This window comes from Astyanax mexicanus, chromosome 14 (genome assembly GCF_023375975.1).
Source record: "Astyanax mexicanus isolate ESR-SI-001 chromosome 14, AstMex3_surface, whole genome shotgun sequence".
Lineage (NCBI taxonomy): Eukaryota > Metazoa > Chordata > Actinopteri > Characiformes > Acestrorhamphidae > Astyanax > Astyanax mexicanus.
This window is the reverse complement of record NC_064421.1, coordinates 15730227-16018584: the sequence shown is the minus strand read 5'-3', so window position 1 is coordinate 16018584 and position 288358 is coordinate 15730227. Positions and strand designations below refer to the sequence as shown.

The following is a 288358-nucleotide window of genomic DNA, read 5'->3' as shown; positions in this document are numbered from 1 at the left end:
TTGCTAGGCAGTTGCTAAGTGGTTGCTAGGCAGTTGCTAACATTTTCCAGGTGGTTGCTAAGTGGTTGCTAGGTAGTTGCTAACATATTCCAGGTGGTTGCTAGGCAGCTGCTAAGTGGTTGCTAGGCAGTTGCTAACGTTTTCCAGGTGGTTGCTAAGTGGTTGCTAGGCAGTTGCTAACGGTTTCCAGGTGGTTGCTAGGCAGTTGCTTAGTGGTTGCTAGGCAGTTGCTAACGTTTTCCAAGTGGTTGCTAGGCAGTTGCTAAGTGGTTGCTAGGCAGTTGCTAACGTTTTCCAGGTGGTTGCTAAGTGGTTGCTAACTGGTTGCTAGGCAGTTGCTATCATTTCTAAAGTGGTTGCTAAGTGGTTGCTAGGCAGTTGCTAATGTTTTCCTAGTGGTTGCTAAGTGGTTGCTAGGTAGTTGCTAACATATTCCAGGTGGTTGCTAGGCAGCTGCTAAGTGGTTGCTAGGCAGTTGCTAACGTTTTCCAGGTGGTTGCTAAGTGGTTGCTAGGCAGTTGCTAACGTTTTCCAGGTGGTTGCTAGGCAGTTGCTAAGTGGTTGCTAGGCAGTTGCTAACGTTTTCCAAGTGGTTGCTAGGCAGTTGCTAAGTGGTTGCTAGGCAGTTGCTAACGTTTTCCAGGTGGTTGCTAAGTGGTTGCTAGGCAGTTGCTAACGTTTTCCAGGTGGTTGCTAGGCAGTTGCTAAGTGGTTGCTAGGCAGTTGCTAACGTTTTCCAGGTGGTTGCTCAGTGGTTGCTAGGCAGTTGCTAACGTTTTCCAGGTGGTTGCAAAGTGGTTGCTAGGCAGTTGCTAACCTATTCCAGGTGGTTGCTAGGCAGTTGCTAAGTGGTTGCTAGGCAGTTGCTAACGTTTTCCAAGTGGTTGCTAGGCAGTTGCTAAGTGGTTGCTAGGCAGTTGCTAACGTTTTCCAGGTGGTTGCTAAGTGGTTGCTAGGCAGTTGCTAACGTTTTCCAGGTGGTTGCTAGGCAGTTGCTAAGTGGTTGCTAGGCAGTTGCTAACGTTTTCCAAGTGGTTGCTAGGCAGTTGCTAAGTGGTTGCTAGGCAGTTGCTAACGTTTTCCAGGTGGTTGCTAAGTGGTTGCTAGGCAGTTGCTAACATTTTCCAGGTGGTTGCTAGGCAGTTGCTAAGTTGTTGCTAGGCAGTTGCTAACGTTTTCCAGGTGGTTGCTAAGTGGTTGCTAGGCAGTTGCTAACGTATTCCAGGTGGTTGCTAGGCAGTTGCTAAGTGGTTGCTAGGCAGTTGCTAACGTTTTCCAGGTGGTTGCTCAGTGGTTGCTAGGCAGTTGCTAATGTTTTCCAGGTGGTTGCTAAGTGGTTGCTAGGCAGTTGCTAACGTATTCCAGGTGGTTGCTAGGCAGTTGCTAAGTGGTTGCTAGGCAGTTGCTAACGTTTTCCAAGTGGTTGCTAGGCAGTTGCTAAGTGGTTGCTAGGCAGTTGCTAACGTTTTCCAGGTGGTTGCTAAGGTGTTGCTAAGTGGTTGCTAGGCAGTTGCTAACGTTTTCCAGGTGGTTGCTAAGGTGGTTGCTAAGCAGTTATTAGGTGGTTGCTAAGCCCTGGCTGGGGTGCCGGGGTGTCCAAACTTTTGACTGATAGCTGCTCCATACAGCAGCTCCTCCATACACTCACAGTACTGGAGGAGCAGGGGAGAGAAGGGGTTCCGTGCGCAGAGCTGCTCGTGTGTGAGATGGAACTCTGGGCCCCCCATTCATTTCTATGGGAAAACTTCGTACGACATTTGTACGAAAACCGTACGACGTATCGTCGAAACGTTAAAATTTTCGGAAAGAACGCGGTAAGTTCTATAGACCGTCCGATTTTTGTCTTTGTATGTCAAAAATTGTTACCTACACAAACGTTCAAAGTTGTCCCCCATTCATTTCCTATGGGAAAAAAAAGCGTACGTTTACGAAGTTTTTACGAAAACCGTACGATGTATCGCTTAAAAAAGCACAAGCAACCTAATCGGGTATAGGTCCTACGATACTGCAAAATTTCGTGATTCTACGTCAAAAGCCCTAGGAGGAGATGCGTATAGAAATTTGAGCGCGGAATAATAATAATAACTAGAAAAGGCAAAGTTCGTGAACGAACTTTAAGTTGGCTTGGAAAAGTACGCTAATAACGTTGAAAAGTTAAAATGGTTGCTAAGTGGTTGCTAGATAGTTGTGATCATTACTAAAGTGGTTGCTAAGCGTTTCCTAGGCAGTTGCTAACGTTTTCCAGGTGGTTGCTTAGGTGTTGCTAAGCAGTTGCTAGGCAGTTGCTAACGTATTCCACACGGTTGCTAAGCAGTTGCTAACGTTTTCCAAGTGGTGGCTAAAGTATAGCTAACTGGTTGCTAGGCAGTTGCTATCATTTCTAAAGTGGTTGCTAAGCAGTTGCTAGGCAGTTGCTAACATATTCCACATGGTTGCCAAGTGGTTGCTAGGCAGTTGCTATAATTTCTAAAGTGGTTGCTAGGCAGTTGCTATAATTTCTAAAGTGGTTGCTAGGCAGTTGCTAACGTTTTCCTAGTGGTTGCTAAGGTGTTGCTAAGTGGTTGCTAGGCAGTTGCTATCATTACTAAAGTGGTTGCTAAGTGGTTGCTATGCAGTTGCTAACGTTTTCCTAGTGGTTGCTAAGGTGTTGCTAAGTGGTTGCTAGGCAGTTGCTATCGGTTCTAAAGTGGTTGCTAAGCAGTTGCTAGGCAGTTGCTAACATATTCCACATGGTTGCTAAGTGGTTGCTAGGCAGTTGCTAACATTTTCCAGGTGGTTGCTAAGATGTTGTTAAGTGGTTGCTAGGCAGTTGCTATAATTTCTAAAGTGGTTGCTAGGCAGTTTCTAACGTTTGCCTAGTGGTTGCTAAGGTGTTGCTAAGTGGTTGCTAGGCAGTTGCTATCATTACTAAAGTGGTTGCTAAGTGGTTGCAAGGCAGTTACTAACGTTTTCCTAGTGGTTGCTAAGGTGTTGCTAAGTGGTTGCTAGGCAGTTGCTAACGTTTTCCTAGTGGTTGCTAAGGTGTTGCTAAGTGGTTGCTAGGCAGTTGCTATCATTTCTAAAGTGGTTGCTAAGTGGTTGATAGGCAGTTGCTAACGTTTTCCAAGTGGTTGCTAAGGTGTAGCTAACTGGTTGCTAGGCAGTTGCTATAATTTCTAAAGTGGTTGCTAGGCAGTTGCTAACGTTTTCCTAGTGGTTGCTAAGGTGTTGCTAAGTGGTTGCTAGGCAGTTGCTATCATTACTAAAGTGGTTGCTAAGTGGTTGCTAGGCAGTTGCTATCGGTTCTAAAGTGGTTGCTAAGCAGTTGCTAGGCAGTTGCTAACATATTCCACATGGTTGCTAAGTGGTTGCTAGGCAGTTGCTATAATTTCTAAAGTGTTTGCTAGGCAGTTTCTAACGTTTCCCTAGTGGTTGCTAAGGTGTTGCTAAGTGGTTGCTAGGCAGTTGCTATCATTACTTATGTGGTTGCTAAGCAGTTGCTAACGTTTTCCTAGTGGTTGCTAAGGTGTTGCTAAGTGGTTGCTAGGCAGTTGCTATCATTACTAAAGTGGTTGCTAAGTGGTTGCAAGGCAGTTACTAACGTTTTCCTAGTGGTTGCTAAAGTGTTGCTAAGTGGTTGCTAGGCAGTTGCTAACGTTTTCCTAGTGGTTGCTAAGGTGTTGCTAAGTGGTTGCTAGGCAGTTGCTATCATTTCTAAAGTGGTTGCTAAGTGGTTGCTAGGCAGTTGCTAACGTTTTCCAAGTGGTTGCTAAGGTGTAGCTAACTGGTTGCTAGGCAGTTGCTATCATTTCTAAAGTGGTTGCTAAGTGGTTGCTAGGCAGTTGCTAACGTTTTCCAAGTGGTTGCTAAGGTGTAGCTAACTGGTTGCTAGGCAGTTGCTATCATTTTTAAAGTAGTTGCTAGGCAGTTGCCAACACATTCCACATAGTTGCTAAGTGGTTGCTAGACAGTTTGCTATCATTTCTAAAGTGGTTGCTAAGCGGTTGCTAGGCAGTTGCTAACCTTTTCCAGGTGGTTGCTAAGGTGTAGCTAACTGGTTGCTAGGCAGTTGCTAACGTATTCCACATGGTTGCTAAGTAGTTGCCAAGTGGTTGCTAGGCAGTTGCTAACGTTTTCCAGGTGGTTGCTAAGGTGTTGCTAACTGGTTGCTAGGCAGTTGCCATCATTTCTAAAGTGGTTGCTAAATGGTTGCTAGGCAGTTGCTAACATTTTCCAGGTGGTTGCTAAGGTGTAGCTAACTGGTTGCTAGGCAGCTGCTATTATTTTTAAAGTAGTTGCTAGGCAGTTGCTAACGTATTCCACATGGTTGCTAAGTGGTTGCTAGACAGTTGCTATCATTTCTAAAGTGGTTGCTAAGTGGTTGCTAGGCAGTTGCTAACGTTTTCCGGGTGGTTGCTAAGGCAGTTGCTAAGGCAGCAGCTAACTGGTTGCTAGGCAGTTGCTATCAATTTAAAGTAGTTGCTAGGCAGTTGCCAACATATTCCACATGGTTGCTAAGTGGTTGCTAGACAGTTGCTGTCATTTCTAAAGTGGTTGCTAAGCAGTTGCTAGGCAGTTGCTAACGTTTTCCAGGTGGTTGCTAACTGGTTGCTAGGCAGTTGCTAATTTATTCCACATGGTTGCTACGTGGTTGCTAGGCAGTTTCTAATATTTTCCAGGTGGTTGCTAAGGTGTTGCAAGGCAGTTGCCATCATTTCTAAAGTGGTTGCTAAGTGGTTGCTAGGCAGTTGCTAAAGTTTTCCAGGTGGTTGCTAAGGTGGTTGCTAAGCAGTTAATAGGTGGTTGCAAAGCCCTGACTGGGGTGCCGGGGTGTCCAAACTTTTGACTGATAGCTGCTCCATACAGCAGCTCCTCCATACACTCACAGTACTGGAGGAGCAGGGGAGAGAAGGGGTTCCGTGCGCAGAGCTGCTTGTGTGCGAGATGGAACTCTGGGCCCCCCATTCATTTCTATGGGGCAACTTCGTACGACATTTGTACGAAATCCGTACGACATATCGTTTCGTAAAGCATATTTTCGGAAAGAACTCACTAAGTTCTATAGACCATCCGAATTAGACCAACGAATCGTCTTCGTATCTCAAAAATTGTGACGCTCACAGCCATTCAAAATTCTTCTAGTTCATTGTCTATGGAAAAAAGGGCGTACGTTTACGAAGTTTTTACGAAAATCGTACGATGTATCGCTCCAAAAAGCACAAGCACACCCCGCGGCTATAAGTTCTACCATCGTGTGAAGTTTCGTGGTTCTAGCTCGAAAGCTCTAGGAGGAGTAGTTGTTTATAAAACGTGGCGAGAATAATAATAATAACTAGAAAAGGAAAGTTCGATAACGAACTTTAAGTTGGCTTGGAAAAGTACGTTAATAACGTTGAAAAAGTTAAAATGGTTGCTAAGATATTTCTGTCTAAAGCGTGTGAAGAGTGGTTGCTTTGCTGTTGACTTTCAGCTAAATGTTAAAGTCTAAAAAGTTTTGGCTAACATGGTGAAAAGCTAATAATTGTCTTATAAAGTAATATAAACACTTTACTTTATATATACCTATATAAAGTAAAGTGTTGCTAAGTGGTTGCTAGGTAGTTACTAGGCAGTTGCTAATGTATTCCACATCGTTGCTTAGTGTTTGCTAATTGGTTGCTAAGCAGATTCTTACATATTCCAGGTGGTTGCTAAGCTGTTGCTAACTGGTTGCTAGGCAATTGCTAATGTATTCCACATGGTTGTTAAGTGGTTGCTAGGCAGTTTCTAATATTTTCCAGGTGGTTGCTAAGTGGTTGCTAACTGGTTGCTATGCAGTTGCTAACATATTCCACATGGTTTCCAAGTGGTTGCTAAGGTGTTGATACGGTATCCGGGTTGGTTGCTAAGGTGTTGCTAGGTGGTTGCTAAGGTGTTGCTATGGTATCCAGGGTGGTTGGTAAGGTGTTGCTAGGTGGTTGCTAGGTGGTTGCTAAGGTGTTGCTATGGTATCCGGGGTGTTGCCAAGGTGTTGCTAGGTGGTTGCTAGGGTGTTGCTAGGCGGTTGCTAGGCGGTTGCTATGGTATCCGGGGTGGTTGCTAAGGTGTTGCTAGGTGGTTGCTAGGTGGTTGCTAAGGTGTTGCTATGCGGTTGCTAAGGTGTTGCTATGGTATCTGGGGTGGTTGCTAAGGTGTTGCTAGGTGGTTGCTAGGGTGTTGCTATGGTATCTGGGGTGGTTGCTAAGGTGTTGCTAGATGGTTGCTAAGGTGTTGCTATGGTATCCGGGGTGGTTGCTAAGGTGTTGCTATGGTATCCTGGGTGGTTGCTAAGGTGTTGCTAGGTGGTTGCTAGGCGGTTGCTAAGGTGTTGTTATGGCATCCGGGGTGGTTGCTAAGATGTTGCTAGGTGGTTGCTAAGGTGTTGCTATGGTATCCGGGGTGGTTGCTAAGGTGTTGCTAGGTGGTTGCTAAGGTGTTGCTAGGTGGTTGCTAAGGTGTTGCTATGGTATCTGGGGTGGTTGCTAAGGTGTTGCTAGGCGGTTGCTAAGGTGTTGCTAGGCGGTTGCTAAGGTGTTGCCAGGTGGTTGCTAAGGTGTTGCTGTGGTATCCGGGTGGTTGCTAGGTGGTTGCTTACGTGTTGCTAGGCGGTTGCTAAGGTGTTGCTATGGTATCCAGGGTGGTTGCTAAGGTGTTGCTAGGCGGTTGCTATGGTATCTGGGTTGGTTGCTAAGGTGTTGCTAGGTGGTTGCTAAGGTGTTGCTAGGTGGTTGCTAGGTGGTTGCTAAGGTGTTGCTAGATGGTTGCTAAGGTGTTGCTATGGTATCCGGGGTGGTTGCTAAGGTGTTGCTAGGTGGTTGCTAGGTGGTTGCTAAGGTGTTGCTATGTTATCCTGGGTGGTTGCTAAGGTGTTGCTAGGTGGTTGCTAGGCGGTTGCTAAGGTGTTGCTATGGTATCCGAGGTGGTTGCTAAATGGTTACTAGGCAGTTCCTAACGTATTCCACATGGTTGCTAAGTGGTTGCTAGGCACTTGCTAATGTTTTCCAGGTGGTTGCTAAGGTGTATCTAACTGGTTGCTAGGCAGTTGCTAATATTTCTGAAGTGGTTGCTAAGCAGTTGCTAGGCAGTTGTTAACGTTTTCCAGGTGGTTGCTAAGGTGTTGCTAACTGGTTGCTAGGCAGTTGCTAACGTATTCCACATGGTTGCTAAGTGGTTGCTAGGCAGTTGCTAACATATTCCAGACATAAAAAGAAAGAGAAAGCAAGACATAGAAAAGTAGAGTGAAAGAGAAGTAGAGAGAAGAGCGAGAAATAAAGAAAGAGTAAGAGAGAATAGAGAAATAGAAAAGTAGCGAGAAAGAGAAATTGAGACGTAGAGAGAGAGAGTGAGAAAGAGAGAAAGAAAGAGTGAGAAATAGAGAAGTAGAGAGTAAAAGAGAGAGTGAGAAATAGAGACGTAGAGAGAGAGTGAGAAAGAGAGTGAGAAATTCAGAAGTAGAGTGAGAAAGAGAGTGAGAAATAGAGAAGTAGAGAGCAAAAGAGAGTGAGAAATAGAGAAGTAGAGAGAGAGTGAGAAAGAGAGAAAGAGTGAGAAATAAAGAAATGTAAAGAGCAAAAGAGAGAGTGAGAAATAGAGAAGTAGAGAGAAAAAGAGAGAGTGAGAAATAGAGACGTAGAGAGAGTGAGAAATAGAGAAGTAGAGAGCAAAAGAGAGTGAGAAATAGAGAAGTAGAGAGCAAAAGAGAGAGTGAGAAATAGAGACGTAGAGAGAGTGAGAAATAGAGAAGTAGAGAGCAAAAGAGAGTGAGAAATAGAGAAGTAGAGAGAGTGAGAAAGAGAGTGTGAGAAATAGAGACGTAGAGAGAGAGTGAGAAAGAAAGAGTGAGAAATAGAGAAGTAGAGAGCAAAAGAGAGTGAGAAATAGAGAAGTAGAGAGCAAAAGAGAGTGAGAAATAGAGACGTAGAGAGAGTGAGAAAGAGAGAGTGAGAAATAGAGAAGTAGAGAGCAAAAGAGAGAGTGAGAAGTAGAGAGCAAAAGAGAGAGCGAGAAGTAGATAAGTAGAGAGCAAAAGAGAGAGTGAGAAACAGAGAAGTAGAGAGCAAAAGATAGAGTGAAAAGTAGAGAGAGAGTGAGAAAGAGAGAGTGAGAGAAGTAGAGAGAGAGTGAGAAAGAGAGAGTGAGAGAAGTAGAGAGAGAGTGAGAAAGAGAGAGTGGTTGCTAAGCAGTTAATAGGTGGTTGCAAAGCGCTGGCTGGGGTGCCCGGGGTGTCCAAACTTTTGACTGATAGCTGCTCCATACAGCAGCTCCTCCATACACTCACAGTACTGGAGGAGCAGGGGAGAGAAGGGGTTCCGTGCGCAGAGCTGCTCGTGTGTGAGATGGAACTCTGGGCCCCCCATTCATTTCTATGGGAAAACTTCGTACGACAATTGTACGAAAACCGTACGTCGTATCGCTTCACAACCTACTATTAATTTAAAGATCTTGATAAGATCTATTAGCTCGCCGAATTTGGTCTCCGTATCTCAAAAATTGTGACCGTCACGGACGTTCAAAATTCTCCCCCATTCATTCCTATGGGGAAAAAATGCGTACGTTTACGAAGTTTTTACGAAAACCGTACGATAAATCGCTCCAAAAAGCACAAGCAACGTAATTCACTATAGGTCCTACGATCCGTGAAAGTTTCGTGATTCTACGATAAAAGCTCTAGGAGGAGTAGCGTACAGAAAAAAAGGCGTAAGAATAATAATAATAATAATAAGAAGAAAACGAAGAACAATAAGTTGGCTTTTCCAAAGCCAACTTAATAATAATAATAATAACTAGAAAAGGTAAAGTTCGTGAACGAACTTTAAGTTGGCTTGGAAAAGAACGCTAATAACGTTAAAAAGTTAAAATGGTTGCTAAGCTTTTTCCGTCTGAAGAGTGTAAAGAGTCATTGACATGTTGTTAACTTTTGGCTAAACGCTAAATGCTAAAAACGCTGAAATCTAAAAACATTTGGTTAAACGCTGAAATCTAAAAACATTTGGTTAAACGCTGAAATCTAAAAACGTTTGATTAAACGCTGAAATCTAAAAACGTTTGGTTAAACGCTGAAATCTAAAAACGTTTGGTTAAACGCTGAAATCTAAAAACGCTTGTTCAAATGCTGAAACCGTAAAACTTTTGGTTAAACTTTTGATTGCTAATGTGTTGCTAGGAAGTTGCTATCATTTCTGAAAAGGTTGCTAAGCTGTTGCTAGGCAGTTGCTAATGTTTTCCAGGTGGTTGCTAAGCTGTTGCTAACTGGTTGCTAGGCAGTTGCTAATGTTTTCCAGGTGGTTGCTAAGTGGTTGCTAGGCAGTTGCTAACGTATTCCAGGTGGTTGCTAGGCAGTTGCTAAGTAGTTGCTAGGCAGTTGCTAACGTTTTCCAAGTGGTTGCTAGGCAGTTGCTAAGTGGTTGCTAGGCAGTTGCTAACGTTTTCCAGGTGGTTGCTAAGTGGTTCCTAGGCAGTTGCTAATGTTTTCCAGGTGGTTGCTAAGTGGTTGCTAGGCAGTTGCTAACATATTCCAGGTGGTTGCTAGGCAGTTGCTAAGTGGTTGCTAGGCAGTTGCTAACGTTTTCCAAATGGTTGCTAGGCAGTTGCTTAGTGGTTGCTAGGCAGTTGCTAACGTTTTCCAGGTGGTTGCTAAGTGGTTGCTAGGCAGTTACTAACATATTCCAGGTGGTTGCTAGGCAGTTGGTAGGCAGTTGCTAACGTTTTCCAGGTGGTTGCTAAGTGGTTGCTAGGCAGTTGCTAACGTTTTCCAGGTGGTTGCTAGGCAGTTGCTAAGTGGTTGCTAGGCAGTTGCTAACGTTTTCCAAGTGGTTGCTAGGCAGTTGCTAAGTGGTTGCTAGGCAGTTGCTAACATTTTCCAGGTGGTTGCTAGGTAGTTGCTAACATATTCCAGGTGGTTGCTAGGCAGCTGCTAAGTGGTTGCTAGGCAGTTGCTAACGTTTTCCAGGTGGTTGCTAAGTGGTTGCTAGGCAGTTGCTAACGTTTTCCAGGTGGTTGCTAGGCAGTTGCTAAGTGGTTGCTAGGCAGTTGCTAACGTTTTCCAAGTGGTTGCTAGGCAGTTGCTAAGTGGTTGCTAGGCAGTTGCTAACGTTTTCCAGGTGGTTGCTAAGTGGTTGCTAGGCAGTTGCTAACGTTTTCCAGGTGGTTGCTAGGCAGTTGCTAAGTTGTTGCTAGGCAGTTGCTAACGTTTTCCAGGTGGTTGCTAAGTGGTTGCTAGGCAGTTGCTAACGTATTCCAGGTGGTTGCTAGGCAGTTGCTAAGTGGTTGCTAGGCAGTTGCTAACGTTTTCCAGGTGGTTGCTAAGTGGTTGCTAGGCAGTTGCTAACGTTTTCCAGGTGGTTGCTAAGTGGTTGCTAGGCAGTTGCTAACCTATTCCAGGTGGTTGCTAGGCAGTTGCTAAGTGGTTGCTAGGCAGTTGCTAACGTTTTCCAGGTGGTTGCTAGGCAGTTGCTAAGTGGTTGCTAGGCAGTTGCTAACGTTTTCCAGGTGGTTGCTAAGTGGTTGCTAGGCAGTTGCTAACGTTTTCCAGGTGGTTGCTAGGCAGTTGCTAAGTGGTTGCTAGGCAGTTGCTAACGTTTTCCAAGTGGTTGCTAGGCAGTTGCTAAGTGGTTGCTAGGCAGTTGCTAACGTTTTCCAGGTGGTTGCTAAGTGGTTGCTAGGCAGTTGCTAACATTTTCCAGGTGGTTGCTAGGCAGTTGCTAAGTTGTTGCTAGGCAGTTGCTAACGTTTTCCAGGTGGTTGCTAAGTGGTTGCTAGGCAGTTGCTAACGTATTCCAGGTGGTTGCTAGGCAGTTGCTAAGTGGTTGCTAGGCAGTTGCTAACGTTTTCCAGGTGGTTGCTCAGTGGTTGCTAGGCAGTTGCTAACGTTTTCCAGGTGGTTGCTAAGTGGTTGCTAGGCAGTTGCTAACGTATTCCAGGTGGTTGCTAGGCAGTTGCTAAGTGGTTGCTAGGCAGTTGCTAACGTTTTCCAAGTGGTTGCTAGGCAGTTGCTAAGTGGTTGCTAGGCAGTTGCTAACGTTTTCCAGGTGGTTGCTAAGGTGTTGCTAAGTGGTTGCTAGGCAGTTGCTAACGTTTTCCAGGTGGTTGCTAAGGTGGTTGCTAAGCAGTTATTAGGTGGTTGCTAAGCCCTGGCTGGGGTGCCGGGGTGTCCAAACTTTTGACTGATAGCTGCTCCATACAGCAGCTCCTCCATACACTCACAGTACTGGAGGAGCAGGGGAGAGAAGGGGTTCCGTGCGCAGAGCTGCTCGTGTGTGAGATGGAACTCTGGGCCCCCCATTCATTTCTATGGGAAAACTTCGTACGACATTTGTACGAAAACCGTACGACGTATCGTTGAAACGTTAAAATTTTCGGAAAGAACGTGGTATGTTCTATAGACCGTCCGATTTTTGTCTTTGTATGTCAAAAATTGTTACCTACACAAACGTTCAAAGTTGTCCCCCATTCATTTCCTATGGGAAAAAAAAGCGTACGTTTACGAAGTTTTTACGAAAACCGTACGATGTATCGCTTAAAAAAGCACAAGCAACCTATTCGGGTATAGGTCCTACGATACTGCAAAATTTCGTGATTCTACGTCAAAAGCCCTAGGAGGAGATGCGTATAGAAATTTGAGCGCGGAATAATAATAATAATAATAATAAGAAGATTACGAAGAACAGTAAGTTGGCTTTTCCAAGCCAACTTAATAATAAGAAGATTACGAAGAACAGTAAGTTGGCTTTTCCAAGCCAACTTAATAAGAAGATTACGAAGAACAGTAAGTTGGCTTTTCCAAGCCAACTTAATTACATATCCTCCAGTGAGCATGGAGGCAAGGAAAAACTCCCTCAGAGCTTGAGGAGGAAGAAAACTTGGGGGGAATAAGAACTTACACAGGGGTCAAAAACACTGGTCAAACAGTTTTTAAACGAACTTTTAAAAAGACATTATACATCCACACAAGTCTAATATATTCAGGTGTATTGCAGCGTCAGTAATGAAAACAGTTAGAGTTTATGTACATTTAAATGTAATCTTTAGTGGACAATATGTACTAAACTATACGAACAGAAGTTGTGTGACTAATGGTGTCCTTTGATAGTCCATTACATACAGCTATTATATATATATATATATATATATATATATATATATATATATATATATATATATATATATATATATATATATATATATATATATATATGCTGTCCTTGATTTTCAATCAAGGATAGATCTGGCGATGCAGCTGTCCATTAAGACAGCAATAGTATGTGGATGAGCATTGTTCTGTTGAAATGACACACCAGAATATGAGTTTAGAAAAGTTAAAGACCCTGGTTGCAGGACCTTGTTAATGTAACTTTGGGCTGTCAACGTGTCTCTATTAAAAATCTGATCTGGCTTTGTACAAAATTGCGCTATACACCAAGACACTATACGCCATCTTGGTGCATCCACACACAGATTCATTGGTTGAGCTTGAGGATGCATTTGACTACCAATTAAGACAGGTCTTCACTCCTCTTAATTGGTAGCCAAATAAATCCTCAAGTTAAATATTCAATGAATATAATAAGTGAATTTTATTACAGAACAAAATAGACACAAAAGTGATTTATGTGCCTGACATTTATGTCTATAAAGACAAAACATTAATTTAATTAAAATTAAAATTTAAGTTAATAATTGCAGCTGTCTGGTCTTTACCTCATTCTGTTAGCTACAGGATGTCTTCTGACTGAAGTGTTGTTCTTTATCCTGCCTCCTCATTTTGGCCAGCATCCTTGTTTATAAAATGAAGAGAGCTGATGTGAAAGCATCTGATTTTCCACACTTTAGAGAAACTAATTTGTACAAAATGAAAAGATTCTACCATTTAAGGTCTTCCTTATCTTCCCTTTTTTCATCACACAACAATTTATGTGAACAAGAGCTGAAGCGTCGGTGGATATCTAAACAAACTTTTATGGGGTCATGACCTGAATATACTGATCTAAAACATTATGCACTTAATCTGTCAGAGAACACTAGCAAAAACGCAGAAAGAAACACAGATACTTGCACAGATGTTCTGTGCAGGTTTGACTTTACAGGAAAAAAGCTACAAAAAAACCTAAACAAAACTACTGTTGTTAAAAAAGTCCTTTTTTTTCTTGTTTGATGTGATTTATGGAAAAAAGGGAAGAACTCGAGAAGAGGAGGGAATAGATTGACTCACTTTGGTGTGACATCACATTACGGTTCTTCTTGCCATCTTTTAAAGCAGCCAGGCCATGCGGTGAGCACATTAGAGAGAGCGCAAAGGAAAGTGGCAGGACATCCGTAGGGGAAAACAGCACATCTGGATTTATTTTCATAGAGGTCCTGGCTAGAGCAAGGTACAGTATTCGCATGTCTCATAGCTTTGACAGAAAAACATGTAAATGAAAACTTTAACTTTGAGTCTGATGTTTCAGCTTTTTAGCTGTTTTAGCTTAAAAAAAGAAAAAGACTGTGAATTTAGGTTCTTAGAACAACTCTATACAAGATCTATATTTGTAAAAAGATCCATGAGTGTGCAGAACACTATGAAGATTTAACAAATCTTCACTTGATGTAAGGATTCTTTATCAATTTAAATTACAAAGAATGTATTTTTATGGAACCAAAAATCTTTAAAAATAATTAAAAGAAAGAACTAGAGAAGAACCATTTGAAGGTTTAAAAAGACTTCATTTTATATAAAGGTTCTTTACTAGTTTAAAGGTTCTTTACACCCACATTCTCTATTACAAACATTTTTCAATATGGAACTAAAAGTGGTTATTTTATAGCATTGCTTTAATAACTAATTAAAGCACATTTTGTAATTTGTAATGTTTTTTATACAAATATAAAAGTTAAATACATTAAACAGCATATATATATTAAAATCGAATGTAACCTGAGTAGATTGTTTAAACTTTATTCTCATTCTAGTGCCAATAGAACCTGAATATCAGCTGTAGCAGATTAGATGAATCCTGCTTTCCAGGAGTCAGAGTATCCTATAGCAACATAACAGAAAGAGGAAGGAATCAGAACCATCTGAACAAACAAACACGCAGTACTTTTCATACACATCAATCTGTTCAGAAAGACAGCCAACTATAATCAGTTCAAGTCATGTACAGGCAGTATAAACTGTTCTAATTAATTCCATGTGTACTGAGTTCACTGTTCTGTCTTAACTAAAACATTGTGGAACAAAATTGTAATGTTTGTGGACACCTGCTCTCAATTAATGCACTCAGCTACTTCACGACACACCCATTGCTGTCACACATGGTTCCACTGGAGAGAAGTATTTCCAATAGAATAGGACTTTCTGAAACACAGAACATACACTACGTTGCCAAAGATATTTATTCGTCTGCATTGAGTTTGTTGATGGAGCTGCTCGGCCATGAAAACCCATTCCAAAAAGATCTCTGCACTCTAAAACTGTTCTTGAGCTAATATGAAGGACGGATGAAGCTTGGAGGTCGGTAATGATTGACTCTGCAGATAGTTGGCGACCTCTGTGCACTATGCTCCTAAGTATATGATGACCCTACTCTGGTATTTTAGGTGACCTTTTAAGGACATTTTAAGGATATCACTGACAGTCAATTTTTATAATTATGCCACATTCTCGTCCCGTCCTGTCTGTCTCTGTGTTTTCCTGCCCTCCTGTTTGTTTATTTACCTTTCTCTGTCCATGTCTTCAGTGCTTCCACCTGTGTACATTTGTAGCTCCGCCCCCTCATTACCGGTTCCCAAGTGTTACCTGTTTGCTGTTCCCTCCATGTGTATTTAAGACCCATGTTTTTAGTGTTAGTTTGTTGGTTCTTGTATGTTTTACATCTGTTAGGTTGTAGAGTATTTTTTTGTTTTCAGTATTTGTGAATTCTGTAGTTTTTACAGTTACCCGGTCTGTTTATTCACCTTTTTATATGTTTATGTTGGTTTATTTCTGTTTAATACATTTACGAACTCACATTTGCATCCACTATACACGTCTCCTTGCTCATTCACAACCTAAAAGACCAGGACAAACACAGAGAATGACAGTAGAGACACAGAACAGGACGATAATGTGACAAATTAGTAGTGAAGAAATATCACGACTGACATGTTGCACAGGTGCTGCATCCTATCACAGTAATTCGCTGGAATTCACTGAGCTGCTGAGAGCAACTCATTCATTCATTACTGTCTGTAGAAACACAAAGTAGCAACACAAAAACTATTGGCACCATACTTAATTCCAGGCATAGACTAGAGGGTTATAATCCCACACTCCCCACCGCCAACTGCATTTCAGGAATGATGGCGCTCCATCCAATACAGCTAGTATAAGCGGTCTGGGGGAAGGGGGTGGGCTTACAGATAAGTATCTGAGTCTAACACTACATCAGCTCTTTTTGGTTGCAAATTAGGCAACATGGCAGATTTATATTCGCATATTTATTTTTGTGATCCAATTTTTTATTTCAACAGAGTTTACAAAAATAACAAAAGATATGTCCATTCGCTTCTTCACAACTCTATTACAGAATTAATGATTACTACTAAATAACATCAATAAAATTGATATTAACACTTAACAGTTTGGTAGTCAGTTGAGTAGCACATGCAAAAATGAGATTAAATAGGAAGGAAAGAAAAACACTACTCGAAATTACCATTAAGTTGTGTATTAAAGCCATATAACATATGTCACGTAAAATTCCTAGGTTGTCATCAATTTTAACAATTCCTTTTCAGTTTGAGACCAGGATGTAATTGTTTTCGCTTTAGCCCCATTAATCTAAGCCGTGGTACATTCCAGACAAGCAATATCAATATTGCCATATTTCTATATAACGGAAAGTATTTTAACTCTGCCATCAGTGATTAGCAGAAAGGGGTCTTTTTTGTGCTAAAAATAATTAAGCTCAAAAAAGGGGAATAATTAACTGCTCTGTTGTAAATACATGTAACTTGGCACTCATCCATTTCCTTCCTCCTGCATCCTCCTCCATAACAATTGCCTCTCCATAGACTCAATAACAGTTTCCTCTCCAGAGACAGGGTAATCAGGTTTCTCTAAAGAGCCTAGAAATTACCCGAGAACTGTTGATTAGATAAGAACTGTAAAACATGATATGATAAGGATTTCTAAAGACGCTCAAGAGAAAAGAACACTTATCACTCTTTTCATCTCTTGACAGGAAGTCCAAATGGAGCCAGAAATCACAGGAACCATACCTACATCGATTTTCCCCACCAATCACACCAATGTTAGCGAGTGCCCTGACTCTGAGGCCTGGGCCTGGCTACACACCATGCAGCCGATCTACATGTATGTGATCTGTGTGCTTGGAATCATAGGAAACGTCTTCGTCCTGCTGGTCTTTTGCCTGCATAAGAAGGCCTGCACTGTGGCTGAGATATACCTGGGGAACCTGGCTGCCGCTGACCTCCTCCTGATGTGCTGTCTGCCTTTCTGGGCGATCAACGTGGCCAACGGCTTCGACTGGCAGTTTGGCTCCGTGATGTGCCGCCTGGTCAACACAGGCATCAAAATGAACATGTACTGTAGTGTCTACTTCCTGGTGCTGGTGAGCGCGGACCGGTACATTGCGCTGGTTCACGCCATGTCTCATGGTAGAATGCGGCGACCCTGGTATGCTAAGCTCAGCTGCGTTGCTGTGTGGAGCCTAGGGGTGCTCCTCAGTATCCCAACGCTCAAGTTCAGGACTGTAGAGTACATTTCAGTTTATGACGTAACAGCATGCATACTGGCCTACCCCAGCCCTGAAGCAGAAGTAGCCTTTGACATTCTGCTCATTCTGCTGGGCTTCGTCATTCCTGTGTCCGTCATATCCTACTGCACCTGGAAAATCATAGATGCCCTACGTAAGCAGGTCATAGACAGGTTCAATGCAGTCAATACAGAAAAGAAGGCCACAGTTCTGGTGCTGGTGGTTCTACTGGCTTTCCTGATCTGCTGGGTTCCTTTTCATCTGGTGACAGTTCTGGATCTGATGGTGCGATTCAAAGCATTAGGTGGATGCACACTGCAAAGTCTCCTAGATATCTGTAACCAGATTTTCACATACTTAGCCCTAAGCAACAGTGTCCTCAATCCCATCCTGTATGTTATAGTTGGAAAGAACTTCCGAAAGAAAGTGAAGGTGCTCCTGGAGCAAATCACCCACCAAGGAACTAAACTGGGAGGTTCAACAAGATCACAGCTATCATCAACTCTAAAGACTTTCGCATGACAACCAAAAAATGTGCTATTGAGGCTAACTGAGTTTTTACAAAAGTAAAAAAAAAATGTGGGTTATAATATTCAACCTCCAATCACTCTAAAATTGGACCAGATTATTAAGGGTAATAGTAACTAGTACAGTATGTGAGACAGTAGGAACTATATGTTTGTTCCTTAGTGAACACATCTGTAGCAAGAACTGGCAATAAGCCAGTAGATGCTGGACACAACTCCATGCAAAATAGCACTGACTGTGGCAGCGATCAACCTCAGTACTAATGCCCTCTGAAACCCTTCTCCAACAAGTGACCTTCCACCTCACTCAGTACACTCCAACAACTGCAGCTGCAGGGTTTACCATGATGTTCAATACAAAATCATCAATGATAACAGGTGTTAATGAACAACAAACAATCGAAAAGACAAAAAAAAAAAGTCTTCAGCAAGATCTTCTCTCGAAAGATCTTTGTTACGCTAGTGAAAAGGAAGTATACTTAAGTGCATTAAAAGTATATTCAAATTAGGTAAAGAATATGTGCATTATAAGTGCATTTTCAATTTAATATACATTATGAAAATACGCATTATACATTTATCTCTGTATTTCCATAAAATGTGTTTTTAAGCCATGCTTTAAATTATACATTGTGTTGATAGAAAATATATATAGCGGCATTAAACACTGCTTAAAGTGCACAATTTCATGCTTTTATGTTGTCTTTAAATATAGCCTAATTACAACTCAACTATACTTAAGCTGCCATAAGTTGTTCCAAAATAGTACATTTAGTATGTATTTAAATATATATTTTAATTTAAAAAGTATGTTATTTTCCATGCTAAGTATACTTTTAAAAATATATACTTTATACACTTTTCTTTTACAAGGGTAACTTGAATCTTTATTAACTTATCCCCTGAAAAATGTAGCAGGTCAACCACTCATTTTTTATTTTACAGACACATATATGTATTTATTATTACCCTTGAAAAAAATAATATTTTTATTTCCATTCTCAAATCTGATTGGAGACTTTCAGCAGTTCACAGAAAATGACTAAGCCAGCACTGAGCAATCTAAGCAATTTGACAATCTAAAGGTTTTGTCTGTAATCACAAATTCTAAGTACTTACGTTTTGGGTCTTAAGTACTAGTGAACACAATACTTAGCATTAGAAATATTATGAGAAACTCTAGACCCTAGAATGTGCCTTTTAAATATATTGCTCAGTTCCTCAGCTGAGTGGATGTGTCTGTATAAGTTGTTGGATACTTGTATGTGGGGTTATACATGCTTGTAAATATCATTTCATTTTCATGAGGCAATTTTGTTATGAACTGCCTTCAGTTTATGTAAATGAGGATAAGAATCAGTCATGCCACATATCACAAAAATATTTAAATATGTCAATAATGCCTGTTTATCAAGGTGTTAGTCTGTTACTAGGCCTAAATTTGGTGTTTTATGAATCTGGTCCAGCATGTTCTAAAATACGGGAATTAAAATGTATATATTTATAATATGATCAAAGAGATTAAGACAATAGTTAAAAATAGTTTATTAATGGATTATTATTTCTCTGTAAATAATGTACAACTTTGTGTGTATGTAATATATGCAGCATGATATTTAATAAGTCAATTATATAATAGGGTTCAATTTGTTCTATGCTGAATGTGCTGTAATGATGCACAGGAAATACGCAGATGTCCCAAAGCATCAGTGTATTTTTCCTGTTACTATTCCTGGTTACCTGGGGCTACAAGGATAAGATTAAAGTGTAAATACTGTCAGATTATTTTACAGATACTGTCTTATGTAAGTGGTAAAATCAGACTGGTGTCTAAGGCCCTGTGTAAACAGGATCTAAAATGAAGTTTCCAGACAGCATTATTCACTCAGGGGCACTGAAACGATTTTCCAGAACTTTTAGGAAAGTACTGGGTGGGTCATGCTGCACAATCTGTCGCCGTCTTTCCAGTGGTGACACAAAGCCGGGTTCTTTTTACTGTGGCTTTAGAAAAACAGTCTCCTAAATCATGTGTTTTCCCTAAGCCTGCTGTCTGGCGAGACATGCTGTCAAAGCAGATGGTGGTAAGTTGCACACCCCCATGTGACCGCAAGTTCCGCACTTGGCAATAAACAGGACTTTACCGTTGTCTGTGGGTGGGTACTCAGAACCTGAAAACAACTTGTAATGTATTTCTTTTTCTCTTAGTAAAAGTCTTTTTCTCATAAATCACTGATCTCAGTCTTTTATTAGTAACTGGTAAAACAATAACTGTGCCTGGAAATGCCTGCAGAAATTGAGCCCCCAGGTTATGAAGTTCATATCCCAGCACTGCAGAGAGAGCTGCAGGCCAGTGCAGTTGATGCTGGTTCTAAGGTTTTAAGGAGTCAGTTTTCATGGTTTCAAAGTCCAGACATCCCACCCTGTAAAAACTCATTAAGGGAGGCACCCCTGAAATGAAACAACCCCACCCCACCAACCTAACCACTGCAATATGCAATGGCATAGAAAAGTATGTGAGACCTTTAAAATGTTATGGTTTTCTGCATAAACTTCATTTTTTCCCCCATTTTCTCCCCAATTTACTCAGCCGATTTCCCAACACACTCATTAGGACTCCCCCTATAACTAGTGATGCCCTAACACCGGGAGGGTGAAGACTACCAAATGCCTCCTCTGATACATGAAGTCAGCCACCGCCTCTTTTCAAACTGCTGCCGTTGTAGCATTACCGAATGGCATCACAGTGTGCTCAGAGGAAAGCACAGCGACTCGGTTCTGATACATCAGCTCACAGAAACCTTGTGCTGTGGACATTACTCTTTGGAATGATGTGGCAAGAGAGCGCCATCTACCCACCCAGAGAGAGCAAGGCCAATTGTGCTCTCCTTTGGGGGCTCTGGTAGCTGGAGCCATAAATATAGTGTAGTTTTTCTTTCCAGGATACATTCCTTTATGTGCATACTTAAGATGTATTAATTGTCTTTGCTCAGCATCAGTGTTGAGGGTTATAAGAACCACTAGAAGAAGTTACCACTAATTCTGCTGCTCGGTGTGGCTTTATGTTGGTTAATGTTACAAAGATTAGAATAGATGCACTAATTTTGAATTATTCTGTCAACATTTGTGAGGGTAATAATTGTTAGAATGCAAACTATGTAAAGACTACGATATTACCTGAATAAATATATTTAAGACTAAGCTTTAACTTAAGATAATCAAAAAAAATCATGTTGGTTTAACAAATAAAAATGTATGTGCATACATAATACATCATTTTTATTAAACCTAACCCTATTGTGTGCAACCAATGTACATATTTCTCATATACTGTCAATTTCAACTGTGTAGAATCAGTAAGCCAAGCACTGAATCTATTACTCCCACTGAAACTTTCCCTGAAACAATACAATATACAGCCTTCACAACTGCACGTCCTTCACTACAACACCTGAGTTCTGCAGCAAAGAACAGGCGGTACGCTAATGTAAGATGAGAAAAAAGAAAGGTCATGTGATCCGTGACTTAGCACTGAAACCCTCGTTCATCATGCCACAGGTAAACGTGGAGCATGGCACTTAGAGGTGAGCGGTTATTCCAGTGTGAAGCCAGGCAGATAAAATTGACCATCTGTTGCCACCATTTGATGTTGGTCATAGTTTATTTAAAGAGTTCCTGCAGTACATTAGCAACCACATGCTCTCTTTCGCCTCCCTCTGATAAAGAGAATGTGCTTTGCTCCTTTTCATCCTGCACTTTTGTTTTGGGCTTCATCTGGTGCACATCGCCAAGCTTAAACCATTTCTTTCCGTTCACAGCTGAATAACTTCTATAACTCGATTTTGCAGCTTCACGGAGCCTTGAGATATTCTGTCAGTTCGGTTTGACACATATATCTGTTCCCTGGAACAGCATCTGTGATGATTTTGAACACGACTGCCGGGCCATCCCTGGAGCTGTCTGACAGGGAGCTGCTGGAGTGTAACCATACAGAGGCCTGGGACTGGGTGTACTCCATTCAGCCGGCCTACATGTCTGTCATCTGCTTTCTGGGTGTGTTCAGCAATGCCTTTGTCCTGTCTGTGTTCTGCATCCAGAGAGGGCACTGTTCTGTCGCGGACATCTATCTGGGGAACCTGGCTGCTGCAGATTTGCTCATGGTCTCCTGCCTTCCCTTCTGGGTCATCACGGTCATCCACAAGTTCAACTGGTCATTCGGTGAGCCAATGTGCCAACTGGTCAGCCTTGTAATTGGTATGAATTACTACTGTAGTGTCCTGTTCCTTACGCTGGTTAGCCTGGACCGTTACCTAGTGCTGGTGAGGCCCATGTCGATGGGCAGGCGAAGAGGCGCCAAACAAGCCAAAGCCATCTGTGTAGTAATCTGGCTTGCTGGATTTTTCCTCAGCCTTCCTGCGTTGCTCTTTCGCTCAGTGCGATTTTTCCCTGAATTAGAGGCTGAGGCATGCTACCTGGAATACCCTCATGACGGTTGGAGGGTGCGCTACAACATGACGGTCAATGTGGTGGGCTTTCTGGTCCCAGTGCCCCTGGTATGCTATTGTAGTTATCACATCATCACAGCCCTCGGGGACAAACAAGTCAGGAGGTGCTCATCTGTATCAACAGAAAGAAAGGCTGCAGTCTTGGTGCTCGCTGTCCTGTTCGTTTTTGTTCTCTGCTGGCTGCCTTTTCAGATTTGTATGTTTCTGGACACCCTGTATTACTTTAACATTATCTCTGGTTGCCTCTGGATCAACGGTCTGGACATAGCAACCCAGCTGTCCACCTACCTCGGGTACAGCAACAGCTCTCTCAACCCCTTCCTGTACGTGATAGTAGGTAAACACTTCAGGCAAAGAGCTAAAGGACTTTTCGTGCAGTTTCTGAACTTTGGAAGTCAAGGAGTCTCTCCTGCTTACAAAATCTCAAAAAACTCAAGTCTCAGAAACACAGAGTCCACCAGGCTGTGAGCTGATGTTGACGGAGTTGCAGCGATTCCACAGTGCCCTCTTCTGTAAGGTGATTGTAATGACTAGTAAACTGATCCAGGCCTCTTACTGACTGTCTTTTTTTTTGCACTAAATTTTTGAATTAATTAGGAATGCAACAAATATTTGACAACTAAAATATATTACACAGAAAATGGCAAAAAAAAAAGACTTCTGGTGTCATATTGTGCTTTGTTATTGTGCCTGCTGGGATGTTAAAACAATTCAGAGTGGAATAAATAGTTTGGAAAAAGCATAACAACAGTTATTTGCTGTGTAACCGAGAGAAGAAGAGCAAAATAAAGTGTGGCTGCTATTTTCCCTCATTGGGTCTGAGTGCTTTTTATTTTATTAATAATAAAGTATTAGGCGAACCCTAATAAGCTTGGTTACACTGGTGGCAGCGGTGGGATAATAATTTGTTATGGGTTTCTGTAGTTACTACTATTTGGTGTTCTAATAATGTTGTTGGCTATATTTGTTGTGTTTATTTTGAGGTCATAGCTGTCACAGTTGCAGTTAATAAACGGGGACGTTGAAAAATGAAAGGGCGGGACATATGTAACCGAATATATAAGGAATATTGAGTTATGGAATGTGTATGTACACTGAATGTCCTGCTGGGGTAGCCGTAGGGCAGAGAGAAAAAAAAGAGAGAAGAAGAGCAAAATAAAGTGTGGCTGCTATTTTCCCTCATTGGGTCTGAGTGCGTTTTATTTTATTAATTATAAAGTATTAGGCGAACCCTAATAAGCTCGGTTACAGCTGTATGTCAAGCAACAAGAATGAAAAGTGCTATTATGTTTTGTTGGAGGGGCTTACAGCTTGATATGTCATTGTATATTTAAAAAAATAATAAACTTTTCCATTACTCTTTACACCTAGTCTTAGCTTCAAAATCTTTTTGCAATATTATTTTTTTATGGATGGAAAACACATTAATCTATAGAGCAGAAAACTCTGATCTGGTTTAAATTGTAAAACTTAAAACATGCCTTTTTCATCATCATGGAAATGAATGAGATTCCAATTTCTTCAAAAAAACAATCCCCTTTAAAAAAACTCTTTTTGACTTTTTTGCAATACTGTTGCCTGTTTTTATTTATTTAACTGTAAGAACAACTGTTTAGCCTTTTAATGGTCAAAAAAGTAATACATTATTAAAATAATATGTTCTGATTCTGTTTAAAGCAATGGTTACTATTATCATGTGCATTTATTATTGTAAAATTGCTGTTATTGTTGTTATTGCTACTGATTTACAGTATGAAAGCCTATACTGTGTAGTTTTTACACTACACCAACATGTAGACACAATTTATTGCAGCTATTTATACAGACATTACACATATGCTGCTCTGTTACGATTTTTTTTTCCAAGTGAGTTGTTGCTCTGTAAGCTTACCAATAAAAACTGAGCCTAGTCAATTTTCCTCCCTCTTCTTTTACCACCTCATTTTTAACTTCTTTTTTTACTTCTTTTCACATAAAGTAGTCCCTCCTATGATAAGATCTTCACAATGCTGTTACACTGCTAGTAATTTACTATCTTCTTTGGCTGTTTATGGAATAAAACATTCCAAAAATGCTTTGCTTTCATTAGTCTTACTGTGTGAGCTGTGATCTCACTGTGTGATGTATTTATAGCACTGTTTCAGAGACTGATCTCTATAAAGTTATCAAATGTAATCAAATCCTTGTGTAGATCCACCAAAAGCTTTTCCTGCACTTCTCATGTGTATCCTACTACGCAAGTCTCCTGCGTAATTTGATGGAGATGGTGCAAAGCCTTGACTATAAACAAGATAGCACTTGAGACTTGTAGGAGTGGAGGAATGTAGCTTTGTACACATTGCTGCTGGTCCTCCACTTCTTCTCGGCTCACTCAGATAGAGGGGGCTTTATAGGGAGTGAAATCTGGAGGACACAATACGATACGCTCTATCTTGGAGGTGTAGATTTTTGTGGATAACATTAGAAGAATTTAAAAGCTGTCCAGAGGTTCCAGAATAAAACATATTTAAGGTAAGGTAGGCACTTTTTACTTTTTGTTACTTAAGAAGAAAGATATGGCAAATACTACTGATGATTAGACTGTTGAGGATTATATTGCTGATAATAGAGCAAAGTGCATGCATACAGTATAGCGTTTTATTTTACAATGTAATATATTTAACACTATAACACTAACCAGTAAGCATTCAATTACACTTATAGTCAAAAGAATAGTTGCACCCATTAGGAATGAACTGACAGGAAAGAAACTTGATAGGTAGTCATGCCAGACTGTTGTAAACTTATTCAAAATAGCTGCAGATCATCTTCAAAGATAAGTGGAAACAACAGAATATTCTATGTGTGATGGCACCATTCACAGAATCAGTATCTGTTTGAACAGTTTGCTATCACACGTCACACATCTAGAAAACCTGGCGTAATGGAGCGGAATGCAATTTCTTACAATGCCAGATTATATTTGACCTTTATTACAGACACAAGAGCTTGCTAAAAATACACACATACTATGCTACAGTCAGACAGACTTATTTCCAATTGAAAGTGTCTGGGATGAGACTGAATGCCCTGTCTACTCTCCCCTAATACTGCAAAATCTGCAGAACTGCCTAAATATTTAAGCCATATGTGATGGATTATCGCAGGACACCATTAGGAACCTCTAGAACTCCATGCTGTGACAATCGGCATACTTCTGTATGTGTATCTTAATATACAGTATACAGTATTGTGCAAATGTTTTAGGCACCTGTGGGAATTTTAAGTAAAGAGAAAGCTTCTTATCTGGGCAGTAAGTGTTTATTAGCTCAGTAAAACACTAACATTACAATAAAGACAAACAACAAATTAACAAAAAGCAGTGCTTTAACATCTCTGTTTTCCTTAACACATCTCCTAATCTCCCCTCATCCAGGTTTAGTAGTGTTACTTCTAGTTCTCAACATATCAACACCTGATTTGGTAAATTAAATCTTACTGATGTTAAATCAGGTGAGTTGCTGATGGAACTGAACATGCACATGCTGGCTGAGGGCATTCAGGAGAAATGTGGAACTAAACTTTGTTCTCTAGCTTGGCTCAGGATACAGCTACTTACCTAAAAATGAGAAATGCTTGTTACTAGAAATGCTTGTTACAAATGCTTGTTACTATATTTTATCCTTTTATACTTTTGTAACTTTGTGTATTATACATATCTACTTTTTACTGTATTTATGTTTATTTGCATCTGTTTAAATCATATGTGGTGCTTTTTTTCAGGCAAAAACACTCTTGCTGAGGTAAATTAATTCATGTAATTTGCTTAGGTGCCTAAAACTTTTGCACAGTACTCTATAACCAAACAATTGCCCATATCAGTCTCAATTTATTATCATTTATTTATTATTATTTTCCTTCCGTATAGTTCTGACTCTTCCTTCTGGGTGGAACTATTTTTACAATAATTTATTTGTAGTTTAGTGAAAGACTCATCATCAGTGTTATGTAACAGCTTAAGAATGTGATATCAATTTTAAAAATTGATTTTATCTCTTCAAAGGATGGATCAAACAGAGCTTGTGACTGTGGCCAGTCTGACAACCCATTTGGATAATATTACAAATTCTGCATCCTCTTCATTGATGATGTTCAACTCATCTGACTGGAAATTAGTTCATGCCATCGTGCCTCCGTACATCTTTGTGCTGTGTTTGACTGGAATTCTCGGGAATGCGTTTGTTCTGTTAGTGTTCTTCCTACAGAGGACCCACTGGACTGTACCTGAGATCTACTTGGGCAACCTGGCTTTAGCTGATCTAATTCTGCTATCTAGTCTGCCATTCTGGGCCATGAACATCCTCAACTACTTCAACTGGCCTTATGGGGAGTTTCTATGTAAGGTGGTGAATGTGGCCATCGTGGTTAACATGTATGCTAGCATTTACATGCTGGTGATGGTGAACATCGACCGCTACCTTGCGCTGGTGCTGACGATGAAAGCAAGGTGGCTGAGAAGGAGACGCAATGCAAAAATCATTACCTTTTGGCTCTGGATTCTCGGAGTGGCCATGGGCATACCTACTCTAACTTACCGGACAGTGAAGACTACCCCCGAATTGCCATACCCGGCCTGCCTTATCGAATACCCTGAAGACTCCCACAGATTAGCTCACAGCCTTCAGCTGAACATACTGGGCTTTGCTCTGCCTCTTCTGGCTATAGTCTTCTGTAGCTACAATATCCTCCATGCCCTGTGGAAAAGAATGGAAAATCTGAACATGCACAACGGAAATGACCGGAAGGCCACACTGCTGGTGTGCGCCGTGACCCTGCTCTTCTTCGTTTGTTGGGGTCCGTTCCAGATCGTTACCTTCCTGGATATGCTCTGTGATCTCCACTTCTTGGACAAGAAGTGGTACCACACCTTGGACATTGCACACCAGTTTTCCACCTACTTTGCCTTTCTGAACAGCTGCTTTAACCCCCTGCTGTATGTATGCACAGGCCACTACTTCAGGAGGAAAGTCAGTGATATATACAAGAGGAGGAGAAGCTCGGTTGCATCTGTGATCACCACCCTGCAGCGTTCGGCTGTGTCAACCTACACCCAAAGGACTGATCAAATCAAACCAGTCGTACTGTAGGATCAGTTCTAGAGCATATTTTAGTGTACTATTGCTATATATGGATGTGGAAGGTTCATATTTTTGGATCTTAATGTGTATAATATTAACAGTATCCAAAACAGAAATAGTGGCCAACGAATAGCAACTTGTGTGGTTTGGACATATGCATGTGAAGGGATATTTGGGAACAATATAAACAGTTACGCGACTCTGCAGTTCACGCACTGTCTGCAGCTCATTCTTCACACTCGTCCTGTTCAGTGTCAAGCCCTTGTACATACTGTGTATTACTCAGCCCGTGTAAGCTGAGAAGGCTGAATAAATATTTTAATATGATTAAGATATTATATTAAAAAACTACTCACACAGAAGAGAAGTGTATACAAAAAAGTGTGACAGGACAGAAGTATTGGAACACACGCTTATTCCTTGTTTATTCAATGGTAAAAAAAAAATTACCTGCTTCTTTGTTAGAATAGTAACTGTTCCTACTGTCCATTAAAGGCTTTCTACTTGATTTTTGAGCATTGCTGTGAGGATGCTCATCCCAAAAGAGTTTTATGTGACACCATCGTTCCAGAGAACACAGTTTCACTGCAGAGCTCAATTCTTGGGCCTTTATACTCCTTTAGCCAGTGGCGCCAATAGGTTCATTTTTTTAGTAGATTTTTTTTTTTGAGTAATAAAGATGTGATTCTATTGGATATGCTTCTCTAAAGGCACTATATAACCTCTGTGTGTGTGCATTAACATATCTGAATTTGCTATCCATGCACCTTAAAAGTATCTGAAAGTTGATTTTTTTTAAAGGGGTGTCCACAAACATATATAAAGTAAATGTGTTTCATATTTTGGTTGTTTTTTTAATACACTTAAAAGTGTAATGACTAACAGCAAAGTAGTACAGGAGAGCTATAACCACCTGAATGGAAAATAAATCCAATAAATAAACTAGGACCTAATATGACAGTTGTAAAATATTCATTTGAGTACCCACCTGAGTAGAAGTGAAAGTGTTATCAGGAAAGTACAGATCTATTAAAAAGTACCTTACATAAACGGACCTGAGAAAATTTAATGATCGAATGATTAGACTGAAAAAGTACTTTCTATGCTCCCTATAAAAAGGTCCTCAGAGGCTAGTTTTTGGTAGAGCAGCTCTTGGTGAGAGATTGTTCACTGCTAGACATGTTTCTATGACGGGCTTGAAGATATTTTCCCTATTTGACTTCTTTAGCCAGTTGCACCAATAGGGGAATATTCCCTTGGCTACGTAAAACAAGATGGACTTTTCAACAAACTGCTCGCCACATAGGCTGACCATCAGTTAGCCACCAAATCCTTTGTTTGCGTGAATTCCAAAAGGGGTAACACTTTATAATACTGTTCCATAGTTAATAGGTAACTAAGCAGGAACTAAGCAGTAAACAAATGAATAGTGCTGCATTAACACCTAAATCTCTTCTATTAACTACCAGGGAGTACTGAATAATTACTCAGTTGATAGTACTGAACTAATGATTATAGTAGTTCACTATTAACTCCACAATAATTACTGAGACTTACATATCTCCCAGAGAACTACTTACTAATTATGTCTCCTTTATAATAACTATTCATTAATTACTGCTCAAATCAACATTAATTACTGAAAACCGTTACATCCCACCTGGGGAACTATAGATCTAAATCAGGCATATTTGAGTTAAATGCATATTAATTGAAGGCATATTTGAATTAAGCAAGTGACACCATTTGTAGTAGTGGTAACCTTAATTACCTTATTATCCTCAGTTCCTTCCAAATATTAGCAACATATAGTAAAATACTACAGTGTGTATTACTCTGCTTAACCATCAATTTTTGGAAGAAAAAAACAACATTATAACGTAATATTATTGCATAGAAGACATTGATGAAAGTTCTCCAGAAGGCATCTAAGACTCTAAGAATGACTGTAAGACTGTAATAATGTAACAATCATTGCTTTAATACTAGGTATCAGCCTTATAAAAGTGCATCTTCAGCGTTTGCAGTCTCACAGAGATTTATTAACTGCGCATTATTAGGGTAATTACGGTAATTTCACAGCGGACCCAGTTCTCCTGGTCCTTTGTGTAAATTCTCTGCTGTGCTGCTGCTGCTGCTGCTGCTGCTGGAGGAGGATTAAGAGAGACTCTGCTGCTTTCATATTTCTGTATTTGATTGAAAATAAACTAGTAATCAAGATATTGAGATCTTTTCCAGCTTATTTTACCCCCGGATCAGAAGAGGACTCTTTGTGGGTTGTTAACCAGCTTTAGGATGTGTGTTAGCTAGCTAAGTTAGCTAAGTTGTGTGTGTAGTTAGCGTTAGCCAGCTAAGTTACCTAGGTTATGTGTGTGTTAGTTAACTGGCTAAGTTAACTAGGTTATGTGTGTGTTAGTTAACTGGCTAAGTTAACTAGGTTATGTGTGTGTTAGTTAACTGGCTAAGTTAGCTAGGTTATGTGTGTGTTAGTTAACTGGCTAAGTTAACTAGGTTATGTGTGTGTTAGTTAGCTAGTTTAAATGTGTGTTAGTTAGCTAGGTTATGTGTGTTCGTTTGCTAGCTAAGTTAACTTTTATGTGTGGGTTAGTTAGCTAGGTTATGTGTGTGTTAGTTAACTGGCTAAGTTAGCTAGGTTATGTGTGTTAGTTTGCTAGCTAAGTTAACTTTTATGTGTGGGTTAGTTAGCTAGGTTATGTGGGTTAGTTAACTGGCTAAGTTAACTAGGTTATGTGTGTGTTAGTCAGCTAGTTTAAATGTGTGTTAGTTAGCTAGGTTATGTGTGTTCGTTTGCTAGCTAAGTTAACTTTTATGTGTGGGTTAGTTAGCTTGGTTATATGTGTGTTAGCAAGTTAAATGCGTGTGTGTTAGTTAGCTAGGTTAAATGTGTGTTAGTTAGCAAGCTAAGTTAGCTAGGGGAAATGTGTGTGTTTTAGCTAGGTTAATCGTGTTAGCTAGTTTAAATGTGTGTGTTAGTTAACTAGGTTAAATGTGTGTGTGTGTTAGTTAGCTAGGTTAAATGTGTGTTATTAGTATTATTATTATTATTATTATTATTATTATTATTAATGTATATTTCCCTTTACAATACTGTGACATGTTCTGCAGTAACTCCTAAAGAAGAACACAGTAACTCCTCAGTAATTAGTAATTAGTTAACATGTTTCTCACTTTATAATACTGTGGTATGATTAGTAATGGGTTACCATGTGGTGCTGTTAACTCCCGAAAAAAGAAGACAGGGACCCCTTATTAATTATCTATGAAGAACACAGGGAAGCCTAGTCCGTTATCTAACACAAATATTTATTCATTTAAACATGATTCCCCCAGAATAAGGATGTAGGACACAGCCTACAGTAAAGCTGTATGTGAGCCATCACTTCTACTGAGCACATGTCCAGGAGGACTGAAGAAGAGCACAGGTTTAGAATAAACACCTGTAACCCACTGACAGAACATTACAAAAATGGGGGTTAAGCAGACTACTGCACATTTCAGTGTGTCTAACATTTGGAAGATATTGAGCATACTAAGGTAAGTAAGGTTAATATATGATAAGTGGTGTCACTGACTTTAATATCACCACTGATAGAATAACCTGCAGCAGCAGATAAACACACTGATAGAGGCTAGCGGTCCGGCGCTGTGGAATTACCGTAATTACCCTAATAATGGGCACTAAAAGTCTGTGAGACTGCAAGGCTGAAGATGAACGTTTATAAGGTTGGTGCTGAAAATTAAAGCAGTGACCGTTAAAACAAAATTGAGTATAGTCAGTCTTAGAGTCTTCTGGAGAACATAAATAATGTCTACTATGTAATAATATTACGTTATTTTTGTATTATTTTTTTCTTTTAAAAATGTGGTTTAAGCAGATTACGACACACTGTAGTATTTTACTATATGTTGCTAATATTTGGAAGATAATGATGATAATAAGGTAATTAAGGTTACTGCTACTACAAATGGTGTCACTCAAATATGCCTTTAATATCACCACTGATAGAATAATTGTTTGTGTAGACTGATTTAGATCCATAGTTCCCCAGGTGGCATGTAAGGGTTTTCAGTAGTTGATTTGAGCAGTAATTTATAAGTAGTTATTATAAAGAAGACATCATTAGTAAGTAGTTCTCTGGGAGATATGTAAGTCTCAGTAATTATTGTGAAGTTAATAGTGAACTACTATAATCATTAGTTCAGTACTATCTACTGAGTAATTATTCAGTACTCCCTGGTAGTTAATAGAAGAGATTTAGGTGTTAATGCAGCAATATTAATTAGTTACTGCTTAGTTACTGCTTAGTTACCTATTAACTATGAAACAGTATTATAAAGTGTTACCCCAAAAGGGCATTTTTTAGCATTGAACATTTAGGTGACCAGCTAGGATGCCAGCTTTGATAACCTACGAGTGTACACAATCTATTTGTGGCCAAATGTGTGGCTGTACCTAGGCTAGAGAAGGCCCAACAGGGTACTAGAGCTTGATATTGTAATCACTTACATTCATAATCACTATATTCACACAGATAAAGTTTCATTCCATTCATTTTCATTCCAAAAACTCTCTCTTGGTGCCTTCTTTTTTTTTTGTCAATTATTTTTTTTTGTATATTGTTACTGACCACATTTAATGTGTTTTAAGGGAGTGTTGAAAAATGTTAACATTAACACTTAACACTTGTGTATTTGTTGTTTTGAAATGTTAAGAAGCAATATAGTTTATTTTATCTGCTATTTCTGTAATAAGAAATCAAGTGTCATAACTCAATAAATGCATTCATATAACCAGCATGTAAACTCTGTTTGTTTTAAGAATTGTTAAGAATTTATAATATTCATGGACTAGTTGTCTAGTGTTGCCATGCCGTATGATGTTTTTTCTATAAACAGCATTTGTGAATATCTTTTCTTTAAGGGCCCCATACGAAATACATAGCCAGAATGTGTCTGCATTTAGTCTTTACTTTCTCAGTAATAGATTACATTAATGATCCCTCTGATGGAGCAGCATGCTCTGGTTGTCCCACATACTTTATCAGAGATACAGTAAGTCTCATCAGTGACAAAAAACAGTCACATGTGGATAGATGTTTTTTCTAGGCTGAGCGGTGAGGCAGCTACACATAAATAAACTCACAGGGGCTATAAGGCTGAGATTAAACAGGCCTTAACACGGGATTAGTCACCTGATTTTGTGAAGAAGTCATGGAACTACTGAGAAGATGCTAGGGAGCACTAAGGCACCAATATTTAAGCTTCAAACTAATACTTTTTTAGTATTTTTTAATATTACGCAATATTAGGATTAACATGCATCTCCATTATCAGGACAAGTCCTGTTTATGGAATGTGAAAAATGCTTCTGGACCGGATTTCTAAATTGTTTAAAAAGTCCAGGATTTCACATTGACTTCACGTCAGCATTGATTTCAGCATTCATTTTGGCACACATTCACTGCCTCACACAGTCCTGGGCTGCAGCCAAAGTAGTCTGCATTTCTTGGCCACTACCTCACAGATGGATTTTCCAAAGTAAAGGACCATTCTTTTACAGCCAAAACAAGCTTAATAGGTTTACCATACATATTCATTTTTTTGTCATGGCACACATGTTTAAATTCAACAAAGCTTCCTAATACATCTATACAACAACATTTCTGCATGATCCTTAATGTGATGTTATAGAATAAAAAAATATTTTTGCTTGTCCATGATTAATCGCGCTTTCTTATTAAGACTTTTATAGCTTTTAATAGTAGATATTAAAATCCAAATAAAATAATGAATGTAACATTAGCTAAATGGAATTATACATCATTTAGTGTTGTCAATCGTTTTAAAAAAAATGCAAATTAAATGCTAGTATTTTTCCTCAATTTTTAGGAAGTAGATAGAAATAATAGTGAAGTGTGGTATATTAAGAAAACATAATATTTTTATTATTTTATTATAATATCTCAGAGTAGTTTTAATGCTTTTAAATGAGAATACTTTAAAATGATAAAAAGGAGCTTTAGCATCAAACATATGCAGCTGTGTTTGTGTGTGTGTGTGTGTGTGTGTGTGTGTAAGAGAGAGAGAGAAAGAGAGAAAAGCAGGATGTGGGTAGTGTTTGCAGAAATAGATTTAGAGATTAAATTCATATTTCAGTATAAATAAATAGCTTTTTACAATCTGAACTTAACTGTAGCAACACTGTGTTTACATTGCTAAATAAACCTGCTAATATGTCACCATGCACTAAAAAGTGCAAATTTTGATACACTGTTTGCCAAACTTGATAAAAATAATTATATTAAATCCATTTCTTTCAAGAGTGAACGAGACTATCTATAATAAATTCAACCTTGGTAATTCTATAAACTCAGCTGACTGCAGATACAGGATAAACATTCTTTAGCATCTGTGCTAAGCTAAGCTAATGATTACTGCTATTTATCTCTCTTACCTTTTTTTTCTTTTTTTAGAACTATGCTTATATAAAACAAACCCCAACAGACATTTTAGCAAACTACTTAAAACTATATCACTTCATTTAACTAGGTATCTGTATATTTACCTTAGCAAGGCTTTGCTACCCGAGTCCAGACAGACATTTTCTGTGACCAAAACAGTCACCGCTGGTTTTATCAACTGTCTCTCAAATAAAATACAAATGATTCTAATACTAAAATATAAATAAATTATACAGCCCACCTTTATATTTGTATGTGTTTCAAGCTTGTCACACAAAGTATAATCAATAAGATGAGCACATATTTCTCTATACACATACACATCCTCAGCTCTAATGACCAAAAAGGGGCTATGAAAATTTTTCAACAAAGAAAATGGTCTTGCTTATCTTGCTCCCATATTTTCTAGTCAATGCCAGTTTAGATGGTAAATTAAGATATACATTTTTTCAAGGCTGTAATATATGTATAATTTCAATCCTTTAGTTTTATTAACATTTTATGCGATTGAATCAGTTTTCTTTAATGTAAACAATAAAGGTTACAAGAAATAAGAAAACATACAGCTTTTCAGTGTTTTAATACCTTTTATCAATAACATAGAAGACATGTTTCAGTCTTTTGTGTGAAAAGTAAACATTTGTTCATTCTTTGGGTTTCTGGGATGTGTCCTGTGGACAGAGAGGTGATTTCTTAAGTCTTTCATTAACCCAGCTTAGCTGGATTGTGTATTCTGGTATTAAATCCTTTTTAAACATTTGAAGTACAGCAGACATTCAATTGACAATGACAATGAAAATGACAATTGAAAAGATTTTTTGTTCCTTGACTTTCCAAACTGTTCCCACTCTTTCAAATTTCTCCCAGACTTAGAGTAGGCTACTATGTTATGGCAGATTGTCAGTAAAATATTAAGTATCAAAAATAGTCAATTGTTAAGCTTTTTTTTCAGTAAAATACTTATTTAAAGAAGAGATGTCCTAGTCTTGTTTTTTAGCCACCAATATGATCCAAATATATTATCCTAGCTTTTAATGGCACAGAATGGACAAAAGAGGGCGCTCTGCTACAACAAAGAAAAGATAAGATAAGATAAGATAAGATAAGATAAGATAAGATAAGATAAGATAAGATAAGATAAGATAAGACTTTGTTGTCCATTAAATTTACATTAAATAGAAACTTGTCTTTAACAGTCTGATAGATAAATACACACAATAACATAACAATACATAAAAAAGCGTATACACTATGTATGAAGGTTAGTTTTAAGGTCATATTTCAAATCAGTATAAACCACATTTGAAAGAATTCTGCATGGCTGAGGCTGAGTCTCAGGCAATGCTGCCACACATCAGCAGCCAAGCATAAGCTGATTGTTCATGTTATCTGGGTACACATTATGTGGCTATAAAGAAAGTGTCTGCATGCTTTTTATATCCATGCTGGACAGAACCTGTCTAAAAGTGATATCAAAAATAGACCCGCTACAAAGCAAGAGGAAGTACTATATTTCTATGACAGTTTGTCACAAATAAAACAGTATTTTGCATAAAATTATACACCTCGGATCAACTTTTACCCAGGAAAAGAAATGTGCACACTACCCATAATAATTTATTTGTTTGCATGTGCTGAATTTACATAGCACAGCAACACCTACACACTGCACGAAACCTCACCAACAACACCAACGCTGGAACAGTTCATTCACCACTTGCACGAAGGCAGCATGACCTTAAACAGCTCAATGAACGAGACTTTGTGTACATTTAATGACACTGTGGATGCCAGTATGTATCCTACTGCCTACTCTCTGTTTTTCATCCTTGGACTTCCAGGTAACTGCCTATCCTTGTACGTTGCTTGGATTCTAATGCGTAGAGGGAACAGCCTGGCTGTGTATTTGGTGAACCTGTCCGTGTCTGACCTGCTCTACACCATCAGCCTGCCTGTATGGATCATACTCGCACAGAAGCAGCCAGTGGATGACACCCTCTGCAGCCTCATCGACGTGATCATGTTCAACAGCTTCTATGTGGGTTCGGGCCTGCTGTGCTGTATCTCTATGGACCGGTACCTTGCTGTGGTCTTCCCTCTGTACTTTAATTCAGTGCATAAGGTGCGCACCGCTGCACTGGTGAGCCTGTTAGTATGGATGATGGAGATTTCTTTGCAAGTTGGGCTCCTGGTGTACACAGGGGACCTGCAGAATTTCTCAGCTGCACGCCTGTGTGCCATCAGCGAATCCATGAGCAGAAAGCAGGCCCACGTGGCTATAATCCGAGTGGTGCTGGGATTTCTCATACCTGTGCTCTTGATGGCTTTCTGCTTCCAGCAGATCATCATGTCTCTCCGAGCAAGCACTTCCACATTGGCCAGCGAGCGCAGGAAGATCCGCAACCTGCTGCTGCTTCTCCTACTCGTCTACCTGGTGTCCTTCGCCCCCTTTCAGATCGTCATGTTCCTACGAGGCCTGTTGGAGCCTGACAGCTGCAGCGCTGCCAGACGTCTGAGAGACTACTATATGGTGTTTGTTGCGACTACGACAATTAACAGTGTGGCAGATCCAGTTGTTTACTGCTTGTTGAGTGAGAGTGCAAAGACAGAGCTTAAAAGGGTGTTCAATAAGTGTGAGAATAAATTCAGCAGATTCAGTTTTCTAAAGAAGTCTGCACCAACTTCAACTACAGTTTAACAGCACGTTCAGCTGTGTATGTGTGTGTGCGTGTGTTTCAACAACAGTACTTGTGTCTTATTTTAAGATTACATATTGACTGCCATCTTCTTTATCCTGTTTTGAAACCTCTTGCTCATTATCTGACCTGGGTTATGACAAACTCATTCATTGTGTACAGTAAAATTGTACAACTTACTTGCAAACCGCACACAGTCTTTTCAACTCATGCTTTTCTTTATTAATATGTATTTTAAACATAATTTAAGAAAACATGTGAGAACATGTATGTACAAATTGTGTATTAGAAACTATTAAACTATTAAATATAAGTATGTGTAAACTTCAAGTCACAATTTTAAATACTATGCGTTCTATACTTTATTTGATTTGAATATAACTTTTTAACAAAGTAAGGGGAGATTGCTGACTGGAGCACCAGAATGTGGAGAGAAACTGAGGAATGCTCAGATTTGGAGTGTGCTAGCATGCATTAAGGATCAAATTGTTTTCTTCGCATTGTTTTCTTCACTTCTGATTATTCTGGAGGAGACTTCTATATAGATGGCAAGGAAGCCAGTACCCTCTCTCTGATAATAGTCAGATAGGGGAGATTTCATAGAGTTAAAAGAGCAAGACTAGAGGTGAGGGGTTTAAAGACTACAGGCTGTATTTATAGGATGACAGATTCAGAGAAAGCTTTCTCCTTCCAAAATGTTGTTATTTTCACACCATCACTAAACAGCAATTACATGTAATATTATGTTTTCATATTAAATAAAAGTGTATAAAATAGGTGCATTGGTGATTACACTGTAAATCCAATATGTGTCAGAACTTAAACAAATTAAGCCTGTATTACAAAAAATATATATATTTTCTATCTATTTTGTGTTAAGTGAACATTTTGGCCATATACATATTCAAATAGAGATATTTGAGATGAATCAACTTATAAATACTGAGTTTAGTCTGTTGCCATTGGCTTCTGGCCCCATCTAATTGCATACTGGCTGTGTCCCCCATTTTCGTGATTCCCCTTGGGCTACCTTAGCTACACTTGTAGCTCATATATTATGATCAACTGCTTGGCCTCTGTTTTGTTTGCTGTGAAAAAAGAAAATGAACAAAGATCTGAGCTGCTGCAGTAACTATGTGTTGGCTGTGCTATCAATACTGTTAATGCTATATTTTCTTTCTTCATCTATTTTTCTATAGGTATTTTGAAAATCTGTTAAGTGAAATCAAAGAGAAGAATAAATATAAATCTACAAATTTTATACACCTGACCATCACATTCAAAATTGAATTATTATAGAAAGCAATTGATATAACAAAAAAATTCTGGTTAAGCTGGTGGGAATTGTATAAATTGTGTAATACTTAAAACCAAAGAAGTAGTATATAGTACTTGAGAATTTCATAAATAAAACAGTTCAGTATTATAAAGTATGTAAAGTTTTAGATTAAAAACTGTAAGATATATATTTATTCATGTAAGCCATGTGTCTCAAACGTAGAAGGAAACACTCGTATGAAATATTAATAGTGGGGCAGATGGAGATCCAAATTTAGATATAAGGAAATAGCCTTACGGTTTCCTCCTTCAGCCGCAGCTTGTGTATAAAATTTGATCCATGTCTGCCAAACCCTTTTCATTTTGTATTGATGTTTCCTTATTCTCAAGATAATTATATACTTATATACAGTCATATATCTAATCCATTTTCTTCTTCTTTATTTTATTATTATTTAATGAAAAACTTAAGGTCTTGGTCCTCTCTGTCTTGACCTTGACTTGACTTCAAATAGCTGCTGTACTAATGTCTCGCCTTAATCACACACAATTTGTTACTGAAGGTAAACTGTTGGATGCTGAATTGATTTACAGCCCTAGGCTACACTAAATATCCTGACACAGCCAAAAAAAGCAAACACTCAACTCAGTTTATAATCTGTTACCATAGAAATGCTATATTATTATTACATTATAATGCCATTTATTTACTACATTGTATATTCATATTAAAGATGTGAAATCTAATAAGGCACTCATATGAAATTGGTTTTGACTGGTACTGTATAAATGAGAACAGATGCAGGACTGGATTTTCATTATAAGTCATGTTAGGAATTCTGTAAACTGCTGTTTTATGTTAGTGTTATCCTCTGACGTCCCAAAAAAACAAAACACTGTCATGGCTACAAAGTCATTTTCAATGAACATCATCATACACCCCAACACATTACTTCAGAATGGCAGCCAGACAAGTGTTGCACTGCTGACCACAACCAGTGGTAATAACCAAATATGTTTCATCCACTGACGTGTTAAACACACAACAGTTCTTCTTCCTCTAACTTTCTTGGGTTTAAGGCACTGAAGGTGAACTGATGGATCCCAAATTGATTTACAGCCAAAAGTAACACAAAATGTCCTGACGCACCCACGAAAAAGCAAACACTCAACTCAGTTCATAACTCAGTGTTTCCATAGACAAGCTGGCTGACTTCACCGTTGTTTAAAGAGTGTCATCTGTCATCGTCAGACTTCTAAATATAAATATGAACAGACAGGAAATTACACTTTAGAGAAAGAAACAAACACTACAAATGTCAGGTCCATTGTTACAGTACATGTGACAGGCACTATTGATGTTTTGTTTCTCCACAGATTACAAACGACTTTCAGAGCTTAGATTCTCTGCCCGAACCCGACCCGAGGTAAGTGGCCTGACTTGGCAGGGTCGTGTCAGGCTTTGTTTTTTAATGCTATTTTTATTTTATTTAAGCTATGGCGTGATACTCACAATAAAGTAAAGTAACAAATTAAACTGTGTTTAAAATAAATGTTACACAAGTTAAAATGTTATAATCACGCAACTTATGGCTGAAAATATTGTTTGGTCAGAAAGTGTTTTATGTTTTTAGACATTATTAATTATATTAGAGTAGATGGGGAGATCCGTTCTTAATAAACATTTTTCTTAAATTATAGGTCTATGCTTCTTCAGTGTTGCAATGTTAATTAACATAATTCTGAACAGACTTTGCTCATTTAAACAGCCTGAAATGATTTTTAAAAGCTCAGTTTTAACTCTCTGCTTACAAAAAAATGTCTCATTTAAATCGGGCTCGTGCTCACAAAGACAGTTAATTGGACGGGTCAGGTTGGGCTCTTGCACCGGTTCGGGCCGGGTCGGGCCGGATATTTTGGCCCGATCTAAGTTCTAATGAAATTCCATTGTTTTAGTTTGAGCTGAATATTTTAGAGTTACTTTTACATACATTTAATATATGGACAAAATAAATCAAGAATTTTAGAACTTACTCTACTCTCCAAGAAATTCAATGTATTCAGTGACAAGTGCATTAGTGAGGTCAGGATATTGGATAAGAACCACCTCACCTCATCATTCCCAACTCAAGTCAACTCAAGTCAAGAGGCTTTTCAACTCATCTTAAAAGTACTTTATGGAGCAACTCATAATTACAGTGAACACAATTACACTGCTCCACAGTTCTACGCTAAAGGGGTTTATGCCCCTCTAGTCTATGCCTATCATTAGATATTGTGCCAATCAGTTTATGTTTATCTGCTAAAGAGATTTCTATTCTATTGGCAATGCTTTTTATTATACTACAATACTAAAGGAACAAGACAGGCTGTGTGTTTATTTGCTGTGAAAAGGTCATTTTGTACAACACTTGCATTGTTATCCATTTTGCAGCAAATTTGCATACACTGTTTAGGTGTGTGCATCACTGAAAGTAAGTTTGCATGAGTCTGGCGCCTGTTTCGTTGTTCTGTTTAATGTCAGACCTGTAGTCAGAGTTTGTGGTTGTGTTTAGTATTGAGAAATTCATACTCAGGTGATATCTGTTTTATAATCAGCGGAGCCCCTGCCAGTTTATTTGATTATTTGTTTGTAGCAAACATTATAACGTCTTTTTGTTTGACCTCATATTTACATTATTTTCCATGACACAGAGGTGAGAAGTCATCCTTAGTTACTTTGTGTAAAAAAGTCCAGCACAATGGTGGAACTAAAGAAATAAATTTTACGATCACAGATATAATTAACATACAAAATACCTAGGATCCAATTGTAGACCATAGTCAAGGTAGGGAAAGTCCTTAGTGTGTCTGTCCTATGAAGACAAGGCTACTTACTGGTCACACATATGGAACAGTCAAACAAGGCCATGTAGTGCCATTACCAGAAAGTTCCTGCTCTCTCAGTGGGTACGTGGTGCTCATCATTCCTACCATAATGTTGGTCAACACAGGCATCTGCTAGTTTTCGTGTATAAGAGCTGGGGTGCAGAGCTTTCCTCAGTGTCAGTTCGAAAACAGTGGTATCAGAGGAGGCATGTGCTAGTCTTCCCCAGAGCTCCCCAGAGCTCAAGAGCTGAAAAACACAGCCCACTTTAGCTGCAGCACATAGGCTTTGGGCAGCAGCTAATAAGTATAGTGTAATATGCTCACTTCCTCTGAAAAACACTTCCGGTTGATCACATTCAGGACAAACAGACTAAAAACCAAAGAGACACATAACCCCCAAAGACAAAAAAGACACATAACCCCCCCCCCCCCCCCCCACTCACAACTGGACTTTTAAAAGCACCCTGCATACTTTCTACATGTTTATTATTGTGTAAATTTGTGTATCCTAGTTTTTTCTTTCATTCTTTAATTCTTGTTATTTATTGTATGTCTTAAGCACATTGGGATTGCTGCTCAATTCCGTTGTATCTTATCTTATCTTATCTTATCTTATCAAATCTCATCCTATTAGTACATAATTAAGTATGATAGTACATTATGTAATATCGGATTAATGATAGCTTCATGATCAACGAACAGTTGATTTTTACTTAAAAAACTGTGTTATAAATGCAGTAAAAACATGTGTATAACACTGTATAACTTACAACACTCCCTTCCGAGGAAAACAAGCTCTGTCAATTGCTAAAGACACTAAATTTAAAACCTTCACTCAAATATTCATACATCTGCTCTAATCAGAACATCCTTAACCAGAAAATAGTCTCGGTTATGAAGCTCTGGTGAAGTGGACATTTGTGATTGCAGCCATTTTTGACTCAGTGATCTGCTAAAAGTTTGTATTTAAAACTGTTATTAACATTTTGCTTTATTTTTAGTTTTTATCAATCACTTTTATGGTTGTGCAGTTTTTGAGATACTAACACTTTTAGAATGAGTGTTGTTGTCTGATTGTGTAAGGTGTGTTTTAAACAGCTATTGCACAAGTACACATCTACTGTATTTTGACTCCACCAATATACAGTGTTTTGGATATGCTATCTTAAAGCAATCCTCACCGAGACCCTCGCTCATTTATTTGTTGTTGTATTAATCCACAGCTATACTGACACGCCTTTTCACAGACAGTTTGTCATTTTTGAAACTATTGTTTCTCCCATTTACTCTCAGCAATCACTTGAAATACAACATAGCAACCCCATTTGTAGCCAACCTCCTTCCAAACTTATCACCTAGAAACATTGTAGCAACCAACACATCACCTTAGAAACCACCTAGTAACAACCAAATGCTATTTTTTAGCAACACCTTAGCTTCCACCAGGATACCATAACAACCACCCTGGTAGCTACAGTATCATAACTACAATATAATCTAATTTATTTTCTACATTGTAGATTAATATTAAAGGCATGAAAACTATTAAGGCAACCATATGGAATTAGTTTTAACTGGTTATTTATAAGTGAGAACAGATGCAGGGCTGGATATTATAAGAATATTAAAAACTGCCATTTTATGTTAGTGTTATCCTCTGATGACCCAAAACCAAAAAAATGTCATGGCTACAAAGTCATTCTCAATGAACATCATCGTATTCCCCAACCAATTACTACCATTTCTCATTCTGAATGGCAGCCAGAAATGTGTTGCACTGCTGAACAAAAATATTTCACCCACTGGCGTGTTAAACACACAGTAGTTCTTCTTCCTCAAACCCTTTTTGGGTTAAGGGCATGCTGAAACCAGCAAAAGACAGGAAGTAAAACTCACTCTGAGACTTTACTCTGAGAAGACGACCTCAAGAACAGACGACAGTCACCATGCTGACATACTTTAGGATATTCTTTAACTTCTTTTTTACTTTTGTTCTTTTTTCTGATTAACATTCGGAGTCAGTGTAAGGCCTGGCTGTACTGAGGGTGAGTTTACTGTTTGTTTATCTGTCCTCTGCTACTGTTGAGACTTTTACGATCTATAATCTATAAATAGCATGTGGTAAGAATGAGCAAAATCCCGTGTTCCGTTTTGTTATTTAGTGTCTGGTTGAGACTGTCTGATAGATTGAGTCCAGATTCCAACAAACAATTTTCAAAACTAGATTGTTATCATGTTTAATATGTGTGAAAACATTTTCTTCATTTTCTTGGAATTAAAAATTGTATAAAATGTTCTCTGATCTTTTTCCTTATATGAAACTGAAACCTAAAGGACATACACTTTTACAATAAGTATTTTTTAATAATTATTTTACACATTGTGATTTTATCCATCTGGTAAATTTTTCTCTGCAATTAATTATACACTGGCAAGCTGGCAAGCCAAATGTCATGAGACATGGGACTAGTATTCTGTCGCATGATGTTTTTATATCTCTTGGAAGCTAAAGATCCCTTCACTGACCTGCGGGATATGCATGTGGGGTCTCCTGCATTGTGTGTTTCTGTCAGAGTTGCTTGTTTGTTCATGTGGACAATTCTAGCCAGAATCCGCCAGTCACAATTTTTACCACCTTTGCACTGCTGTCCACTGTGGGTGAAAATGCCTTACATCCACACATTTCCCCAAATTCATGTGTAATAAATGAGCATTTTTGCTTAAAATTAGTTTTTTTTTTTCAGACAGGATTTAGACTCATCATTTCAGAATGTCTAAAGCAATTTGTAAAAAAAAAAGCTGTGTTTTAATGATCAAACAATCTGTAGACCCAGCCATTTCTAGTCATTAGCCACCCATGCAAACTGCTGAGAACTTTTTATTGCTTTACACATACTGGACATAATACAATGTAGCAGAATACAGTGTATAGTCTAAGCTGTATACCAAGCGATAAGAATGAAACTAATCAACAGGATGGAAAAAGATTAAATCACAGGGTCTTTCTGCGTGACAGATTGCCATTTATGAGAAAAAAATATCTACTTTTCCATCACTCTTTTTCAAAATTTGGATTTAGAGTAATTATTTTTATTTCACATTGTCTAAGAGTTAATACCATTTTGCTATGTTTGGCTGTTTGTCTATTCAGATTTATTATGTGCATTTTCAAAACTTACAAAAAGTGTTAAATAAAATATTTCAGGTACACATGTACCACATACACTTGACACTGTGAATTGAGGAATGTTAAATAATGCCAGGCCCAACTTTGGAAATGGAATGTCTCTTCCATCTTTATCTCATTCACTACAGGCCTTGCTTATATTTATTTAACATATAATTCATGTTGCCTTGCCATAAACTCACTGGTCATGGTTTACAACTTATGAGCACATTCCCAAGTCTTAACACAGGGTAATGCTTCATGGTCATACTGCTATCCCATGACTTTTGGCAGATAATCATGTATAACAGTGCTCTAATAATGTCATGGTCTATTATTATTCTGTGTCACTTATGATATGAATTCCATGTGCTTTTTTATTGTTTAGCTGGAAGAACATGAATTCTACACCTGGCAACTCCTCTGAATCGGAATGCTATCCCGAGATTCCAATGAAGTACTTCTTCTTCACTCTACATTTGGTCGTCATTGTGATTGGGATTCCTTCAAATGCGTTCTCTCTGTATGTTTCCTGTCAGCACATCAAGCAGAAAAACGAGCTGGGAATCTATCTGTTTAACCTCGCTCTGTCCGATGTCTTCTTCATCGCTGGTCTGCCTGTGTGGATGGACTTTGTCTACCATGATTTCTGGCGCCATGGCAGTACGCTGTGCACCATCTGTGTCTTCTTCCTCTACACCAACTACTACACTAGTGCTGTGCTACTGAGTTGCATTGCTGTGGACCGCTACCTTGCAGTGGTCCACCCGCTCAGCCTTCCCCACCTACGAACAATCAGCACTGCAAGTATAGTCTGTGCTGTAGTGTGGATTTTAGCTATCATCTTTAATGCCATCACCATTTCTTCAAACGACATCTATGAAGAAGAATATCAAATCTGCCTGGAGATTTTACCACTGAGCTACCATCAAAGGAGGATAAATGTAATCCGTTTCATTGTGGGTTTCCTCCTACCAGCTGTGGTGGTAGTGTTTTGTTACTGGAGGATCTGCGCGGAGGTTTATAAGAACCAGGCCATGAGGCTTCCTGATCGCATGCATGTCTTCAAGCTCCTTAGCAGCTTGCTACTGACCATCTGCATCTGCTTCGGCCCTATTCACATCACCTTGTTGCTGAGGTCCATTTATGAGGATTGTCCTCTTCTCACCTGGCTCTATGTCCTCTATAAAATAAGTGTGGCTCTCTCCACTCTGAACTGCCTGGCTGATCCCCTTTTGTACTGCTTCATCACCAGGACAGCACGCTCAAGTGTCACCAAGGCCATTCTGACCTTTCACAAATAAGAGGAGTGTAATGTTCCACACCTGACAACTCCTCTGACAAATGCTTTCCTGAGATCCCAATGAAGTGCTCCTTCTTCACTCTGCATTGTATGCTGCAGACAAAAAGAGTTTCTTAAAGGGGAAATGACTCTAGATGTAATCACATCTAATCAAAGAACAATTTGAATGTTCTTCAGATGTTCAGGTTCTTCAGATGACAGCCTCTTGTAGATGTGCTACAGCAGTGGTTCTCAAACATTTTACACCATGAACCACAGTGGCGGATTAAACCAGCAAACACCACATGGCATGGGGCCTGTACATTCAAGAGGACTAAATCTGAAAACATAAATGGGTGGAATAGATTTTAGATTTTTATTTATTTTTATCTTTGTGCCATCACTGACAACAATTTACTTTGTCTTGTACCTTCAAATATGGTGAGGAACATAATCATTTGAGAAGCACCTTACTGAGTAAGAACCCTATTTATGACTGCATGCCATTTGGTCTAACGGAAATGACACCATTTGAGAAACAAGACAAGCAAACCAATCAATAGTGTATGGCCCTGAGCTGGCCTTGGACCCATAGATTATGGTTGGTTATGAATTGAATAAAACAACAAACTGTGTAAGCCTCCCTTTAAATGGTGTGATGGTTAATGCTGGAAATTGCAAAGACACTGTTTTTGGAATCTCCTACAAGGTGGACCCTCCCACTAGTGATTCATGCAGTGATAAAATAGGAATCTTGAGCAATCATGATGCAGACTTGTCCATCAGGAAGCCAGAAAAGAAAGAAGAAAAAGGAAGAGGAAGAAATATTGCCCATTTGGGGGACCCAAATATTTGGGTCCCCCAAATGCCTTGAAATGGCCCTGATTTTGGGGCACTATCTAGTAAGAATGGTACATAGTTACGGTTTTTTTAACCCTCTCCTCATCCCTCAGTTAACCCACCAGTGACATATCACCTATCATGAAACTAAGACTTTCAAGCACCACCTACAAATAGTTTTACAGGAAGACATATGCCACACACACATAGTGTGTTTGCACAGTAGACTTGATACATCACCTCTGTTGGCAATGGTGCTTTTGCAATGTGCATGCAAGCATGGTACATTTGGTTGTTTTTGTTTTTGGTCAATGTAGTATGCCTGTTAAGACATGACGGAAAACTTGTGACAGAGAAAAACAACAGAAGCTTAGTGAACTATGATGTTAACATGATATCCTATGAAACCCTATGCTAATTATTCAGCTATTAATCGTAATGCAGAAACTATTGTTAAATACTGGGTAGGAGTGCCACATGGCTCTAATATAGGGCTTATGAAACTAATCCTAACAATTAAAGTACTGTAGTGGTGTGGGTGAAGGACTAAAGTGTGGGTTTTAATCAACAGTTATTTAAACTTGGGAGTACACTGATGGTAACCCTTATTTACAATGTACCAGAGCACAGAGCAAACAGAGATTGACATTTAACAAACAGGAATATACTATATGGAACATATAAATGTTTTTTTTACTGTATTGTATACTCTTCTGTATTAAAAAAGACAAAAGTACTGCACTGTATTGTATTAAAATTCAGGCTACAATATGGTTGCTTAATACTACAGTTCCTATCTACATAAAGCATTTGCACAATATAAGCATGCACAATGCTAACAATTATCTACCTTCTACAAGCAAGCAAACCTGCACTGGACCAGTAAATGCTCCACTTAAGTGCTGGATTAAAGCCATGAGCCCATGAGAATTTGTTCATCGAAAAACGATTCTCAGTAATGGTTGGGCAGACAGACCTAACTCAGGCCTAAAGTGTTGGTTATCCAAATAGCGCCAATGAGGATCTGCCCAAGTCAGTCTTTCCAACACTGAGCCCAACACAGGCCATTGGGGATATTTTATAAGCTATTAAAGTGACCTCAGAGCGTCATTGCAAAGCTAAAGATGTGAACCGCAAACTAGTCTTGGTTTAGGCACTAAATTAGAGTAAAGTGGGCTTTATGTAAAACTATTGCTATACACCACAATACATAGTATGTAGAGTTGTATGCAAAATAGTAAGCACCTAATACCAATTACTTATGTAATTGGTATTAGGTAGGTAATTCTCTGAGCTGAGTGCTTTTTGGATTTTTTTTTATAGTTTCATCTGATTTTTCATTATTTAAGCCTTCACAGGTAAAAGCACAATTTGACAGTTAATGGTAACATTTTTCATGTTTTGCCTTCATATTATATTCAAAAGACTTTTATAATTCTCTCACTGTCCTGTAAATTGTAAATACAGTACAGTAAATATTTACCTAGTATTAATTTTTATCATAAAATATTAACTAAACAATTAAATAGAAGGGTTGAAATCAGTGTGAAGGTCTGAAATCAGGGTTGAAAATATAACAGGATTGAGGGGACAATAGATTTTTTAAAACAGTGTGATTTAATTTACCTTTAAAATTTATTAAGACTTTTTTTTCAGACTGTTCTGTATTATACATATAATTCAACAAACATTTACCAGGATTATTCCTGGATACAAGCCTCTGTACTTTACAAATGTGTCATTTCCTCAATGATGATGTCACAGAAATTAATTATTTAGTCGGAATTCAACTCAGTGAACTCAGTGTTATGAAATTACAATTTCATAAAAAAATCAGTTTATGTTTTGAGAAGATTTATATATTTAGTTAAAATAGACAGGCACATGATTACATTAGAAGCAAAGACTAATTGTTTTTTTATGTCTGATATATTGAAAATGTAATTCTGTACTTTGGAAACATTGTCTACTATTAGACAACACTGCAATAAAGTATTTAAAATAGGTATACTCACTGATGTTGTGAAGTATGTTTTCACAGTCATGTTGTAGACATTTGCTATTGATATTTCCAGATTTTTTTTTTTCCATTAAAAAGTCCAAGGCTTTAAATGTGTTTTGTACGATACTGAAAAATCCTTTCTAATTACCTACGCATTGGCACGGTAATTAAATAAAGTAATGTGGACCAATAGAAATATGTAGGATCCAGAGTGTCATCTTACTTTTTAATCTATAAAAAATATATTTTAATATGCCTAATTTGCATATAATTGTAACACATTTATTTTTACATTATTTTCTAACAATTAATTGGGTATCTAATCCTAGTATGATTTTTAAAATCCTTATTTACTCTGTACTGTAATGTTGAATATTTTTAGGCATTTTTTACAAAAAGCAGAAACCACATTTGGATTCCTGTTTCAAAATTAACCACTGAGGGATGTTGGGCTTTACTGGAGGAACAACAGCCCCATATTACTACCGTATTTTATATTCTTTTTTTTAGATGGATATAGTGGCCCAGAATCATTTTTTTTCTGTTTTATATTTTAAATTCTTTTCTAAAAATTCATAGGTATCTAATCCTAATATGATTTTAAAAAGTTGGATCGTAATGCTGGATAGCAGAAGATACATTTAAGATCGTTTCCTGTTTCAAAATTAACCACAAAGAGCTCATGGGCTTTACTGTGAAACCACATACGTGTCCAACATCCTATGTTACTATAGCTCTTTATCTGCTGGTATTACTTTTATTTTAAAGTGAAAATAGCAGCCCAGACACATTAAAATATGTGGTTTTATTGGAAGTACCTTTAAAACTGTGTGTTGTAAATGTTGTCACGGATAATAGTGCTATTTCTCAGGCTTGGACACTAGATGGAGACAGATAGTGTCTTCTGTCTTAAGTTATCCAGAAATAAAGGGTTCCCATACACTTTTGTAACTCAGAAAATGCTTTATTTGCTTTATGTGGGGTTATATAACTTAATTTTTGGAGATTGATCCACGCCTACTCTCTGACCTATATAAACCGTCACTTCCTCTCTACCTGCGTGTGAAACAACCTCGCACATACCTCCTCCCCATCTTTCTCCTTCATTTATTTTTTCTCTTTCTCTTCCCTTATCTCTTTGTGTGTGGGGGGGCTTCAGCTTCAGAATATGTATGCATTTGGGGCCAGAATGGGGGATTCATGGGCTATATAGGTTCCACATGGGCATAGGCTGTAAGTGGATTTGTATATGGACCCAGTTGGGCATCCCAAATGGGCCTCATGATTGTAGCACAGCTTAATCCCCCATGGCTCCCATTTAGGCCCCATGTGCAGTGTAGAACCTAATGATTAACCCCTTCCATTCTTATAACTGACCATGAACATGGACAAATCCATGGACAAAACTTTCTGGATCCCAGTTAGGCTACTTATCATCAAGGGAAGAAGCAATTGTAGCAATTTGTGTATGTTTGTTTAGAGTAACAATAAAAATTATGATAACAGTGTTTTTTTTAAGTTGTTGAAATGTACACATATGGCATAATTTATAACATTAACAACAAATATAAGAAAAAGAAATTAGCAACGAGTATGTTGATATAAATTCACACACATCAATTCATTAAAACTTCTAAAACTTTTAATATATTAATAAATATATGCTTAGCTTACTACTAAAACATTAAACATGTGATTTATGGGTTAGAACTTAAAAAGCATACTGTTGAAATGCACTGTAACCTCTTGTGGATTTTCTGGCCTAACAGTACCTCTGCTCTGACAATTTTAAGAGATGGCACAATCAGGTTGAGTTAAGATTAACATCTTCGTCAATAAGATTAAGAATAAGACAATAAGCTCCACCAATGGTTAAACAGAAGCTCAATGGTTAAAGCAGGGAATATACAAACATGAACATCTCCCTATGATAGTTTATACGTTTTATTTAAGGCAGGTCATATTTTATCAAAGACAAGACATAAAGTCACTTAACCATTCAGCTCCACCAATGAAAACGGAGGCAGAACTGTTCATTCTCCCCTTGCAACATACCTTCACATCAGCCTCATCAATCAAAGATACAGAGAGCAGATAGTATGTTGGACAGCATCACTGCATGTAACCCCTGCTGATGGAGTGCTGTAATATGTCTTACAAAAACCTGCCACTGCCTTTAATGCACGGTAGAAAATGATGAGCAGTAATTTGGCAAGACCAAGCATCACACTGCATATCACCCTATTTACAACCTGCAGTGTCAGCAGATTTCTGGATATTGAACAAACTCCTGTACCTTCAGATGCCCTTGGTGATCCATTAACTAGTCTCTTCTAGGTCACAACTGATTCCTGCGACAGATAAGACTTGGCAAAGAGAATCAATAACAGCGTTAATTCATCATTCCACCTACACAGCTGTTTCCCCAAGTGTACTGGACACAGGAGACACAGAATGATGCTATTGCTTGACAAGCAAATTGTAAACTCTAGTGAAGTAGTAAGACTACCTGTATGTTTTCTTACTTTAATGTTGTTTCAACATGATATTTGAATTTGTTTCATTTTCTGACCTCACAATTATTCAGCCCACATAGTTAAGATTAAAAGATGATCTCTCAGACAGCACTGCATCATGAACCGTCATTCAACAGTAGATGATAAAAGAGATTTCTCTGATAAACCTTTGTCAGACACTATATTCACAAATGCCACTTTTCTGTGCAAAATGAAAGCCTTATGTTAATGATGTCCAGAAGTGGCATCAATAGTTCTGGCCTGGGTTGTGTTTGGGTTGGGCCGTAACAGATCATGTGTGTGTACTGTGGTCAGATAAATCAGTATTCCAATTCTATTTGGAACAAAGGTGAAAATTACCATACAAAAAAGTACATTAACATAATCTGCCTTTAAAATGACATCTGTTGCAGGGACACCCATGTGTTTTTCAACATGATAATGCAAAACCACATGCTGCACATGCTACGAAGGCAATGCTTCAGAAGAAGAAGGCAGAGGTACTGGACTTGCCTGCCTGTAGTACTATAATAGAATACTGAGTAGAGAATGTGTGAAGAATATTTAAATGAAAATTTTAAGACATGATTGCAGGAAGAATGGAACAAAATACTCCCTTGGTATTTATGGTGCAGAAGGGTCTTTTAAGTGTTGTGAGAAGAAATGGCCATTTTACATAGTGGTTAATGCTTTGTAATCCCAACAATTTTATTTTGGAGTTTTGGAACATTAAGAAATCATGAAAATAATAAGAAATCTTTAATTATGTCAAACCAACAAGCACATTGATTTGCATCCAACATTTACTGAATGTTCTCTTGTATTATATTAGGTAATTCTATCCCTGAAACCTCCCCAAACAACAATTTTATTACCCTTGTTTTGACATTTAGCACAGATGATTATATGGTCCGTTATTAGTTCAGAGGCTCGTGCTGCTGTTAGTGTGCTATAGCCTGACTGCTCTGGCCTAATCCCAGAGCTACTAATGTGTGAAAAATGTGAATCACTAGGATCTAATGCAACGTTTAATCTTTGAAAGTGAAACATGGGCCAAACACAGATAAATGCGTTCACTCTGAGTAACAGTGCAGGAGAGGAAGTGTGTTTACTTTAAGTGTCTTATTGCTTATAGTCAGCAGCACAGCAAATAAGAAAAGAAGCCCTAAACCTATATGCTTTTATAATGTACTAATTTTGCTGCTACATAAGTAGATCAAGCAGGTTAGTGTGAAGCAGATTAAGGGGAAAATGTTGTTCTCTAATATTGATAGTGTACTTAAAAAATAATAAAAAAAAAAAAAAAAGAAATAAAAATTTGGACTCATCTCATTTACACAAGGAGTGAAATTAGACTGTTGGGTGTAAAATAGCAATTGAGCTTTGTGACATGCCTTGTGCAATCGTGTAAAATAGGGCCACATAGGATGTGGTTATTTACAGTCCTTTGTGGTCTATTTGGAAGCCAAAAAGCATTTGACTCTGAAACTGATATTTTCAGAGTCAGAACCCCTGCTTAAGCTAAAGCTTCACTATTTTTTAAAGCAACTACTATTATCAGATATTACTACAAACCTCACCTCAAATATTGGGTAACAAATAAAACCCAAAAGCTCTGTGTCTGGTTTTGTAACATGAGATTTTTTCTATGAACTGTATAACATCTCAGATTGTATCATTATATGTAGCCATTCTGTTTTCTCAATATACCTGACAATACCCTTGAAGTTATCATGTCTATCTCAGTAGGCGAGTTATATTGCCTCTGTCTCTAATGCGGTGGCTGAAGGAGCTCTGTAGGTCTGTTTCCTGCCAGAGATGCTTTTAGAAATGATATGAGTCAGCGTTTCTGAAAGCTTTCTCGGTCAAAGAGGGGCCAAGTGATAATGCCCTTCATTTTTATTTCTGTGAGTCGCTAATAAGTTCTTTTCAATCACTTAAGCCTGGATAAGTTGAATTTACCTAAATAATTTGAATGTTTACTGAACAAAAATCAAAAACTTAAAACTTTTAGAAAATGCAAGGACTGAGTATTACTTTTATATTGCCCATACCTGATGCTTTTTTGTTCCAATACAAACGAAGAAAATGAACATGTTCATACCTTACCATACATTTTCTGGGAGAAATACTTGATTTCCTGAATCTTTTTAGGGGTGCCAACATTTTTATTTTTAAAAATAGTTCAGTAATGTTTGGAAGTATCAGACAAAATTATTTCAAACTAATTGTGGGTTTACAGTGCAGTGTTCTTCTCATGGTGATCTACCTCATATTCTGATTTATTTGTTTCTTGTTGGAATTCTCTGGAAGAAAGGTTTGGCAGGTGTTTTGTTTGACTATATTTGGCCCAATATAGACCTTCATCAGCTCCACCACCTGTCTGCCCCCTGAAGCCCCTTTAACCATGTTTAGCACCATCTGTCCTGTACCCTGTCCCTTCCTTCCACCTGATGAAATAGTTCTGAAGAGTCAGTGCTGTTTTCACTGCCGCTCCCTGGTGCTGACATCTGTCTCTTAAGCTCTTCCTCTTCTCTCTTCGGTCCCACTGGGCGGTCAAGGCGTGGTCAGTGGGAAGCGTGGGAGTTTGGTGCAGTGAGGATTATAATATTGACAGTTTCCATGGCAATTGTGCTGCACAGGACTGCAGGTTCTGTTCCTAACTTGTCGAAGGATTCCCTGGGCTCTGTCTGGTGTTTTTAAGGCAGACCGTTGCTGAAATGTACATTCTGTGATGTAGGAATGGGTGAAGGTCACTCTCTCTAGAGACGAGGTTATGTATATCATGATGCCAGAATGTAACTGCTGCACCATTAAAGGTTTTAAGGAATAAAATGAATTTTATTTTGCTAGCAACAGTAATAGTGAAAAATGTGTGGTGGAGGAGCTGGAAGAGGAAAAATCTGGATAGGCACGCCACTCCACTATTATCCTACTGTCTGGAAAACTCAGGATAAGCACATCAGTAAATAGGCTATGATACAGCTTATCTCTCCATCCCACACAGATAACTACTGAACTTTAAATCACATTCTTTTCTCTGAGAAGAACTGTATTACAAAGCATTGTAAGATTATTTTGCTTATCTTAGGAATAATTACTTAAAAAAATAATTCTGTTTTCTGTGTCCAAATTTAGCCAAAAAAAAGTCTATGATTTTTCCATAAGGCTTACTTTACTCATTTTTAGATATTACGATTGCTTATTTTAAGATGTCTGACCCAGAAAAAACAGTTTACCCTATTGGCCAATTTCTTTTGCTTAATATAAGCATATATGTCTCAATTTACACATATTTTGTCTAGTTTTTGCCAGTGGATTTTTGCAGAGTAGTACAATACACATAAGCAATTGTTATACTACAGATGAAGAAAATCACGTTAAAATAAGATAATGTAATGGCTACATATATGGCTATTTGGCCACTTTTACTGCTATCTTACCAAGGGTTTCTCATAACCTTCAGTTAAAAGTGGCCCTATTACCATTTATTATCCCTCTATCCCAACAAGAATCAAAACCCTGCCATCAGTGTGCACTTTAAAGTGGTAGTAGTAGAGTGAACGTTTGTGTTGCTCCTCTATATCCCTCTGTTCTCTATAGTAAATGACCACAGTTAATGTCCAGACTGCCAGGCGAGGCATAAAAAGTGATTTAAGGCAAGGTTAACCATGAAAAGCCCTTCCACTATCCATCTTCACTCCTGTTTTCTAGCAGGACAGAGACAAAGTTCCTCTGAATTATGGAAACATGTTTTTTCCTCATAACTGTACAATAAAATTCATTGCTCAGCTGAAACACTGTTTCCTGGGTTGTGGTGACAGTTAGCAGTGTGAGTTCTGTACAGGCAGATAACTACACTTACTGAGGGATAAACAAGACCTCTCAGTAGCTTAATTTCCCATTGTTTGCAGAAAACATTAAAAAGAGTTTAAAAATCTGAATGGGATCCTAAAACTCTTTAAGCTAATGGCAACATTCTTGACTGTCATTGAGATAACATCGTACTGTAAATCTACAGTTAGTAACACATTTCACTAATAAAATATAGCAAGTTAGTTTGCACCTTATCAGCCCTGTCTGTACCCATTTGAACATGTTAAATTATTAAGTATTTTTGTGTTTATTTTATTTATTGTCTTTTAATTGTCTTTGCTCACGGTCTTGTATCTGTCCCGGCATTACTGTACTGTACAGGAGACCTAGCCAAACAGTGTTTTGCTGTACTGTACAGACCTGAATTGACATAATGACAATAAAGCTGAATTGAACTGAATACATTCTCTACATATAACATGGAATTATATAGTCTGGATATGTTGAATGCACGTTTTTACATTAGCCGCAGAATTATTTCAAACAAAATCATAATGATGCAGGGTGCAAAACAAACAACCAAAAAAAAGAATTCAACAAAAAAATAATAATGCCACCAGTCATCACAAGGTCACACTGGATTATCATTCAACTGTTTAATTTTTTCAAAAGGCACTCACCACATTTAATGTAGTGTTTGCACAATGACTCTTGAAATCGACTGACAATTATTTGTAGTACTTTTTGCACATTTGGAGTAGCATTTAAACAGCAGCGAGATCATCAACTAAATGAGAAAGGCTCACCACTCCAAATCCCTTAATGGCATCAGCCACAAGTCCCACTTTCCAACCAAAAGACATAAACCAGCATGCCAGTTTTCTATTCAATATTATGGCTGAGAGTCATTTTAAACTTTGACTAGAAAAAAAAGAATGCTACCAATGAATGCATTTTGGACACCAGCATATTCATTATCAAGCTAAAGCTTTAATCAGGTCTTGGTTTTACTATATGTATAAATTATAACGTAATGAAAATGGTGATACAGGAAAACAATATTTTGTAGGCATGATTTTCTTGCGCTCATGTTTCATGCTTTGTTTTTAAAGTTAACGGCCAGTAAAAGCTCTAATTAGCCCTGCAGTAGTCAGCCCTTAAACTATGATTCCGATTTCAGTCTCAGATGTTTTGTGACCAAGGGTGTGTCTCTACATTCATCAGCAGAAGGCCACTCCATTTGGAAATTAATTTGGGCTTAAAATTCATCAAGAGATTTTTAAGAAAATTAGATATCCCAACAATACTGTGTGGATAGCATCTAAGACAATGGCTTGAAACTGTATGAAAGAGGCACATTCTAGTTTCAACCACTTAAGAGGAATGTCCAGTAAATGAAAGAACAACATCTAAGTTGACATGCCAAATATCATGGGATGGCAGTATAAAAATGTATCAACTTATGTTACCTCAGTGGGTGGTTGGGAATGCCCGCACCTGTATAAGTGAGGCTCAGGAATTGCCAATGTATTCATGGTAAGGCAATGAATTATTGAACTTCATGTAAGGCTCGATATTGGGAGCCAGATGGATGGGACAGTTATTTTTAAAAGTTGTGTAGGACATTTAACATTCACATGTGTACCAGTAAACATAATAAAAGGCCAAACACAATCATAGGCTCCCAACAGTGGATGGTAATAATCGTGACCAGCAATCAGTGCAGGTCCTGCAGGTCAGTGTATGTGTTCTTTAGCTTCCATGAGAAACAATACTAGTTCCAGACCCATGACATGTGGCATGTGATTGTACAGTATATTGTGCAGTAATTACCTAGAAAATGGCAGTAACTTAACTAGAAAATAATTTAGGAAAGATACGTTTGAAAAAAAAGCCACAAAAAGTAATGTTGAATGACATCAGAAACTGTGCGTCAGTCCAGGATGTGACATATGTATTTGTTCAGGATGAACCAATTTTAGATTTGATCAAAATGAAGTGTGTGATGCATAAAGTGGACACAAGACAAACCGTTCTTGACTCAGACAGGCAGGTGGACAGACAGTCTATGGCATTTCCACATTCGCATGTAAACACACCATCTGGTGCAATGATGCATTCAAATAACATTTTTCACAGTTGCTCAGCTTTATGCATCGTTTAGATAATAATTGTTTATCAGTATTGGTTTAATCTTGCTGATTAATATTTAAATACAGTATATTGATTAATAAACCAAATCATGCATATCACACTTTCATCCGTGATAATTCAGATCAAAACTGATTACATACAGTCAAAGACCTCCTATTGTCTTCTCATTTGTTCTCATTTAGTTCATGAGTTGAACTAAATTGTGAACAGGTACTAATTGAACAGGTACTAATTGAGTCTGTGATTTGTACTCTGTAAACGTACATCCAGGTCCACTGGGACACAAAGTGACTAGGAGTTGGCAGCAGGAACAGTTGGTTGATTATGGCTGCTTTAAAGTCTTTGTCTCACTCCTTCTTTGAAGCACTTACACACAAAGCAGTGTAAGCCACATCAGGCTTTAGAGTCTCTGGCCCCAGAACAATGTAAAAAATACACAGCATGCTTAACACACTCATCGTCACAAAAATAGTTGCACCCAAAAGGAATCCACTGACAGAAAGGAAACTTGGTGGATAGTCATGCCAGACTTTCGTGGAGTGACTCAGATTGGCAGAGGGTCATCTGTGATGTTTCACACTTGATGGAGCTGACCAGCGAATCCAAGTGGGGAGGTACTGTGGTCAGCACAAAGATGTCACGGTGTGGCATCACTATTGGTCCTTATTACAGGCAGTTTGACCTCCCATTGAGGTTCTGCAACCAGTGATCCTACCTTTTCTTATTAAAACACACTCCAGTCCAACAAGACAACTTGTCCTCAAAAGCTTCCCTTGCACATACACATGGCCAGCCATTTCATCAGACCTAACTCTGATTGAAAATGTGTTAGATGCATTATATCAATAGAAATCTCGACATTTGGCATGTTGTATTACACACACGGTATGTTATCTTTTATATGAATAGCTCAATAAAGAAGAGCTGCTCATATCAGTCCAATTATTTAATAATTTATTGGTCCTGCTAATCTTTATCTTCCTTCTGAATTGAATTGCAATCCAACACTTTCTTCTGGGTGCAGCTATTTTCATAAATATGTTTTTGATCAGTGTATTCGAGTGGAATTCTGTAAAAATTCCACCAACTCACATTTTTGGCAACCAACATGTAATTTCTCACTTGGGAGTAGTGGATATCGGGTAATTTTCACCTGACGAAGTCGAGCCATAGCATACTAAACAGAAAGGCACATTCTGTGGCGTTACTAATTCACTCGCCTCCCGTAAAAAAAATAGCATGTTTGTCTTTTTTTATGGCTGATGTTCTACCTCTGAAAGCATTCTGTCACTCTCTCTTTCTTTGGCCTGAGCTGGCACAAACCCGTTCTGCTGCTGCTGCTTGAGCTGCTTGGCGTATGGGGGCAGACTGGTGAAGGCAGTGTTTTCTTCTTTCTCCACCATCTCCTCCTCTTCACCCTCTTCACCCTCTGCCTCGTGTCTCTCCTCCGCCAGCGTGGTGTTGCTGCTGTTGCTGCTGAGCGCCTCGCAGGCTCTGGGCCGGAGTGTGTCTTCTGAGATGTTCCTGCTCTGTTCTCTGGTTCTGTTGCGCTTGGCCAGCTTGGTGAGAGAGCCAAAGCGGTTGAAGATGTTCTCGTCTGAAGAAGCCTGCTGGCCGCCTGGTTTGTCGTATTGCTCAGTCTTCAGACGTAGGTTGTTGAGCTTGGTATCGATGCTCTCCTGCGAGGATGTCTTAAAGCGGCCTCTGTCGAAGCTGGCGAAGACCGCCCTCTTTTCGGGGGACAGCATGTCCAGGGAATGAGCTCGCTGCTCCAGGCCCAGCCGCCTGCGCTCCATGCTGCGGATGGTGGCCGCCCGCTGCAGCTTGTCGTGGATCTCCACGCTAAGACGCCGGCGTGTCTCTCGGAGCTCTGCTCGCATGTTAGCCTTCCATTCAGCAGCGTGAGCCTTAAACTCACCGACCTGAGCCAGACATAGACAGACAGTCAGTGGCACTGTTTTGTTTAACTCTGAACATTAAAGGCTTTCAATTTTCAATAGAGATGGCTCGTTGTTTTTAGACCCTGTTTACAATTCTTACACTCCTGATTATCAGGATTATATCTGGATAAAGTCAAACCACATGAAAATGCAAGTTTAAACACAACCACAATGCAATTTAGACAGGTACAAATCTAATCACTCAACCTAATTCAGAAGGTGATCTGATACACATTTGAGTCACATGTTACAGTAGTGTAAGTCTATCCATCTCTCCAAGACGCATTTAACAACTAAAACCCCTCCCAGTACAAATAAAACTCTGCCAAGTACAACAGAAACCCTGCTAATAATTGCAGAGCAAACTTACAAACAATCAAATTTTAGTCTAATTAACCAGAGAGAGACTCATTTGACCACCAAGTGTAAATGCATGCGGCTAAAATCTTACCAGGACTATACAATACATATATTACTCTTACTCACATGAAGTGACCAGGTGTAAACACTGTTTTGATCTAGTTTTAGCATATTGTTTCTTTTATAAAATAAATTTTCTGAAATGTGCATGAAGAAATGCTCCTAATTCTGTATTAAGATCTCCAGCATTTCTGTTGCTCCTTGATTTGTTAAATTTTCACACAAATTAAAAACTTGTTTTCCCTAATGCTCTGAAAAAAAAAAAGGTTTTGGAAATCAGTGAAGGTTTCTTATGCCAGCAACAAAAATGCAAGAACTTCAAGTTTTACTGCTCTAAAATTCTTAAGAATCTGTCAACTGCTGTTATGTGTAGTAAGCAGAAAATGAGAATTCATATCACACCTCCTCTTTAGTCTTCTTGGAAAGCACTCTTAGCCAGTCCCCAATCATACTCAGAACTGCAGCAAAATACGCCAGACCCACCAAGATCCAAAACCAAACTAACGGCTTATACCACTTCTTGTATTCGATCCTTCTGTCCCCACCTAAAAAATAAAAAGCCATATTTGAGTATTATTTAAACACAAGAAATCAACAAAACAAAACCGAATTGTAAAAATTGAATTGCTAAAATGGCTTTAATTGTCAAGTCTTGTTATTTGCGTAACAGGGCATGTCAAGTTATTTATGTATTGAAAAGCTTGCAGTGAAGGATGTGATAATTTCTCTACAGAAGGATAAATTTTTCCTTAACCGTTTTTTAATTATGAAGTGCTGCGTCCAACACAGTTTGGTGTTTTCCCTTCTCAAACACAACTTTTTAAGCTGTTATTAAACTGATGAATTAAATTTGGTGTGTTTGAGCAAGAAAATCATTTAACTGCGCTGAACACTGATCTTCCAGAACTGTATGGTAGGTTGTGTGTCTGATGTATGTGTGGCTCATTCCCATGTTCAGGATTGTCTTCCAGACAGTAAGAGAACTGACAGTACATTGGCAGCATTATCTAAACAAAAGCAAGACTTTTGTTTAGACATTGCTTGCATGACACACATCATGCTTAAGACTACATAGAATTCATGTTGATTGATGTGTTTTTTAAATTTGTCATTGTTGTACTTTGTCTCAGCAAGGTCTCTATTGTTGCAATTTTCTGCACATTGTCTATGGAGTCAAAAAAGGGTCATAAAGATTTTGAGTTTGTAAAACAGAAGTCACAAATGTACTGAAACTTGTAACTGCGTTTAAACAACTGCATGCACGAAAATCCAAATCCACAAATTAACTGGAATGTGCAAGCTTGAAACAGAAAGTAATATTAATAATAATTCAAATGTACGAATGTGAAAAAATGTTTTAATTATATATAAATATATATTTTTAAATTTGTAAATCCAATCTCTTGAATGTGTGAATCAGTACTGCTCAAATGGCTTAAGCTGGGTCAGACCAAAAATCACATGGAATTTGTGAGGTTGTAAATGTGACAGTGGGTGTTTTTCACTGTGGAGCTAAAAATCCTCTCATTCATCTTCTCTGCTGCGTGTGCGAAGCTCTAGCTGCAGTTGCAAATTTTGACCCTGTTTTGACGCCTGATTGATGGACCAATAGGAAAGCTTTATCCGGACCAATCAGATTACGGGGTTTGTTTAACCAATCAGAACAATGGGTGGGTCTCTGCAGGTCGGAGTACTGGGCGTGTCGAAAGGTGTGGGCGTGTCGAAAGTGTGGCTGCCATTTTGGAGTCGGCCACCATGCGCCCCCCAGTGGATCAATTTACACTGAGGAAGGAGTTTCATAAAACAATAATATTCATAACTCTACCAATTTTTTACCCGATTTACACATTACAAATACGTGCTTTCATGCTGAAATACTTTATATTATGTTCTAATAATATGAATTAATTTTATATTTATGTACATAGATGCACACACTCACGCACACACACACACACACACACACACACACACACACACACACACACAAACACACATATATTTATATATATTAATAAATTAATTAATTTATGTACTAATTAATATGCTATACAATATGTCTGTCTTTGATAAAGAGCATAATGTAAAGTATTTCAGCATGAAAGCACATATTTGTAATCTGTGACAGCGTCCTGTATCATTACTACATCTCTGCTGTTTGTAACAAAACAAACCGTGTGTAAATCGGGTAAAAATTGGTAGAGTTATGAATATTATCGGTTTATTAAACTCCTTCCTCAGTGTAAATTCATCCACTGGGGGGCGCATGGTGGCCGACTCCAAAATGGCGGCCACGCGGAACGTCAGCTCCAATAGACCAATAGAGGACCACCTTTCGACACGCCCAGTACTCTGAGCTGCAGAGACCCACCCATTGTTCTGATTGGTTAAACAAACCACGTAATCTGATTGGTCCGGATAAAGCTTTCCTATTGGTTCATCAATCAGGCGTCAAAACAGGGTCAAAATTCGCAACTGCAGCTAGAGCTTCGCACACCCAGCAGAGAAGATGAATGAGAGGATTTTTAGCTCCACAGTGAAAAACACCCACTGTCACATTTACAACCTCACAAATTCCATGTGATTTTTGGTCAGACCCAGCTTAAGCCATTTGAGCAGTACTGATTCACACATTCAAGAGATTGGATTTACAAATAAAAAAATATATATTTATATATAATTAAAACATTTTTTCACATTCGTACATTTGAATTATTATTAATATTACTTTCTGTTTCAAGTTTGCACATTCCAGTTAATTTGTGGATTTGGATTTTCGTGCATGCAGTTGTTTAAACGCAGTTACAAGTTTCAGTACATTTGTGACTTCTGTTTTACAAACTCAAAATCTTTATGACCCTTTTTTGACTCCATAATTGTCTTTTATTGTGTTTTATTACTATTTTTTAAATGTCACATCTTCAGAACCTTTTCTTTGTACAAATTTGCACCTTAAACATACCCTTACCTGCCACATAATCTCCAATGCCAACAGTTGTGAGGGTTATAACAACAAAGTAGATGGCCTCCAGCGCAGTCCAGCCTTCAATGTGTTTGAAGATGAAGGCTGGAATGGTAACAAAGACAATGCACCCCGCCAAGATGAAGAGAATGGTGGAGGTGACGCGAATTTTGGTCTGACTAATCTGTCTGTGTTTCTGCTGCAGATAGAAAAGGACAAAACAAGCATTTTAAATCAAGCTATAAAAATTCTTTAAATATCTATGTATCAAATATCTACAGCATTTTGTTAATTCGATTTAGACTAGGTAAATATTATGAGATAATCTCAAGAAATCAACTCACATCTTACACTAAAGATATTCACATAACATATTCAACCTTTAAGACACCAAGACAGCATCCTTAGGGAAAGTCTTACCCTGAAAATTTGCTCCACCTTTAAAATGCTCTTAACAAAAATAGTGCCTAGCTGATCGCCAATGCCAGCCAGCAGGAACCCAAACAAAGGGATGCCGAATATGGCGTAGAGAATGCAGAAGATCTTGCCGCCCTCAGTGCTTGGTGCGATGTTCCCATAGCCTGCATATGTGGGTGCAGAAGAGGCAAGAGGTTATTTTAATATTCCCATCAACCAAGCAATACAGCAGCTACTGATTCACTCTAAAGAAACAATGCCATTAACAAAGAAAATTGTTAGGCTGCATTGAGAGACAGTGGCAGTAATTACAGACTGCTGAGATAAAAATAATGTAACAGCTGTACAATTGCAGCACAGTTGCTCTCTAACCCATGTGAAAAGAAACTGTGTATTTTGCTTGATTTATATGGAAGAAAAAAATCAATTTAATAGTCAATCAATTTAACTGCAGTCATGGATGAGTAATGTTTGTGTCTATCGGAAACCATGCTTTCTATCAGATTTCTAATATTTTTTGCACTGTATCTGTAATCATAAATAGAGGGACAGATAGATGCAACCTAGAAACATTTTACTTTAACAATTAAAATGTATCTTTGGAATAGATTGAAGTTACCATGAACAATTCAAAATGTCTACAGCTCTAACTCAACCATGATTTTATCAAATGAATGTTTTTGCTAAAATTGTCCACCCAATCACTGTCCTCCCTGCCGTGAAGCTTGCCAAGTCAGGATATAAAAAATGAAATTATAAAGTGATTAAGCTGCAAAATCTGATATCTGTATAGTCTAAAATCTTCTAAATATGATAAATAATCAAAGTAATTGTTTTATAGGCATGAGATCAGTATTCTAATAATTAGAGGGCATAATCTGGAGGCAGGCTGTACCACCATAATAAACGCTGCCTCTTTAACTAGTCAAACAAAGGAGAAAATATGTTTAGCAAATCGTAATATACATGTACTCTGTCTATCTGTAACATAAATAATAGAAAATGGAAGTCCTTAGATGGTGTCTAGTTTTGAGATATTCTTGTTTCACCTTGTTTAAAGTATGTAATGAGGCAAAGAAAGGAATAAATAAGGTGAAAGGTCATGTTATTACACGTTATCTGCCATCTTCATTTCATTCAAGAAAAGGAGGCCTTGCAGCATGTTTGTACTGTTCATTATCTGCACAGTGAGATACCCAGGACACTAAAACCAAATACACTTACTCCCCAGGAGATATTACTGTAGGAGATCATTCAGCACAACTGCTGCTCAGAAAAGAGAAAATAGAGAGAGAAAAAGTTGCAGCTATTTATAATGACTCAGATTAGACAATGCTTATATTAAAACTTACTCTCAATCACAGTGTAGAAGAGTAAAAGAAGCCACACATACTCTGGCAACATTTCCAGAGCCTATTTTAACAGTTCACCAAATACTCCACTCAGTTGTGTATTATTACTGTGATGGGCAGTCCTCACTGACATCTCTTGTTTTATTTTTATTGCTTTTTATACTATATGTGAGCAAGGGCACCTGATCACCAGATCTGATACCAGTCAGCAAATTAGATCTGATACAAATATTGAAGTTGAACAGGCCACTCACAACAACTTTTTTGGACAATATATTGTTTCAGAAATAGCTGCAATTATTATTATTTTTGAACATTTATTAATAAAAATGTTAAGCCTCTTTTAAAATTGTAATATAATAACATATGAATGCAACTGCACTCTTTCAATACAATCATTTCATATCATGATGATTATTATAATATACTATCGTAAATCCATAAATTAACAAAAATAAAAGTTGACAGACTATATGACTATATGTAAACAGTGCAATGACATGTTTATACGTTTAATAAGTTTAATGCATATTTTCTTATTTGATTTTTGATATATTGTGTTTTTAATTGTTTTCTCTTACATTTACACCTACTAATGTGATGTAACAATAAACATCATTTGATTTGATTTGATTTTTTGCTGGGTGTATGGGTTTGGAGGGAAAAAAGATATAGAATAGAAAGGGTAAAAATATTAAGTATGGATTGTGTGAGAACTGAAGGCCTTCAGTTAGAATAAAAGGACTTTACCTATTGTGGTAATGACGGTTCCAGCAAAGAAAAAGGCACTACCAAGGTCCCAGTGGCTGGAGTTGTAGGACGTGTCTCCAATAGGACTCACACCAGCACTGACCGCATCTACTGCATGCTGAAGAAAACAAAACACATAGAATTAACCTCATGTTTAACATAAACTAATGAGGCTGAATTGTAAACATAAAACACTAATGCATACTTTTATATATTCTAAATATTGGAGCGGTTTAGCTGTGTTGCATGCTAACTGATTTTCTGAGCTGAATTACTCGCTGAGTTGATGATAGGCTCCCTGTGTGAGCTCAGTATTCACACTGCCCTTTGGATATAGGAAACCCTTCTGTCTGTTTTTATCCAAATCTGAAACCTTTTTGGCTCCGTTTTGTGTCCTGGATTCCAGTGAAGTGCAGTCGCTGCTAAAATCCAAACTAACATAATATGATAGGAAATAAATTAGTAATTGTTTAGAATGAATTATTTAAACTTTACCCTTTTTTTATCCAAACACAGAAATATATATGCACCTTGAATATTTGGCAACCAAAAATATTAGGCAGAAAAAAAGAAAAGAAAAAAAAAATATGTATATATATATATATTGTTTTTTTTTATTTCTGCCTAATATTTTCGGTTGTCAAATATTCAAGGTGCATCCCTAAAATAAACCTAAAGGCACTTAGGACTGTCATCTTTTTACCATCATACAATACAGCAGGCACATACCAGCAGGCACATCTGCTCCACAAAACTACGATTATATAATACAAAGGGAGGTGAATTGCTGGTCACATCAACAATGCAGATTCACCATTGGGCATAAGAGGAAAAGGGGGTACACAACATTTGTATGGCAACACCCAGTGTTTTTCCTGTCCATATGGTGTTGTGGTAACTGAGGAATCCTCTCTGCTCTGCAGCAGAGACCAGATACTGGTTCATCACATGATTACATTTATTGGCTTCATTGTGGTCACTCAATAATGTAAATCTTTCCAGAATGACTATTCCCAGGCCTAATATCAAATAGATTATTCCTGAATGTTGCTGCAGTTGTTAAGACTAACAGATGGCAGACAAGACTGTTTATTGATCCAGTGGTTTGCATCATTTGCTACACTTCTGTAGATGATGTATTCCCTAAGACTTTAATCAATATGATTCATGGATTACGGGTATGATGCACATTGCTTGATAATTATTATCCTACTTCATTTCATAAATAACAGACTGTGATTAAATTAGACAGTGCTCTGGCTAAATGTGGATCTACCTAAATAAGCAACACAAAAATCTGCGCATCTGTCTGGATTAAAACATGACAGACAGACATACACAGATTTTCATTTAAGATATCAGATTAACTGATATGGACAAATTACAAAACAAATTACAAACTAAAGCAGATTTGGATTGTAATGTCAACTGCAGGGTCAAAATAATTTCTGAAGTGGTGTTTACCATATAATTTATGTTTTTTTTTATTATTAATAACTGTTTAGCAGGCTGCAAAGTTTTTATTACAGAATGGTATTTGTGCTTAAAAATATGACTAACTCAATAAAAGGAAATAAAATATCCACAGGTCAAAACATCAGTTCTAGCAGGGACAGACCCAGCTTTGCAGGACAACTACAGTTTGTACATCACTTTCTGTAGCCCCAAAAAACATTCAAAATCTTCAGAAAATGTAGAGATTTCTTTTTTAAATATTTGCAATGGGACCATTTTGAGAAAAATGAAATGTTTTAAGTGACCAAAATGTTAGTTATAACAGTACTATAACAGTAATTCAGTCTATCAGCCTTCAATGCACACAATTCTATCCATAAACTCTGAAAATCAAGCACTCGCACTAGACATCATCTTTATTATACGGTTACATTTAAAGGAATTTTCATATAGATTCCTGGCGTTTAAACTGTACTGTCACAAAATCAGGCCAGTAAATTCTCTCTGTGCTTCCAACACACCTCCACTCTCCCTGCTTACTTTCCCAGAGGAGCATGCTTATGAAATATTTACAGATTCACGTGTTTACAGAGTCAGGAGAGCCTACTTTTCAGTACTGTACTGTACTGTTGACCCAGTATTTAATGCTGAAATGCAAGCTGTAACCTTCATAAATGTCCTGAACCCAGGTCTTCTTATTCAAACATATAGCTCAGTTTGTATGGTTTTCTATGTACACAATGGGTACAAATGTTTGTGGAGACCCCATAGAGTAAATCCGTTCAGCGACTGTAAGCACCCAATGCTAACTGCTGAAGGATCTTTACTGATTACAATCAAATCCTCAAGAATCTGGTAGAAAGCTCACTCTTTACAGCAGAAACAGCTACAATATGAAGTATCTAGCATAGATTAAATAAAGTTAAGTATACTAAAATATTCATGATACATTCTCAGAACCAGTTGGTTTGCAATGCAATGTGAACTAGAAAAGGTTCTAAAAAATTTTTTTTGAAAAAAAATCATTAGTTGATGTATTGAAAGCTGAGGAGCCACGCCCTCCTCTGAGCGTTCTGGCTACCCAGTGATGCTGCATCGGTGGCAGGTTATGCAGCACCAACTGTGGCTGATTTAAAAGAAAAATGTATGCATGTTGTCATAGCAATTCTTCTTCACTTCCTGTCAGGGCACCAGCAAATGATTATTTTGGTCATCGACTAATCTGATGATTAATTTTCAACGATTATTTCTGCCATGCTGCCATTCCACAGCTGAACGTGGAATTTAAATGTACTTTAAATGCCTAAAACATGTTTAAATCTGGAAAGTACTAATATTTAGTGATATAGTAAATTAGTATTGTTGTTATGGTGCACTTTTGGAGACACAGACCAAGTTGATTGTGAAAAAACACATTATCCCTTTCCCATTCGCATTTCTGTCCCGAACAATTAAGTTAGTGTGGTATAGTTTTAACTTAACGGTTGGTTAACACTGAAATTGTTGAAAGTCAAAATGTTTTTATAATTGACATTATATTGATAATATTAACAAATTGCTGCAGTCCTATTTCTTGTTAGTACAAATCAGGTTAGTATTAGGGCTGTGTATTGGCAAGAACATGGCAATATGATACATATATCACAATACAACATTTTGCAATATATTGTGAAACTGTAAGCAAGGTGATATATATGTTGCAATTCTTTAAATTAAATAAAAAAAACCTTCATAGTATATAAATGATAAATTACAACACTGCTCTGTTGTTCAGGGTTTAAACACAACATAAAAGGAACCACTGTACAACAGCAATCTATACATGTAAATCGATAATAAAAAAAAATTATACTGTGTTTTTGAAGATGGATACAGTGTTGCAAAACAAAAATTGTGATATTGTGATATATTACTACTATATAGTAATATTTATACTATAGCAATATTTTTTTTATACACATAGACCTAGTACATACGCTTCTGGGTATTAGCCTGCCAAACCAGCACTATTAAGATGTAGTGCAGCAACAATGTGCAGCGTGGGATCGCCACAACTGTGATATAACAGTAGCTTAAAAAGGCTTAAAACTGCAGTCAACAAAGAGTGGAAACTACTACTTGCCTGCCGTTTCTAGAGTAGGACAGCAGTATGAGTATGAGAGTATGAGCGGGTTAACATGTAGCTGAACCAACCCTATGATTAAGAACACTTTGTTCCTTTTGAATCATCCTCCCACTCTGCGACTCAGGTAAAAAAAAAGGGGGGGGGGGGGGGGGGTATTTTTGAGCCAGCATCCTTGTGGGAAGACAGAAGCCAGGCGGGGCGTTTTGAGTCACCGCTGCTCAAACCTCCTCAAACACACCATCTTTCATCCCACGCCCCCATCAAGCAGAACAACACGGCACCACTCCAGCTGGTCCCACACACCAGGACTCGGAGAAGGCAACACGACAAGCATGACGAGGCATCAAATGCAGAAGATACTGAGCCTGCTGGAGACAATTTAATCTCATTGGGGGTTTTCCATGACCACTTTCACTGTGGGCCTCTTCTATAACAGCCTCTCCCGCTGGTGTTTATAAAAAATATGAAGTTTGCAACATGAGCAGTAGCAGGGTGCGGAAACACTCATGGTGCAGCAGCAGGTGATCCTTTTATGATCTGATGCAACAAAAACATCCTGTGATGCACATGACTGTGCCCTCGCCACATCCTCACTTTCTGTGCCTTGTTGAAAAGGCTGATGTGTAGGTCCAGCTCTCGGACAGCTCTGGCCCCAGCGGACCGTGCAATAAATTATTCATTCCTCATAATCCAGTCCCCAGCCCGCCACGATAAGGTGTTTACACCCTTCTCTACAAATATATGGCCACTTGCTTGATTACATGCCATGGCTTCAGGGTTGGGGGTACACATTTAGTTATGTCTTGACAGTATTTTAATATCAATAAAATATTTCAATATTTCAATAAAATAATCTGTCACTGACAATATTACATGGCATTAGGGGTGGTTAACAGGGCCCTTAAATAGTATCACAATATTTCAGGGTATTTAATTATGATATTCTTGGCAATATGACAAAACTTTTTCTAATAAATGATAAGAGTACACTACTGCAACAAACTAAATATTAAAGTTTTATTTAGTATAAATATAAGAGTTTCATACAGTCACAAATGTGTTTGTGCACATAATACAGAATTAGATTAGATTAAATGCAGTATCCAGCACACTGCATATTATATAACTAGCCCATTAACATCAAAATCACTAACAATCATCTATATATTAAAGATTTGTTGGTTTATTTTGCCATCAAAGCAAGACATGTAGGATAGACTTTCCCCATATTAAGAACTCTGGGTAAAGCGCCAATATTGTATTGGCCTTATTAAGGCTTATTTATGCTATATAACATTAACATTAAAAGCATTTGGTGCGTCCACTGAGATGTTACAAATGTTCAGTGTTTAAGAAACATTATTAAATTGTAGTTTTGTAATTGCAACATAATTAAATGTATGCAACTGTAAAACAAGTTGCAATATGTAATTAAAAACTTTTTTTGCATTTTTTGGCACCTTCCCAAAGCAAATATAATTATTTATTTATTTGTTTATTTGTTGTCAGTTAACCTACATGTGTCTTTAAAGCTTTGTATATAATACTGATAATGGTAAGTAGTGGTAAATGAATTTTATTTGGCTACTATACTTCCTTACAATGCACTGCACTGTTCATAACACAGTATCTCTCTCATCAGACATTCATAACAATTTCCTGTAATGATTTTCTGCGAGGTAGCTTTTAGAGCGAGTAATAGCTTCAGGCATCTGATTTCTATCAGGGCCACTGTGAAAATATTCGGACTCATTGTGTTTCTCTAAAACCGCATTACACATCAAACCGCTCTGAATGATTTTTATGACTTAAACATTTAATTTTGCAGAAATGTAGAAAAAACTTTGTTAAATGACAAATTTCACAAATGTGAAAAAATTCCATTTAGCTCACTGAACTCAAAATGGCCATTTATTTCAGCAGCAATCTGTGTTTATCTGCTTTTCTAACTACCCCTGAAGGGATCTTTTACAAAAATAAAATGCTTTCTGAAAGAAGTATATTTTTATTTGCTTTAACTTGGTTTTAGTAAAGTAAGAATACAGAGTGGGTTGGCACAGAATTTGAACGCAAATACATACCTGCTGCTACACACATTTATCATTTGCACATTTACAGTGTGTACGTAAAGGCAGGTAGCTATATGTGAGGCATCTTCATAAATGGGGGCTAGCAATGTTATTCTAATCCTCAGGGGCCGCATGTCACTCCACACATGACACTGAATACCTTTTTAATCCCAGTGTGGGTAAGGTATTTATCGCTATGTTTTGGTGGAGTGCCCACAGACATGGTGGATCTATGATTCTCAGCTGGAGGATTCTTAATTGGAACCTCAGAGATTTCTTTTTTTTTATTAACTAATAACATAAACCAAATGCTACAATAACCAAATCAAATCTTCAGAGGACAGAACAACAATTGTTTGTAGATCAAAAATGTGATCAGATTATCTATAATCTATTAAACAACACTGCATTTGTATCCTTTACAAGCAGTGGCATCTTTAGAAGAAATGTTTTTAAAGGATGCTTAAGAACAAAATGCAAAAAGGCAAGAAGCTTAAACTTAAAAGGTCCAAGTTTAACATATTTTTAGTTATATGTATTAGATCTGAGACTAATGAGACTTCATAAAATAGCCATATTTATTACCTGATTGTATGTCTGTTGCCTCTATAAACAATCAAAATGTTGCACATGGCTTTAAACTTTTGGGCTGGCTCTTAGAATCATGCAAAATGTAAAATGATGAAAAGTGACTGCTGTGCACACATGCTTTTGTCTTTATTTGACATTTTGTATATGTAGTGTATATGCCACATACATTTTGCAGCACTTGCCTGGTGTGCAAATGATTGCCACTTTTGCTTCAGAACATTATGAAATATTACACAATTGCAGTTACAAAACTCTACAAAGATCTTCTCATTCGAATAATTAAAACAGGAAGTGGAGACATGATGATGCCAACTTAGCATTCTTACCTCTATGCACTCAAGAAGAGGGGGAGATAAATATGTTTTACAGAAACAACGTACATCTGCACCAGCACCGTGCTTCGATGCACATAATGATTTCATGACTTTGAGCCCTGATTAATTCCTCAGTGTGCCACAATGTGCAACAGATAATCACATGTGCCTTGAAATGCAGTCACATGTACAATGTACAGAGAAAGACATCCAGTCTTTCTTTCAATAAACAAACAAATGCTATAGTGCTGTACAGCTTGTATCTTTCAGCTGCAAAACTGACCATTTGTACAGAGGCAGTAAACTGATACAAAGTTAAGCTGAATGCTTTATTTTATTTAAACTAAACTGAGCTCTGTTGGCATTATAACTAGCAGGGACTGGGCATGAACAGAACTATGCAAAATGTAAACAAAAATATGAATTTTAAATGTTTTCAATGCGTCACTGTCTAATTAAATATAATATTGTGTAACCACATGTTCTTATGTAATGTACTAAAGGTCAATCACACTAATTATAAAACAGAATCTTGACTTAAAATACTTAAGGTACACGTTTCAGTTCTTAAACATACAGATTTGTATGGAATACATGAGCACACTACAGTAGATCTTACCTTAATTAGAGCTTCAAGCTCATCAGAGGACACACAAGGGTTCCTCTGGAGAAACGAGGCCTTCTCCAGGGTGATGGTGTTCTTTTGATCACTCTCAAAGGGCTGCTCCAGAGCCTGGAACGCCAGTCCGCCACCCACCAAGTACGCCACCACAACCACAAACACCGCCAGCACTGTCTTCCACTTCATGACTGAGTGAATGGTTGAGCCGTCTGCCCCAGCATCCATGTTTGGCACAATGCTGGCCGAACGAGAGGAGATGGACAGCCGGGGAAGAAGACAGTGGTCATTTCCCTTCAGCTCATATCCTACTGGGTTCTGGATGGCAGCCACGCTGGCCTGGACCAGGGTGGCCTGTGCAGCACCAGGCTGAACTTTCTTTGGGGCAGCCATGTTCGTCTGTATCGCCACTAAAGAGATGAAAAAGAGGAAGACCAGATTATTAATGGAATGACATGTAATAACCACCTGCTAAAAACATCTATTTTTTCTGTATGACAATATATTTTATGGATTTCTTTGTGTTATTGATTTTATCTAAATTGTTCTTCTTTTTCTTCTGATTTAATTTCATTTTAATTAATTTCATGTAAAAACAAAAGAAATTGAGCTTTTTCTTAACTTATAAGTGAGAATGATGGCAGATATTGACCACGTAACGTGAAGCACAACTCATTACTGCTACAAATGCAATACAGCACAAATCTGACTTGTGACAGTTTTTATGGGGTTATAAAATTTGATCTACAGCCTGCAACACATGTCTAACATAAAAAGGTAGGCTGCACAATTTAATGTTTTTTTCATTTGTAGTGTATAATTATGGTACCTAGCAGAGCTGTACCCTCTTGTATTTATAAAATACATAAAATGTAACCATTCGTTTAATTAAAGCAGAGCAATCTTTCATAGGCATTTAGGTTATGCCAGCCATCAGTGTTTGAAAGGTTTCTTCAATTTAGGTCTACATGGTGAGTCATACTATGTTTAAGATACCTTAAATCATTTAGCAATTATTCTAGCAAATGGTTCTTAGTAGTATGATGACACTTAGATGGTTGTTCAAGCTTCACACTTAGCACTCTCTCTCTCTCTCTCTCTCTCTCTCTCTCTCTCGCTCTCTCTCTGTTAAGATGTTTTAATGTTAAGATGCTTTTGGGAAACTGGGCCCTGGAAGGTGATTCTCTTTGTAAGAGAAAGACAAATCCCTGAATTCTATCTGGCATACTGATACTGCAATAAATGCATTAATTTAATAGATTTAATATTGTAACAGTGTGTCTAGTAACACAAGGTACATGGCAGTTTTCCAAAATGGGATTATGACTAGTCTTGGACTACACAAAATTTTAAATAGAGATTTTCCACTGACATAAAAAAAATATATAAAGAGTCTACGAATAGGCTTTCCCCTGTCTGGTAACTGCCCCATTGTTTAATCAGTGTAAGAACAATTTTAGACAGCCATCAGTTATCAGAAGGTTACTGCAATTTAGGCCAATAAAAAATGATCCACAGTTTACTTATCCATCTTGTGCTGTCTAGAACATTGTACCACAATGGATCCCTCCTTGAAATTGAAGCTGACAAATTGTGAAGTTTACAGCAGGTATTCTTAGACATGTTAAATCACTTAGCAATCCTTCTGATAGGTTAAGTGACCTTCACAAGACAGAGACTAATAACTATTCTGCATGGACCACTGATTTCCAAGTGACATATACAGTGGGCTATAGGCCTAATAGAATTTAGAGAGAAGGATGGGGTGGGGTCACCCCAGGTTGAGGACAAAGACAAGAAGGCGCCCTTTTTTTTGGTTCTAATAAGATGCACACTAGCGACCCCCCTACTCCCCCTCACCCCCACCAAACCCGACGGGAATTGTTTCCTTTTGTGGCTCATGTTGGGGAGGAGTTCAGGCAGTCAATGATGTAATGCTGAACCACACAACTCCCTCTACGTTCTGACACAGTAAACCAAATGTACCAAAAGTGTTAATGTCTCATAAAACTCTTAAAAGAAAGGCGAGCAGACTCTTGCATAGCTTTAACTGAGGATGCAACTTGGCAAACCATGTTTTACCAACACAAACTGTAGTGCTGATCTTTTATAGACAAAATTTTCAAAATATTGTTTGCATTGGTAAGAAAACTGCACTTCTTATTGGTTCATTCATTTATGTTTCTGTCTATATTAATTGTATTAATTATGTATTAGCTGTATAAAAATAATATGCTATTTTATGCTTTCTTTGTAACATCAGCAAATTATCTATATGAACTTGGACAGATCCACAACGTGACTCAAAGATGTCCGGGAAGCATAGCTGACAAAACGTCTCCTTCCCAGAAGATGTAAATCCTGTTATCTGGCTACTTTCCAAATACCAGAATCAAATAAAGTCTAAAGGATAATGGAAACATTTAGTAATCAATGGTCAGAGATTTCCGTCCCTTAGTAAAAGTATCATAGCCCAAAGTTTTAAAAAGGACACAGGGAGTATATTCTACACAATTTAATAAAAAACACATTCTATATTTGCCTTGCATTACATTATAAAGTATAATGGCAAACATATTGGGTCACTTACTCCTAACCAAATACTAGACTCTATTATACAGTACATGGACCAAATCTATAGATGTAATGATTTTTTTTTTAATTTCTAATACTGTTGATTCTTTTTCAACTCATAACTACGAAAAAAGTCTATGATCTTTAACATGATGATTAACATGATCCGCCAGCATCTATCACCTGTCCTCTATCTCTGTTATCTACACCTTGGATGCATCCATAGGACTTCCAGGCAAACAGCTTCTTACTACTAACTACTAACATGTTTACGATGTTAGCAATGTACTGCAAAATGTAATGAAGTTAGCATGTAAATATGATAGTCAGTAAGTCAGTATAAAGAAATATATATATATTAACGGATGTAGTACTGTAACAATAACATAAATTATGATGATTTTGTTAGATTATTTTAACTTAATATTAGCTTTATATCCAGATGAATACACACTTTCTAAACAAAAACAAATATAACAGTGCATGAAATTGTTGGAGAAGAACTAACCTGGCTCAGACTCCCAGTTCACTTGTTTCCTTGGATTCTCAACTGGAAATTTCATTGTGTTTCTTCCCAAAAAGGGATTTAAGCTTTTGCATTAATTCGGATCAAGCTGGTACATTGGTAAATCTCTTTTTCCTATTTTTCCTCCTCTTTTTAATTTTTTAACAAAAGAAAAATCTATCCAGACACCGCTCTCATCTGTATTCACTGCTCGTTTCGACAGCTAATAACCCTTATATTATTACCTAAAGGGGTGAGCACAGCCACGAGCCCGGCGTTACTTCTTTTCCCACCCGTATTTCAACATACACTACCGATTGGTTGAGCCTCTCGCGTGTGCGAACTCCTCGCCAATCAGAGCGTACAACCACTTGTACGACTGCCCAATCAGCGTGTTCGATAGGCGGGAACTGTCGGAATTCAGGTGGGGTAGAAATACTAGCGCATGCGCACAAGCTGTTTCAGCGGCGGCGGCTGATGGGGAGCGTGGTGGTGCACGCCTTGATACAGCAGTCGCTCATCCCTGCACAGTCACTTTATAACATCATACAGTCTGTATAACATATAACACACCAACCAAACCGGATTAAATAAACGATATAACACTGTTTTACACAGATTAGTGATGTGGTGGTGATAATGAGGCTAATAACAGAGAAATCCTCAGGGATGGACCTAATCCTATCATTAAATTATACACCCTCTTCCCTTTGTTTCGGAAATCCACGATGGAAAATAACTAAAACACACAAAACCTATAAGAGGAAAACGACATGCATGGTTTAAACGTGGCCTATTTTGCTTTATAATAGAAAATAAATACAAATGGTTAATATTAAAACGTGTTTTACTCACTGGTTGTTTATCAGGTGAATCCCAGCGATTTTCCCCCAGAAGGCGCGTCTTCGCCGGTACACACGTGGGGGGTCGAGGAAAGAATTTACTGGAAGAAGATGTGTGTAAAATTGCTGACGTAAGCATACTAATGAATTATTCACAGTACCAAATATACTTAAAAAAAAACCTGTAGTTTGAATTTTATTACACACCTTAAATTTAGTGTTTTTTAATCTTATAAAACATTTTTAAAATATTTATTATATAAAAATATATATAAATATTTTATGCAAAATTGCATATTTTATATTCTTCAAAGTAGGCAGCTCTTGCCAGATGACAGCTTTAAAAGGTGGAGTCACCTAGAATGGCTTTCAGTTAACATCTGTGCTGAACTTGTTAACCCCTAACAGACCATGATTTTCATCAATTGTTTGCCTGACATTACACCACGAAAACTTGAGGATTTCTATTAAAGCAATACATAAAAGCCTTTCATGATTGATAAGGAACATTACTGAAAATCATAAATGTATTAGTAATAGAAAATGTTAAAAAATATATGTAAAAATGCTAATGTCAAAATATAAAGAATAAAATCATAAAATTGGCTCCTACCTGAACTTTCTTTTAAAATCAATATTTCCCTGAATACAAATTAAACAGTTCAGTTGCCCCAGTGTATACTATATGATCCACAGCTTTCCTGTAAACAATCCTGTAGTATTACTAAAGATCTTGTTTCACAAGGGATTGGATTTTGTTATGTGTTTTTCTGGCAGATTAAGTGTTTGCCAGATAGTCTATGTCTATTTTTCACTGAAAATCCTTGGAGAATTGTGTAGAATTTCCTTAGCCTTTGTCTGAGAGACCTGTTATCATAACATACTTTGAATAGACACCTAAATTGTTGGCTTTCAGGTGTAATGCAAAAACAAATGGAATCGGGGTGTGGCTCAATCAAAATGTGTTTAAGTGATTTCAAATTATATAAGTATTGGTTACTAATGACACATTTCAACTGCATAGTATCTATGGTGCTGTATAACATCGCTATTGTGTTTTTCACTTTTTGACATAAAGTGAATCTATCAGTTGAAATGTTCCAAAATTACTTGAAAAATTACTTGAAAAAAAAACTATTTTTACACTGACTATGTCCTTTGAAAGTTTTTTTTTTCTTCACCTGTAAAAATACTATTTTGGAAACACAAGGTCTTTTGTCTGACAGTGACTCAATGTCTCATGTCTTAAAATATTTACATACTGCTACTGATCTGTAAGATGTGTGTACTCTGTAGTAAACTTTGGTCATTTCAAATTAGCTTTATAATAATAGGAATCTCTCAGTGTATACAGTATATAAAAATCATGTGGTATTAAATTATATACATTGCATATATTTTTGTAATATACATATGCACATGTGTAATCTTTAAAAAATTCATAATGAGCTCTTCCTAAATTTCAGTTTGCGTTCTTAAAGTAGACTTAAAGTGTGTATTTTTAGATCAGCAGGGAAACGGAGTGCATAAATGGGTTAGTATGTGAGGATTTTTTGCCTTAGTTTCGCGGGCCTGGATAGGAAACATCCTGCGACCCCCACCATCGCAATTAATAATGAATGAAATTGTGACATGCCCTTCTTAAGACTTTGCATCTATTAATAATGATAAAGCTGTTCAGAAAGACTTAATGACCACGTGTCACTCTGCATATTAAATATTTAGACTGTTGAGTTAACACATCCTGGGCATCCCTGCATGCCTCTCTGTCTTCATTACAAATTAAAAAGAGAAAGTGTGGGCATAATACATGATTTGGCAGCAGTAACCCCTTTCTCCAACTTCATCACCGTTACTGCATTACAAGCTTTCAGCTGCAAACCATATTACATAACTTTTTTCACCTCACTGAAATATATAATCCAGCACCTCCACTGTACTGCAATAATAAACATAGAGCTTGTAAGAAATAAAATAGGACACTGGAGTAGCTGTACATGAGCCTAAGGTCATCAAGTGCCAGCCAAAGGGGTATAAAGGCCACTGAATTAAGCTATGGAACAGTTTCTCATATGAACTTATGAATTCAGACTTTCACTACAAACCGTTTAGTACTTGCTCTTTTTGAAATACAACAGGTTACTCTTAGTTGCATAAGCGTTTTTTTTTTCTTTGTCCATTATCTGCATAACCACAAAAAAAAATACACAGAAAAACAGTGAATCAAGAAAAACCCTCAGACTGACCTAAACCTATAAATTAGGGGGAGTGTCACAGTGCTGTTTACACAGCATGAATATTTATGATTCATAGGGGCGAAAATCCTGTTGTTCCCCTCCTGAATAAAACTAAAACAGCCGGAAACAGGAGCACTAGAACACTTTTTAACAAAAAACGGCTAACAGGGCATTCATTTATACAAGAGACTACCAAAAAATGTATTTAAACATTTGAAATAAGACCTTTAATAAAGTGAGTCAAATGTCAAAATAGAGACCAAAAAAATTAAATCTACATTTTTTTCAGTTTTTTACTTTTCAACACAATAAGTTGAATCTGGTAGTTGTTTTTTAAATTTTAGTCATGATGACAATCTTTTTATATATATTTTTTATTTTAATTGAAAGTATGTAAGCAGCGTGTAGTTTTTCATTTCATTAGAAACATGTGAGCAAGTCTCTACTACGTTTTGGACTTCTTGGATATTATTACTGTAATACACACACTCAAAAAATCTAAATCTCTAAATTTTTTGGCTGTTGATCTTTACATTGTTGTAAAATTCCATGATGAATGGACCAAGTGAAGTGCTAAGTATTTAAAATAAAATATTTTTAGTGATTATATTTACGTTTACGTTTTTGTTTACAGCATTTAGCTGACAATCCAGAGTAATTTACAAGGGTGTTTCTTTTACAGAGGTGGGCCAAGTAGTGTTAGGAGTCTTGCCCCAGGACTCTTATTGGTGTAGCACAGCATAGTCACCCAGACCTGGAACTGACCCTTCATGGTAGCTCACTGGCAGGCGGTGGTGTTATTCATTGCATCACACCAACCACTGTTATATGTTCTTTTTTACTATGACCTGTTTTTTTTTTTTTTTTTTTTCATAAACATGTTGTATTACTCTCCACTGAAGTAAAGAAAACTCCTGAGTTAAAATAAAGGTTGAGTAATTGATGGATGGATGGATTGATTAATTAATTCATTCATTCATTGAGTGCCTAAAATTAAAATAATTAAAATAAAATATGTTTTAGTGATGATATCGTTTTATGATTTTCTGTTCATTTTTATTTGTTCATTACCTTATTTAATTTTATTATGACTTGTTTATTACCTTAATTCATAAACATGTTGTATTATTATCTACTGAAATTAAGAAATCACTGAGTAACTAAGGAACTAAGAAAGTAAGAAACTCCCAAGTTAAAAAAAAGGTTGACTGATTGATTAAGCAGTGCTCTAAAAGTTAAATAATTTAAATATATGTTTAATATATAATATAATAATATAAATGTATGTTTAAATATGTTTTAGTGATCATATGTTTTATTTTTTTTTTCAATATGAGTTGTTTATGAGCTTATTATTTCATTAACACGTTGTATTACAGTCCACTAAAGTAACAACATAACGGAATTAATAAAATGTGGGTGGAGCTGGGCTGATTTGATGAATTATTCATGAGCGCGTAGACTTTACGTGCCTTCGTAAAACGCTACGCGTGACGTACGGACGGACTCCTAGCAACCATCATGGCGCCGGGGAAGCAGTTAGCGGTTCGCTGAGGGGGAGGAGGGAGTGATTGGTGTTTTATTAGTGTTTAATTCAGAGGTTTGTGATGGTTTTACTTGGTGAGAGCTGTGATGAATGTACCTGCAGTGAGGGACAGTGCTTAGTGCGCGCTGTGCTGTTCTGAGTATGGGATACTGGGCTGAATATCGAGTCATGGATGCGAAGCGAGGTAACTAACGGTAAAGAGCTGAATAAGCAGTCTGGCTAAGCGCTAACCGGCTAGCAGCTTTTATATTTAACTCCGCTTCTCCAATAAAACAGCGGTTATTTACGAGTAAGGCGTACAGATATCACATGAAATAAATAAGTTATTTATATCCGTTATAAAGCATTCGATATAGCAAGTCTGTAAAGTAAGAAGATAACTAGTAAGATAAAAAAACAAATACGTTTTTAAATAAATACTCAATAACAACGTTAACCTAAATAAGATAATTGGTAGGTTATATGCTAACATTTTAGAGAGAATGGTTAAATTATAAATATGTTATATATAGCTAACCGCTAGCTTTTATATTTAATTCTCCCCATTAATAGTGTTTATTTTCAAATAAGGCGTACAGATATCACATGAAATAAATATTAAGTTAATATGTCCGTTATAAAGCATTAGATATAGTCTGTAAAGTAAAAAAAATAACTTGTAAGATAGAAACATATTATTTTTTTTTTCTTTTTTTAAACTATGAACTCTTAAAACTTTATGAATATGAACTTGTTTTCTTTGCATTATTTGAGGTCTAAAAGCTCTGCATCTTTTTGTTATGTCAGCCATTTCTCATTTTCTGTAAATAAATGCTTCATTGACATTATTTCTATTTGGAATTTAGGAGAAATGTTGTCCGTAGTTTATAGAATAAAACAACAATGTTTATTTTACTCAAACATATACCTATAAATAGCAAAATTTGAAAAACTAATTCAGAAACTGCAGTGGTCTCTTAATTTTTTCCCAATCTGTATATGGATGACAGGTAACTTACTGTAAATCAGATGGTTGGCTAGCGCATTTATTTTCATTTTATGAGTTTGATTAAAAATACTTTAATATTATATTTCTGAGCTTATTGTATTGTTCTTCTTTTGCAGCATTCTATCATGGCTCGACTGGAAGTCTAACAAATCAGCACATTGTTAAAGACCACATGCTGTCCCATTACAAAAAGATATACTCAGCAAAAGGTAAGATGTCAGCCGGATAAACACAAAGTTCTACTAGGCTGAGTGATATAACTACCAAACACATATCTCAATATGCATAAGAGAAATGGACATATATGATAACATATAAAGAAAACAAAGTATAATATGTTTTTAATAGGAAACGTAAGACAGTGTTACACTTGATGTATTTTACTGATTCAGCAAACTGCATTGGATTGTGTTGTTTGAGATGGGATAGTAAATGTGATAATACAATATGGTCATTTCTATATCTTGTATAAAGAGTTTTTAAATATATCAATACTTTCTTTGAATAGTCCTACATTACTGTAATTATTGTCACTAATAAGAATAATTTCAGTGTTTTTCCATGTTACTCAACAAAATATTCCTTTCCTTTCATGACTCCTGCATATCCCTAATTCTTTTGCGTATTTTATTTTTTTATATATAGCTGTAGTGGATTGTGCAGTACCTACAAGTATGTGTCGTAATGTAAAATGTAAGTACAAACCTGTTTTTGCTCCTTTTCATTAAAGCAGTAATATATAGAAATTAAATTCCTCATTATAACCTTCACTTTTGCTTATCTACACAGACCTAGATCAAAAGCGGCGTGAGCAGCTAAAACAGGATGGATCAGAACGGGCCCAGTCAGCAAGGTCCTTTTCACAGAGGAGCATCCGGTTGAATACTGTGACCCCATGCTCATCCAAACATGTAAGATAATTTCCTCACATGTTCAAATATTCACTTACCTGTGATGACTGAAGACTAAAGCTGCTTCTCCTTTCCTGTGCAGACAAGACCTTCGGTTCGAGGTGCAGAGGGTGCCCATTTCGACCAAGGGGACTCTGTCTTATCCTCACCTAGATTCAATACCTCATTTCATTTCAAGCAAATTGCATATGCATCCAAAATGACCACAAACTCTCAGAACTATCGACCTGCATCGGAGTTAAGTTACAGGAGCCCAAATTCTCATTGGCACCACTTCACACCTTCATGTACCACATCAACTAGTCAGAAGAAGTTTAAAAGCTTCCAAGATCCTACACAGAAAACCTACAGTGGTGATGTAATGCACAAACATGCTCACTACTTTACTGAGGAAAAGCCATTTACTCCGAGAACACTGAAATCAGATTGCAAATCCACACTCTCTACCTATCGGTATTACACACCTGGCAGAGGAAAAGAAGCAGAGGCGAAAAGCACATCTAAATTTCGTCGACAAGAGACTTACCATGGAAGGTATGGGATTATTTTCCTTAAATCGTTATTCAGGAAATCAAAAAGTAGTAGCTCTTACCCAGAACAATATACAGAAGTCCTTTTTTGTCCACTTCTTATATCCCTAACTAGTATGAATAAACATGATTCCAAATATCCAACTTGTGGCTTAGTCACGTTCTAATAAAAAAATCAGTGTAATGATACCTAGGTGAGAAATCAAAGTAAATCGTTTAAGTGCAACCACAAACCATTTAGGTTATGTAATACTTAATTTATATAATAATTATTCATTCATATTCAGAGTGTACCTTTTCACATAATCACAAATATCAATATGTATATCAAATATCATAATGTATCATTGTTAGATGTTCTTTATCTCTACAGCACACACAACAAGCAGTGGTCTTCAGCAGGACAGGAGTCACCCCAAGTAAGTTGCTGGATTTGCTGTGTTTTTAATAATGTCCAGTATTGTTTTATTGATGCATTATGTTTGAGCTATTTTTAAACATTACAAAATTTGATTGAAAATGGTACTGCAAACAGTACTGAATTTATCTTATTTTATTTAAACAGCCATACAGCCCTGAACATGAATGGTCTGATGAAGAGTCAAATGTGTTTGGCAATACTTACAGCACAGCAAATAAGTATAGAGACGGTGGATTTCCTGTTTCCTCTTCAAGGTAAAATGCTCCTTCATTTATTGTCTAATAATATTCTGTGATATAAACTGTGAAAGTTACTTTAAATATTAATTATTTATGATATTTTTAGTTACTTAAAATAGCTGTTTGTTATTTGCAGGGTGTCACCAGAGGGAATGAAGTCCCCAGTAATGAAAAAAGTGACAGCAGTGTAAGAAACTCTCATATCAGTATAAGTTGTATGTAATTCAGGATTGATGTATGGAATAGAGGCATGGCTGTAGGCTATATTTAATGACTATTGTTTTGTTAACCTTATGTATATGTTGTAGGTTTTTTCAATATGTTTCCATTTTTCTTCAGAGAACAAGAAGTAAAGTATCTGGAGTTTATTACTGATGTAACAGATGATATTTTGGCACGAGGGATCTACTCTGACAGGTTTTTACACTTTCCCGACTCCTTTGAATCCACGTTTGCAGTTAGTCTTGATTATATTTAAAACTGTGGTTCATTAACATTTCAAATGTTGTTACAGGGTTCTGGAGCTTGTTTTTGAACGCCATATTGATATGAATAGACACCGATTAGACAAGGTAGGTATTCTACATGCGAGTTATTTACATCACATGTAAGAAATCAGAATAATAAACCCACAAACATCAGATGATATTGGTGAACGTGTGGCTTGCTCTGTGTTGTTGACGGTATTCTGCATACTCTAGTAGGATTTCTGAAAATCTCTCACTCTGCCAGTTTCACAATTAAATGTGCTCTTGTAATTGTGCTTGTCCAGCTAACACCTTCAAACTAAACTGTTAGGTCTGCCTAATCTGATCTCTCAAAACAAAAACAAAATAAAAACCCAATTTTTACTAGGATTTGTACCCAAATGTTTAAAATGCTGCCACTATTACAAAGCCATCTCAATATCACCACCACACAGTATTACTTAAAAGAACATTTAGTGGAAGGGACAGAAAAGGTCCAGATATGTGTGGACTGAGCCATAATGATGTAAGAGCTCTAATTTCTACAGTAAATAAATAATAATAGTATTTATGTGCATTACTGTTTATCTCATTATGTTAAGAAACGAATGCCCACTGTTTTGTAACATTGTATATCTTCTTTCCTGTTTATTATTAGGACAAAATGCGCCACCTTCTGGATGATTTACGAAATGATCTACAACGTCCCATCGCTGCTCCTGTAATGGTACTTGAAAAGGAAGACAAGGACAGTTTCCTGTTGCCTAGACACAAGTATTCAGGCCTGGAGCAAGAGCTGACATTCATGACTAAAGAAAATGATTCTAGGCCTCTATCTTGCACAGTCTTTGATAAGGACACAGAGATTAATGTTGTATCTCCTTCATTACATTTCACACCAGTAAATGGCAAAGTCTCTGAGAGTGCCACACCTTACGGACAACAAGATGAAGAGGGTCATACAGATCTGCAGTTTGATTACAGGAAAAGCAATGCAGTATCCCCCAGTTTGGAAAACCAGCAAATGAACAAAGAAGAGGAACATCAAAACGATGAGCCGACAGCAGATGATGAGCTTGTGAAAGAGTTTGACGAACTTGGTAGGAACATGACCGACTCCCTAATTGTATCTGAGACACATGGCTCAAAAGTGAACATTGAACAGGACTCAGAGAAACTTAGTGATGATGAATTTTGAACTCTGTATTGGCTTTTAGTTGTCTTTTCAAAGCCAAGGAGTTGTAATGAAGCCATATTTGAGCATTTCAGAGTTTTCTACATATTTTTATGCGATACTGGATTCTAGTTTTAAAGAAAAGTAGAAAATTCAAGGTGACAACACATGATGGGCTGGTGAAAGAGCCTGTTAAATTAGTTAACCAACAGGGGAGATAATTATTTAGCTCATCTTATTTTGTAATTTGTTTTCACTAAATATTTGATAAATATTCGGTAAGGTTGATTTTATTCGGTTTTCCAAACTGTTACACATCTCTTTTATTATTGGACAAAAAAAGAAGGTTGTAAAATGTTCTAGTTCTGTTCTTTACTACTTTTTTTAAAACAAAATTGTGCTTAACGAGTCTTTATGGTTCAACCAATATACTCTAGACCCCTAGAGTGTCATATCTGATATCCTACACTGGTAGCCATGACCAAGTACAGAGTCAAATCCCAAAACAAGTGACTGCACAAATATTACCGGCTAAAAGTGATGTATTAATATAAAAAATTTTGATTTGTCACTGAAATATAGGAAATGGTATTTCTTACACTACTTGAAGTAAGGCCATTGATTCAATGGCATTTTGTTGTCAGTACAAGACGAACCTATTTGTTGTTCTATGGAGATCATTAAGCAGCATTATGTAATAATTGATATTTCCTGCTGCTGGGCTCCTCCTGTGATCGGGATGAGGAATTTGCACTTTAAACACCACTGAAGGACAATCTTTACACATGCATTTCTGGTCAAGCTGAGAGATTTGTTGAAAGTTAAGGAGGTCTGGACTCAGGTGTTAAAGGATTATTACAGGATTTTGCACAAATATGGCTCAGGTTATGCAGTGTTACAGAGTTTTCCCTCAAGTTGCCTGGGCCAGAGTTACTTAGTAGAGTTAGCAGTGTGCTGAGCCTGGAGTGGCAAAACACAGAGGTGCTATTCTCTCCATTACAATCATTGGAGCATCAAGATGACCTTGAGGCTGTTATTTTAAGGTTAAACATATTTTATATGTTTGGATCATTTAATTTGACCTGTGCATTTTTTACTGTGCTTAAAAATGGAAACACATGCTTATTTTTTATTTTGTTTTATATGATATTATGTGGACGGCAGTGATGTACAGCATGTCCAAAAATGATGCTCATATCTCAGACTAAACACACTGCTGTAATATGTTGCACGGTGGTCATGGCCTCCACACAGGTTTTGTTTAGTTGGAGCAGAATCAGCCATCGGCTCTTTGTGTGTTTTTAACGGTAAATTGACTGATTGAATCACATTTGTTGTAGCATCTACATAATGTTTATCATCAAAAGTTTTCACTCTTCTAGTAGAAAAAAGTTTTTTTTCTGAACTTCATTTCTTTGAACTGCAAAAACATAGTTTGTTTTTTAGTTTTGTGAATTGTTTTGATTAAGCAATAATGTATAAGGCAGGATATTTCTTTTAGCTAGATAACTTAAGGCCAAAGGTCTCTCTCTCTTCCCCTTGGGACAACTAAATAGGTTTAAACACATTGCACTTCAATATTTTTTGCATTGTGTTCGAAGTAGGGCTGTGCCATATTGTATTGTATGCAATAACACCAGCCAATAAAAATTAATTCTGATTTTGTAGCAGTAGTGTATCATTTTTTTATTCTTCATCAATCGCCGTCCTGCCTGGAGAGAAATCAGAACAGCACTGCAACAGAGTTCCTGTTGCTGTCCCTCACTGTATGAGTGTTTTTATCCAAGTAAAATAAAAAGTAATTATAGCCCTTTTAAATATATTACCACTGTAGCTTAAAAAATCATTTTAATGCACACTGAACTGAATGTATTTGTTGTAACTGGAAAAAGAAGGGAATTGTGGCAGATTTTAATACTGTAATGCCTCTAATGTCTTCAATAATAACATTATAAATTGATATTAAATGTGTATCTCACTTGTGCAATAGAGCTTTAGAAAACTATATTTTTTGAATACTTAAACATTAAGTATTTTAGGTGCTTTTATAGTGTTTGTGAAACTATTTAAAATATTTAGTTTTGTGAAGGAGGCATTGTTAACGTTGCTGGAATATCTCTTTTTAAGGTCTACTAATTACATTCTTCAGCTGTTTTTCTGCTAATAAAGTCTGATTTCTTGATATATTGTGTAATTTGGAACAAAGTAAATTACTCAAAAGTAATCAAAACCTTCATTTAAAGCCTTTGGGTTTTATATGTATTCCTAACAGTACAGTAAGTCACTATCTTATATAAAAGCCCATTTTTTATTTTTTTAAATAATAATAACAAAAAAAATATCGTGAAACCGTCAAAATCTTGAAAAATACCGAGATGTGCCTTTTTAGTCATACCGCCCTGCACTACCTAAAATATCGTGATATTATTTTAGGGCCATCCCAGCCACTAACCGTCAGAAGGATGGGACGATAACGAATCATCTGGCGCTCGATTCATTTAAACGGACGGTGAGGAGGAATCGAATCACTGAATCGAAGTTCCCATCTCCTCCAGTCTGCCTGCGCGGCATTCCTGCTGTCTGATGTCAGACACACTGATCAAAAAGTGCTGCTGCGCTGTTTTACACAAACACGCAGTGTTTGTGCCTCTCCCGGCGTTCACAGACACGTGATTAAGAGCGCTGCGTGTGTTGTGTGGACACGGTTTGAGTAGAAATCCCGGCAGGTTTACTCAGTGAGAAGAGCTAGATCCGCGGATGAATCCGTGTAGGAGATTTCTGGAGTCCAGCCGGTGTTCTGTCGAGTTATGCCACCCTGTCAAACTATGCTACCCCAGTGATATTTAAAGATAAAATGCCAGAAAAAGCCCAGTATTTAAACATGTTTCTGTTGGGTATTTGGAATGCTTGATTCAATAGATCAGGATACAGTTTAAAGTTAATAGGGGCAATTATAACCCGCATTTTTTTCATTGTCCAGTTATTGTTTCTTTTATTATTATAAACTGTCATAAATAAATGAATACATATGTCTATTTTTCAAAATATATAAGTGATTATCGATTATGATTTTAGGTTCTCATATATCAACTTTTTTAATTTGTAAAAAGTTTTTACATTTGTAAACAGACAGACAGCACCATTGCGCGAGCTATAATTTCCTCTAAAAAAAATTCTTCAACTTTTTTTCTTTTAAACTAATAGTAAGCAGACTTCTTCAAGCTTACATGCAGCTTTTATATTTAACACAGTGAAAACATAACTTTCTTTATTTCAATTAAAGAAAAGTTTAAAATATGTACATCACTGCAACATACAATAGATTCCTTCTGCTATACTATAAAATATTGTGCTATATTACTTTATACTATATTACTATATTTTGCTATATTACTAAAAAAATATTACTTAAAAAAGGATTGATGCATTTCGATGCACATTTCGATGGGTAGCACAACTCGACAGAACACCGGAAATGAAGTAGCTATGGCAGCCGCAGCCAGTGTGACCTGGGAGCAGTAGGAGTCTAACATGCGGGGTTTTACACAAACTTTCAGCAGCTCTGGACTCTATTCGCAGCTCCTCAGCCGTCTAAAAACTCGACCCGGAGTGTGAGTTCAATGCTGGCCCACGGCGGGACGTGTGTGCGGTAAGAGCTGGTAGTGTTAGACTCCGTTAGTGAACACCAGCACACTTTAAATGCAGCGTTAGTTTAGCTAAGCTAGCTGTTAGTGCGCTCAGCCATTACTCTGGTCGGCTAGCTCAGAATTAACTAGCTTCGACAGGATTTAAGGTGGATTTTGGGGGATGAGAAGTTAATCTTTAGACCACAGAGATCAGGGCGAGCACTTTATTCATCGCAAATAAAAGTTTGTTCTGCTCTAGAAAGCGCTGAACAGTGTTGGGTCACGCTCAGACCTATGGAGCGAGTTTGTTTTCGCTGTTCCCGTGATTCAGAGTGACTACAGGCTCAGCCACTTGTTGATATGCGTCTGTTAGCCAGGGTTAGCCGAGGTTAGCTAGCTGTCGGACTTCTTAAACCAACTTAATTTAACTTACCTTTATGACAAAAATACTATCATTATATATTTCTGGAAGCTTGAGAGTCCCTGTGAAATTAACTAGCAAACTTATATTTAGATTTTAAAACCCAGTAAAGCGCCCAAAACATTTCCAGCAACAGAGATGAGAACCAAGAATATATTAATATGATTAATAAAAGAAAAATGAGTGGTCTAACTGCACAGAGTAACGACTATAAAAACACTGTTTTAGTAAGTTTACAGCAAGAGAATTTTTTGAAACATGGAAGAATAATGTAAGTAGAAAAGAGTTACATAGTTGTATATATGACCCATTTGTATGCCTCACTGTTTTAGACATAGATATGCCGTGCAACATTATATAAAAGATAAATAAACACATACATACATTCATAAATAATAAGGTAACGTTATAGTATGAAAACGTGTAATATTTAATAAAGGTAAAATGCATTCTAAATACATATGTTTTAGGGCTGGGCAATATTGTAAAAAAAAAAAAAAAAAAAAAACAATAATTTTCAAATATGAATGATTTTTGGATTCTGATGTTAGGTTTGTATATAATAACTTTCCTTTAATTTCAATTTCAACTTTTTATTTTAACCTAATAGTAAGCAGGCCCCTTCAAGCTTACATGCAGCTTTTATATTTAACACATTTCACACCCTTTATTCCAGTTAAAGAACAGTTTAAAATATGTACATCACTGCAGCATAAAATAGTTCCTTACATGTTTCTGACAGAAGCACATGTCTGTATAAAGACAGCTCTGGAAAAATAAGAGATCACTTAATGAGGATGTTTTTTCTTGATTTTACCAAATTGAAGACCTCTGGAATATAATCAAGAGGGAGATGGGTGATCACAGTCATCAAACCAGCTGAACTACTTGAAGTTTTCCAAAAGCAGTTTGTAAGACTGGTGGAGGAGAATATGCCAAGATGCATGGAAACTATTATTAAAAAACAGGGTTATTGCACCAAATATTGATTTCTGAACTCATGTATATGAACTTGTTTTCTTTGCATTTTTTGAATTCTGAAAGCTCTGCATCTTTTTGTTATTTCAGCCATTTCTCATTTTCTGCAAATAAATGCTGTAAATGACAATATTTTTATTTGAAAAAAAAATCAGAGAAACTGATCCAGAAACTGAAGTGGGCTCTTATTTTGCAGAGCTATAGATCTAACTAAATATTTGGCTAAGGTAGGTTAACTATGTATGAATATGTGCTGTGAAAGGGTAGTGATGGCAGATAACAAACATACTGTAAATACCTCTCCCTCTCTCAGTCTCTGACATTCTTAACCTAGATGCGGGTTATCTGGCTAATAGGTTAAATGCTCATTTTGTTTGTGTCCCTCATCAAAGACAGGTATTTTTCTTTCTATGTGGCTCTCTCTTGTGCTACAATAAAAATCCACCCCGTGCAACATTTCATGATTTGCCTTTAGCACAGTTATTGAGCAAGAATGTTAACATAGATGTGAGTTTGAATGTGAAAAACTTGCTGCATTTTTCATTGCTATTTTTCCTCATGTCAGGAATAATATTAGCCTTGTATATAGTTCTGTCGTTTTGTTTTCTGCAGTAATCTATAATGTGCAGTAGTAGTAACTTTTTATCTACTACGCTCTATTGTAAGAAATCCAATATCTATCTGTAGGCATCCAGTGTGCATTTTAATAGATCTTTTAAAAAAGATTGGTTCAGATGACAGACTCCTTAAAGAAGAGAGATGTGATTTGAATTAATGTAATTTCAGTAATATTTGGTTGTTGCTTGCTTGCCTGTGTTATTCTTTATTAAATCAATTATTGTGATCAGGGTAAGTGTGTCGCTATAATCAATTATTCTTTTAACTATATATTTGTGGAGGTCAGGTCAAAATATTATGGGATAGGTCAGTAACGTGTAGTTACTGTGACTGGCCAAGACCAGGGATGTATTTATATTGGCTGATGCCAGTGCCAGATGTTTTTTTTCTGTACATATGTCAATACATTATACATATAAGTTAGACATATATAACATATTTAAGAAGAGTGTGGATAAATCCACTTGGCTTGCAAAATGTATGTGCAGATGGTTACAATTTTATAAAAATACAAATAAAGTAATTTTTCTGATGCCTGTAAAATATTGATATTATTATACATCTTTAGAGGTGATGCTCACCTGGGCATGCAGTTTTAGGCGAGTTTATAGTTGACAGTAACAGTGGTGCTGAAATGCATTAAGGAGGTGCATATGAGAACATGTGTTCAGTAACTTCATTCAGTCCCGCTACTGCTCTACTAACTGAGACTACACTCTTACACATATATGTGAATGTGTATATTGTATCTATTTTTGTGGATATTATTGACCAGTTCCTGCTGTACTAAATATCATGAAAGTCTGTACCCATAGGAATGCCTTCTAACCTATTTTGCCCTGATTACCTTTTTCCCTCCAGTGATCCATGTAATTGCCTTATGGAGTTTGGCACACAGTTCGTTGCCAATGGCTTAAGGTTGAAGTGAAGCTGAGTGACTCATTCTGACCACGGAGGTACCTGTTACTGGTGAAACATGCCCTTACCATTCGGATTAAAACTTAAGAGAACTCGAAGATACACGGTCTCCAGTAAGAGCTGCCTGGTCACACGCATACAGCTGCTTAATGGCGAATTTGTTGAGTTTACTCTTTCTGTGGAGAGCACAGGCCAAGAATGTCTGGACGCAGTTGCTCAGAGACTCGAGTTACGGGAGGTATGTATTGTTTTTTGCTGATATAAGTTTTAAATGTGCTCTGTTCATGTCTATACACATCTTGGCTCTTTACTGCAATCACTGTCTTACATTTTAGCTGCGTTTTTAGTTGTTTTGCAGTAGAATATAAAGGATGGTAATGCAGAGTGCAGCATGACCTGTGTTGTTAAGGACAGAAGGCTGCATGATAGATTATCACAATTGCGTTTGTTCTTGTCGGATCATTTTTCGTAGTAGTGTTGGTGGTTTTTCAGCCCCTATTAAAATAGAATAAATAAACATACAAAAATTGGCAGTATGATTAATCCTTACATTAACAGGAAATTGAACAAAAGGCTAAAATTTTATCTTACTTCACTGCTGTTTTTACTCAGCAAAATCTAAATAGGCAGCAGATTTACTACTAAGTTAAAACTAAAAAAGCTAAACAAAAAGCTAAACAAGAGATTCCAGACATTTTTATACTGATCATATCCTGGTAATTGACTTTAGGTGTTGCACAGAATATTGACTTAGTCTACAATCACTCATTGTGTGGGAGAGAAGTCATGCTACCATTAGACTAAACAGGGCGGGACAGTGTTTTCCCAGATACTTGCATGAACCAAGAATTCTGTTTATGTAAAAATATACAGACCTTTACTTTCTAATGTCACATGTGGTAGGGACACTGAGTGGGAGCTGCGCTGTTTTTGGGTGAAAGTCATTAAGAACTCAGTTTTTTTTGTGAGGGTGGCAAAGCTTTGTCTCTAAGCAACATGCCAACCACATAGGCTCATGACTGGTTTCTATCTCTGTAAAGTTGTAGACACTGTTAACACTGCTGCCAGGATTGTAGCTTGAAAGATTTCATAAGCATAGACACTAGAGCTAAAATGGATTATTATGATAACCTTACCAAATAATTAGATTAAAGTGTTAGTATTCATTTATAACACAGAAAACAGAGTGTGATGAAAACAAGTAACATTTAGTTAGTTAAATGTGCATCTTTTGTGTGTGTAATTTTGTGATAACAAACAACAATATGGTTGATTTTTGAAGTTTAGGCTGCACAATATATAGTTTCTGTGTTGCTATCACAATGTGGGCAATGGTCATTATGCAGGATGCTTTTCTGTAATGTGACTGTGCACTGTTAAAGTTAATTTATAAAATGTTTTTTGCTGTTTAAAACAAGACAGATTTGTACATTCATTTTCCATGACAAATCTACAAGTTTATCACAGTTTAGGCCTTCTGTGATGGAGGCAGTTGAATTATTGTGGAACATTTTTCAGTAAATAAATTGTTTTGGAATGTTTTCTGAACACAAAAGCCTCATAAATATCTCTGATGTGGAATGCGATCTTGGTGTTGATCGTTAAATATTTCTCTTGCTCTGCCTTTTTCCAAAACAATAGTGCAGTATACTCCTTAACCCTGTAAGCCTTACTGACGTTCTGATCATTCTGCAGATAACATATTTCAGCCTCTGGTACTTCAACAAACAAAACCAACAGAGATGGATCGATTTAGAAAAGCCACTGAAGAAACAGCTTGACAAGTATGGACTGGAGCCCACCGTTTACTTTGGAGTCGTGTTCTATGTACCGACTGTTTCTCAGTTGCAACAAGAGATAACCAGGTGATTTAATATGCTTAACCACAGTTCAGTGATGGACACATGAACCCATGTTATATCAGCTTTATGATGATGAACAGAATCGTATAAATGAACAATCTAATAGTATTCTAATTTACCCCTCTCCCACAGATACCAGTATTACCTTCAGCTGAAGAAAGATATTCTGGAGGGCAGGATTCCATGCTCAATTGAACAGGCAATCCGCTTGGCTGGCTTGGCAGTACAAGGTACCCTGATTATAAGTTTGATTAAATACTGTATGCAATATATAACTGCGCCCAGCATTAGGTTAATCACACTGGTACACTTTTATGTGCATTTAACCAGCTAGGCCTGCAGGCTTGACATTTCTAGCTTCAGTTTTTGTTCAGGAGAAGAATCTCAAACACTGCTGGCAAAGATATATCTGGCAGCACAACTTACTGGCCTGGTGTTAACATAGCAGAGTAACTGACATCACTCACTGTTACAGCCAGGTCTAAACTGCTGCCCCCCTGTACATCTCACACAGGGGGAAAGAATGCCGCTGTTACGCACTGACGCTCTCGCGTGTTGACCACTGTTTGTACAGTTGAAGTGTCCTTTGCGTTCGTGTGATTTGGGTCAAATAGATCAGGTGTTTAACACAGGCTATTTTTGTGTATTGGCAATGCTGTGCATGAAAGCTTATAGCTGTGCTAATTCTTTGGATAGTCAGCATAGCTTGAGCACATTTCTAACAGGATGACTGGAATTGCTGTTAATGTTGGACTGCTATGGTTACAAAGGCTAAATTGGTTTCCTTCACAGCATAATATTTCATTGGCACTTCAAAGTGGTGCAGCTTCTGCAGAAATAGCATTTAAGTCTATGAATAATATTTTTAGTGACTTGAAGTGACTTGGAGTTCATACAGTCTGTAATATAACAAGTACCTTGTATATTTTAATATAGTGCATGAATTTAAATTTCTTTTTTTTTTTTTAACTTAGCTGACTTTGGGGACTTCAATCGCTATGACTCCCAAGAGTTTCTCCAGAAATTTGTGCTTTTCCCAATCGTAAGTATATTTTTAAATTTTATTAGGCTGTATTATTCTCTATTCTCTATTATTTAATGTTAGCAAGTGGTCAGTAGGTTTAAGATTATGTAGCTCCCACTCCCTTACTTATTTCTTTTTTCCTTGCTTACCTTCTTCCCCCACTCTAGGAATGGATTCAAGATGAGAGGGTTGTTGAAGAAGCCACACAAAAAGTTGCTCTGCTTTATCAAAGCTACCGGTGAGAACATCCTCTAAAGCTCATCTGGGCTGTTTAAAGCTAGAGTTTATTTTGTTGTTTTTCTTTAGAAGAATCAGAACAGACAGTGTGCTTTCTTTTCTTTCAGTTCTGTAAAGCAGCTTTATTAGGCTGTCATTGGCACCTGTTAGAGGTTCCACCTCAGAACCATCTGCTGACTCACTGACTTTGATTCACAGCCAGGCAGATGAATAGCAGCCTCACTTATGGTTGATAAAATACTTATTCGATAATGTTTTTTTTTGTTTGTTTGTTTGTTTGTTTTAATCTTTCTTTAAATTATTTTAAAATACCATGACTCCAGAAAGCACTATTCGTCACTGCCTTTTTTATTCAAGAAAAATGAGAAAAGGGGATAGTAAATAAATTAATGAAAAATGGTTTTTTTTTTTTCCAAAATTAAAATGTATGATGGATCCACGGATCAAACTGAAATTTTCCATAGGAATGCAAAATTACAATACACGCTGACTTGTTATAATAAAACAAATAACCAATAATAAATCTCTTTGTTTTTATAATCTGTGTCTATTTGCTCCCACCCCACCCTCACCCACAGAGGCCTTCCAGTCCCAGAAGCAGAGATGCTGTACATGCAAGAGGTGGAAAAGATGGAAGCCTATGGTCAGGAAAGTTTTCAGGCCAAGGTAAGTAAATAGCTGCTTTGATTTTGTGTGTTTTTTGGTAGACTTGGGAAAAATCGTTGAGTAAAATGTATAATTTATTAATCTATTAAGATATTAAGATTAATGTGTATGTATTATGAATGTAAGCACACGTCTTATTTTATTACAAAAATATTTTGTGACATTATTATTACACAGGATAGCCAGGGTGCAGACATACTCATTGGATCCTGTCTGGATGGAATATTTGTCAAGCACAAAAATGGCCGAGCACCTCTTTTATTCCGGTATGTGTGTTGGATTTAGTTTAATTTTGTGTACATTTGTATGGAATTGTCTTTGCATTTCCTGAAAATTAGTTTGGGTACATAAATATAACCATGATTGCTGTCTGACCTTTCCCCCGATGTAGGTGGAATGACATTAATAACATGACTCATAATAAGTCTTTCTTTGCACTGGAGCTGGCAAACAAAGAGGACACCATTCAGTTTCAGACTGTAAGTCCTATAGCCTTTTCTGCTTCTTCCATTAATTATCCTATACATTTTCAATGTTTCTTTTTTTCTTCTTTTTTTCCCCTTGCTCAAAATAGTTCAAAGCTAGCTCACATTGCTGTGTGGTTGCACACATACCATATGTCTACATTTACCTTAAAAAGCATGCAGTGTATAAAGCCAGTTCAGTACAATAGAGCTCTGTTGAAGATGCTTGTGATTCTTGATTGCTTGTGTTAACGTATTCCTAACGTGTCTCTTTCAGGAGGACATGGAGACTTCCAAATATGTGTGCAGAATGTGCCTGGCACGGCACAAGTTTTATAAGATTAACAAGAGCAGTCTGTAAGTGCAGATTCCACTCAATCCCATTAGTCAGATTGTGTGTGTGTGTGTGTATGTGTTCGTCACTCCTGGTTGCTTCATTCCTGTCCCTTTCCTGTCTCCAGAGAGGAATCTGATGCCCCGCCTTCTGAGGGCTCCCAGAAGTCCATTCTCACTCTTTCATTTCCTCGCTTTCCAATGCTCTCTCGTCCCTCTCTGCCTTCTAACAAGGGGTGAGCAAGACTGCTTTAGCATTCCCCAGTGCTTTCTGTTCAGGGGGCTCCCAGTATCACAGCTGCCCAAAAACATTTGTAGTCATTTAATCCCCTCTGTTTGAGAGTCTGGAAATGGGTTCAAGTCACATGCAATCTGACCAAAAGTGCTTTGATACAGAAAAACATCAGTGGTGTCAAAGGAAACTTTCAGGAGTCCCATTTCATTTCACTAAATAGGCTCTTTTGTTTTGTTTCATCTTTTTTCGTTAAAGCCCATTTTTGGTGTTCCAGTTCAATACTCAGTATTGATATCAGAAAAGCACTGTTCAAAATCACTGAATAATAAAAATCTAAAGTATGATTTGATATGATTCATTTGCTAACATTTAAATGCTTAACCCTAGAACTCTAGTAGTGTTCAACATTGCAGTATTGGTGTCAATGTCGGACATTGTGTCGGAAAAAGAATCAGTGCAATGTTCTAGCTGCATATTTTACACATTACATATAAAATTATAGCTGCCACGGCATTCAATTTTTTTTTTTTAAATATCATGAAATCATAATTGCAAAACTGCTTTTAATTTGAAACTATGGGTACTAGAGGTGTGAAAACAGAGGTTAAAAAAAGGAGGACATGGAGAGGGAAGTATAGAGAAGAGTGGATTAAGTTAAGTAACAATTTATTGTAAAGCCCATCGCACACCAGTTCTGGCTCCACACATCAATGCATGCCATTCTGTTAAAAAAAAAAGCAAATGCTAAGGCTAAGTTGCCTCAGTTAACATTGCTATCCTAGCCTTGGACAGCATGCATCTTTCAGTTTGAAAACCAATCAGTCATGCCACCTTTAGTCTGTACCAGTTTAACAGCTCTGTCAAACTCTGCAGCTGTTGAACACTGCACACTATTCCTAAGTTGGAAACCTTGGCATTCTCTCAGCTGTCATAGAGGATTACAGCTGATGGGCTGAACTCTGGTTTGTTTCACTCTCACTTTATTTTAATTATGTATTATTTTTTACTTCTTTTTGACAGCCAAACTCAACCTGCCCCTGTGAACCCTGTCAGACAGCGTTCCTCCACAAGAATGTCTCTGGTAGGCACTTTTAAATAATTCATTGCCTAGACAGCTTTTTGATGCTTGGCATGTTGTTCTCACTGTGGAAACAGCAGCTGTTCTGGTTATGTTCATGTGATTGGTGTATGGAGAGTTTAAAAGTCTGAACAGTGGTGCTCTTGTTTTTGTTGCAGCCCAAGCCTCAGGCCTATATGATGCCACCACCTCAGTTACACTACAATGGCCATTACAATGAGCCTTACACATCGTCTCAAGGTAAAAATAGAACTAAATGGCGAGTGATTTGTGCTTGCTTGGAGAATTTAGATCTTTTTATTTAATGCTTTTTATTTTAAATGTGAACCTAACCGGCAGTTCTTGCTTTTTACAGACAACCTTTACATGAACAATCAAAATGGATACTACTATCATTCTCAGACCAGCCTGGACCGTTCCCCTCATGAGTACAACGGAAGGATTCGGAATGGCAGTGTGTACAGCGCACACAGCACCAGCTCTCTCAACAATCCCCAGCACTACCTGCAGCCATCGCCCATGTCCTCTAACCCTAGCATCACAGGCAGTGATGTCATGAGGCCCGATTACGTGCCCTCTCAACGTCACAGTGTCCTTATCCCTCCCTCCTACCGTGCCACGCCAGACTATGAGACAGTTATGCGACAAAAGAACCGTGGTGTAATTCCTGCGGCAGAACGGCAGAGCCATTCGATGAGGAATCTCAACATTGGCAACTCCTATGCCTACAGCCGGCCTGACCCTCTGGTCTACAGCCAGCCTGAGATCCGTGAGCATGGCACCACCCAATACAATCTCAACTATAGCTTCCACAGCCCTTCGCCCTACCCTTATCCCACTGAAAGACGACCCGTGGTGGGTGCCGTCAGCGTGCCTGAGCTTACCAATGTGCAACTGCAGCAGGCCCAGGACTACCCTGCTCCCAACATCATGAGGACTCAGGTGTACAGACCACCTCCTCCATATCCTTACTCGCACCCCAGGCCAGCCAACAGTACCCCAGACCTCTCTCGCCACCTCTACGTAAGCAGCAGCAATCCAGACTTAATCACTCGACGAGTGCACCACTCAGTGCAGACCTTCCAGGAGGACAGCCTGCCAGTAGCCCATTCACTGCAAGAAGTGAGTGAGCCACTCATCACCACTCGTCATACTCGTATGCAAAAGCGCAACTCTATTGAGATTGCTGGACTAGCGTACGGCTTGGAGAACATGAGGCTCAAAGAGAGGGCAGTGTCTGTCTCTGCTGCTGAAACTTCACCCTCAGTCACCTCTCCTGTAGCCCCTGCAGCCTCCGGCTCTGACCTCAACGTCTTTCTGGAAAGGACCAAGGCAGAAGGTGAGATCATAAAAGAGGACGTGTGCTACGGGCACAAAAAGTCACTGTCCGACGCCACCATGCTGGTTCACAGCAGTGGAGAAGAAGAAGAGTTTGAGGACGACAGCGGCCGCCATACCCCGCAGTCTCAGGACGCAGCTGCTGGTCCAGACCAGCAACACATGACTGTTCTTGGCCATCCAATAATGGAGCAACCTCCACCAGCTTATCCCTTTCCCCCCAGCTTGGATCCAGTTCTTACTGGCTCCCTGGGGTTCCAACCTCAGCCTCAGATCCGTGAGCAGGACGAGGTAGGGCCACTGTACCCGCTTAGTGAGACCGACACACTTATGCCCTCAGTTTCAGAGGGGGATCTGAACAGTCAAATCCGATCAAAGCATAAGGGTCAATTGATGAAAAAGAGACCCGTTTCAGATGTGCCAGCTGCAAAAAGGAACGTTGACGGCCTCCCGCCACCTGTAAGTTCTTCTGATTGCATTTTAAATGATAAACATGATTGTTATAATCATGATTAATGCCATATAAGACCTGTGATTGTTTCAGTTCAAACTCATGTTTGTAATAGATAAGGCTGAGTCTTAAGATCTTTTAAATTGGTAAAGTATTAATTACAAATTGCTACTTGGTAAAACTGTACGTAGTTTCTCTAAGGGTGCGTTTACATTTGTAAATCTAGATCAGTCTTTATATTGCTACAGTATATAAAATAGTTCCTGTTTAGTTGTTACTTTGCTTTGTCTTCTTGTCATCCCTATACTAAGCTTTGGGTGCCTTGGAAGTTAGCATGTTATTGATTCAGTGAGTTCTGCCAAATTCCATCTCCCTGTCAGAATCAGACTCCTCTCGATTTTATGCGTCACAAAGCAGAATAAGTGTAACAGATCACCCATGGACTTATTTTAATTCCATCTATCTGAGTTTCATCTACAGATATAGTAGATACAGGAATTACCATCGTAACCTTTTGTGCTCATACTGCAGCATGACATGCATGCATGTGAATCAGTCAGATTTCGGCATAACACTTTTTCTTCTTCTAAGGCGGAGCTTACAGAACCATTTAAAGGCAATATATATATATATTTTAAAAATTGTATTCATAGCTGTTTCTTTGGGGCCAGCAAGCCTAGTACTGTTTCCTAGAAAAATACCAGACAGGTGAGCATATTCTAAAAGAATCATTACGTAATGCTCTATAAATAGTTCTATTATTATGCGTCCATACTCTAAGGTGACGAACTGCGCTTTGCAATGCATATGATAATAACAGAAAACTGCTGAAGTATCTTTTATTTATCTTTATTTTACACTTAAAAAAAAACAATTATGTTGTTTACATAGCTAGTCATTAATAAATGTTGGGACAGCCTATTGTAGCAGGGACATCACATGCAGTCGGGATCTTTCTGTTTGGTATGAATGCATAATACCTGGTTGTTTCTGGCTCTGGGAGTGGCTGACCAGTAAACTCTGTGCCTTTGGCATGAAGTATGCTGCAGAACGTGTTAACAAACATGACCGACTGCATTCCACAAAGCACTGACAGTCTGTATGCGGCAGTATCCTCTCTTGTATCCTAGAACTAGTAGGATTCTCTCTGAACCTTAACTTTATCTCACTCCCACCACATTCACACAGGGCATGAAGAAGGTAGTTCGTTCAGATGTTAAGAAGATGGGCCCACTGAAGCTGGCGGCTCTCAATGGATTAACACTTACGCAAATGCCGTTGCCGGACGAGGGCAAGGATGAGCCAGGGAAGGCCTCCAATGATGAAAGGGTAAGGAGCCTACAACACCAATGAAACTGGTATTTTGTAACTTCTTGTCATTCCCGTGAAAGTAGACAGACATTTGAAGTTCTACCACTGAGTGTGGTTGGTTGGTCTTACATATATATGTAGATATTTAATGAGTAGTTTCAGTCAAATTTGTCTGTTTTTAGTTATTTGTTTGAAAGGCAAAAAAAGTCCACATGCAGAGCTAGCTTGCAGTTAGCTTTTTTCAATGTTGAACTGGAGCTTAAAAATGAAAGTAAGGGAAACGAATGTAAAATGCCCTTAGTGTCCTTTTAAAATGTGATTTTTTTTTAGTGTTCTTTTAAAAAGTAATTGGATAGCAGAACGTGAATTGTTCATGTGTTACATCAGGAGACTGCTTGAGGATGTCCACCTAATATGTGTTTCTTTTAAATGAGGTTCAACACTGGTGAGGTGGCAATTATGAGTTTGAGCAAAAAAATCATAGTGAGTGCCAGATGGATGTTGCATTCCGTTTCCAAAGCTGTGCGGGCATTTAACATTCCTCTATCAACACTGACGTGTGTGTGTTGGAAATACGTCAAAATAGAAGGCATTACTACGATGAACAGCGCAGTGGGTGGAAAGCATTGTGACCCGTGGCTTCTGGCTAGAACTGACCGTTTGACCAGACATGCAACTCAATCTCATCCAACTTCAATGCAGAACGCCCCATCCCACAGGTCCTTGCAGTGTTCTTAAGCTTCCCTGGCACTTTCCAAAAGACATTGATCACAATACCATTCCCATGAAATTTGGCATGTCTGTGTATTGCCATTTTTCTTTTTTCTTTTTTTTTTTTTTTTAGAATTAAGAATGCCGTCCACATTTAATTTATTGCTCCTAATAATTACTCATAATTAGCAATTGAAAAATATCTCCCAGACGTAAACCATCGTGTATTGATAACTTGTGAACATGAAAACATATCCTACTATATTTATGATCAGTATTTACGGTAGTTCTGTTTGCATGTGTGTTTTAGTGTAAGCTCCTGGAGCAGAAGCTGGAGCAAGGAATGGTGTTTACAGAGTATGAACAAGTGCCAAAGAAACGGCCCAGCTGTGATTGCAGCATTGCGCAGCTGCCTGAAAACGCAGAGCGGAATCGCTTCCAGGACGTTCTGCCCTATGACGACACCCGTGTGGAGCTTGTGCCTACTAAAGAGAACAACACCGGCTATATCAACGCCTCACACATCAAAGTAGGAACTTTTTTGTAGTTTTGTACTGTAATTCTTGCTTATTAACTATCATTTAATATCATCCTCCTGTATTCTCTAGTTTTAAATTGATTTGCATTGTAGTATATTCATAAATCAATGAAAGTGAAATTAATAGTCCCTCATGATCAGAAATGCATAGCTAAATAGTACTGTTTTAATTGTGTTCTATTTTGGTGTCTTTGCCAGGTTACAGTAGGGGGAGAGGAGTGGAGCTACATTGCATCCCAAGGTCCCCTCTCTCACACATGCCAGGACTTCTGGCAGATGGTTTGGGAACAAGGAATTGCAATTATTGCTATGGTTACTGCTGAAGAGGTATGTATTCTAATCATGTTTGTGCCTAAAACTTCCTGGAAGACCTGGTGTATTTGTTTCAACATGATTTACCAGTTCTACTATTTAAATGTTTTTTCTTCTGTTGACTTCTTCATTCACAGGAGGGTGGTCGCGAGAAAAGCTACCGTTACTGGCCGCGATTGGGATCTCGTCACAACACGGTCACATATGGCCGCTTTAAAATCACCACACGATTCCGCACAGACTCGGGCTGCTACGCAACCACAGGCCTGAAGATTAAACATCTCCTGACAGGCCAGGAACGAACCGTCTGGCACTTACAGTACACAGACTGGCCTGATCATGGCTGCCCTGAAGACTTCAAAGGCTTTCTGTGTAAGTTGAATACTTAAAATGGGATATAGTTTTAAATGCTAATAGTTTTTTTTATTCTATTAACTACTGTAGTTTTTATTTACCAGTACTGTAAACAGTTATTTTCCTACATTTACTATATGGCACTAAATGGAAAAAAAAACTGGGACACCCACTGATTAATTGTTTTTTTTTTCTAAAATCACAGTTCCACCGCTCTACATCTCAATGCTGAGGGTTTGTACTCTTTGTACCCCTCTAGCCCACATTTATACATTAGACATGTTGACAATACATTCATGTTTATCATGATCTCCGGGGAGCATTTTTCTATTGAAAGTATTTCCAAATACGGATGAGACAAGTTTTGTTAGTCCGTATGCACATGTGTGTCAGCAGGGGTTTTAACTTAAGGTAGCTAAATGTATTCATTTGAAGGGGTGTCCACAAACCTTTGGACTTACAGTGTATCTCCATGCAGGTATACACGCAAGTCCTTGCATCCCCATGCAAGTATATTCTGTTGCTTAGATTGTTATTGAAAAAGAACAGAAGAGGAATATTTGAAACTGTCAGAATAGGACTGTTCTGCCTCCTAGACACTATTGGTTTCAGGTTGGTGGTGGAGAATTGGCTCAGGAAACTGATCTAACTCTGTGTTTTAGCGTACTTGGAGGAGATTCAGTCCGTAAGGCGGCACACCAACAGCACCAGCGATCCAAAGAACACAAATCCACCCGTGTTGGTGCACTGCAGTGCAGGGGTGGGGCGCACTGGTGTGGTCATTCTGAGTGAGGTCATGGTAGCCTGTCTGGAACATAATGAGGTACATACGCACTATTTACTTTGGCATAAGTCCCAGAATGCTTCTTTTGTCACTTTCTCAAGATGTTACAGTACTTCTGTGTTATGGATAATGGTATTGTAGTGTTTTATTATTTTATTATTATGTTCAGTTTTTGTCAGTTTTATGCATTTTTTTATTATTATTATTAAACATGGTTAAATACAAACTAATGAGTAATAAATTGGGGATTTTCTGGAAGTGTAACTCATTACCTCTGTTGTAGATGCTGGACGTCCCTACTGTTCTGAAGTTGCTGCGACATCAACGCATGATAATGGTGCAAACCATTTCCCAGTACACCTTCATCTACAAAGTCCTTATACAGTTTCTTAAAAACTCCAGACTTATATAAGCTTAAAGGGGTTGGTTAAGCTGCCACAGGCACAGAAAATGTTCTTCTGTGATAACTGAAGCAGATGTCTACCCCAGTGAGGGACACCTTGCCAAGGGTGCCAAAGGACAATGTTCCAGAGGAGTCGAAGACTCCAAACCTGCTGAATAGAGCAGACCCCTCAGTTCCACGCCTGAGCGCTTTCTGTAAGTGTTAAGGAAGAGGCCGAAGCACAGGAGGAGCTGGGTCAGGTATGAAGGATTTGGCAAAACCAGCTTATGCTCTTTTTAATCAGTATTATTCAGAGATGTCACTGTGGAATTTTACTCTATGATTACTGCTAATGAATCACAGCACTTTTACTGTAAATAGCAATAACACTAATGCTGCATCTTTATTGTTAAGTGTATAACAATATTGAGTGCGTTACAAAAAAGGTTTTCTTTTTTTTTTCCTCATTAATGACTATCTTGGTTGATAGTTTTGAGTGAAGGTTTACTGAGTTGAAGTGAAAATTGTGGTCACTGTGTTTAAAGATTTGAGTGCGGGTTTGAACAGTGAGGGCTGAAATTTTATCTACTTTCTCAGAAGTAAGTATCGTAACTTTACAATGGTGTAGGGTTTTTTTTAGAGTGAGCACTCTCTCATGAGACTTGCATTATATTTGCATTTCTTTTCTCATGATCATAATGGAGTATTGCATGATAGTCATGCATATTGCATAACTCTAAAGTTAGGATACAGCCAAAGAGAAGTAATGAAATATTTATGTGTATATATAAATAGATATCATCTCTGTCATCCAAAACCTTTTATCTCCATTTTTGTTGTTTTTACTTTTTGACAAAATTGTAATCTGGCAGTTGTTCTTAATATTAGCTGTGTTCCAAATACAGGGTAGGATCATGCTATGCTCCTCCTTAGCAGCCTTTTGAAACCCAAATGGAACAGTTTCCCCAGATAGGGATTAAGCCTAGTCTTACACTATGTTACACTAAACTACCACTAAAAGTAAGCTAGCTTGCTCAGCATTTTCTAATGTCTGAATTATAATACAAATATATGGATGAAGGCTTTAATTTGTTAATGATTGTGCCCTTTTTTCGAAAGTAATGAAGATGAATTTCTACCATTTTTGTGGTGGTGATTTTTTTCATTATTTGTTTTGTTTATTATTTCCCTCTTTGCATTGAATGTGTGTGAAGAACTATGTGAAACTAAAGGCTTTGAAGGATGCATAATTTGCATTCTCAAAATAACAACTGTAGGCTGCATTTCTAGGATGTATATAAAGGGTCCTTCACTTTGGAACAGCCTTTTATGATGTAGGTTACTTCAGTTGGAACACAGCTAATGTGTGAAGATTTTGATTATTTGAATTAATTAAAATGGTTAAATTATTTTTTCTGCTCATGTAAAATTTAAACTTTTTGGAGATATGTTTGTTAGCCTGACATTGACGATATATAAACATTATTAAAATAATTTATAATGTGGCATATCACTTGTATTAAAACATTTCTTTCTTTCTTTTTTTAAATGCCCCAGCCCTTTTTGTTCTGGCTGTATTATTTCTTTTTTCTTTAGTAGTATATCTCTAATTTATGCTACATTTTCACCAGGATGTTAGAATGAATGCAACCAAAGAGTTGTCAGACTTGAATTTTGGATTCTTTGAATTCAAAGACACAGCTATCCTCTTTATGCAAAACTGTATATGGTCTTGATCCTTTAGCCAGACAACGCTTATGATAATCTACCAAAGAATTTTTCCTTCTCAGATCTGATAGTGTTCTGGGTGTCTTCTTGCACTGTGTGAAACTTGCTGTTTTCTGTGTCAGAGGAGCTAAAACGAAACAGATAGTCTAATAATGAAAGTAATGCAATGTGCCATGTTAATGTGATCCCTGTGATGGTGTGTACAGATGCCATGTGACCTTTTAGATTCTTTGCATGCCTTGAGATCAGCTGTGATGCACATGGTTATTTTACCTACATTCCACCAAAGGGTTGCCAGGTGTTTCTGTACCGAAACATAAACTGCACTGTGTGAAATTTGAGATTCAAATTCCAATTTGCACCAAGGACACAAAATATGACCAGGTTAGTCTCCTCCATACCACTGACTTTGTTGAAAGATTTTAATATAAGACTAGACGCTCTCATTTTAAGATTAGTAAAATTAACTGGCCATCATCTGCTTTAGTAACAAATGGCACAGTGCAGCATTGCACCATCTGATCTCATGAGTGTTTGAGCAGTTGATCAGATTTGTAAGAGAACAAACATACATTTGCTGTGCATCTGAACACACTGGGATACATTACCACATTTTAAATGGTATTTTTTAAAGCTAAAAGAGTGTTTTAGTTTATTTTCTCTATTCACTTGGCCTGTTATCCCCAGATTAAGTTTTAAGACTTGGACTAAAAAATAGAAGTCTCTGGCTGCATGTTTTTATCCAAGTCTAGGCTTAATCTGCTTGTGGAAAACTGGCCTATTAATTCAGGGTTAATGTAATTCTGGATTAGAGAAGCTACTCCAGAGTCTTACTTTTACATTTTAATTAGATTTTGTAACAGTGTTGTTAAAACATTCATGAACTTTTGATGCAGAGGCAAGTCAAATCATCTACCATTTAATCAGCAATATAGAAATGTACATTTATATTTTTAGTGCATTATCTCAACCCATGTTCTATGTTTCAGTATAAGGGCCCCTGTCATATAATAGCACACTGAGTTATTGGAAATTTGCAGCTTTTAAAACTGTTCCGAATAGATTTCCAGAGAGCTAAATCCTGTGTAGGTTTGTGCTCTAAGAGGGGAAAGAATCAAGGTAAACGATAATCATTTTATACGAAATTATAGCACAAATGTTTGGGATTTTTTAATCACCAAAAAGAACATATTTTTGTATTTATGGTCAAATTTATTGTGGGTTTAACAACTTCTAAAAGGGCAGCTTGTCTTTCATTTGTCTAAGAAAAATTAAACTTCAACTTCATGTACCGGTAACTTAATTTTATTAAGCAAAACACATTTGTCATCCATATCCTCTGTAATCATATAATCAGCATGCTTCATTTAGGTCAACTAGACAGTCTGCCATTTACCATGTGGCATGATATAGATGATGTAGAACAGACCACTAAATTGTACCTGAAGTGTATTTGATGGAACTCATATATGGCACCTCTTTAAGAGGTAGAGCACACTTTCTTACATAATACTTAAAAAAAACTTTTTTTTTTTTGGTAGAATGTTTTAAATAATAGTGGTTTAAGGGGTGCCAGCTCACAAATTTGTGCTTTGTTTACCTTTGTGAAACTGGTCCACAGGGTCAGACCTGTACTCTAGAGCTAAATTAATCAGAGCCTATTTTCAAATGGTGACCCAAGCCCTGTGGTCCACCTTTTAAAGCCAATGCTCCGGTTACATCTGAAACATACACACCTATAGAGTAAGAATGTTTTGGAGAATGTTTTAAAGGATTTAAATGAAACAGACTAGACGCTCACATAGCTGGAAAAGAACCCACACTTTCTAATTTGATCACAGCTGCTGTTAAAAGGGAATTGTGGGAAATGGTGTGCTTGTCATAGGGCTTAATAAGGGTGCATGGAGGGTGCTTATAAACACCCTCGTCGGCATGCTGGACTACTGGACCACAGGTGTGCCATTTGGGACTGGGCTGAGTTTGTACTTTCAGTTGAATTGAATAACTAACCTCAGAACCTACCTTCATAGTGTTTCTTCATTTGTATTACACATTTATATCAATACTGGAAAAATATTATGGGGATTGAGGGGTGTTGAATAAATTGAAGAAAACTGGATAATAATGGCCCTTCTTGGGGCTGGTTTATGTTTTTAATATATGTGAATTATTAATATCAGACACTGTTTATATAATTGATTTTAGTTTATTAAATATTAACAAAAAATATATATTTGTTGCCATTGCAAACCTTTTGCCCCAGAAATCACTTTTGCATCTCACAAAATATCAGAATTCATATCCCAATGTAAATGACTTTCTAGAAGGAACTTTTCTTAAAGTAAATAAATATTTTGAAAATGTACAATTGTTTGTCTGTCTGCTTACAAATCTTTACAACATTTAGAGTGACTTGGTTTTGAAAATAGTTAAGAATCTGTTCACAATAGTGTTAATGGGAACCGGTCCAGGTATGAATCCAATTTGAGTGCCCAGAGCATCCAGACTGAGACATATCTGCACTGTACTGACAGTAATTATATTGTAAACCACCTCCAAATGTCTTTTTGATCTGATTTGCAAATATCTGGTTTCAATCAGTCTTTTTAGTTCAGTCTGCATTTTTACATCTGTTTTTGTTACTTTACTTTTTTCGTAAATGGATGCCATGTTAAGAGTTATGAAAACGTATTCATATTTCAGCCAATAACCATTTTCTCATTTATAATGTGTGGAAACGATGTACATATATGTATGCGTGTCATTTCAGGGACTGATTTCATGTTACATGTCACCTAAAAATCTGAATGGATTAATACAAGGCAAGACTTGCAGTGAACACACACTAGTTAACACCTCTGGTAAAAAAATAATAATAATAATGTAAACATAGCATTAGATCCAGGTCCAGATTGCATTCATCCTGAAAAAGTGCATTATTAAGACAGCATTTCTGAGACATCTGCTTGTTTATTGTTGCTTTTTCTTCAGAAATCAGGGGTATTAAAAAAGTTACTGTTTCAACTGTCCAGGGAAGGCCTTCTACTAGATTTTCTTCTGGAGCATTGCTTTGAGATTTGACTGTGTTCCAGTATTTGTAAAAAAACACCCTTGTCGCTGAATGCAAAGTATATCTGTTTAAATTGACTACCAGCAGTGTTGACACTCACTGTAACTGAAACAAACAAGACTGCTCTTCTGAGTGTATATGCCATATGTTTTAGCAAGGTGACCCCTCCCCTAATATACAATAATGAGCATAACTTGAATACGTGCACAGAGCAATGTCTCCTAGATGAGGATATGTTGTTTCTGAAATCTGAGAGACTTTTCACTTTCTTATTTGAACTTTCACTCTGATCACAGTGTTCTCTCAGAGATGGCCTAATCCTGCAGTGTCCTTTTACTCCAGTCTTAGCTGGAAAATATTTATTTAAGAAAAGTGTAGGACATGGGTCATACACTGCTTGAAAACTGTCAGTAACTGATTAAAATGGAATAATCACGCCAGCCTGGCATTAAGCACAGTGCCAGTAGGTCCATGTTTAATGTGCTGCATAGAAAGATATTATCTCTCTACAGGCACTAGACAAGCTGTGAGTGCATTTGCAGCAAATATCAGCTATGGAACAACTTAAAAGTAGATAAATGCATTCATAAAATTGTAGCATTTGTTAATGAACTAAATTATTATACAAGTAATATGTTTGACAAACTTTAGATATATCAATTATCTATTAAATAAAAATCTTTCTTTTTTAAGATATTTATAATATTTTGCTAAAGTGAAACAAGATTACAGGTATTTATTATATTTACTTCACCACTATTGTTTCCCCACCTGTCACTCCTGTGACCCACAATAAGTATAACATTCTTTATTTTCATTTTTTGAACATATTTAAGCAATAATACACGAGAGGGAGTGCTATAATATGTAATACTGCTGTGCTGCGTTTTAATTGATTTTTTTTTTCTTTCAAATTATTTTAGAAAGGTAGGGATATACTTTATTTACTAGGCATCTTACCTGCAACGCATGTTGTCATTTTCTATGCAATACTACTGCACAATAACATACTAGTGCATCTCAGAAAATTAGAATATCATTGAAAAGTATCATTGAACTTTATTCCAGTAATTCAGTTTAATATGTGAAACTCATTATGTGGATGTCTTGCACATGGAGTGATCTATTTTAAGCATTTATTTATTTTATTGTAGATGATTATGGAGTAAAGCCAATGAAAACCCAAAAATCTGTAAAATGAAATCTGTATCTCCATAAGTGTTCAGCAGAGGAAAGCATGGAGTGCTGTAAGAATACAAACTGGAAAACACTGCACCTTATCTTGGACTTAATATAACACAGTGAACCAACACCAGCAGATGACATGGCTCTCCAAACCATCACTGACTATCAGTAAATTTTGTCTGGAGTCTGGAGGAACAGTGGAGAGAGACACAGTCCAAACTGCTTGAGGTCTAGTTTTAAGGCTCCACAATCAGTGATTATTTGGAGAGCCATGACATCTGCTGGTGTTGGTCCACTGTGTTATATTAAGTCCAATGTCAGTGCAGTGTTTTCCCGGAATATTTTACAGCACTTTATGCTTCCCTCTGCTGACAACTTTTATGGCGATGCGATTTCATTTTCCAGCAGGACTTGGCACACTGGCTACAACTGCCGAAAGTACCAATTGGTCTTATAATATTCTCTGAGAGACTCTGACTTTAGGGTTTTCATTGGCTGTAAGCCATAATCATCAACAATAAAAGAAATAAAAACTTAAAATAGATCACTCTGTGTGCAATACATATATATATATGATGAGTTTCACATTTCGAACCGATTTTTTAAAAATGCCCTCGTCATTTTCTATGTACTACTACTGCACGAAAACCTACATATACTTTGGTATGTATGTATTGTTTATTTTTGAAAGGGCATTTTTTGCTGCATGAGTAAACTCAGTATATAGGGCTAAAGAAACAGGATGAAGTAGTTAGTTAGCTTAGTGTGTTTATTCTAATTGGACATATCAACAATACTCATTTTGCTAAAGAGGTTTTTGAATGTGGTTAACTTTAGTTCAGGACCTCCAGTGAGGTGAAGTGTGGGAAACACTCCAAGAGGTGGCAGTAACAGACTTTCAGCTCTGGGTTTAACGGGTTATATACGTTTCCTGTCCAGAGAAAGGAAGAAGAGAAAGGACCTATCGTTAACGGCATGTGGAGAAAAAACAAACCGTGTGTGTGGAGAGAGAGATAAAGCCTTTTAGAGGGGAGCGCTGAACCTCGCAGTGCTGTGTCCGTGTACTGTGTGTTTGCGTGGGCCAGAGTAGCTAACCTAGCTAACTAGCTATAGGTCTTTAGTTGAGTCTCAGCGGGGATTCGCTGCGATTTCTCGGGCGTAGCCTGTTTATAGTCTGATTTGTGAAAACAGGTAACCGGCTGGTAGCTAGTTTGCTAACCATCGGTAACCCAAGCTAGAAACGGCGACTGGAAGGCCCTGACCGGCTTAGTTAGCTAACGGTTTTTTAGCTAGTTAGCTGGCTAGCTATCGCTAGTTAGCCAGGTTAGCCTAGCTTGCAGACTGGAAAGGACATTTATTTATTTTGCTAGGTAGTTAGCTATCAGCTAATTTAATCTACTAGTAATTAGTTAAATTAGCTAAGCTAGGATAGCTAACTTGTTAGCTCCCCTTAGCTGAACTGTTGCCTTCATTTTAACGTTACCGTGTTTACTCGACTCAGCTGCAATGGCTTGCGGGGCTACACTGAAGAGAACCATGGATTTCGATCCGCTGCTGAGCCCCAGCTCGTCTAAAAGAAGAAGATGTACCCCGATGTCTTCATCATCATCATCCTCCTCCTCCTCCTCTTCATCCCCCAGAAAATACCTCCGCCATGAGCCGTCCCCTTTCGGAGAGGTTTCGGCCACACTCACCACAGGTTCGCAGCTTTCACTAACGCTAATTACTAGCTTTCACTGGCTTTAACTAACCTAACAACTTTCAATTTAGACACACACAGCTAATTATGCAACTAACCCTTTTAAACTGTGTAATGATGTGTGGAACCTGAATACCGAAATAACGCGATATATAAAACTCTAGGTTAGCCACAATGTAAATATGTAGCCTAGACTAAACTATGTTTGCTCATATCAGTTTTCCAATTTTACTGTAGCTAATATCCTGGCTTTAGAAGGTGACGTCAAAACATATTGATAATTATAGGATTCACTAATGTTTGTTACACACTAAGGTTTATAACTATAAGACTTACACATTGTAAGTCGCTTTGGACAAAAGCGTCTGCCAAATGTAATGTAATGTAATGTAAGACAGCTTCTGGGTTACAGAAATTTGAATGCCATTTTATTAACAGATTGTTGTATATGTTGCATTTTTGTATTTTCTGCTCTGTATGTATAGGAAAATATAAGTTCAAATGCTTTTTGGACCTGTATATGTTACTCTGTAATTTCTTAAAATGTCACCTACAGTTGGTGTAACGGGTATGGGAAGGGTGGGGGGATCCTAACCAGTTTGAAAAGCAGACTAAAAAAAAACATACTCATCTGTCTGTGACCAGTGTTATTTCTGTGCTCCTCTGTTGTTTTGTTCTTTTGGGTAAAGCAAGATTCTGCTTTAATTTCCTGTAAAGCCTTTTTAACTACCAGGTGTATGAAAGGGTTCAGTAGAAGCAAACCCAGCTTGCATGTTATTCATTTTTTACAACAAAGTTTTCCCAGAGACAGATTAAAACAGACAAAATCTTATCTAAACAAGAAAAGTTGTCATATCGTCATTGGCTTTGCAGTTCTCCAAAAAAACTGCCCTTTGTTGCATAGAAAATATATTGACCGTTTATTTTTCTTTTAACAGAGCAAATCCTTCATAACATAAAGCAGGAGTACAAACGCATGCAGAAAAGGAGACATTTGGAGGGCAGTTTTCCACAGAGTGAAGCTTGCTGTTCCCTTGAGTCTCAGTCTCATTCATCTATTTTAGGTGGTTCCAGCTTTCCAGGTAAGCATGATCTGATGCTATGCACATTGAGCCAAAAAAAACCCACATTTTTTTATACAGGTGGTTGTCTGTCCTTGGGTATTAGTCTGTCAGATTCTAAGGTTTTATTGGCCCTTCAGATACGTCCTCTGGAGCTGTGTCACCAACAAGAAGAGAACAGCCACTCTTTACTTTAAGGCAAGTGGGGATGATCTGTGACCGTCTCTTGAAAGAACGTGAAGAGAACGTCAGAGAAGAATATGAGGAGATTCTGACTTCAAAATTGGCAGGTTTGTATTAAACTGTTTATACAAATCCTGACCTTGTCTACAGGACCTGCATTGTTCCCTTTTTGTTGTTGGATGGTAAACAATATGAGACAAACTAACAAATAAAATGCTCAAAGCATATTTTCAAGTGTGAAAATAGATAGACTGCTTTGTGAAAACTCCCCTGCATAGATTATAAAATGAGAATGTGAAAAGTATCTATAATTTAAAGTGCGATGAACAGTCATTATCTCTCAACAGCAGTGAAATATTATTTGAGTGAATTTGGATGTGTTCTGTACTATATATTCTTGACATGTTTTAATACTTTATTGATTTATCTTTCAGAACAATATGACACCTTTGTGAAGTTTACACACGATCAGTTAATGCGGCGGTTTGAAGAACAGCCGGCTAGTTGTGAGTATTGAAACATGCATATATATATTTCTGATACCATATTATTACACATGGCTAATGTGTGTTTGTTCCTTTTTTGAAGATGTGTCTTGAAAACACCACCTCATCGCCAAGATGCTATTCAACTTCAGATTGCTGCAGTTTGCGCTGAATGTCTATTGATTACACCACAGACCCGGTTTGAAATACAACTGCTACAGCGTCACGCTGACAGAGGCTGCCTTTAGAATTTGTCAGTTAATATTATTGTTCCTTGTGAACCTGGGTGCTTCCTCTTGTAAATGTATACGGACCTTTTATGTCTGTTATTCTACCAGTGGCCTACTTATAATATATACCATGAGCCTTCTCTCACATTTTGCTCGCATTCCAGAATAGAGTTTGTTACTAGTACACAAGTTATCAATGCAGATTACTGTGCATTATTTTCTGAACAGTCGTTTCACATGTGACATTTGTTATTATTAAGATGAAGAAATCTGTATACCTCTTGCCAAGATTTCCCAGTCCTAGTCCTTGAGAACAGTATGCTACAGAGCTTAGTATTTTATCTCTTTTTAACACTCTTTATACAGAATACGTTAGATGAGCCAAACCAGATGAGAGTGGACTAAGTTGCAGATTGCTGCGGTTCTCCAGGATTGGGATTAGAAAACGTTTCTGTGTTATGTATAAAATTAGTTCCTGAGATTTCCTAAATCACTCTCTTCTTTTTATTTTGCTTTACTCTGTATTGATATAGACAAACCCAAGCATTAAATCATTTTATTAATAAACCTGTGTTTACTGTTTCTTTTATTGCCATGATTGTTTTGCTGTAGGTTCCTCAGGCTTTGATGCCTGACACCGATCCTGGATAACATGCTTATGTGAGGCTTTCTGGGAACCAGAATTTTTTTTTTGACAGGTTCTGTGTTGGGCCCTATAAATGAATGTCAGAGATGGACCCATTAGGGTTAATGATGGGGCCGTGATGTCCTTCTCAAGGAGGTCTTGTGCCCAATGATTCTGGCTTGGCTCAATTGTGGTTGTTCTCCAAAACCACCCACAACAGCTTCTTTTTTTTTTTTTTTTTTTTTTTTTTTGCATTTTTTTGCATTTTTAGTGTATTTAGATAAATTAAAATCTGCATGTTAAAGGCCCATTTTATTTTGTTACACTATATGTTGGAACATTGTTATAGGAATTTGATTGTCTAAGAGCTTTAGTGGCAGTTTCTAATGTGTAGCTTTTATGATCACATTTGTAAATGTTTAAAATATGCTGCCAAAAGAATTAACATTTAGAAAGCACATTATTTTATATTTTTCAGTTGCTGAGGTTTTCAATCCACATTGGAAATACCTCAGAATTGGAATTCTACAAAACAGGACTGTCAATTAGAACAGAGCTTTGTATGTCTCTGCAGCTTGTGTATCATTTTGTGCAGTAACAAAAACTGAAAATCTAATTGATGACCAAGTGTTGGAAAGTCTTTTTTTTTTTTTTTTTTACTGAAAAGCACACAGGTATAAGAAATGTGCAGTTAAATTCAAATTGCAGTGTATACTCCCACACACGTACATAACTGTGCATTTGATTGTAGATCAAGAGTACATGGGCTGATGTGGTAGAGTAATTAACAGGATTTTACAAGAACAAATTAGTGTTCAGCACTTCTGATACATTCTCCCTGTTACAACTAGTGTAACATATTAATGATTTTATATTTCAGGATACAATTGCTACATAACTTTTTTTTAATTATATACTCAGCAAAGTACATAATTTAGGAAGCTCTTAGCATAACATGATGCCGTGCAACAGAGCCACAAAACAATATACATCTTCCATTCAACAGTTTGCAATAAAACATTGTTTTATTTGTTTAGTATTAAATAACAGTAGGAGAAAACATATTACCAAAAAAGTAGTATTTATTTATTTTGAACAGATAAGATCACCAAAAAGTTCAGTTAACAGCCTCCCCAAGTCAGTCTTGCTACGTGGTCAGTTTTCTGCTTTGTTGATTTCACAAATCCCAGAAACTCCAGCTCAGACACTGCTTGAATGAAACGAGCACTGTTCCGTGTTAAGGATAATATGGCTGGAAACAAACATTTCTGTGGGGCTACAAATGCAGTAAAAAACCAAAACACCCTAAAAGTTACCAATGCATTTTGCTCTTAAAACTAAAATAAATATTAATTATAAAATAAAATATTAGCCAAACATATATCCAATACAAATATTTAAAATCATATTTTTTTCAGTTTGAGCCTGGCACTCCAGCTGGCTTTAAAAACTTGAAATATTACATTATTTTATTTAAGTGCAATCTGCTGATTTACTAGCATTAAACCTTGAAGTTCTTTCACACACATCATGTTTCAGGAAAAAAATCATCTTAATTCTAAACCTTTCATTAATGTTTATACATTTACTATAACCTTCATATTATCAAAAACAAAAGATGAATTCCTGATTTCTAAATTAAGTAATGTGAGAGTCAAAAAGACTGATATGTTCCTAGACTCAAGGCTTCTGCTTCTTCTATACTAAAATCAGCAGCAAAACAAATTGAATCACATTAAATCAATTACGTTACTAAGTTCTTATATTACCCAAATGCAAAAGCTACAAATATACATATATTACAAATAGAAATATTTGTATTGATTGTTTTAAATTATTATTATAATATATATATACAGTTGAGGACGATATTATTAGCCCCCCTATGAAATTTTAAGTCTCCTCAAGATTCTGGCAAGATCCTTTTTAGCAGAGCAAGGCAGTTCTAACAGAGCATTTCTGAACATACAATTTTTCATTAGAAGGACCAAAATATTTATATTTGTGCACCAAAATATTATTATGTAAGAATAAGCTAAAATGACCAGGGACATTATTATTAGCCCCCTTTAAGAAATTAACATTTATTAAGTCATCACACAAGCCACTTTTCTGCAGTGATGTGCATAAAGGTGATCAGGTGAAACAGATGATTGCACTCAATTAAGTTAAGTTAATTAACTCATTTAAGTTAAAACATGGTATAAAAGCCTCATTACGGAGCTGGCAGTTGAGGAAGCAACATGCCAAAAACAAAGGAAATCAGTTTGGACCTGAGAAAAAGAATTATTGATGCACACAAAGCAGGAGAGGCATATACAAAGATATCCAAGCGTTTCCAAGTGTCAAGAACTGGAGTGAGAGGCATCATTCAGAGATTCAAAGACAGCAACACAGTGCAGAACAAGCCTGGCAGAGGTAGAAAGAGAAAGATTTCAGAGAGACTGGAAAGAATACTAGTGAGAAATGTGTCTAGAGACCCCAGATTAACTTCCAAGGCACTGGCAAATGACTTGGCCACATCAGGAATCATAGCCTCTAAGAAGACCATCACTAGAGCTCTGCATGACCTGCGAGCGTGCAGACCAAGAAAAACTCCACTTTTGAGGAAGAGGCACCTTCAAGCAAGACTTAAGTATGCTCGGGACAACCTGGAGAAAAATTATTCATACTGGAAGCGTGTCTTATGGTCTGATGAGACTAAACTAGAGCTCTTTGGCCACAGGGACACTGCTTATGTTTGGAGAAAAAAAGGACAGGCATTCAACCCAAAGAACACCATCCCCACAGTGAAGCATGGTGGTGGGAGTATTATGCTATGGGGATGCTTCAGTGCATCTGGAACTGGAAATCTTGTCAAGGTGGATGGAATCATGAATAAAGAAAAATATGTGACTATTTTGAAAGAGAACCTTAAGCAGTCAGCTGTGAAACTGGGTCTGAGACGTCACTTCATTTTCCAACATGACAATGATCCTAAACACACATCCCTCCTGGTGAAGAACTATCTCCAGATGACCAAAGTGAATGTCATTGAATGGCCTGCACAAAGCCCTGACTTAAATCCAATAGAAAATCTGTGGGGTGACCTAAAGAAAAATGTCCATGCAAGACAACCATCGAATCTAGAGGAACTTGAGAGATTTGCCAAAGAAGAATGGGCCAGGATTCCTCAAATGAAGTGTGAGAGACTTGTTGTAAACTACAACAAACGTCTGCAGGCAGTAATCCATCAAAAAGGATACACAATTAACTATTAGGATGTGCGGGGCTAATAATTTTGACCCTGATAGTTTTTGTGTTTTGTGTAATATCTTCATTTCTGAGTGGAATATAATATAGTGTAAGCATCCAAAATAAAACTACGATGTCTAAAAAAGCTGTGTTTAGTTTATTTTGCTCTGGTTAATATCACTTGGAAAATCCTTAGAAAACAAGGACTATTTTGTAAGGGGGCTAATAATATCGTCCTCAACTGTATATATATATATATATATATATATATATATATATATATATATATATATATATATATATATATATATATATATATATATATATGCAACTATATGCAGTGTTACTGTCTCAATGCCACTGGCAATGTTTTGTAGTTTTGTTTTCCCAGAATTAAACGCTTCGTCAACAGTCATACTGTCTTAAGCAATTCACTCAGAATCCTTTAAAAAATAAAGTAAAACAATCTCAACCCCACAAAGCAATGATGACATAAAACCATATGGATAAATAAAAATGTATATAAAAAGGATACTGTTTGAGTTCATCTACTTTGCCATAGTCTTCTGAGTCAGGGTCCTTGCCTTCAGCAGCTGAGGTCACTGTTGCATAGGCCTGAAACACACATTTAGATTTATTATTTTATACTCACATAAAATCCCATCAAGATCTACTAAAACCTTTTATAATGTTTGTAATTTTGTCTATAAAATATGTTCACACCTCAAGCCAGTCAAACAAGTTGATGAGCCTGCCACACTCCAGATGGAGCTTGTAGGCAATGCAGATATCAGGAGCAGAGTTGGAGACTGTGCCAGCATCTGTTTTCAGGCTTTCATTCTAGAATGGCAACAGAACATCAATGCATCTCACAGTGTTACTCAGAAAATTACACTGTCAGGAAAAATGTAAACACCTTTGATGATAACTTCAACTCTGTAACAGTTAGGTGCTTTTGTAGTGAAAAAAAGTTGTTCTACCTGCAGGTAGTAGAAGGGATGACTCAGAGCAGTCTGGATGGAGGTGCGGGGAGTAGCGTTGAGGTGTCGCCGCAGGACCCCAGAGGAGCTGTAGTAGCACACCTCGTTCAGTGGTTGCAGCTCCGGTGGAGTCAAGTAGCTCCTTAACAAGGAAATAGCTGATGAACATATTTTAAAATAATTTGTTGTACCTACTACTTACTGAAACTAAAATTACACTGCACCGTACACAATATTTGCCTTTGCACGCATATTAATTAGATTTTATCCCAATCCTAATCCATAGAGTTTAATATGATATTAGCTCATCCTTTGCAGATGTTATTTTACAGCTTCAGTTCCTTTGGCAAGGCTTTCCACAATGTTTAGGAGTGTGTTTATGTTTTTTTTTTTAGCTTGTTCTTCCAGAAGCGAATTTGAGAGCTCAGACTCGTCATGTTGGATGAGAAAGCCCTGTTTTGTTCTCTGGTGCACAGTGATGTTTGAACAGTAGCGATCAATTCTATCATTAATGATTGTTGGTTTTATAAAACTGTGGCCATGGAAGTGATGGTATCACCTGAATTAATTAATTTTGATAGGTGAGTAAATATATTTTTGGAAAACGTGTACTTTAGCTCTGTGGACATATTGTTCCAGAGAGGTTAAAAGCCAGCCAAACGCTTACAGATACTTATTATACACTTTCTAGAGGACAATCTATTATAAGTGGTCAATAAGCTTAAATTAAAAATTAAAAAAATTATTAGAAAAGTGTTGAATACTAACCTCACCAGCCCATCAATGAACTCCAGTGCCTCATTTCTCAGGAGTTCAAATGGGCTTATTTTTTTCGTTCTTCTGGTGCCCTTCATCTCCAGGAGCGTCTAAAGAAAAAAAAAATGAAGGACCTCAAAACCTACACCTGATAAGATTACAAAGCAAATATATTTGAATCACAGGAAATTCCAAATTAGCTTAAGAAACAAACACTTACTTTCTGAAGCTGGAAGAGATCAGTTTTCTTTTGAAGATCCTTTCCTGGTGAAGTGACCTCTTCTGCACACAGATCCTCTATAGACATGCCTAACAGACAATGCATGATGTGTTTATTTTACAGACACATTATACCAGTAGTACAGGACAGTGTTTCTCAACCCTGGTCCTAGAGCACCCCCTTGCTCTTTTTAATGGATTCCCAGCTTAAATTCATCCCCTGAAAAGGCTTGCTATTGGCTGATTAGTTGGATAAGGTGTACTGGGAGCAGTATGTGGTTATGTAGTATAAACATAAAACTAAATTATAATTTCACATGTAAGTGGGGTTTGTGCACCACCACCATGATCACTAACAATGTTCCACCTCCCACCACAAGCTGAGCAGCTTTTTAATAAACAATTGTGAATAAAGACAACATACTGTTTAAAAAAAAAAAAGAAAGAAAAAATACTTACTGTCCAGCTGCTCAAATTTGGCAATGTAGTTCTCTAGTTGCTGTAATGCACTTTTCATTTTTTTGGTCTTGTCTGGCTTAAGAATGTCGGCACACTTCCTCAATGACAAGACAAGCTCATCTTTTGCCAGAAGCCTATAAAATCACATGACCAAGTAAGTAATGCACCAATGTTTTAGAAATCTGAAGATGACAATATCTAGTGAGATATAAACAAACGAGTAACAAAACATATAATGTGCTTACTTTACAGTGGATCATTAACAATTAAAAGTACTTCATTTAGGAAAAGCATTCTTTAATATATATAGATAACAAAAATATAGACTGACAAATCATGAAATTATTATAAATGATCAAATCTGCTACCTTAAAAGCTGCATAGCTGACTCGTACTCATTTGTCTCCCATACATTCTTCTCCATACAGTATATATGCAGCTCCCGTATCTAAAATCAAATGTAGATTCATATTAAATATAGATTTTTGAAGAACTGTACTCATATAAATTGGTCTTATTAAAGCCAAACCTCTTACTTGTTTTCCAAGTGGATACTTTGGCAGAGATGAAGTCAGAGAATGCAGACATTTGAGAACGGGGTAGTAGTTTTTATGGTACTTCCTTAGGTCTTTTAGGAACCTCTGACACACCTCCTATAAATGTTTTAATACATGCTTATTGACAGTCAAACTGTTTAAAACCAACAATGAATGAAATTTCAGTATACTGCAAAAAAAAAAAACTGGATTCGACTACCCTGCTGAAAAAAACAGCTTTTTAAGCTGCTTGATAAAGGTAAAGGTGGTCATAAAACTGGTAATCCAGGCAAAAATATAAAACATACACTGGTAATATATCTGGTTGAACAGATCTTAACCACCAAAGGGTAAGTTGCTTTAAATTCAGGTTATTCGAGTCATGTTGGTCAATCAGCAAGGAAATACTTGGCCAACTTAAACAATACAATAGTTAATAATACTGACCCTAACACCTTCATCACTGGTGAGAAGATGTACTTGTTCCTGAGGCTCCTGATTCTCCACATATCTAAAATAAAACAAACAAGTATGTCTAGGAAATCTTCAATAGATCACATTTTTATATATTTATGCCCTACAAACTGTGGGTGGAGTTTAATCTGAAATCATGCTTGGATATTCTACATCTACAATATTATATTAATTCTTCACAGCCCTGAAAACCTTTTTATCCAGCGTGACTAATGAATTTGGGGGGAAATCTATACTCAATTACAATACAGAAATCACGTCTACTGAAATTCACTATAGGGCATTTTAAAGTAGCTGGAAACAGCTTTCAGGGACTGTGAAAAACACATCACCTCATGAAGGAAGGCAGCTGACGGACCATCTCTACATCCTGGTGGCTCAACTTCTGAGCATATAGTAGAGCCTCATTTTTCCCACAGCAGAGTACACTGAGGGGCTGGGAATGGAAGTGCTCCAGGAGGGCTAACTATATTGGGAGAAAATATTGAATATATAATATTAATGAAATATAATGTAATATACAAAGGAACCAAACACAGAACAATGTTGATATTTAGCAATCAGAATAATGGACAAAGATAGAAACTACAAGATAATAGATGGAGGGATAACTATACCCACTCACCTGCAGGCCTTTAACAAAGTTGCGTACTGAGAAGTCATGGTACAGGAAGATGCTCACCAGCACCTGCAAAACCTTACTGCTGAGCTTAAAGGGAAACTGTGATGTCAGGATCAGCTGTAAAACAAAGAATAGTAATATCATTAATAAACACTTTAAAACACAAAACACTTTAAAAATATTACAAACACTTGAGGCATTCATTTTTATTTCATTTAGTGATCGTGAGCATTAAATACCTTGTCAATAACAGTAGCAAGATGCTGTGTGCAGGGCAGAGACTGGAAGAGTTCAATGCACAGCAGTGAGGAGACAGAGTGTGGCAGCATGTGCTGAATGGTGCTGGGTGACGTGGCGATTCCAAAGATGAAGATAAAAGGAAGCTCCTGGATGTACCGACTGTTCAAAACATCATCAGGATTCAGGATTTTTAAAATAACAATTACATTAAAATGTAATACTGAATTGCAGAGGGGTAGAAAATACCTGGATGCCAAATTAAAAGTATTTAGGTAATAGCATGTACTTAGACCATATTTTTATTATATATAGGCCAACAAAATATCAATATAAATGTTCTTAAATAAACTAATTAACAGCATTTTCACCCAAACATTATCATTTGTAGAATAATAGGACAATTGTATGCATGATGGTGACCAAATAGAATTGTATACACATAATATACACACACATATAAGACTTTTTGCAAAGGAACATGTAAAAATGACAAAACAAAAACATATTATCTGGACAGTAAATGTTAGTTATCTCAGTATAAAACTAATATTAGAATAAATGCAAATAATTCTACACAAAGTAGTGATTTTACATCGCTGTGTTTATTAAAACTCTTATTTAAAGCTCTTCTCATAAAGGTCTATTATGATTCATAACCATAATTATATTAAAAGCTGATTTTGTAGATCAGAGATTAATTATATTAAATCAGGTGAGCTGCCGATGGAATTGAACACATCCTTAGGAGTGCTGCCTGGGGCATCCATTAAAAAAACTGGAACCAAGCTTTGTTCCTCAGACTAGCTCACCAGCTAGGAACTTTAAATAAACAAAACATTTATTGCTTATTGCTAAAATAATGGTTTTGAGTAATGTTGTTGGGTGCCTAAAATGTTTGCACAGTACTCTATATATGGCTGTTTGGCTCAGTACAAATTCTTCAACTTAAGCACAGCTTCTCTGAACTTTATCCACCCCTGTAATTGGAAAATACAGAAAGCTCGCTAATATAATATACTTACTTGCAGATAAGAATGAAGTCTTGTAAAACACGTGGGTTGAAAGCTTCGAAATCCTTAAAGATCACAATAATTGGAGGACTCTGTGAGAAACCATTCTCAGAACCGCCAGTCTTGTCTGGAGACTTAATGGCACGTGTCTGTAAGAAGCCAGTGGCAACAAAAGAGGTTCAGTTTGTTTACCCTCAGTTTGTTTTTTAATTTTATTTGACCAAAAATTCCACTTTTTAAAGGGATAGTTCGGTATTTTTGACATGAGTCTGTATGGCATCATCATAACCAGTGTCGTGCATCCACACTGACTTACCCCCACAGCGTCCTGTGAGCCGAGTTCTTGTCCAGTTTAGGTCAAAGCGAAAGTAGTCCGGCATGTTTGCTGGGGTCAGGAAAATAACTCCTTTTTCTTCCCAAAGCAGTACGTGTTCAAAAGAGTGATTTATTTACATCACAAAAAACTAACCCTGCAAAAGTCACGCCTCGTAAATCACTTGGGTCCTACTTTCTCTCGTTCCATATCAATGTGCGCAGCGCTGCAACCTGACAGCTAGCCTACGTGTTTGGGTCGCTTTGTTTACTTCTCGCCTCGAGAACATGTGTGACTACGAGAGTGACGAGGAAAACATTGATCACCGCTCAGAGCCACGGGGATATCTTTATGAACCCGAGTATACAGATGTTGAACTTCGCCAAATGGAATTAGATCGGGCAGAAAGAGAGAGGGTGGACAGAGAAGTGGTGGAAGATGAAACTGGAGCCACTGCTGGAGCTGCGATACCATTTTAACACACACACACACACACACACACACACACACCTAGCTATATATATATATATGTGTTTACAAAGCTTATAAAAGCCAATAGACTTCTCCCTAAAGTTAGCTCGTTTGCGTTGCTAGTCTGAACACAGCTGCTAAGCACTGCCAAAACACAGAACAAGTTGACGCGTGCGCAGCTCGCTGTCAGAATGACGTGCACTGATACGAAATGAGAGAAAGTAGGACCCAAGTGATTTACGAGGCGTGACTTTTGCAGGGTTAGTTTTTTGTGATGTAAATAAATCACTCTTTTGAACACGTACTGCTTTGGGAAGAAAAATTAGTTATTTTCCTGACCCCAGCAAACATGCCGGACTACTTTCGCTTTGACCTAAACTGGACAAGAACTCGGCTCACAGGACGCTGTGGGGGGTAAGTCAGTGTGGATGCACGACACTGGTTATGATGATGCCATACAGACTCATGTCAAAAATACCGAACTATCCCTTTAATGTACGTCTCACTTCCTTACCTTCATCATAGATTTATACCACTGGCTCAATGCACTGACTGAGCAGGACACCTTCTTATGTGGTAGATGGATACCAGTGTCCTCCTCATCATCCTCCAGCGTTACGCCAACACCCATCAGTCTTTCCAATACCTTCTGCATCAGGTTCTTTAGAGCTTTGCGAAGACAAGAGCATTTCAGCACTCTATAAAATATCACCATTAATGTTAGACTAAAATTGACTTCATGATAACAATTAAAAGCCTACCTGCACACTCTTTGGCTTGAACAGAGACAGCAAAGGGGGTCACAGACTTCCGCAAGAGCTCTGACAGGCTCTGGAAAGTGACATCATGGTCTGGAACATTCACTCCTACAAACAAAAAAAAGAAGGAAAAAAGTACAATATCTCAATATATTAAGACCACTTAAGTTGTGGGGTGCTTCTATGGTTGTTGACTTCATGTGGTAAACTCCATACTTGGAGGTCTACCTGAAATTCTGCACCAAGGTTTATGTGATTGTAAAATTGTATTAATTTAGTATGGTTAGTTTTGCGCCACACTGTTTACTAAGTGGACTAAAGAACATTCCTGCATCACCACGTATGTGGGCCGTATCTCTCTATACTTCACACTAACTGGTTTGTAGAATGTTGTTGATTCTGTGAGATGCCTATTCAGGTGTTGTGCTAAATAGTGGCTCTCTGCCAACATTTTTTTCCTAGTAAGTCTAATTAACTAAATGGCTACTAAATACTAATTAATTCTAAATTTTAGGATTAATAACTGAATAATTAATCTATAGTTTAGAGGTTAAACCCCTGACTGGGTTAGAACCATTTTTTGTATTTTTAGATGCCACTTTATGACTGTATAAAAAGGCTTAAGTAAAATTTACTGTAACCCCCTACATTGTGATACATATTAGATCAAAAGTTCTTTTTTCCAGTGCACAGCCCTATTATATCTAACTGATGCACAATAGCATTAGCTTAGATGTAGCAACAGAAGTATTAATACTCTTAAACAATCACATAATTAGGTGGTTCTACCGATGCACACAAGATAAATGTTTTAAAAACAAAAAATACATGGTCAATTTCCCCAGAAAGGCATTAAGCCTAGTTTTAGACTTAATTCCTTTCAAGGGTATATTTCCAAACAAAATGCTGTGTGGTCCAAGACCAGGCACAATCCCTATCCAGGAAACCAACCCATAGGGTTCTAAACTTTTGTATTTACAATTATTCACAGAAAATGACCAAGGTAAAAACTACGCATTTTTGACACTGAAATATCAAGACTATACCAAATATAGACTTAGACTTTACTGGCATAAAAGTAAACTCTACTTAAAATTAAAAAATATATCTTTACATACCAAGCACCAAAGCAGCTGTAGGAATCTCACTGGCTCTCATATGAGATGTCCAGTCATCCGTTCTGGACTGGAAGCTTGAGGTACACCTTTTGATGAAATCTAAAAGGCTGTCCAGTATTTTTGTATTTAGCTCCTCTTGCAATACCTGTTTAAAAGGAAAAACACATATCAAAATCTTATACTCTATAGCATTACCTAAATCTTATATATTACTATTCCACATGAGAAAAACACCACACACCTCTGTGTCCATTTTAATCTTCTCCCAAAGAGTTTGACAGATGTTGAAACGTTCTCTGCCATTCCCACAGTCATCACTTCCATCTGTGAAATACTCATCTGTACAATGAACATGATGAAGGATATGAGGCAAATACTTCAGATCAAAGGTGAATAAATAGTTACAGTAGTATGAGCTAATCATATTATCCTTTACTCACCAATAGCAACAGTGCGCTTTCTCTTCTTAGAACCAGGCTTGAAGACAAAGCATCCCTAAATATGCATTAAAATAAGTAAGAAAACAAATGATAAGTGACGGCCTGGATGATGTATTGTTCCAGCAGTAACTGTGAAAATGATATCACCATCATTTTACTGCTTGGACTAATTGCTCACCCTCCACTATTAACTATTTCAACTTTAGCTAGCAATGTTTGAATCGATTTCATTGCTGTGGTGGAAATTCACCTGAACATATCAGAACTTGAACGTGAATGTACAATGACTTTTTATCATTTAATTATAAGTATTATGAGCCTTTGATCCTCCCAAGATTTCTTCCTCCAGCTCTGAGGGAGATATTCCCTGCCACTGTCGCTCACTGGGGATTGTATTTTCTATGTTTTGTCTGATTTTCTATCCTGTTTGTATAGGGATGTCGTTATTGGTGCACTGGCTATTGTACGACTGAAGTATTGATGAAGTTGTACTTGTGTAAACAAGCACACAACTAAATACAATGGGCAAAACTACGATAAAAAAAAAAATAGACAAGTACAAGTCATATGTCTAATTAGTTGATAATTGTTGGGACATGCCTAGCCATACACTATTCATCTTTTTTAAGATGGCGCAGCAGCATATTTACTTTATAGGGAAAACGTTTTATCTCCGAACTTCCTTAAAACTACTACTGCTGCACTATCAAGAGCATCCTAACCACCTGTGAGCCAGTATGGTCCAGCAGCTTCACTGTTGCTCACAGTGGCCCTGCATATGGTGGTAAGAAATAAATCAGGGCATCATTGGCATACAAGTGAAATAAAGTTTATAGGGTTTACAGAAAGTGTGCGACAAATCTTAAAACAAAATTAGGCAGGTGCCAATTAAGGTGGCCAATTGCAATTTTTTCTCCTTTTTGCATCTTTTCTGAAGAGCGGCAACATGGGAGACTCAAAACTACTCTCAAATAACCTGAAAACAAAGATTGTTCAACATCATGGTTTAGAGGAAGGATACAAAAAGCTATCTCAGATTTCAGCTGTCAGTTTCCACTGTGAGAAACATGGTGAGAAAATGAAAGATCACATGCACAGTTCTAGTTAAAACCTGAAGTGGCAGTCCAAGAAAAATCTCAGATAAAAAGAGGTGAAGGATGGTAAAAACAGCCATAGTCAACCCACAAACCATCAAACCTGACTGAACTGGAGATGTTTTGTAAAGAAGAATGGTCCAAAATACTTTCAACCAGAAGCCAGACTCTCATTGGAAGCTATAGGAAGCGTTCAGAGGCTGTTATTTATGCAAAAGGGGGATTTACTAAATATTGCCCAAATTTATGCACCTGCTTAATTTAGTTTAAAGAATTATCACACACTCTGTAAATTCAATAAGCTTCATTTCACTTATCTGTTCTTCTGCTATATGATATATTTAACTAAAATTGCTTATCCAAACAACCAATGATTTATAAAAAACATGAAAATTATCAGGGGTGCCCAAACTTTTTCATACTACTGTAAATATTCACCCCAGCACTGTGTTTCTCCCTATTCAGCCCAACACGGTATAAACTTCTTCCATCTGTGAAGATACAGGAGCACCCATGCAAGTACAACACTTCACCTGAATAAGAAACGTGTCTAGAATGAAAACCTAGGTTTATTGTTTTGATATTTTTGTACACTTTTAGTAATCAGAAGACCTGAAATTACAGCTCCTCTGCAAGAGGTTTAACTTTAAGTAGCAAAACTCAGTGTATTGAACATAAAGCCAGCTAATAGCTAGCTAATAATGTTGAAGGTTTATAAGAACGCGTGGAGGAAACTGGAGTTCAATGTGCATATCTTCTGCGAGACACGCGGCTGAGCTTTATCTAACTCTTCAATTCCACCTTAAATTCTGCAGAAGTTATACATTCTGACGCTGCACGGTTTAAGGTGGATCGGGAATCTGGTAAGTGAAGTACTCAAGACCCGCTTTAGAAACCAGTACACCCTGTCCGGATACATGTCTGAGAAACCCAGTATGTTTTACACGCTATATCTACTATTTTAACCTTTTCCTGAACCTCATAAACCGGTTATTTACCTTAGAGACTGAAGAAGTGCTCATCTTCCTTACAGCAGGCTGAGCTGGAAACAAGTCGCAACTTCCGGTTAGATTTCCCGCGCTAATGACGTCAGAGACAAACTGCACGCTTAATGGTCTTTAGAAGTGGAAACTGCTGTAACACAATAAAAATTAGGTCACGGGGTATATTAGATTGTGATTCTCGTTATACAGAGGTTATAGAGAGATTGTTGAAGAAAACCTTGGTCACTCCCTTGTAAGTTTTCTATTTACATTAAAATCTGCATAATGCCTACCCATGTAATTATAATCTTGCTAAATTTATAAATATAGATCAGAACTGTTCATTTTGCCCCAAACATCCAGAAAAACTAGAACATTTTTAAGGTTTTTATTTACAATATTTTTGGAAAGCTCTAGCTAAATATTTTTCTAATAAAGCGAATTACATGGTAGATATAAAATGTAAAGATGTAATTTTTGGTTTTGACTGTAAGGTCAACTTGTTGAATTTTATTTGTTTATTGAGTCTCTTAACTGCCTTAGAAACCAAAAAAAGCTGTGTCCACTATAAAGCACATGAAGAAGTTAAATTGGCTGGTTGATGAATCATCTCCTCATGATTTATACCCTCAGTTGATAAGATGATTTGATTCTATCCCTTTAGGATACTGGTCTATGTCAAGAGTGTGAGCTAAGCCAGTTATTTTGACCTAATTAAAATGACTAAATATAATGAGATAAATACAACTTTTTTATTTAATTTGCAATTGCAATAGCTTTCCAAGACTAGAACACATTTGCACATTTGAGGGCTTGTCCTCAATCGATTAGTGAGGTGATTTTTATTATATTATAAAGTTGACTTGTTATTAATAAAGGCAGCAGGCTATAAATATTGCATAATTGTCTTGTATGATCATTGAGTTTTATTGAGTTTATTTATTAAATTTTACTTGGCAAAATGCTCTACAATTGTTTTTGTCATTTCAATCCTACTTTCTAAAATTTTGGATTAGGAATGTTTCTAGTTGGTTTTACTGCTCGACTGTATGATAAACATCTTATATATCCTCTTAAACCATTGCTCATTTTTATTTAGCCATAACTCTCGTATGAGTTGTCCTTATGCTGTTGCATGTGAAAAAAAGCAGACTAGATTTCTGTCAATAATACATTTAAAGGCAGTTAAATTAACTCACACATTTTTTTTATTTCTCACAATGTATTTAATAGGTGGATTAAAAAAGGTAAAATTTTATTTCTTGCAATAAATCTAAGGGTGGGTTGGAGAACACATTTTTAATATAAAATAAGTAGCCGTGTTGAATTTCCCTGTTGTTTATATAAGGTTTTAGAGAAAATTCTATTTTTATTTGTACAATAGTTTATTTTTGCTCGTACGCTTAAACTCACTAATTTCTGTTAATAGTTTTTAGTTGGAGAAAGGTGATTGGTTCAGTTGCCTGTCAGTCAAAAGCCTGAGTAGTGGGCGGGACATAGAAACAGTTGGGAGCAGCAGGGAGGGAGAGCAGCTACAATCCTGCCCAAAACATGCACAAAATGTGGATAATGGACAGTTAAACCACCTCTGTGGCACTTTAAAGCATCTTTAATAAGGTAGATTGTGTGTGTATATATATATATATATATATATATATATATATATATATATATATATATATATATATATATATGCCTCCTCAACCTAAAAAAATTTAGACTTGAAGCTAGTCAAACCTGCAGGTAAGGATATTAGGTTGCATAGCATCCATGCTAGCTAGCTAGCTCAGCAGGACTAAAGTAAAACGTGTAGCTGCTAAGCTAGGCCTAATAGTGTAAATGCACGGACAGGGTTTTTGGAGAGCAGCACAGAGCTAGAGCACAGAGATATATTATTCCCAATTAAGCTACGCAAGTGCATCTCAAGATATTTCACAATATATATATACTACAGATATCCTACAGATGAAATAAAAGCAAAAACGATGTAAAAAAAAAAAAGCAATATAATAGTAATAATATTATGAATGAGGATTGCTTTTTATTTGTCATTTTTCCCCTCATGTTCTCTTATTGTACTAAGCTTTGACATCCTTTATTGACTGGAGTCTTGTCATCCATATATATTTTACATATTACATGGTTCTATCAATCAAAAACTCTGAAAGCCTTCTACTTAAAAACACCTCCTTTATTTAATAATTAATGTATGAAAAATTGGAAGAAGGAAACGCTAAAAATGCATTCAGCTCATTATATTCCACTGGGTGGCGCTGTGAGTATCCCAAATCAAAATGCAACCCAGTCACAGTCAAACATATCAAGCTCCACTATGTTTCAGTTACTTTTGGGAAGCTTTAAGTATTATTTTGTGTCTGTATTATTTCACTGCACGTCATCCACATACTATGGCTTCCAAAGATGATCAGGCAGAGCTGATGATCCCAAAAAAACAGGATTCCTTTTCAGAATTTCTGCTGTAGAAATCTGTTATTCTGAATGTCTAAAGTTTAAAACTTTCCATTAATAATTATGTTTTTGCTCAAATCAACTTTCCTTATTTTATCGCATGTGAGCCTTACCTGGAATCCAACATCAAAACACTTAAAAGCATGATCTCAGTCACTCACTGAAAAGGTCAGTACAAACCTCCAACATGAGATTACTATGTTTGATAGTCACTTTCACCCTTTATCAGCCATATTAAATTATTCTGTTGAGAGATTTGGAAGAGTTATTATAAAGTGTTTTTATACCTTTCTCATCATTCAAAGGAAAGTTAAGACATTTTTTAAAATATTCAAATTATCATTTCTCCTATAATGGCCATTGATAAGGGACTCTATTGTGGTGTCTGTCTAAAATCCTTGAAAAATGGGCTTAGGGATTTCCCTGACCCTACAAAATATGGACATAATCGCAATAATTCTTGCAACTTATGCACTATTGCCTATTGTGCTTACTTCACAAGAAGAGACTATTAAAATGAACAAGCCAGTATGTTGACTTTCATGTTGATGTTTTATTTAATGTATGCTTTATTAATTTAGAATTTTCATTCTTTTTAATATTTCAATGTCTCCTCTATGCAATGTGTGCTGTGTTATAAGATGGTACTAAAACGACAAATTGTTTACAATTATCTTTAGGATAATACACTGTCCAATAAAAAATAGTCATGACGGGCTAAAGAGAACAGTTAATATTTGATTAACTGCTTTGAAGTTGATGTTCTAAGAATACATACAAGGCTCAGACCTTGTTTTATTTGATCTGTTAACCACATTAGACTGCATTTTATATTTCACCCAACGTTAGTGTCACACTGTCCTGTAATCCAACTTTATTTGAAGTAAGACTGAGGTGTTAAACTTGACTGAAACAACAGACACAGCATTACAGAAAGCATCCAGGTTACTTTTATTGAATATCATGTGGAAGACATATACAGAACTATACACTACAGTGAAGTAAAAAATAAATATATACTTAAAAAACAAAAAAAGATCCCATGGGGATATATCAAAACATTTCAGCATGTGTGTAAAATATTAACTTTAGCAAACGCTAATCTTTAAAAGGGAATTAACGTCATAAATACAAATGTTTCTACAGAACATTTAAAACCTAAATGCACATGGTATTTCAATTCAAGTCCATATTTTGTATAACAATGTCTTTTTTCTTTCGGTCTCCCAAGATCAAATTAATTAATGCTTTTAAAACCACAGATAAAATGTCCTCTGGTGTACCTGTCTGCAGCATGTAATGTTATCTTGTCCTGAGTGCAAAGCTTTTAAGAATGACGGAGACTCGAGTCTCGAACCCAGTCATCAACTGCACAGCCACCTCTTTAAAATGACCATAGGCCGCATGTCCTGAATTTGTTTCAGCAAAAGATCAGCACCACTGGAGAAGTGTTCATCTATAACAATCTTGACGTTGTTCACTGACTCCAGATTAAGAGGATTTCTGAAACAAGTAAAATGTTGGTCTCCTTTTACCTCACGGCCGGCAGAGTTTTTGCGGATAACCTTGGCATGTTGCTGCCGGGGTTTTTCCTGGGGTTTCAATGGCAACCGAGTCCAATACCTTTTACGTGATTTTCTCTTCAACGGTTTTGTGGAAGGAGACTCCTCAAACAGCTTAAGGACTGATGCCTCCAGTCCTGAAGGACTGAAAAGCTTTTGTGCGACACCACTCTCTGCTTGCTCCTCTCGACGGGCAGGTGGAGTTTTTGACTTATCTTTAGTTTTATATGATCTTGAAAGCTTTGCAAAACGTTTCCTAGCAACACCAAAGTTTCGAAGACTTTGTTTTCGTTCTGGATTGAATTTTAGCATCTGTTCTGACTTCCGTGGACGTCCCCTTTTGGGTTTAACTTCTGGAACTGATACGGCTGAACTTTTCTCATTAGCCACCACGTCAGCATGAGGAGGCTCTGAATTCTGTGACTTTGAATTTGGATTAGTCAACGAATTCTCTGCAGGACTTTCTGCAGGTTTAGTCTTTTCAACCTCAGTGGGGGCCGCTGAAGAAGCATCATTTGACTTATTTACATCTTTAAGTCGTAGTCGTGAATACTTCTTGCAAAGTATGAACTGGCTCCTCTGATCCTCAATGTATCGCTCTGTGAGACCATGGGTAGTGTAATGTTTAAATACAAGCCGCTCTGAACTTGAGACTGAGTCACAGCCCACAATCATACAAGGATACTGCAGGGGAAACTTTGCAGTACACATGGCTGACGCTTCATCCATGGACTTGAGTGAGGGCTCTCCAAAGCTTGTCCAGTGGTTCTGTAATTTTACATCCTTTTTCTTGGGTGTTTTCTTTTTCAGCTTGACTTTGTTACTTGCAATATTCTCTTTTCCATTGTTGGGACTTCCGCCGAGCGCTTTTGTCGGTACATTTTGCCCCTCGTCCTTTTTCTGTTTCTGTTTAATGGTTTCGAAATTTGCGTTGTGTTTTTTCATGAGATGTCGCAGAAGATTTGACTTGGTGGTATAAACCCTGTCACAGCCCTCCCATTCACACCTGAATGTAAGGTCCACACTCTCAAAGTCTCCATCTGCTGAGACACGTATTGCTTTGTGGTCATTCTTAATGTGATCAATGTATTTCAAATGGCAGGTGAAGTAAGCCGGGCATTTGGACTGATCACATTGGAATGTGCCTACCTTCACTCCTGACAGCAAAGCACTTGCTTTCTCTATTGTACATCTGTGTAGCAAAAGGTAATGCTTTAATAAACTGGTCACTTTTGAAACAACCTTTGAACATTCTTTGACTTGACATTTGAATTCATGGACCTGGTCAGCAGCCTTGACTTTCTCAGCATTGTTACTGTCTTCATTTGCAGCACCTGATTTTACTGACTGATGCATTGCCTTGTAATGTAGTATCAGGTTTTGCTGTATTGAAAAAGCAGCTACACATCCTTCATGGACACATCGGTATGGTCTGTACAGACTGAGGTCATCAAATTTTTCAATTGAATCCAGCTCAGGCTCAATTCTTTTTTGTATTTTTTCCCTTTTTGGGAACTCCTCTTGCTCTTTACACTTCTTCTTTTTTGGCTTGTTTTTATCCATCGTGTTCTGTTCTTTATTAGGTGTGGAAGTGGCCATGCCAGCTTGCCCCATGTCAAAGCCTATGGTTTTGACAGGAGAAAGGGGGTTTGTAGCACCCAGGTCTTGATTTGCATCAAGTGGTGCAATTTGCGCACTTGAGTTAGCATCCCCAGCAGGTTGAGGGACTTGTAATGACTGTGGTCTTACATCCTCTGGTGTTCTTTTGTTTTCTTCTGGTGTTAAACCAAGACCACAATTCCTCTGCGATTCCATTGCGGCCATACAGCTTACTCTTTCGGTTCCAGGCTCTTGTTTTATACAAACGTTGTCTGCTGGTAAATTTGTCAGTTCTTTTGAGGCATTAGTTGCCGCTACAGTAAAAACTGATGTGAACTGAGGCTGCACAGGCAAAAAGTTGGGGATTCGGTTACGGACCAAGTTATCATGTATTTCATTTGCAGAGGATTTCTTTTTTCGTTCTCTGCCAATTTTCAGTCTTGACACATCCTCTTTTGATAAGTGATGGACATTTTTATAATGGATTTTAAGGCCTGTGGTTCTGGTGAATGTCTTTGTGCACAAGTAGCAAGTGTATGGTGATAATCTGTCTGGGTTTTTCTTCAATTCATTGATCTGCTCATCATTGAAGTCATGTATCCTGCTTAAATGCTTGAACAAAGCTTCCTTCGTCATAGCTCCATAGAAACAGTCTTCTTCACTGCATCGGAATGGTTTGAGAAAGTTCTTCCGGTCAGTGTCTCCATCACGATGAGTTTTACTACTCGGCTTATTTGCAATTTTAGCAGCAGGCATTAGATTGTGAAAGGTAGTCGTCTCATCTTTTAACATGTCTTGCAAAGGTGTCGTCCCAACTTTTAATGCATCCTGGTTAAGTACATCAACTAAATCCAGGCGCCGCAGTGCCCGCTCAATTTCTAAAATGTTGCCATCTTCACCAGAGGGTATAGGTAGCAATCCAACTGAAGAATTCATGTCAATGCCTGTTTCACCTGTCAAATCAGTAGAGAGGTTTGCCAAAGAACTTCCACTCTGAGGTGCTATGAAAGTCATTTTGTATGTGTCTGCTGATGCTAGATCCCCATTCTGAACACTGTATGGGTCATGCAAGTCTGTGAAGTTGCTGAGGACATCTGATTCTGGAGTCCTGATGAGAGATGAATGCATGGTTGAAATATCTGGATCGTTGAGGAAATCCAGAAATGATGTAGGCAATTCAGCAGTAAGATCCACTTCATCTATTGGTCTGCACTGAGAACGCTTTGATAAGTGACCTCCAAGTGACTTTGTGCTAGAAAACTCTCTGTAGCATCTGCAGCAAATGACTTTCCCATCTTTTATTATTGCAGGCCATTTTGTCCTCTTGGATGATTTAATTTTCTTAAATTTTTTGCTTTCATCAGTACCAGGTATCTCTTCAGGAGATATGCCTTCAGTTGGTACTGGGGACATTTCTTGAGGATTCAAATCCTGACTTGACTCAGTGTGGCCAGGTGCACAGACACTGGAAATAGAGAAAGTTTCTGGTTCTTCCTTAACAGGCAATGCCAAATGAGTCACGTTTTTAATCTCTGATGAGAAAACAGGATCGGTTTCGTCAACTGTGATCAATTCTTTGTTTGACTTTTGCCTGTCCTGTGGATGGCTTGAACTGGGGCAGGTCTCTGCTGGGTACGACGAAAAATATGCATTAAAATTCTGCCCAGGCACAGAATGTGCATTGTTCACATCAGGTGGAACAACAGTGTGAGGATTATTTTGCCTTATCTCCATGTATCCCCCAAGATCCTCACTTGATGATCCCTGCGACATCTCACATGGCTGGTCACCATTAAGAGCATGTAACACCCTTAGAGAGCTTGAGACGTATTTTGAGGCTTCATTCATGACACTTGACTGTGAATCTGAGTTCATTGTGGGTGGGGCACTGCTATTTTCAGTTAAAGAAGGAGTGTAGTCCATGTCTCTTTCTGAGAGCAGGTCAGTGTGTGGCATGTATAATGGATAATTCTGCAAGGTATCAGGCATCATTACTGTAGGGAAGTGATTCTGAAGAGGGTAGTCTGAGTTATAGCCATCAAATGAAGATGAAGTCCATGACTGAGGCATCTGTGATTGCATTAAAGGAGGCTGACTGTGGGAGTTTTCAAACCCAGGGCAAAATTTGGCACCAAGAGATTGTGCGTTGACAGAACCAGAAGGAGGCAAAAAAGGGTCAGTAGGCATAGTGTCTGTTGGAAACTTAACTTGATGGATTTCTGAAAACTTCCGGAGTGCTGCCGAGCTTTTAGAGGATTTTATTTTTTTCTTTGGAGTCGGACAACTAGGGATTTTTTGTTCTGATTTTTTTGCAAGGTCTGCAATCCTCTTGTATTTCCTTGAAAGTTTCCACTCTTCAAATGCATCAAAATGCACATTCTTAACATGTCTCGACAGACTTTTTGTAGTGCTGTATTTTCGTGTACAGGTCTCAAATGGACAGATGTGAATGAGATGGTCTTCCCCATTCTCCACAGAATTTTGTGATTCTGGCTCAGTTTTTGTCTTTGTTTGATTGGGTAATTCTGAAGTATGTGGAGTAGGTTTGAGCTGTTTGCATGTAACGCTAAACAGCTTCTTATCTTGAAAGATTAACTGAGCCACAGGATCTGAACTCTTAAGAGCTTTCAAGAACATTGGATCGTCATATTTTACTGGAATAGGTGTCAGTTTCACATAGCATGGTACACGACGACACCAGGTTGCACTGTCCATAGCAGGCTGATCCACGCATGTTGTTTTTGGAGTCTGGGTCACCTCACTGTCTGAATTCACAACAGAAGGAGGATTAGCTGGCAACTGATTATGTGTAACAGATGATTCTGCTGGGGAAGAGAAAGAATGCGCAGGTAGCTCTACAGTTTTGTGAAGAGAGTTCAATGCATTTTCAACAGCTGGATGCGGAATCTTTAGCGGACTGCCATTATTTGGAACTTCAGAAACTTGGTTTGACAATTCCTGATTCAAGGAACCACTTTGAGGCATCGAATCATCAAAATGTTCTTTCTGGTGCAGATTTAGCTGCGACTGAGAATAGAATATCTTGCCACACGTACTGTTTTTGCAGACGAATGTGATGTAGTGCTGTGCTTCGTGATCATACAGTAAGTATGTCTCATTGAACACTCTCCCACAGTCTGGAAACATGCACTGAGCCTGAAAGTCCGTATGCACTTTTCTGTGCATAAGAAGTTCAGCATGAGAGTGAAAGCTACTTTTGCATCCAAGTTGAATACAAAAATACGGCTTTTCACCACAATGCATCTGCAGGTGATCATTTAGATGTGTGACGTTAACAAACTGCCTGCGACAATACTGGCAAATCGCTTTCTGACTCTGTATTTCAAGAAAATGAGTGGCTTCCTCTTCATTTTTGTGAGCTTTCACGTGTGCAACTAAATTTCGAAAGTACTTAAACACTTTCTGGCAGCTTGTAACAGGACACGAACAGTCTTCAGTGTTTTCAACGTCACGTACTGGGCTTCCCCGTTTTAGGGAGCATGCTTTACTTTTGACTTTCTTAGCAGTTTTAGTGTTTGAAGATCCTGCGAAAGTGGAGCACTTATTCATGCCAATGTTCACAGGTTTCACTTGGTCTTCTAGTTTACAGTCAGGCAAAACAGGCTTATTTTTTGCATTCATAGCAGCAAGTCGTTCTTTGCATGACTGTTTTACATGTGATGCTACATGAGGCTCAAGGACTGCCCTTGTCTCAAATGTTTTGGCACATATTGGACAACGGAAAATACCATCCTGGACATGCTTGAGTGCATGCTTAACAATCCGGTGCCCAAGGAATTCTTTATCGCATAAAACACAATACTGCATGTAAGCTTGCCAGTTGCGAAATCTTGCCGACACAAATCCCTGCTCTCTCAACTTCTTCATTTCCCTTTTTTTCCTTTTCTCAGCTTCATGGTCACTGAGGTCATCTGAGGGACTGAGAAGAAACTCCAGATGCTTGAAATCTCTCTCATCATAATCCAATCCTTCATTGTCTTCGCTGTCATTCAGCTTGTCGATGGAGGACACAATTGATGCCTCCTCCCCCATCAGAGCAAGGCAATGACGCTTCAGAGTTTTCCAGTCCCAGAACTCAGGATCAAAAGGCCACTGTGTCTTCAAGGCCAACATCAGATCACAGCGTAGTGAATTTGGAATCGGGAGGCTTTCCTCCTCAAGCTTTTGGTCAGGCTCATTAAACAGCGTTTCAACTGCGTAGTATGAATCCACAGTGGGCTTGGCAAGAAATTCAGTTAATTGACATGCTCGTTTTACTTCCAAATCTAATGGCAACAAGCAAGAAATTGTTTTGCAGATCGTTGTACTGCAATCTTCAGTGCCAGTCACTCCCACTTTCAGAGCCTGAATGCACATTTCAATGCATACTGGAAGTCCTTCATTTTGAGCCTTCCAAAAAAACAAACAAACAAAAAAAACAGACAAACGCATGATATTTTTAAACTTATTTAAGCATGAGTATTTTCAAATAAGTGTAATTATATATTTAAAATAAATGAATAAATAAATAAACTCACCTCTGCTTGGATAACTTTGATGAAAAGAAGGATATGATAAACACTCCCAGAGAGTTGTGCTAACAGTCTGCATTGATCTAAAAAAGCTTGTGCTGACTCAAGGCGTATCAGAAGCTTACTCCAAAACAGTGTCAGTTCCCTGCAATGACAAAAGGGGTCAAAGGTCATTGAAAGGAACAAAAAATAATGCTACACTGCCTGCCCATTAATCCAAAACACTGCAACTGTGAATCAGTTAAAGGTAACTCTCCAACAAGTATTAAAACAACTATAAACTTCATTTATCACTGTATAATTAGCAAATGGAAAAGCAGCCATATATTGAGATTTCAAAATGTTCTGAATTTCTATAAATAACAGAAAGTATAAAAAAAGGTTTTAAAAACATACCAGGCACAATAAGCATCCCCCTGGAGAAGTTGGCGCTTCAGAAAAGCAGTGCAAAGGCTAAGAGCACCCTTTTCGTTTTCCTCAGATTCTAAATTACAAATCATGTCCAGAGCATCTCTGCAATCTATCTCCTTAATCTGGAAGAAAAGAAAAATAGTGAACCACATAAATCTGTTACTTAAATGAGCAGGGGCAACTAAACAGAAACTTCTTAAATTAGCTCCTAATTATTATGATGCTAAATAAAGTCTTTGAAACCCAATGCACAGATCTGCGTGACCTAGGGATAAATAGTCTCATTTAAGTTAAATTCTATTGGTTCTTTAAAATATGGGACTTGGTTATGAACCTTTTACTGACACTATGACACAGTAAAATATTAAAATAGTAAAACTAATTAAAATGCAAGAATCTTTCAAATAATTAACTTTCCCATAATGTAATATTTGTATATTATATAATTACAATTGGTACAACAACCTAAACCAAGTAAACCTTTTTGACAGTTTTACTGTCAAAACTGTTTAGATCAGTTAAGTGCAGGTTATGCTCAAGCAACCATAAAGCCTAACTAAACTGTTAAAAAGAATCCTCATTTGATATTTTCTTACAGATGTTACAACTGTTCACTAAATAAATCTTCTTGCTTTAAATCTTAAAATTCACTCACCTCTTGCATTAACTCTTGTTGAGACATTGTTTCACATAAACACACAAGATACATCTGTTTGAAATTCTTCTTTCCACCGAATTCTGGAAACTCTGCACACGTCTTTGCAAGTAGTGCAGCTTTTTCAACACTTTTCTGTTTGATAAGGTGCTTTATGCGCATATCAAGTAGTGTAGGTCCTTCCTGTGCCAGAAACTCATGAACTGTAAACAATAAAAATACACTGATTTAAACATAGCAAGCAAAATCAAGGGAATCTGTAAGATGTACTCCTGCACAAGGAAAGCTAATATATGTATTTAGCCACTTAGACAGTAGCTAGTGCTGCATTTGCATACACACAACATTAAAGTCTAAATTCAAATGAGTAACAGAACGTATTTTACCTTTTTCAACATCTGTCATGCTATCTGACAGAAGGCTACACAGAGTGGAATTGTTCCAAACACCACTTTCTTCAGCTAAAGTCTTCAGAGTGCTGAGCTGCAGATTCCCATTCGCCTGAAGAATACTATGAGCCACCTGTAAGAATTAACCAATAAGTAACGGTCACATAAGTTAAGGATGGACAATAATATATATAAAATTACAAAATGCTATATACTTTGATATTTTGTGGCCATTATTGGCATTTTCTCTGTGGCTTTTTTACTGTTCATATCAGCATGGGATTATATTGTATCAGCCAAAATTCCAAAATACATTTAGAATATACATTTTGACCAGCCCTACCTATAATCCAGACACCTAACCTCTTATTTATGCCTTGTCAATTACACCTTGCCTTCTAATTTTACATACGAACAAATACAGAACACAGTGAGAACAGCAGTCAACATGTCTAATAATAACATATACTAGGACAAAACTATAGATTGGATGTAGATACATCTAGGAATTATCGACAGAGCAGCTTTGTTGAAAAAAATAACCTGTTGTTTCAGAAAGCCACATAAGGTTTAATAAACAGACTTTTTCTGACCTTGACAGAAGACTGAAATTCTTCCCATAAGGCACCTGGGACGTTCTCAGAGACTGAGAGCAGTAAATCCAGACAACTCCTATAAAAAAAAAATAAATAAAAAAAAAATCAGACATTTACAATGTAAAATATCACATCATAAAACACCTAAAACTTTGTAACGACAAAAAAGAGCATATAACAGAAAAGCATACTGAAGTTATTCATACTTACAAAGCTAACTTTTCAAGTACAACTGTGACGTGTTCACATTCGGGAAACAGAGAAGGGGTAGCTTCGGCAAAGCATAGTATAGCCACTGTATACATCTCCAGCAAAGGCAGTGGATTTTCCTCAGGTTTCCATTGGCCTCCATATTCCACAAGTATCTGAAAACAGAGGATATAATTAATGAAATATACTGGACAACCTATTAGCACAAAAAATGCACTCTGATTCTGAATACTGATTCATAGTATGTGAACAAATGTTTGCAGGCAGCCCTTCTAAAGAATGATTTCAACTACTGTAAATGTACACCCACTGCTGACACAGATGTGCAAATATACATACACAGCTTGTCTAGTCCCTGGTGAGAAGTACTGCCAAGAGAACTGGCACCTTGCCTAATGCCAGATGTGGACTAAAGGGTATAAAGTTCCCCGGCATTAAGCTGTGGAGCAGTGGAACTGTGTTCAGAAGAATGATGGTGATCCATCCACAACTTTACTAAGACACTTGGTACTGAATGCAATCAATTGCTTACAGCAATGCTCCAATATCAAGTAAAATGCCTCTCCGGAGAGACAGTTACTCCAAAAAAAAGCAGAATAAACTCTTTTCAATACCCTTGATTTTAAAAGAAACAAATTAATATGCAGGTGTCCTGATACATTTGTGCATAAAGTTTATGTTTCATGTGGCATAATGATGCATTCTTAAAAGGAGGTCCATTATTATTCCTTCTTCTTGGGTTATTCTAACTTTACACAAACCAAGATCACAACAAAATGTGTTAAACATATGTTTCTGTTAATGGCACAAAAAATATTTTAAAAAAATAAGCTTGATTTAAGTATTCCTATACTTGAGGATCCATTTTAGGACTCAAAACAACATTTCTGGCCTGACTATTTTATTTTTTTTACTAAAGGCTAAACAATAAATACAGATACTGTTAAAGTCTATTAAAATGTACTATGCGTTTATTTAGTTTGTATTTGTGCACACTCTGAAAGCGTACAGATACAGTTAAAACAAGCAGTACCACTGCCCCAAGAACTTGCCAAAGAAGAAACTCATCATGTATCAGTTATCTGATGATCTATTTAGAAAGTACATATTATAATTAGAGGAAATGTAGCACAGTAATAAATATGAACACACTGCATATCACTAATTTACAAAACATCAAGGATTAGAGCTGTGTCTGACCTATTAAAGTGCTTCTTGTGCAAAAAGTATATAGAATTGTGACAGTAGATAAAACCACAATATAAACCACAACTGTCTGTCTCTGTTATATGTAATGCTAATAAATCAAAGAACTGACAGGTACAGCAAGACAGAACATGAATGACCCAAGAGTGGTGTTATGTATATGAAATATGTATATCGTTAAAGGCATTTATTTAGCAATTCAAGTAATGTTGGCTAAATAATGTCAAGAAATAGTGTTATCTGATAGCATCTACACAAAGCTATGGCCACAAAAACATGTGCTCCTAGATAACAATAGGCTGGCTTAAGAGCCAACAAGACCTTGTGAACTTTTGAGTGCCCTCTGCTGTATGAATGTTTAAATTATTTTAAGTAAATATATCTGGTAAAGAAATAAATGTAAACTTTTTTTTTTAGGTTTAAAGTTATGTTGCCATTTCTGGGCACAACAATTTTGTCAACATAGGAGGCAGCACAGCACAAAGATTTCATTTCTTCAAAATTAGTTCAAACAGACTTTCAGCTCATGACAGAAAATGAACTAAAGGGCATGTCTGTCAACGACTCTCTGGGAGTATCCCTTATGCTTAAAAAGCATAAGGAGCACGTTTTAAAGTCACTGATAAACATCAACAAATAAACTAATACGTTTTTAAAGATCTCTTTAAGCTTACTTAAGAAAAATGTGTCATATGCTGTGAAATGCAACACCCTTAAAATGAACAATGCGCAAACTACAATTTCCAGCACACCGGCAAAGCCTAAACTATGTCCATATTCAAAAAGGTTTGCTGCTCCTATATGGTTCACCAATTTAAACAGTCTTAGCTTAAATACTAGGGATGCACCAAATATTAGACAACCACAATTAAGTGGCTGAAAATGACAAAAATCATATCACAGCAAGCCCACACAAATTTCAAGTGACTTGGTCTACTGTGGCTTTCTGTGCTTGTGATATGGCGTACATTTCATGTAGTACAGTCAAAATCTGGATTGTGAGTTGTGGGATGCTGAGGACTCATACAGTGCTCAGAGTCATGAAGCACTTGTGTGACTAACTCACTAAACTTACTTGTCTAACTTTTCATTAGCTAGTTTAATCCACTTTTTGCTCTTCTCAACCTTGTCTTCCTCATGCATCGCATGCATGTTTTAAATTGGAATCTCTCTACAGAGTTTTATAATTGCGATTTTGTGACACTTCATAAAATTATGATAAAAGAAGAAACAGCAATAATTTTGCAGCGGCAGGCCATTACAAAATGTAAGAAGTGGAAACACTGTATTGTGATTTGTTGTTGTCATGTCAACTGGGATGTTAATTTGGGTTAGTCTTAAATACTTATTTTATAAATACTGTATTTTTGTAATTTAGAGTTTTTTTTGCACTAAATAGAAAGGAAAATAAACATTTACAGTAATTCATTAATGCAAAGATGGAAAAAAGATGGAAAATGGCCTTATTGGCCTATGGCCAAATGATTCCTTTTTGGTCAAAATGTTTCATTTTGGTGCATCCCTGCAAAATACCCTTGAATGAAAGATTGCATTAACCTCACAGCTGGTGATCACTGCTCGTTTCAAAACAACTCACTCAGTATAATTACTAACATACTGGGCTGCACACGCGTTTAATTACAGACATACAGCCTGTACTGTGTTTATATAAATGCATACTATTAACAGTAAAATGTCAGGTGGATTATTTATTTAATTATTAGCTACATTCATTTATGTTTGTGTATTAATGCCTTCTTATGATTTTCACCCCATGCTGCTGCCCAGCCCCGTCCTTCTGTCCAGCTCGACCTAATTATAATAAAAATGTGTCTCTTCTGCAGAGGGAAATCAATACAGCTTGGTAGCTGCTGCCAAACATCCTTCATTTCAGCCACCTGGTCACTGCATCCATTTTTATACAGACGCACGAAAAAAACGACTGGATGCATAGAGAGAAAAAAACAGACATGTATCCAAAACATTTGGCATTAATCTGTGCATTTTCGGCCATGAATCCCAGGGCAGTGCTGGAAACTGCAGCAGGAGGAGCAGTAGCACCGTTTACGAACCCATTTCTAATTCTCGCTGTTCAAGGCTCTAAAATAACGTTTAAAAAGCATCCTTATGGCAAAAGGCTGCGTGCACGCCCGCATTTTAGGTCGAGACACTCCCTTATTATCAATGCAATTAGCGTTAGGTACCACAAAAAGCTAAAGCCAGCTAGCCACATAGCCGAGTAAGCTATACACACAGCACAGAGCACAGAGGGGGCTTGGCAGCCTCTACCTGCAGCGCCCCGCTGCTAGCTAACTAACGACCCTCCAAAAACACTACAAAAATAGTCCAGTAAAAAAACCCTCAAACAGTCCTGCAGTTCGCGCGCGCGCCTCCTCACGCGAACCCACGATTCACTACAGCGCATCGCGCACGCGAGCTTCTGTCTCAAAGCGAGGCTCCTCGCTAAACCGCCGGGGTTTCAGTGCCCCTCCGCGCAGCTGGCTGCAGGAGTGCGGTATGGGAGCTAGCCGTGCAGGCTAGGCTAAACTATGCTAAGCTAAGCTCCGCTCTGCAGTGATGGAGCTGTAAAGGCACCGGAGAAAAAGACAAAAAACCTGCACGGAAAATCACACACCTGGCAGAACTCCCGGCAGAAACTAGCGGAGGCGTCCAGCGGCGATTCGGCGCTGTCCCGGAGCGCCGCGGTCAGCCCACTGAAGCGCTTTCTCAGGGCCGCCGTCTCTCCCCTTGTGCCGCGCTCTCTCTCGGCTGCCTCCTCCTCCGCCATCTTCGCCACAATCACGGCGTAGCGATGTCCGACTCGCCTGCGAACCGCTCGCTTGAACCAGTTCTTTTCGATAAATTGCTCGAACCGATTCACAAGCCACAAATGAATCGCAGTGATTTTTCTTTACAAAAAGTCTTAAGCGTCTTCTTGTTTGGTGGGATATGTGCAGTACTTACGCTAAGCTGAATATAACTCTCAAAACTGAAAAAAAAAAACATACTAATGAATAATGAAAACTTACACATTATGTGATTTTTATTATTATTATTATTATTTTTTTTTATTATTAAATTTCTCTTTTCGTATGCTTGGGCCTTTTTCGCTATATGGTGCAATTCTAAAAAACATATTTTCATACATTTGTATTTAGGTATTAAGTTAGATTTAAGTAAGTTTGTTTTCATGAATACTAAAATATATTTTGTTTATAAATCCATACCAAGTATGTTTAAATATTTATATTTTACTTCCATTACACTATATATTTCATAAAATATATCTTTTTATTAGAAATGGCAAAATATATAATATTCCATTACTGCAACACACAACAAATACATGATTTGTCTAAGTATTTGTTCCAACTTATATTTTAGTTGGACCAGAGAAAAAGAACATAAACATTTTACAAATATTTTAAAAACAGCTGCTACTCATTTGTTTTTGTCTTTTGTGCTGCAGTTACAATCTCGCAGCTGGTATCCTAAATACAACAATATCTACATTTAGAATTAGATATTACATTTGAGTAGATATTAACGTTAATTTTTATTTATTTTCTGTCATATTGCCTAGCCCTAGTTTTATCTATTCTCCTTTTTAGGTCTTTATGAAATACCAGCGCAAAATACAACGTACTATATACTAAAACAGCCTCTTTAGTATTGCATTGTATATTTCTTCAGACTGCAAGTATCAGACTCAAGCAGTTAAACATCATCATACTAGCTAAGCATCATTAGTGTCACTCTCCGTATCACTGTTTTGTGTTTCAACAGTTTAGCTACGAATTTGAAGCACATTTCTTAACAACCTTAAAAGTCTTTTGAAAACATGCATAGTATTAGGCACACCCCTCCCCCTCTCAGATAGGGCCCTTGTTTTGATCTTTCACACATGACGACAAACGAGAGACCCCATACAGATCAATGGGCGTGTCTTCAAGTTTCGACTGTTTTTTTTTTTTGTTTCATATAGTATTAAAGTACCAATCACTACGGACATTAGATTCACTGACTGAATCAAACATCACGGTTAAGGACACTGCTTGTTGAGTTGGTTTGACTCTTATTTTCAGAGCTCCGTCTGTAAGGAGGGGCGATAATAAAGTTACGTTGAACACTGATCCCTGCGCTTTTCCCAAGCTGGAAAAAAATCTTGTGATCGATTCGTTGAGTCTTGCAGCATCGGTTCAGTGAACCGAATCAAGGTAGCATGTGTGCGCTCAATGAACAGCGATTCGACTCCTACTGACCTACTGACTCCGTGGCCTTATGGTGGAAGAGGATTTTTAAGAACAATACATTTGAAAAATAAATTTGTTTTAGCCATGATTTGTAGCAAAACGTGTCAGTGAATCATTTCATTCAAAGAATAGTTACGTTTGAGCTTGAGCCTGTGTGTCTAGTTAGCCTATTTAGATCTCTCTTTAATTAGCCTATCATTTAACATGGTGTGATTGGTGGCCATTTTAACTGCTGGAGCATCTGATTGATGTTAAATCACGGTTAGTGCTATAGTCAGCTATTTTTTACTCAACTATCATATAACAAGATATTAAACAAATTGATTACTATTTATTTACCATTTATTTACTGCTAGCCTATGTGCAGTCTCTCTGGTCACTGCTTACAATGCTCAATCTAAACTTTTGCCTAAATTAATTATTTTTGTATCATCTTGATAACAATATGCAAGTTATAAATGTTAGTGTATTGATGCAGTTTTGCTTTGTGAGCCACAAGCAGCAGTAGGTTAGAAATCATTTTAATAGACTGTTACAGTCTATGCTGTTAATAGTTGTCTTGGATTTTGCCCTTAAATTTGACCTAAACTTATTATTATCATTATTGTTGAGTCCCATTGAGATAAAAAAATCACTATAATAAAAGAGAGACCTGACCAAGATACCATACAAACTTATAGCACATTAAAATACAATATGTACAACTATATGTACAAAATTGTAAAACATATTACAAAAACATTTTTAATTGACCACATTCTATATGATGCACTTACATTTTCCAATAGACATAAGTACTTCTACTTTAATATCTTTCTGCAGATTATCCAATGTCCAAAGAAGTTTTCCCCAGAGCTGTCAAAACCCTATGTACATTTAAAACAACCACCTGGAAGAGTGCAGTTGAACACTACCTGAGATAAAACAGAAATGAGAAAGCTGGAAATTTATCCATTACTGCCTAATACATAAATATATACTAATGCTGTTGTCTTAATGTGCTCATTGATGTCCATCCAATTAAACCACGAAGAATGTAATAATGAACAAGAAACATTGCAGTTAAAATCAAGCTTATAGATGCATGGTATACTGAATTAAGTCTAAGTAAAAACAAATAAATGCATGCATATACTATATATCACCATAATCTATCACAGCCAAAATGTATCTTTTACTATTTTTCTTCACATTAAATTTAAATCAAGGTTTCATTTCTGAAACAAATATTCACTTTGAGATTCCTAACTAGGTTGTAAATATAAATGTTAAATGAAAGCTTGTCATGTTTCCAAATAACTTCATACTTGTACGCTGTCATCCTTTAAATTGCTTTTTTTTTTTTTGAAATCTGCAATTAAGCTTTTGAGAAAATTATAAAACTTAGTGACAAACAGTGGAAATGTGGGAAGAAATAAAGCATTAAACAAACTACAGCTGGGTTGCAACTGAGGCTTTATTCTGAAAATTAATTTGGAAATATTAGAATTGAGATTGCACTGGAAAAGTACCATATTTTAGCAGGCTTTGCTAACTACAGATCTTGTTCTAGTTATATTAAAAGATGAGTGTAACCATTTTATATTTTTAACATATGAAAACCTTATAAAGCTCACAATACAAAGCTTGCACACTGTCAGCAGTATAACTTCTTTAAAGTCAAGTGACGTCTTCACAGTAGTAGCCAAGCAAGCATCAGTATCCTTGTCTGGAGGTAATTGAGGAATTGAGGGTCTGATATCTAGGATTTATGGTAATAGCAAGTGCTGCAGTGGCAGTCTGTGTGGTTCAGTACATGTGGTTTTATGTTGTTGACAAAAACCTGCAGAAGCAGAAAAAGTAGACAATGTGAAAATGTTGTATAAAGCTGGGAAATATGAACATATTTCATAGAAATGGGACACATTTTCTATTGTGATAAATGATGCAGATCTCTGAGTATACTGTGGTTTTCATGAGTGTTTTAAATACACACTGCCCAACTGCACTTTTTATTACATAAATTGTATTTAATCATGTTTATTTGAAAGTTTAGAATAATTTGAATTAAAAAATAACTGTAGTATTTAATGAAATATGTTGAATAATGTTACCCTTTGGATTTCTTTGGCAACACAGCATGTGGCCTCCGATGTGATGTTCTTGGGGACCAGCATTGTCTGTTTGGAGCGGAGTGGAGTCGGATAAGCCCTGGAAAAGCAGCATCCCATGCACTGATACACAGGGGCGCCAGGTCTGGAGAAGACGGTGTTCTCCCTCAGTTTGCAATCCTCACAGCCAACTGATAAAGGTAAAATAATAAAATAAATGATAGTAATGTATGTTTTACTAAATGGCATTTTAGATTTATCTGTTTCACAGGCAAATAAATAAAGGTTTTGTACTTACAGTACATGTCGTTGTGTGGATAAAGCTGTCCGATCTGAATTAGAACTGACAGCAAAAGGACAGCTGCTCCCGTGTATTTAATGATCAGAATCATTCTAGCTGTAAAAGAAAATACGCATAATTTACAAAATAAAATAAATTACATTTCTGATATTTCTTGATATTGGGAAGAAATTGAAAATGCAAGAATGTTTATCAGATTTTACCACAAGTCAATGATTAAACATGTCTACAAGTCTGTGTATCCAGTATTGGAATATGTGATATATGAGGTTGGGTAGATATACCATGAAAAATGAGAACTGCATAGATATTTTGTTTATCAAGCAGGAAAAAAATGTAAATATTTAATTTGAGATTACACAAGACATTTCATACGTTCATGTTGCGATCGTAGTGCTGAAACAATACGTGTTATTTTTTTTATAAATTATCAATTGCTATTATACTAAAATGAAGCCAAAGAGTAAGTACTTCTGAAACCTTTAAAAAAAAGCTTTATTTTTTTGTGAAATAAAATATGTATGTGTAGACAAAAACTAAATTTGAAGATTAAGAAATTTCAACACAATGGAAAGATTCTACAGCCGTAAAAATAATACTGTTATTCATCAACTTTAAACCTAACGCTTGCTGTAACAATAAGTTTTACCGCAACCTAACTCAACCCAAAAGCTAAACTCCTAGTCCTCACTTCTCTCCTAAGCCCTGGGAAACTGTCTACAATATTGAGAACTGTCACCAAATGGTTTATTATTAATTTGAACATATTTCATATAAGAGACTATCCAAACAAGGATTCTCAGACATTGGTTTGTTTAGCATCTTTATATTTGCATATCTTGTTTGCGGAATAGTTATTATTTTTACTTTGCTTAAGAGTGTATATATTTAACATCACAAAAGTCAATTTTATCAATGATAAAATATTCGAGAATATTACCTCTGCTGTTCTTCACCCCAGGAGTGTCTTCAACTAAAACCTCAAAAAGTCCTCTGAGGGTTTTATACCATCCCGCCCCTGCCTTTGTATGTCTGTTAGTTAAATAAAACCCCAAAATCGCTCCCCCTGTGGCGTGAGTCACTGCCCACCTTTAGCTGACCTCATAGTCCATTAACTAAATGAATGGAATATTATGCATATGCAGTGTGGAGAGCACTACTTGGACCTAATAACACATTGTCCCTGACTGTGGACACCATATATGGATTACAATGATAGAGAAAACATAATCTGGTAGATGTAGACATCATATTACCATAAATGTATCTTGCTTAACATGCACTTACACAAAAATCTAATTTTGAAGTTGTTATTGTTTTGACATAAAAATGATCTGCCAGATGTTCTTTACATAGAGTTAAAATTTAATTATGACTGGATTAATACCAAAATTTCCAAAGGGGCTTGGAAAAACATTTTTCTTTTTTGACTGGGGGATTTTTCCTTTTCCTGTAAAATTACTGTTTTGGAGACAATCCGATGAAATGCATGTTATAGACATTCACGGGAAATGGTTGATAAAATATCATGAGGTTGTATTTTGATCAGCTTCTCATAAAATAACCCATTTACTATTGTAGTACACTATTGTTCAGCTTGAATAGCTGTTAATTTCACCAGTAGTCCATATTTTTCAAACTGAAAGTCTTTAGCCTTTTCATTTCTGTAATTAATGCTTGTAACCATCTCTACAGTCCCACTCATTGTATTATCTACCAAGGATGAATATTTGCTTGACCTGCTATCTCATGATCTTTCCATTGCCAGTAATCCACTTATCCTTGGTTGTGTTGGAGACCAGTGTCTAGTCTGAGACAGATGTAACTCTATACTCACTGTGGCAGATGGAACACACTATCTAAGGTTAAAAGACTTATTTGGCTTCTCATGGTTTCATGCAAATTGGTATACGGTAAAAGTGCCTGGTGTTGGTTCTCAAATTAACATATTTGGAAAATGTAAAATTCTCTCCTCACTCTATCATGGTTGGATACAGATAATTTATTATTGGGCCAATATAATGGAAAATCGGACTGTCCCAACAATTTGATATTAAACAGCACCATTCATTCCCAAATCCATACAGAGCATATATATAAGGGTCATTATCGAAATACTGCATCTGTTGGTGCCTGATAACTTAAAAAAGTTCTTTTTTTATTCTTGTTTTTTTTTGTTTACTCTTTTGACTTCAGAGAATGCAAAAATCAAGCAAGCTGCATGACAGGTGCACAATTTTAGCAAAACTGTGGATGACCTATAATTTTGAATGGCTAATGGTAACCTTGTTCTGTTTCAAATATACATTTTGTTTTCCTAAAATTATCTTAATGACCATGATATTTTACACCAACTACGTGGACATTTTTACATTTACCTGAAAAATAATAATAAAGTTAAAATAATATTACTATTTTCTGAACAAGCAGAAATTATTGTCTGTTCCTTTAAAAAACAGTTTGAGGGTTGTGTTGGTACTGGTGTTCTTAGTTACCGTTTTAAGTAACTTTTTAGGGCCAAGATATCAGGGTGATATTATAGCTATTATTTACATAGCTAAATATTTTTATTAAAATAGCAACTGAACTGAACTGAAATGCCAAACATTTTAAAAATTAAGGTTAAATTTACTCTAAATATGTTTTTTCAAGATTAATATTGACAATGTATTGTTAAATAGTGTTTAAATTAAGTTTAAACAGAGCATTTTTAAATTGATATTGACCCATAAACAACAACAAAAAACAACACATTTCCTAAACCCTTAATCAACACTTCATTCTAAAAAAAAAAATAAACTAATATATCGGTAGGTCTTCCCTTTGCTCTCCAAACAGCTTCAGTTCATTGTTCATTCCACAAGATGTTCACATTCCTGTGAGCTTCTTGTTCATGCTTACATGTTTGCATACATAATACATATTTGGAAATGAAAATGACTAGAAATCTGAAGTAAATCATAAAAAGCAAAACTATTACAATATTCATTTATTTCTGTATTCTCATGTAAACTATGCAGACTCCTTATTGAATAAACCTGATTAAAGCTCTATATCTAATTCACACAGCCTTCATGAGTTTGATTCAAAGGGAACATAGCAATCTCCGCAGAGCTGTGGGCCGGAAGGAACCCAGTGTTAGAGAGTGTAACTGGTGAGATCTTGGTCAGTAAAAGGTAGCATGTGCCTCCAGATCAGTGGTGATGCACACTTCTGTCCACATGATGGCAGTATAGAGTAAATATGTATTATATATATATATATATATATATATATATATATATATATATATATATATATATACGTATATATATATATATATATATACGTATATATATATATATATATACGTATATATATATATATATATACGTATATATATATATATATATATATATATATATATATATATATATATATATATATACATACGTATATATATAGATATAGATATATAGCTATATTAGTTATTGGTCAAAAGTTTTTGAGCCTGTGAAAGTGAAGAGTATTTGTAAAAGATTGCTGAAAATCTACACTTCAATCACATCTTTACAAACAAAAATTACAACAAAAGTTGTTTCACTGGTCTTCTGGATCATCTGAAATGTTCTATTCTTTTGCTTTATTTGGGGAGGAAAAGGCCACATAGTATAGACCAGTGTATGTATTTTTTAATAATGCACACATTTGGGAAAAAATTATGACTCAACCCATACTGACTAAAGAAGGAGAGTGTGGGACAATGTTCAGTTATCACAAACCTTTCTTGTAACAGTTGTATTAACAACCAACTAATTTGGTAGCTTTGTGTGTAGAGTATTTTAAGAATATATTTCTGTTATGAAGAATGAAATAGATATATAAAAGAAATGGTTATGATGGTTATAAAGACCCAAAGGTGTGCTTAAACACTAATTTTTATACTTTTATTAATACAATACATTTGAAGTAAAAAGTACAAAAAGTCATTTTCTGCAAATGTTGTTAATTATGAATATTTATGAAGAATAAAGGTTTTCCAGATACAGATTAATCCCAAGCTTACGAGAAATAGAATTAACATTACAAGACAAAATAATGTGTGCACCCCTGCCATACAACACTGAAAGTTAAAAGCTTTAAATAAAAATGTTGGTTATGCAATTGCTCTTAACTCTCTACTGAAGCATTGCTGTGAGGATTTAACTGTCTATAATGACAAGAGCATTGGTGCTTAAGTCAAGGTCTTGTATGGGCGGTGTCACTAAACATTTGTGATGCAGCATTAAGGCAGGAAAGCACACTTAGGTCAACAAACAATATATGCTGCCTACATTCATGCATTTCTTAACAAGATAATGCAAAACTACGTGCTGCACACTTTATAAAGGCATGGCTTTGGAAGAGCGTTGTAGAATCTTACTGTAAAAAAAGTTTTTGGTAAAAATGAATAGTTTAATTAAATGCTGAAATGTTATTGAAATATAACTGAATTGGGTGAGAGTGTTACAGTGGACTAAAGGCCAAAAGCCTGCATGAGCACCCTATGCAGTGGAGCATGTTTATTCTTCTGCAATTACGTCTGCATCTGAGTCACTTTGTAGTTTAAACCACCAGGGCAGTGTTGGGCACGTTACTTTGAAAAAGTAATTAGTTATAGTTACTCGTTACTTCTCCAAAAAAGTAACTGAGTTACTAACGGAGTTACTCCACTATAAAAGTAATTAGTTACCAGTAAAAGTAACTATCGCGTTACTTTTTATTATTCGCCCGTCAAAAAAAGGAAATCAATTATGCATTTACTATTATTATTAGAAAAATAACAAAAAATAACAAACGAAAATAAACCCAAAATGTTGACAAAAATATAATCTAACGAATTTCAAAAAAATAAAACGAAATTCTCCACACAACCAAAGAAAATTACTAAAACTTGTAATACTGAAATAACAAACCAAGTCACACTCAAAAGAAATATGTATATATAAAACAAAATAATGGACAAAAACAACAATTTAATGCCCGTTAAAATGGTATTAATATAACAGCTTCACCAAAAGAGAATAGAGCTAAGTTCGTGCCCAAAAAATCCGACCCAGCCGGAGCCCGTGCACATTCTGCCCAAGCCCGAACCATAAACTGTCATTATGAGCCTGACCCGATCCGCCCCATAAACTGTCTGTTTTCGGGCTGATTGAATGAGCGAAATATAATCAGAATTATGTTAATTAACACTGTAACATAGAAGCATAGAACTATTATTTAATTTAAATGATTTTTAAGAACAGCTACACACAATGCCGCAAGTCAAACGCGGAGGCGTTCACGTGCGCCCAGAGCTACGTGATTACAGTTTTCATTTTTATTATAGTTTAATTTTATTTTGTTTTTATTTTTTCTGTTCATTTTAGGGTGGGCTTGCTAGCGTGAGCGCTTTACACAAGAACTAACGGACCACGAGTGCCGCGCGCTCGGCACAACAACTCCCGCTGTACAACTCCGCTGTACAACAGCGCTTATAAATAAATTAAACACAAAAATGAGGGTATTCTATCAGTAATTTCAGTTCGTTTTAGTTAGTTTTATAAACACAAAATACAGTTCGAGATAGTTATGTTTTTCCTTTTAATTACCGTTTTTATTAGATTCAGTTAACACAAATGTTTTTCACTTTCAATTTTCGCTATTTCGTTCGCTTTAGTGAACAATAATAATTGGTTACTTAGCAACATTGTGATTATCACACCAGAGCTTTATATAAAATAAAAATAGGAGCCTGATTTCGGGTCGGTCCTCAGGTCAGGTGGGATTCGGGCAGAGAATCTAAGCTCTAAAATAGAAAGCAGCAGCACCACAAAAACCGGAGCAGCTAAAAAGAGCTTAACGTCCTTAATTCGGAACTTGGGTTGTCCACGGCAATCACTGAATTGATTAGAGCACGCAAATCGTCACAATTGTGCCTCACTTCACCACGCCAAACCACAGGCACAGCGGCCAGAAGCTCAAGTTCACCGGACAGAGGAGGGGTTAACCAGGGCAAAGCGAAATAAAAAAAAAGTTCATAGAGCTGCTAAAGTAACGTGCAGTAACGGGGTGTCGGAAATGGTAACGGCGTTATAGTTACAGTCATAGTAATTAGTTAGATTACTCGTTACTGAAAAAAAGTAACGGCGTTAGTAACGCCGTTAGTTTTAACGCCTTTACTCCCAACACTGCACCAGGGCAGGAAAGTGTGGGCAGCTCAGGGGCCAATCACTTACAATGTACTTACATTTCTGGGGAGGTGTGCATCGGGCCTATGAAAAAGGGTATGCATAGGCTGGGACATTGGTTCAAAATTGGCCGAAATGTGCTACCACTTTTTTGAGGATTGCCGGGTTCGAATACCAGATCATAATAGTTGCTGCCATCAGCAGCCAGAGTCTGAGAGAGCACAATTGACCTTGCTCTCTCTGTGAGGGTAGATGCCACTGTTTCTCCCTACATTACCCCACCCAAGGTGATGTCAGTCAGCACAGGCGTCAGTTAACTGATGTATCGGAGCTGGGCCGCTGTGCTTTCCTCCGAGTAGAACTGGACACCTGGTAATGCTATATCTGCGGCAGTTTGAAGAGGTGGTGGCTGTCTTCACATCTGTCTGAGTTAATCAACCTTTAAGCTTCTAGTGTGGTGTTCTAATGAGTGGGTTGGGTATAATTGGCCTTCCAAATTGGGGGGGGGGGGGGGAGGAATAGAAAAATAAAATTAATAAAAGAAAGATAAAATTAGAAAAAATGGAATAGCATTGAATTTAATTTGAAGATTTTAACAAAATCGTATGGAATGACACACCAGCTAACGTTACTGTTTAAACAGTCTCAACCTCATTTAGACTCATTAACATATATATCCTGGATAATTTATGATTTGGGGAGTACAATGAAGCTGACAATATCACTCTTATTTATTTATGTTTCTTTTTTTCATTTTGTTCTTTTTATTTTTATATTGATGGGGGAAATATTATTCTGGTCTCTGAAAAATATAAACATTATTAAAGAGTTTGGTCTTATGTCTATATACCCTAGCTATATATCCTATCTATCCTGTTTTACCGACTGACCTTATTCCACACAAATCTAGTTACTCTACACTGCTGTGGTTTGAATGCTTTGGGTGTGTGCGGCCTTTGCTAGTCTAAAACCGAAGTTAAGGCATATCCGTGGCCAGAGAGTAAAATTCCTTTCCGGGGTTTTGTTTGAACTGCGTGGATGGCTTTAGTGCAGCGCGACTGTACATGTAGCCATTCAGAAGGTTGGAATAAAAACCCGGGAGTGAGTTATGTTTAGTCTCTGGACCTGGATTTTTTCCATGGATGGGTGTGTGAGAAACCCCGTAGATCAGCCTCGCAGAGAAAAAAAAAAGGAAAACTGGCGGCGTGATGCTAGCCGCCATTTTGCATCCTCCTAGCACAAGTGTACGAGTGGAGCCGGACCAACGGCGAGGGATTCGGTCACTTTTTTCCGTTTTTCCCCTCTTCACGTTCCCCCCCGGAGCCATCCGTTCATAGCACGTTCAAGTTGTTAACCGGCAGCAGGTACGGGCAGCGTCTTTCTCTCGGGCTAGAGGTTGTTTTGAGTGTAGAGGAGAGAAGTGGGGATCTTTTGTTTTCAAACAAAGTCGGCAGTGAGAAACTGGTCGGCGCGGCTCACTCACACCGGCTTTCTGAAAATGGACTCCTCTAGCTGTGAGCCAGCTATGTGGCGGCACGTTGGCCAGCGAGCGTGGAGCTCATATTTTTTCAGCTAATGTTAACATAGTTAGGCCTTTGATTTGGATGATTTTGGATAGCTAGCCTAGGTTAACTAGTCCGCTATGTGCAACGATATAGTCACAGAGGAATGCAGCTAGTTAATCTGGGAAAGTACTGCCCAGTTTAGCTCAGTTTAGCTGTTGGGCTAAAATCTGGCGCTTCTTCTCACTTCTGATTCAGCATGGGAGTTCAGAAACGATTCAACTTAGTTAAGTTACATAGAAAATTACCTGAATAAAAAATATATATTTTCTTTATTCGTGACTACAAGATAAAAAGAACCAAACCCAAATAACACATCTCTCTCATTCATTCTTTCAACATTTTTAACCCTAGCTGTCTAATTTAGCTTGGCTGGGAACACCTTTTATAATATAACCGAGCTAACGCTACGTTACAGGAGACACAATTTTATAAAATTTATTCAGTTTTCAAAATGCTAAAAAAAAATAAAATTCGTTTGACTAAGAAGATCTTAGCAAACGCGCCGGTGACATTTGGCGTTAACTATTTAGCGAAGTTAGCTAACCTACCATGTATTGGAAGGAGATCAGTATGTTTTAAAGTAGCTAACTTGTTTGTTCAAGTTTACTAAGAACGTTAAATACACTAGCTACAGTTAAATCAACAAAAAAATACAAGTTTGAATGAAATTGAGTTAAATATTTAGCTTAGTTATAGGCCCTTTGATTTGGAGGATTTTTTAGCTAGCTTAACTAATATAACTTAACTATCATGTGTAATTTTATTGTCTCGGAATAATGCAGATAACCTTACCTAGTTAGCTGATTCTAAAAAAAGTGCTGCACAGTTTTTATCAATTTAGCTTGATCTTGACTTTGGCTGCAAGATTAACGTTAGCTTAATGTTATTTCGGCATGAATTAGTAACGATAACTAGCGAGTCAACACTCGAACAGAGTTGTTGTGAAAGTGTCGTTTTTTTATCCCATTGCTGTGAGAAAGGTCTTTATAAACATGTTTATTGTAATCAGAATTGAATTAAGATCCACGTCTATGAGCGGCGAGCTATGCTAGCTTGTGCTAGCTGTCAGAAAACGGCCACTAGTGCTGAAAGTTGAGTGTCCACGTTGCTCTAGTGCCCTGGTGTTCTGTCGATTTGTGCTACCCTGGGAAGACGTGCTACCATATTTGTACTATATAGCGTTTTTGTATTTGTAGCTAGTTTTGAAATAAATAAAATATCCGAACGTGTATTTCAATGCGCTAAAAGCATCGTACCAGTGAGTACTTTATGGAGAAATATCCAAAAGAAGGTTAACATATTATAGTTAATCAAAGATGTTAGGATAAAGATGAAGTAAGGTTAATTATAGTAAGAAATGTTTTTTTTAACTCGCCGATGATAACAGTATACTAAAAGCGTAGATTGTAATGCTGCACCCTAGGAAAATGTTTAAACAAATATATTTAAAAATTGTTCGCATGCGCATAGCCTCAGAAAAGTACGCTTTGACGGGTAACACAATTTGACAGAACACTGGCCTAGATCAGACAGGATAGCTAAGCTAATCTAGCTAGCGTTAGCTAACGTGGCTTTGCTTTGCCCACATTGTAATATAAAACGGCTGACCTACAGAAAACAAGGGCGGGCAGTTACAAAGGTAGAGTTCGTAATTTTGAGGCTTTAGCTAATTTAATTTTTTATATTTCATGAAAAGAGGTGTCGGCCGCCAAGGTGGCGGGTTACACTGACCACGTTTCAGTCCAGCCCAGCTACCGTTAGCTCTAGCTACTAACTAACCTAAAGCCATTAGAGTAGGAAGATCTGCCTATTTTATCTCCAGGATTAACAGTTTATACTGTGAATAAACGCGGAACTTGAGCCTGTTTTGAAAAGGGCGAGTCTGCTGGATGATGGGACCCACGCTCGCTCTAGAAGCGGAAATTATTAGCTAGCCTAGCCAAAGAACACGTGTAGCTAAAATCTGGCGCTTCTCATCACCCCTGAGCAAGCATGGAGGTTCAGAAATGATTCATTTTAGCGAGTTATTGTCTAAACCAAATATGGGGTGCTTGTTTATTTTTTTTCATATTTTGCTCTTTTTAAATTATATTAATATTTAAGTTCAAGTTAAATACCTGACCCATATAACACGTTAATTTCATTCATTCTTTTTAGCAAATGTAACTCATATATCTTTCATTTTTTTAATTAACATTTAATGTGATTAAGAAAACCTTTACTAAAACACAGATGATCTTTACCAAATTTTAATTTATGTAAATATTTCCCAAATGGAATCAGCAGATTTTAAAGTTAAGATTGGCAGTTGATTCCTTACAATTGAACCCAAAAATGATATATTTGCATTAATTAATATTTACTAATAGCTTAATCAGAAAAATTGGTGGATTTTGTATAAAAAAAAAACACAGAAGAAAAATGTGCCTTTTTTGTGCGAAAATACTTCCCTACTCTATGTATTAGAACGATCCCCTCTCCCAATAAGTCTCTAGTGTTTTAATATAAAGCAGAGGTTTACATATGGTAATCGTGTAAAACTGCATATGTTTAACACACCTTTAAGTTTTTGGGATTTTTGGTGTCTAATGCAGGTCAATATATTTTGTGGTTGCGGTTGAAAAAACAACAACAACAAAAGCAGGTTTATTGAGGATATAAAAATAAGGTGTAAAAAAATCACCAAGTAAAGATTGCGTTTCCCTGGTGGTATTAGCTGATAACATCATTTTAACTGTGACTTAGTCCTACCGCAGGCTGTCCCTGTTTAGTATTTTAGTGCGTTATGATAAGTGCGGTGAGCAGGTTCTTCAGTTTCTGTTCTGGTGGATCAGTATCCTCAAACTAGCAGTAAGCTAGCTGCATTAGACGTAGAATGGATTTTGTATCTGTATTGAACAGCAAACCCTTCAGGACTGATATTGAAGAACCCAGAGCTGAGACTTGTAATGAAGCTGAATTGATATTAATGGCTTTGCGTTAGTGCTGTGTAGTAGGAGAGAGTATGAGAGTATAAACGCAGGGTCAGGCAGCAGGTTCCTTGACCTCTTACAAGTTGGGATTAATTTGGCTCATTGCATCTGCACAGATAACGGAGACATGGCCACAGAGCATATAAATGGAAACGGTACTGAAGAACCAATGGAGACTTCGGCTGCAGTTACCCATTCAGAACACTTCCAGACATTATTAGACGCTGGGTTACCTAGAAAAGTTGCTGTCAAACTAGATGAAATTTACATAGCAGGTAAGGCCCGTTGAACATTCAGCATATTCTCACCCATTTCAGATTTCATTATAATTGCATGTGCTTTTAAATGCGATTGTGGGAATTGGAACATTCTAAAGCAACTTTTTGTGGTTTCCTTCCAAAATGGGTACTGCAGTCACAAAGTGCCTTCAAAATTCTTGTTAAAAACATCTCTAGATTAAATAAATTGGCTACTCTAAAAATGGAGGAAACAGGTTATATTTGGCATTTCCACAGAATTAGATGTTTAGACCCTTTGTTTTAGTGCTCCTTAGGAGGTCTCCTTTAATGGTATCAGGGAAAGTGTGGCAAGATGGACCTATGCAGGAACAATGGAGCAGCTGGTGGTGGTTAAGACAGGTGATGGGTCCTCAAATTAGGATGGACAAGCTTGATATTGTGGGGTGGGGGATCGTACTTTACCCCGTGATTTGTCCAGATACACATCAAGTCATCAGTCAGATCTGTTGCAATTTAGGATATTTGAGCCATGATAACCTGTAACGTTAGTTATATCTCAGAGTATTATAGATTTGTGGGATGTTTTCTAAATGTAAAATTAAGAAGAATGAAGAGTGATTTTTCTCCGTTGTGTTTTGTTTGCATCTCTTAATCAGGTCTGGTCTCACATAGTGATCTTGATGATCGGGCAATTGAAGCTCTAAAGGAATTCAACGAAGAAGGTGCTCTGCAAGTCCTCCTGCAATTTAAAGACAGTGACCTTTCACATGTTCAGGTTTGTATGGAAAACTGATGGCTGACTGAATAATTAGATCACAGACATTTTGCACTAGCATCAGAATTGATGGAAAAACCACAAACATTTTGTACAGAATTTCTTTTAATGCAGCCAACAGCAAAAAACTATGAAACATTAATAATAGTACCAAATGGAGATGGTTGACACCACATCACTGTAGCCAGTCAGCAGAGGCTCTAGATCTGTAGTGTGTCCATGTTTCATACAGTCATTAAATAAAACTAATACATAGCCACTTAAATGTCAGTTCTGGTGTTCCCAAAATGTGTACTAGACTTAAATGGTACAGTGGTTAGAACCAATACTGATAATGATAATGTGTTGGGAAATTATACAGTGCGTGCTCAGATGATTTTTTTTTTTTTACTGATTCAGTATTCAGTGTAAGTTGGATTTCTGTAGTCAGTCCTAACCAGAGTTAGAATACTAAATACATATACTTGTTTATATTGAATGAAATTCATTATAATATTTGTTAAATTTGTCTGCCACTCACATGTATGCATAGATAATGCATATTTATTTCCTGTTTTTTTTATTCATTTATTTTTTTTAAACAGAACAAAAGTGCCTTTCTCTGTGGAGTTATGAAGACGTACAGGCAGAGGGAGAAGCAGGGGACCAAAGTGTCAGATTCTAATAAAGGACCAGATGAGGCAAAAATCAAAGTAAATTTGTTTATATTATTTTCTTGATTTTGTTTTCTATGTCTCTTTGCAGCTGCTCTCAGGTAACTAATGTTTATGTGAAAGGAAATAAGATACGAGGCACCCTTGAAATACATAATGTTATCAAATGTATTTGAACATTGAGATAAAGCTAAATAGCTTTACGAATTGTTTGGTTTGTTTGTTGTTGGTTCATGTTCAGCTTTCTAATTTGCTAGGCTTTGCTTGAGAGAACTGGATACACCCTTGATGTGACAACAGGCCAGAGGAAGTATGGTGGTCCCCCTCCAGAATCAACCCACTCAGGTGCACAACCCTCCGTTGGCACAGAGGTAGGATCAATGGCCTGTATTTATTAAACTTCTCAGGGTAAGAATGCTGATCCAGGATCAGTTAAAGTTTAAAGTTGAATTCTTTTAGACAGCCAATAAAAGATCATTTTAGATCAGTACGTCTACCATAACCTGCTTAATAAATGCTGTGGATTTATATATATATTTTTTAACTGGGGTATGTTTGAGAGGTAGTCCTTTAATTGTGATATTTGTATGCCATAATTTGCACAAAACTGTGTACAAGGTCCCAACCAAAACAAAAAATTATTTGCTCACAGGCAACCCTTGTTTGCTTATTTTATTAATCTTATTTATTCTTCTGTATTCTGTATCTATATTCTTTTTCTTAGATTTTTGTGGGAAAAATCCCTAGAGATCTCTTTGAGGATGAGCTAGTCCCGCTCTTTGAAAAAGCAGGGCCTATATGGGACTTGCGTCTAATGATGGACCCACTCAGTGGCCTGAACAGGGGTTATGCCTTTGTTACTTTTTGCACTAAAGAGGCTGCTCAGGAGGCAGTTAAGTTGGTACGTAATTGTAAACTTATTTCTCTTGAACTTTCCTCTTTTAAATGATCAGTTTTGAATAGAGTTTATTTGAAGTTGGAAACATTGTGTAATAATGCGTCTGATTTATATGTTCTAGTGTAACAACAATGAGATACGCCCTGGCAAACACATTGGCGTGTGCATCTCTGTCGCCAATAATAGGCTGTTTGTGGGATCCATCCCCAAGAGCAAAACCAAGGAGCAGATAGTTGATGAATTTGCCAAAGTTACAGGTGAGTCATGCCTGTGGTTACAATTGTAAGTTCTACTTGTGAGCTGATTTGAAGGTTTTTATAAAACTTGTGTATTAATATTGAGACTGCCTATGTAATAATCCTGTCTGTGCTTTCTCTCAGAGGGGCTGAATGATGTAATTTTATACCATCAGCCTGATGACAAGAAGAAAAATAGAGGTTTCTGCTTTTTGGAGTATGAAGATCACAAAACAGCAGCACAAGCACGGCGTAGGTTGATGAGTGGCAAGGTGAAGGTGTGGGGAAATGTGGTGACTGTGGAGTGGGCCGACCCCATTGAGGACCCTGACCCAGAGGTTATGGCCAAGGTAATCAAGGACGCAAAACGACTGATAACAGCTTCGTTGCAACTATGTTAGTCTCTCTATATTGAATATATTTCTTTTTAGCTAAAATATCTTTTTGTCCTGTCTCTTTCAGGTTAAAGTACTTTTTGTAAGAAACCTTGCAAGCACTGTATCAGAAGAGCTCTTAGAAAAAACATTCAGCCAGTTTGGCAAGCTGGAAAGGGTCAAGAAGCTTAAAGATTATGCCTTTATTCACTTTGAGGAGAGAGATGGTGCTGTTAAGGTACGTATGTGTAGATATATGTGCAGATTTTAAAACTATGACTGTCACGATAATTACATTTTTTTAATTGTCATACAATATATGGATGTGACCTCAGTATTTTTTTTGCTTACCTTGGTATTGCGCATTATTTTTCTAAGCAAGGTAAATGTGTTACTGTGAATTAGCCAATATGCATACTATGTTAAACAGTGCCTTTATTTGTTATTATTTGTATTATTTATTATAAAGTTTATTATTTTATTATAAATCACTTAATGTTTGCGCTATATACGTTGAGTATTTGTACACTTTTATATAAGATGTTGTATGTATCTTTTGCTTAAAGGCCTTAGCTGAAATGAATGGTAAAGATTTGGAAGGAGAACAAATCGAAATCGTCTTTGCCAAACCCCCTGATCAGAAGAGGAAGGAGCGGAAAGCTCAGAGACAAGCAGCCAAGACCCAGATGTAAGATTATCTATAGAAAGCATTAAAGATGATAATTTTTTTTTAATTAAAAGAAGTATGTTCTTGGAGCTGCTTTAAATATATTGCTTGTGTTTTCAACAAGGCCTTTCTGGGACTTCCCCAGGTATGATGATTATTATTACTATGGCCCACCACACATGCCTCCTCCGGCAAGAGGAAGAGGAAGAGGAGGCAGGGGAGGCTTTTCATATCCCCACGACTACTACGGCTACGAGAATTACTATGATTACTACGGCTACGACTATCACAACTACAGAGGAGGCTATGAAGATCCATACTATGGGTATGAAGACTTTCAAGCCAGAGGAAGAGGTGGTCGTGGAAACCGTGGTTCTGCACTTTCCAGGGGACGTGGAGCAGCCACTGCCAGAGGACGAGCCAGTTTCTCCCAGCGCGGAGCCCCAGGATCCAGCAGAGGTGCACGTGGGTCCAGAGGAGGAACTCAGCAGAGAGGCCGTGTGGTATGTGATGTTTAAGGGGGAGGGAGCATATTTGTTCAAGTAGCAGGGGGTTTAATAACTGATGACTGCACACATTTGTGTTTTTATTATTTTTGTAGTTACATTTTAAGAGGCCTCTTGTGCCATTAGCTGTCTGTCTGTTTTTTTTTTTTTGCCTTTTTTTTTTTTTTTTTTGCCTTTTTTATGTTTCTCTGTTTTCACTTTAAGTAATATTGATAAATGCGTTTGTGACTATTTTCCCCTAATTGCTAACACACACAAGGCACCTTGTGGAAGAAATGGACCAAAGGTTTGCTTTTTTCTCTTTGTTAATCTTGGAGGCCATGTCCAAAGATGAAACAATGCACATATGCAGTCTTATGTAAACGTTTGGTTATGTCTCAAAGTGCATGCTTTCTCTTTTCTTTTCTTTTCTTTTCTTTTCTTTTCTTTTTTTTTTGTAAGTTAAGTAAGTTTACATTCTTTACAGAAACGTTTTTGTTCATTTAAAAAATATTAAGCACTGTTTTTAGTTAACAGGTTAAACTAGTTAACATGGAAGAATGCCTTATTTCTTTTAGATATTTTCACTTATGAAATAAAGAATTTGATACAGGGTGCCTAAATGTGACTGCATATAAAGCATGGACAGTAATTGTGTGGTTTTTGTTTTAATATGAATTATAGTATTTTATTCCTACAAATTATTTTTGCCAAAAAATTGTACTATAGTCATTCATTTTGTTAATTTTTGTCTTCTTTCTCCTTCTCTCAGCAGGGAAAGGGGGTCGAGGCTGGTCCTGACCAGTTACAGTGAAGACTGACTTGCTACACGGGGTTACACCATAAGCTGCCAATGGATATGATGGTAAGGTCAAGGCAATGGTCCAATGATTTTCCAGCCTTACAGAAGCATATCTCCCCTACTGCCACCCCGAACCCCCCTCACCACAATGGAAATTCTGTACGTTGGACTTTCTGTATTCATTAAAAAAAGTCTTGCATTCAAAATGTCATGCTACTCATTGTAATGTTCCCCAAAATACAAAATGCACCAGTTCAAATCATTTGTGACGTTCAGACTTCCTAAAGGATACTAAAAATTATTTTTTTTTTTTTGCACTTTTTTTTAAGTTTGAGTTTGAAGTGGCTCAAATGAGCTTGATGCTAATGTATATTTTTGTGCTAATTGTAATTTTATTGTCAGAATATCCATGTTATCTAAATTTTTGATTTGGATGAAGAGGACATGGCATCTGCAGGTTTTTGGTGTAACCGCCTTGCATGGATAAGTCAGGCATTCCAGGAAAGTGGTTCTTTTTAAGAACTTGTCTTTAAAGGGTTGGTTAACTACCTCAGTACAGAGGATTGAACTACCCTGCCTGTACTGTAAATAGGGAAACTTATATTGATGAAAGCAGGGCTTGTTTTTTATGAAATATGCATTAGAGCAGCTGCTCAAAAGATGTACTTAATGTAATAGTCATTTTGCTGCTGCTCTGACACTGCGAACAGTCAAACTGGGCATGCAAAATAATCTCATATGATGAGCCTAAACAAGCCCTGCTTTTATCTTATTTTGAACTGAATTAGCTGCCTTGCTTCTTCAGATTATGTAGTTACTGGTTGTATGATTGTATGATAGTTTTGGAATAAAATGTTACTTTTGTAAAGGCTTGAACATCACAAAGGCATCAACTGCTTTTGCTAAGCCCTGCAGTGTCCCTTTTTTCTTTACGTGGAGAAAGCAGTTTTGGAAGCTTGCTCTGTAAAGACCACAGAATCATGTCCTGTACCACCGTAAACTTTTTTTTGTTGTTTTAAAGGTTTGTTTTAATCATGAATCATAAACTTGAATGATCATGTTTCAGCTCTGAGCCGGCCACGTGTCAGCAGAGGCAGAAAAAAAAAGTAGGCTGACTGTGCAGCCTCTGTGAATGGGCCTGTGGCTGTGTTCACTGGGAAGGGACAGGATCATTCAGTGGAAAAAGGGATGCTGCAGATTTGGTTTATATTCCATATATAGCAAACAGCTGACTGAACCATTCAACTGAACCGGTTTTGTACGCAGTTAACTCCCTCTCGATGAAGCTGTATCATTACAACCTTTTGACAAGATGTTAGCAATTTTAAACTATTGTTGGTGGCCAACAACGTTTTTTGCATTCCTGCAAATAAATTGTTTTATACTGTAAAATGAGGTGAGTGTAACTTATTTTTGTAATAAAGTTTTTGATTTCTATCTGTGTCTTAAAACTGTTTACTGTAATAGCTAATTCTTTCCTAACTCTGTTCAAGTTAGCATTGTAAATTGCTGGGTCTTAACTTCAGCTTCAACTACTACCCATGTTTTGCACATTTTTGTTTGCAATAATCTAATACATGGTTTCTCATTTTGTGGCTTGTGAAGATTCTCTTGTGGTCCTGATGGGAAGGCAGTAGTTTGTAGAGCGGTGGTAAGTAAAGGCAGGAGGAAAATTGTGCAAATTACAGAAGAAATTTGTCATCAGATCGGTATCGCGCAGCCCTAGGTATTCACATATACAGGTGCTGGTCAACGAATTAGAATAATTTGAAATAGTGCAATCATGAAATTCTTTGAATGCATTTTTTGTGCAGGAAGCAAATCAGGTGTTCACCGCACCTGTCCTGTGAAGAGTGTTCACTGTGCAGTATAAAGTCAGGGTTGAGTAGAATTTCTAAGTTGTAAAATCAATCATGGGTAAGCAGCGCAACCTCTCAACCGGAATAGTGGCTCAAATTCAAGCCCTTCGCCAACAAGGCTTGACCCAAACTAAAATTGCTGAGCAGCTCGGCATCAGCCAGTCTTCCGTCTGCAAAGCTCTCAAGAAAAACTGCAGCAAGCGCACCAACTGTTCCGGCGTCCGAAAAACTTCTGCTCGCGACAACAAGCAGCTGAGAAAGATCGCAGTCAGCAACCGGTTCAAGTCCACTTCCGAGCTCACCGACTTGTGGAACAAGCAGACCGGCGCTGACGTCTCCAGATCAACCACTTACCGTCGTCTGCGCGAACTCGGCTTCAAATCTCGCGTTCCAGCAGTGAAACCGATGCTGAACAAGAAACAAATGGAGAAACGGCTGAAGTGGGCCAAAGAACACGGCGAGTGGACTGCTGAAGACTGGCAGAAAGTGGTCTTCAGTGACGAATCACGCTTCTGCATCTCCTTCGGTGACCAAGGTCCTCGTGTCTGGCGTCGTGGTGGCGAAACCTACAACCACGAGTGCGTGAAAAGATCCGTCAAGTTTCCCCAGAGCGTTATGGTCTGGGGATGCATGTCCACTCGAGGTGTAGGGAAACTCTGCTTCCTCAAGAAGACTGTCAATGCTGCCGTATATCAAGATGTTCTGGAAACGTTCCTGATTCCGACTGTTGAGGAACAGTTCGGCGAAGAAGACTTCATATTTCAACAGGATCTTGCACCGGCTCATGCGGCAAAGTCGACCAAAGATTGGTTCACTAAAAAACAGCTTGAAGTTTTGGCATGGCCGGCCAACTCGCCTGACCTCAATGTCATTGAAAACCTTTGGGCCATCGTCAAGCGGAAAATTCGCGACAGAAAGCCTACTACGCTGGACCAACTGAAGCAGAACATCGCCACTGCCTGGGAAGCTGTGAGTGCGGAAACTTGCGACAAGCTGGTCAAATCGATGCCGCAGAGACTTCAGGCAGTCATACAAGTCAAGGGGGCAGCCACAAAATACTGAGAAAGTGATGATTGTAATTATAATAAAAATTATTCTAATTCAATGAAACATGTTTCTCCATTATTCTAATTCAATAAAACAACAGTGTCACAGTTAAATGGCCTAAACGGGCCTTTTGGAAAGCTCAGCTGAGCAAATTTTTTCCCAGGTTACGAGTTCTGTGATTAGTCTAACGAGTAGGACAGGTGCGGTGAACACCTGATTTGCTTTCTGCACAAAAAATGCATTCAAAGAATTTCATGATTGCACTATTTCAAATTATTCTAATTCGTTGACCAGCACCTGTACAGCCTAAAATGTTCACTTGTGTTCCTCAGAAAAAGCAACGAAATTACAATAATTTCTGTCTTATTGTCCAGACCCTAATTTTCATGGTTTCAGTGGTTTTTTTTGGGGGGAATATGGTTTCCTGCTGTAAACAGGTGGGCTGTAAGGTGGATAAGGTTGAGAGCTCTTGCATTGATATCTGAGCCAGTACAGGTAAATATTGAGTTAAAAAGGATGTGCTCAATTCAAAAAGTGAACTTTTAAGATTCCCCGCAAATTTAATTAGATAGCTGAAACGTGATTTTATACATAGTGATCAATGTAACAATAATTGCTTAATCTCATGGGGGGATCATTTCTAAATAATATGATCTAATGTATCCAATCATACACAAACATTGGTAGGCACAATTTTTTTGGTAATTCAGTGTTTTATTGGTAGGATTGTTAAATGATTATACATACACACTAACATTTTTTATAGCTTTTTAATTTGAAGAGGGCAGTTAAGGGACACATGACATTAAGCAATACACAATAAAAAGTGTTGTCTCCACAATATTCTGACCTAAACCCAGCTGAGATGATGATTTGGGATGAACTGGATCTTCACAGTGTGAAGCAAAAAGGAGCAACTATTGTTCAGCACCTCCAGGATGTCCATCAAGATGCTGAGTAAACTATTCCAGGTGACTCTACCTCAAGAAGACAGAGATTAAAATACCAAGATTGTGCAGCTCTTTCATCAAAGATAAATGTGCTACTTAGCAGAATCTAAAGTATAAAGCACATTCTGGTTCAACACTTTTTTTTTTTTTACCTAAAAATTCATGGTTTTAATATTAAATTTACAATGTAAGAAATAAAACATTAAATGAGAAGAGGTGTGTCTAAACATTTGAGTGGTTCTATAGTATGACACTTCTTTGATTTTATTAGGATCAGGTAAACATTAGGGATTATTTATTTATTCCATTGAATGTGTTTAGGAAAGTGATTCCAATATGAAATAGCATAAATAGCAAAGTAGCATAATATTATATGTTACTTAGCATAAAAATATATTTGTATTTAATGGAGACTTTTAGTGTATGCTCATATTGGATCAAGTGGATTTTATCCTGCTTAATTCTGGGGGAGATTTTCTTTTTTACCTTTTTATTTGAATTACATTTTTTGTTTTATTTCATTTTTATTTTATTTTTTTAAATGTACTCGTATTCTATTGTGTAAAGGTGATTCATGCACCCTAATTTGCAAATGTCATTATTATTTTTTTATACACTTAAGCCTATGGTCTTGTTTTGTATGTTTCCACATTCATTGAAGAATAACAACAGTAATAATAATAATAGTATTACTAGTATTATACTAGTAATAATAGTTATTATAATACTTAAAGTAATAATACTAACACTAATAATAATTATCACAGTAATAATAACAATAATAATACGAACTGTAATAATAATACTACTAATAATATAAAAATACTAACAGTAATATTAATAGTCCTAAAAGTAAAAATAATACTAACAGTAGTACTAATTATAATACTAACAGTAATAATAATGGTCATAATGAAAATAGCGGTTCTCGGGAGGGGCGTGTACAGAGCACCGGAGGTGACGTCAGTTTAGGGCCAGACGCGAGTGTTTGTTATGGCTCAGTTTTAAAGCGTATCACGCTTTGAGTCTGCGGGTTTTAGACGCGCTTATAGCGCTCTGTTTACTCTCTGTTTAAAGCGGGATTTAATAAAATGTAATGATGCCCAGCCTACAAACCCACTGATTCTTACAGAACCGCACAAACACAACCTCGAGCAGCGGATGGTGGGGCTGCTGCTGCTGCTGCCGCTGCAGGAGCCTTCAGTCCGGTAAGAGACCCTCAGCTACACCCCCGCTACAACTGTAACTGCAGATAGAGACATACCTGTAAAAGAAACGACTCGCAATTTATTTCTCATGTTTCTCCAGCTCTGAACATGTCAACACTGAGGGCGGTTCTGGGGACAGTGCGGCTAAAAGTGGAGCTGATGAGAGAGGTGGGCCGGCAGTATCCTGTCTTCTGCTTTCTGCTCATCCTCCTGCTCCTCTGCACTGTCCTGCTGAACAGGTAATACACCTGCACCCCACTGTCTTATACTTACATTAATTCACTTTAACATGGATTATTTCTAATTTCTTCTATTTTTCTCCCAATTTAGCTAGGCCAATTGTTTGTGAATTTTATTTCCCCAATTTACTCAGCTGTATATACCCCATCAAATGTGATGCCACAACACAAAGAGGGTGAAGACTATCACATGCCTCCTCCGACACATGTGAAGTCAGCCACCACCACTTTTCAAACTGCTGCTGATACAGCACTGCATCACAGCGCGTTTGGAGGAAAGCACAGCGACTCGGTTCTGATACATCTGCTCACAGATGCCTTGTGCTGATTGACATCACTCTAGGAGTGATTAGGGGAAAGAGCACCATCTACCCATAAAAAGGCAGCAAGGCCAATTGTACTCTCTCAGGGCTCTGTCTGCTGATGGCAAGCTGCATGAGCGGGATTCGAACAAGCAATCTCCCAATTATAGTGGCAGCGCTTTAGATCACTGGACTATTCAACGCTCGCAACATGGATTTATTTTCAGTAGTATATTTTTTATTAAATTATTGACAAGAATATTGTTATAACTGAATTACAACTGAATATTAACTTAATAGTACTAATTCCTTAATAATAATTCCTTTCCTTACTAATGTACTTGGAATTGAGGTAAAAATATTATGGTTATAAATAGGTTTCTGCAACTTGTTTCTGCTTACCTTGGCTTACTGTTACCTTTGGCCTCTACCCTCTAGTGTGTAAACTGCAGTCTTTGTATTGACTATTAGCTGATTATGTGTTTGTTATGACTTTCTTGTTTCAGGTATCTTCACATTATCATCCTATTCTGGTCATTCTTAGCTGGTGTGGTTACCTTCTATTGCTCATTAGGGCCAGAAACACTGCTCCCAAATATCCTGATAACTGTTAAACCAAAGAAAAGGGTAGGCCACGTCTCCATTACAGCTCTTAATAACTCAGCCTGTAACTTTGGTTTTAGTACAGAGTTGTATCTCACTCTGATTTATTCATCTTTACAGCCAGAACTGCAAGAGTTGTTTCCTTTGGCTCACAGCTGTGCTGTCTGTGGTAAAGTAAAATGCAAAAGACACAGGTAAAATATGAATAACTTCTACTGATTAATTTTTTAAATAAAAAAATACATTTGACTGTTTTACACCATTACAAAAAGGTGACTTTTTGTGTTGTCTCTTATGTAAGACCAACATTGCTCCTTGAAAATTATCAGCCATGGCTAGATTTAAAAGTGCACTCCAAGGTGGACGCGTCTCTTTCAGAGGTTTGAGGACATGACTCTTTTGAAATTTGAAATAAGTGTTTTGTTGTATTTTGTGAATGGTAAGAATATCTGATCCGTATTATTTCAGATCCTTGAGCTGGTGCTTGAAAACTTTGTTTATCCATGGTACAGGTTTGTACTCTCCATTATCTCTTTTTATCTCTTCACTTACTAAAACATGGCTGTTTTTATTGAACGAATGGTGCCTGATTGGCCTAATCCTGGTTGCTAGGGATATTACAGATGATGAGGCATTTGTGGATGAACTCAGAGTGACCTTGCGGTTTGTTGCTGCGGTGTTGGTCCGCCGAGCTCAAAGAGTAATGTATTCTTTTAAGATGTTTTTTCTTGTAGGTTTGTGGACAGATGTTTGAGTATGAGGTTTTTGGATATGAAGGTGTGTCAGTTAATAAAGCAAGCCCATCAGTTAGGTCAAGTTAGGTTAAGGTAACATGTAAGATGTTTTTGTTGTTTGCTCTGCACTTTTAATTGAGGCCCTGTTTTTTGCTTTGCAGGTTGATATTCCATCTCTCATAACACTCAAACTGCTAAAAGTTGCCATGAAACACATTGAAATTATTGCCAAAGCAAGACAAAAAGGTAATCAGTCACATGAAAAACTCTGCATAGATACAGATACAAATACAGCTCTGTATTTTCTCAGATTTTACTATTTATAGGTATATGTTTAATATAAAAAAAGTATAAGTAAAATTAACATTGTTGTTTTATTCTGTAAACTATGGTCAACATTTCTCCCAAACTCCAAGTAAAATATTTTACTTTAAAGCATTTATTTGCAGAAAATGAGAATGCTGAAATAAAAAAGCAAAACTTTCAGACCTCAAATAATGCAAAGAAAACAAGTAATATTGTTCAGTAATCAATGTTTGGTGGAATAACCCTGTTTTTTGATCACAGTTTTCATGCATCTTCACGCATGTTCTCCTCCATCAGTCTTATACACTGCTTTTGGATAACTTTATGCCACTCCTGATACAACAATACAAGCAGTTCAGCTTGGTTTGATTTTTTTTAGAACTCTACATATCAATTGCTTAGATACCAATAAATGACCAAAAGTGCACTGACCTTGATTTTTCAAAATTTTTGCATAATTAAACAGCTAAAATATAAAGAAGGTTATTTGTGTTTGTAAGAGATGTGTAATACACAATCCTAAATAAATATTCAGGGTCAGAATTGTTTGCCGCAATAGTGAAATGTGAAGTGTTTAAAAGCATGTTTTTCTGCACTCATATGTTCAAATGTTTGTGGCACCTATTCTAAAGAATGCATTTAGCAGCTTAAGAAATTTAAATAAAATTTGAATTTCTGCAGGTTTTGCACTGGTGGGGTGTTCATAGCGCATCAAATAGCTTCCCTCATATTTTCAGACATTTCTTTTTTATTTGTGGAGTTTTTCTTATTATAGTGATAGTGATAGTTGAATGTTTTTTGTGTTTTTTTTGTTGTTTTAGTAAAGAACTCAGAGTATCTGCAGCAGGCTGCATTAGAGGAGTATGGTCCAGACCTGCATGTGGCATTACGCAGCAGAAGAGATGAGTTGCTCTACCTGCGCAAACTAACCGAGATGCTCTTTCCATACATCTTACCCCCAAAAGGCACTGACTGCAGGTGAAGATGCTCTGTTATGTGCTATAAGTGTTGCGTAGTGCTTCTGTTTATTCTTCTTGGGTGTTTCTTCTTTTTCTATCCGGTTTCTGCATGCCTGTGTTTCTTCCAGATCTCTCACTCTTCTGATAAAAGAGGTTCTTGCTGGTTCTGTTTTCCTTCCCTCCATGGATTACTTGGCTGATCCTGTGAGTGCCAATATACAGCTAGACTGTTCCTTTATTGTGTTTTAAATCATTGATCTAAATTGTCATCCCTTTTTTCTCTTTAGGACACTGTGAACCACTTACTGCTTATTTTCATCGACAACTCTCCAGTAAGGTTATTTTGCTGTAGTATAATATAATATATACAATATAATAATAGTAGTAATAATGCTTTATTTCTAGAGAACTTTTCACACAGTACCTGGTGGTACCGTTCAGAGACAGCAACATAATATAATTAAGAAGATTTGAAAGGAAAAAAAGAGTGGTTTGAGGATGTTGACATATCACATGTGACATAGTCTGTAGTAAAAAATAAAGGAAAACCTCTTGTTGACCTCTTGAATATGTGGACCTCTTGGTTTGATTCACGTCAGCCTCATTCACAAGATAAAACCTCACATTGTATAAATGTGTGTGTGTTTCCAAGCTGTCCCCTGAGGTATCATTTTACAATTAATTTAGATACTACTATCCCATGACTTTTGGCATGTCAGTGTAATTAAAGTTAAATTGGAAATGAATTTAAAAATGTTTTTTTTTTTTAAGTGTGTACCATGTTACACTGCCTGAATAGATTGAAAGACAGAGCAAATAAATGATGTGTTTGAATAGTTGTTGTATTAATTATGACTGATATTCCATTTTAGCCAGAAGCTGCCACTGAACCTGCCTCTGCACTTGTCCCGTTCCTGCAGAAGTATGCAGATGTGCGCAATAAGAAAGCTTCGGTAAGTTCCTGTTTGTTTTCTAACCTTTGTGAAATACAGTACCAGTCAAACATTTGGAAACACTCCTTCTCATATGTTTTAAAATTACTTTCTACATTGTACAATTTAATTGAATGTTAATTGTTTTGTCCAAAATCAACAGTAAAAAAATGTCTATTGTGCTTCTGTTAGATTAAATACTGTCTATAGATGTTTTTTTACTAGATTTACTGTATATCTTTTTTTTTTTCAGGGGTTAAAGCTTGAACTTAAAGAGATTCGGGAGCAGCAGGACTTGCTGTTTCGCTTCATGAACTTCCTCAAGCAAGAAGGAGCTGTTCATGTGCTCCAGTTCTGCCTCACTGTGGGTGGGTTTTCACAGACACATGCAGCTACCTGCAGTTTTAAAAAGTCAGTTGCACATGTCTGCAGATCTTGTGTGTGGGTTTTAATTCATGTAGCATTTTTTTTTTGCACCTTTCAGAGGAATTTAATGATAAGATCCTGTGCCCAGAGCTGTCTGATGCTGAAAAGCTAATGCTGCATGAGGAGGTGAGGAAGATATATGAAACATACTGCCTGGATGAGAGCGTTGACAAAATCCAGTTTGACCCTTTTATTGTGGAGGAGATTAAAAACAGTAAGTTTTCACTTTGTTGCTTGTGGATATACAGAATTTTTCCTATTATAAGGCACTTTAAATTCTTACATTTTTCAAAAATTGCCAGTGCACCTTATAATCCGGAGCTGAAGTACAGAGTTATACAGGAGTTTCAGTTTAGTTCTCCAGCAGTTTTGGCATTAGCTGCTAAGTGCTTTCACTATTCAGCCTGTAGCCTGTTGCTAATTCTAATTGAATTTAGAAAGAAAACATGGCGACACCCCTGTTCCTACGACTAGTTACTAGTGTTGCATAAAATGCGCCTTATAATCCAGTGCCTTATGTATGAAAATAGACCAGAAAATAGAAATGTATTGATAGTCCGCCTTATAATCCAGCGTGCCTTATAATGCAAAAAATACTAGTTTTTTTATTGTATATATATTCTTTGCAGTCCACACAATGGATCTCTATGAGGTGTTTGGTTGCATTTGTGCATTGTGATGACACATTGTAACACTAACACATTGTAATTCTACTGTTAAACTATTAAATAGAAGTATACAGTGTGCATTTTGTGTAGGTTTGACAGTCAGGAATTGAAATTTCACAAACGTAATAAATAAAAAGTTTGTTTAATCCTGTGCCTGACCGCTTCTCTCTTCCCACCAGTCGCAGAGGGCCCGTATTCAGGCGTTGTGAAACTGCAGACTATGCGCTGTCTGTTTGAAGCCTATGAGCATGTGCTCTCCCTGTTGGAGAATGTCTTTACTCCCATGTTCTGCCACAGTGATGAGGTAATGAAGGAAGGTCATGCCCTACTGACACTTCCACACACTTACTGACCTCTATACCACACACATTCACCACTAATTGAGTCACCTCTTACCACATGACTGGTCTAATGAATTTGTATTGGACCAGTGCCAGGCGTTTAGCGCTGTCTCACTGAGCCTACAGCTCTGAGAGATTTGAAGGATAAAGTCTGGAATGTCTTGTTTGGATGAATGTGGCATTGTATACAGTAGGATACTGATCATACATTTTTGTTTCTGCTACAGTATTTCAGGCAGCTGTTGAGAGGGGCTGAATCCCCAACTAGAAACTCCAGACTTAGCAGGTGGGTACTCTGGGGTTTGCTTGATCTTTTTTTTTAGTTACGAGTCATAAAGTAACTGTGAAGTATTTACCAGTCATATTGAGTTTGCTCTTCATTTCTTTTGTATGTTGTCGGTCAAGACTTTTGGCCTCCACTCCAACAGAATGCACTGGCTGAGCTTTGAATTCTTGTTGCCAAATGTGTTAAAGATACTTTTTCTATACTTATCTGATGTATTCATACCTCGCCAGTGTCATCTCATTCTGTTCACTGAATGTTTGTTAAATGTTTTACTAATCTTAACAGTACACAACTTAAATGTTCACACTTTTTTCCTCTGTAGCCATACATAATTTTGTCTTAATTTGTGTTTTAATCATGGGGTTTAGTGTTAGAGGCCAGTTGTAATTCCTTGTGCCCATTATTTCAGAAATAGCGTGAGTTTGGATGACATCCGGTGAGTATGCCATCGGCATCATGCTCAACCAGTAGCACTCCACAGTCCACGTAATGCTGCACGCAAGATATTTGCTAGAATGTACACTGTAGAAAATGTAAAGTAAGGCCAACTTGAATTGTTAAAGTTATTGATTTGTGTTTTTCAGGTAACTCAATTTAGTTTAGTCAAAATTGTTTTGTTCGGTCAATAATACTAATAATACTTGAGTCAACTCAATATGTATTAAACCTTAGTAAATGTGGTGCAGCTAAAATTCAAATGATTTAAGATGTATTCACCCTTGCTGAGATTTGAGCTTATGATCTCCTCATAGTTGATGGGCAGGCAGTTAGACTGTTGCACCACTCTAAAGCTGTGGAATTACACTACATGAAAACACAATTTAACCCTAATACTACAGAAACTTCTGATAAGGCCAAACCTTTTCCAAATGAGTACTGAGATACACACTTTTTGGAATACTTTGTGTTGAGGTGAACGAATGTGAATAATGAGTTGTTACAATGAAATATTGTAATCATTAGGGTGTGTCATATGTTTAGGGGGTGCAACATAGATAAGTAAAACTCACACCTTTCCCACTGGGTGTGTCCTACTTAGATAGTGTTTTGTTGGGTTAAATTTGCAGGTTTGCACTGTACCTTAATGTAGTTTTCTGGACACAGATATGTACATGTATATGGACAGGATCCTAAACTGGCTAAACTGAATTAAGTTAACTAAGAAAAAACACTGTAATCCATAATTGTATTATTTAAAGTTGCTACTACTTTACAGTTTTACTGTGTAGATTGATAGAACTTCAGCCTTATCAATTCCTGAGGCATGTGCTGTGAAAGCAGTAGCCTCAGCTTTTTTAATGTTTGAGATATAAAAATGAATTGTAATGCATGGTGGAATTTTGTGCCATAAAAATGTTTGGCCACCAGAGCTGATTTAAATTTGAATGCCTCATTTTGTGCAAATTGTCTTGTCATATTCTAACTGTAGCAACTGACTGTATGAGTGTACAAATGAGAGATACCTGTTTAAATGAACATGCCTGTAATAGAGCTTATTTTTAAAGCCATATGATCAGCAGACCTCTTCTAAAAGCTCCTAATGAAATATGAACCAATGAAAGAACGTCCGTCAGTTTCTGCAACACCTTGCGCAACGACACTGGCCCCCTCACCTAATCCTGTCTGTCTCTCTCTCATACCATGGGCTATGCTTTGTGTGTGTTTGTCCACACTTCGGTGCTGCATTCATCTGTGGGCTCAAGCTCTGCTGACTGGGACTATACTCTCAGCCTTGAGTCTGCATCCATCTCCCCCGGCTCCTCACCCACAACTGTTTCCCCTCAGTTTTCATCCATTCATACCCTTCCATCCAGCTCTAATGCCTGGCGCGCCTCAGCGCTAAAGTAAGTCGGGGTCCGTCACAAGTTCCATCGCCCTGTGTGTGTGGGCCCTAATGATTCCCATTGTCCCTGTGTGTCCCTGTGTGGTTATCTCAGCATGATGGCCATATTAAAAGCAATGACATTCTACAGTATGGTGCTGGTGCCTGTACACTCTTGAAAATGAAGGTGCTTTAAATTATGCTTACATTAATGCTGTAAAATAATTATTTACTTCAGATTCGGGATTTTGAAGATCTCTATAGCTGCCATGTGCACTTAGAACACTGGCTATTGCACTGCGTTATCCAAATAATGTGTGTGTGTGCAATTCTGTAATATTAATTTCTCAGCTTGTCCAGAAATGAATGTGTAAAGCATGTCCTTTAGTTGTGGCTCAAAGTGCATCTTAAGGCCAAGGCTGCGCAGTACCACACAACCCTTGAATTAAATATTCCATTGTTTTTAGTGGAGGTGCACACCCCTATGCCAATGCCACGCAGCCTTTTTCAATTCCTTGGCACAACATAGTCACTCAGAAGTTTTCATTATTACATTATATTAAAACCAAAGTGATGCCACTAAAAATGCTTGTACATGACGTGGCTAGAAATTTACATGAAATGCAAAAAATACAATGTTTTGAAATACTCTTTTTGTATTGTTGCTTAATACAGGTGAAGAATTTTTACTAGAAGTGAAGAAGATTAGTCAGATCTTTAAACGCTTCTTAACACTATTATATACAAACATGGTTCTTAATGGAATGGTTCTATGTCATTACTCTGAGTACTGTTTGAAGCACTTTTATTTTTGAGTATGTAGGTGTACATTTATCACAGTGGCCAGCTTCTTCTGATGTCATGCCTGAACATTTATAAACCCTTCCCTTTCCACAGTGTGTTTTCTTAATGAGGAATTTGTCATTCACTGCAGACAAATGCTCATTTTCTTCTAATATTTTCTTTAAAGTATGCAGATGTGCATTGGTGTGTGTGTGTTCTGTACTTTGATTCATCTTTAAACCATTCATTGTTTGTGGCATATTGCTGTACATCTGTATTGTTGCCATCTGCTGGATGATTTGAGTTGGAAAATGGAACCTGAATCAAATGGATTTTTATATGAAATCTGTTTGAGTAATGCACTGTTGAATTAAGCTGTGCACTTAAAACACATTATGTAGCATTTTTACCTTCAAAACTGCTTCAAAATCATTTTAATGCTCTACAGACTGTAAAGTTGAGAACGGGGTGTCTGCCCACTGTACTGTGTAACCTTTCCTAAGAAAAAATACAAATTATCCATAATGCTGCTTTAAGTTTCTATTACTAGTGCATGTGCAGTTGAGTAAACTATGTTCCCTACATCTACCATACATATTATGGTATAGGAAGTTTTCTATACGTGTTTGTGATTGTGTAAATGTGTGCTCTGTTCAGGAATACGTCGAAGCGTGGAGAGTCTTTTGGGATTAGCCGCATTGGCAGTAAGATTAAGGGAGTTTTCAAGAGCACCACCATGGAAGGGGCCATGCTGCCCTCTTATGGACTCGCAGAAGGAGAGGATGATATGGTTAGTTAGCTTTTCTGTGTTGTACCTGGTCAGATATACCAGAGCTAAAAGCATTTCAGATTTACTGAGTGATTAAGATTGCAGTCCACTGATAAGGCACTAATTTTAGTTTATAGAAAGAGCCTTATAATGACTATGTTTCCCTTTGCTGATTTAACCGTGTTTTCAGCAGCTCCACTCCTGATATTTGAAGTTCAAAAGCGGTTTGAATAATTTTATTTTGTTTCTCATTGCTGTCCAAAAAAACTAAGCATCTCCTATTTTTTTTACAAGCTTGGCAAAATAAAGAAACAATTTACCCAATAAAGAAAATAAGTTAATGTACAGTCAATGTTTCCAAGCATTTTTCCAAGTTATAACTTTTTAAGTTTATTGGCCCATTAATGTAAGGAATATTAAAATGTAAACAAATGGGGATGCACTCTTTTTATGGACAGCAAAATTATTATTTAGTGTAGTCTTAGTAGTTAGCACCGTTCCATTAAATCCTAGATCCCCCCATGGCCCACCCACAGACACCTTGGAAAGTTTCTCTTCGGATTGGATTTGTACAGATTTGGGTCAGCTTTAGGAAAGTTAATAAAGATGTGTTCAATATAATAATAATAATAATAATAATAATAATATTAATAATAATAATAATAATAATAATAATTATTATTATTATTAGGGTTCAAGCACCGAAGATTGCTAAGAATTTTCTTCTTATTATTAGGGGTTCGAGCACGTAGTGCTAGAAACCCTATTGTAATTGTTCTGATTATTATTATTAGGGGTTCGAGCACGTAGTGCTAGAAACCCTATTGTAATTGTTCTGATTATTATTCTTATTCTTTTTCTGCCATAGAAGTGATTGGGCAGAAGAAACTGTAAGGCCTACAGGGCTGAGACTTGGTCATATGGTAGTACTTCTCACCGCTACTCAGATTCAAAAGATGAGCCCGATCGGCCTCAAGGGGGCGCTATGGCGAAGGTCAACGCGTTTGGCCCCGTAACTCCTACGCCCTGATAGCTAGAGCAAAAATTCTTGCATTATATGATTCCTTGGTTAATGGCAAATCAAAAAGGTCAATAGAACCACTAAGCTCCGCCCACTTAGATTTTTTGCTATTTAGCATAATATGCAAAACCTACTTTTGAGAACTTGTCCTAAACTCATTGACCAATCCTGACATGTTTGGTGTCAAACAACTCAGCAGAGTCCCATCCTCAATAATTATTAAAAAAATCTTGAAATTTGCAAAAAGTATGGCCGCCATATGCAAATTAATCTTACTGTGGCACACCCAAATTTACTTTAACAGCTGTAACTTTTGAATGCTTAAACCGACACTAATGCCACTTTAGACCTATGATGCCAACATGATTCTGAGGTAGCATGTCAATCTGTGTAGACATACGCCCCCAGGGGGCGGAGCCAAAGCTAAAAATCTGTTTCTCAGGAACCGTACAAGCTATGAAGCTCTCCTTTGGCATGTATCATCTATGGCCTATGTCCTAATGTTTTACAGAAGGAAAATTTGATATGCAAATGTTTGCGATCGTTATTAGCCAATCAGATTCCAGCAAGCTTTTGACAGGCTAAACAATGACCAATCAGGACGATACTTATACCCTACATGTATCTCAGGGCCTTCTATCATCCATTAACATATGGCGTTGATTGGCCTCAAGGGGGCGCTATAGCAGAAAATCAGTTATATCTAAAGGTACAAGTGGCCTAGGCTTGTTATTCTTTTTTAGTTGTATACTTTGCTGTAGCCTTTACAACTTTGTAATTACATGTGTTTACCAAAAATGCAAAGATTTTCATAAGTGGCCAAAAGAGTAAAAATTGCTCTTTTCGAACTTGTCTTTAAGTCCTTAATCAATCAAAACAAATTTGGTCTTCATGCAATCTTGAGACCCTGTAGGTAAATAATTATCAAAAAAATCTTGACATTTTAACTATTTGAGGCCCATAAACCTTGATCAAACATGTACGTGAAAGCCTTTTCAGAGTTATTTGGCCAAAACTCTGTCAAAGTTTAAAACATGCCAAAACTGTTGAAGCTACTAATTAACAATGACATTTGAAGTACATGTGCCAAGTATGAGCCAAATAAGTCTTCAGTAGGCTCTACAGTGAAAAAATAACTATTTTCAATTTATTCTATTTATCGCTATTTTCCAACCTAAATGGACAGAAGACAGGAACCTTTCACCCTATCAACACACAAATTTATACACATATATAGACTGATAATCTGATCTTGATTGCAAATTTTCAGCCAAATCGGACATGTTTTGCCTCTACAACGGCTGGAAAACTACAGCGATTTTGTAAGCCTCAAGCCTGTATTATCGCTTTTTTCAAATCTAAATGGACAGAAGTCAGGAACCTTTGACCCTATCGACACAGAAATTGACATACATATATAGACTGATATTGTGATCTTGATTGCAAATTTTGAGCCAAATCAGATATTTTTTGCCTCTAATATGGCCAAAGAGCAACAGCCATTTTGTAGGCCATAAGCCTGTATTATCACTTTTTTCAAACCTAAATGGTCAGAAGTCAGGAACCTTTGACCCTATCAACACACAAATTTACATACATGTATATACAGACCACTTGATCATGAGTACCAATTTGGAGCCCAATCGGACTTTTCTTCTCTTTTTAATAAATAGAAACACACTGATAGGGAATGTTCTGTCTTTCTGATAGAGTGATAGATTTCCAGCAGGTTATATGTGGTCTCTTGCTGCGCTCTGGTGGTCATTTGGTGAAACAGTTACAGTTGAATTATTCTAAATTAAAGCTCTGCTGAACTTATTCAATCTTGCTTGTCTTGCTTAATTGAACATATTTATCCTTCTTGTTCATGCTGGTCAGCCGCCTGGGTCATTCTTGTTTATGCTCCACCCACTAATTTTTTTTTTTATTTGCATAATATGCAAAACCTACTTTTGAGATCTTGTCCTTGGATCCTTGACCAATCATGACATGTTTGGTGTCAAACAGTTCAGCAGAGCTTACTCCTCAATAATTATTAAAAAAATCTTTACATTTATAAACAATATGGCCGCCATATGCAAATGAGTTCTACCATGGTGCAGTAAAATGTCTTTAACACTTATAACTTTTGAATGCTTAACCTAACACTAATACCACTTCAGTCCTTTGATCATTACATGATTCTCAGATACCCTGTCAGTTTAAGTAGACATACACCCCCCCCAGGGGGCGGGGCCAATGCTCGATAGCTGTTTCTCTAGAACCATACAAGCTATCAAGGTCATCCTAGCCAATTATCATCTATGGCCCATGCACTAATGGTACACCAAATGAAAATTTGATATGGACACTTTTGTGGTCACTATTAGCCAATCACATTCCAGCAAGCTTTTAACAGGCGGAATGTTAATCAGGTCAAAACTTATATACTATATACGGGTTATTTATATGCCCTTTTTATGCCTTGTGTTTTTTCAATTTAAGAACTAAATTTGTTTCACCAAATGCGCACTAGAGTGCAGTAAGACACCACATAAAACCTGATGAACACTACAGCTCAATTTATCAATGCTTTTCAACTAGTTTACTCACACCACTCATCTAGCATTGCCATTATGGTCTTTATGGTCACGCTGGTCACCCAGCTTGGTTATGCTGGCCATCCAGCTTGGTCATGCTGGCCATTCACATTGGTCATTATGGTCCTGCTGGTCATTCAGCTTTGTCCTCATAGTAATGGTGGTCTTCCAGTTTGGTCATACTGGCCAACCACCTTTGCCATGCTGGTCATCCAGTTTGGTCATTATGGTCTTCCAGCTTGGTCAATATGGTCAACAAGTTTGTCATCCAGATTAGTCATGCTGGTAATCTAGCTTGGTCTTCACGGTCATGCTGGTCATCCTCATCCAGTTTGGCGATGCCGGTCAACCGGCAACATGTTTTAAGCCTAACTGGCCTCCAGGGGTCTCTTTGCCTGTAACGCTCGAACCCCGTAAATCGCCGCTTGCGGCTATATTTAGGGGTTCGAGCACGTAGTGCTAGAAACCCTATTGTAATTGTTCTGATTATTATTCTTATTCTTTTTCTGCCATAGAAGTGATCGGGCAGAAGAAACCGTAAGGCCCACAGGGCTGAGACTTGGTCATATGGTAGTACTTCTCACCGCTACTCAGATTCAAAACATGAGCCCGATCGGCCTCAAGGGGGCGCTATGGCGAAGGTCAACGCGTTTGGCCTCGTAACTCCCACGCCCTGATAGCTAGAGCAAAAATTCTTGAATTATATGATTCCTTGGTTAATGGCAAATCAAAAAGGTCAATAGAACCACTAAGCTCCGCCCACTTAGATTTTTTGCTATTTAGCATAATATGCAAAACCTACTTTTGAGAACTTGTCCTAGGGTCATTGACCAATCCTGTCATATTTGGTGTCAAACAACTCAGCAGAGTCCCAACCTCAATAATTATCGAAAAAATTGTGAAATTTGTAAACAATATGGCCGCCATATGCAAATTAATCTTACCGTAGCACACCCAAATTTACTCTAACAGCTGTAACTTTTGAGTGCTTAAACCTATACTAATGCCACTTTAGACCTTTGATGCCAACATGATTCTGAGGTAGCCTGTCAATCTGTGTAGACATACGCCTCCAGGGGGCGGAGCCAAAGCTAAAAATCTGTTTCTCAGGAACCGTACAAGCTACGAAGCTCTCCTTTGGCATGTATCATCTATGGCCTATGTTCTAATGTTTCACAGAAGGAAAATTTGATATGCAAATTTTTGCGATCGCTATTAGCCAATCAGATTCCAGCAAGCTTTTGACAGGCTAAACAATCACCAATCAGGACGATACTTATACCCTACATGTATATGAGGGCCTTCTATCATCCTTTAAAATATGGCGTTGATTGGCCTCAAGGGGGCGCTATAGCAGAAAATCAGTTATATCTAAAGGTACAAGTGGCCTAGGCTTGTTATTCTTTTTTAATTGTATACTTTGCTGTAGCCTTTACAACTTTGTAATTACATGTATTTACCAAAAATGCAAAGATTTTCATCAGTGGCCAAAAGAGTAAAAATTGCTCTTTTCGAACTTGTCTTTAAGTCCTTAATCAATCAAAACAAATTTGGTCTTGATGCAATCGTGAGACCCTGTAGGTAAATAATTATCAAAAAAATCTTGACATTTTAACTATTTGAGGCCCATAAACCTTGATCAAACATGTACGTGAAAGCCTTTTCAGAGTTATTTGGCCAAAACTCTGTCAAAGTTTAAAACATGCCAAAACTGTTGAAGCTACTAATTAACAATGACATTTGAAGCACATGTGCCAAGTATGAGCCAAATAAGTCTTCAGTAGGCTCTACAGTGAAAAAATAACTATTTTCAATTTATTCTATTTATCGCTATTTTCCAACCTAAATGGACAGAAGACAGGAACCTTTCACCCTATCAACACACAAATTTATACACATATATAGACTGATAATCTGATCTTGATTTTCAGCCAAATCGGACATATTTTGCCTCTACAACGGCTGGAAAACTACAGCGATTTTGTAGGCCTCAAGCCTGTATTATCGCTTTTTTCAAATCTAAATGGACAGAAGTCAGGAACCTTTGACCCTATTGACACAGAAATTGACATACATATATAGACTGATATTGTGATCCTGATTGCAAATTTTGAGCCAAATCAGATACTTTTTGCCTCTAATATGGCCAAAGAGCAACAGCCATTTTGTAGGCCATAAGCCTGTATTATCACTTTTTTCAAACCTAAATGGTCAGAAGTCAGGAACCTTTGACCCTATCAACACACAAATTTACATACATGTATATACAGACGACTTGATCATGAGTACCAATTTGGAGCCCAATCGGACTTTTCTTCTCTTTTTAATAAATAGAAACACACTGATAGGGAATGTTCTGTCTTACTTATAGAGTGATAGATTTCCAGCAGGTTATATGTGGTCTCTTGCTGCGCTCTGGTGGTCATTTGGTGAAACAGCTAGAGGTGAATTATTCTAAATTAAAGCTCTGCTGAACTAATTCAATCTTGCTTGTCTTGCTTAATTTAACATATTTATCCTTCTTGTTCATGCTTGTCAGCCGCTTGGGTCATTCTTGTTTATGCTCCACCCACTTAATTTTTTTTTAAATTTGCATAATATGCAAAACCTACTTTTGAGATCTTGTCCTTGGATCCTTGACCAATCATGACATGTTTGGTGTCAAACAGTTCAGCAGAGCTTACTCCTCAATAATTATTAAAAAAATCTTTACATTTATAAACAATATGGCCGCCATATGCAAATGAGTTCTACCATGGTGCAGTAAAATGTCTTTAACACTTACAACTTTTGAATGCTTAACCTGACACTAATACCACTTCAGTCCTTTGATCATTACATGATTCTCAGATACCCTGTCAGTTCAAGTAGACATACACCCCCCCAGGGGGCGGGGCCAATGCTCGATAGCTGTTTCTCTAGAACCATACAAGCTATCAAGGTCATCCTAGCCAATTATCATCTATGGCCCATGCACTAATGGTACACCAAATGAAAATTTGATATGGACACTTTTGTGGTCACTTTTAGCCAATCACATTCCAGCAAGCTTTTAACAGGCGGAATGTCAATCAGGTCAAAACTTATATACTATATACGGGTTATTTATATGCCCTTTTTATGCCTTGTGTTTTTTCAATTTAAGAACTGAATTTGTTTCACCAAATGCCCACTAGAGTGCAGTAAGACACCACATAAAACCTGATGAACACTACAGCTCAATTTATCAATGCTTTTCAACTAGTTTACTCACACCACTCATCTACCATTGCCATTATGGTCTTTATGGTCACGCTGGTCACCCAGCTTGGTTATGCTGGCCATCCAGCTTGGTCATGCTGGCCATTCACATTGGTCATTATGGTCCTGCTGGTCATTCAGCTTTGTCCTCATAGTAATGGTGGTCTTCCAGCTTGGTCATACTGGCCAACCACCTTTGCCATGCTGGTCATCCAGTTTGGTCATTATGGTCTTCCAGCTTGGTCAATATGGTCAACAAGTTTGTCATCCAGATTAGTCATGCTGGTAATCTAGCTTGGTCTTCACGGTCATGCTGGTCATGTTTTAAGCCTAACTGGCCTCCAGGGGTCTCTTTGCCTGTAACGCTCGAACCCCGTAAATCGCCGCTTGCGGCTATATTTATTATAGTTCTTATTCTTTTTCTGCCATAGAAGTGATTGGGCAGAAGAAACCGTAAGGCCTACAGGGCTGAGACTTGGTCATATGGTAGTACTTCTCACCGCTACTCAGATTCAAAAGATGAGCCCGATCGGCCTCAAGGGGGCGCTATGGCGAAGGTCAACGCGTTTGGCCTCGTAACTCCTACGCCCTGATAGCTAGAGCAAAAATTCTTGCATTATATGATTCCTTGGTTAATGGCAAATCAAAAAGGTCAATAGAACCACTAAGCTCCGCCCACTTAGATTTTTTGCTATTTAGCATAATATGCAAAACCTACTTTTGAGAACTTGTCCTAGGGTCATTGACCAATCCTGTCATGTTTGGTGTCAAACAACTCAGCAGAGTCCCAACCTCAATAATTATTAAAAAAATCTTGAAATTTGCAAAAAATATGGCCGCCATATGCAAATTAATCTTACCGTGGCACACCCAAATTTACTTTAACAGCTGTAACTTTTGAATGCTTAAACCGACACTAATGCCACTTTAGACCTACGATGCCAACATGATTCTGAGGTAGCATGTCAATCTGTGTAGACATACGCCCCCAGGGGGCGGAGCCAAAGCTAAAAATCTGTTTCTCAGGAACCGTACAAGCTATGAAGCTCTCCTTTGGCAAGTATCATCTATGGCCTATGTCCTAATGTTTTACAGAAGGAAAATTTGATATGCTAATTTTTGCGATCGTTATTAGCCAATCAGATTCCAGCAAGCTTTTGACAGGCTAAACAATGACCAATCAGGACGATACTTATACCCTACATGTATCTCAGGGCCTTCTATCATCCATTAAAATATGGCGTTGATTGGCCTCAAGGGGGCGCTATAGCAGAAAATCAGTTATATCTAAAGGTACAAGTGGCCTAGGCTTGTTATTCTTTTTTATTTGTATACTTTGCTGTAGCCTTTACAACTTTGTAATTACATGTGTTTACCAAAAATGCAAAGATTTTCATCAGTTGGCAAAAGAGTAAAAATTGCTCTTTTCGAACTTGTCTTTAAGTCCTTAATCAATCAAAACAAATTTGATCTTGATGCAATCTTGAGACCCTGTAGGTAAATAATTATCAAAAAAATCTTGACATTTTAACTATTTGAGGCCCATAAACCTTGATCAAACATGTACGTGAAAGCCTTTTCAGAGTTATTTGGCCAAAACTCTGTCAAAGTTTAAAACATGCCAAAACTGTTGAAGCTACTAATTAACAATGACATTTGAAGTACATGTGCCAAGTATGAGCCAAATAAGTCTTCAGTAGGCTCTACAGTGAAAAAATAAATATTTTCAATTTATTCTATTTATCGCTATTTTCCAACCTAAATGGACAGAAGACAGGAACCTTTCACCCTATCAACACACAAATTTATACACATATATAGACTGATAATCTGATCTTGATTGCAAATTTTCAGCCAAATCGGACATGTTTTGCCTCTACAACGGCTGGAAAACTACAGCGATTTTGTAGGCCTCAAGCCTGTATTATCGCTTTTTTCAAATCTAAATGGACAGAAGTCAGGAACCTTTGACCCTATTGACACAGAAATTGACATACATATATAGACTGATATTGTGATCTTGATTGCAAATTTTGAGCCAAATCAGATATTTTTTGCCTCTAATATGGCCAAAGAGCAACAGCCATTTTGTAGGCCATAAGCCTGTATTATCACTTTTTTCAAACCTAAATGGTCAGAAGTCAGGAACCTTTGACCCTATCAACACACAAATTTACATACATGTATATACAGACCACTTGATCATGAATACCAATTTGGAGCCCAATCGGACTTTTCTTCTCTTTTTAATAAATAGAAACACACTGATAGGGAATGTTTTGTCTTTCTGATAGAGTGATAGATTTCCAGCAGGTTATATGTGGTCTCTTGCTGCGCTCTGGTGGTCATTTGGTGAAACAGCTACAGGTGAATTATTCTAAATTAAAGCTCTGCTGAACTTATTCAATCTTGCTTGTCTTGCTTAATTGAACATATTTATCCTTCTTGTTCATGCTGGTCAGCCGCCTGGGTCATTCTTGTTTATGCTCCACCCCCTTATTTTTTTTTTTTAAATTTGCATAATATGCAAAACCTACTTTTGAGATCTTGTCCTTGGATCCTTGACCAATCATGACATGTTTGGTATCAAACAGTTCAGCAGAGCTTACTCCTCAATGATTATTAAAAAAATCTTTACATTTATAAACAATATGGCCGCCATATGCAAATGAGTTCTACCATGGTGCAGTGAAATGTCTTTAACACTTATAACTTTTGAATGCTTAACCTGACACTAATACCACTTCAGTCCTTTGATCATTACATGATTCTCAGATACCCTGTCAGTTTAAGTAGACATACACCCCCAGGGGGCGAGGCCAATGCTCGATAGCTGTTTCTCTAGAACCATACAAGCTATCAAGGTCATCCTAGCCAATTATCATCTATGGCACTAATGCACTAATGGTACACAAAATGAAAATTTGATATGGACACTTTTGTGGTCACTATTAGCCAATCACATTCCAGCAAGCTTTTAACAGGCGGAATGTTAATCAGGTCAAAACTTATATACTATATACGGGTTATTTATTTGCCCTTTTTATGCCTTGTGTTTTTTCAATTTAAGAACTGAATTTGTTTCACCAAATGCGCACTAGAGTGCAGTAAGACACCACATAAAACCTGATGAACACTACAGCTCAATTTATCAATGCTTTTCAACTAGTTTACTCACACCACTCATCTAGCATTGCCATTATGGTCTTTATGGTCACGCTGGTCACCCAGCTTGGTTATGCTGGCCATCCAGCTTGGTCATGCTGGCCATTCACATTGGTCATTATGGTTCTGCTGGTCATTCAGCTTTGTCCTCATAGTAATGGTGGTCTTCCAGCTTGGTCATACTGGCCAACCACCTTTGCCATGCTGGTCATCCAGTTTGGTCATTATGGTCTTCCAGCTTGGTCAATATGGTCAACAAGTTTGTCATCCAGATTAGTCATGCTGGTAATCTAGCTTGGTCTTCACGGTCATGCTGGTCATCCTCATCCAGTTTGGCGATGCCGGTCAACCGGCAACATGTTTTAAGCCTAACTGGCCTCCAGGGGTCTCTTTGCCTGTAACGCTCGAACCCCGTAAATCGCCGCTTGCGGCTATATTTATTATTATTATTCTTTTTCCTCTGAAAAAGCAGTTGTGCAGCCTAAACCGTAAGTCATAGAGAAATGAAACTTGGTAGGTAGATGTAGGATCAGTGCATCTCGGAGGACAACAAAAATAGTACGGATTGGTCAAGTGGTGGCGCTATAAACAACGAAATTCATTTTTCACAATTTTCTCAATAACTCAAAAACCATAAGACCTACATTCAAAATTCTTTTTTTATTGGATTCCTTGGGTCAATACCAATTTGGACCATGCACTTCCGTCTATATAGATTTTTTGCTAATTTGCATAATATGCAAAACATACTTTTGCGAACTAGTCCTAGGAATTTTGACCAATCCTGGCATGTTTGGTATCAAAATACTCATGAGAGCATGCGCTTCAATATTCAATAAGAAAAAGTTATAATTTGTAAACAATATGGCCGCCATATGCAAATTAGTCCTTCCGGATATATGCCCCATTCACTCCAACAGTTAAATTTGGAACACTGTTTCTCAGCAACCGTGCAACCGAGCAAGCTGAAACTTTGCATGCAAAATCTTTCATACAGCCTCTAAAGGATGTTCAAAGGGCAACTTAATCAATCAACATGGCTGAACACCATCAGCCAATCAGCATTCAGCAGACATTTTTGGCAGGCTGAATGTTGCCCAATCTGGATGAGACTTGGAGTTATGTTCAGGTGGAGACACTGTAGTGACCTGCAAAGTGCTGAAACAATCCGCCCACTGGGGGGCGCTGTTCCAAAAAAACTAGTATATGTCAATCATACTGTACTATTTTGACATCTAATTGTTTTTGCCATATTTAGTACAGTGGCTCTGACAAATTTGTAATTACAACTATGTTCAAAAAGTGCTTTATTCATTTATAATTGCTAATTGTTTGAAAATAGCTATATTGAAACTACTCTCTGGATATTTGGCCTATCACCTCCATTTCGGTCTTGTTGCACACTGTAGATTCTCTAGGTAAATATTCATTAAAAACATTTGGGAAAATTTCACATGCAATAGTGTCCAGGCATCAAAAAATCTGAGCGTCCTTGGAATTTTTAACATAAATTGTTGTAACTCTGCAGTATTTGCTCTAATCTCACAATGTTAAAGACCTCTGTACAATATCACTCTGATGAAGCGCCATTTAATTCAGAACTAGATTTAGAATAACTTTGTTATTACATGTCATATCAGAACATTCACTCCTTTGTGCCCGTGCTCAACATTAATAACAGGTGAAAGACTTTTGATCATTTCTAAATGTGACAGAGACAAATGTGTCTCCAATTGTGTTAGACCTTCTTACACATCACCATCCTATGCTCTAGTAGGCACCATTGTGCCAGTTGGTGCTTGATGAAGCACCATTTAATTCAGAACTAGATTTAGAATAACATTGTTATTACATGTCATGTCAGACAATGCACTCCTTTGTGTTAATTTAAACTTGTTTGGTCAAACAGATCAGCTTGTTTTGCACAGGTTAAAAGGTCAATCTGAACATCACTTTGTGAACATTCTGGTTGAAGCCACCTGATCAATACCAATAACATGTAGACACCTTTTGACTGGTTCTAACTCACTTGATGAATATCCTACAAAGTTCAATAGATTTGTATGTGAATTTTAGCACTGATCAGGTTGAAAGGCCTCTGCTCAACATTAATAACAGGTGAAAAACTTCTGATAATCTCTTAATGTGACAGGGCATCTCCAATCATATTAGACCTTTCACACATCACCATTCAATGCTCTAGTATGCACCATTGTGCCAGTTGGTGCTTGAACCCGATGATTGCCGCTTGCGGCTATATTTATTATTATTATTATTATTATTATTATTATTATTATTATTATTATTATTATTATTATTATTATTATTATTATTATTAACCCCATCATTTGTGGGCCTCAACTCGACTACTAGGTTAGAGTAGTTATTAGATATTTTGCAGTGTTATCAAGCTAGATTTGTAGTAAAACTCTATAGATTTGTAGTATACTGTTTTATATTTAATTTAGTTTCTATGAATCATACTGTAGGTGTATGCACAGCCTTTGAAATATATACATTCTTAACAGCGTGGATCAAGTTCGTTGATGTCCTTCACTCATTTTCTGCCTCCATTTTTTTTATCCAGCACAAGGATAGATATATTGACCTTATTAAAACTCTAATTTAAAATGAATGTTGAATATGCACATGCATACACATTCATACTATAATTGCATTGCTTTTATTCGATCCCTCAGGTAGAGGAGGCCATCATGGTTATGGAGGACGACTTGCCCATGGAGGCCATCAGTACCCCAAGCACTCCTCGCAACCTGTCTGCTTGGAGCATCACAATCCCCTATGTTGACTTGTTTGATGATGAGATCAAGAAGGAGAGGATTCCGGTGTACTGCATTGATGTTGAGAGGAATGACAGAAGAGCAGGTCAAGCATTATAAATTGATAACTACAGTCAAATGTTTATACACCACTTGTAATTACAGTTCCATAGGGATAACTGTCATATTTTGTCATTTTGTAATATTTATTTATGTCATTTGTTTTTCAGTGGGCCACGAAACTGAGCATTGGTCAGTGTATCGAAGATACCTTGAGTTTTATGTTCTTGAATCTAAGCTCACAGAATTTCACGGTAAGCACAACTCAATTTATCAGGGACTACTTGGGTTTTTGTACTGTGCTAGTGAAATTGCTGGTTATGTTTTATGGATTGTATTCTCTTCAGTCACGTCTTATTGATTTTTATCTTGAAACAGGCTCGTTCCCTGATGCGCAGCTTCCATCCAAGCGGATAATTGGGCCTAAAAACTATGAGTTTTTAACATCCAAGCGTGAGGAATTTCAGGAATATCTACAGGTAATAATACAGAGGATACATATGTCTAGACAGAAGTCTGTTACATGTCTAAAAAAATGTTTAGACACTCCTATCTATTGTATACAACTGACTCAAGAGGCATATGCTTTGCACACAAACAGCTTTAACACATGCGTCATGCGTCCCATGAGTTTTAGAATATATACCATGGAAGCTAAAAACCTTACACTGACCTGTGGGATATGCACATAAGACCTTCTGCTTCTTGTCTATTCACATGAAGAATTATAGCCGCTGCACTGTCTTTGCCAGTGGTCAGCCTCACTCAAAATACCTCACAACTTCAACTGTGGGCATTCCCAAGCCGTCCCCCAAATGACTTTTTTCATGACCATTTGTCTACTGCTGTCCTATGGCTTTTGTCATGTGAATGTATGTATAATTTCCATGGAACAGAATAGAACTAAAAAGCAGCTTAGGTCACCATGACAAGTGCCAAGCATCAGTTAGAGGGATATAAAACCCCCCAGTTCTGAAATGATAGACGTTATAGAGCTAATATGTATATTTGGGATGAGTTAACATCCAGGACTAATCATCCCATGTACATAATCTACTGGTATCTTTTGGCTTAGTTGCTTATTGTAGTCAAATTCTTATAACAATAATCCACTACCTTCCCAAAAGAGTTGAGGCTCTTACTTCATTCAAGCAGAGACCATCTCTCTTAATACACTTGATTTTTGAAGAAATGCTGGATGAACAAGTTGTCTGCAATCATTTGGAAATGTGAGCACTAAAATGTACAATTTGTGTCTTTTCTGTTTATCTTAGAAACTTCTGCAGCACCCTGAACTGAGTAACAGCCAGCTTTTGGCAGACTTCCTCTCGCCTCACAGCATGGAGTCCCAATTCCATGACAAGATGTTGCCAGATGTCAATCTTGGTACTGTGTCTTTTTGTGGATGACTAAGTTAATCCTTTTTACAACTGCTTGTATTAAAATAATAAAAATTAAATAGAATAATATGGCTTTCCTCTAATAAAACCTGTTTTATCTACCCTTACAGGCAAGATAATCAAATCTGTGCCTAGCAAACTGATCAAGGAGGTTAGTTGATTTTTTTTATTTTCCCAGTACCAGTATTTTATTTGTAACCTCCTCTTTTTTTACCTGATGTATTTGGTATATTTACTTCCATCACTCAGAAAGGGCAGCATCTAGAGCCATTCATTCAGGCTTTCTTCAACTCGTGCGAATCACCAAAGCCCAAGCCCAGTCGGCCTGAGCTTACTATTCTCAGTCCCACATCTGAGAACAACAAAAAGGCTAGTTTCTTTACTGTACAGTGAACCTGTATCATATTCCACCTGAAGTTTGTACATTTTGATATTGAATTGAATCCATTTTTTTCTAGCTTTTCAATGAACTGTACAAAAACAACGCAAACCGCTCTGAGAACATGGAGAAGAGGCACAACCAGAATTACTTTATGGAGATGATCACTGTGGAAGGAGTGTATGACTACTTAATGTTTGTAGGTAAGAGAAAGGTGATTAAGATTGTCAGACCCAAATTTAAAGTATATATGTTCTCTCTGTATGTATGCTGTTTAGCTAGAAAAGCGCTGAAACTGTAGCATGTGTGGTACAGCCCTTTGGGAAAGGGTGTGTCCACCACAACCTGGTAGTTAACATAGGATAGAGCCAGATATGCAATTTTTTGTTTCCTGTTTGTACTTAATCTCCAGTCTTTTTGCTCTCTCCTGTGTGTGGTGGCTAAACTGACACTTTTTATGCCCTACATGTAGCTTGATCAGCCCCAGGTGAGTGGGCAGTGAGCGTGCTATTGTAGGGGCTGGGTCATGTATTTACCACATCCTCATCAACACCTGATAATTATCTTTAACTGTTTTATCGATGTTAATGTTCTTTTCTACTTTTTATTGTCAGGTCGTGTAGTGTTCCATATACCTGACTGGCTGCATCACTTATTGATGGGTGGGCGCATCCTTTTCAAGAACACACTTGAGGCGTACACGGATTATTACCTGCAGAACAAACTAAACCAGGTTTTTCAGGAGCATCGTGTGGTTTCACTCATCACTCTGCTTAGAGGTACCAAATATCAAATACAATAACATAGCCAAAGATTAATGTTTATTAGTATTCTTATTACTTCAAAAAAGTTGTCAGATCACCTGCAATTTGTAAATTATTTACATGACAGTTACATAAAAGATTGGAAAAATAATCGTACTAATCATGCTCTGTATGATCAAAGTTTTAGGACACCTGCTCATTTATTTGTTGTTCTGAAAATTAAGGTATTAAAGAATGACTTCTCTACTCTCCAGGGAAGGCCTATGGTTTATACCTCTTCTAGCCCATACCTGACATTAGGCATGGTGCCAATAGGTTCATGTTTATTAGATCCAGAGTGTCTTATTCTATTAGCATTGCTTCTTTTTAGGGACTAGACAAGCTGTGTGTGCATTTAAACATCTGCATTAGCAGTGGGTGAAACTTAAAGTATCTGAATTCATTATTGGAAAGTGTCTGTCAGTTCAGTTGTTTTTTATGCTTTACAGCTTTATGTCTCAGCAGAATATTCAAATATTATTTTGTATTCAAAGCTGCCTTGCTTATATTTTCATACGTTATATTTTCAAGTCATTTTGCAACATTTTTAAATGATATTTAATCTGCTATCAAAATTGTCTTGACTGTAAATGTTTTTATGCAGCCAGCAGAGGGCATAGGTCTCCACTATTTTCCTTCCTACAGCATGAAGGTCAACCTAACAAATTCCAGTAAAACCCAAAGAAATTACCCTGCCTCAAATAGCACTTTTCAATTAAAATAACTTTGGTTCTTGAATTGGTTATGTTCAGTCTTATAAGAACCTTGGTGTTTTCAGCAAACTGGTCCACTTTTGCCCCAGTTCTCCAGTGGAACTGAGAATACGTCCCAGAATATGTCATCAGCAGAGGGCATTGAACAGTGTCTCTGGGTTCATGCTGAATAACCTAATATTCCTTGGTTCCAGCTGGGAACAAACATTTTGGGTTCCAGGAGCTGTCATTAAAAATGCTCAAAATTAGATGTGCAAGCTAGAACAGAGCTTGTTCCACGTTGGTGAAAAAGCACTATAAATGTTTGCAGATGTCTGGTTGCATCACTTTATATCAGGCTCAGGGAAAATGTGTACATATATTAAACAGTATTATCACAGCATGTTTCTACTCCCTCCCCCATCCAACCACCGCCACCACCTATCACCAAACAAAAAGCAAACAGATGCCAGCACATACAGATTCACATATGACCTAATTCCAGGGAAAAATCCCCCTCCTTCTCTTCCTCCTCCTGCACCTTCTGTTGCACTGGCACTAATTTTGCCCTCCTCATCCAGTGCAGGTGTTGATGTGATGTAGTAGGCAAGTCTGATTCTGACTCCATGTTTGTTTTGCAGTGCTTGCTGTATGCAAAAATCATTTCCCACACCCAATATATATCTCAGCAGAATTACCTATTTCACAGGCTACAGGAGAAAATTCTATTTTGCATTTATCGTGTCAAGTTCTTGCATAGTTTTAGTGATATCTACATACAGATTCGTCTTTTGCTAGCGGTAGGGTTTTGTGGCTCATTTCTAATAAGTAATTCGATGTGCATCAACATTAACTTTAGATATTTCAAGTGAATGATGAAGCACTTTTTGTTAATTGCTCTGGATTAGAGCATCTGTTAAATGCCATAAATGTAAATGCAAGTGGATTTTTCATTTTCTTTTCACATTATTTTTAATAAAATCAGAATAAAATTTCCCACAGCTGTATGTGTTATGATATTATTGAATGTGATCTGTTCTCATCTCTAGATGCTGTGTTCTGTGAGAACAGTGATCCACGCTCTTTAGAAGACAAGCAAAAAAGAGCCAAGAGGACTTTTGAGGAAATGAGGAATTACATTCCAGGTACATCAGCATGTTTTTGTGTACTTTTATTTTTACTAATTATTTAATTTAATATGCAGATCTAAAACATGTTTGTTAAAGGGGAGGTATACCTTCTTTTTGGCCCTAAACCTTTTTGTAATTTAACTATTAATATTTTAAAAATAAATATTTCTCAGATTTAATTACTAAAAAAAAAAATCATGTTAAAGTGAAACTAATGTCTTTTCTGTATTAGATTTATTTGGAAAATGTATTGGAGAGGATGCCAAGTCTGAGGGAATACGTCTTCTCTTTGATGGCCTTCAGCAGCCAGTTCTCAACAAGCAGGTAAAGCACTCATAGCACTACCATGAATGTACTTAATACAATATGCTGTAATAAACTGACTGACTTGTGGTTTCCTCTTGCAGTTAACCTACATCCTGCTGGATATAGCAATTCAAGAGCTATTTCCTGAATTAAACAAAGTAAGTTAAGCTACGTTCATTTAGGTTTATTACAGAAAAGTCACAACAGCCATAATTTTTAAGTGATACGTTAAATGGTTTTAATCTTACATTTCTCAATTAGTTTCAGGTACAGAGAGAAACCTCAGTCATGGCTCCATGGATGTAGAAAAGACAACAAGGATGGAGACGTGTCCATATCTCCGTTGAATGTACAACATCCTCTATAAATCTCTGAAATACCACTCTAAGAATACTAACTCCCATGTCTGTCTTATGGGTCAAAGCATGAAATGTCTTATACTGAGCTATTTGCTTGGTAACTATTAAGCTATGGAGAGTGAAATAATGCACATGTTTTATGCATTATTTTAAATATGTTTTAAATGTTTTATTCTTTGTCATAGACTGTGGACAGAACTTTGTTAAAATATTTAAAAATACTGAAGGAAGGTACTGGAAGAACCGGTAAGACTTAACATTTGAAAGCTTTAAATTATTGGTTTGTGATTGTAATTTAGTTTGAAGGGGTTGTAGAATATTTGTGTTTGTCATGTCCTGTTTGTGGCTTAATTAAGAAGCTGTGTTGCATTTTGCTGCATCAGAACTGACTAAAAGCTCTAGGAAAAGGAATCATGTCCTAAAGATGTGTGCTAACATGACCCTAACACTGAGGCCTTGCACTGAAACAATATTTAAGATGCAAATGCTATTGTCTTGTATAACAAATAAAGCCATTTTGTATACTTGTTTTATATCATTATTTTTATGGAAGAATGATTTTCTTCTAATGCAACACAGTGCACAATTTTTATATTTCAATGACAAAGTGAGCATTTTACCATCACTTCCAGGGACATTATTGTGCAGTAATTTTAATGTTTGGGGCGTTAAATTATTGATTTAATTTTTCATCCAGATGCCAGGTAAGACCAGGTTTTGTGTTTCAAAGTATTTCAAAGTAATTTATGTACACAAATTAAGCTATTGATAAAATAATATCAGTTCTGTGCTAAAAAATATTTGATTTATGTGTTTATATGAAAATATATTTGAAATATTTGCTGTTGTATTTAAACTGTATATTTCAATCTTAAATTTGAAATGTCAGCAACATATTATTAGATAACTGCTCTTCTAAACCAATCTAAAATCTTAAAACTGCTTCAGAATTAATTTGCTCAACTGTACACATTTTAAACACAGTGAAAACATAATTTTTTTTTTTTTTTACAAAAACCTGAGTGTAATTATGAAGCATTGATTGACACATTTAATTTAGCTAAAATTAGCTTAGCTGAGCTTAATTGTGAAGTTACACGCACAGCCCAGTAAGCTGCACAGAACTAGAGTTGCTGATACGGGACTCAAAATGGTAGCGTTAACTGAATTAAGTCAATATTGTATGTAAAATAAGGTGTTTAATAAAACCTGTTAATAATACACCATATTGCAGGAAATGGCAGCTAATTTATAGGGCGTCACATCAATGTCAAAAGTCTTGGGCGCAAAAGTACTAGGTAAAAAAATATTAACCCGGGTGTTTTAACAAGGGGAATCCTGTGCCTGCTATTTTCCTCCTCTCATGTGTTTTTTACCTCTCAAATTTACAGTTCTCCTCGCACGCTATGCAAATTCACTTACCTGCGGCCCCGACTTTTGATATTGATGTGACGCCTTAGTTAAAATTTAGAGTACATTTAGGCTGTAAACCAGCGACTTGGTAAGCAATTTGTCTGGACTGGTTAAGGAACGGAGCTACCTAGGTGCTAGGGACTGTGTAAGCTAGTTAACATTGGCTATCTAACTAGTCGCTAGGGGCTCGGTACGCTAGCTAAGTTAGCTAGTTAACTAACTAGTTGCTAGGTACTTGGTACGCTAGTCAGCTAACGAACCAGCTGCTAGGGACTAGGAAAGCTAGCTAGCTAACTAACTAGTTGCTAGGCACTTATTGAGCTAGTTAGCTAGCTAGCTAAACCACCTAGTTGCTAGGTACTGGGTAAGCTAGTTGGTTAAGATAGTTAGCTAGCTAGCTTAACTAACTAGTTGCTAGGGACTCAGTAATGTATGTAATGAATGTAATGCTAGCTAGCCAGCTAATGGCTAAGATACAGGTTTTCTGGGTTAATATGAAGGTTGCAAACAAACTAAACCGCGAAACAGTAGACTTTTAGGAGACGTTGGATAAAGCAGGTGCAAGAAATGATAAACATAAGCATTAAACACTTTGCCTAGAGCTTTATAGATGTATTTATTCAGTGACATCCTGTCTCCATGCCCTTCGATAGCTCAGTTGGTAGAGCGGAGGACTGTAGCGGATACACAGAGATCCTTAGGTCGCTGGTTCGAATCCGGCTCGAAGGAGGCTTTGATTTTGTCCTAATCCTTGCAGTTTTAATTAATTCCTGGGGTTCCGCCACGTTTTTTATATCTGTAAGTTATCTACAGCACGTACAATTCGTGTGAGAAAGTATTTTCTAGTTCTCTTTGTAAGAACCGCACGGATAAACATGATACAAATATTTATTGTTGAAAAATCAAGATATAAGTTACAACAGTTTCCAGTCAAACCGCTAAGTTATACCCAGTTCACTCTGCAAGTTGGATCAATTTAGAAGCATTACACAGGTCAGGTATGGATCATAAAGCTTTAGCTGGCTAAAACATACAGAGGGAAGTTAGTACATATAGACACTGTCTGCAGCATATTTAGCTTGAGAAGCGATTTTCAAAAATAACCCAAAATATTTATATGCAACACAGCATTTCACTAACTTAGATGCAGAAGTCAAATACAATGTACCATTTTGCTTTCTCACACTCCCAGGAGCTTCTTGGCCATGTAGCCAGGCATACTGTAGAGGAAGAGGGCCACGATGGCAAGCAGGAGTAAGGCCAGTACGATTTTGATGACCAGCCATTTGTACTGGTTGCAGACAAGGTGCTTGATTGCTTTGAGTGGGGTAATGAACCACAGGAATGTAGTGTCCGGGCGGCTGTTGGGATAGAAGTTGGGACACAGGATTTAGTTTAGCTGATGACCACTACAGATTCAGCATCAGAATCATGTTAATTTGATAACACACAGTAGCCTGTTTTAGTCACACTACGCTACATTCTACACAATTATCTACATACACACTTTACTCAATTATGCTTTTATACTTGTACACAAAAATGTATTGTTATGTTCAGTGTTTTATTCTCCTGCAGAGGGCAGTGGCAGCAGATTATGACTCCCAAGATACTCACATGAAAAGGTAAAGTCTTTGGAAGACAAATGCACACAACAATGAGGTGAGTTTTGTAGAAACAGTCCAGAAATGGTAACAAATGCATGTACAGTGTTTATTCTTTAATGTGTATCACACAAAGCACTCAGTTATTATTGTTGCATGGACAGGCAATACAAATGCAATCCATTTATCTATAAACAATCAAATGACAATGCAAACCTTAAATTAATACAAAATGTAACATCAACTCGAGTGAAGACAGGCATAGAAGTCAAACTGTGTTGTTTAAATATATTCACAAAGATGGTAAATCCTTTTTTTTGTTTTAAGAAACACTCCTGGGCCTATTTCAGGGGTGCACATTTGTGGCCTAGCCTGTCTGTGATGTATTATATTTGAACACATATGTAAATTTCTGTAGCTGTGGTGCTTTTTGATTGAAGCTTGATTGGCCAGTTTCTGTTATATGAATCGCATCCAACTACCAGCATAGCAGCGGAGCTTCTCTTCAATCATACATCAGCTATTTAAAGTCTGTAACGATGCACATAATTTACTCATTTTTACTTCAGAATAAACACCAATATTGATTATTCAATTTTGATTTTAATAAACCAAAATTCTGCTTTTTACCAAAGGTGCATGCAACATGACATTTTACTGACGGAAAAACAACATAATATTAAATTCCACTAAACATTAGATTCATTTTCATTTCTGAAATGTTGTTAAAGTCATGGTGTTAAATATCCAAAATGTTAGGACATCATCCTGACACCAGTCTGGTGTGCCTGCTGGGCTCGGCTTATCTGAACTATTTTTTCACTAAAATATTAAAATATTACATTAAGGCTTGACCAAAAAGGTAAAGGCATAAAAAAGCCCCTTTCTGCGCACAATATGACTCTTACTGCAAACTAATTTTCTAGGACAGATTTATAAAATTCACAGACATATTTTTGCTCATTCATTTAACATAAACTTGGTATCTGCTAATATCATGTTCGCCATCATTTCCATGTTCTTTTAGAGATTATGTAGATTTGACCCAATTGATAGTACATTTTCCAGTAAGAAGTCAAAATGTCTTAAATGATTTATGGAAAATACTATGTTTTGTGGTAAGTTTAAAGTAAACGTCATGACAAGCTTTACAACTACATAGAAAATAAGCATGTTAATTAAGATTGATTATTAAGTAATGTATGTTGCTATAACTGCAGTTGATCTTATTTTTTGAGATTGCTTTTTAAGCATATTAATAGAGAATTGAGTGTCATGTCTTTTACATATTTTTTATTTAGCTCAGCCAGTCAGATTAATCAACAGAAATACATTAGGAAAAGACACAGTTCTGCTTCTCATCTTGTGTTTTTATTAATACGTGTTAGCTGATTTACTTGTTTATTTTGATTCGTATAATGATTGTGATGTCTACAAAGGCCATGTATAAAAAATATTGACGTGGTAAGGAGCAGTGTTCTGAGAAATTCAGCTTTATGAATAGGACGCACATTTTGCACAGTGTAGCTTCCATTGCCACTGAGTTTTATGAATTATGCATGTTGCTATTCTTAATACAAATACCTGAAATATAGAGCTGGTTTCTTCTGACTTTTGAGACTTTTTTTGTTGTTTTTTCTTTGTCAGAAAATACATTTTGTTTGGAATTTTTAATTTACAGTGATTTACAGTCATATTAATCATATTTTTAAAAATTTTACAAACATGAACAAATGTCCTGTCCTCAGATATCTGATTTAATTTACTTACTATATTCTCTCCCTTGTCTTTTTTTAATTGTGTCTATACCCATGACAAAGCAATGCTACCCAAAGGTGTATTTCTGTAAATATACACAACACATTACATGGAGAGATTGGTTACTAATAGTTAAGTGAAAAAAACAATTCTTAGAATTTGCAGATGTTTTTTGATCTTAGATATATGACTTAACGTTACTTGAAGCTAATCATGGATGAGGCCACTTTCAAATAGATATTGATTATAACTCCCTTTTAGGCACCAAGCAACTTTTTCACCATGTATCCTGGCATGCTGTAAAGGAATAATCCCAGCATTGCCAGCAACAGCAGCACCACCACAATTTTGATGATCAGCCACTTGTAGCTGTTGCAGACGAGATGTTTGATAGCTTTGAGAGGCATGAGGAACCACAGCAGAGTTGTGTCAGGACGGCTAGAGAGGGAAAAAAATTATTGTCAGCAAAAATGTGCGATTATAATGAATCTTTAAAAAATGTTGACATGTCAACAATTTGCATCTCTTGTTGCTTAAATGACAGTTTAAATATTTAAAAAAGATATTCCTATTTAATACTGTTCTTGCCTATTTACACGAATGCTTATTAACTTCATATTTAGACGTTATTTCATATTTACACGTTATTTTTAAGTACTTTACAGAATCAGCATTAGCACATAATTACATGAGTACATAATTAAGATGATTAATTGCATATTTTCACACTGTCTCCTATGAAGCATAAATTAAAGCAAATATTTTGAGTAACAATTAGCTTGTTCATAAAAACTATTTTCTGACATCTGTCTAGTTGCAGCCTGTTACAAAAGATATAAAGCATTTAAAAAGCCTTTATATCTTTTACTTTTTGGTCACTTGTATTGTGACATGAAAGTAAAATATTAGAAAAATATGACAGTTAGGATTACTTACCATTTAAAGTAGGTTGATAAAAATCCAGATATCGGATGAAGGAATGGTCATTTCTCCGTATGTTAGTGCAGTCCCGATTAATTATTTTATATGATTAGCCTATTGTTTTATGTTTTATGGCCTAGTTAGTGTTAATTTTGCCTTTCGTCTTCTGTGTTCTGTATTGCTAATTGACTCTATTTAGATTATACTTTTTAGTCAGTGAAATCTCAATTTCACAGCCATTCTAAATCTATTGTATTCTGTGATGACTATGTGTATGAACTTTGTCAGCACATCTTGCATTGGGTTTTGCAGATTGCCTCCATGCATTTGGAACACAGTTTTAATCACTCAGGATTCCAGTCTGAATCAGTAGACTGCAGTGTCTCCTATTGCATGAGTCCGGTTATATGTCCTAGGCATTACAAGTTACAGAAAACTGCATAGGTTATTAGAGATTAAAAATCAAATAATTTCAAGCGCATAGTTGGTAGATATAAACACAGTTCGTTTACAGTGGCATGCAAACCTCTGGCACTATTGGTCAAATTTCTGCTACTGTGAATAGTTAAGTGAGAAGAAAATTAACGCTATGCTTTTTTGAAATCAATTCAAGATAAAACATTACTTTCATTAAATGTCAGTGTATTTTGTAATGAGATCTGACCTCTTATATATTTTTCTCAGAACTTAATTAGCTTTTTAGTGCTATAGCTTGTCCACGCAGATTGTTAGGAATTGATGATAAAGATGATAAAAATGTCAAAACGTTTTAAATATAAAAAATATTCTTGTCTCCACAAACCTCGTCTCAAAAATCAGTGGCCACAAGCTTATCTAAACAGATGCCTTGCTTTCTGAAAAGTAAAATAATTGGTGGCCTTAAAGCTGGAGAAATATTGAGAAGAGACAGCAAAGTGATTCATGTAGCCATTTTCTTTTTCAGCTTGTAATGTAATTAAGAAATGGCAGGTAGCATGAACCATGGAGGTCAAGCTAAGATATGAAAGAAGAAGGTATGACTAGAAAACATTCTGAAATAACTGTTTGTAGAATTACTTAAAACGACAAATCCACTCTGGACATTTAAAAAGATTTAGCAGACCCTAAAGGTGCAAAAACACTGACCTAAAATATTATTCAGCTTTATGCCTTTTGGAAATCAGGCCATTTTTACTTGCTTAGCTATTCACAGATATTTTGACCAGGGGTGCCCAAACTTTTACATGCTGTTTTAGCAGTATGGAATAAAAAATTAAAGAGGAGAGTTAATGAAAAACAAACAAGGAGTTTAAGTCCGTACTGTAGGAGTGGCAAAGTCATCAGTACCAGGCAACAGGTGAATAATATAGATGCAGTGTATTTCTGTGTTACTCTATTAAATAGCTTTTGATTGAATTTACCTAATTTATATGGTTTGTATATGTAAGGGTATTGTTTTATTACCTTTTTAATGGTCTTTTACCTTTTAGTTGTCTTAATTACTAATTTATTCCCTTATTATCCAGTTTAAATAGATTGACTAATAATTTAAATATGGCACAACAATTTCCAGATCCCAGGCACTCATTACTCATTACACAATTCACATTATAACAGTAACACGTTATTACAGCTGTAAATACCAAAATAGTCTTCTTTATGTCTTACATTTTCAGATAAAAAATGTTAAAAAAGCTCAATTTGTCAGAAGAAAACAGTCAAAACATTGAAATATATATTTTGAATAGTATTTTTAGCTCTTACTTTGGTTTCTCCAGAGGCTCTGGCTCATTGCGTCCTTCACCAACAGGACTTTTTTCAGCCTCTTCACCTGTCATGAGGTGCAGCTCTGCTTCTACTTTTCCCTGAAAGATGAATAAAATACAATTTATTGAACTTTATAGAAGTGTAGTTGTTTATAAATATGAATGTCATATTGTTATGCTTTATGATCAATTAGAAAAACTGTTGTAAATAATGTGTTTGCCTCATACCGTGATTTCCAATTCATCATTTTCATCCCTGGCTACAAAAGGCCACCAACCCTTGATTCTTTTCTGCTTGAAGATGTTAACCATCGGCATTTCTTGTTCGTTAAGAACCATGTCGATGGTGCACTGTTTCGCCGTTTTTGCCCCGCGAGGAAATCTGTTCAGGTCTAGTTCAATTGCACCTGAATGAGAACAGCAAATATTTATGTAAAGCAGCAAAACAATAAATGTCTTATAAACAATGCACCTGAAAATTTAAATGTTAATGTATGTCCTTTATGGCGCTTGGTTGTTGGTTGAGTTCATGTAAAACACAGAAGGGGCAAAAAATGAGTTACTGTCTTAAATTTTTTATTATGACCATATTCAGGAAGAACCTGTCTCCACAGGTTTTAAGTTATACTTTGCCCCAAAACACCCAATCTGAATCATGAATTATACCTGAAACTGTCCAAAGTAAAGAAGCTGTATTAAACCAAAGGACTCCAATGGAGTTTCATACCCAGGAAGTCATCTGCAGAGAAATGATCTGCATCCCAGACTTGTATGTTCAGACGGGCAGGGATCTTGTACTCAGTCTCGTCCCAGGAGAACATGGATTCCTTCTTCGAGATAACAATTTTCTCCTCTGCCATTAGATAGTCAAATGGGTAAATGAAGCGCCAGTTAAAATTTCCCTCCCCTGTTAGGGAGTGGTAATGGACGTCTGTGTCTTGCTTGTCTTCTTGTTGTCCTTTTAGCCATCTGAAAATCACAAATTCAGGTTTAAGTGTTGAGCAAAGGCAGCATGATTAAGTATGTTAGAATGAAAAAACTACAGGGACTGTACCCTCTCACAAAAATATCACTGGACTTTTCTCCTGTGAATATATCATCATCTTCCAGCACAACTTCATCTGTGTTCCAAATAATCACCCTGAGCTCAAACCTGTGAAAAAAAATTATATTTAGAAAATTTAACGCCAGATTATAGAAACAGCAACTAAAAATAAATCAATAAAGTATATTCATACTTCTTTGGTTTTCTTGGGGAAATATCAAGGGCAGGCCCTGGTGCTGGCATGTCCTTTGGAAACATGTCCACCCACATCTCGATTCTCCCCTACACAGTGAGCAGACACATCAGAGGTAGATTGTTAAGGGTCAGAATTGTAATAGATTTATGGAGTTTTTGACAAGAGATTTACGGAGCCCCTTCCGGTAAACGTGACATGGTGCAATTCTTTTAGGCAAAATACTGTATGGTGAGCACCAGACACTAATAGGCTCCCTACATAGTATCTGGTGAGCACCATGTCCCTTTAACCTGAAGTAAAAAGAGCATGTGCCTTAAGGAGCAAGGCAAAGACCTGTTCAAAAGACCTCACTGACCTGTTCAATCCCAGGTTTATCAGGATTGAGTAGAGGTCTTGTCTCGACGTGCTCTGGGACAAGTTTGCAGCCCACTCGTGGCATGTCCTCCCAGTGGTTAAGAACAGCTAGAGCAAGGTGCTCATCTGTTTGTTTTTTCAGCCCTGTAAGAAAGTATCTTCATTACTTAAGAGTAAACAACCATTATCACATATTAACAACTAGCACACTTTTTCCCTTCTATGTCTGACTGTCATAGCATGTGCTAAGATTGCTTTGTTTAAGCTAGGAGTTGCAAAATTAGTGATTTGACTAGTGACTTACCATTTTCATCCTCAATTTCAGTTGGTCCTGTATAAACTCTGTTTGCCACCTTGACTCTTCCTCCAGGGCCATACTGAGGTGGATCTAGTTTGCCATCCTTGCAAAGCTTCGCAAGGATATGTGTTGGCTTCATTGGGTCCCTCCATACGTTGTAGCCATGGCTAGAAAAAAAAAGTAAAAAAAAATTAATTAAGTGACGAAAAAGAAAATAAATTCCAAACAACTTACAACTCGCTCATAACTCTTGCAGTCTTAAACCTCCCAGTGGTAGCATTCATTTAAACCGTTAAAGCTTCGGTGTTTGTATTACAAGCTTCAGCAGATTAAGAGCTTCTAAATAAAAGACCATCAACAAAACTACATATAGCATATTGTTGTGATTAAGCATTTTTTTCTAATTAATTGACACCACAAGTCATATTGCATGTCTTGCAATTATACAGTACAAAACGTTTAGTTTCAAGTGGGCAAAGGATTAGTCTACAAGCGTAGACACATCAGCACTACTGTGAATTTAGACTTGCATTGCAATTTGGTTAAACTACAGCCCAACATGTACATATATCTTTGAAAAAAGAGAGTGCCACATACATTGCATAGCTTGCTGTAATACCACACGTAGCCCTGTGCTTGGTATAATAGCGGTTCTCCAGATCAATTTTGGTCTCCCCTATCAGGTCATCAGTGCCTACCAAGTCCCAGTCGTAGACAGACACAGTGAGGGAGGAGTCCATTGGGAATGTTGCCTCAATGTCAAATGATCTAAAAGGATTGCAGACATGTAGTTAGTTTTTTTCAGAGTAACTACTTCTAACCTAACGATAAATATTATATTTTATGAATATTATGTGTTTGTGTAACCACAAACTCACTTTCCAAAGACTGGGTTGAGCTGCTTGGAGATGTAGTTTTCTTTGTCCTTGATCTCTGTCTTTCCCAGCTTAATGGCAATGTATGGATCTGCTTTTCCGTTTATATCTGCAGGGTGCAGATCTGTAGCCTGTAGACAATGCAGGTCAGTGTAAATGCATCAATTTAAGAATATGATTATTTACCAAATCCTTGTATCTCAATCTGTATGACACAATTTAAATCTTCCAAAGCCTAGGCTGCAGTCGAGATAGGGCTGTCTTAGTAAGATTTCTAAGTAGCCAATTGGTCATACACATAGAACATGAAGAAAAGTTCATTGTATTGTGCCTCTTGCTGTTTTTTCATTTTCACAGCAATAATATAATTATAAAAACTAAGATTTCGAAAAAAAACTTTTGTGTGCAGTTTTTATTGTGCTGTTTTCCCCTTTTTGTTTATACACAGAGAACTGTGGCTTAATGAGGATACATCCATTCAATCTAGGTTCTGGACACAGCTATTGTGTGCCAGATGATGAATTGACCAATATAAACACTTTGGAATGTATTAGTATTAATTCTGGTTACGTTGACTTCCAATTAAAAATGTCAAGAAGTTATATTCTTTCTTCTGTAAAGTTAGCATTTATTGATACAAGGCCTTTGTGGTACAAAGTCATGCTGTCAATGAGCAAACATTTATCCAAGTTTTACGTGTATAGACGTGAATATATATATATATGTATATAAGTGTACCTACCCTTATGACATAGACTCGAACTAGGATGTTGATTGGATCATTGTGTGGAATGTTCTGGAACATGCCCATGTTGGAATCGATGCCCATTTCTCTACCCATGTCGTCTGTCATAGGCACTTTGTACATACACAAGGAGCCCTGAGATAAACAACGCCAGAGACTTAGATTCATTAGGTACAGGACCAGCAATTAAACATGTGTTATCATTTGTTTAAATGGACTTACTTTGAATTTTCCAATAAGCCTGTCTTCATCTGATGCATTTTGTTCATCATCATCACCACTCTTCCCTCGATAAAGGTTGAACGTGTGGAGCCAGTCTTCAAAGTGTTCAAATTCGTTCTCTAGCTCTCTGTTAAACACCTGTTCACAAGAAGAATGACTGCTGTAATTATTTTGTAGCAACTGTAACTAGGATTATCAAAATAACTATTTTACCTTTTTAGGTTAAATATTGTAATAGAAATTAATAGATAAACAACAAGTTGTCATTTTAAAGGTTACACCCTTTAAATCATGTATTTAATTATATATTTTTTTAAAGAATATTGAGATATTCAAATAAATTTGACATACTGGCTCCCTTATATTAATAGGCTCTCATTGCCTTTTATGCTGTTAGTGGTGTTTTCAAGATATGCTGTGTTCTGATACTCATTGTACTGAACCATTATTAATGAGGAGATCAGTTACTGAATGAAATATGAATGATGAGTGTTCTCAGAAATTTCATCATGGCAACTGTTTACATATACATTTTTACCCTTCAACAAAAAGAGCAAATCAGCTTCTTGTTGTGTTGAGAGGGGAGGAGGTTTAGCATGCTTGGATATGCACAGATTTTTTTGTGCATTCATTAATGCTCAACTGTTCATGAGGTATTTAGCAGATTTGATCAGTGGTTTAAAGTATGTTTTATAAGTATGTTTTTAAGAGTTATTTGACCTTGAGTTTTGAGATAAGATGAGAGGTGGCTCTTTTATGACCTGAGATAACTGCCCACTGGCGATGTGAAGACGGCTGAACAGACTTGCCTATAAGGACTTTGACTGAGCTGAGAGATGTACTTTGAGTGAATTAGCCTAGTAATGTGTAATATCAGAAAACTTCACTGTGCTGTAATAAGAGACTCATTGGTTGTGCATATTTTACAGTAGCTGTGGCTGGGTGTTAGTTAGATATGGAAAAAAATGACAGATTAACAATGTTTTCTGTTATAATACTTGTGCTTGATGGTGCAAGCTGCCAAAATCCTTTGTCACCAAAATACACAGAATTAAATAGAGTGAGCAATATAGATTTATATGATAAGTCAATAGCATAATTATTTTTAGAGGCCTTCATTTTTAACATGAAATCATGCTCTTTCTTTTATAAAGCCCAAATTACTCACATTTAAAACGAATATTTACCTTCAGTTCATCAATTTTGGGTCTCTTCTTCTCGTGCGGACCCTCCCCTGGCACAGCCTTGTTCTTGTCCTTGGCTTTTCCCTTTTTCTTCCTGTTCCCTTTTGTATTAGAATCATCAGGTTTGATATCTGCTTATAGGTTAGATGGGGAAGAGGGGAGAGGTGGGTTGCACACACACACTCGAGACATGAATTCTTCATGAAAGTTGCCGTACCAATGTTACCATAGCATATTATCTTAGATCTGCGTTAGTGCCAATTTAATTTGTTTTAGTTGAGATAAGTTATCTCAGTGTGTTCAATTATCTGTTATATTTATTAATGAACACAGCCAATAAACTATTTAAAAAATATTAGACTTTATATATTGTATTATATGTTATGGTCATAGTAAAATATTATATTAAATGTTATACATTTATTATTTTATTTTTTCTGTTAGTTTACGTTTAAATAAGTTAACTTAAAATTAAAGACTTTAAAACTTGTGGTCAACTTTCATGGCTGGCATGTATGAGGATTACATGCCCCATAAGTTTCATACCTGAGTTTAGAAGAACTGTTTACATGTCCTTAAACTGTTGTTTAAGGTAGTGTAAGATTCATGTCTGTTTAAAAGTGAGTTCTACAGAGGCCAGGAGTGAGGGGAGAGCTGTACTGAGAGATGAAAGATGTACTAAAACAGATTTTTAGTCAGTATCAGGACTATTAATACAGGTATAGTCTGTAAACACACAGAATAAAATACAAAACCATTCACAAACAGCAAAGAGTATGGACAGAAGACTTCCATTTACTGCTATGGCTTTTTTGTTAGTGGGAGCTGTTTTGAGGAATTTATGGCCCTATTTTTTTATCTATAGGCAAGAAATCAATTGGGCACCATGCAGCTTGATTTAGGTAGTCTTGGTGTGTCTTTGGTATCATGAGGGTGCAAAAAATACACATTACGCAGCTCTAAATACGCAAAAGGCTTGTACCAGTTCTCTTAATTAATCATGGGTGAGTTTTAGGTGCGCTCTGACTTTTTAATTACACAGTGCTTTTGTGCATCTTCAGCAGAGGATACTGACCTGTGCAATTATGCTTTGAAGGTGCGCCAGCAAGGAACAGCAATGTTTTAAGGGAACAGCAATGTTATTTTATTCTGTATTTTTATTCTTTTTAATTATGTTTATTGTTGAGGTAGAAGTCGCAGAGCAACTGTGTGTGTATTTAACAAGCTGGGATAGGAATGGACTCTGACGATTGACTGTTGTCTAGGTTTATCGCAGTCATTAGCACATCTGTGTTTTTCGACGCAAAAACAGCAACACACCAGAAATTTACGTAAACACGCCTCACTTCCAGACCACCACGCCCATCAGTGTAGATTTATTGCTAAACTCCCACGCTATTGTAATGGCATGTACGTAAGGCATGAAAATAGACTGTTGATGGGGTGTAAGAAAAAAAAAGGGGCATTGCAGCATGCCTAGCGCAGGGTGTAAGATAGAGGCCATAATGTCTTTACCTGTTCCATCTGGGTCCATTTCTTCTCTGTCCTCCTCTCTGTCTGCTTTCTCAGCCTCTTGGGCTCTCATTATCTACATAAAGAGAAATGCATTTTCACATAAAACACAGATAGTGTAAAACATTTCAACTCAAAGTCAGTTATTTCATTCTTGTGGTCAGAAAAAAAATCTTGTATCTTCAAAACAGTATTTTGACAGGAGAAGGAGAAATCGTTTTTAGATTTCAGTGAAAGTTACGGTTATTTTTTACTGAAAATATTTTTTTACACAATGTTAAAAACAATTGTCAAATTCAATTAATGCCCTAAAGTCAAAAACACCATAAACTGTGATAAATGGATGTTTACTTGGTTCTTACCTCCATTAGAGTTTCAATGGACGCAAAGTACTTGGACCACCAATCCAGCATGCTCTCATCTAGCTCTTCTTCTTCTGCTTCCTCTCCTCCTTTCTTTCTTTTCTTCTTCCCCTTTCCATCTTTCTCATCATCAGGCTATAAAAATGAGAACACTGTAATGCTTCAGCTGAACTGATTATTTAACTGATGAATTGGAAATGCTTTTACTGGAATTTTACTGGAAACCTATTTTCTAATGTAGTGTTAACAGTGATAGTGTTAACATACCAAGACATACCATAGAACCACCATAGAGTGAACATACTTACCATATCCACCTTTACAACAGCATCAGATGCCTGTTGGATTAAACAAAGAAAACCAATTTAGTATCTATGCATAAATGCAGGACAATTAACGCAAAGAGATTTTATGAGCTACATACTGAATCAAGTTTGACAACTGTCTCAATCTTCTTCACAGCAGGTTCTGGTTCTGTGTGGATCACAATTTCCTCTGCAAATCAAATGTAAAATGTAGATGTGGCAGATATTAAAATGTAGATGTGGCAGATATTAAATATATATATATATATATATATATATATATATATATATATATATATATATATAGGATTGAGTCACATGACCACCAAAGTTAGCTGGTGAACTAAAATGCTAGTTAAAATAATATTAATTTGAGTCTGAGTGAAATGTTTATATCTTACTATATGAGTTTTACATATATGAATAAAAGCACAACTTTTACAAACATAGATTCTGAGGCATTTCAAACATATTAATTAATCTGATGGGATATATTATTTGTTGTGTTATATTTGTTTGGTGGTAAATGGTCCATTTCATTTGTGTGGGCTGTTGAATATTTTGTGTTGAGTTGAATGGGCCGCAGTGCCAAAAGGTTGGGAACCCCTGTTCTAAGAAATGGAGAAGACTCAAATTTTCACAGGCTTTGATTTGTTCCAAAACTGAATAATTCAGTAAGTATGGACCTAAGAGGCAATTTGATACACACAATGCTTATCACTCTACTGTGTCTTCACAAGGTGGAATTTTTTTCCCCAATTTGTTTCATTGAGATTTACAGCCCTTGAGGATTTTACATTATATAGCAACTGTTGTAGCCTCATTAGCTTAAAAAATTACATCTCACCTATTCTCACTCTAACAAATTCAGATTGGTATATGTAACCTTTTTTGTAATATCTATTTGTATGTATTTCCCCTCTTATTCTTTCTTTAGGGTAACTTACTTTGTATAATGCGTGCAAATTTCATCTTTTGTTTTACTTTCCCTGCACAGTTATTCTTTTTCAGTTGCTTGTATTTACAGTAACGCTTATGCAAATAACAAGTAAGAAATCTGCAGGACACAACTAAACAGGCAATGTATAAACAAGATCATTACAATTATTGCATTAATGTTCCTGATCTGATCAGTACCCACCCATAGTAGACCAGTTGTTAACACTCTTGTCACTTGGCCTGTAAATAAACTTGCGCAATGAGGTGACAGCATGGGAGCCAACCAAGGTGTAGCGGCCAAAGGCTCTGCAGTCCACCACCCGAATGTTAAGAGGAGGATGGAGAAGCTCATTTTCTGGCAAATCCTAGTAAACAACAGAGAAAAACAGAGAATAATATTTTTGGTCTAATCGTATTGAATGTCAATTTATAAACTTGGATAATGTGCTCTTTAAAAAGGCAACATTATCGAGAGTTAGAATCCACTTTCAATTCAAACCCACCACTTCGAACCACTTGACGAGAGTGCTAAAGTTTGGATTTTTCTTGTAGTTCTGAATGAGAGCTGATTGTATCCCCTTTCCAGCACATTCTATGTCCACACGTGGTCTGTCAACTTGGGCCAGGTTTACTCTCTTCAGGTCTCTTAGACCCCAGAATAAAACCTGCAAGAATTTAACATTCGGTCAATTTGTTTAATATATAAACCCAACACAAGCATTTTTGTAGTCCCATTTTAAGCTTCTCACTTCGATGCGGTATTTGCTCAGGACGGGTCTAATGCCAATAGGGACTGGAAGGATTGGTCCACGGTCCATATCAGTGGGTCCATCGATGGGCGGCAAGTCAGCCTTTCCACCTGGTCCAATCTGAAAGATTTATTAAAAGCTCTTATTGCACTTTTGCTCTTTGTTTTCTTGGGGTTACACTATCAAACATTGATGTAGTCATGTTACCTGTAGCAGTTCAAAGGCAGCAAGCATTTCACCAGCAGTGCAGTTCCCTCTGTAGACCTGGTAGTACTCTAACTGAGGAGGGAATCGTGGTGGCCCATAATGCTCATCTGACATTTTAGTTATTGGCTTGGCGAATGTTCTGCCCATGAAGTCAGCTTTGCCCTACAAAATTCACACTGTCAGTCCTAGAAATTGGCTAGAAAATATATTTATGAAATGTACTGCAATAATATTTGACTATGTCTTTACGTACCACAGTGTCCTGGTCATAGATCTCAATGACAATAATTGGGGGGTCATCTCTTAGTTCACAGGCTTCACCATACAGTTCAACATTGTCAAAGACCAGAAGTTGGTCCCATGTAGGGCAGAGGGTCTCATTCAGTATCTGAGAAGGAGGAATTAGATTTAATTAGGAATGTGTGGATACTTCATTGTAAGATGAAGTCACAATAATTGTGCTATAGTTAGCAGCCCCTCACCTCTGTGACTTGACTGTGAGTAGAAAAGAAGACTCTGGCGAACGGATCTGAGAGGCCTGTGCTATCTGCTGCAAACAGGCTTCTTGCCTGATACAGATGCACCCTCAGCTGGAAGATCTGCTTCACTGTTGGAATACATTGAACATCATTAATTGAAAATCCCAGAAAATTACAGTATAAAATATAATAATTATTTTTATAATTCCTTACTGGTGTAGATCAGGCTGATTGGTGGTGCTGACTGCATGCCAGGTCCCTTCACTGCTTTGTTCTCCTCAAATCCATTTGGTAGACCACTCAAGAAGTCCTTGCGCTGCCTTGTCAGGCCCAGCCAAAGATACATCTCTGTCTTCGCCTGCACGGTCCATCCTGCTGGCCCAAACCCCTTCTTACCTGGGAGCTGAAACAGTGGGCAGAGTTATGCATTGTACTTTCAATGACAATAAAGAACAATATATTGTTTATTGAAGATATTTTTTGGAGGAAATAGAAAATATTCAAAAACCATATACAATGACATGCCACAATTCATGTGATAGCAGTATGTAAAGTGTTGTGAGTGTGGTTAAACACTTCACAGCCTGCTCACGTCAAGACGATAATTCGTATTAAGTTCAAGTGAGGACTGAAAGTGGGTGATTGGACATTCTCAATCTATTGGTATTAAAGTTGTGCATATATTTAACATTCCTTGATCTACACTGTCATGTGTGTACCAGAAAAATGTCATAGAAAGCATTACAAGTCACAGTGGACAGCAGCGCAGTGCAGTGCAGTGATCATGACGGACAGTGTCTGGCTAGAATTGTCAGTTTAAACAGAAAAGCGACTCACATCCGCCTTTAATATCAGCTTTCTTTAGCTTCTTGACAGAGGTCATGGAACATGTCAGTATAGAAGAAAACATTACAGTGAAAAGGGTTTCTGAATCTTACTTTGAAGAAAATGGTCTTGACTTTTCCACAGTCTTTCCCGGTCTCTTCTTCCACATTAGAATACAGGATGTCTTTGGATGGCACTCTAGCATATGCAATGCGCTTGCCATTGCTTATCATCCATATGTAAATGTCTGGAACGCTGTGTTGAGGCTGTGATGGAATAATAATAATATATATAGATGGAAAAATTAAATTTTTATATAAATGTTTTCATTTCAACTATTATTTTTATATTTTTAGAAGAAAAAGTTTAGCTACAATCATCAGTTTATGTTACCTCATCAGCCAAGAATCTCAGTTTCTGGAGGAAGATTTGTGCCTGTTTGAATTTATCCTTCACAGTTTTTTTCTTCACCTGAGTTCGCATTGTCTTTGCTTGTTGGCTCATGTTTTCCTAATGTCATAATTCAAAGAATGTGTTATTTTTATTTTTTTTTTTACAAATGAAAACAACTACAGTATGAGCTTGTAACTCAGTTTAGAGCTCACCAGCTCCCTCATGCATGATTTCAGTCTTTCCCGGTCCAGTTTTGTTTTCCCTGATTGGTTTTGGTCCTTGTTTGCCAGTTCTAAAAAGTTGCTAAAATTAAAGGAACATTTCTTTCATCTCTTGTATAGCAAATATAGTAAAATATATACTGATATAAAAAAAATCATGCAGTTAGTATTAAACGTTTGAGCTTAGCATTCGAGATAAATTCTATATTATATTCTAATTATATATAATATAATGTATACATTAGTTTGAATATACCTGCAACCATGGCTCAGGTCCTCTAGAACCCCTCTCAGTCTACGCTCAGGAAAGGCTTTCTCTGTTTTAAAGATCTCCTGCACATCGTTCAGCCCTTCTTCCTTTTAAACCAAAGAAAAACATCAGTCAGTATCAGTTTTAGACATACTGTGTCTAAACATCAGTGATAAGTAATTATAAATATTTCCCACTGCAAAATACGTAAAATAGAATTGATTAGGTTAAAAAAATTATCACTTACCAACTTATCTGCGATGTTGTCTATTATGTTGGCATTGTACAGTCTTCTTCTCTGATCTTGCCACCAGCTCTTAATATAGATACAGGGCTTCCTCTCAAAATATGGGAGGTGGAAGTAGTTCCTGTGAAATCAGAATTAGACAGTCTGAAAAACTGAACTAGCACATAATCTTACTAATGACTACAGGTAGAATTAATTAGTTAATTAGAGGCGGGCAATATGACACAATTTTATCATTTCATATACATTTTGTTATCATTTTACACAAGATATTTTTCTGGGTGTATTATAGATGCTGACCAAACTGCACATTTAATAACAGTAGGTGTAATTAGACTTGTTTAATTTGATGAATGAATAGAGTAAATAAAATTACTCCAGTATGTATTAGATAGTATTGATTGAATATTGACAGAGTATTGACAGAACTGAACTCCCACCCCACCCACCACTCACCCAACACACTCGCACAAAACTAAACTGTACACCCCCCCCCCCCTTTACACTCACAAAGAACTGAACTTCACCCACACACACACCCAGTCAGCACACAGAGGCCGACATGACTTTATTTGCTGCACTCTTAAAAACTATAAACTCTACCTCAGTAACTGCTGTGATTATATATGTTACAGTATGTCACACATCTCTGCACCTTATCCCCACTATACACTTTATTATACCGTATCGGTACTGCACTGTCCTGTCTTTAAATTGTCTCGTCTTTTGTATTTATTGTTATTTAGTGTTATAATTTTATAATTTTATGTTGCACTGTCGTCACTCCTGCACTTTATGTTGTCTATTGCTTGTTGTTCTATGTTGCACCATGGTTCCGGAGGAACGTAATTTCATCACACTGTGTACCTGTACTCAGATGTAATGACAATAAAAGCCTCTTGACTCTTGACTTGACTTGACTTGAATATCAGTTTGTAAGATTTTGATGCTACTGATGCATTCTGACCCATTTACACCTGGTCACTTTATGTATCCTGATACCATTTTATCCACATGCACTTTGTAGCAAAATGCATCTTGGGACTTAAATTTTATCGCGGTGTGAGACAAAATTAGCATATTTGCTCATTGTGTAGCGATTATTACTGGTCTTTAGATTGTATGTGGGGAGGCTTTGGTTGTTGAAATGCATCTTAAGGTGGCAGTCATACTGCCATAATGTTGCTCAAAAGCATCTCAGATCACCCCATGAAGCTATTCAATTAATCAGATTTGTATCCTAAGTGCCTCTTGGGATCGTTTAGACTAGTATTTTTATGTGGCTTGCAATCTTAATTTTATGACACATGAACGGACATGTGTAAAAAATATTATGTATTGTGAAAATGTCTTTAAATATTGTGATACAATAACTTTATTAGGGCTGTTAAATTAACATGTTTATTTTGAAAAAAATATATATTTACAAAATAATGCATTCTAAGATTATTATTTGAATCACTTGACAGCAGTCATTTTTCCCATATCTCCAGTCTCCAAAATGGTGATAGTGACTGCAGTGTGCCTAGTATTTTAATGTGTTCGCAAAATTGTTTTCAGACCTGTCAGTGATGACTGGTTTCATTGGTGGAGTGGTGGAGACTGACACCAGTTCTCCATCGTCAGTTACTTCTTCATCACTGGAGCCTTGGATGAGTTCTGACTCTTCATCATCACCATCGCCTTTCTTTGACTTCTTTGATTTTGGTTTGGTTGGGGTATCATCCACCTCACTTCCATAGTTTCCTAATATGGAATCAATAAGCACTTTGTTTCAGTGGTCTGTTGTGTTGTCGGTGTAAATTATCATTTTAAAGATTTAAAGTATTATCACCTATTGTAACTTCAAAGTTGATGGGCTTATCACCAATTTTTCTGTCAATCATGGTAGCTTCCAGGAATGCTCCGAACAAGAAAAACTCCTCAATTTTTCCAGCAGCATTCTAGGGTTATAATATTTAGAATGTTTAGATATAAAACACAGAGAAAACACATTGAATATGCTATTCTTATAAATGCAAAAATATTGTTGTATTATAAACAGCTTAAAATAGATGATATGGTGTGTTTTTATACATTTATATAAACCTATTACTTTATAGAATTTATATTATATATTATATATATCATATTACTATATAGAAAGTGTGAATTGACACTCTGCTTAGTTCTAAACATTACTACTGATCAGCAATAGCAGTAACACCATATTCTTGTTTTTACACTCATTGTCCATCCACCCCACTGATCATACTTTGTAATTTTGTAATTTCATCTGTTTCTCTGCATATCATCTGTTCTTCAAAAGTCAGGGCCCTACAGGACCACTAGAGTGCAGCTATTATTTGGGTGGAGGGTCACGCTCAGCATTTCAGTGACACTGTGTGTTGTTCTGGTATGAGACCCACAGCGGTGCTGCTGGAGTTTTTAAACACTGTGTCCACTCACTTCCTACTCTATTAGACTCTCCTACCTAACTGGTCAGCCTTATCACTGACAAATAATTTTTGCTCTGCTGCACAGTTTGTGTTTGTATTTGTCATCCTCTAATCCTTCAGTGGCCATATGACACAGTTGGCTGGATATTTCTGGTTGGTGGACTATTCTCAGTCAGTTCTCTAGCAGTGAGGTGTTTAAAAACTCCAACAGAACTGGTCCAGTTGTAACAGCACCACACACACTAACACATCACCACCATCTCAGTGTCACTGCAGTGCCAAGAATGATCCACTGTTCAAACAATACCTGCTCTGTGGTGGTCCCTTGGGGTCCTGACCATTTAAGGAACATAATGAAAGGAGATTAATAAAGTATGCAGAGCAACAGAAGGACTGCAGTCTGTAATTATAGACCTACATGCTACAATATGCTCAGTGGAGCTGAAACAATGGCCAGGTGAGTGTAGAATCAAGGATGTTAATGCTATGGCGGATCCTTGTAAATGTCTATAACAAAGAAAATTACAAGTTCATTACACCTTAAATAGAGGAATAATTGTTTATATTGTTTATATAGTTGTAGGACACTGCCTAACCTGGGTTTACGCTACTGTGAAGAATATTGTTCATAATGACAAAGGACTGCAGAGTTTAGTACTGCTGAATGAATAATGCTGATTATGTTCTGAATAAATGCCATCAATAATTTACAGTAATTGCTCACTAACGACCTCCCCTATCCGCGGATCACTTACGTCAGAAATATTGGGCACCCCCTCCACCTGCACCTCAGTCGAGCACATTACTTCTGGAGAGGAGGTGTCCAGAATTTCCACAGCTAGGCTGACCAGCAGTCGAGCCCGGAATGAGACTCCCTCTCCAAGTCCCTCATTCAAGTCCTGGTATTCATCCATCAGGGTGTAGCTCCGTGTTGAACCATACATGTTCACCCAGGCCGGCCCCAGAGTTGGTAAAAAGCCTGTTGATTAGCACAAGATAAGGTCCTTTATATTGATTTGGTACATTAACTTCATTCATAAATCCTTCTCCCAGTGGGGTTAAATGCCACAGACAGTAAATGCAGTTTTGTTTTTATTCCTGTGCATTGTAAGTTGCTATGCAAGTGTAAATTAAATGAAAAGTGGCTGGGAAAACCCTAATTTTACACTGTTCTGTTAAAGGGAATTAGTATAAAGTGCAATGCAAACTGTACAAGAAGATCTTCCAGATTGTCTAAATGGGATTCTGACTGCTGGCTGTGTTCAGTAAATGGATCAGCCAAATTATCTGATAGTCCATCCAACAAATTTGGTTTATATCGGAACCAATATCTTATTTTTGTATCAGATTGGTTCATCATACAAATTGGTAAATACTGTATCTGTCCTCTGTACACTTTGAGGTCTACAGTATATAGTAAGCAATGATCAATGTATGGAAAAAAACATGTTGTGCCTTCCCATAAACATAAAAGATGTAGACCTTTAATAAATTGGGTTTTTAGTGACTCTGTAACTTCTTTAAATATTTATTTATCTAGGTATTCAGTGATAAACATGAAAAAGACTGACCTTTATCTCCATCATTGGAGATCTTCCGCAAGTCAATGAAATGAGTTCCGAGGGCCACGTCGTTTACTTTGTCCGAGTCACGGATTTGAACCTTCATGCGCTTGCACAGTGGTGGAAATTGTTCAGTGAAAACGATCTGCTCATTCCAGATTGGCTCATAGCAGCTCTTCTGGACTGATGTTTTGCCCTACATTATAGAGAACATACATAAACATATTCCATTTAAAATACTGTATTACAATAATAGAATAATAATTAATTGTTTTATTAATGCTTTAAAGGTACAAAAAAGCTCACCTTCTGACCAGCAAATTGCACTTGAACATATGGATCAATGAGATCTTTATTTTCACCAATAAAAGCCTTTTTCACATTGGCCATAATGCTGGTGTTCATCTTGGGTAATCCTTCAGCTCTGTAGATTTTCAGATAGAACCGTGCCCACTGGCGCTCTGCTGGGACACCCTCTGGCAAAAGCAGATTCCTAAAATACAATACAATGCAAGATTTAAATGTATATTTAAGCACTACAAATTCCCTACAAATCTCATAATAAATATACATGTTATGTACACATGTCTATGTTTATTTCATTCATTTTAATTTAGTCTTTTTTTGTATGATAAAGTTTACCCCTCAATGTCATCCTCGTCAGTTTCGTTGGCTTTGTGTGGGGTTTTAATATTATCACCCTTTGCCACTACAGCAATGTCACATTTGACGTAACCTTTACACCCCGCAGTGATGTCATCAGGATCACACAAAATGGCCCATTTGTGGTAGAACTGGTGATCTGTAAAGAGAAAACTTTCATTTCACTCTTCTTTCACTCTTGTTTTCTTAGGCAGAAAAGATTTACAGTCATTGTACTGTAGGACATTTATTTATTTTTTTTCTACATTGTTTGACTTTTTTTTCTATTGTTTTTTTCTTAGTTGCATATTTTTGCTGTTTTAAACAATATTTTAATGATTTTATCAGCATGAAACATAATTTTGTTTACAATTACTGACAATTAATTTTTTATTTAGTTTTGTTTAAATTCAACTAATTAAAAAGCTAATAATATCACACAACAAATTCCAGTAAGCAGTGTACTCTTGTCATTTTTTAAATACGTCTATTTTTTTATTAGGCAAAACTATTTCATACCAGCCTGTGAATAAACAGTTCCCACATCCATCTTGAATGTTCCAACGACTGTCCCACTGCGCAGCAGGTTTTTGGAGTGGATGACCTGTAGAGATGTAAATGTGGAATAGTGGCCATCTTTTTGCAACAGAATAAAAGAACAGGATTTTAAATGACATTGAAAATGAACTTACTGACAACTTCAGGATTTTGTCAAATATGACATCAGGTGGGAGGTGAAAGTCGAAGACAAAGTACTGGAAAAAAGAGTGATTAATTTTATTATTATGACTGCATTATTGATTCCCATATTGTTGACTGGAAACACTTTGATAGTTTAAGATGGCATTTGTTCATAGCTGTAGTAATTATCTGGGCATTAGACCTGGTTAAATGACACCTGCAGAGATGTTTATCTCAAGCTGTCAGGTGGAGTATATCGGATAGTTGCGTAAGATTGAGGTCAGATCACATTCCTACTACAAACAAACCACTCCAGAGAATGTTTGGTACCCGACTGAGACCATGTTCTCTCAAGGGTCTAGTTGTTTTGGTTTGCATCTAAGTACAATTACTGGATTTACACTTGACCAAACAAATCGCATCAAGAGTGCAAATGAACCAGAGTAAGATTTAACCAGACTAAAACGTGCAGGTGTGAAAACACAAGAATCACACACAGTCAATATTACCTCATTATAATACGGGCAGTTGGTCGATTCCTTCATTGAAGTGTACTTCTTCTCATCACCGATTTCCACACAGACCACTGGATCCATATTCAGCCCAACAAGCTGTCTGCACTCTATAACCGTCACACTTATCTACAAAAGTAATATACAGGCATTTATGTGTATGAATTAAGACAAGCTGGTACCTTCTCAATTCAGACAATTCATAATTCTTAAAAATATGCAATTAAGTTTCCTATTAAAGCAATAGTCCGTGAATTTGGGAAATTTGGCGATTTGAAGAGAATGCGAGAATGTTTAAGTGCACAAAGCAATTAGAAGAGTTTTTTTTTGTTTGCAGGTTAGTGTCAATAAATTGCTTTGTGAATTTCTGTGTTCTTAAGTATATTGTTTTTCAGTTCAGTTTGTTCATTTATGAAACACTGTCAAACTGTAGAGAGCAATTATGTTCAAAACTTATCAGACCATCCTGTTTATACTATGAAAATATTAGACAGGGCAGGCATGGTCATTTCAGTACATTGATAAGATTAATTAGAATATTGTATCTTCTCTCACATCAGAAATACTACTGCTTTGATTTTAAAAGAAAAGATCATAGGGACTGCTGTTTTAATTGATCCTAATTAATTGAGTCAAATTGCTTCAAACCCTGATTTAATGGTTAAATATTAATTTATTGATAGATGAAATATAAAGCTCATAACATACTTGAAAATCCATCGGTCTTCCAGCACCTGGTTCAATCTTGATGTCAGGCTTTGATCTATTTTTTAGGAAAAATACATATAATTGATTTCATTGATTTAATTTGAAATGCTGTTACTATTTGATTTTAACATATTAGTTCACCATGTTGATATTTATTGCATGATTTGAGCTCACCTCTTGTTAGAGACATTGGTAGTTACAGCAGTAACAGAGGCTAAAGAGATTGTGTCGGGGTCGGGAGTTCTGCCAAAACCTTTGTCCAGGTCCTCTGTCTCCAGGATGGCTGGTTCATCTGTAAAATAGCAGCATTCAGTATGGTGTGTCATCACACACATATTAGGAGCAATCTTTTTACTCAGTTTACTCCCAAATGTAGCTTTAAAAGAAATACATGGGCGGTCACCTTGGCCTTTCCCATCATCCTTGGATGGGCGAGACTTTCCACGCTTCATTTTTGAAAAAGATCTGTGTTCTTCCTCTAAAGATCAGAGAGGAAACAAAGCAATTCAGGGTCTGGTTTGGTATGATGTTACTTTTTGAACAGTATCTAAAATATTAACCAGGTACCTGTGAACTCTTTCCACACCCTTTCTTGTTTCAGTACATTAAACTAAATGTTCAAGTAATTTGTAATTTAGGCAGAAAAACGGATGCTTTTATTCTTTATTATCATTTTGTGTATAGTTTTAAACATGTTTTGTTTGTTTCTGAACTCACTAGATGCATACCTGCTTTTCCACTCAGGTGCCATCTCAGGTGATGAGACACAGCAAGCCTATCTTGTGATAATTTACCCTCAAAGGGGACTTGAATTATTAAAGTGGATGACCTTAATCTATCAATTAGGAGGGGATACGTTTCAGGAGCTTTGTAAAAAAATTAAACTCTTAAAATAATTAAATCTGCGTTAAATGAGACTATGCCCTTGGTCTAAAAACAATGTATGGTAGATTTCATTCAAATATTAGGAGTGGAAAAAAGGCTTGTGTATATTTTGATCAAAGTATGTGTGTCAGAAAGCAAACATTTCTTATAGACAGCTAAGTCATCAAGCTAGTCAAGATAAATGGAACAAATGTATAGAAAAAAAAGTATATGTATACTTTATGTATAAGTTTTCATTGGTGCCCCTTTTTTAATGAACGCATACAGTTACATTATGTTGAACTCGCTGCTAATACAGGTGAGTAGTCCTTGTAGAGAAGCAATGCAAATATCAGACTAGAATGAACCTATGAAAGGTGTGGGATTTAAACCAGTATAGAGCTCTTAAGCAACAGTGGAATTTACAGTGTTCTCTGGAATGATGGTGCTCCAACCAATACATTGACCTCACTAAAATTGCTGTAGCTAAATGCAATCCATTTTTTTTTGCAGAAATGCTCCAAAATCTAGTAGAAAGTCTTTACTATAAAGCAGATACAGTTACTCCACTGAAGACAGGATTAACTTGTTTTTATTACTGTGGATAAGCAAGTGATCCAGTACTTTAGTACTTTTCTATATCAGCGCTGTCCAATGACAAACATTTACCGGAGAGACATAAAACCTTTCAATAGAAGTCAATGTAAAAGCAATTTATTTCAGGTAATTGAATGTTGGAGTATTTCTGTTCATCCATTCATCAGGAAATTTGTGTAAGGGTCAGTTAGTGTGTTTAAATTATGTAGTAAACTAAAAATAAACAAAAATAAAGATACTTGTTTTTCACTGAACAGAGATGATATATGTATTTAGAAGGATAAACAAAAAAAAGTAAAGTCCCAATAATTTGTGTACTCACCTACATAAACCAAGTCAGTGCCTGTGTCTTAGGAGTTTATGTGTAAATAAAGAGGAATCCAATAACATTCCTAAAGAACAACCAAAAAAAGATCAGTTTTACTTTTAAAAAATCGGTTCAAACTATTATACAGTAATTTAATGTATTTTACAGATGTGGAAAACAAACTTAAACAAAGGCTTAAACTATTTTATCTGTATAAATTATTAATAAAAAGATTAGCTGTACATCTCCCGAAGTTATAACTTCCTTACATTGCTTGATACCACATACATCTAGAAGAATATTGACACTCACACCAATAGATCAATATTTGTAGTCTGTAGTGTACTTTAACATTCCCACTTTGCTTGTTTTAACATACATCTAATTGTGACATAGACACCTTCTGTTTTTGTGTAGAATTAACGGTTTATATTTACATTCTAGGTACTGCTTTAAAATAAGGTTCCTCTATGGTTATTAATAAGGTTGGAAATGTAAAAAAAAACATTAATACATAAATAGAAAGGGAAATATACTAGTTGCCTGTTGTTTGGTAAATAGTGATTCCACATTCATTTATACTGAATCTATTCCTTCAGTCAGCATTACCATATCTGTTAATAACAAAATATTCATTTAACCACTAAGATTAATTATTTATCCTGTAATCATAATGCAGTGTCTACTAACTATACTAAATTACTTAACTGGCTTTCTATATAATTTCATTTTATATATTAATGCTGACTGATAGAAAAGACAAAGTAAGTTAAACATCCACAACCCTACTTTAAAGTGGTACCAAATTCTATAATACCCTGTTTTCTAATCAATGAAATCTTAAATAAATTTGTTTTATAGAAGGTTATGACTGCTAGGTAGCTTCCACTCAATGCAACACACATCACACATATAACAACAGTCCAGTACAAAGCTTTGACAAAATGTACATACCATACAAAAAAAGGCCCCAGATCTTCTGCTCTTCAGATCATCTGCAGGTAGAAGAAACGTCAGTGTTTAGGAAGTCCACAAACACAATGTTCATAGTCAAAATTCACATTCAGTTTAGAGAAAGAGAAAGGCCAAAGTAACGTAACTGAAAAAGAGTTCAGTTTGGTTCTAAGCTGGAGTTGGGCAAGAGTGATGTGATACAGCAATGAATAGTGTATGAGAACTGAACATGAGACACTGGTAACTAGAACTAGGTCCTATTGAGAGACATCACATTTGAGCCACGAATGACCAGGTATGCTAACAAATGTAAACACATGTAAAAGTTTTTTTTTCTTTTCTGGTGAAAAAGCTTAAGTCAGTTTCCAACATGTTATTAAGGAGTCTTGAAAGATATCTGAAAATATGTTATGTATTTTATACAAATATCAATCATCTGCTTTGTCATATGAGTCATATGAAAAGCCTATAGTGAGCATGTTGTTAAATATACTGTGTGTTATATGATGGTAATGGATAGATTTTATATCCACAATCTGCAGCAAGATTCCATTATTCTGTCTCATCTAATCTAACAGAAATAGTGCCAGACACATGGAAAACACTTAACAGTCCTGACAGTGTGTGTCTGGCTGATAAAATACTGTACATGTGCATAACAGTAACAGTAGTTGCTGGGCTTACTGGGCTTGCTGGAATGTAAAGCAGTGCTCTCATTTGAATGACAATATCCGACTTTTTTACTTTTCAAAACAAAGCAAAGTCAAGCTGTCTCCATTGCTCCATTGTTAATTATTGAGGGTGTATTGTCCCAGTTGGGATGTGGGTACAGACGTCCTAGTTCTCTTTATCCACCCAAAAATGGTGTCATGTGTTACTCTACAATGCAAAGTCATTTATTAGCCTCCATTCACATCACTAGTAATGCAATACATTACTGTACTTCTATTGGTAAACTTGTTTTGTTTTTGTTGTTTTATAAAACAGCTTTTTTTTTTTTTTTAAATTTAACTGAAAAAGAATAAGCAGATGTTTTTGGCTTTTATTGCTAACATAAATTATGTACACCAATTTTCATTGCTGTTCAGGTAAAGCAGAATTCCACAGCATTATGTCTTGGTTGAAGCATGCTTTAACAGCTTGTATTCAATAGCAATTCTTTTGAAAACTCAAATACAGCAAGTCTCATTAATAAGACATACTATTTGTAAGGTATACGTTGAGGTCTTGGGTTGCCTGTATCCGATGAAATGTCTTTCATTTTTAATGGGTGCCCATCAGTGCTGCTGTGCTGCAAGTGGTGTCTTCTTGATGTGAGCATACCAGCCACATTAAACAGAAAACTAGCTAAAAAGGGCTCTGTTTTGTACAGTAAAAATGTCATGGCTTATAATAAGTCTTAGATAAGTCCTCAATAATTTAAATGTTACATATGTAGTATTCATTTCTAATATGAGGCTAAAGACTTTGTTTGTCTAAAGTGTATTAGGATAGTACACCAACATAAATATTGAACTGACATTGGTTCTGTGACAGTGAACTGCTGAAGAAGAGCAAGAGCATTACACAACTGATGAAGTAATACAAGCAAAAAAGATAGAGAAGACAAATAGTGACTATGATGTTTAATGCATTCATCTTAAAGTGTATGCATTTTATATTTATATTTGCTTAATTGATGTTTTTACTCTTAAAACATTTTAGAGGAAAATCTTAGAATTCCGCTAAAATGTATTAAATTAATTGTAAGTTAAGTAGTGTTGACAGTGAGAAGCCAATAGATAAGCATTCTTTGTTAGAGCCTGAGACATTATATTATATATTTTAACAATTATGTTACACTGTTTAGATATATGTATCGGAGCGCCTGCTTTTTTATTGTGTCTAATGAGTTTCTTTTGCTTTTGTTAGAGTAATTTTCTCTATTGTCCAGTGAGGTTTTTCTAGGTTTTGGAGCATTGCTTTGAGGAGTTGGTTTCATACTGTTGTATAAACTTTATTTAGGTCAGGATGTTCAATGATTACAACCCCAGCTCATCACAAAAAGTACTGAATGAACCACCAGAGAACACAGTTCCACTTCTCCACAGCTTAATGACAGTACTTCTCTACTGACACAAGATAAGCTGTGTGTGTGCATTTGCCCACCTGTGTCAGCAATTGGTGCAAGTGAATATTTATGAATGGCTACAAAAAAGGGGGGTGTCTACAAACATTTGCACATATTAATAACATGATTATAAGGGCAAAAATTAATAAAGTTGTATACAGTTGTTTGTTATTTTTGAAAGTGAACATAATGCTGAATTCCATTTGAACTCACTGGACATTTATTGTGTCTTTCGTACACACTGTATAGTCCAACTTCTGTCTATATTTATATTTTGCACAAAATACTGCATAAAGTGTTGTGTAGCAGTGCTAACCTGGCTCAGTACTAAAAATTATAACCTGGGATGATAAAAGGTGGGGAATGTTTTGGTTGGATTTGCTATAAAACACTAGTGAATTGACAAACAATTTGTATTTGAATGAATCTAAATGTTTAACTGGGTTTATGTCATCATAGCATTTGTACACTTCCATTACGAAAAACTTATATACAATAACTTTGAGCCAATTTTGGAGTATATCATGAAAGAATTGCCATTAACTTGCATGGCCTCTTTGATTCTATACTCATTATCCCTTCTTCAGAAACGGCTAATAGAGTGTATAGTAAATGTTAACAGTGTTTAAAAGCTCAAAAGGCGGCAGACAAACGTTAAGAAGCAGCAGTGTCTGATCCACTCAGCTGTGTCTGATCCACTCAGAACAACACACTCATACACCATCATAATGTTAGTATCACTGAAATGCTAAGAATAAACCACAGCCTAAATACAGTTGTCCTATGGATTCCTGACCATTAAAGAAGAGGGTAAAAATAGGATAGCAAAGTATACAGAAAAACAGGACTACATTCTGTAATTATATGAAAAATAGATAATAAATATGTTGTAATGTTATGTTTGATCACTGAATGTTCTATTACAGCAGATCCTAGATTTGATTTGCTTTATATGTGTTGGTTTCATGTCTGCTTGACTTCATTTTCTGCTTGTTTACACAAGCAGGACAATCTGGCTGAGAGATTGTGACTGTAATTACCTGACACCGAGCAGAGCACGGAAGCATTTCACTGCAGTCCCCTGTATTGCTGGAAACCAGGTCATCACCTCATTACTGTCGACAGTCCTTCAACTCCGCTCCCTCATGTGTGTTTAAGGTGGACTCTAGGAGAGATTCTTCAGTTGCACTCCCTGCAACACCCTTTAAAGTTGGCTTGTTGACATTAGCTGTTGTTATATAGTAGGGAAGACCACGGTATTAAACACACTGGTACACGTTTGTACTAATTGTTGGACTGTTATAGGCATGAATTCACTTATTCTTATTTTGAGAATGCACTTTTTTTCTTTTGGAATAACGGGATTTAGATCAAATTTTAAATTTGTAATTTTAGTTTGAATTTTAGCTTTATCTTCAGCTCACCTACAGCTTTCATAGTCACGGTGCATATCGGATACATGAATGAAAGCATATATATAAGCATACAATATAGATAATATTATAGCATAGCTATACATATAAAGATATAAAGATAACAGTAAATGTAAGATAAGATGCAACAGAAATTGATTAAATGAGGCATCCCAGCAAACACTTTTTTTCTATTTTAATTTAATTTAATAACATTTCTTCATATGTGAACTTTTGTTTGTGGCCTGTTGCAAGAAAATTGGGTTTGAATGATGAATATTCATGACTTGCAACTGAGCCTGCAGAGTGACACCTTTTGCAATGTCATCTAGGGTGAAGCACAGCATGACTTGATACCAGCCGTGCAATCTTATCCAGGCACTGTCGAAAGCCCTCTCTTGGCTGTAGACTCGTAATCCTGATCTCTTTGTGCTTCACTGCCTCTGCGGGTGTACCATCTGACTGTAATGTAATATGGCACCTCAGTGCAGTTCTAACTCTGGTGGTTTCTTTGTGGTCTGTGAAGCAGCAGATAGTCCGTCTTCTTTGGTCATTCCTGGATGGATTCAGGGCTGCCGTCATAACAAACAATTGGGGAAATTCCATCTCAATCTATATTACCACTCAAGCTCCAATAAAATATATTATTTTAGGCATACACTCAGGTTAAACTGATCTAATAGATGCCACTATTATTCAGTGTTATTTAACTTGAGAATGTAGGTGATATAAAGTCCCAGTATACACATGTTATTTTTGTTTGTTTTGCTGCTAGAGATGTTAGAGATCCCTAAATTGAACACATGTTGCAGCAAATTTAATAGTGTTTTGCTACATATATCTTGTTTTAGAATATTGTAACAGCTTGAAATCAAAATTGCGGTTTTCATTAAATTAATTTCAATTATTTCTATTCAATTCATTTAAAATGAGGAACACAAGAAGATCGACAAGAGGTCAAGAGAAGTTAGGAAGACAGAGAAAGAACAACTTTAAGCTGGATTGGTTTTACAGATGAATAAAACATTTACAGTGTAATATAAAGCTCAAGCACACCGGACACGTTGCACCAAAAATTCTAAACTATTGTTTCTAAATGGAGGCATGCACACTGACTCCATCAATGTGTGTCTACACACACAAGTGCTCCATTACTCCGATCACTGTTTGTGTCCTCAGCCTGCCATAATGCTCAGCGTAGAAAAGAATAAATAACATGACTTAATATTTACACAGAAAAATACAGCCAGTTTTTTTTTTGTAAACTACTAAGTTACTATCCTAGCCCTGGACAGCTTCTATCTGTTCACTGAAAAGCAGCCAGTTTGTGAAGAGGTAGTTAACAAATACCTAGCGTGATAATTGATGTTGAATGCTTTATTTAATTTAATTGATTAGATTAGTGTATATTTAACAGTCCTCTATAACTCTTATCTAATTTATTGGTTGAGTCATAAGTTAATTCATCCTAATATGGTCCAAAAGATGCTCAGACATTGTTAGAAAAAATAATTCCATACAGATTATTGACTCATATATACATACACTGTATGTCCAAATGTTTGTAAACAGCCTTTTTTTATTACTGTATTCAGATGTGCCAATGCACACACAGCTTGTCTAGTCCATGACAAAAAAACCTCTGGAGCAGATAATGATGACCCTATTGCCACCATGCCTAATGCCAGGTGTAAGGGGATATGAAGCCCATTTAACTATTAAACCAATCATTTTGCAATGAGTTGGGATGGTGATCATCCTGATCATCCTACACTCATTATCCTTGTTGTTACTGAATGCAATCAATCTGCACAGCAATATGCATTAAAATCTATATACACCCTATGGTGTATATATTGTACATGATGAAATTTCTTCAGTTATTTAAATAGTCCTGAAAAAATAGGTTTTCCCCAAAATAGAAAACCAGGCAGACACATTTTTTCATTTATCAGGTTTATATATAACCGTTGACCATTGAAGAACCTGGTTTTAAGAGTGTATATAGGGTATTTTGTCAAAAAAGGACATGCTTATGACTAATTGGAACTCTGCATGATGGAGGAGCAAGCATCACTTTAAATATTCTTAATTAGTTAATGTGGTTTTACCATTAAGACACTTGATTTCTGACCGTTTCTGCTCAGACCTTTATTGGCATCTACATATACATATAAACATACAGTGCAGTATTTTTTTTCCCAACCCTAATATTCTTTTTTTTATATATATATATATATATATATATATATATATATATATATATATATATATATATATATATATATATATATATAATTTTGGCTATAGGTGGTTTAACCCTTTAGGTATGTTCAAGTTGTTGTTTTTTACAGTTCCCAGATCAAATTAACCTATGTTTAGCAATCCAAAAGTAGATCAAAAAGGATTATTTTCACTATAATAACTTCTTATGAACAAATATTTTGCTCAGTAATTATAACTATCATAAATATTTGATCTAATGCATTCTTGACCGCTTACAGGTCAGGGTTTACATATTATAATTCATAAAAGGGACCTATTTTTTAGTCCTTATTGTCACTACTAGGTAAAATTGAACACGACAGTATGTGTGTATTATATATATATATATATATATATATATATATATATATATATATATATATATATATATATATATATATATATATATATATATATATATATTAACATACATAATATAAATTCATTAAATTAGTAATTTTACATTAACAATTTCATTACACTAATTAAGCCCAATTAAGGTCATGCTTTCATGCTCAAACAAAACATTATTTCTGTAAACAAACATTTTTCCTGTATTTGTGAACATAACAGGAGGGCAGCACATATACAGTGTATTCAGAATATAATTGCAGTGAAGCTACTTGTCCACTGTGGGTCAATATACCTGAAATTCAATAGCGTTTTTTCTGATATGTGTGTAAAGAGATACTAGTGCCACTAGATGGCGACAAACATCTTCACGTTATTGAAACCTCATCCAGTTGCCCACAAGACTCATACAGAACATACAGAACTTGTTAAATAAAGCCTCATATTTATCTGTTGTGAGTGCCCTTTAAGTACAGCTACGATTACAAGTTCATCTTATGACACTTTGTGTTTCCATTGGCCAGCCTGTGGTCTTCATCCTTCATCCATACCTAAACCAAACTATTCTGAAAAGTAAATTAATGTACAGTATCAAAACACTACAAATGCACATTTTCATAAGAAAATGTAGCAGTAATGGCAAAAATTCATGGGACAGGAACTAATATATTATCTCATGTCTCATGGAAGCTAAAGAACATTTCACTGACCTGTGAAATATGCATGGGGGCCTCCATTATTGCTTGTGATTACCATTTACTTTCAGTCACAGAACCACTGTGCCACTGTGCTGCTGTCCACTGTGGGTGGTAATGCATTCTATGGTGTATTCACGTGACATTGTTGACATTGTGAGTCAAGGAATGTTAAATGCCTGCACATCTGGAAGCCACTTTCTATCAGGATATTGCAAGGTGGTTGCTAAGAGATCGCTATGCTAATACTATTGGTTGCTATAGTAATACAGAGCAATTCCTATAATATCCCAGGTTTTGTAAGTGGATGCTGTGCTGTTGCTCAGCAGTTACCAAAGTATTTTCTCTGTCATTCTGAATGGAGGGGCACATAAAATTCCACCATTAATTTCAATTAAAAAAATAAAATAAAATAGTAAATTAGAAATGTATATTCCAACACACCATTACCTGCCAGACCAAATATACAGTTCTGATTTAAGTTCTGATTAAGTTCTGATTTATTAAGTACTGTTTATTGTAAAATCATTGAAATATGATTTCAATGAGACAAAAATGCGCCAGAATAAGGTGAAAGAATTAACAAGTAATTAAATCGATCAATAATATAGAAAGTGTAAGAACCATTTAGAACATATATATATATATATATATATATATATAGTTTTACCAAATAATTTGATAGTAATTGCATATTTCTGTGAGAGACAGATGTGCACTATATGAACAAAAGTATTTGAACACTAGGGGTGGGCGATATGGCTCTAAAATAATATTGCGATATTTCATGGTATTTTCACAATAACGATACTCTTGCCGATATGACAAAACACTTATTTTTTCAATTCAAAAATACACTATACATGGCAAGAAAATAAAAAAATATTTTATTATTACATACAATATAATACTGCAAGTGAGATATTAAAAAATACAAGAATTTTATCAGATTTTTAACAGAAGTCAATGATACAGAATGTCATGATACAAATATTAATGCACTCCAAATAAATGATACTGGACAGATATCATCAGTCTCTAGTAGATATATAATGGGAAATGGGGTGGATGATATGGCACGATATTTCAGGGTATAATATCGTTCACGATATTAAAAAAAAGTTGACGATATTATCGTGTACGATACGATATGGCACACCCCTATTGGCATACCTGTCAAGTCTCCAGTTTTGGCCGGGAAACTACCGTATTTTACTCCTCTTTCCCGCCGTCCTCCCGTATTAGTATTTTCCCGTAAATTTCCCGTATTATATTAAAATTTAAAAAACTTTATTATTGAGGAGACAGGGCACTGACCGATCTGTGTCTCTTAACCAATCGTGGTGTCGGTTCAAGGAGAAAGTCCCGCGTTTCAGGAGAAACAGCCAATCAGCTTGCTGGTTTCGTGGAGCGCAAAGGCATATCAGATTCTGATAATCTAATTTTAGTGTGTAAGTGGTTCACATGTGGTTATTTTAGATTTCTTGTAAACCTGTCTTAAAATGTAAGGAATACTAAATCTTCGTTGGGCTGGTGGGACGACTTTAAGCGGACGGAGGAAAATATCCCTTATTTTTAAATCTAAAACTTGACAGGTATGCCTATTGGACATCTGCTAATTTATTGTTCATTCTTTCTTCCAAATTCAAAAGCATTTAAAAGATGTTTGTGCCTTGGTTGGAGTAATTGTCTGTACTCTCAAGGAAAGGCTTTCTACCATATTTAAAAACATTTCTGTCATTATTTGATTGTGTTGAGTGACAACAGCATTAGTAGGTCAGTATGTTGGATGGTCACCATCCCACCTCATCATCCCCAGCTCCCAGCTCCTTTCAACATTATTGGATGGAGCAAGAACCATCATTCTAGAGAATACAGTTCCACTGCTGCACAGTTTAATGCTGGGGGCTTTATAGCCCTCTTGCCCATGCCTGGCATTAGGCGTGATGCTAACATGTTCATGTTTATCTGCTCTAGAAAGACCTATTCTATTGGCAATACTTCTTTGGAGGAACTAGGCAAAATGAGTGTGCGTGTATATGCATTTGCACATTTGTGTCAGTAATAGGTGCAATGTAAATGAAGGAACATAATAAGATGGGTGATATATTTCTGTGGTGTGCAATACAGTATCATAAACTATGACTCATTAATTTGTCAGATTCTTTCTTTCTGGCAAAGTCTACCTTCAACAGGTTGTTTTGTTTTTCTTCTTTTTCTTCTCTCTCTCTCTCTCTCTCTCATGTTGGAGTGTGTTGCAGTGGCCTACCACCTGGATCATTCTACCATGAACAGCCTGCAAATTTTCCTTCCAGTAACTGACCAAATAGATATTTATAACCAGCTGGTCACCTCCCCCTCCTGCTGGGTCTTCTACCACCATGGCTACGAGCTCCATTTAAAGAGCAGTTGTGTCACTCCTGGCTTTGTTCTTAAACAAAGAGATCTGCCCCTCATCTGCCCGTAATTGGGCCAGGCCTTGGAATGTGCTTGATGTCTCCGCATGGCCATTACTGCAACTGCAGGGATGCTGGGAGATGGAGTGGAAATCCCTCACATCGATCCCGGCACGACAGTGCAGGGCCCCAACAGAAATAAGACCCAATTGCAGTGACAAACTGAACAGTCCTCTCAAGCGAGCAGTGCCTTAGTGCCGTGGACACTCCTTCAATCTGAGCTAATATTCCCATTCCTCCCTGTGGAGAAAATCTATACTGTGAAAGGAGGCCACAGCCTGATATGTTTAAATCTTAACATTAGCTAAATAAATAATGTGAGGTTTAATCTTTAGGGACCAATGTTTTCATCACTGCTGATGATAACAAGCATAATGTTATTTTGGATAATTTTATTAGGATTATTTTTTAGCATTTCTCATCCACACACTCTAATAGGACTGTGTACAGGCAATAACTTGGCATAATATATATGAGAAAACAGTGCTGATTTGGATTTTTTAATTAAATTTATGACAATTTAATCATGTACTGTATAAAATCTAAATAAATTGAAAATTTACTTTTTATCCAGTCAGAACAGTGGAATCTAACAATATAACGAGTACAACACTGCTATCTAATGCGCTTAGTTTATTATATATAATATATATATTATATATTATATATATTATGTAATTGTATATTTTAGAATCATCGGCATCAGCCAAGGTCTACATATTTTACATATTTGAAAGCAATATTTGCTGGCGTATTTATTATATCCCGAAAAAAATCAAGCAACCCTTGGTGTGCAACTACAGTATGCCAAAACTTTCAAATTCATTAATTTATTCTTTTTTTTTAGTTTCAATAGACTTATTTTTGTATTTTATCTGTTAAATTTAGAAAGCCAAAAAATGTGAAACCAAATGTTAAAGGAGACACCATTCCTTTTACTGTTTGCATACAATTTGTTGAAAGCTAGTATTTAAAGCATGTAAGTATTAGATTTGTTTTCTAAAGATATCCCCAGGGTGCCTAGTTTCTCTTTATGTAATAAATATGAATATTGGCATTACATGTGTAAGATCCGATTTTGGCATTGGCATTCACACCAGAATTCCCACATCAGTTTATCCCTACATTTTATTGAATTTATATGTTCATATTAACATGCTTTACTGCTGTACTATGTTGTATATTGTTGTACTGCTAGTGCTACTGTATCTCACATAACACTATATTAGACTTACAGTCGCTACGATTTATACTGTTCTGTATTTTTACCATTTTTTTACCATTTCATGTGAAAATGTCACATCTGAATTTCAACTCTGGGTATCAGTAAAGACATATTTTGTTTTGTTTTATAATCCTCTTTGTCTGTAATTGCCTGTCTTGGACTATATCAGTATTCTTTCACTGCTCCAAAAATACAGACAACAGACAGACTGACAGTTTCTCGTTGATTGATTTTTATTTGCTGATTCTGTTTTAAAGATGCACTAGTTTGATATATTTTTAAATATACAAATTCTGCCTTAGAGCTCAAGAGAAACTAAAATGATGGAGGTGTAGACAGAAAAATCCATTTCCACAATATAACAATAGCCACAGTAACTGAAAACATTTATGAGACCTTTTTCCTAAATTCCATAACTTTGGTACAATATTTTTTCCATAAACCTTTATTTAAATGCTGTAGAATGGACTCTATGGCTGTGTGCTGCTCTGTCTTTTTACAGTTACAGTGATTTGGATCTGGATCTGGTATGGATGTTGAAGCATGTTGATAGCCTAGACGTTGTTGCTGGAGCAGACAGTGGTGAAGGCTAAGGGGCACCGGTTCTCAGCAGCAAACCTCTGGATTGTCTCCCACCCAATGGCTCCATTTCCTCCTGGCCGTCTGGGGCCCAGGTGCCAGGTGGATCATTGGGCTGTTGACTCCTGCACTGTACTGCCTGTGCTTGGCCTTAATGACCTCCTCCAGGGCCGCCTGCCCATTGTGATTCGGCCACCCCCCCCCACCTCCACCACAATTCACATGTCTGATATCCCACCTCGCCGGAGCCTGAGTGCTGTATCAGTGTGTATGTGTCCATTTGGTGGCTTGAAGCAGACCACATTGAGAGGAGGATACGCTGAGTCATTCTCAGAGCGTTATTAAGTACTGTAAACACTCCCACATTGATATTTATCAGCTCTATAAATACTTTGAGCTGCAGACTAGAAGCTGACAGTGTGAAGCAGACAAGGTGGGATGGACAGATTTTAAGTAATGTTCTAGTTTTACTGTTTTAGGTAGTGAGTATTGCTGTAATTGCCTCCTTGAGTTCCTTCCTGTATAGAAAAACAGCTTTGGCTTTGCAGAAACTATGGTATTGCTGGTTGGATGGGAACCAAGAAAACCTGAAGTGTAAATGCTTGCTTGTTTTTTAGTTAGTTATATTAGATCTATATTTGAAGAATCTGACATGAAACCAGATTTATATCAAACACATTTATTTTCATGAGAATTCTCCACTTGCTTTAATACATTCATTCACCAATAAACCACACCCTTATATAATAAGTGCAGGCCAGCACCTGGTTTCTATCTCTGTTGAGACGTCTCCTCAGAAATGCGCTAACTGTGAGTGAATCAGAGTGCAGAAAGCAGCTTTTCGTCAGAAGGACTTTAAAGCAGAACATTTTTAGTGACCTATATGTACGTTTTGATTGTGAACACTGCAGCAAGTCAAAATAGAGCAGAGGGCCGCTTTAAAGTATGTGTTCTAACATACTGGGAATTCCATTTAACGTGACAAAAATGAGGTGCAGTGGTTGGAGAGGTCAGAAGCAAAGAAGACGGTATGAAAATTACAAGCCGTGTAAATTATTACTTGTGGGTGATGATGAACATTTTGGATTTCCGGTGCTTGCTCTCGGTATTAGTCACTTTCACCTGACATAAAAGTAAACGTGTTGCTACAACAGACTGCGGCGCAGTTTAAGTGTCAAAGAGATTAATGAAGTGTGTCTCCTACAGATCCATTGTGTATGTACGCATGTGTGCAATGAGAAGAAGAAAGATAGAGGGAGAGAGAGAAGTGTGTTTGGGCAAAGACATCAGCACAATAAACTTGGAAAATGTGCTCTATAGGTACTCCAGAGACGCTGATTATGTATTAATATTTAAATAAAAACTTAACTAAAGTTAGTATTGTGGCTGAAACATATCACAGGAGGATATTTATCATTTCTTTTTATAGTAGGGCTTGCTTGGTCTCAGAATGTTGGGATTATGTATTGGTGTTGAATTCATTTTTTTGTGGATTTGTCTCAACATTTCTTTTTAATTTCATGAGCATAAAAACACAGGAAGGTGACAAAAACAAAATTAACCCTAAAAGGCTTGCCCCAGAGATGAGCACTTCCTGATGGTTTGTGTAGTGCAAAATATTTCCAATAACCTGCTCCACAGTTCTGAAAACAATTTGTTCTACCTCACTCAGCCCTCTGCTTCCTAAATATCGAAACCAGGTAAAAATATGGTAGGTAGGAACCTTTTTGTCTGTAATTGTGGACACTGAAAAAAGCTGTGGTTTTAAAGGGTTAAAATTGCACTGTACTGTACTGTTAATAATCTCATTTTGAAACAAAAGAACCGCAAAATATGAATCACATGCCCCTCTTATTGTTATAAAACGTGAAAGATGTAATGGCTGGCATTTCAAACGGAAAAATCCCTATGCTCTGTTGGCCACAAATCAACAACTGAGGTCTCATTGGATAGCCCACGATCTCCTCTTGATAATACATCAGAATGAAACTGATTGCATGAACAGTGCTAGATATTAGGTCTCAGATTATGTCCACTGCAGTGGGCAAAAAGGTAATTGGCAGGTTTTAGAAGGATGTCAACCATGCAGTTTATTCAATGGCAGCTTTAAAGCTAGCATACTCTTATTACACTGGCAAATTTAGACAGTAAAAAGAAACAGCTAATGCTTCCATGAGCTCAGCCTGGTTTCTGTGCCTCCGTTATCATGTTTTATGAGTGGTTTAGGCTGCAGTAGAGTTGGTACTTGGCGTTTTAGATATGAGTGGCTAGTCCTACTTGAGGCAATGCACCACCTACTGATTAGCTTTTCAGGTTAAAATTGCTCTGCCATTATCCCTTACAGGGTTTCAGACTCCTGGGAATGATGTTTTCACTCAAATCACTCTCCTACCAGACGATCCAGAGTGTTGTTGTCTTACATGCAATGGGATACCACCCAAAGTTGTGTCACTAATTGTAAGTTAACGCTAGGCTATGTTTCTTTTTTTTCACAACTTCTTATCACAACAGTGATAATAGTTAATGTAAGGCTTGTGGGGACTGGTGGAGTAGCCAAGAGGAGAGAGTTTATTCCAGATTACACTAGAACAGATATAAGTAAACATAGGCTTTGTTCAAATTTCAAACTGAAGTGACTCAAATCTGAGTTTCTGCCTTAAAGTGACACAGATTTTATCTAATCATCTAAATCAGATTTGAGTCACTTTTATATGTGGTCCTAGATTGGCTACATATCCACTTGGTACACATGCAACATGAATGTAAAGGTCAGGTCAGATATCATGCCTCTTTTTTTTTACCATATTCAGTTAATGCTGTTTCATCGCTGTTGTTCCGAAATCCACCCCCCAACCAAAATTGGGCCCCACTCATGTGTTGCTATACACTCCCAACAGATTATGCTTGCAACATTGACAGCTATTAGCTATAAAGTATTTAAGTTTCCTTTACGACAAGTAACAGAACATCTCCTAACACTGGCAGTTCAGGCAAAAACAACATGTCAATATGTATAAATGTATCAATGTACACATGTATGCAGTTTCAGAGATAGATTTGTTCACAGTACAGACAGACAGATACAGATCAATTACATCTAAAAATTTGAAGCATCAAAATCTTTGCAAAGCATTGACTATGGATCTTTTTAATGTAAACTTCTGAAATTTTCAGCTGAAGATCAGCTTTAATTGGTAGCTGGTTGGCCTAAACTGGCCTTTGATGGTCAAGGTGGTTGAAAAACTGGTTATTCCACTGGACAACCAGTTTGGTCATAGTGGTTATGCTGGTTAAGTAGATTGGTTTTGCTCATAATGCTGGAAGACCAGTTTGGTCTTGCTGATCATGCTGATTGTAAGGTTGTGCGGGTCGTGGTGGACTACCAGATTGGTTTTGCTGGTAATGCTAGTTGACCCTTTTTGTTGAGCTTTATTAATACACAGCAAAAAGTCGAGTGTTGATCTATTTCATTCATATTTTATTTTATTTTATTTTGTCTACATAGCAATTGCTATTTTGTGCAGAACTGGAGCGTAAGATTACAATTTTGTTCCACCTCATGTACCTCATGTGATGCGAATGACAATAAAGTCTCCTTGAATCCTTAAATGATAAAAGGGGCCAATAGGAAATGTACATTTTGCACATCCAAAACCAAATGAGCTAAAATTACACTTTGAGAGTGAAAATCAACCCTCGGCTGTTTAACTGTTTAGCACCCTCTCTGAGCTGGAGGAAGAAACCTTGGGAGAAACCAAGGCTCATGCATACAGTACCTTGGGAGGAATCTAGATGAATGTATAAGAGGGGCTGATCCTCCTCTGGTCGGTCTACTAATGAATGAATGAATGAATAACCAGTCATTATACATCCACATAGGTTTGATATACCAGCTATATCATCAGACTCAACCAAAAACATACCTTATACAGTTTACAACTTGTCTACATCTCAGTGATGTTGATGGCATATAACTAATGTATGGCTTGTCTACTGGATCATTTACAGCACAGTAGTATAATAAGCAACTTTGATACCTGTAATCAGTGCTCATTTTGCCAGATATCTTGGATTAGTGCATAATTTACAACTTTCTTTTTGCTTATTTGTATTCTTTTAATTAAGGTAATTTTATATGGAGGACATTTTTATTCTAGAGATTCTATTAATGCCACTGACATGCTCTCCCCCATCCGCACTGCCTCCAAGACCGGCCTCCTACACTTGTCACAGAGGCAGGATGTGTGTTGTATTGGTGGAGCTGACTCATCCTAATTATACATGTTCAAAAAAGGGTCCTGACAGTTAACCATAGAATGTTGTTCCCCAGTGCCCCGGGGGCTTTTCTTGTTGAACTGATCCATAGCCCTGTCCTGCAGAACTTCATGGCTGGCATTGGCCTCCTAAAGGAACTGTGTGTAGTTTCAGACCCCCCCTCTCCCTCCCCTCAAACCACAACATATATACACACATACACATACACACACACACTCTGGAGGACTTAAAAGATCGGACCCCATCCCTCAGAGGCCGAGGCCGGTGTCCTTAATGGATGACAGATGTCTCTGAAATGAGGCTGTAGCGTGAGTGTGTTTCATGTTAGCTCGCTGCGTGATGAGCAGGGAAGCAGCTGGAGATGAACAAAAACGTTCAGGCCCTTACAATGCTTCCATTTATTATCCCCGGGTACAGCTCTGGTTGTAATGCACCCCTGCTTTTTAGAGTAATATATTGGCATTAATAAAGGCAAACAAAGGAAAACATTCTGTAATGGGAGTAGCTCCTTCGTTCTTCTCACAGTAAATCTTGTGGCAGTCTCAATTGTTGCATGGTTGGGCTCTGTGGTAACTCTCGCTGATTAAAAAGGAATTTTCTGTCTGTTCCTACTTACACGACCGCTCCGTGTTCATGGTCAAGGACTTCAGCTGCACATGCTGCGATAGTATAGCGAGGAAAAGCTTGACTGCTCAAGTGTGTCTGAGCTAATGCAACATTTCAACATTTCAGCATTTCAGTGTTTCTTCTCTGTGGCCTCTAGCAATATGCCTGGATGCTATTTCCAAATTCTTTGTAAATGTGCCTCCACAATATCTAACTTGGACTAACTCCTTTTTTTCTCAACTGTCTTTTCTTCCCTTTTTCCCAGTAGACGGACTGCAGGTGTTCCGCATGAGAGCGATCTTACAAAATGGCCGCCTGTTCCCCGTTAGGTAATATTCAGCCCGGCACCTACTCTGAGCTGTACACGGCTGTCAGGAGAGATGAGAAGTGTAGTGAGAAGGTTGAGCTTGAAGTGAGCTGCCAGTTGGGCGGTCCTCCGGGTTGGCCTTGATGGGGGTGGAATAATAGTTGGGTTAGAAAAGGCTGCCCGTTGGTAGGCCTCTAAACAGAGTGGGCTGCTGGAGGTGGGGGCTCATTATCTCTCCCACCATGTTGGGCCCTTAAGTCCATCTCCTCAGTGCCTGCTCTGTTTGTTTAGAGAGCGAGAGCCTTTTAAACTACATTCGGGCTAATGAGTCCATTATCTGCCAATGATCCACAAAGGGGGCCCGCCTCCCTCCCTAGCTCTTCTGTATGGGTTGCCCTCTCTCTCTCTCTGAAATATCCAGCCGATGGCTGCCCTGTGGTCCGGGGATGAAGCGTAGAGGACATCAGAACCAATAAATGAAGTCAAACAGCCTGAAAAGAAAAAGAGACAGCAGATATATGGCTAGAAAGAGTACTGTAGTTACTCAAATTTGAAAATCTTTCCCTGGTCATTTCTTAATCTTTCTTTCATTATTACTCTCCTGTATTTGTCTCTTTCTGGGTCTGTGTGCCTTTATTTAATAAGCAAAGCACCTGTAAAACCCACACTTCTGCCCAATCGTATCTCCTAAATTCTGTATTTTTAGAGACATAGAATTGGAGAAGTCAATATCACAGATGTTCAATTACATTTTGTAACCTGCACTGTATTCTAGAATGTTTACTAAAGGTGCTCAGTGAAAGACAACTGTTTTTCTGACAGACAGATTTAATCAGATTTAAACAATCAGATCACAGTTAATTAGTTATCAATGCAGAAATTTAGGTGATTCCAATAACTTCACTAACTTAAACTAATTTTACAAAATTGGGCATAAGAAATTCAGCTATCTGACTAATACATTTTGTACAAACAAAATCAGCCCTTTCCTGTTGTACTAGGTACAAATGGTTTATTATTACAAACAAATTAATAGAGTAGAAATAAAAGTGTCACATGAATATAAGTGAAAATACTAATCATCAAATGTTTAATTGTCTACATATAAATGAGTCAACGTACTTATTTCTCTGGACACAGGCATGTTTGTTGTAATACAGACAGTTTATTGAGATATGGACATAAGAGACTCTTCTTACTGCATCTAATGGTTTAAATCCTAAAGACCTTCACTTAAACTCTGACAGACCTAAATGTAACAGCTGTATATGTTACTCCTTTAATGGTTTGAAAAGTGGATCTGCGTTGTGTCCATTTCAATTCAAGCATTCTTTTTTCACAGGTAATGACAAACACCAGATCTGTTAATGTACTTCTCACAGTTTTTCCTTCATGCACTGAATGGTTCAGTATTACACTTCGGGAGACTTCACATGCTTTACTTTGTTTTTTTTTTCTTGAGTGCTAAAAAGAAGTTGGAAAGTTATCAGATCATTTGCCAAAGTGAATGCAAAAAGGTTCACAGCCGGGGCCTGACCGTTCATCTTAAAGATGATAGGATTTCAGACTTGCAGGAAATGATGTCTCCCAAGTCTGTGGATGAAATGTCTGCGAGTAGTACTTCAGACGATTTGTGGTTAATGGTATTGCTATGAGCAGATTCATTCAGTCTGCATTTTAGTGAATGGAAAAGAAAAACAAAGTCCTGCTATAATTTCTGCTAAGAAATTATCATTTCATTATTGCTAAGAAAAACATAATGACCAGTATTGAGGTCAGTAAAATTGATTGAGGTCATGTCCATATATTGTATGAGAAGTCTATAACGTAATTATTGTGACAGGCCTAGACTTGACCACATTTTATTTGCAATCAATGTAACAGAAAAAGTTCTGCAATTGTTTTGCAATTGTGTATTATTCACATATCATTCACATGTTAATGATTATTTATTGTGACTGTTACCTTACAGTTACAAGTATTCAGTTATAAGTATACGATTAATTTAAGATGACCTAGCTCAAGGTCACACTCTTTTAGACAAACAGAGACCAATTTTAGTATTAAGTAGTGCAAGAATTCCAGGTAATTCCAGAATGTACTTATTTTGCCTTGCATATGTATGTCCTCTGCATTGTAATCATAATGTATTACAAGGTACTGAGTTACTTATTTTACAAGGTTTATTTATGACGGCATAGGTCAAGGCTACATTATTGATGTTCTGACCAATTGTATTGGTTAATATTATGATTAAATATGTATAATTATTTTAGTCCATTGGCTGCAAACATTTTTGAACAAGGTTCACTTACTTTTTAAGCCTGCACTGGGTATGCTTATTTAATGAGCTCAATTAAAGTACAGCGTGACAATTGTACAGGCTTTTACATTGTCGATGTCTTATTTGTGATTGCACAGAGCTGGACTCTGTGTGATATTCAACCATCTTCAGGTTCTAGTCAGCTCTTGGTGCGACTGCGGATCAGCCTGCTGAGCGCCCACCAGCTCCAGTAGCCACAGGAAGCTGCTGTAGATTAGCACTCTCTCTTGTCCAGACTGGACTGCCTATTAATGCTGAAGACCTAATTACGGTGATCTGGTAATAGAGGAGAAAATGGCAGGAATGCTGTCCACATGGCTGTGCTCACAGCAGGATTAACTGCACGAGCTGCTCTCTGCAAGTCCTGCAATCTCCGAGTGCTCTCACAGCTGCTTTAGTCCCACGTTCAGAAAGGGAGAGAGAGGGAAAAAAAGGAAAGACAAAGAAAATTAATCTGCTGGGTGCTGGATCTTAATTCAATTTAATGAAGGGGGCTTGTATTTGAGAGCCTTTCTTTCTTTCACTCACTCACTCCATCACACACACATGCACACAAGCTCCTGTAGGTCCTTACTGAACTGTTGAGAGAACAAACCCTATTATGAGCAATTACGTTATCCACCAACCATAGCAAATCCATCCCCTTTCTTCGTATTAGCTAATAAAGGGGTTAGCAAATCGTTTAAGCTTAAGCGTGATGTTTCCGGATATTCCAGTGTGGGACCTTTAAATCTAAAATCTGTTTTCGGATGTTTCCGTCAAGTTATGAGTCATGAGTTCCTTTATACTTTTGGCTCAGTCACTTTTTCTCACACCACTGAACTAACTTCTGGGACAATACGCTTTCAAATAAAAAAAAAAGAAAAGACTTCCTTTCCGTGGGGCATTTACTTTCTGAACCATAAAACAGGATTTAACTCTCCACGGAAAACGTTTGCAACATAACTAACAGGGCCCTTCAAGAACAATTAAGAGGGCTCAGGTTCAAAGTGGCACGCCGGATCACAGCAAGGATACCCTGCGTGTGTTTGCAGATAGAAAGGGCGTGGAATGACCGAATCGGAGACACTCTGTACTTCAAGAACAACAGTCATGAATCAGAAGCGGTTCAAGGAAAACAATCAAAACAAGCCCCATCAGCCAGGCCACATCCCTCAACCTGAAAGAGAGAGTGAAAAAATCTGACTCTCCACCAAGCTGGAGAAGCCCATTACTGTGTTCATCTTCTCAACATTTGACAGGTGGAAGTAGAACTTTGGGGTTTACGTTTTAATTATAAAGAATTCCAGATGTGGAAGGAGGCTCATAAATTAGAAGCAGAGCTACTCAAATGTCTTTTTTCAAAGGGACCAAGCGGGTCAGCATCTGCTTCTCATTGAAGCCAATGTTATTAAGGGTCCTGGCTAAAGAAAGCCCTGAGTCCCTCGTCTGGCCCCACAATAATTGACACTATTAAATGTGCCTAAACAGATTTAGAACGCTACGAAAAGTTACATTTGTCTTGGAGAATGGTGCTCATCATCTATTTTCATGAAAGGAAACCTGAGAAGGAGTTAGTGACCATTTAATCTTTTTCACCAAGAAAGAAAGGGATAGTCGGGAGGATGGTGGCAACAAAAGGTAAATACCAACAAATGATGCAGAAAGTTTTGAATCTGTTTGAGTCTGGTTACTATGCCAGTTTATGGAACACAAGAATTGCAGGGTTTTAAGAGATGAACAGGCAGCTATGTCTGACCAATCATCTGCTAGAAGTTTCACAGTGTCCTATAAAAGCACATGAATTTTTTATTCTCTGTGACGTTTGTCGCACCCTAAGGATTAGCCCTTTAATCATTAGGTTCCTGCAATGCAGTGCATACTTGAAGAACTTTCCCAAAGTTATGCAATTTTAGAGAAAATCCCTGGATCCACCAGTGGTTCTGAGAAGTTTAAGTGTAAGACTTCCTTTATATCTTCTTTCTTTAGTCTGGATCTTCAAAAATTTCAGTTCTGTCCAAACCAAACTAGCAGGTGTGAAAAGGTGCTAAATGGAACCAACCGACCAAACGAGGTCTTTTAGTTGGTTTGGTTTTTTAAACCCATTCCAAGAAGTTACAGACCATTGATTTAACAACAGAAGAAGAAAAAGAATCAATGTTGCTTCGAAATTGGACTCCTATCGTCGTGCACCTGCATTACAATACAGTATGTTTTCAAAAAATTACTCTGGCGATTCCTGTATTTACTGTGACTGTAGATTAATCCTTATTTATAAACAGAAATAAAATGAATCAGATTGTGATCTGATTGTGACAGGAAGATGCAGGCTATGTGGGTGATAATGACAGGATGTAGCCAAGTTTGTTAGTGCAGTCATTAAATTGCATAGTGAAACCAAAAATAACTGGACCAAATGTATTGAATGTAACAAAAAACAGGAACCTTGGCCCAAAATTTGGTCTGAACTTTCAGGTGTGAAATCACCCTTAAAAAAAGAGTGCTTTCATAAAACTCTTTTTCAGCACCCTTTACTCTTAATAAATAAATTAAAGGTCAGGCAAAGTCAATGTGAAGGTTTTTGTTTTTCAATTGAAATGTTATTGTTACAAAAATGGTTTATGAAATCAGAAAAGGTTCTACTACAGTGGGACAATGGGTTCTTTTAGTGATGCTACGAATGAACAGATTTGCCCTGGAGATGTATATGTGAGGAAATGTATTTGTTCTAAAGAAGTCAATATAAATGTTTTTAAATCACAAAATGGTTCTAAATTTGGAAGCAGCAAAAATGGAAGTGTCTTCAAGTACTGAACCAATGAGAATAGACGATGCAAGGCAACTAGCAAAGCATGTGCAGAACCAGCCATTAGTAAACCATGTTGTTGTTTCGTTGCCACTGTGGAGGCTGTCCGAGCTCTGTAGGGTCAGTGTGTGGGTGCAGGGTCTTTATGTGGTGTGGGACCAAATGAGGGGAAAAAACCCCGACCCAGATCGGCAGAAGTGAAGTGGGACAGGAACTCTCCTGGGTGTGATTGAAAGGGTGAGAAGTTAATTTGGCAGCTTTTCCTCCTCGCTTTGCTAATGTTTCCTCTCAGGACCGAACAGCAGCAGCAGCAGCACCCACCCCACTATCACCATTCCCCCCCTAAAAAAGTCCTCTAGTGTTCCTTCAGCTCAGCCATTCACCATTCCCGCAAACACCCCCCATCCATCTCTCTCTCAGCCTCTCTCTCTCCCTCTCTCCACTCTTCAAATCCCAAATTCCCAACTGCCACCTCCCCCAACGCACCTTCTCTCCCAGCGGAGCACGCTGACCCGAAACCAAACTTTCTCTCCGCAGGACACTTCCTGCTCTGCAACACTCAGGCTCAAGTGTGTTTTTTCAGGGGTGTTGGGAGCAGGGAGGGGTGGCATAGTACTTGAAGGAAATGAGTACCATGTCAGTGTATCTTCATGGCCTGTCAATCAGAGGCCCAGTGAGGCAGCTTGTGGTTGGGGGGAGGTTGTCTGGAATGAACAGGGGGATGCTGGTGGCCTTACTCTCCTCAATCACCACTCGGAATAATTCTTGAATCAACAGCTACACTTTCCTGGGTCAGCGAGGGCAGAGTGGGGGTATCGATGACAACTGACCATACCATATTTCTTTATTTTCACTCGTATTTGGCAGCTTGCTGACCTTTGTGAAGGCTGTTGCATACATTGCGAAGTTGGAGAGGTCAGAGGTCAGCCAGATGCGGAGTTTAGGTAATCGTTATTCTTTTAGATTCATAGATGTGAATTGTCCTATAGCTTGTCATTTTCAAATCGTTCACCTCCCAATTCTTCTTTTTGGTTCCAGCAGCCCACACTGAGCCTCCAGTTTTAATGTAGGTCAAATTTTGGCCCTGATGCTTAGCTTACATCAAAACAAAGTGCCGCCTATGCTAACACTCTGGCTGCAGAGTATAATAGAGCAATAGGCCTGTGCTGCTTGTGCCAACAACCTGGTTGGTGTGTATAATATGTAAATCTGCTTGTACCACTTTGGCCAACAACATGGTTGCCGAGTAATATGGCAATAGGCCCATGCTGCTTGTGTCAACACTCTGGTTGCCAAGTATTGTACAGCAAACAGCCTGTGCCACTTGTGCCAGCACCCCAGTTGCTGAACATATTACGGCAGTCGGCCTGCGCCACTTATGCCAAAACTCTAAGTATAGTACATGTGCCCACCCCCCAGTTGCTGATTATATTCGGGCACTCGACCCAAGCCGATGTTTCCCTCTTGCCAGTTGCCGAGTGTGAACCACAATCAGCCCATTTCTACATGGCCGAAGTCGAGTCTTAGCCAAAGCTGTCGTACATCACCCGAGCCCAGGGCAACACTTAACACTGTCTGGCTGATTCCTGACGTTTACATAAATTGTACCGCTACTGTTGTTGTGTATCTTTTTTTTTTTTTTTTTTACCTGTATTTGATTTGTGGAAGTACTTTATGTTCTTTAAATGCTTCTGTGGACATTGTGTTTTTCTTTTATCTTGTAGTGTACATTAACAACCATTTCCTGCAGTGCCTAATTACAAGTTCAGCTGACCAACACGTGCCATATTTTAAGGCTAATCAAATGCTGTTCTTAATGTTTGATTCACTGTTGTAATCATGTATTGCTTATGCCATAAATACGGTCTGAATAATGGCTGGAAACTTGCAGATTGAGACTATTTTGCACGAATTTGCGTGTGCAGATGCTTTGTCTAAATTTCACCTTTGGCATTGTTATTTTAAAATATCTTTACTCGTGGCTCTAAAAACCTACGTTCCTTTGTAATTCCTCAGTGGGCTCTTCAGAAAGTAGATAGATGACAGCCCTGCCCTTTTTAAAGGAAAATATGGTCAGAGGTGTAATCTTGAATTTCTCCAGAGGGTTTACATCACTGAGACTGTAACTCATTACTAATGAGCAATACACTTCTACTTTGAAAACTAATCAAACATAGTTGTTCGCTGATGTCACAGTGATGTCACAGATGCTTCCCATAAAGACGTTTCACGCAACACGGTCACTGCCCTCTTATCCAAAGACTGGAGTCTCCTCTTGCAATCTCTGATTACAATGACAAAACTCACAGAATTTTCTCCTCCTTCTCTTTGTTGTTAACACAAGCTTGAATGGTTAAATTATGTGTTTGTGTGTGTATTGCATGTCTGATTTAGCTAAAAGTTTTATGAAGGACTGTGTATGAGTATGTATGTAAATGTGTGTATATGTGTGTTTTTGTGTCCGAAGCATGTGCACAGTTTAGGCGACGTTGCCGGATGAAGCCGCATGCGGCTAACACACTGCAGGCCATGCTGTTAGACAGGCCGGGTCGGCCGGTGACAGTGTGCAGCCCCTCTCCTGCCTCATTTATCTGCTGTGGCAGCGGACAGAATGCAATTTCCTGAGAGGGGGAGTCAGGGGGCGGGGGCCGAGCACATCAAAGCACCCCGAGAACTATCAGGAACCTGAGCACTGCCAGCTCTGCGTGCCAGCCGGCCAGCTCCAGCTCTCCACACTGGACACTGGGCACAGCGCAGCAGATAAAAATACCTCTGCTCCAGACGCAGACACCTCACACAGGGCCGGCGAGGGCAGCCATTAGGCATGTTGTGGTATTGGGGAAAGGTCACAGTTTATCACTTCTCCGGTGTTTGCCCCTGAACAGCTGCAGCACTCAGCTCCATCTCCACACTCTCAGGCCGTCTGTATCTATCTAAGGTGGAAAGGCAGGCCCTGTGAGTGCGGTGAGTTTGGTGGTATGTGTTTGAGTGCTCTCTAATGGAGCTCAAATAAGAAGCAGCTTGAGCGAGATGTCCTTGCTGTTTAGTAAGGGTGTAAACTTACATCTGCACACTGTGTTGCATCAGTCAAGGTGGTGAAAGAGGATTTATTATGATGATATTCAGTAAAGTATGCACTCGTTTTATGGGCAAAAACAAATTCTCAGCCTGTTAAATCTTTGGTCAATAGCTTAATGCATTGTTCCATTGAAGCTGTCCACCTGTAATTACATGCATAAAATATGCTTACAGCAGAACATCAGAGTTTGTCAGTAATCCAAGCATTTACTTAAATTTCAGGTAATTTCTTTTATTATTATTACAATATAAATGAAGATTATTTAAATCCTCTTGTTTTGCCATCTTAATGACGTTTTTTTTGTTTGTTTTTTGAGTGCAGCTCAGGAATCAGGTTGAGGTCAGATCACATTCTCATCACAAACTTCAGCTTTGGTTTGAGACTCAACTACCTCTTCTCTACCTCCTTGCAAGGGTCTCACTCCTCTCAAAAGTCTCAGTAAGGTTGTTTCGCTATGTATCCAAGTGCAACTCATGTATTCACACCTGCTCAAACAAATCAAACAGTATAAATGTAAGATGCTTACTCTTATCAAATGAGAAAATGCTTTCTATTCTCAGAGTTCTGTAGTGTTGATAGGATTTTAACTGCAGATTGACAGTTTTGTTCGAAACTCTAGAACTGTGAAACCATGTCAATTTCTGTGTCCAAATGTACACATAAATATAATTGTTTTATGTAGTGTGAATTTCATAGCTTTCACTGCAGCTCAGGAGTGTCAGGAGATCATAAGTTCAAATCCCAGCAAGGCCTCAGCACTCATTGTAAAATGCCTCCCACTCTGGAGACGTCATGTGACGGGGGACGTTCTAACCTGCAGATGGGAATAAACAGTAAACAGATTGAGGTTGAGGGACACAGACTAAACATCTTACACAATATTTAAGCAATACCAGCTGCAGCTCATTTACGGTACTATTGTTTTTGAGGCCCGACTCAATATGTGTTGTTGACCAAACTGAGAGAATTAAAAGAACATTTGACTACACTAAGTTGATTTTATGTTGGCCTGCCTTTGAGTGTTTTACAGTGAAGGGAATTGTGGGGAAAATGATAAATTACTGAATCAAATTGAGTTGTTTCCTACATAACAGCAATCTGATTGACTCCTCATGATGTTAAATTTACACCCTTACTGTTCAGCACCCTGCTGTGGTCATTGGTTTCACTGGGATCAGTTAGAGCTAGGTAAACTGGTAAGGAAGATAGAGGAGGCAATAAGAGCCCAGGGACTGGGAGAACTGCCCTCACTTCTGCTTTTATGTGGCGTTAAACAGTCTACTGGAGCAGAGGAGGCAGGGCCTTGAGAATCCGGCCCTGGTTAGGTAGTGCACCTGCCCAGCGGCTCTTAAACTCCTTTGAAGGCACAAAATAAACGCTCTTGTGAAACCTTTTGCTACGTCACATGAAGGTAAATTATCAGGTGGCCTGAGGCAACAACTCTTCATTTAATGCCTGTAGGGCCCCCATTTACCAAGCCGTTACTGTTGTTTGGTAGCTCCCTTAAACATTCGTCAAAAATAAGTGTTTAAGGGGAGAGCTTGTTACAGTACGTAGATGAAAGGGCTTAAGCTGGGCTGTCAAGCTCTGTGTTTAGAGTGTGTGTGTGTGCGTGTGTGTGTGTGTGTGTATGTGTGTGTGTATGGAGTATTTCTCTGTGTTCCAGACCTGGCCTGTTTCTTCTTGCTGTGTTTGCTTTAGAGGAAGTGCCGGTTAACCCCTGCATGCATTAGCGAGGACTTCTCTGCTGCCTTTCGGTTTTATGTCTTTCACTAATGGCTCTTGGAGGCAAGGTTAACTTAAAGGAAGGGGGCATTCGTAGAGGGAGGGAGGTCTTATCAAACCCATCAGAAATGCCTTGTCGGCAGCCATTCATTGGGCTTAGAGAAAATAAACCAAAATACCTCCACAATGACTGAGTGTTAGGCAGATAACAGTTGGCTGTGGGGGTCCCTTTCCCCTTTCTCTCCATGGCCAGTCACCCTCTCCATCTCCCCTTCTCTTTCTCTCCTTCTCTTTCTCTTTTTTGGTTTTATTAGGAGGAAACAGAAAGCCCCAGTGTGAGAAGCCACTTGTTATCTGAGAGTCTTGGGAATCAAGCCCTCTGCAGAGTCTTCACTCACCACACTAATGAAAGCTGGACAATTTGTGTGCTTTCGTTCCCAACATACTTAAAACCCCCATCCCTGGTCCTCCACCTCCACCTCCTCCCCAGCAACCCCACCACCACACCTCCCTCCTTCTCCTCCACATACTATATCCCAACTCTCCCTCTCTCCCCCGAACACTGCTTAAATTCCGGCCCATTCATTATACCACGAAGAGGGCTTCAAAGCAAGTGCCGTTTATTAAACACAATTTATTGTTCATTCTTCAGCAACCAGAGGCTCACCGTGCATCCATTATTTCCCAATCAGATTGTAGCCCCTCCAAAATGGTTTTCATTTTCTAAAAAATATCCTATAGTTTTATTTCTGCGAGTTTTAGGTGGAAAATGTCATTTATTAACCTAACAAATCAACAAAGAAAAAGAAATCAAGGTTTTTAAAAAGAGTTTACCCTACCAGATCAACTTGGAGCATTGTTGTGGGGATGTTGGATGTTCACGACCCCACCTCATCCCTAACTTCCATCCCATAATTACTGGATGGAACACCATCAAATCAAGTCAGCAGGCTTCTACTGTCTTTCCATCTGAGTATAAGTACACAGTGCAATGAAATTATGTTCCGCAGGAACCATGTTGCAACCTAGGTCAAGCAATACAATATACACAGCATAAGGTGCAGAACATGCAACAAATTGTGCAAAAAAGAACACAGTTCCACTGAACATAGTTACACATCTCCACAACTCAAAACAGACCTAAGGGAACATATACCCCTCTAGGCTACACCTGGCATTTGGTATATGCTGTATGTATAGTGTAGTGTACCTTTTCATAACCCCCTAGTTGCACCTTGTTTTGGGAACAAGTAAACCAAATAAATCACTAACATGTATCCAGTAAACTGCAAAAAGTATACAATGGACAGCAAAGAGTGAGTGGTAAAGACTGTGAGTGTTAACAGCTGCTCCAAAGAATGTAGTAAAAGTCATGGGACACGATACCAGCCCCAGTCCCATGATATGTGACATCTCAGTAAGTTTAGTCTTTGCCATATTTGAGTGAAATCATGTGACTGGGTATCATGAATATACTGTTAACACTGTTAGATCTATTTGAAGAGTCAAAATTATTTGTATTTTTAAAACCCCATGGTTTTTCAAGCTCTAAATATCTGTTGAGAGTTTACTAATACGTTAAAAAATGTCCCAGATCATGATAAACATCACTTCAGTCTGTGGAGCAAAATTTAATTTAATTTGATTTAGATTTGGACAATATGTGCTCATAGCAGATTACACATTACTGCTTATTATTGCTATTTGTCCTCTGATCAGCAAACTGGATCCTTTTCTGAATAGCCGTTCCAGTAATTTGTCATCAAAGTCATATTAGATATGATATACTGTTAGATATGGATATTATTATATCGGTTCAGGATAGAGGCCCAGCCTAATGACCATTTTACAACACTTTATTACATTTATGGTCTAATTATGTCTGCAAATTGCTCTGATGATGCAAGGTCATAGCAAGGTTCCTTGGAGCCTACCCTCTTATTAAGTCCGTGTTTTATTGGCTTCTATTTTCTTTTCTTTCGCTCCAGGTGAGTGCTTTCCCAGCTTTGCTAAAGCGGTTCAGACAAAGGGGGCTCAACTACACAACTCAGTGACCCCTCTCAACTCCAAAACTCATACTTTTTAATGAAGAATGAACAGAAAATGTTTAAAATGCTTATAATGGATGCATTTAATCAGTGATCTTTAATGCTAATGCTAGTATATCCTCATTTGTATGACAGTTTGACTGTTGTCCATATTACATTGTAAATTTATGATGAATGGATCAACAGAAATGCTCCAGAATGTTTATCATGAAGTACTACAGGTCTGGAAATGCCCATATTTGAATCAATTGTGAGGTGTTATCTTGTGAGCAAGGTTAAAAACTGACAATTGTTCTTTCTCATTGTCTCATTGTTGAGTTTGACTTTATGTACTGTTAGAAAGTGTATAATTTGTCTATTAAAGCATATTTTTAGTTTTCAATGATTTGTTATGTACTTTGATTGAGTTATTCTTGATTGTCAATAGCAGAACTTGGAGTGGAGTTGAGTGGAGTGGGCCAGAAAGTGGAGGGGTGGAGGGTCACGGGTGTTTGGAGGTATTGGTGGCAACCCAGCGTTCCCTGAGGGCCAAAAGTTCCTGTAGCTGGATACGGTGGCGGCTTGCACGGGCCTCCCGAGATGGGCTCAGTGAAGCCAGGCCGCTCTGATGGACAAAGGCCGCAGGTCACCACAGTGCACTTTGATCCGTTCCTGCCCTCCTCAGACCACAAAGATTTTTCCCAGTCTTTCTCTCCTCTCTCTCTCTCTCTCTTGCTCTCGCTTTCTCTCTCTCTTTTTTGTTTTATCATGCCTTTCTTCCCCTGGCCGACCCCCTTTTCTAGTCAATCTACCCCCAACAATGGAGTCACTTACAAAGCATTGAGCGCTGTATGGTCAGAGAGCCACCAGGGGAAACCGGTTCAAAGAGATGGCAGAGTGGATCTGTATGGCCAGGTCCCCAGCCAGGAGATAAATACACATGCATTCAACACACAGGTGCACGGCCCTCCACTTCAACAAAACCTTCAACAGTCTCCACAGATCAGGCCAGGGACAGGGACTGCCTGCTGCACACTCGGAATGGCCGGAGCACAGCCGTCTTCTGGTTGGGGGGGTGGAAGATTTTTCACATTTCTTCCTCTTTAGGCTCTCATTTTTCTCCTTGAAGCGTACCTTTAATTCAGAGCAGCTTGCAGATAAAAAAATACAGGCGAAGTATTTAAGGTTGTAATTTTTTGCAGCTCATGCCAGAGAAACTGCAGTAAGATATACGACTTTCATCTTCGTCATTTTTTTCCTGCAGAGCTCTCTGTGGGGAAAAGAATTTGTTTTGGATCCAAATGCCGTCTTCTGCAGGTGTAGTTTGAAATAGAAGAACAAACATGGTTTGAGTTTGCTCACACTAAACACAGCCATCCAAACACGAGCAGGTAAAGTTTTTACAGAGGCCTGCTAGTGTAAAACCCAGAGACACCTGACGCCGTTTCTCTCCATAAGTCTTCGAAAAAGGGGCCCAATGTGTGGGACCAGTCCAAACCTCGTTGACGCTGAAGATTTGTGTGTTGGCTCTCCTCGTAGGAAATACATTTCATTTGAATGCTTCCTTTCATGCTAGGAAGAGAGGAGGAAAGCTTCTCACTGGCGTTACGGTTAGCTAACATCCTCGCTTCTGTCCGTCTCTCACTGCCAATAGGCAAACCACTGCGTGTGTGTTTGTGTGTGGTTTGAAATGTAACAGTTCTCCAGCTGGATGGGATATGGTCAATATTTCATTTGCTTGTCATTCTTCCTCTGTGCTGCAGCACCTGCGCTAGTGAACCTTAACCCTACATTTGCAACAGCACATTCCTGGATGTGGAGAATTATGATGGTCTTGAGTTGTCAGAAAACCGTAACCTGGTTGATCAGTGTGTTTTAGATTTGCGTTCACCAACATCAGTCAAATGTGCTGCCGTGTGACACTTCTGGGATTTGGGATTACAGCACAACACACAGGTGGTTAGCTGTTAAAAGTATAGTAGAAGTAGAAGAAACCCTTGTTTCACACTTGTGACTGAGTGCAGGCGTTCATCATGGCTGAGGAGGCTGGTGGAAGGCGATCAGTGCCACTTTTATCCTTTCCAGTGACCTAAGCATAATTTGGCTTGACTTCTTTAACAAACAAGTAAATCTATAACCTCGACCAAAGTAGTGCTAAACTTTTACAAGACCTATCTTCACAATCCTTTCACTGATATTCCAAAAATCATTGAATATGTATTTTGAACATTCTAAAGTGTTACCTCTTGGGAGACCATTTGGGCACACCCTAACCTATATAAGAGGTGTGGTGCTATCTTGTGAGTGAGTGAGCTGATGGCAAGGCTACATAAATGATCAGATTCAAGCTAGGCCTAATAGAAGGAGCCATATGGATGAAAGATTTAATTTCTGCATTTAAAAGGGCATTTAACATTTCTCAGTCCACACCATCACATATGTAAAAGAACTTGGGTAAATAGGCTAGTGTTAATTCAAAAATCACTTTACAGTCAGGTATTTATTATTTCATATCATTTAACCCTGCCTTTTAATTTTTTTTTTACAGTGTTGATAGCTGTATCTATTCAGACCAGATTAGTTTTAATGCAGATGTGGGGTAATGTAGCTGTTCCTATCAATTTATTATTAATACCTGAGTTTCTCAGTAATTGTAGTTCTGTCAGAATATGAGGTCAGTCATTTTTATGGACTGCATGGTATGTTAGCATTGGATTCCAGGCCCTTTTACCTTTTACACACCATAAAAATTGTATTAGATGATCCCATGCAATACACTTCAGAATACAAGCCAAAGGGCAAAGACGAGGTGTCTGTCTGGCTGCTTTACAATGCCATTATGCAGGATGCCATAGTCTACATACATGTAATGAACATGAAGCTGCTAATTTTTTTTAAACTGAAATGTAATTATTACTATAAGTAAGCTTATAAGCATATAAGATTGGTTAACATCAAGTGCTTTTGGAGTTCATGGCAGTGGGTACATTGAGTAGCTTGAGTAGATGTATGCTGAGATTTCTTATTGATTCCTTTGCAAATCAATCATATATTTTACAGATGTCCTGTATTAAACAAATACATTACTTCACCTCCCCATGTTAAACTAACCCTGTGCAAGTGGTAGCAATTAAGTTAGCTCCTAGACTTGAAAAAACAATATGAGATGTAGAAACTGTATGTTCTCTCATCTCATCTTACTGTCAGACATTTTTCCTTTCTTTTATTGTCTTTTTCTTTTATTCCATTAACAGTGTCTTATTGTTGGTTACCTATTTTATTTACTTGATTTGTGAACATTACAAAATGCTTATCTCCATTCGGAAACCCTTCACTATACTCAAATAAACATGTTCTTGTGTATAATAATATTTTGTCTAGTTAACAACTACGGAATGTATGACCTGATTTTTGGTGTGGGGGTTCTGTTGACAGGTATGTGCCTCTTGCTTTTTGTGCATATGGGATGAACTGGAGGTCACTGGAGTGAGAGCAACTGACCTGAGCTTTGGCTAGCAGGTAATGGGTGTGCATGCATTTGTGGCATGTGTGCAGTGAAGCACTCCTTCAGGAGTTGTCAGGTAGGTGATGGGTGATGTGAGGGTGTTAGTAATGTATGTGTGTAAATCTATTGCTGTAGTGTGTGTGTGTGTGTGTGTGTGTGTATGTGTTGATGTGGTGTATGCCGGGCTACTGGAATTTGAGTCTTGGTTCAGGAGCCTCTGAAACTCTAATGGATTAACAGCCCGACCTGGCATGCTAATGGAGATTGTCTGTGATGTAATGAGCTTTTAATTAGGTCACCTCTGAGCTTGACCCTGGTGTAATGAGGGGGGCTGGGGAGTTTAGCTGTGGAGGGAAAGAAGGAGGGAGTGAAGAGGGGGTGGTGATAGCCCCCTGACCTGCAGGTGTGAAGCAACCCAGGCTGTAAACAGGGCTGGACATTCCAGGCATTCTCTAGTCAGCATCCCTGTGGCCCTCCAGCCTGCAGCCTGCCAACCAAGCCAAGCTCTAGATCTATGGCTGGACGGACACAGGAACAGTCGGAGTTGTTAGCTAAAGGCCTCAGTATGAGGAAGTTTTTGAGGGTCGTTCTTTACTGCTTTGGGCTGTTTCTCTATATCACTGTTCTTAACCTTCTGCTTTAGGAGTTTACATACTTTAGCACATTCTCTCATAATTGACTCGCTCTCTTGGTCTCTATTGCTCCCCACCTAAATGAAACCTTTTGTGTAGACTCTTTTTTTGAGCTCCTGTGATGGAAGGTGTTTATTGAAATGATTCATAATCAATGACGTGTGATGATTCATAAACAATGACGACTATTAATGATATTACTTTTTGTTCTATGCGATGATAATGTGTACTGTGAACATTCTACCCTCAGTGAGCTTTTTTGAAATGCTGAGTAAGAGTTTTCTCTATCTGGCTATGTGTATGTGTTAAGGAATGCACGTCACTGTTGTTCTACAAATTCTGGCGCCAGGGTCATCTTCCTTTCTGCTTGCAATGTTTTGAGAACCAGCCTGATATGCTCACTAAGGGATTATGTCATATCACATGTCAGAAGAAGTTGACGTGTCACAATGGTGGCACTGTGCCCATAATTGGGAAGTAAGGGATGGGAGGATCTAAAAGGTATAAAGAGAGCTTGGCACCTCTTGCAAGGCAGGAGTTCACTCTGTATTCATTACGTGTGGCTTCTCAATAAATCTTGTTACTCATTCTGATCAAGACTCAGAGACTCTGAATATTTCTTTCTTCCTGTCATTATTTTTCCACCACAATTTGGCGTCACGGAACAGGATGAGCATGGTCTTGCGGCGGAGGGGGAGAGACTAGCACCTGCCGAGGACGCTCTCCAGCAAAACAGCTGGGCCCCAGAAGCAAGGGAAAATTCCACAGAATAAAGGACAAGTACCGCGGGGGTAAGTGCGGCCTCTCCCCCCCATTCGCAAATCCAGGCCTCATCGACAAACATTGGTGGTGAGTGACAGGTTAACTAATTTACTCATTAAGGAAATTTTAAATGTAAACAATTGTTCTTAAATTAATTTACTCCCCTCCATCCTTCCTTCAGCACTCCGCCCTGGACAGTGTATAGTTACATGACGGTGTACAAGACTAGCCTGGTCATAGCGAGGCCTTTATTGATGTATGTAAATATATCTTTGAAGTTAAAGAGAAGACTAGCCTGGTCATAGCGAGGCCTCTATTGATAGACGTGTCATTAGAGTAATAGGTCCCGGGACCGTGGGGAGGAGTGCATAAATAATACTATAATAGTACAGGGTACTGATTGTGTATTAAGCAGGGTTAGAAGAAGGAAGGTGAGACGTGATTATTGGGGCTAAATTACTCTGAGTCATTAAAATCGAATGAGAGAACAAAATGGGATCCCAAGTAACTAAAGAATTGAAATTTAATCCAAAAATTCATGACGCAGCTCTTTTCAATCAAATGAGCCAAGACTATATGTGTATGTCTGTGTGTGTGTGTGTTTATGTAGTGTTGTTCAAAGGTTTGGAATCATTAGCATATTAACCCAATATACATATATTAAAGTAGGGCAGAATATTGAGCCATGCTGGAACTGTTCAATGTAACATGTTTCATTATCTTTATGGAAAATGCTGTAGAATTCTGAGGATGGCAGTTTAGTGAATATGTGAGACTGCTTCATGTTTAAATAGTAGTGATGAGTTATGTACAAATGTCCACATTGTGAAAGTCATCCCTGATTGAAACAGAAAAGAGATGAGGATTCCAGGCTTTTGATACAATGTGTGTGTGTGTGTTTCTGCGTGTGTTGAATAAAGCAGTGAGAGAGATAGACAAAACATCTCTTCTCTGCTATCTTCTATCACATTTGGTGTGTGTGTGTGTGTGTGTGTGTCTGTGCGTGTGTGTAAGTGTGTATGTTTCTAACATTTGTCTAACTCTGATATTCTGTAAGCGAATCTAATGATGAATATAATGTGTGTGTGGCTGTGTCAGAATCGCTCCCTATTCCAGAAATAGTGCACTATATAGTGTAAAACCATTTTTGCAGTACTGTTTAAAACCGCAGCAGTACATTCTGTTCCCTATATAGTTCACTATGAAAAACCTAATGCATCACAAAATTTAGAAATTCCAAAATATACTATAATGCAATGCAGTGCTGTTGTATTAGACGTCCTCAGAGCAGGACAAACATGGTTTATTGTTTGGTTGTTCCATAATTCGTTTAGTAAATAGAAAATGCTACATAGTGAAAGAGTTAATGAGTGAGCCATTCTGAACACAGCTTCTGTCTTCATGTGGTTTAGGCCTTTTCTATTATTATTCTTTTTTATTGAGACTGATTTCAGCTCAGTCTCAGCTGAATGAGATTTAAAGAATACACATATCTAATTTCTCTAGTGGTTCTCATGTATCTCAGTCTATGCTGATCTTTTGATTCTCTTAATGAGGATGGTAGATTTTAGAAACCAGTAAGGAAAGATCTTACTTTCTTTGGAAAGCTTTAATTTGACAAACTTAATATTGTATCTATTACGAGCTGCAGTGAATTGGGTCTCTCTTTCTGACTTTTAAACAAGGAGACATCAGATGTTTAAAAAAAAAAAAAAAAAAAATGGAGCTTTTTGTTTTGCTTTCCATATGTTTTTCTATTTCTCGCAATGAAGAACTTGCTTGCATATTCTTGGCTATATTTTGAGTCCCCATCAGAGCACAACAATATAATGTTAATGTTTATACAGTTTAGAAATATCAAGCATCGTTTGGCTGGAAATAATTTTTGTTTTAGTTATTTCATGAGGCTAAACAATTTTTAACCATGTTAGAATTCCTTTCAGGATTTCTTTTTTATTATTATTTTTTTCTTTTAAAGTTTTTTTTTGGAGGGATTTTTTCTCTTTTGACTGATTGTTGCTCAGTGCTGTTTTCTGGGTGTTTGAGAAGGCGGGGGTGGTGCTCATCACAGGAGTTTTGACCCTCAGAGACAGGGTCCTCTGCAACAGTACTGTGAACATCATCTGAACCAGAGCACTTCATTAGGAGAGTCTCAGATGAGAGACTGTGTTTGGTCCAGCTGTCGGTCGATGGCTGGACTGCGTCTTCACCGGACCTGCTGTGATTGAAATGTTACAGCACTGGTCCAGGAAACTGGTTTCAGATCTGGAAGAACTGAGCGATCAGAGACCGCTTCAGACAGCACCTGCTCAACCATCAACACCACCCACCCCCAGCAGCCAATCAGCCCAGTGGATTCACCCCTCAGCCTGAGCCAGCAACAGAGACGTGAGACCAGATTTTTTATTTTTATGCCTGTTTACTTTTTTCCATTAAAAGGAGTGATTTTATTTAATTTTTGATGTTTATGCCTCATGTAGAAAATGTTTGGTTAAACTTTAAATCTGGTGGTGACTCAAATTATGACTGTTTTACCTTTCTTTTTAAGAGAAAAAAAAAGGGAGGTTTTAGCTTTTTTGGTTTCTCTTTTAAATAGTGTTTCTCATCAAAAACTTTGATGAATTAAAAATAATATCTAGTTCAGGGAAAAATCTTTAATTTCATTGTAAACAGTAGCCAAACATGGTTGCTGGGCAGATTAATACATTAAAGGCCTATCACACATTGGCCCTCAATTTTCACTGGAAAGTTTTTTTTTTTAGGTTTACATTATGTAATTTATGTTGCCTAATGACTATGATTTGTATAAAACATTTTTAATAACAATCATCTCCATTAAGGCTTATGTAAGGGAAGTTGTTTACTGGCTTTTGACAAAATTAATACATATAAACTCAGATGTAGTTGTAACTAGCTAAAGTAACCAAGCATGCTGGCTTAAATAAAAATCAACCATTTAAAATCTTATTAATACATCAATGTAGACTATCAACTACAAAAAGAGCTTTGCTTGCTCCAAAGGTTTTTTAAAAATATATATATAGGGTAAGATAGAAATCTTTCTCTTATATGTGCATTAATATTAATGCTAAATTAATTCAATATATATAATAATAACTAGCTTGCTAAACCACCAGCTAACAGTCTTGCAACTATGCCAAACAAGTGAAACTTAAATATGTTTTTATTTTTTGCAATTAATTTACAGGTAGCACAGTTCGCAAAATATATATTGGAACTGAACAAGGAAAATAAATATTAGGCCAATAACTTCAAACAGGACCACTGCAGCTCATAGCTTCAAAATCACTGTCATAGGAACTAGTTAGTCTAAACTTAGGTGGACCATCCCTACAACAGCTTGTGGACACAACTCCACACACATTTAAATTCTAACATCAGCCAAATGTTTTTAGACTCAAGTTAACAGATGGAAAATAAGTTTACGAAGGATATAGAGGAAATGCACTGACTGCATCATACTCATCAGTGTTTTGGAAGAACTGAACTCTCTACTTAATAACTAAAATAAAAAGGGGGTGTTTTATGCTCTTTGTGTGTTCGCCCTCAAATAACAGCACTAATCAGACTAAATATTCTGAACAATGCTTTAAGGATTTCTGAGTATGTGTAAAGTTGAGGATTGTTTGTCTACAGATTGGCATTAAGAATTTTGGCACATAACAAACTATTTTAAAATAAATAAAACTAAGATTAATCTGAAGTGCACAAATAAGTTTTAGATGTGCTTCAAAGGAAGAACTGGGTGATCCCTGATGGATATAAACTGATAGAGAGTTACAAATCTTTGGTGCATAAATACAGAATGCAACGCTAAATGTTCTCAACAAATGAGCTGGAATTGTCGATCTGTCAGGAGTCCTGATATATACTTAGCTGCTAAGCAGTTAAGAGATTTTTACACTTTTTACACTAAATGAATATTAAAATCCAATCTAAATAATCTTCTCTCTTTTTTATGTGTGTGAGTTAGAACTGTAGCTGCAGCATTTTGACCACAATGTAATTTGTAAATTGTAGAGAATAATAATTGTAATCCAGAGAATAATGCATTACAATACTCTAATCAAAACAAAGGTGTAGATCAGCTTCTCAGCATCTAGTGTAAGAAAATGTCTAATTAATGTATAAAAAATATATACATTATTGTGGTTGAAGATTAAATTAGACAATGTGAAAGGTTAAAAGAAAATATGAAGGCATTTGATAAATAAATGTTGAGACTATGTATTCTATAGTCTAGAGCGAAAACAGTGACAATGTTGAAAAACATTGACTTGATTTTAACACTTTTAAACTTCATGTTGTAATTCTGGAAAAAAAAAAAAAAGAGAAAGTTAATGTAGTAAAATTTGTTTATGAATCTTCTCAGATCCATGGTGGGCATGACGAGGCAGGGAGAGTCCGGCGTGGGGACTGGTGTGCAATAGGCCCCAGCATGTCCACAGCTGAGATGAAGAAACACTTGTTCTCATACTCTGTATGCGGACACTTGTCATTACTCCCGGGGCTTCTTAGGCGTTATGTAGACCATCATGGAATCTTGGATGATTCCATTTGGTCTAGAAGGGGGGAGTGAAGGGTATGGTTGGAGATAACCACACCTTCACACTCTTATTCTTAAATGTTTTATACATTTATATATACAGTTATTATTTTTACTGTTCACATTATAATTCACTTAATAACCTTATGATCTCTGCTCTCTTTTTAACTGTCACTATGACAAGGCTTTGGAGGTTGTTTTTTTTTTTTTTACTTTTTTCAGGAATCAGGAAGGTCAGAGTGTTTTCATCAACAGTGAGAGCTGTGAGGAGAATGTGACCCTGAGTGGCAGAGAAGCTTCACTGCTGTTCTGCTGTTCTGGGACCAGTGCATATGAACTAGGAGACAACAAGTTATCTGAGTGAAGTGCTGGAAACCTCTCCTCAGATAGCCAGAAGATCTTTACATCCACTCTTTTCCTCTGTCTCATCTTCTCACAGACTTTAGGACACTTAAGGACTGTCTGCTGTGTTCATGAAGGACACAGTGCTGAACAACATCATGATAAGAACCTGTTGCTCAGACAGGCTGGAGCTAATCACGTCATTAAAACTGGACAACATGCTGTTAACTGGACTCTGCTGACGTAATCATATTGATAAGTTCTGTACAATCACATGTCATTTGCAAAATGTATAACTGCTTGGATGAAGTATGAGGAATTCTCTCTGGCCCTCGACTGGCTTTAGTTTATTTCTTTCTTTCTCTCTCTCTCTCTCTCTCTCTCTCTCTCTCTCTCTCTCTCTCTCTCTCTCGCGCGCGAATGTGTTGACCTATCGAGATTTTATTTGTTGATGTACTTTTACTCTTTTCTAATATATATCTATTAATTTTTGTTCCGCCATATGCAGAAGAAAGGCCAGTTCCTGCAAGTTACAGTAGATACAATAGAGTTAGATACTGCACTTGGGCTAGACCGTTTGTTTAATGAAGGTAAAGAAAATTAGCTGTAAAAAGAAAATTTCATTATTGATTCAGAATCAAAGGGGGGAGTGTGATGGAAGGTGTTTATTGAAATGATTCATAATCAATGACGTGTGATGATTCATAAACAATGACGACTATTAATGATATTACTTTTTGTTCTATGCGATGATAATGTGTACTGTGAACATTCTACCCTCAGTGAGCTTTTTTGAAATGCTGAGTAAGAGTTTTCTCTATCTGGCTATGTGTATGTGTTAAGGAATGCACGTCACTGTTGTTCTACAAATTCTGGCGCCAGGGTCATCTTCCTTTCTGCTTGCAATGTTTTGAGAACCAGCCTGATATGCTCACTAAGGGATTATGTCATATCACATGTCAGAAGAAGTTGACGTGTCACAATGGTGGCACTGTGCCCATAATTGGGAAGTAAGGGATGGGAGGATCTAAAAGGTATAAAGAGAGCTTGGCACCTCTTGCAAGGCAGGAGTTCACTCTGTATTCATTACGTGTGGCTTCTCAATAAATCTTGTTACTCATTCTGATCAAGACTCAGAGACTCTGAATATTTCTTTCTTCCTGTCATTATTTTTCCACCACACTCCTACGATCGTAATCAGTGGGGCTTGTTTCAGTGTATTGTTGGCCAGGCCTCTTTTGGCTAGAAAACAAGGGGCACTTCACAGTTTCGTTTCTGCACTCATAGCAGCTGCCTTAAGCCGCTCTCTTGCGATAATCCGCAGATTTGGCATCAAGTCCAGATCTGACCCTAGGCTGGATGGAGCTTTTACAGCAGGTGAGAAAATGGCTAGTCCCTCTTAATTAGTCCAGCTGAAGATAGAGAATGGTCACTGAAAGTTAAAAAAGCAAGTGGATTGAGGAATTAAAGTAATATTACAGCATTTTCATGAATATAAACATCGCTAAGCAGTTCTGCCTGCTTTACCAGAGTTACATGGTGCAGTTAGCAGTGTGTCAAGCCCACAGTAGCAGTGATCCCAAAAGCTGTTATGTTAAGGTAAAAATAAGACATGCGACTGAGAACTTTGTAACAGTAAAATCATTTTGGCTAATTTTGGTTGGCAGCCGTATGTGACAGGGAGGTGTTAAAGAAGTCCAAGAAGATATCAGCTAGTTGCTAGGTAGGGTTCTCCTTACATCTGTTGTGTAGCAGTTCATCACTTTCCAGGTTAGAGGTGTGATCCTTGCTGCTGTCTATGTGTTGGAGGCTTCAAAATGAAAAATAACGAAGCTTTTAAGGGTATCTGAGAGGCAACCTGAAGTTGGCGCTGCAGGCAAGGTGATTTGAAATCCCTGACACATCCATTTGAGCCATTTGAGGCCTTAGCTTGTTGAGGTTGGTCCTAGACACCCTGGAGCTCTACTTTGTCACCTGTACTGAATTCAGTGACATAGGCTTCGAGCATTTAGCCTGGGCTTGTGGCTTTGTTATGTAGTGACTGTTTAAGCGATCACAACTTCATCCAAGCACTTGCTTACGTAACCAAAGACAGAAAAGGCATATTCCTACAAGCCCATGTGACCCACACATCCTTCAACATGTTCCAGTCAGTGGAACTAAAGCAGTTCTGCAGAGCTGAAACTGCTACCTCTGGCCATATTTTGATAGAACTTGTGAATGCTGTTTTCCTGTTTCATGAGAGGATGGTATGTGGAATCAGCAGTATGGAGGAGTGATCAGAAAGTCTAAGGTGGGGGCAGGGGATGGCCCTGTATGCTCCCTTTACATTTGTGTAAACATGGTCCAGGGGGTTCATCAGTCTTGTTGGACTGTTCATAAAATTTGGGGAGTAAACATGGCAGCAGTTGTCTGCAGATTGGTGAACCTGTACCCATCTTTGCTTCTGAGAGACTCTGCATCTCTTAAATTATCATTTTATACCCAGTCATGTGAGTTATTTGTTGTTGGTGTGAGTAGTTAGTTGTTTATTAGTCTGTTTATTGATTATTAGTAACATTTACACTTTAAGCAATATCTATTATTATGTTCCTGCACTATTTTAAAGTTGAAAAAGGTAATATGAAAATATGCAAATATGAAAACACTATGAGATTTGAGCACTCAGTTAATTTCGATCAAGGTCTTAGACCTTAATTAGCCTGTTAGAGTTGTGGCTTGTTTACAAGCATTGTTGGGAAAGGCTAAGCGATGAAATTTTCAAAGCTTTAGAAATACCAAGACTCATCTAACCTCTTCCTGATAAACAACAACCATGGGTTCCTTCAAGCAGGTTGCCATTTCCTCAGTTTAAAATAGAAGATGTCACGATTAGGTCTGGAAGTCCTAGGAAAAAATCAGAGACCGTTAGGATTAGGATTGATAAAAAAAGACAAACCAGATTGTACACTTGGCTGCAAAATACCTTCATGAAGATTTAGCAGGCTCTGGAGTTTTGGTACATTGTTCTACTATTCAGTGACACCTTCACAAATATGGCCTTTAGGGAAGAGTCATCATAAGAAAGACTCCTGGGTTCTCACCTCACAATTTAGCAAAAGAATATCTAAACAGTTGTATTGCAATTTGGAAACAAGTCCTGTGGACCGATGAAGTTAAAATAGGACACTTTGGCAACAATGAGCAAAGGTATGTTTGAAAAAATAAGGAACATAATCTCAGGGGTATAGGTAAAACAGTTAAAGGAAATTTCATGGTAGCAAATATTTGTAAGACTACCACCTGTAAACAAAAAGGTGAAAGATAAAAAGAGAATGGCCTATACAAATAGATAATGATCCTAAACACATCGTAATATCCACAACTGTTTACATTAAAAGACGCAAGCTATAGGTTTTACCATGCCCCTCACATTCCCTTGATATAAACATCATTGACAATTTGTGGATAGACCTGCAGTTTAGCTGTTTCAAGTGCTCTATTGTGTCAGTGAATTCTGTACAACACTGAAGGCTGGAGTTTAAGGGTTTTAACTGTATGTTTTTAGTAAGGACACGTGTTTCTCTTTCAGAAAAACTGTAAGTGTAGCTTATCAGGAACAGCTACTGTGTTAAGGTTTTGTGAATAAGCTATCAACTATGTGATGAAAAGCTCCAAAGGCAGGAAATAAACAGTGCTTGGTCTTAATTAACCTGGGTCCAGGCAGCCGTAATCCATGCTGTGATTAATATACAAGCAAATGCAGTGTTATTTATGTGTGTTTGGTTTTATGTGCATAAAATGTGCTGTTGGAAAAATATGTGTTATTAAAAGCTCCAGTTTTAAGATAACAATCAGTCAACAATCAATATATCCAATTGAATATAATAATGAATATGTATGGAAAACTGTTAATATAGAATTATCACTAAATACATTTTTTCTGGTATGTTTCTCATTATTATGCTAAATTAGCATGTTGATGCTAATTTTCTGTGGAATTTATCTCATAAGCATTATAACACATTTTTTGTCCATTGTACAAATCTTATTATTACATTTAAAAGGTGCCAAAATCTTTGCACCCTGTTCATCAAAATCATCAAATTAACCTTTCTACACAGAAACCTCGCATCCAATCAGAAGGCTGCATAAAAGCAGACATCAAAAACCCGGGTTAGGGTTGGCATGATATTGATTTTTCGACATATGCTGTAAAAATCTTACCTTCAGTATCAGTCAAAAGTGTAAACACACATTCTTATTAATATTGGTTCTTTATTTGTATTATTTACTACACTGTAGATTAATATTAACGACTTAAACACTGTGTCAGAACACCTGTTGTTAGGTAGTAGACAAAAAATGTTTGGTCTTCACAAACACCTGATAATGAAAACCCAACCCAGTGAAAATTCGTTAACAAAAGCTCAGCATCACCAAGACAAATTGCAAACCATTCCAGGTTCTACATCGTGAAGCAGACTGGGAGAATAAGAGTGTGCAAAGTTGACATCAAAGCAAAAGGTGCTACTTTAAAGAATCTAAAATATAACATATTTTGGTTTATTTAACAAGTTTGTTCATTTAGTAATTACTTGTGTGTTCCTTCATATTTGTTCCTTCATTAATGTTTGCCTTCAACATTAATATACAATGTAGAAAACAATAAAAATAAAGAATAATACATTAAATGAAAAAGGGTGTACTAACTGGTACTGTATATATTTAAATATATTATATTCGAAGAAAACACTTAATGTATGTGGAAACAGCATTCATTGTAAATTATAATAATACAATATTTAGACAATAAAATAATAGTAGTAGTACTAGAAGTATTCCTACATTTTTACATTGGAAGTAAAAAAATAGTTTTGGAGCACCTCAGGGTCAAATATTCCTGCTGAATTTACCAATTGAAATGTCTTCTGCCCCCCCCCAAAAAAAATTCACCCAATTCCCATAAATACTGAGACACATAGAGCACAGGTCGATAAACAACACTTCAGTAAACAAGAACACATTCTAAAAAGATCATGTGTAAAAATTCTCTCTATCTCTATCTCTCTCACTCACTCTCTTTCGTTCTGTCTCTCTCTATTTTTTCTCTCTCTCACTCTCTCTCTCTCTCTCGCTCCGTGTCTCTCTTTCTCTTACTTTTGTGGCCTAGACTCATTAAGATCCTATAAAGCGACTCTTCTTAATGAGGAGGTTTTTATAGGGTTTTTGGAGGGCCTCAGGGGGATAATCAGAGTAAAATAGGAAGTCGTCTGTCTTGACAGCCTGCTCCTTTTCTCAGCGGTGGTCCGGTCAGTGAGGCCCTCCCTCTGTAGCCCATCCCCTGCCTCTCTTACTGTGTCTCTCTCTCTCTCTCTTCGTTCTCTCTCTCCCTCTCCGTCTGTCCGCTCGCCACGCCTCGGCCACCTCCCTGGCCTGTTTGAATGGCTCTGTGTATACTTCCTCTCTGACATGATAAGAGTCAGCTGGAGCCGCCCACGAACTTGTGCATCTTAATTACCTTCTTCCTCCCCTGCTCCGCCTTCTTCACTTCTCCTCCTTTCTGTCTCCATCACTCGGTGGCTTTTATGAGGCAGGGCTCCTGAAACGGCCCCTCCTGGGTCGTCTTCCCATCAGGGGGTCTGTGTCAGTTTGTGTGCTGCATGGTCAGCCTACGTAAGCGAATCAGCAGGGGGGTTGAACGTTCTGGTGGACAAGGCTGGTGTCATGTCCATGTTACAGGTTTAGAGGACCTTGATGGGACAGTCTTGAAAGAGATAAGAAAGAACCCAAAGGTACCAGCACAATACCTACAACACAATACCTACAGAAGAAATATACTCGCTAAATTGTTCGCTATTAGAAAAACACTGAATAAGATGGTAGAACATAAACAGACATTACAGAAAGCTGTAGCTGTCCAAGATCATCCAAAACATCTGAACATCTGAAATTTGATCAACCCCACCTGGACCTGAAGAACATACAAATAAAATACAGTATATCAAAATATTTTTTAGTAAAATGTAAAGGCATAAGTCCATGGCTTCAAGCTGATAAGTTGTTGGGTAAGGTAACAAGACAATGGCCCAAAACATGCATAGTAAAATGACTAAAGTCAGATTACCAACCTTCTACCTATCAAGACATATTGGCATGCCCTAAAGTAATTTTAATGAACTGAATCACATTTGCAGACTGGAATAGTCCAACATTCCTCTTTAATATTATGCAAATCATATGTGTAGCTTAAGGAAACGTTTGGTGGAGGAGACTGCTGCTAAATTGGGACCTTTAGGTTCACTTACTCTTTTCTAACCTGTACTGTGGATGCTCACTGTGTGTGCTCTGTAAAATATATGAACAGTACTGTTTAGAACTGTATGTGTGTTATTAGTTTAGTCAGAATGAATTTGTCTATAATTGGAATTTACAGTACTGTGTATACTTCTCCAAAATTAAGGAATTAACCCAGTGTTTATTTGTTTAATGTAATAGTCTAAGCATGAAATTGAAACAAAAGCCTACAACTAAATACATTAATGCAAAAAGTTTCAAAAGCTTTTTAGGATAAAAAAGTGTCTATCCCCACCATTAACTTGATCACTTAACTTATTTTAAGTTTGAATAAAGCCAAGTCACATAAAAAATGAAGTGTAAACAGACCCAAGCCACATTTCAAACCAATACAAATCTGATCACTGAAACCACTTCAGGAGATGGTCTGAGATGTATTTGAGCCTTGTCATAACATTGTAACATTGTCTCTCCAAGACGCGTCTGGCAAACAAAACTCCACCCAATACAATGGAAACTCCAGTAGTAATTGGTGTGTATCAGGTATATTTTCATATTTCATCTGCTTTCTCATGATGTGTATTTTAAAACTGTTACTCTGTTAATAATAGACTATGTGAAGACTGTCAGTGATCAAATCTGATTTTTGGTACATCCAGTCTGTATTGTTCATATTTTGCCTTGACAAACCCGTTTCCCCAATAACATCAGATTTTTGCAAATTAGATTTAAAACATTTGGAACATTTGAAGGTGGTTTGAAATTCGATTACAATCAGAATCTGGATGCTCTAGCTGTTTAAATCAGATTTCAGCATGTCATTTGCATCACTCACATTGTGACAAACAGCAACCCCATCAAATCCAGAGTGAAAGAATTTCTGGAATCGGGTTTGTCTGTAGTCTGAAAATAGATACTGTATAAACTGCACTGTATCTTGTATAAATTGTATGTGTAACAAAAACAGAACTGAACCTGATTCCGGTCTGATTCTGTTTTTGATTTGAATTGGGACAAATGTGAACAGGGAAACAGGGAAGTCATGCTCGCCTCTGCGGAGCTGTGTCACACACTGGGCTCGCTAAAGGAGGAGAAAGAGCAAATGAGGGAGGGTGGGTGTGTGTGGGGGGTGGGGAGGTCATTTACCGGATGTTGCTTTTAAGATCAAATTGTGTTTATGAATGTCATGTCAGCCGCTCTGCCAGTGAGGGTGAAAACTTATCTCTTACCAGATGTTTACTCCATAGGTCGAAGGGCACGCCGTGTTTACATCTGTGGCTGGGGGTTGGATGAAACTTGTTTAGAATTGCAAATGCTGCTGTGGGCAATTACCTTAATCAAATTACATTTTCCCCCTCTCCCGCTCTCTCATTTTTTTGTTCCTGAGAAGAATTTGCCAGATTCAAAACAACTGCTGTGCGCTCTCATTCCCTTTTTTGTCACTTCCTGCCCCAGGCTTACTACAGCCCATCAGCTTCCTCTCTTATTCGTTCCATCCTGCAAAAGCGCTGTGAAACACTGCACCAATAAGCCGTTAGAGGGATCTGTTTAGCTTAAGGGGAAAAGTGGGAGGACCTGCGGTCTGTGATTATGAAAAGAGATGTAAATCTGGACATATTTGTTAAAGAGGCAAAGTAACTGTCCAGCTGCTTTGTGTAACTGTGTCTGAAGAAGACATGCCTTTTAATTCTTGGCATGGGATTCAAAGCGGGATGAAAAAAGAGGGAAGGGAAAGACGTAGCTTTTAGAAATGGAATCACAGTGGAGAGTGAGATAAATTATCTATGGTTTTACTTTAAACGAGACCTAGATATTAGCCTTGCAGTGAACAAAAAAAAGGTTAGTCTGAGCAAGATAAAGGGAGAAGTTAGAGGTTGTAGGCCTCGGGGTTGTAGGTCAGGAACCAGGTCTGAACGGCTGAGGAATGCACTTGTGATCTGTTGCTGTGCGGACATTGGGGAACGACGCAAGAGAGCCTTGAGTCCCGGCGATGTTTTCTTTTTCAGGAAAAATCTAAATGTGTTCCTTCCTACGAAACTTAACCCAGGAAAAGGTCATGGTCTGGTCACTCTGTGAAAGTCTTGAGTTTCTGTCACTGAAGCTTGAAAAAACAATTTGTACGGGCCAAACACAAGGAGAAAGAAGAGGGCGGGAGAACATCTCACTGACTGAAGCAGCCACTGAGGGTAAATGAACTCGGTGATACTAGCCAGTATCCCAGCGATTATTACAGGCCGGCTTCCATTTGCTCCTTCCCACATGCCACACTTGCTACCATACTGTTCTGTGTTCTGTGAACTTACATTTAAAAGCTGAGAGTTATTACTCTTATTTTGCTTTGCTATTAAACTGTAATGGGATAATTGCTTTTATTGAATGTGTTTACATGCATTTAATAATCCAATAACTACGCAACAATCTGATTCAGTCAGTAATCCATTCAATGTATACATTCACTTGGGTAATATGATAATAGGAAACTCTGTGTTTTTATGAGAAAGGCAGTATTCTGATTTCTACTGTGAAACAAGCCAAGCCAATAATCATAAACATCACATAAACGTAAACATCACATTTCTTGTTGCAGCTGACAAATATGAACCTTTCTTGTGGTATGCAATACAATATTTCTTCAAAAAATGGAGATTTTCCTTTTTTGTTCTTTGAACAGGAGTATCCGGTTACATTTGTGTGCATACACAGACTGCATAAGCATGAGTAAGCATGTTCATGTGTGAAAAGAAAATGACTACTGAGTTTATCAGATTTCTTAATTGGAATTTGTAGGAATGTAGGTATGCTCTTTACATGACCATTGGAAAAATGCACTCATTGTTTAAAGTCAGTTTTTTCCTAATAAAACAAGACTGCACAGCAATAACCTTTACTCAAATTCTGTGCAGAGGTGGAAAGTAATGAATTACATTTACTCAAGTTACTATAATTGAGTAGACTTTATGAGTAATTTGTCATTTTTAAAGTAGTTTTTAAAATAGGTAATTTTACTTTTACTCAAGTACATTTTAACACAAGTAATTTACTTTGCTACATTGGAAAACACCCCGTTACTGAGTAAAAAAATAAAATGCTTGGGGAAAGAACACAATTGTCTGAATTAAAAAAAATAAAAAATGGCACGGATGCTCGCGCGTATAGAATAACAAAAAAAAATGGATCATTGAAACCTATGCCACTTGTTCTTGAAAATGTTTTATGGTTTGGTCTGAACAAATACTGCCTGAAAGGTCCAAATTATTATGTGGAATAATAATTCATTAAAAACAATTTAATTTATTATTTGTTTTTACTTTTTTACATAAAATAATTAAAAGTAATGTAACTTTTACTCAAAGTAAATTCTAAATTAAATACTTTTTTACTTTTACTAGAGTAGATTTTTAGATGGGTACTTTTATTTTACTTGAGTAAAAAGTACTTTTACTTAATTACAATTTTTCAGTACTTTTTCCACCTCTGATTCTTTGATAATTCTTTGTGTTTCTCCCTGACATTATTCATGTATTAAATGATAAGTAATGATAATTAGCATTTAGGGCTTAAGAAATCCACAGAATATCTAAAGTGTCTAGGATCAGTACTTTATTTAGTTCAGTTATTTGGATGCCTTCGCGTGTTTAAGACATGGAAAGATGTATACAACATTGCAATTAATAGTTTTCTAGGTGTAGTTAATACACTCATCATTTATTTTCTTCACTTTATTCTCTCACCTGAACCTATTCTTTTTTTTTGTACAAACAATGCAATATCCATTTCTGATTGGCGTCTTGTGACATGACACAGGTTAGGAGTGGGAGATCACCTGTCACATCATATTTTCTATCACTCTGTAACATTAGTTAGTTAGATAATACACATACACACAGTACAACTAGTCTAGCTTTAATGTCAACACAGACCGACCAGTGGCACCAGAGCTATCCTCTCTCTTACTCCAGTTTAAACACTGGACTGTGGCTGCAGCCTGCAGATTTGCCCTGCTTACTTACAAAAGCATCAGATAATAACAGCATAAGTGTTGCTGTTTGATCATGTGTGTGTGTGAGTGTGTGTGTGTGTGTGTGTGTGTGTGTGCATTTGAGCTCATCGCCCGACAAATAGGAAAGAAAGTAGATTGTACCATTTCACCATGGTGAGGGGAGAGCTTTAGAATTTGATACTTTCTAAGTTTAAATAATTTTTATTTTACTAAAGACAAACTTCTGTTCAAAAAAACAAGCAAATCATATTTATTTGCTTTCATTTTAAAGGGTGCTGGGCTGCTTGAGTTCCCCTTAAAAGAGCTAGCTACATCCATGTTTTCTATTGAAGTCTAGGATGAATATTGTTTTGTTCAGCTCGAAACTAATAAATGTGTTAGTACTCCATGATTCTTGACTCTCACTAGCAGCTCAGGACTGACACAGTACTGGCCCATGACCCCGCCATGTAATTAGTGTGCTTTAGCCCCCCCACCCCTCACACCCCCTCATAAATTGCATCATCAGTTTTTGGTGCATTTTCCTTTGACACCTTCGCAGAGAATTTTTTAATGGCTCTGCTGCTGGAGGAGGCTGCCGCTTTGTTGTTGACAGGAGAGGTGTGATTAACGTTCCAGCCGCCGACCCTGTCAGTGGCCTACACACGCACACACACACACACACACACACACACACTCCCTATGTGTGATCTATCAGCCCATCTCGTCCCAGTGTGGAGAGAAAGCCTGTCTTGATTAGATTTAGTATTTCCGAATGCAACAGGGTAAAGGTGGAAAATATGGCAAAACATGACCATAAGTTATTCTCACTGCACGGTGTCTAGGTTTTATTACCATGTTGAAACAGACAAACTGCAATAGAAGTTTTGATATTTAAAGGACTATAAAACAAATTATGCTAGGTTTTCCATTACAGTGATTTTTTAAAGTTTTTTTTTTTTAAGTTTATCCCAAGCTTTAATCTTTTAGTGGGCTGAAGCAGATAATCTAACACCATTTATTCTTCATTTTTCTTTTTTTAAACAGGTCCTCACTGGAAAAAATCACGATGCTACCACCCCCGTGTTTTTCTGTTAGTTTGTTAAGAAATAGACAATGTTTCCTCTCTGGCTTTCTTCAAATGTCTCATTCCTGCTCCAATAAGATATACAAACACTTAGGTATTACATTGCCTAGTCTAATGTCGAATGTCTCAGAGCTACATTTGTACAGTTGTCCTTCAAATTTACAGTCAAATTTTACAAAACCTAAACTGTTTAAATGTTTTAAGTCAAATGTAGGCCAACTTTGTTCGTTCATTGATGCTCCATTTATCTTGACTACCGAAGCTGGCAATGATGTCAAACATAAGTTGACAGCTTTCAGAGAACTTTTGTGTTTTTAAACACAACTGGTTTGTCAATTCTTGACTGGTATCATATGGGAAATCCAAATATGTTTGTTAGAACTGTGATAAGGCAATTCCAGTGATAACAATGCATCACTCAGCATTTTGCACATCCAAACACCACAGAGGCATGTCCACAGTGGAAATGTACAATTTATTTATTATCAAACAAATAGATAGAAGATAGAAGTGCTAACAAACTTTATAATACTACTTCCTTTACTATTGATGATGTGCTGTGCAGCCATCTTGGATTCTGAACTCAGGGTTGATGAGACTATCTTTTAACTTTTTAATTAGGAAATCTTGCAGACTTGCAGTTCATTTTTTTTTCTACTTGGGATTTAGAAATTCCAACATTTCAAATGGAATGCATTATATTTTTATGGTTAAAGGATGAAGGAAATTAAAAATAGACATAACAGACATTGAAGATACAAATCAGGTTCTTATTTCATTTTACATTTTTAGGCTACCTATTTTTTCTCACAGCAGCAAGCGACAGTTTGTGTAAATGGTGTGACATCAGTACTCTTTCTCAGCCCTTCCCCCTCCAGGGCTGGGTGGTATGGAGGAGGTAAATTAGAGGGAGTGTATCAGGTTAGAAACAGATCCTGGGCCAGATTTAAACTCTGCCAGGTGATGTGAAGGAAAACAGGTATTCAGGGTTTGTGGTTGATCTCTGCTGCAAAAGCGAGCGAGTTAGTTTCCAATTACAGATAAGAGACTCTGGGAATCGGTTAGGCCTCCAAGCAGGAGCTGTAATCAATTTCTCTTCAGGGAAGGCCACTGGAGTCGGTGGTGACCACAGGCCCTGTTAGTTAGTCGGTCACAGTAAAAAAAAAAAAGGCAGCGCAGTCTTCTAACAGGCAGCAGGCAGGAGTACTGGATTAAAGGCCAGCTTGGTGTGGCCTCTTAACCACTGAGAGCTTTCAGTGCACTTGTGTGTGGGAGTGTGGTAGGAAAATGTGGAAGCATGCAGACAAGGTGTGTGTATGCGTATGCATGTGCTTGTGAGTGTTTCTGTGTAAAAGTGTCTATGCATATGAAGGAAATAGGAATAATTGTGTAAAGTGGGCTAGATTTTAGTTTTATCATGTGTTATTTGTTTGTTGTTATGTAGTTTGTCTTAAAAGAACAGAAATCTCTGTTCTTTTAATCTCTTATAAACACATTGTTGCATGTAAAGAAAAACGTCAGCACACTGTCTATAAAAAAGTGTAGCAACCCTGCTGTCAGAAAATTACCATTTTTAATTATTTGCATTTTTTTTAACAATATGTCTCAAAAATCATATTTGAAAGATATATGTACACCCATTATCAATAATTCAGTTGCACCCAGATGGAATCAACCAATAGCACCTTCATTTCTTAGTTAGTTAAGTAGCTCTTGCCATAATATGGATTAGAACATTACTCAAATAGGACTATTCACTGTATACCAACTCTATTTCCTCACAACTTTACAACTGATGCTCTCCAACACATTACGATTGCACTGCTGTTAACCTTTAGCCATTCCATGTGACTATATCATAATGCTGACTGAGAAAATAAAAAAGTTGTCATGTAAGCAAAAGGTTCAAGAATATCTAAATTCTATAAAATATTCTGGTTTGTTTGGCACTTTTTTGGTTACTAAATAATTGTATATGTTGTATAAATAATGAAAAGCAATGAATTTAAAGTGTGTCTAAATTTTGACTGTAAAAAAGCTGTTAAAACTGATCATTAATGTACTCCTTTAATACAGTTTTTATTTTAGAATCAATAATCCATTTCAGTAAAGAGTGTATTCTTGTCATTTCCCAAAGAAAACAATAGTGTTTTTTTTTTTTTTTTACAGTAATTATGAATGTTATTAACATAAAAAACAGTTTTGCATTTAATGCCATCATATGTCTAACTGGTAAGCCAAACAACCCCATTGGTTCATTGGTTCATCAAAGGCACAGTATTAAACAGTATTCATATTTGAGGCAGAAAATAAGCAGCACTGGCTTCTCTGCTGCTGTGTACCTCATCCCCTGCTTCCTTCCCTCTCACTCCCTTCTGTTCTTTCGCGTCTCAGATATAATTATACACGTCCTAGGCTGATTATACGTTAGCTCTGGAATCTGGCCTGTTGCCTGTCCCCTGGCCTAGTCCACTTCATTCTCAAAGGCCTTTCTCTTGAAAGGCACCACAGAAACCTTCTCTTTCTCTCTCTCTCCTTCTCCTCTCCCCGTCTTTCTCTCTTTTTTCGATTAAATAGCTACATCACAGGAGAGAAAAAGCAGTGAGGGTTCCGATAATAACACCGCTTTTGCCTCGACGCACCATTTCATGTCTGGCTTTTTTGTGGAGTTTTGCCACAGTTACTGTATAATGTGTAGGAGGAGAGAGGAGGGCCGGACACGGAGCGAGATGGACTGTCTGCTGTCTTACTGCTCTCAGTAGCATGTCCAGACCCACGATACTCTGTACTTCATGTGCGCTCATTATCAAACATTTACTTGTTACGGAGTTGCTAAGAGTCTCTAAAATTAGCTAGTGACAGTATATTTTCAGGTCTTTCCTATTTACTTGAATTTATTTTATTTACTATCTACGCACATATAATGTCTAAAAACAGCAATTCAAACAATTTGTGCATTTTAAAGCTGAGGTAGAGAAAATTAAAGTCTATACAATTTTATATCTCAGTTTAACCCACAGTGCAAAACATTAGTAAATATGCTGCAGATGATATTTCTCCCACTCTTATTTGTTTACAGCTAATTCCAATATACAGGTTAGAAATTCCCTTATCACACAAATAGAGCAAATTTAGCTCTCCAGGTTTAGTTTGAGCTTTATCTGTAGCTCTGTGGGTTTAGCTTACCTCTCCACATTTAGCTTTAACTTTAGCTCTTCAGGTTATTCAAACTCATAATAAAAAGGCGGAGCCATGTTAGTATTTTGATTAGCCAGAGATATGCCAACATAAACCTGATTGACTCATAGCACTGCTCCTTAAACATTGAAAGAAAAGCGATACTGGTGACATACAGCAGCATTTATTAGAATGTGGGTCCTGAGCAGCCAGATTAACTTAATAAAAAAAACATCTGATTTAAACAGATGGATGACTGAGTAGATGGATACTTTATTGAACCTGAAGGAAATTTAGAGAATTTAGGTTCCCAGGTTTTTAAATTTGTACTACTGATAACAATGTTACACTGCTGATAAAATGATCAGTGTCAGTTTTGCAGATTACAGGAAACAAAAGAGGAAAGCAGACGGCCACCAGTTTATAACAACTGTTTCTTTTTCCAACTACAGCTCACAGTAGCTCAGCTTTCAGATCTGTACAAAAAAGCAAAATCTGCAATTTAGATGTTCCTTTTGGATTGTTAATGTTCCAGGAACGGGTAAAAGAATAGTATGTTACAAGACTGTGAACCGGAAGAACACTCTGACACTGAACATTACATTACATTATTTTCATTGAGTAAAAACAAAATGTTTGCTGAAGGGGATAATGTTGTTTAGATTGAGGCAGTTGAACTCGGCTGAAACCAGGTTAAGGGGTAGATGTCCGCAGCAAGTATATTTGTGAATGTTTGGCCTGGTCTTTTCTTGGTTTCCAATTACTCAATTTCCTGTTCACATCCAAATAAATACACACAGACATGGAGAAACATTGTTGTATGCAGGGGAACTACATAATAGGTCATGCACACGCATTTACACACACACACATACACTCCGGCAGGCACAGATAAGCCCCACGCATCTCCACACGCCTCCTGCTTGTCGGTGTAATAGCTGCTATCTGCGGCCTTTAGTCCCTGGAAGGCCGATAAAAAGCAGGCCGTTGTGTTTTTATCTGTCGTGCTGAAAGTCAGCTATTGACACCATGCACTTTAGAGGAAGTCTCACTCACTGGGATGAGTCTCAAATCCCTCCCTGTCCAGACCATGATGTTGTCAAGCGCTTTTGCTCTCTCTGTTTAATTCTCTCCCACTCTCTATTTGCGTGTGTGTGAGTGTAGTTTAGTACAATATTATAGTCGAGACTAGTTTCAAACATTTGATTTCAAAAGTGTTCATGATTTGGTACAAAAGCAGTATTATGAAAGAAAAGTCTTTGAGGAGTTTTCTGCAACATATGTTGCCTTCAAGACCTTATATTTGAACCCACCCTTTTTCAAATAATTTGTTTTACATTAAGTTGCCAGACAAAACATGACAAATATTTGGTTACTACTGTCTGCAGTGCTCATGTCCAGAGTGACTTACAAAAGTGCTTTACGGACAGTTCAGAAAGTACACCTTGTTCCACAGGCTACAGTCTAGAGACACATCAAACTCAGATACTGCCAAATACAAAAGATAGTATAAATACAAACTATGTGTAATACTCAATAGCTATATAGTGCCTAAATATCAAGAATGTCACACTTTACATGGTGTGAACTCATCATGAGAGATAGACTAATAAAAAAGGTCCAAAATTACTTAGAATTGAATGTTAAAAAGAATCCTATGGAAGCACCAGGCCGCATACCACAGTGTGGGAAAGCAATCCATAAATCCAGCAGCAGAACACACGGACATCATGAGAACAGTCAGCCATAGAGTTATTGAATGTGCTGTCCCACATTTGCTTCATGTGAGTGGCAGTTGAGGATCTGGTTAGAACATGTAAGTGGAGCAATTATGGCCTTCTCTAGCAAATCGCAGTAAAGAGCCAGTTTCGCATGGACAGTCTAGCTTAACAGAAGCTGGTGACAGCTAGTGTAATTGCATCGTTGACAAGTGAATGCGACTGTCTATCCCACAATGCTGGGGAAGAAAGGCCATGTTGCTATGCAGGCCTAACCGTTGTATTGCTGGCTGAGGGTGGCTTGGACAAAGAAACAGCAGGCTTTAGTGGGCATCGTAAGGGCCCTCCCGTCTCCAGCCCTGATCGCAATGACGGCCTAAGTGTGAACAGCAGGTGTCTTCCATTCAATGCAGCTTGGGTTAATAAAGTCTCCCCAGTAAGTCAATAAACAAGGCCTTGTTCACACACTGGCTAATTGTTTTGTGCTCCAGCAAGCTGGGTGTGGAGTGGTGATGAGGGATGCCCGTTCCCCCGGAGTCTCCATCAAGGCCTCCAGCCATCCCGTCCCTCAGAGGCCCTGTGGACTGACCCAGACCCCGGTCAGGAAAAAAAACAGTTTGCTCTCTATCAAACAGTCAGGTATCGCACTGGGAACGGCTGGCTTACGTGTCTGGTTGCCAATGGCTTGGTCACTGAAGCTGTGAGTAGTTGTACATATTTGCAGAATACCTAAAGAACGTAAAATGGTACTTTTTAACTAAAGACTGACATTGGCAAATGATCTCCTGTTTGTCAACAAATCTCTGAGAAAATTATTGAATGATTTACATTTGTCTCCCGCTACAATGCATAAGATCATTCAACAGTTCAAGGAATAAAGAGGAAGAGAAGAGCAATAGCTGATGCATTCACATGGACAAGGGATTACTTAGCAAAACTTTGCCACGCACCAAAGTATTTTTATATTTACATTCACAAATGTGACTTCAAACTACTGCGCAGAGCACAAGCCTTTTGTTAAGCATGTCCAGAAGCATTGATGAGTTCTATGGACGTGGAAGCATCTGTTATGAACCATCACACAGAGAAAATGTGTATTGTGGTCAGACAAATCAGCTTCTGACTAAAGACAAAAGGTACCGTAAGAACTGTAACATTATCAGCAACATTTCTGTGATTGTTGATATAGAAATGTACATTATTAAGATCTTAGAGTAACATATGCTGCCAAGCTCCAAGTTCATTTTTTTTGGAAAAGACAAAGCAAAACCACAAATGCCGTACACATTACCAAAGCATGTCTGGGGAAGAACAGGGTACGGGTACTTGACTGGTCTACCTGCAGTCCTGACCTGCCTCTAATAAGGAATGTGTAAAGAATTCTAAAAGGAAAAATGAGATGACAAGTGGTAAATGCATGCTTGTGATGCAGGCCTAGAATGCAGGACTAGATATATACTAAAAATTTTTATTAAATTGACCAGACATTAAAAAACAGTCCATACTGTTTGCAGTGAATCACTTCAGGAATCTCTTGGTAGACTGGCTGTATTTGCTCTATGGAGAAATGTACTGCTTTAACCATAAGAGACTATTCCTAACAGCTGAGGTTCTGCACTTAGCTGCACTGCTCCCCGCAGCATGCAGAAGACTAATTTAAGGCATGCAATGAGTGAGACAACCGCAGAGATGGACTCACAGTACATTCATCTTAAGCCGCACTAATCCAGGCTGGTTTAATGGCTACAGTGTGTGGAGAGAGGTCTGGACTCAATGTGACTGAGGGAAGAGGGCCTAAATTACACTCAGTGCTGTTAAAGATCTTTATGAGAACGAGCTAAACCTAAAGTCTTCCCACATTATTTATTTTAGGGCTGCCATCTCTTGGAATTAATACCTCATCATGGGTAAATCTTTCCACAGAGTGCGTAGTGCAAGTAATTCAATGACGATAAAATTGATTCAATTCTTTTATTCAGTGTGGAATCTCTCTCTCTCTCTATCTCTCTCTCTCTCTCTATTTTGTCCACATAATAATCAACTGCTTTTTGTGTGTTGTTTGGTTTGGTTATGCTCTTGCTGTATCCACTCACCAGCCCTCTCTCGCTTACATTTATGGAATGTCTTCACTTCCCACTTTTCTGTTCTCTCCTTTGTTATTGCTAAACTACTTAGGGTTTCCAGCTCCATTCCAGTGCCTTTTTGCCTTCCCCTCTAAGTTTGTCTGTGGCATTGTTATCCGCAGAAGAAATGATAGCAAGTTGAAATGAATTGACAGTCTTTTGATATGTGACTGTGTGGTTAGGGATCTTTTATTGCCTTTTTGTGAAGCAAGCCCAGTGAACTCGGTCTCTTTCTTTGGTTTCTGTTTTTCTGCCAAATGCGATGAAGCTGAAATGGGGACAGTCATGCTCTGCTGCTTTCATTTGGCTAGATGAAATAATTAGGATACAGTCATTACAGTACGGCTAAACAGCAAGTAGCAATAATAACACTTCAGTGTAGGGCTGCACTACAAAAAAAAACATTAATTGTGATCTTAGTGCTTTAATCAATGCAATTTGTTTGAAGAACAATGTTGATTCTGCGAAACACAGAACTTCTATGAAACTGACCTCGCTGACCCACTTGTGTGAACATATTGCTTAAACACAAGCATTAACTAACCAGACTAAGCTATGGCGTAGTTGCGCCAAAAGATTTTGGAGCCAATCATATATACACTCAAAATTAAATATCTTTGGTGTCGTCTGCTGAGGTATTGTAGCATCTGGGCCCTCACAGATTTTGTCATTTGTGGTTTGTGGCAGGGAGTAAACAAATAGGGATCAGACAGGTTGCAGTATAGAGGATGAAGGAAAAAGTTAAAATGTCTGCATCTGTATTCAGCAAAGTAGACGTTCAAATAGGGGTCTTTTAGAGATGTGGAATCTGTTGATTGGTCAAGGGGTCAAGGTAAAGGTGAGCTAGCATTAGAGTCTCCTGGTAGAACTTTCACTAGACCTTTCATTTTTCAGGAAAGGGAGAAATATATTATTCATATAAATATGGTACACAAAATAATTAAATCTTCAAGCAGATTCTTAAAAATCAAACTGGAAAAGTATATGTTGCCAGTGCAAATTATAATAAAGAGTACATTACATACATGCAGTACATTTTGTACATTCCTTCCCAATAAAGTGCACTGTGAGTGTATTTACAAATCATCCTTTATAATATTGGTTTGTTAAAGAATCAGCGAAAAAAAAAAAAACTTGATTCTCAATAAATCATGAATTGTGCAGCCCTGCTATACTGGTTTTGAAAAATATCCTCATTTTGATTATAATAGCCTACTGTTTCTATTAACTTTAGCTCTTTCTTATCTAAGTAGCAAAGTTGTGCTCTTGATCTGCTGGAAGGCTGAAGGTTTATATCATTCGTCTTTAGAAACGTATGTCATGAAGTGTAGCTTCCCATCACCTCCCTGAGATTTATTCTGTGAGACCTGAACATGGGGCGATCCGAGTAACTTAACACTTAGCACATTATCCTTATCACCTCTGCCTCAGCTTAATCACCAGGGTGATGGCTGCCATGTTTTCTTACCCCATTGCCTTCATTTATCTCTCTCTTCCTCTCTCTCTCTCTTTCTCTTCCTCTCACTTCTCTTTCTCTCTCTATTTTCCGTTCTTACTTTTAACCACACTCCATATTTTATACTTGCATCTTTATCTCTCCGCATCTCCCTGTTTTAAACTTTCATCTCTTTCTTATTCTCTTGCTTCCTTTCTTTTCTTTTACTTTCCTCTGCTTTTCTTTCCCCCTTTTTGTCTGCATGCCTCTCTGCCGCAGTCTGCCCTGCTATGACAGACACCGAGCACCTGCAAGTGCTCACTTCGAAAGATGTTGCAGGCACAAGAATGCGTGCAGTAAACACAGGAGAGCTGTATTTATAATAAATCAGCTTTATGGGCCTCTGATGGAGGTGATATCAGTGAAATTTATGCGGCGAGACCACGGTGTCCTCAGCGAACAGCTGCAAGATAGCGCTAACCCTCGGCGGCCTGCTCCGGACTGGCCCGGCTCAGAGAGGTCCGAGCGCATGGCCTCTGGACCGGGCCGCGCTCAGGATGTGGTAACGCTGGTGGTTTTAGTGACGAGGTGTGGGCTGCACCATTCCTAGGGCCAAGTTTGGAATAGCTGAAGGGCTTGACGTATTAACAGCAGCGACTGCGGCTCTAAATTTTGCGGACATCTCTCGGTGAAGCCGACATTCCATCAGATTTCGCAGATCGTCCTTCAGCGATCTCATTTAAGCCCGGCAATTACTGTGAAATGGGTCTGTCATGCAAAAAAACAGCTTGAAAAATTATGCTTGAACCCAAACAAAACACAGGCATGTAAATAAAAGTCTGCTTAACTATGGCCCAGCCCCCCACCCTGCCCAGATGTCTCCTTTCACCCCTGGCAAATATACAGAAAGTGAGTCTAAAAGCAATGATGTCACATTCGCAACGTTGGTGCATGGTTCGAATTACAAAAACCTGATTCCCGCAGCTTGATGAAATGTGACCACCCGCCATTATTTGGTTTCCAGCAGATGCGAGCAATAATAACAAAAGGCTACAAGGCAAACTGATGGAGGTGTCTTTACTTTCAGGGGCGAAAGACTGCAAGTTCTTTTCTTTTTTCACTCAAAATGAAGATGAAAATAGCAGCATAAACATGACAGTACTTCGTTCCCCCTGACGTCAGCCTCCTCTCTGCTCTCCACTGCTAAAACGGGGGTGACTGTGTAAATGTTTGTTGTTCTATCATCAACAACCCCAAGAGGCTGGAGCTTTAATCATGTTTTGTATGCAGTTGGTGGAGATTGGTGGAGGGGGTTTCGGGGAGTTGGTGAGGGGTGGGGGCAGCTTTGCTCAGTCTATACCCAGGTGTCTCCTTGGCTCTCTTCCCACCAGTGACTGAGCCAGTGCTAATTAGCAGCCCTCGCTCGCTCTCTGACGAGTGGGCCAGGAACAGGCGGCAAATCATCTTGTGGTCGGACCTGGCAAAAGCTGACTGCATGGGCCCAACTGCTTGTGATTCTCTTACTCAGGGTGATAAATAAATAACAGATACGGTGCAATAAAAATCCTCTTTTACAGGCTGCTAACAGTCGAAGGCCTGCTGGGAGACTCACTGTGGGGAATGGTGGTGAGCTGGCCGAAAGCAGCGTGTGGTTACAGACCTCGGTGAAGGTCCAGAGATGCCCCCCCCATCTCCTCCTCTTCTCACCTCCTCTTCCCTGCTGGGACGAAGTGGAGGCTCCCTGCAGATGGAGCAAGGCACCCGGGGGGAAACCGATGGAGTAATGCAACAAATTTGGCAGTTTACCCACCACCAACCACTGCCATGCTTCATCTGTCACTGTGGCAACCACTAAGCCTCCATACCTGGTTGGTGCTTCCCTTCTCTTTTTCTTTTTTTTGCCTTTTTTATGTGTTTATTTATTTATTTTGGCACCCGTTGCTCTGGGGAGGAAACAGCATGAGAGCAGGGAGGTGTTGCTCACCACAGAAATGAATGGGGAGGAGTAGAGTTGGGAAGCTGGGGGGATTAACTGCTTCATTACAGCTTCCAGAAAATCAAGTTCATCCATAATATCTTACACCGCTTGTAAAGCAAGTCATTTGTGGTGGCAGAAAAAAAAGCAAAGCAGGGAGGCTGAGCCTGTGGATGTTTTTACTCATGCATGATTTCATTCTGCTCTCCTGCTGACCTTTTTTGAATGAACTAATCTGAATACACAGAGAAATAGTATCTGACTGAATTAATATCTGTTTATTAACAGGATAACTAAATGCAAACAGATCATTTTTACATGTTGTTGTTTGAATTCTGATTTTACAAGAAGTATGTAGTGTTGATCAGGGGGCAAATTACACAATTATGAGGGGTTCAACTTTTTCTTCAGGGTGTAGAGTAAAAACAGTCCAGCGAGATATCTTTTTTATCCTATCTCACCTCACTGCTAGTAGATCCTGCCTGCACAATCTCCTCCATACCGCCTCCTCTTTCTGACCTGCCTCTGTTTCCTTATTATAATTACATGTAAAAGTCACCATTATCACTACATTAGATACTAGTACAGATACCATGCCTGTATGGGTAGCCCAACTGGGACTTGGATGTCAGTATGGACAGTATGGATTTTGGAGTGACTGTACTACTGCACAAAAGGTCTAGGGTTAAGAAGCCCAACTGAGTCGCAGTAAAAAAGCATATACAAGCCCACTCAGTGCTCATGTCCCACTGGAACCCACCTAGCCCTAATTCTACTCATGTACGATAACATGAGGATGTTAGCTGGTGCTGTTCCAATTCCAATTCTGTAGTACAACATAGAATAGAAATGTCTTACTCCGCCTTCTTAAATGTACCTGGTTAAACAAATAGCAGTTAAATGGTCGCCCTGGGACAGCAGTTCTGGGCTGTGTACTGTGAACTGTTGAAGGTATGATGGTAGGCGGGGTGCACAAAGAACGACTTCAGCTTGGTTTAATAATCTTCACTACCATGACTGTGGTACCCGGCTACTCATATTTAAACCAGCAGAAACAAATAAAAAGAGTACCTACTGCGATAGTGAAACGAGTCTTTCTGATGACATGACTATGAACTGTCCACAGGTTGAAATAGGTTGTAAACTCTGCATAAGTGAATTAAATGACCTTCTAGGACTGTTGCCAATGCTGTAACATACTAAAAAAGCCTAATTTTGTTTGTCTGTAATTGGAAATTATTAATCTGTTTACAGTGCAATTTACAGCCCCATGCCTTTTCAGTTGTTTAATGGCAACAAGTCAACTAGATTCCCCTTTAAATCTTTTACCCTTGAGATTTTTCCAAATGCCTGAGGACAGACAGATTTGGCTACCATCGTTAAGTGGAAACATTGGTGGGGTGGAGTATCTTTTATACATAGTGAGATTGAAAGTCAGCAAAACTTTGGCATGGGGAACAGGTCTCCCCTTGAGCGGGACTTTGCGGTTGTTAATGTTGGTTTAATTTGTATCCGCCATTAGGAATGTTCCCAGTGCTGCCCTCCCTCCCTCCCTGGATAACCCCTCTCCACCCCCCCCCCCCCATCCTCCCATCCCACACCCAACCTCCCCACTCCATCCCTCCCACCCTCCACTTTCCAGGACTCGGTGGTCCTGCCATTGTAAAACACTACGTGATCTACAGCTGTAGCCCACTCTAGGCTCTTACTGGTAAAACACTGCGTCTGGTGCATGTGACTCATTCCAGGATCACCCTTTTTATGTATTTATTTATTTTGCTTTATTGACGGCGGAAAATTTGTGTCATGTCAGAGTGCCCCTTGGGCCTGGGTTGAGTGCAGGAGGGCGCCAATGTGGGTTGAATTAGCTAGACTTGTTGCCACTGAGTTTTTTTATTTGTTTAACAAATACATTGAACCAAATTCCAACTCAACTGTTCTAAAAGATGCTGGTTTGTACTATAGTTTAAGGTGCTTGGAAGTTTTCCAGAAGCAATGCCTTTACTGTTAACATTTACTGCCACTTCGGACTTCATTTATTTCCACCGAAAGCATCCAGAGACCCAGATGTCCTTTTTATTTTTCCAGTTACACTTACCATTTTTACAGTATAATCACCCAGGTGAAACATATCATTCCCATCATGTCCTAAAGCCACATGTATAATCAGTGTCTTTCACCATGCAGCACTGTTAGGCCTGGAGTCAGCCAGTCATGATTTCAGTGTTCCACATCACGTCTATGGGAGACACGCGTTCTGCATGAAACTCTGCTTAAGTGCGACAGCAGGTCAGAAACTCAAACGTTCCACTAACGTAACGACGGCCTGAAAACTGGACACGGCCCGGCCACACGGGTGTGTAGCCCTGTACCCCTCCCCTGAGCGGAGAGCACAAATCAAAGCATGGAAAATAAACACTGCTCAGCAAAAGGAACTCGTTTATCAAAACTGAAATTGCACTCATAGGCAAAAAGACCTACAATTACAAGCCCAGCTAGAAATTAACTTTTCAGTCAGCCATCCAGAAAAAGATCATAGGATGCAGGCCTGCTACAAATGAGAATCCTTGTGAAACCCCTATGCCCTAACCCCTTCAAAAACCCATTATTTCCCCTCAATGAGACAATGAGTCCATCAGCAGATGATGGCATGTTTTGTGCTTGTTGTAGAGGGCACTGCTCTGTAATAGATTGCTGCAGTTCAGGCCTAGGCTTATGTATGTAGTTTGAGGGGAAAAGTCTTGGATTCAGCTTGCCATTTGCGCTATGGTGTGCATGCGATCCATCGCATGTATTTCTGTGTGGGCTAGTATCAGTAAGAATAAGGAAGATGAAGAAGAAGCAAAAGAAAAAAAAGCCAAGAGCAGACCCATACTTACACAGAAAGCTATGTTGCCCCCAGTTCTGCTACTCTGACCACTCTCAGAGCTTCAGCAGCACTTGCCCTGGTAATTACATGCCGTCCGGAAAGAAGCCGAGAGGGACTCTCTTTAAAGTGAGTAAAATGTCCGCTTTGTTTAATTATGTTTCTCAGGTTGAACCCGAAGGCTTCGGCTCTCGCTGTTGCTCTTTTTCCATAGGCCTTCACATGCAATATTTCCCACAGAGAGACTGGAAACATGGAAATGCTCTGGTCGGAGGGGGGTGGAGGTGGTTAAACTGGTGGTTTTTAATCTGGCATCTGCAGAATGACCTAACTGCCTGACCACACACCGCTCCACCTAACGGGGCATTCGACATCGAGTACACTTGCTACAGCATTTATCCTACATCTGTGACCTCATTCGTTCGGAGCCTGGCATCAATGGGCCAGACATATGGACACAAAAGAGCTAAATATGCTGTTAAAAGTATACGTTCCATGAAGAACTTTTGGGGGTTCTTCAGTTTAGAAAATGTGGGGAAACCCATTAAGGTGCTTTGATTACCATTCAGCAAAAGGTTTTTAGAAGAAAAATGTTTCCCAAAGTTTCCTTAAAGCACATTAAGTGGTTCCTCCACATTTTTAAATGAAATCAGTAAGGAATCAGTAAAACCAGACAGTGTTTAACCTCACACACAAGATAACAACACCTCACAAATGTATGTTTACAGGTTCCGGCATTCCCAAGTTGTCTACTGAGAAAAGCCTTGATCAACACATAATTAATTCAAAATTTACTGCTATCCCATGACTTTTGGCATATCACTATACACACCAATTAGTGATTTGCTGCGTGACTTGTTCTTCTACATGCGATCAACATCTCTTTCCGCACATATTGTATGTTGTATTTGCTTGTGTGTCTCTGATTGCACTGCTGTACAGTGTTGACATTACAAACAAGTTTGATTAAACAAACATTCAGGCTGTAGACAGAAAGTTTAATAAACATCTCTGTCGCTCCTTGTAATTTAATAAATGCAGCTTTTTTATTGCTGTTTTCATACATCGGCAGAGCACTCCATCAATCACCCGGAGCAGCTTTCACAACATCCGTCCTCTGACAAATGATGAAATAAAGTTCTGTTGCCTGAGAAATTTCATTTGCTCTTAGAGTCCGAGCCATAACGAGTGAAAAGCAGCTGTGGATTGAACACTAATCCCAGTACAATGCTTATTACAATTGGGTTTTTCTTAACCTACTGCACTGTCTTGCTGCTTGACTTTCGGGGTATCACCACAAATGTGAGCTAAATGTTCTCGCTGCTTGTTTTGTGGCAGTGTTCTTCAGTGTCTTCAGTTCTACTCCAGCCACGATGCAGTCTGCTTAAGTCTAACCGTTCCAGACCCTACAGAGTTCTCAGAGCTTCCGCCCTCCTCGTGGAAGCTGTGGATCCAGCCACTTTGCTGTTCTCTGCGTGGCTCTGCCAAAGGCCCATGGTTCACCCACATTGGGATGTTAGCATATTTTGGCTGTTTGGAATTCCTTCCTGCCGTCCAGAGTGCGCACACTGCATTTTAAAACTTGTTGGGCCCTTTCAAGTTTTATTTGAAAGTATGTAATTACATTCTTGAAAGAATAACAGGTCCCTGGAGTGATTTATATTGAGTATTAAATGTCAAGGTTTGAAAAGACACAGTTAACACTCGCTTATCCACTTAAGAGGCTCTCAATGGGCTGCAATGCTAAGAGGGATTTAGAACATGGATGCACTGTAAAAATAAATATGCTACCAAAGAAAGTATAAAGAGAGATAGAGGGTGTACAGGAAATGTCTGTACAGAGTCTTACAATTGGTGGGGGCATCATCTGTGGGCATCTTCTTACTTTACTGTTTGCTGATATTTATCTTGTTAGGTTTTTAAGGTGTATGTTTTGAGCAATGCATTAATGGTCATAAAGCCCCATGAGTGGTCAAAGTACACAGATCCTGAAACTTGGATATAACTTAGTAGTAGTCAGTATATAGCTTGTGTAGCAACATAAATTTACTGTCTTTTGAAAATAACTGAACACACAGCCATTAATGTCTAAATAGCAAGCAGCACAAGTAAGTACACCTCATAGTGAACAACTGTAAAACTGTGGCCAACATGTTAATATTTTGTGTGACCCTCATTATTATCTAGCTCTCTCTTAACCCGTGGGCTGTTGGTTTAGATCTGGAGACATACTTGGTCTATTTCCTTTACCTTAACTTCCTTAACACGCCAGTTGTCATCTTTGGAGTTGTTAATATGTGTGAAAACTGCAATGCGGCCCAGTTTCCGAAAGGAGGGAATTATATTGGAATTCAACTTCCCTAGTGCCAGCAGCACTCACACAGCCCCAAACCATGATTCTACCATCACCATGCTTGACTACAGGCATATTTATATACTTGATGGTTTATCTTAGCCTCATTAGACAACAGGACACGGTTCCAGTGATTTTCAACAAACTGTTTGGAGGCTTTCTTGTGTATCAGCTTCAGAAAATGCTTCCTTCTAGGACAGTGCTATGCAGACAGTATTGATGCAGTGAGCGGTTACTGGTCTGAGCACTGTAAGCTGTTCTTCCACTTCAGTCTTTGCAGAAATGCTGGCAGGACTCATAACTCATACTTTTTTTGGAACCAATCTCTGTTCTAGTTGGGGTTCTGTTCTCTCATCTCTTTGCATCTCTGACATCTATGTCTGCAATGGGTGCAACCTAGAGAAGCTGAATGTGCTAATTAGAAGTGGTGCCCACAAACATTTGGACATATAGTGTACGAGTTCTTTTATACACTATATAGTAATAAAGTAAATGCACATACTCAAAAAGTGCATTTTAAGAATTCCCATGGTTAGTAATCATGTGCTGAGTGCATTTTTGGGCACAGGCATTTCTATACAGAATATTTAAGTTTTCTGTCCTCAACATGAGCACCCTGTAATTAGATTAGGAAATATTTGCCCTGGTGTGGAAGACGGCTTGTGGGCAACAACAGTAGCAGGAACATGGAAGAGCAGCAGAATTCTGTGCCGAATTACTGGACTGTAATTTGATTGGAACACATTGTTATTTAAGGAATCCTCTCTGTCACAATCACAGTCACATGGTCCAAAGGGCATTGTCTGGACTCTAAAGGATACAGACCTGGAGCATGTTCTTTTCTATTCTATTCCATTCTATTTTTACTTTTTTTATTTAATCTTAATTTAGACTTAAACAAGACCATG

General features: G+C 37.6%; 15 protein-coding genes, 1 long non-coding RNA gene and 1 other non-coding gene across 32 annotated transcripts; 12 read left to right on the top strand and 5 right to left on the bottom strand.

Annotated features, from left to right (window-relative positions):
* Window positions 1–13260: 13260 nt before the first annotated feature.
* On the top strand, window positions 13261–19486 carry LOC103031022 (B2 bradykinin receptor). The gene is made up of 2 exons (XM_007257434.3): window positions 13261–13364; window positions 16200–19486. The coding sequence occupies exon 2, from the start codon at window positions 16209–16211 to the stop codon at window positions 17253–17255; it is 1047 nt and encodes a 348-aa protein (XP_007257496.1). The 5' UTR covers window positions 13261–13364; window positions 16200–16208; the 3' UTR covers window positions 17256–19486.
* A 1482-nt stretch (window positions 19487–20968) lies between these two features.
* On the top strand, window positions 20969–23277 carry LOC103041814 (B2 bradykinin receptor-like). Its single transcript, XM_007257462.3, has one exon. The coding sequence runs from the start codon at window positions 21178–21180 to the stop codon at window positions 22228–22230; it is 1053 nt and encodes a 350-aa protein (XP_007257524.2). The 5' UTR covers window positions 20969–21177; the 3' UTR covers window positions 22231–23277.
* An 827-nt stretch (window positions 23278–24104) lies between these two features.
* On the top strand, window positions 24105–31108 carry bdkrb1 (bradykinin receptor B1). Its single transcript, XM_015607885.3, has 2 exons — window positions 24105–24273; window positions 25805–31108. Exon 2 carries the CDS (start codon window positions 25806–25808, stop codon window positions 26886–26888), a length of 1083 nt encoding a protein of 360 aa, XP_015463371.3. The 5' UTR covers window positions 24105–24273; window position 25805; the 3' UTR covers window positions 26889–31108.
* Window positions 31109–35159: 4051 nt separating this feature from the next.
* On the top strand, window positions 35160–36697 carry LOC103041211 (ovarian cancer G-protein coupled receptor 1-like). The gene has a single exon (XM_007257461.4). The coding sequence runs from the start codon at window positions 35238–35240 to the stop codon at window positions 36057–36059; it is 822 nt and encodes a 273-aa protein (XP_007257523.2). The 5' UTR covers window positions 35160–35237; the 3' UTR covers window positions 36060–36697.
* Window positions 36698–42049: 5352 nt separating this feature from the next.
* LOC103030701 (psychosine receptor) lies at window positions 42050–44736 on the top strand. The gene is given in 2 exon segments (XM_007257433.4): window positions 42050–42248; window positions 43758–44736. A coding segment is annotated over 1 exon segment (969 nt). The 5' UTR covers window positions 42050–42248; window positions 43758–43767.
* Window positions 44737–54461: 9725 nt separating this feature from the next.
* Window positions 54462–75014, bottom strand: kcnk10b (potassium channel, subfamily K, member 10b). Of its 2 annotated transcripts, none has more exons than XM_007257432.4 (7): window positions 74928–75014; window positions 70994–71403; window positions 63821–63938; window positions 61722–61882; window positions 61308–61500; window positions 58742–58884; window positions 54462–57901 (listed from the first exon to the last, which is right to left on the bottom strand). In XM_007257432.4, coding segments are annotated over exons 1-7 (1695 nt in total). In that variant the 5' UTR covers window positions 74929–75014; the 3' UTR covers window positions 54462–57232. The 2 variants fall into 2 exon arrangements, with proteins under 2 accessions (XP_007257494.3, XP_007257493.3); XM_007257431.4 differs by lacking the exon at window positions 74928–75014 and adding an exon at window positions 74076–74315.
* Window positions 75015–78655: 3641 nt separating this feature from the next.
* On the top strand, window positions 78656–85087 carry spata7 (spermatogenesis associated 7). Of its 3 annotated transcripts, none has more exons than XM_022673068.2 (11): window positions 78656–78751; window positions 79802–79894; window positions 80331–80378; window positions 80475–80596; window positions 80679–81130; window positions 81500–81545; window positions 81692–81801; window positions 81923–81973; window positions 82126–82203; window positions 82301–82358; window positions 82912–85087. In XM_022673068.2, the coding sequence occupies exons 2-11, from the start codon at window positions 79858–79860 to the stop codon at window positions 83449–83451; spliced, it is 1542 nt and encodes a 513-aa protein (XP_022528789.1). In that variant the 5' UTR covers window positions 78656–78751; window positions 79802–79857; the 3' UTR covers window positions 83452–85087. The 3 variants fall into 3 exon arrangements, with proteins under 3 accessions (XP_022528789.1, XP_007257492.2, XP_015463401.2); XM_007257430.4 differs by having other exon boundaries at window positions 78656–78881; XM_015607915.3 differs by having other exon boundaries at window positions 78656–78891.
* A 1817-nt stretch (window positions 85088–86904) lies between these two features.
* Window positions 86905–106164, top strand: ptpn21 (protein tyrosine phosphatase non-receptor type 21). 2 transcript variants are annotated; one of them, XM_049463854.1, is made up of 20 exons: window positions 86905–87076; window positions 89932–90226; window positions 91684–91853; window positions 91983–92080; window positions 92825–92892; window positions 93042–93112; window positions 93690–93777; window positions 93955–94043; window positions 94169–94256; window positions 94519–94598; window positions 94703–94810; window positions 95830–95890; window positions 96046–96127; window positions 96243–97684; window positions 98865–99005; window positions 100009–100227; window positions 100435–100563; window positions 100686–100920; window positions 101565–101725; window positions 101970–106164. In XM_049463854.1, exons 2-20 carry the CDS (start codon window positions 90047–90049, stop codon window positions 102096–102098), a joined length of 3639 nt encoding a protein of 1212 aa, XP_049319811.1. In that variant the 5' UTR covers window positions 86905–87076; window positions 89932–90046; the 3' UTR covers window positions 102099–106164. The 2 variants fall into 2 exon arrangements, with proteins under 2 accessions (XP_049319811.1, XP_049319812.1); XM_049463855.1 differs by lacking the exon at window positions 94703–94810.
* Window positions 106165–108795: 2631 nt separating this feature from the next.
* LOC103029223 (akirin-2) lies at window positions 108796–112276 on the top strand. Its single transcript, XM_049464138.1, has 5 exons — window positions 108796–109750; window positions 110689–110832; window positions 110952–111101; window positions 111429–111500; window positions 111583–112276. The coding sequence occupies exons 1-5, from the start codon at window positions 109558–109560 to the stop codon at window positions 111591–111593; spliced, it is 570 nt and encodes a 189-aa protein (XP_049320095.1). The 5' UTR covers window positions 108796–109557; the 3' UTR covers window positions 111594–112276.
* Window positions 112277–113340: 1064 nt separating this feature from the next.
* On the bottom strand, window positions 113341–126158 carry orc3 (origin recognition complex, subunit 3). The gene is made up of 20 exons (XM_007257429.4): window positions 126057–126158; window positions 123965–124019; window positions 123766–123863; window positions 123525–123669; window positions 122410–122514; window positions 122163–122317; window positions 120877–121013; window positions 119854–120013; window positions 119618–119731; window positions 119325–119458; window positions 118966–119029; window positions 118519–118635; window positions 118351–118430; window positions 117983–118116; window positions 117525–117613; window positions 117317–117414; window positions 116549–116690; window positions 116292–116408; window positions 116104–116183; window positions 113341–113561 (listed from the first exon to the last, which is right to left on the bottom strand). The coding sequence occupies exons 1-20, from the start codon at window positions 126078–126080 to the stop codon at window positions 113456–113458; spliced, it is 2154 nt and encodes a 717-aa protein (XP_007257491.2). The 5' UTR covers window positions 126081–126158; the 3' UTR covers window positions 113341–113455.
* Window positions 126159–129437: 3279 nt separating this feature from the next.
* Window positions 129438–142496, bottom strand: znf292a (zinc finger protein 292a). The gene is made up of 8 exons (XM_007257425.3): window positions 142306–142496; window positions 138465–138619; window positions 138252–138330; window positions 137656–137791; window positions 137270–137472; window positions 136600–136736; window positions 136210–136348; window positions 129438–136081 (listed from the first exon to the last, which is right to left on the bottom strand). Exons 1-8 carry the CDS (start codon window positions 142456–142458, stop codon window positions 129875–129877), a joined length of 7209 nt encoding a protein of 2402 aa, XP_007257487.3. The 5' UTR covers window positions 142459–142496; the 3' UTR covers window positions 129438–129874.
* A 2807-nt stretch (window positions 142497–145303) lies between these two features.
* Window positions 145304–147335, bottom strand: cga (glycoprotein hormones, alpha polypeptide). The gene is made up of 4 exons (XM_007257424.3): window positions 147255–147335; window positions 146312–146410; window positions 146017–146204; window positions 145304–145745 (listed from the first exon to the last, which is right to left on the bottom strand). The coding sequence occupies exons 2-4, from the start codon at window positions 146403–146405 to the stop codon at window positions 145665–145667; spliced, it is 363 nt and encodes a 120-aa protein (XP_007257486.1). The 5' UTR covers window positions 146406–146410; window positions 147255–147335; the 3' UTR covers window positions 145304–145664.
* Window positions 147336–153706: 6371 nt separating this feature from the next.
* syncripl (synaptotagmin binding, cytoplasmic RNA interacting protein, like) lies at window positions 153707–163608 on the top strand. Of its 7 annotated transcripts, none has more exons than XM_015607897.3 (13): window positions 153707–153869; window positions 157159–157317; window positions 157938–158056; window positions 158641–158748; window positions 158967–159080; window positions 159434–159610; window positions 159729–159864; window positions 159988–160193; window positions 160306–160455; window positions 160784–160905; window positions 161030–161387; window positions 161650–161676; window positions 162142–163608. In XM_015607897.3, the coding sequence occupies exons 2-13, from the start codon at window positions 157170–157172 to the stop codon at window positions 162181–162183; spliced, it is 1707 nt and encodes a 568-aa protein (XP_015463383.3). In that variant the 5' UTR covers window positions 153707–153869; window positions 157159–157169; the 3' UTR covers window positions 162184–163608. The 7 variants fall into 7 exon arrangements, with proteins under 7 accessions (XP_015463383.3, XP_007257478.3, XP_015463384.3 ...); XM_007257416.4 differs by having other exon boundaries at window positions 161009–161387; XM_015607898.3 differs by lacking the exon at window positions 157159–157317 and having other exon boundaries at window positions 153708–153869; window positions 161009–161387.
* Window positions 163609–166979: 3371 nt separating this feature from the next.
* Window positions 166980–194843, top strand: LOC103025420 (sorting nexin-14). Of its 5 annotated transcripts, XM_022673062.2 has the most exons (31): window positions 166980–167235; window positions 167336–167474; window positions 168283–168403; window positions 168500–168573; window positions 168681–168759; window positions 168848–168891; window positions 168992–169079; window positions 169275–169359; window positions 170241–170397; window positions 170507–170582; window positions 170666–170710; window positions 171251–171331; window positions 171564–171678; window positions 171795–171950; window positions 172584–172708; window positions 172973–173031; window positions 173441–173467; window positions 174735–174875; window positions 176294–176426; window positions 189110–189296; window positions 189421–189504; window positions 189629–189729; window positions 190525–190636; window positions 190761–190801; window positions 190900–191019; window positions 191109–191232; window positions 191644–191808; window positions 193574–193669; window positions 193887–193978; window positions 194062–194118; window positions 194222–194843. In XM_022673062.2, exons 2-31 carry the CDS (start codon window positions 167344–167346, stop codon window positions 194264–194266), a joined length of 2961 nt encoding a protein of 986 aa, XP_022528783.2. In that variant the 5' UTR covers window positions 166980–167235; window positions 167336–167343; the 3' UTR covers window positions 194267–194843. The 5 variants fall into 5 exon arrangements, with proteins under 5 accessions (XP_022528783.2, XP_022528784.2, XP_022528785.2 ...); XM_022673063.2 differs by lacking the exon at window positions 173441–173467; XM_022673064.2 differs by lacking the exon at window positions 174735–174875 and having other exon boundaries at window positions 166981–167235.
* An 807-nt stretch (window positions 194844–195650) lies between these two features.
* On the top strand, window positions 195651–197781 carry LOC111193231 (uncharacterized). The gene is made up of 3 exons (XR_002650367.2): window positions 195651–195820; window positions 196925–197038; window positions 197311–197781. It is a non-coding gene; the product is annotated as an uncharacterized LOC111193231 (long non-coding RNA).
* On the top strand, window positions 196376–196461 carry trnay-gua (transfer RNA tyrosine (anticodon GUA)). Its single transcript is given in 2 exon segments — window positions 196376–196412; window positions 196426–196461. It is a non-coding gene; the product is annotated as a tRNA-Tyr (tRNA).
* Window positions 197780–222584, bottom strand: LOC103024701 (otoferlin). 2 transcript variants are annotated; one of them, XM_007257409.4, is made up of 43 exons: window positions 222434–222584; window positions 221495–221564; window positions 220115–220189; window positions 219886–220003; window positions 219712–219766; window positions 219001–219132; window positions 218503–218565; window positions 218330–218414; window positions 217811–217970; window positions 217475–217661; window positions 217178–217364; window positions 216362–216585; window positions 215003–215111; window positions 214731–214914; window positions 213169–213289; window positions 212928–213028; window positions 212663–212753; window positions 212451–212567; window positions 212171–212323; window positions 211446–211635; window positions 211236–211360; window positions 211007–211141; window positions 210754–210915; window positions 210547–210666; window positions 210301–210462; window positions 210000–210162; window positions 208978–209048; window positions 208862–208891; window positions 208554–208688; window positions 208195–208267; window positions 206683–206810; window positions 205496–205633; window positions 205271–205408; window positions 204532–204659; window positions 204251–204421; window positions 203660–203820; window positions 203357–203499; window positions 202999–203087; window positions 202815–202913; window positions 202488–202729; window positions 201989–202167; window positions 201759–201859; window positions 197780–199532 (listed from the first exon to the last, which is right to left on the bottom strand). In XM_007257409.4, the coding sequence occupies exons 3-43, from the start codon at window positions 220161–220163 to the stop codon at window positions 199352–199354; spliced, it is 5400 nt and encodes a 1799-aa protein (XP_007257471.3). In that variant the 5' UTR covers window positions 220164–220189; window positions 221495–221564; window positions 222434–222584; the 3' UTR covers window positions 197780–199351. The 2 variants fall into 2 exon arrangements, with proteins under 2 accessions (XP_007257471.3, XP_049319646.1); XM_049463689.1 differs by having other exon boundaries at window positions 206683–206780.
* Window positions 222585–288358: the final 65774 nt, after the last annotated feature.

Excerpts from the sequence above, each read along its gene's own strand:
- znf292a (XM_007257425.3), bottom strand. The coding sequence starts at position 142,458 with ATGGCGGAGGAGGAGGCAGCCGAGAGAGAGCGCGGCACAAGGGGAGAG. Across the intron at positions 136,737-137,269 it reads AACAAGAGTTAATGCAAGAG|ATTAAGGAGATAGATTGCAG; the intron begins GTGAGTGAATTT and ends CTTTTCTTCCAG. Across the intron at positions 136,082-136,209 it reads TCAAAGTTATCCAAGCAGAG|GCTCAAAATGAAGGACTTCC; the intron begins GTGAGTTTATTT and ends TTTTTTTGGAAG.
- spata7 (XM_007257430.4), top strand. The coding sequence starts at position 78,839 with ATGGGATACTGGGCTGAATATCGAGTCATGGATGCGAAGCGAG. Across the intron at positions 78,882-79,801 it reads AGTCATGGATGCGAAGCGAG|CATTCTATCATGGCTCGACT; the intron begins GTAACTAACGGT and ends CTTCTTTTGCAG. Across the intron at positions 80,597-80,678 it reads CCCCATGCTCATCCAAACAT|ACAAGACCTTCGGTTCGAGG; the intron begins GTAAGATAATTT and ends TTTCCTGTGCAG.
- cga (XM_007257424.3), bottom strand. The coding sequence starts at position 146,405 with ATGATTCTGATCATTAAATACACGGGAGCAGCTGTCCTTTTGCTGTCA. Across the intron at positions 146,205-146,311 it reads TCCACACAACGACATGTACT|TTGGCTGTGAGGATTGCAAA; the intron begins GTAAGTACAAAA and ends TACCTTTATCAG. Across the intron at positions 145,746-146,016 it reads TTGCCAAAGAAATCCAAAGG|GTTTTTGTCAACAACATAAA; the intron begins GTAACATTATTC and ends CTGCTTCTGCAG.
- ptpn21 (XM_049463854.1), top strand. The coding sequence starts at position 90,047 with ATGCCCTTACCATTCGGATTAAAACTTAAGAGAACTCGAAGATACACG. Across the intron at positions 92,893-93,041 it reads AATTTGTGCTTTTCCCAATC|GAATGGATTCAAGATGAGAG; the intron begins GTAAGTATATTT and ends CCCCCACTCTAG. Across the intron at positions 93,113-93,689 it reads CTGCTTTATCAAAGCTACCG|AGGCCTTCCAGTCCCAGAAG; the intron begins GTGAGAACATCC and ends CCTCACCCACAG.
- bdkrb1 (XM_015607885.3), top strand. The coding sequence starts at position 25,806 with ATGGATCAAACAGAGCTTGTGACTGTGGCCAGTCTGACAACCCATTTG.
- LOC103024701 (XM_007257409.4), bottom strand. The coding sequence starts at position 220,163 with ATGAAGCGTGGAAAGTCTCGCCCATCCAAGGATGATGGGAAAGGCCAA. Across the intron at positions 208,268-208,553 it reads CCATTGAAACTCTAATGGAG|ATAATGAGAGCCCAAGAGGC; the intron begins GTAAGAACCAAG and ends CTCTTTATGTAG. Across the intron at positions 201,860-201,988 it reads ATGATGAATTGGAAATCACG|GGAAAAGTAGAAGCAGAGCT; the intron begins GTATGAGGCAAA and ends TTCATCTTTCAG.
- LOC103031022 (XM_007257434.3), top strand. The coding sequence starts at position 16,209 with ATGGAGCCAGAAATCACAGGAACCATACCTACATCGATTTTCCCCACC.
- LOC103041211 (XM_007257461.4), top strand. The coding sequence starts at position 35,238 with ATGCGTAGAGGGAACAGCCTGGCTGTGTATTTGGTGAACCTGTCCGTG.
- LOC103041814 (XM_007257462.3), top strand. The coding sequence starts at position 21,178 with ATGATTTTGAACACGACTGCCGGGCCATCCCTGGAGCTGTCTGACAGG.
- LOC103025420 (XM_022673062.2), top strand. The coding sequence starts at position 167,344 with ATGTCAACACTGAGGGCGGTTCTGGGGACAGTGCGGCTAAAAGTGGAG. Across the intron at positions 167,475-168,282 it reads TGCACTGTCCTGCTGAACAG|GTATCTTCACATTATCATCC; the intron begins GTAATACACCTG and ends TTCTTGTTTCAG. Across the intron at positions 171,332-171,563 it reads TGCGCAATAAGAAAGCTTCG|GGGTTAAAGCTTGAACTTAA; the intron begins GTAAGTTCCTGT and ends TTTTTTTTTCAG.
- LOC103029223 (XM_049464138.1), top strand. The coding sequence starts at position 109,558 with ATGGCTTGCGGGGCTACACTGAAGAGAACCATGGATTTCGATCCGCTG. Across the intron at positions 110,833-110,951 it reads AGGTGGTTCCAGCTTTCCAG|ATACGTCCTCTGGAGCTGTG; the intron begins GTAAGCATGATC and ends TTGGCCCTTCAG. Across the intron at positions 111,102-111,428 it reads TCTGACTTCAAAATTGGCAG|AACAATATGACACCTTTGTG; the intron begins GTTTGTATTAAA and ends TTTATCTTTCAG.
- orc3 (XM_007257429.4), bottom strand. The coding sequence starts at position 126,080 with ATGAGCACTTCTTCAGTCTCTAAG. Across the intron at positions 124,020-126,056 it reads GCACTTCTTCAGTCTCTAAG|GGATGCTTTGTCTTCAAGCC; the intron begins GTAAATAACCGG and ends ATGCATATTTAG. Across the intron at positions 116,409-116,548 it reads ATCCCTTCTACTACCTGCAG|AATGAAAGCCTGAAAACAGA; the intron begins GTAGAACAACTT and ends TTGCCATTCTAG.
- syncripl (XM_007257416.4), top strand. The coding sequence starts at position 157,170 with ATGGCCACAGAGCATATAAATGGAAACGGTACTGAAGAACCAATGGAG. Across the intron at positions 158,749-158,966 it reads CAGATGAGGCAAAAATCAAA|GCTTTGCTTGAGAGAACTGG; the intron begins GTAAATTTGTTT and ends CTAATTTGCTAG. Across the intron at positions 161,677-162,141 it reads GTGGAAGAAATGGACCAAAG|CAGGGAAAGGGGGTCGAGGC; the intron begins GTTTGCTTTTTT and ends TCCTTCTCTCAG.
- kcnk10b (XM_007257431.4), bottom strand. The coding sequence starts at position 74,130 with ATGAAATTTCCAGTTGAGAATCCAAGGAAACAAGTGAACTGGGAGTCT. Across the intron at positions 61,883-63,820 it reads AACCGTCATTACCACAATAG|GCTATGGGAACATCGCACCA; the intron begins GTAAAGTCCTTT and ends CCACATATGCAG. Across the intron at positions 61,501-61,721 it reads AGGTGGAGCAAATTTTCAGG|CAGAAACACAGACAGATTAG; the intron begins GTAAGACTTTCC and ends TTCTATCTGCAG.